We start from the raw sequence: 286,025 nt of genomic DNA, 5'->3' as shown, positions 1-286,025 counted from the left end.
TCTTAGTGATTGCAAGGTTCATTAAGCTGAGGACAAACCAAACTACTCCATCTTCAGTTAACTGCTACTTCCAAAAGCTATGGGCTGTGTGAGCAATCCTGCAAAGGACTTCCCACATCTGCACACACGTGGGGAAAAGAGGAAACTGCTCCCTGGAGTCACAGCACCACAAAACCTCTAGATCCAGTGTTGCACAGCAGAGCTACTCTGAGCTGCTTTCCAACCCACTGAGGTTTTCCAGCACAGGTCCAGCCTGTTGACATCCCTTGGCACTTTGCATCCAAGTCCACTCACTTTGCTCTTCCCTTACACACCAAAAGTGAAACAGGAGTGCAACCCAACCAAACTCATCTCTTCCTTTTTTCCCCCTACCTGTCCTAGTTATTCACCACTGCACCTTCTCCCTCTCCAGTGTCAGAAATACAACTGATTTTACATCTCTGCAAAGGAAAGCAGTAACAATTCCAGTTTTCTGACTCAGCTTGGGCCCTGCACTAGGTAAATATTTTTTCCATTGAGGTGAGAACTGCTGCATCAAGCAAGCATTTTTTATAGTGCATTGGTACTAAGTCATTATTGCAGCTTGTATACCCATAAAGCAGACCTCACACACATATTTTCATGCACACAGAAATATATCAACAAACTCAGTTTGTAAGGCAATGTAAGGGCATTGGTGTGTCAGGGAGATGAACCCAATGTCAATGAACCACCTTTCCTGACCAGAAGGTGAAACATTTGTTTCATTTCATAAAACATTTGCTTGACTCCAGCAAAATGAAATGAGCACAAGGGCAGAATCATAAATATAAGCAGTAAATATATGCAGTAAATATATGCAGTAAATATAAGCAGCTTATATTTACTAAATGTCCAATGCTAGTAAACAATGTTAAAAGAAATTATGATGAAAAAAGAACAAAATATAGACCACAAACTGGTTTGAAATTTCAAAAGGGGTAAGTTTAAAGTATTTTCAGTTGTTTGATTCAAATGTTATCTTCAGAAGATGCAGTTCAATACCAATTGAAGAATGGCTGCATAACCAGCAATTCACTTAAGTGACAAGGCAGTTACAATGACTTAAAGGAAAATATAGCCTAATTTACTGTACTGTAACCATAACCTCAGCAGACAGCTGGTTTCTGTGCACTATCCCAAGAAGGTTTGAATGGCAGTGTGCACCTTTGTTACGTGAGCAGTAAATCCATAACCAAGAGCTTCTACTTTCAGCACAGGGAACACAACCCACCCCTCTTTTTTGGCTTTCCACTAACACCAAACAAGATGACACCTCTCAACGCAGCCTAAGAGGCCAGTTTCCATTAAGGATACACATTTCTCCTTGATCCAGCATTTGATGCTAGCAAAAATCAGTTTGTATCACAAGTCCCAGACCCACAGAGGTGCCGGTCTGAACTGCTGAGGCCTCAGGTTTGTGCTCCTTTTCCAGCAAGACCCAGTGTAAGGGGCTCTCCTGCCAAGCCAATATTCTCACAAGGTGGGGCAGGTCAAGGCACTCCACCCTTTAGCCCAGAAGGGGTGGAAAGCAGGTACTCACTTGGCACAGTGGGGAGCAGCAGGAGCCAGGTACATCCACAGCATTTGGCTCCTTCCGTGTGGCCATAGCAGGAGCACCACTTGCTATGTCACATGGTCATCACAGGGCACTGTCAGCAAAAAAAAAGGAAGAATTGTAGGTTTTCACATCTCCCTCCACAGCATCAAGATGTCTCTGAAAGCCAAACACCCCACAGACAGGAGCTCTCCTAAAAATGCCTCCAGCGGCTGGGTCACAGCACATGCACATTCACAGCTAACATCACTCTGAGAGAGAGAGGCAATTTGGGACATATGGGCTGTGGATCACAGGTGTGGCCCAGAAGAATGGTGAAAACAGGGAACATGGCAGCTAGACACTGGCCCTTGCACAGCCCCAAGATACCGTGGTGCCCTGAGATTCCTGCCGCACACAGAGAAGGAGGGCTTAGCAAGCAAATGTGCAATAAAACACCTGAGTCCTGTTAACAGTTTGTATTCTAATTAAAAGAACACACAAAGCCTTGAAAGAACCAAAATATTTACATTAAAAGTCAGTACAGGAAGACAATCACAGATGCTGGGCTTGGAGCTAAGCATCATCCAGGAGAAACCACAGACTTGGAGCTGCTTTGTGATAATCTTGTGATATTCTTTATTTTTTTGGGTAAAGTCCAGAGCTGTCTTAACAGAGGCTGGAGGGAGTTGCAAACGGCACACCACTGAGCAAAATTTTGGTTTCTTCAACTTTACAGGCTGCTGTCATGAAACATTTTAGAGTGGCATCAGAAACCCAGAGGGGTCAGCCCCAGCCAGGTCCTTGAGCATCAATGTGGTGTGTTTGGGTTTGTCCTCTCTCCCCACCCCAACATTTCTTCCCTCAAGCCACTCTGACTCTCTCAGGTTTTTCAGGGTGGCAGTGGAATGGAAGGCTTTCTGTGAGGAAAAGTGGGAACTGCTCCAAGCTGGATTCTTGTGCTGCTGGAGTTCCATGGGAAGACTGTGGTGGCACAGGTATCCATACTGGGGGATACTGGTGCACAATAATAACACTTCTACACCGGGGAAGGTGTTGCAGTAATTTTGTCTCTGTTTCTCACCATCCAAATCCATTTTAATTAATATTCCCCAAGTGGAATCAAGTTTTCCCATGGTGAAGATGGGTGACCCATCTCCCATCCTTATATCCACCCACGAGCTTCTTCCTCCTACTTTGTCCCCTGTCTCACTCAGGGAGAGACTGCAGGCAGGCTGGGTGTCAGGTAGCCACACCAGGTCAAATACAAATCCAGAAGAGATTCTGGACCCCTGTCTTCATTCTCACATTTTCAGACACAAAAAGAACTTGGGTCATGAGAGACCCATGGGCATCCCCCAGCAGGATATTTCTACTCTGACATTTGACATCGACACAAAAAACAATGTTTTAATCACAAGTTTTATCTATAACCTTGTTTTGGACAGATAACAGCAAGATCAGCCTCTGGCTATCAGTCAACATTCAGAGCCAGAAAACACCCTCAGCTGTTTTATCACCTGCCCTCCATATCAGGTGCTGCCCATTCGGGTTGCCAGCACCAAGCTTGCAGGTGTGGCACAGGTGAGGAGCTCTCCTGCTTTAGAGTACCAGCCTGGCCAGCCCCTTCCCTCCCCTCACAGCACAGTCACTGCACGTGGTGGTGGAACAGATGCTCCCCTGGCTGCTGGGATCAGCACCCTCCTTGCAGAGATTTATCAGCACCCCATGTGCCCTGAGGGGATTTTTCTCACTCTGCAGCGCTGCATATTCAGAACAGCAGGGTTTGACTTGGGCTCTGAAACTTTGACCAGAGCTGGGACAATAAATCCAAATGACTTCCAACTGCACGAGAGGAATTTGCATTAAAAAAACCCCGAATTTTTCACATACCCTTGGCTTTATCTGGAGAGCAGTCTGTGGACAGTAAGACACAACCACCAGCACAAACAGGATCCCAAGTATATTTGAAAAGCAAAAGAGCCTCTCTGTAGTCGAATGACAGTGGTGCTTCATTTGGATCTGCTTTCCAAACACTTCCACAGCACCCCCTTCCAATCACAACATGCCACTTTGAAATGCCAGTACCACTTAGCTCCTGAGCCTATTAGACCATGAAGCAATAAACCCAGAGAAACAAAAATAACCCCAGATACCTACTTTAGCAGCCAGCTGAGTAGACAGGTGTTATCCTGAGGGCTCTGTGGCAAAAGCATCCTCAGAAATGCCATACCTTGACCTTTGCACAACGGGTGGCATGAAGCTGGTCTCCAAAAGCCGTGGTGTCTTCCCAAAAGGTGCTGATATTAACTATAGCCCTTTGTTTCTTTGCACTCAAGGTTTCTCCCCGTCAGCTTTCTGGCATTTGCCAGCGTGGTGCACGCTTTACTGGGCAGATATTGAGCTGCAAATTCCTTCATACTTCTCTATCCACAGCATTCTGCAGCTAAAGCTCTAGCCGGCCAGCAGATGAAAATGCCACTTACTGCTTATTCCTGCTGCAGTTTGTTGAATTAAAACCTCTTTGTTTGCGAGCTGTAAACAAATTCTTCTTAATCTTTCAATAAAAAATGTCAATTATGCTCTCTAACAATGTAACTTCATTGTGATGAAAGAAGGCATTGCTATTGCTCTAATCGTGATAACATATCAGCTGCTTTTAGAGTCAATTCCTTTTTGTGCAAAATTTAATGACCATGCAATTATTCAAATTTCAGACTAACAGACTGAGCTTTAGACCTACAGCTCTGAAAACCCTTTTTAGACCTTGCTCTGAAAACACACACTTGAAAGCAACAGAAAAGGCTCAGGGGCAGAATTTCCGAGTTCAGAACACAAAACACCTTTATAATTCCTTCAGCACAGCCAGACTCAGGCCCACGTTAAACACAGCTACTTCATTGGAGAGCCAGGGAAAGAAAGCCAAATTCTCAGCACACGATCACAGGCACTTCCCAGGCCCTTGGCTTTCATTTGGCTTCACTGGGAGCTGTGTTCATGTCCAGTTTCCTCGACTCTCTCTGATTTCAGTGCATTTCCTGCAGAATCACTGGCCACAGCGGATGTGCCCTTCAGGCATTTCAACTTTTTTTTTTTTTTTTTTTTCTCATGCCAGTATTTATCCCATTTGTTTCCAGAATCAGCTGCTTCCAAATCAGCGTCCGTAACTTTCCGCTTTGAAGTATTCAGGATGTGCCTGATGGGAAATCACTTTCCTTGTTTACCTGCTCAGACCCTCACAGGCTTTCCCTCTGTGCCATTCCAGCCATCCATTTTCTCCTCCTGCTGAGAGCTCCCCTCTAGGACCAAGTTGTCCATCACCAGCTGGTCTGCTCTGTTAACCACTTCCATCCCAGCCCTAATCCTGGGATTAGGATTATTAAAATTTATTTACGTTTCTGGTGCAGATGGGGCCAGAGGTGGCTGCTGCCCCAGGATCTCAGCTCACCCCACAGGTGAGCCTGGGCTAAGCTCAGCCCCATGGATCCCATCCCCTCCACACCTCCCTGCTCTCCAACTCTTGTGGCAACACAGAATGGCCCTTTTTGAGCTCCCAGCTGGGGACAAACCTGGCAGGATGAGGACAGTCCTCTACAATGGCTGAACAGATGGCGCAGCATCCTGGCCAAGGCAGCCCTACAGGAACGGGGCCTTCCCAGGTGCACAGAAACCTTTGGCAAGCTGAACATCCGAGCAGCAAATTGAAAAGAACAAAAACAGCCCTCAGAAAAGTAAACTGAATCAATAACACCGGTGGGTTTGAGAACAGAGCCCTGTTCTGAAATGCCTGAGGCTGGGAGCTACATCTCACCTCCAAGTCCAAATGAAATGGATGCTGGTAAGGTAAGGACCCCAATGCTTCCCCCCCATTAACAGTAAACACATTAACCACTTAACTCAGTTCATTCCTTCCAACAGTCCTTGTAATTAACAGCTCTTAACAATTCCAGTTTCACACCTTGAATTGCTGTCATCCTTTTTCTCCACTATTAAGACTTACTTTCAAGTTGTTCTGATATGCAGTGACAAATTTATGGGGAAGTTTTAACTGTTGATGTGCCATACTCTTCACACATCTCTCCCCTCTTCTCCCAACAGCCTTTCTCCTTCCCAGCAAAAGAAGAAAATAAAATACAGTGGCAGTGAAACAGACTCAGGCTCCCCCTCGTCTCTTTTCAGTTTTTATATAGCTTTGGTCTGGTTTTAACTTAGACTTTTCTAGATAATAATAATTTGGGTTATTTTGGGAGGGTTGGGTTGCTTTAGGTTTGGGATTTTTAAGTCAGGACCTCCTCCCAGCAAGCTCCTGCTTGCCAAGATTCCCCAGCATTCGGTTCTTTAGCTCCTGCACAGGAATCCTCCCACCTGGAGCCCTTTGTCCATTTTCCTGTAGCCAATTCCTTGTGCCAGTGGGAAGGGCTTTCTGGAGGAACCCAAGTTTACCAGGTTTCTTACCAAATCTGTTCTCTCTTCACAGAGCACAGCTTTTACTGACTCTAGAGGTGCCTGGGCTGTGCAAGGCCCCCAGACACAGAGTGCAGATGAAGTGTAATGCTGAGCAGGGATGGGGCTGGCATCTGGAGGGTGTTAAAAAAGCACACAACATGATCAAAATTATTTTGGCATTCCCCTCTCAGACAGACATGACCCATCACATTTACAGCACCTTCGGTGTGCACCTGCAAGGTGATAGTATCAATGAGGGAAAGGAAAACATTAATTAACATTTTGGTGCTTTTATATCTTGCTTTCCACATCAGCTTTACAGAGTGGATTTCAGTGCTGGGACAAAGAAGATATCTGCCTTATTTCCCTTCCTCCTCTCACCTCAACAGGCCACCTGTGTACAGGAATAGGTCCCTTATATTATTATTTTATATCTATATGTGTATTTATCACTTCACAAGCTGCTGTCTTTACAAGTAGTCTGAGAAATGCTCTGGATAAGCCCACAATTACAGCTCAAGGCAGCGGTGATCCTTCCTAGAGAAACTCTAAGTTTATCTAGAACAGGACAGCATTCACCAAATCTGCTCTCCCTGCCTCGCTCCCCCCTCCACCTAATTCCTACAGGGACCTCAAGCCCAAGCCTGCTCATTTCACCGAGCACAAAGAAACAAATCAAGAAAGTTCAAAGAGACAAGACTTTCATTTTGGTATTACCTACATTTCAGCCTCAAACTCCTTTACACTAATCTGCTAATCCTATATAATATTGACTTCTCAAGAAGGGAGATCATGCTAATCAGGATTTCTGAAGGATTTCCACATGATCCTATATTTACTTTTGAACTCTGTCAGAGTCAAAGGGAATATGTCACCACTGAGCTGCTACTGCATTTTCTCTGGGTTATGAGGCAAGGGCCAGCACTGTCCAAATCTACAGCCACCAAAATGTGTCTCTAGCTGGCAAAACAACATATTTAGGATTATTTTTTTTTCCCCATGGATGAAAAGGTAACTGCAACCATCTACTGGGAATTCTTGAAAGGAACAAACCTTATTTCATTCTCTCAGTAATTTCTTCTGTCACACCTGTGATTTAAAGATCTTTCAACTTTCCAAGTTATGTGTGTGACCTAGATGTGAAAAAAAATGTTCACGTCTTCAAGCAGCATCGAAACAAAATTGATAAATTCAAGTGCTAAATGTATTAACTGGAGGGAAAGCAGGCAGAAATGAAGCATCACAAAGCCATCCAAGAAGCAGCAGAAAAGTAGAAAAATAAAAATCTAAGATGTGAAGCCAGAAGAATCCCATTTTATTTGGTATTGACTAACAATGTCATGTGATGAACTGCAGCACATACTGTTCAGCACAGGATATGCTGTGTTACATTTCTACTTTTATTGCGAGCTAGGGCTTTGAACTGAATCACCACATATGATGGTACAGATGGCAGAGAGGTGTTTTGCTGCACCAGTTTAATATCTGTACAAGGGGGACTGCAAGTTTGCACCAGACACTGAGTTTCCACATGTTGACATAATCAGGAACTTGATGCTGCATCATTACCCAGAGAATGTTCTGGTTTAGAGAAAGCCGAAGTGTCGCGTGTTTATTGCGAAACCACAAGTGAAGTTCGCATCCCTGGTAAAATCCCACAGTGGCCAATAATCCTGCCTTTCTTCAGGGCTGCCCAGCAAAGCTCTGCTCATTCCCTGAGCTGCCCTCCCAGCTCAGATGCCCTCTCCCTGCCCAGAAGATGTGGATCGGAGTCGCGTGGGAGCCAGAGCAAGGCAGCTGCCTGCAGGAAAGGAGGGACCACGCATGGCCTGGCCTTCAGGAACCTCAGCAAGAGCCACTGAGCACTTTGTGACCCACAGACTCACTGAAAAATATAACTGTACATGCAAAAAAATATTATTGTGTGGGCCTAATCTACCACAGGAGAAGGAATAACTGCAGCAGAGGTGTAAACTGACTTTGTGCGAGTATTTCATTTCCCAAAAAGACTGAAAAGAAAAACCAAAGCAAGATAGGATTTCTTTCTAAATGTGAGTGGTTTACTTTGTTTTGTCACTGATTTGCATTCCAGTTGTGCAGAACAGGCTTTAGAATAAAAGTACAAAAGGTGTTCTGCACCATACTCACGTGGCCATCCTGGGGCAAGTCTGCGTCACCTCGTTCCAGATGTACAGGGACATATTTCATTCACAGGTGCACTTTTGCAGATTCCGCTCCCCCAGAAAGCCCAAAACCACACACAGTACTAGATTTCAGGTGCCAAAATCCCATTTCTACCTTTAGGGCCTAAAACAGCCTAGAAGAGCTATTCTAGGCCCCACATAGACTCAATATCTGATTTTTTTTTTTTTTAAATCTACATCCAGCCCCTCCAAATTTAACCTGCTCATCACCAGCAACAAACTTCCATTCCAGATAACTGCCCTTACTACATAGGAAGGTTTGGTTTCTGCAGCTCTGTAGATTCTGAAACATAAAGCAGAAGTAAAATACTAAGTTTCTTGACAAAACGAGAAAAACATTAAATGTAATATGAGTTCATAGCTTGTCTTTTCACAACTGCTCGGTACAGTGAGCTCAGCACCATGAGGAATTCCTTCAGAAGTGAAAATTATTTGCAAGTATCTTCTACCCATCCAGTAACTCCAACACAGACATAGAGCTGTTGGCACATTTTGGCTTTTTCAAAAAACTACAAAACAGCAAAAGTCTGTACCTCCCAATTTTGCATTTGTGATTGCTAAATTTAAACCCAGCAGCGGCCTTGTTACAGATTATTACATAAACCAAACTCCTTATCCCCCTGCACCACAGTTACTTTTGACCTAACTAGGCTTAAAGCACATTTCTTGGCCCCACTTTCTGCTGTCAGCCCACAAGGAAACAAATACCCACAAAGAGAGGATTAAAAGAGATACAGGAATCCTTGAGAACAGGCAGGACACAGCTTTGCTGCTTCTTTGTACCATATTATTGTTTTGGATTGTTCTGGGTAAATCAGGTGAGGGACATTTGGTCACACAAGGCCAAAGCTCTGTCCACAAAGCACCTTTACAATCACTGAAGTGCTGCTGAGTACTCTTACAGAAAGGTTTAGGTTTAAAGATTTAGGTTTTAAAGAAAGCTCCCACTTGCCTGCATATTCCCACAACTCAGAAGATGCACTGGACAGAGAAGCAAATGCTCACAACAGCACAGATTTATTTACAAACAGACCACAAACAGGCAGAGCAGCAGGCAGCAGAAAATGAAAACCAAGGATAATGAACTCCTTTGCACGAAATGGAAACAATTCCCTCAGGAACGTGCAAGAGGATAACAGAGGGAAAGCAAAGAGGAGACTTTCAGAAATTCAGGTGGTTTTTTTCTTCCCTCTACACAGCTCTTTTGGTGGCCTGTTTGATACCCTCTATGTAGCCCTGACACAGACATTGCAGACTCTGTAGCTCCTTCTGCATTTTCTCTTTCCTTCAGTATCAAAAGAATCAGTCACAGTCAGAATCCATCCAGCACTGGTTTAGCTTCACATGACTCAGATGCACTGACATATTTTGCCATCAACTGATATTCTGTGGAATCACATTTTTTTCCTTTTCATCTATTAAACATGCCTCCTGTACTCAGGGAAGTATTACAACCAGTGCAGCAGTGGGGGAAGCATCACTGACCAAAGTGAATTCATTTATTTCAACCTGCAAATTTATTGTAAAACCTGTGAAGCACTGAACAAATATATCCACTAAATCAGAGGCAACATCAGGATCTCAATATTCTTTGAGCCAGGCCAAGACAAAACTAAGCACACAAATTCTAAGAAACTGATAAACTCAGCTGTGGTGCAGTAGCTTAATTAAGATGTAAAAAGACACATTTGGGTTGATTTTGTTTGTTTTGTTTTCACCCTCCCATGTGCACTGAGATGCACTGCAGGGAGTACAGAACTGAGTAGACTGTGGTATGGCAAGACATAATGCCAGAGGAGAGCAGAAACACCTAATCCAAGTTACCAAAGGGCAAAAATCCACAATCCTGGTTGGTGAAAACCAGCTGCTCCCCCAAAAAAGGTACCTGTGTACTGGTGTCTGGCAAAGCTATCTTGAATCACCACCCAGCAAATCCCTACTGCACACGCCTGGCAGTGCTGAAATTACTTGATCACTCATTTCTACTTCTGTCCAACATTGTGCAATCTTTTTGCAACTGCAGTGATGAGGGCAGCTCCCTTCCCACTGCCATCTTCAGAAAGCATGAAAGTCACATCACACTGAGGTGCCAGTTCCTTCACTGTTTCACGCAGGACCCTAGAAAAACTGAAAGGGAAGGGAGAGAAGAACAGAAGAACATTTTAGCAGCTGCTTTCTGATCTGAGATCTTCATATTCCCCTATAAGCAAGGAGCCATAACCTCAGCCATTGCTTTCTTTTGCTTTTTCTCCTATTCATGAAACATACAAACCTCTGTACACAATCAGATTCTCATTTTTATTTCTCCACCTGAATTTTGCTCAGCATGATGCCACACACTGCCCACACCTTCAGAGATCATGGAGGTTCTCTTCCCCCAGCTCAAAAGCTAATGCACCTATTTCTATAGGCCTTGCTTACAGAATACTGACCCAAAAAACTCAAGACAGCTTTCCATCTGGGAGACTTAGATATTGTGGAAATCTGCCAAAACATCTGGAAAATAAGTATGAGGTTCACCCAACATCCCAGAGAAAAGAGCCTTCCCAGTGGTAACTGGACTTTACAGTTAGGAAAGGAAAATGACAAAATGCAGGGGAATGTGTTAGATCCTTACCCCCTCTCAGGTTTCTAATCATCTCAGCAGAAAGCTGGTACAGCTTGTTAAGCTTTCAGAGTGAAAACGAGCAGACAGCAAAGGGAAAGTGGTACCAAGGTACTCACTGTGGATGGAGCTTGTACAGAGTCCCATCTACTCCAACAGTGATTTGCAAGCGCTCCACGCCTCGGTTCTCCCTCTTCTTCTCCACAATAGCAGCCAGCCCTGCCCCACAGAGCCGGGCAGCTCTTCTTGACACAACTCCACACACCTCCTTGACAATGATGCTGTCGTCACAGGTGCTGTCCAGGCCGAGCTGCTGCAGGATGCGCCGCACTTGCAGGAGGGCGAGCCGGTCACTGCGCACGGGGAAGCACACGGGGCAGAGAGGTGTTAGGGAAAGCTCCAGCAGCTCCAAATTCAAAAGTGTGATGCAAAGGAAATGGGGCCACTTCAGCTCTAACACTCTCCAGGTATTTTAAGGCAGATTTCTGTCTGAATTCAGATTGAAAAACTGCTCCTGCCATGCCCTTTGCCACGTTAGGCTGCGTGTCCAGCAGGCACGAACAGCAGTCATTCATCTGACTGCCAAAGTCATGAGGGAGCAGGACCAGGTCAGCCACCTGACTGCTACCTTAGAGCTCAAGGCTGAGACACTCCTTTCAAGGCTTCCCACAGCAGAAAGAGTTTCAGACAGCCTAGAGACCATTGCAATCATGCACAGATATATAGGTAAGCACATATTCATGTATCACTGACTTTTTGCTTTCTTAAATAAGTATTGTTTTAAGTCCCACAGAAACACATAGCTTGATGGCTAAGGCATCCAAGATAACCCAACTGTGTGGACAGGAAATGATAATTTATATAATTACAAAAATAATTCTGTAACTCCCCGAGTTTCTCATTTTTAACTTTTATTCTGAAGGCGGGGATGCACAAAGGAGAAAACTATAACTGAATTATATTAATTATATATAATTGAAGGAAAGGGCTCCACACACTTGCAAAAGACTGTTTTCTAGGTGTCCCAGAAGACTTTAAGGATTTAAACCATGTAAATCAAACAACTTTACCTCTCAATCTGAGACAGGAATTTTGTTTCAAATATGCCTCTTTTCCTGAGTGATTCTGAAATGTGTCCTCTGAACAGCAGGCCTTGTTTGGTTAAGTCAATCAAAATTTGCCTTACTATTTCACCTAGGTACATTCCACTGGTCATTTTTTCATACCTGTTGAGTCAAAAGAGGAATAAAAATGTACATTTAAAGAGATGGTTCTGTCTAGCATGAGTAGTATGTACATGCCCTGTGAACTCCAAAAAACACAGTCCAAGCTTGCAGAGCAGTAGCCATTAAATTCCATTTTTCAATCATCAAAAATCTCTTGCAGTGACTTCAAGGGCAAACATTAATTACCATATATTTACCTATGCCAAATGGTAACAGAAGTAGAAAAAAAACCCTTGTAATATTAAGCAGAATACAGCATTAAAGCTAGAGTCCACACTGAAGTGAAACTCCTCCCTGTCCCCACATGCATTCACCAGTGAGTCACACCTAATCAATACTGTCTTTGTCCAACAAAGAACAGTTCAGCTCATGATCTTGTTTAAGATGTATTTTGCCTTTGAAAAGTCACCCTCAGAGAAGGAACAAAGCATGGCCTAGACTTTGCAGGGAGATCTTTAAAAGCTGCACTGTTTGGTAACACTTTTTCTTTTGTGGGTTGGTTTTGTTGTAGGGTTGTTTTTTGGGGTTTTTTTGCTATCTAGGTTACTTATCAAGCAACAAAAGAAATGCAATATCAAATTTTCCTTTCTGATTATTCATTCATTAAGCACATTCTAAAAAGCAGCCAGTGTCTCTCAAAGACTGACTTCAGCAGGCTCTTGGCATCAGGACCATCACGTTTACCTCTGTTTCCCTGGGTTTAGTGAGCCTTCATCTACTTCTCTATCATATTTTGTCCTGATGTGGTCAATGCAGCCATTGTCACCAAATGCTCCCCATTCTGTATTAATACACATCTTTCCTTCATTCCCTTCCACTATTTCTATGTTTTTCATGTCCTCCATGTAGCAAACATTGCTGCCTGTTCCTAGAAGGAAAGAAATGACAAGACTTCAGCTGGAAAAGTTAAGCAGCACCAGAAAATTATGGAAGATGATTGCAGTGTTCATCTCAACGTTCTCTTTGCCATATCTCAAATTTCAAGGTCCCTTCCAACACAGGCCATTCTATGATTCTATGCTTAGATATATTTCTGGATCAAAACTTGGAGGAACCTATTGGGGGAATCATCTAAAAAGCCCAACAAGAATTCATTCAGATTTTTAAAAATATTTTCTTGTTCCATGGTCTATGACCTGGCTACACAGTAACTTGTCAAAACAAGAATTCATGCTCTATCTGCTTGTATTCTTTTACCCTGCATACACTTGTCAGACACCATCAGAGAGATGATCAGAAGTCCAAGAGATTCACAAACTTATGTGTCACAGATGTCATTAAGTCTCCTGCTGAATACCACACAAATCTGCCAAGAACCCCAAGAAACTAATAACATAGCATATATCAAATAATAGCATATATCAAACTATATAATACAGCATATATCAAACTCAAATAAAATTACAGATCCCAAAGCCCAGCTCTGCACAGGTGCTTCCTTCTCACGGTGGTCACTGGAGCATCACTGTACCTGCAATAAGGCCAATCTCACAGTTTGGATCCTCATATCCACAAGTCATCATGGTCCCAACAGTGTCATTCACCACCGCTACAATGTCCAGGTCAAACTCCTAAAACACAAGTCACGCTCACTAGTGGAATGCCAGAGGAAGAGGGAGGGTGCATTAAATACACCAAAAAGAAGCAGAAAAAAATAGCTCACATTTCTTCTTCTGATGGCCTCTCTTAGCATATCAACAACATCTTCCCCCTCACAGTCTGTTGCCTTGAATCCTTTTGTCCATCCCACAAGTGTTCCCTGAAACAGAAGAGAAAGAAAGTCATAAGTGAAGACAAAGAGCAGGCTGTACATTGCAAGCATCAGCTTTTTCTTGCCTCCCACCCCAATGCTTTTTTTTTTTTTCTTTTTTTGTTTTCAAATAACATGTTTCCCTGGACAGGTTACTTTGGATCTCTAGTGCAGGCTGTGTGCACGTTTATCAACTGCTGAAGGTAGTGGCTCCAAGTTTATTCCAGTCAGGTTCCAGTCAGTACCTTCTAAATCTCATTTGGGAAACCTCATCTCACCTCTTGTGCACACAGCCACCTTTTATTACCTGTGAGGGAATGACTGCAAAAAATACTTAAATGCCATAGATCATGAAACACCCATCAAACATTAATGAACATTTGTTAATTGTTGGATTGTTTACTGAAGGACATTTGGGATGATCCCACAACTCCAAGCAGCACTGATTTGTTTCTTTTCAGACAATGACCTGGCCTGACAGAAGTTGATTTCCAGGTTATCTGAAGTAATTAGCTTTACACTTCCTAAGTGGCTCTGGACTGTCTGTCCAAATAAGAAGAAAATAAAAAAAAAAATAAAAATAGAAGACAACTGGGAGAAAAAGCTAATATTACGAAACACCCTCAAGTTCTAGCAACAGTAAAATACCAAACACACAGAGCAACATATTATGGGACCCTGACAGAGATGTGTCTCACTCAGTTTGCCACCAATGATGTGGAATTTGCTTCTTAATCGTTTGTCAAGACCTAAATGCTATGCTGTGGGTGCAGAAGGCATATGAATTCATGTCTCCACAAAAGGCCAAGTCCTGTTGGTATACTCTCAACTGTGAGCTGAAAATTGGGACAGAGCAGACTAGTTTCCAGGCTTAGAGGTTATTGTGAACCCCACCAGGACATAAAAACATTCAATAAAATAGCAGTCTCTCATTTCCCCAATATCCTACATATTTGACTAGAGCTAAGCAGCACAACATCCCCTGCCCCTCTTGGAAATTCATAAGAATAATCTTTCCTTACAAAAGATCTGAAGAGATGAAAGATATGATATCTGTCAAAAAGCCAACTCTTCCAAGCTGAACAAGTAAGTTCAGGTCTGTCCACTGACACTCAACAAAAAGAAGCTAATGCAGTGCAGAAGTTACACAGTCAGAGCTGTGTAGCACACCTTGGAAAACAACCTGGGGTTGTAGCTGAGCAAGCAGGAGACATTTGTTATCTCATGCCATTGAAGAGTTAAGGATATTCCTGGGTTATTGAAAATAAGCACTTCATTTCGTTGTCGTGAGGGCTTAAATCTTTATAGAACAAAAGCAAGTCATGTCCACCACTTACCAGAGACAAGAAGTGAAAATTCTGCCTCCCAAAGGCAGGTGGCTAACACAGGAGGATAACTTTCTCATGAAACACAACTAATTTGCAAAGAAAAGTAATAAATCCTCCAAACCAGCAAGTCACCCTTGCCCAAAATGATGTCATTTACCAAGCAGATGCAGAGCTGCCATCTGACCCTTTCTGTGCTGCAGTTCCTACCTTGTCAATGCTGGCTTGCCTGCAGGGGAAGGAGAAGGTGAAGCCCAGAGGAAGCCGAGCACCTTTAATCCCCATGTACTCCAGAAAGTCTGCTATGCACTGGACAATATGGTCAAAGAGCTGGAAGGAAAGAAGAAGCATATAAATCTCACAAATAATCCCATACAACGGGCCTTGGCTGGATCAGTTAAACATTCATTTAAGATTACCTCTTCTCCTGTCCCTTGCATGATCTCCAAAGGAATGGCAAAGATTTTGTTATACATTTGCACTGATCTTCTTCTTCCACTTTTGATTTTGACCAGCAGAACCCTGAAATTTGTGCCACCAAGATCAAGGGCGAGGAACTTTCCTTTCTCTGAAGGAGAAGAAAGGTATTTCATTTTGGTGCTTCAGAATGACATGCTGATGGTAGCACAGTGTTCCCTGTGGCATTTATCCCATCAAGTCTACTATCACGGGGCTGGAGATAACAGATAACATAGCAGGAAGCACCGGTTTGACAACATAAATCCTCCTGGCATGTGCATTAATTAGCATTCATTAATTAGCATATTCCCTCCCCCCCCTCCAAAACAGACAAGCAGCTTCCCTGAACCGCCTCCAGGTGAGCAGGAACTGACTTCACCTGTTCCATCTGGCGTCCCACACACGTACGTGGGCAGCATCTTCACCGTGGCGTCGGCCTGCGTCTCCCTCTTCAGCCCGTATTCCAGCTCAGCCCTCATTTTGTCCTTCACCTCCCGGAGGATGGCCAGGGGCAGCAGGAAGGGTGCCAGCGTGGCGTCGATGCGGCGGCGCTGGGTGGCCAGCCTGCGCGCCACCGCCGTGACCATGGCGGCCCCGCGGCCGCTGCCGCTCTCCGACAGCAGGAACCGCACGTCGCACGTGGGCACCAGCCTCCTCACCACCTTGTGCAGGCGTTTGGCGTATCTAGCAGGGACAGAGAGGCTCTTTAGGCTCTCACAGGCCTTTGGGGCATGGTTTGCTTCATCTCCCTCTGCAATCAGACCTCCAGCCAGTTTGGGAGAATAGCTGGAGAAAGTTTCCGGTTTAGGAAAGCATGGGTTCAAAATCACGGAGGTAGTGAAGGGAGAAAGACAGAAAGGAAAAAACCCACAGTGAACTGCAAGTGTCCTAGAGGCCCAGGAGAAATCAACTGAATTTCCTCTGACACCATTATTCCAGGTGTCATGTTTTACCAACTCCACTCCAAATTCTAAAGCTGCTGGGACAGCTTTGCAATAACTAATCCAGTTAGATCTCACCCCAAAGCTGAAACAAAACCAGCAGTTCTCTGCAAAGCCACACACACATGGAGATGGAGGCTCTTAGCAACAACAACATATGGCCAGCAATTCCCAAATCCTCTTTAGTTACTCACTTGGGGTGGGTTTTATAGAGTCCCCCATCAATCCCGACAGTGGTTCGCATCCTCAGCAGCTTTTTATTCTCCCTGAGCCGGGTCAGGATGGCTGCCAAGGCGGCGGCACAGAGGTTGGCCGAGCGGAAGGAAACGATGGTGCAGACGTGCTGAACAGCAACACAGTCCTCCTCAGAGGGAAACAGGTTCAGCTCCGTAAGGATCTCTTTTGTGTTGCTCAGACCTTCCTTGTACCTAACCCCAAAACGAAAGAGTACGTCACCAAATGCAAAAACATATAAACCAATGTCTTGGCTCAGAAAGAAATGAGAGGAGACCACGACACAGCCCATCAGACAGCGTCATAATTGGTTCCCATACAACCAGTAATGTGTTTATCACAGCGTTCCCAAAAGTACCCAGGGGAGAGAGGCTGCTTCCTGGGGTTCAGCATCTGTTGAGACCACTCAGTTAGTCAAGAAGATAAGGGATAAAACAGTCTACAGAAGGAGAGCACAAGAATAGATATACAGCTTCACTCAATACAACAAAGAAAATAATTCCTGGAGTGACCATGAGGAGCAGGATTCCTCTTTAAGACACCAGAATCCAAGTTTTCTTTTTCAATCTGTACTACAGCTCCACAGCCCCAGTATTCCCACATCAGAGAGGCTGAAAACTGCAGCAATCATCCCACACACTCAGCTCTCCAGAGAGGTTATTTAAACAACCTGCATCTGGGATGCTTACCAATATACTCACTATTGTGCAACTAACTGCTTGCTAAAACTATCTTACACCAACTCCTGCTTACAGAAAGGTCAACTTTTCTCCTAGGCAAAAGCAAAATCGACCTGAACAGTTCAGGATTGTTCCCAGCACTCACAGATTTTAACTACACTTTCATTATCACTGCTGTGCTTGTAAAAGACTAAATTTGAGAGTGGCTACTCTCAAAGCGCGTATTACAAGTTCTTACTTTTCCATTGCAGACACGTGTTTCATTTCAATCTTGCCCTTAGTAAGCAGAGCTGTTGACACTTTCCCATTGAAGAGCAGACCTTGCTTTGTCATTTTTAGGAGAATGAGTCTTACAAGTTCCCCCAAATACAGGCTGCTGATCATCTTCTCAAACCTGGAATGGAGCACAGGAAGGATTTCAGGTGTTCATCAGCTCTTCTCTTCAGCCCTCCACAGCACCATACCAGAGAAACCTCCTGGTTTTAACAACACATGAGCAACTGGAGCAGCAATCCCTTGGCCTGAAGCAGGGAGGTGTGAAAAGTACTGACCCTTCCCAGAAGGGAAAGATCTGGATTAGACAGAACCAGCATCAAATCACCTCAGGTTCACTTAAGACAATTCCTGTTCCAAAGGGGCTCTTGGCAAACACTGGAAAAGCACTTTGAGAACTCGGACTGCAAGTCACTCAGGGAATCACTTACAATTGTTTTCCAGGATTGAGAGATCCCAGATCCAGCTCCCGATCAAACTCTGTGCGGAGATCATCCAAAGCACCGTCATCTCCAAAGGCCCCCCACTCCGTGTTAATGCACATCCTCCCTTCATCCCCTTCCACCAGGCTGATGTGCCTCATCTCCTCCATGTAGCAGGCATTGGTGCCAGTCCCTGTGGGTATTGGATAAACTGCTGTTTGTTCCATGTGTGCTTTTTAAGTCCACATGTTTGGGAATAAATCAGTACATTGTCTTTGGAAGAAAATACAAACACGTGACCCTGTGGCACAGGATGCTGGTGTAGGCCACCTGCACCTGTGAAATCATCATTTCACAGTGGAAGGAAAAAAAAAACCAACCTGAAATTATTCTAAGGCTTGACTTGTTTAAATACATGTTTTCTTTTTCAAATGTACTTCTGTGTGCCTAATAAAAGGCATCACAGTGCACGAAATGGAGAAACTGTGGAAAGCATAGCTGGTACTAACTACCAGACGTGAGGGGAATTCAGCTTTCTCTGGACAGACACAGTAATTTTCTATACAGTCAGCAGAAAAGTTTAGTATGCTGGTCACAACTGAGCCCAGACAAAATGGGGACTGTGGTATTTAACAGCAATGTGATCAGCATAAAAACAGCTGCTTTACAGGAGGCAGCCAGGCTTGAAAATCCAACCATTGTTTTTTCCATTTGCTTTCTGCTCTTTTCCTGTATTGTGAAACTCCCTCCTACTTCAGATTTGTAGTAATTCAACAAACAAGAGGGAAAAAACCCTTCATGGTGAACAGAAAAAATTACCAATTATGAGTCCAACTTCACAGCGCTGGTCATCATATCCACAAGTCATCATGGTTCCCACCGTGTCATTGACCAGCGCCAAAACATCAACATCTATGTCCTAATAGCATAAAGATGAGTGATTAACAGGGAAAAAAAAAAGTTCAGAAAGCCTCCTGTGTGATAAAGCACCACCATACAGACATACTCCTTGGGCTGCACTTTGAAGGCTTCATTCAGGAAAACTCCTCGGTTGGAAGACGCTAATTCCTTTTACAACATTCTTCCCACAACCCTGTAAGGTTACAAATATCTCTGAATTCTCAAGGGTTTCACCAGCCTCTTTGCTTGAAGGATTTGTTTTTCCCCAACCCCACCTCATCTGCCAGAAAAGTGGCATGTTATTGGTGTGAATGTTGTGATACTGTGCTTACGGGCTGTGTGAAAGGATAACATCCCACCACCTGAGCAGATCCCACCAAATGGGACAGGAAACACACAAAATGCAGCTACAGCTGTGCAGCAATACCACACTCAAGTGAAAAGCCCTTCCATCAAGGCTGTGTGGTTTTCCTTTCACATTTATCAAAGGATTGTTGCAACTCAGATGCCAACACCAGGAGGAGGCCACACTTCACCCAGGAAGCCTCAGATCCTTTGTTACTAATAACTACAAGACTGATGCAGAAAAAGAAGTGAACCAAAATTAAGGCTGGATTTTTACCACGAGAGAAAACAGAATTTCCTCTTTCCTACAAAGTCATCAAGATATGGAAAGATGCTTTGTATTTCTTAGCTGGTGTTATCAATAGCATCAAACATGAAAAGCCAGGCTTTCCAAAATAATAAAACACAGTGTTATTCAAAGGTTAGATGCTAGTTCAAGGCCAGATTTAATCATGTCTTACTGCTGACCTTAAAAATTGTAATCAATGGCTCCATCCTACAGACTGGACAGGCTAGCCCTGGTAGAGGTAAGTGTGCCAATCTGAGATGACAGTTTCCCCCTACCAACCTCCATCCCACAAGCCAGGCTGTGAAACACAGAGTGTGAAATTACTGAGTGTTTTATATCTCACCCAGTAGTTTCACAAGAGATTCCCTTGGGCTGAGACAGTGGGGTGGGTGAGCTGTCACAGCCAGCCTGGGTTATCAGCTGGCAGCTGCCCTTGCTGATACCGGGGCAGTCTGAGTTAGAGCTGCGAGAGAGATTCAGATCTACCACATGCACAGGCATGCTGGGCACTTGCTACTGACCATCCCTGGAGGATGTCTGACAACTCTCTAAAGAACCCCCACACCAAGAGCTGATTTCCCAGGAGGATGTTCTGAGGCCACTCAGGCTCAGCTCCTGCAGGTACAAAACTTGCCTTGTGTTTCTGGAGGGCCTTGCGCAGAGAGCTGACCACATCTGTATCCTGAACTCCTCGGACCCTGAAGTGCTTTGTCCACGCAAGAAGAACCCCCTGAAAAGTAACAGGACAGTGACCCAAAAGCACACAAAGCTTAGCACACAAACTACAACGCCAGTCAGGACTAAAGTGTGTGGAGAAGTCCACTATGTCTCTCTACACCATAAAACTGAGCCAAAACAGAGCAGAACATCTTACCTTGGGGTGCCTGTCAGTACCAACACAACCAAAAGGGTACAGTCATAAAGTCCCAGTTCTGTAAATGTTTCTCCATGTGCTTCATTTAAAGCACATGGGGATTTCCTATGCTGATCACAATCTACTAGCATAAAGCAAAAAGCACTTGCAGGACTGGAACCCAAAGCACAGAAATAAGAGAAGCTAAGATGAGCAAACACAAAATAATTGCAACCAGCCCTTCGTTTCCCCAAGGGGTGTCTCAAGCAGCTTAACCACAGGTATTTCCTATTCAGAATTAACTGTAAATAATAAAACCTGAGAGTGATTAAAAAAATAAAGATACTTCAAGACACAAAAGGACATGTCTGCTTCTAACAGTGTTAATACAGGAGCACATGGCTCCTGTGGAACTGGGTACTGATAAAGCAATAGAATAGCTTTAGCTTAAAGATCATGCTGCCTTGAGATGAGAAATGAATGGCTGAAGGGTAGTCTAGTTAAATGCCAAAAGTCACCCATGCCTTCTTTAGAGAGCTATGTAAACATGACCCCACATAAAAGCCACAGGGTAACACCCGCATTCAACAGCTTGTCCAGAATCTGCAAGGAGCTCAGCTTGACAAGAGCATTTCTTTATGCATCTTACCTCTTCCAACTTGGTCTGTTTGCATGGAAAAGAAAATGTAAAGCCAAGAGGTAACTTCTTATGCTTCAGGTTTTTGGTCTCCATGAAGTCTGACAGACAGTCAGCAACGTACTCAAAGAGCTGCACAAAAGGAGAGCACATTTGGGCTGTGTCCCGCAGGCGGGTGTGCCAGCACAGCAGCAGCACAGCAGTGCCCTACCTCGGCTCCGTTGCCTTGTGTCACCTCCTTGGGTGTGGGGTAAAACTTGCTCTCCAGCTGGCTGCTCTGCTTCCCATCATCAAACACCTTCACCTGGTGGGCACGAAACTGGGAGCCACCCAGGTCGACAGCGAGGAAATCACCCTTCTCTGCAACACAAGCGGGCAACCATCACTGGGGATGGCCACAAAGAGTGGCTCAGGTGCCAGGCTGATGGCCACAGCCCAGGGCCCTCCCTCACCACAGCCACAGCCCCTCCTGCCCCATTATGCCCCATCCTTATCCCAAGGGCCTGGGAGCATCAGTAAGACTGAGTTGGAAATTTGAAGCGAGGCTATCAGGTCTCTCCTTTCTGCTTGCTAGGTAATAGCTAATTTAAGTTTTGTTTGGCAGTTTGGGCTTGCCTACCCTGCTCCTTCCACAGCAGTGTATTTTCAAGCTGCAGAAGGAGGAGCTTTTCAGCAAGAAATGCCCAAAGCAGCTGCAAAACCAACCAGAGCACACAGAGGCTGCAAAACTGTCACCTGAAATGTGTAACAATCAGAATGTGAGACCATTACCTGTATCCAGTAGAGGACGCAGGATTTGCAGGCATATGTTAACTCAGCTCTAGTGCAAAAGTCGAATTCCAAATGGGGCAAAGCTAATTTTCTACCCAAAATCAACCAGAACAACCCTTTTCAAATGTCTTTTGGTGTTTCTGTGGAAGTACCATTTTGTTTCACAGGCTTGCTCAGACACACATCTCCAGCAGCAAACCTCAGATGGAAGGACAGCTTGGCCTCACAGCTACAATAAAGCAATTGTTTATCCCATACACAGGAAAATGCCCTTCCCAAAAGGAAAACACAGTGGTATGTACCTAGCCTTGCATGATCTTTGTTCCACAGTCCAAACATGTGATTAAATTTTATTAAATCTGGTCCTGAAAGGTAAGGAAGCAGGAAATTCTACCTGTAATACCATGGTCAGCTATCAAAGGTGAGGAGGCAGACTGGGTTACTCAGTAAACTGTGACATTAGTCAGACCATTAATCCCTAAACAATGAAAAACTGAAGATGGCCTATATGAGTCATTTCAGGCAGCAACACTGAGGGCACTAAAATAATCTCAAAGTTAATTGCAATTGCAAATGGGGAATAACCATCCAGGTTTGAGCTGTTTAGACATCCTGGAAGTTTTAACTTGTCTGGAAGCAAAAAAACCAACAAGAATTTTTCAAGAGAGCAAATATAGAAAAATCTATGTGATACTTAGAGTAGGCAAGGTGTCAATAAGATACAGCCCAGCTTGATGCTGCAGCATGTCCTTGACACATTGGAAAGGCCACACACAAAGGCCAGGAGAGCACTGTCCAACCTTGGCCTTGAGGAATACCAACTCTTGCAACACTGATGACAATCTTCCTGCAATCTTCCAAGTCTCCTGGCCTCAGGGGCTCTGCTGCTGTTCCAGGACAGCAGCAGAGCCCATGAGACCTCAGGACCAGTGACTGTCACTGACATTGCAAGGGTTAAGAAAGTATTTCTTTCTCTTTGACAAAGTTAGCAGCAATGGAAGAGTGCCCCCTTCCATCCAGTCAGCTTGTGTATAATTTCTCTCAGACATGCCTCATTTCAAGGGACTTGTCTTCAAATGTCTTATTTATGCCATTGAAACTGTTATTCCTCATTTAACTGCAGGAAAAATACCTTCAGAAGGAATGAAGTCATGTGGAAATAAGATACAAAGCTACCATTTTGGTCTTCTGCACAGCTTGTTTACACCACTGTGTCTGACCTAAACCAGACACAAAATCCTACACAAATTAACTTGGTTAAACCTGGGAAAAAAGTAATTTTCTCTCAGGCTGCATTACCAGGAGCCAGCTGAGGACTGACTTTGTATGTGCATACCTCCCCAAACAAGACGGGCTTTTAGTTCCTATCTCACATCACATCCTCCCAGAGGACACTACTGCAATTTCTCCCTCTCTGTTCAAGTCTCAGCTGAAGAAGCAGAGCAGTTTCCTGGTAGATCCCATCCAGAAGCAGATTTTCCCAATGAGAAAGGCAAGGAAGGGCAGAAGGGATCACTTTTGGGGGAATTTGTAAAAGCAGTGCAGAGTTTGGGGATCACAGCTCTGAGCATGCTGTGTTGCTGTCAATTTGAGGGGTTTCACTGCAGCACCCTGCCCTCCCTGCAGCTCCAAGAAGGCCAGGCCACACATCCCACAGCCACAGCACACTGCACTGCAGGCTCTGGGCTGTAGAGGCTGCCCTTGCCATGTCCAGCCACAGCTCCTACAGCAGGGCCTGCACTCAGATGGGAAGAGGCTGTTCCTGAGCACCAAGTCCTTTCCTCAAACAGGCAGCACTGGGTCAAAATCCACCGGGTGCAAGGGAAAAAAACCCACTCTGCCAGCATTCCCCCAGGCTCAATACACACACACGTGCCTTCTCAATGAGACAGGCAGTAACCCAGAGGCACTGGCTGTCGTGTGTCTCTGCTGGGCTCTCCTGGAGTCCTGGCAGCAGCTCATGCTGCTGAAGCAGCAGTGCTGTGCTGGAGCAGGGGGACTCACCTGAGCCATCGGGCAGCGAGCGCACGAACGACGGCAGCATTTTCACGGTGGCCGTGGGGTTTGTGTCTCTGCCCAGGCCCTTCACCATCTCAGCCTGGAATCGAGCCATCACATCCAGCAAGACATCGTCAGAGAGGCGCAGGTGGTACAGGTACCTGTCAACCTGCAAAGGTGGAAGGTGTTACTCAAAGGCATGCAGGCTCCTTGGTGCTCTGCAGCTCTGGATTGTTTCATTTCCAACCTCAGCACCCAAGATCTCGTGGCTGGCAGTGCAAGCAAGCTCCAAGTCATCATCAGGACAGTCGCTCTTCTAAAAAAAACTTTGTTTTGAAAATGTTTAACATGGCCTTGGTGAATTGCTGCCCAAAAGTTTGCCATCTTTTCTGATGGCTCAGTAACCTGACAATCTATGGAAGCTCATGAGATTTGCTTGAGGCCCTGACAAGTTGTTTTCACACCACACTCTCCTGCTAGAGATGTAATGACCTAGAACTGCAAAGTATCTCAATCTGGTGAGAATTTGACCTCTCTGAGGCAGGTCCAGAAAATGCCATCAGTACCCAAGCGTGTCAGCCACAACCCAAAAACATCTATTCAGCTACTGCTTCACTCCACAGACAATTAACTTTGTTGGCATGCCAGGCTGGAACTCAAAGCCTTTTTTCTCACTCCAGCTCTGCTCTCCATTCTCTTGTGATTCTAGGATTACATCTAAAACACATTTTTGGGTGCAATCAGTACCCTTTGTTAAAGGTCTGTAACTCACAGAATACATCAAAATAGAAGCCAGTTGAATATAAAAGAATTCAAAAGTAGCTATGAAGCAGCTCATTCAGATAAACTGGCAGAGAAGCTAATCAGTGGTTATGAACAGCTTCATCATGGCAAAGTGAAAGGTTTTTTTCCTTAAGGACCATGGGACTGACAGGTACCTGTGCAGGGCTGTAAGTAGCGTGGTCTAGAAACTACATAGCTGGATACAACAAAAGATTAACACAGGAAAAAAAGGGCATCTGTCAACATCCAGAAGCTTTTCCACTGGGCAGACTTAACATGATCCAGGCATAATAACTGTGTGCTCCAAATAGCTGGATGTCCCCTGAAGGGTAATTTGTTTTCACATCCCACTCCCCAGTACATGAGACCAGAGGAGGTGGGCAGGGGAGAGAGGTGGACAGCTGCCAGGGCTTTGCTGCTGCAGACACTCAGCTCTTGCACCATGGGCTACGTTGTTATGGTGATTTATCAATCCAGGCCATTTCATCACTCCCATTTACACAGGGATGTCAGGAGGGTTGGAAGGACACAGACCAAGTCTCATCAGCAATATGGCAGGATTTAAAAGGTTGCATTGTTTAAACAGAGGGCAATGCAGGTTGTAGATAAATTGGTCTTTGCCGCAATTGGGATTTGCCACCTGTTTTAATGAGGCACAAACTAATTACCTATTCACAGTCCCATTTTAAACTGATGGTCAGCAGTGACCCACCTGAAAGGGCCAGGATCCTTAAAGTCACTCCAGCCCTCACTGAACACACACAGAGGAGAAAGTGTTAAACTACAACTGTCCTAGAGCAGCAGCTGCCTTTGGATACAGCTGTGCCTTGAAAAGGCCATTATTCAGATTTGTCTTTGTAGCCCTTGTTTGCGCAAGCATTTGATTTCCTCCAAGGATTTTTTGAGGCCTCACCACTGTGTGGGATCCCTCATCTTAGCCTGTGCACCTGTACTGATTTTTTGAAGCAAATACTGTGACTGGAGACATACAGCACTCATGCACTCTGACACAGACCCAAACAGCCTTGTGACAGAAATCCTGGGGGGGGAAAAAACCCCTCAAGAGTAATAAAAATTACTGTGTCTGCTTGCAGAGAACATGCACTAGCTCCCTGCTGCCCACAGACATTGCATTCCCCACCCTGTTTACCCACTACAGGAGCAGACAGTCTCTCCAAGGAGCTAGATAAGGCAGAGCCCAGGAAAGCCTGCTGGTTCTCCAGCCTGATTTACAACCAGAGCAAGGCCCTGCTCTCATAACCATTTACAGCACAGGAATGGCCAGGCTGTGCTAAACCAGTGCCTTGCCTCATTTATGGAAATGGCAGTGTTTTCACAGCAGGCAGGCTCTTGGTTTTGCCACCACAGAGTAAATAAGCCTAGGGAGGGAGAGGTGGGAAGGTATTTCTTCTTTCCAATAAGGGAGAAATCAGTTCTGTTCTGTACAGTCTGCCCTAGGCTACTTGAAAGAGAAGTCTGAGTAGCATGTGGTTTCTTGCCTTCAGGAAGGGCTAGTTTGTACCTTGCAGAAAGACTTTGATTTTTTAAATGGGTTTGCCAGAATTCCTCTGCTCCCTCATCTCCACTGTCCTCACTCAACTGCAAGCTGGATGTTCTTCTGCAAAGCCCACTACATCCAAGCACTGCTCCACAAGGTCTTTTTCTTAGTAAAAAGAAAGAAGAAATAGTACTGTCTAGTAAGAGATGAGCTCCTCACAGAGGGAAAGCACAGTGAGGCTTTTTTCTGATCACATTAAATCCTAGGGATAAAAGGGAATGACTGAGTCAGAAACACCTGATTGCCAAGATACCAGTACCTCTCTTGGAATGCCTCTCTTCACAACAGAATTAAGGGAAGAAGTCTTCCTTGGAACAAGCCACTCCACTCTGTTTTGGGCAGAGAGAGGAGAACCCAGAGTGGCTCACTTTGCTGATGAGCTCAGTGATGTAAGCAGATCTATGCACCAGGACCTTGGATCTCCCACTATGCATCCACAGACAGCCCCACCTCCTGCTGGCAGCACTCAGTGAAGACATCAGGAATACAGAGGGGCCCACAGGGGACATGTCCACAAACCAGAGGACCTCTGATCAATGAAGCTTACAGACCTCACATGGTCTTATGATGGACATAAGTCCAAAAACCCATTTCAGCATGGCCATGAAAGTAGATTAGGCAGATCATTCCCAGTACTGATAGTTTCAGATCTGAGCCATCTCGAGCTTTTCCAACTGTAATTAAAGGTCACACCTATAAACATCAGAGTGATTAGCCAGTTTTGGATAACCAGAGAGGAGGCTCAGGAACCCCAACACCAGCTGGAAATCTCACACAAATCTCAGCAGACCCAGACCAAAGACCACAGGTGTTTTCCCTGTCCCTGCTACATGACTGACTCCTGATTCCTACTCAGATTGAGAAATCCCATAATTCACACTACACCTGCAAAGCAACTCAGCAAGAGTCATCCTTTCTGTCCTCTGGGCTCTACCACACCATGCCAGATAAAGCTTAAGCACTTTCCCTTACTGAAGAGAATTTGCTCCATTACTGGGAGAGCACTTATAACTGTGCAGGGAAAACCACTAATCAGACCTATTTTCACACTCATCAGGTGGTTTAAGGTCTAAATACCTCCTACCCCATCTGGCTGAATGGTTTTAGTGGCTAATGCCATTACGTGGTCTGTGTTAGGTACTGCAGACCCCTCCGTATCTGGGTAACATAGCACTTAAAATAGCAATCAGCTGATGCTGCATCTTACCTTTTTTATTTGATCCTCTTTTAGCTTTGTGAAATGGAAAGCTAACAAGTGGACAGCAAACATTTTCTTGAAGCAGATGGATGAGTCAGTAGTGACAGAGCTGCTGTGAATAACTCCAAAGCGACAGACCTTTATTCACAAAGCTGGAGCTAGAGAAACTTCAGCAGAGGCATTTCCCCCAGTGTAGAATAGTGGAGTTCCTGGGAAATTGAGTCCAGAAATAAATCCATCCAGTGTGATCGGGTCAGTGATTAAACTTCTGCCTCTTTGTATCACACCCCCCCACCAACATCAACCCAAAGTCCCTCCCTCCCCAGCTACACACTTCATTGTGCCAGAGCAGGCACCTGGAGAGCTGCCAAGCTGAAGGGGAGAAAAATCGATTTTGTTACTGCCCCACTTGGGAATTGTTACCACTTCTCAATGCAGTTGCTACGCAGCCTGCCCCGCTTCATTCCAGGGGCTGACAGGCTCCCACCACTGCTGCGTGCAGCCGAGTGCTGCAGGGAATCTGCAAAGTTAAATGGTTTTAGGAGACTTCTTCCCTCTGCTCAGCGCTCCCACTTGTGAGACAAGCTCTTCTGCATGAATTAGCTTCACTCTAGTTCTGCACATACACCCTTATCTGCAGCTTTGTACCAATTAAGCTTCAGCTGTGTAAAAGAGCAGAGACGCACAGACCCCTGCCCCCAGCTGGAACGCCTCTTGCGCAATTCTCAGCAGAGAGGTTTTGAACTGATTCTTCTCCCTTCACCCAAAGCTTCAGGCCAGTGAAGATCCTCAGTACTGCAAAACCTGGGGAGAGGACAGATTTACCTGGCAGGCAGCAGTGTGGGTTATCAGACTGCCCCACTGGAAGAATGCCTTTAATTGGCAGCACAGAGCACCTACAGCAAGAGCAGCTTCTTTACACCATCAGATTTCGACACAGCCTTGAACCATCACTCTCAAATTCATTCTGAACACACAAGTGGATTTTGTCACTGTATCAAATGATATGGACTATGGAAACATCATCCAAAGAAAGCTGGGTGAAATGCTGACACAAAGGAGAGGGGGAAGAAAACCCAAGAAGGCATTCTCATGGGGTAATTAGAGGCTCACTCTCAAACTACACCTGCATACAGTGTGTTTACACCCTGTTCAGCTGAACTGACCACAGGTACTGCAGACAATTGTCATCCTGAATTCTGCAGAACAAGGTAACAATTAAAAATTATTTTGACAGATTATCAAAACAGCAGGGTGAGAAGGGGGAGGAGAGTGCCAAATAATGTGAGGAAACACAAAGAACTGCTGAGTGGTAGAAAATTGTCTAGAGATACAGAGGGATCCAGAGGCAGCTAGCCAGTAGAAAGGATGTCTGGCTACATCAGTTCATAGCCTAGAGTGGACCCAACAATCTCATGCTATTATAAAAAGGAAAAAGTACAACTGATCATGGTGGGCTGTATATACAGTATATACAATATAGTCCACAGGCACACAAACCAACACTCAACTCCATACTCGGCACCAATCTTGGAAAGAGGACTCTTCTCCAAGGCACATCAAGAAGGCAGGAATCAGAAGGAGTTAGCTCTCCTGAACATCAGGAGCAGTCACAGGTCACATATTTTCAGCTTCTGATCATGCAGAAAGACTGAAAGAGCTGAGGGAGGGGAACTCCCTCTGAAGAGACAAATCACACAGAACCTCTGCTAGGAAAGGTCTTTTTCTTTTTTTCTCCTCCTGCCTTGCATCAGGGATGAGCTCTGGACACGGAGATCCTGCCAGCTCTATTTATTTTCCATTATTCTAGAACAAGAGTAAAGCAGACAGTGGCTGAGCAGTCCATAAATAGGGCTTGTTCTAAAATTAGGCCTTTGATCTTCGAGAGAAAAGAGAGAAAAGAACGAAGAAAATAAGCCACACTACCAGCCAGAAAGCACGGTTCACTTCTCCCCTATTCATCTTTTAATAACTGCTGGCTCGTTAAGTCAGACACTGACTCCCAAAGGGACTGTCTCTCTCCTCATTGTTTACCCATGCCATCCGAGTCACAACCCCTCTGGCCAGCAAAATTGAAAACATCACCTTTCAAGCTCCATCCCACTTTGATCCAGAGCTCATTGTGTCTGTAATACAGTAGATTTATTTTTCATTCTCTCTTTTCTTTCTTTCTCTGACGGACACCACTGGAACAGGGTCTCAAAGATCTGAATGTTCCTAAACTGGCAGCAGGCTCTGTGAAATACCTGACGTGTCAGAATCACTGCGTAACTTGTTCTCTCACCCCGGGTGCATCCCAGCTTCCGGCAGGCTGTTGTGCAAGAAAAGACAAGACATTATCTCATTTCCACACAGACAGCAGTTCACTGTACCAAGTGCCCAACACCCAAAAGTGTGACAGCTATTTTGTACATATCCTGCCCAGGACAGGAGAACCAGTCCAGGCCCAACTGAACAAATCAGCTCCAACTGCATGCAGCTTGGAAGCTTGAGGAGATGTTGTTTTTCCCTTTTTTTAGAGCTGTACCCAATAAAAGTTATTCACAAACCTTTCCACCCTGCTTTGCAAGGGCCAACAAGACTTTAAAATTGTAATGCCCCCCTCTCTACTTTCTTCTCCTGCAGCTCTGCCTCCAAACCCCATCTCACAACGGAGAATCCTGAAGAGTCTGGTGCTCATCTGCCTCCCACAGCCTTGCAGTCAAAGGTCTGCTGAGAAAAAGAGCTCAGCTACAGTGGGGAAACTCACAAAAAAGTCGAGTACATGAGCTAAACGTGCCCTTGTTACCTCCAGAAAGAGATACCATAGCAATAAGCATTTTATTGTGAGAAACTCCTCTTTTTTTGGTGAGGTGTAACAGGCAGTAGCAATGCTGGCTGCTACATTTGGTACCCAGGTTAAAAAGGAGACAGTGGACAAAGCTACTAGCAATTCATCAGGGGAAATCCTTCTTTTTTATAGTTTATGATTCCAAGACCAACCCCTAGAACACATTCCCCCTTCTCTGCAGTAGCAGCAGGTTCATTCCCCATTATACTCCCATAAGTTCATCAAGGCTCAGGAGAGAAAGGGGTCCCCATATTCATTCTTCCTGCATATGCCACTCTTAGTGCAACATCAGCATATAATGTAAGGCAGAACACCTGACAGGACTGATGGGAAAAATCAGAAGAGATGGAAATAGCACAGACAGAACAGAGCATGCTGGGCTTAAAAGAAAGAAGGACTTTACCAAGCAGTGCTGTTACAATCAGCATTTTGCATCTGAAGGACAGCAAATAAACAATTAATGAATAAACTTCCAAACATCTCTAATTTCAATGCCTGAAATTAATATGGAAATCTGAACACCTGACACAGTTTTGCAAACGTGGCTCCCAGATCAAGCGTACAGCATTGTTGTTGCTTAAAAATAAAGCTTCAGCTCAGCCCCACAAGGCAGGTTAAAAATGGGTAGTTGGGGTAACTCTGCACCACACCAGCCCAGATTGTGCCACATGGGACCAATTTGGCAGCCATTCCAATGGGAGTCAATGACAGCCACACCATTAGCTCAGAAGAAAAGAAAACTTTCATAAAGTCAGCCTGGAAACGCCTGAATAAACTTCAGAGCTTCTAAAAGTTACTATGGAGTCACTATGGAAACAAGCAGTGAGTTAAGCAAAGTGCTAATCTCAGCAAAATACAAAAAAGAATGCTTATAGTCATTTAGCTTCTTTATTGCAAGGCTTGGTGCTGAAACACAAGGCTGGTTTATACCCTGAAGTCCCAGACACTCTTTCCTTGCTCAAAAATATATGCTAGTACTCAGCTTACTGTATGATTAAAGGATAAATTCAACCTAACAGAAGCAAAGTGCAGTATCAGTGTGGGTCTCACACACACTGGGCAGGGAAAACCAGAGTTGTCCATGGTGGACAGCCAGGGTTGGTTTCAAACAGTGGTTTGTGGATCCACCCTGGATCTGGGGGAAGTGCAGTCCCAGGGGTAAGAGGGACAATGCATGTGGTCAAAATGTGCCTGCAGGCTTGAGCAACTCCTGCTTCCCCTTCCAGTGAGTGCCAAGGAGGCAACTGATACCACTCCATCACACAGCCCACCTCACACAAGCTGTGTGATAGCAGCCAATGCAACACATTTGTAAGGGTTAATGGAAGCTTGCACTGTGCAAGTGGTGCTGCTGTTCAACAGCAGGACTCCAGGAAAGCAAAGCTGAACTACTCATCTGCAAAGCAGAAAATCCACAACATTCACATGGCCACTGCCACACACATAGGGCTGCTTGGTTTTTCTTGGAGCAGGAAAAAAAGATGTGGCTTTGCAGGGGAAGGACCTAAAACTTTCTCTTCCCACCAGTATTGTACTGAAACCAGCAGGAGATCATGTGGACTAGAAACACACACTGCTTGCTTTTCAGTAAAGAATGAGGAAAGAGTACATGAACTACACTGAAAACAGCTGTAAAAACATTGTTCAAACTGCTGCAGATTTCTTTCTGAACAGCAGCATAAAGGAATGATACCAGGAGAAAGTAAAGGGGATTCAGAGCAAACTTTCAGCCTGCAGAGAAACACAGCTGATCACTTCAGGAAGTCAGGCATTTGATAGTCAAACTCCAGCTGGATTTTAAAGGTTTCCCAACATTAACACAAGGAGGACCTGTGCACTTGTACACAGCCAATCCCAGATACATGGCAAGGGCAGCCCAGCAACATGTACAAGTGCTGAAACCCATTTCTGTAAATACACAGCAGTTTCAGCATCTGATTCTTTCCTCTCTCCAGTATCCATACTGGGAGCTCAAAAGCATACCTTAAAGCTGCTCACATGAAAACCAAATCACACAGCATCATAGTTACCCCTCAGATTCCAGAACTGAAATTCACTCCAAAATTGTTGCAGCCAGAATTCCACCACTCCTGATATATTACCACAAATGCTTTTCACCTCCTTCCACATTTTCACAGGACACAATGGTTAGAGGCACATGACTTCTATCACCATTCTGAGCCAATTTTGTTCCAGGCTGTTCATTACCTGTTTGTGGTCTCTTAAACTCTGCCCTTTGAGAAGGGGTGGAATGAGTAGCTAATTCATTACCAGTGGAATATCTGACATTTATTGATGAGAGGATATCTTGCAAGAAGACACCAAGTTCAAATTTTCACACAGCAGTAAATCATACACTTATGCTGAACACCATGATTGAAAGAGTGTACAGCTGAGTGGTAAAAACAAACATATTGGCCTCTGAGCTTTTAAGAGTTCATTTCTCTGAGTGCTTCATATTACTGGTCACAGGACAAGGGAAAACAACAAGGAGCTGCAGCAGTGTAAACATGAAATGCCAAAGAAGTTATTAAAATAATATTTTATTTTATGAATAAAAACTAAACAGAATTAGGACGTGGTTCTATTTTCTCTTTTTCCTCGTTTCCTTTGAACTATGCTGATCATCTCTTTTTGAACCAAAGCCATATCTACCATTCCTGTGCTGATCCTGCCACTCACTCTCCAGCTGTCTCAGCATTTCCTGTGTCAGAAGTCCCTCCCGCAGCAATCTGTTGGCAAGAGATCCACGTCCGTAGCTTTTCAGATCCTCCTGCCTGCTACCAAGCCGAGAGGACCTCAAATTCTTCACTCTTTTCAGTCCTGCAGCTTCCACTGCAATGGACAGTGCCTCTGTGGAGGCTGCACCGTGATGGTCTGAAACCACCCTGGCATCCTTCTGAGTCCTTGACAGAGGAAAGTCTTCTGACACTACTTCAGTTGTGCCAGGAGCAGACTGGGATGCTCGGATCAGCTTTGTGATGTTGCAGACACCAATTTGTATAATGTCATCCAGTTTTTTCTGAATATCCCTGACAAGGACAGCATCAGGGAACATATCCATGAAGCGGTAACTGGAGAGAGGAAAAAGAACACACAATCAAACCTTCTCACTGGGACAAAAACAGAATATATACTAAATAAAAAGAGTGTTTATTACATGTTGCATGGGAAGGTGACCATATTTTAATTTGCATTTCAGCTGCACCAGTCCAGGATCACCTCTTTTCTACCTTTCTCTTTCTGTCAGTCACAAACTGCTGTCTGCAGAACTCACTCCCTCAACATTGCATTTGTCAAGATCCTCTAAAAGGCCAAAGGAGCCCATCCTGCACCACATACATATGGGCTTGAAGACACTGCACTTCTAGGACTGTAAGTCATACATAATAGGGGGAAAAAACCCAACCCATTCTCAAGCACAAAGACAATACCTTAGCCACAGATAGAGGTCAAAAACATCATGCACAGCTTCAAGGTGTACAAGTTCCTTGATGTTTTTTGGAGCAGCTAAGGGCCACTTGGTGTGGCGGCAGAGCCAGTCAAATGTCAGAGGCTCATTTCTACTGAACTGTCGTGCAAACTGAAAAACAAACAGATTTTCCTCAGTTAGGAGAGAAGAAATCCCCAAAGAGTTAAATTCCCCAGAGTCTGCATACATAGAATACTCTGTAAAATACCTGCTTTGTTTTACACAACCCAAATGCCACACATTCTTTTACTTAATTACTCAACACAGGAGTCACCTCTCCTTTCCAGGGCCTCATTAACACAATTTGTCCATGGGCCATGCACAGAGTTAAGCAACAAAAGCACAGAGCTATCCAGAAAAGCATAACACTGCAGGCATTTGGTTTCACCTAGCAAAGCAGATGGACTTTGTGTCTTTTTAAATCCTTCTCCTCCTCCTCTTTGGTTAATTATCTTGTTTCAGGGTTGCCAGCATTTAGAATATTACATGCATTCCCTGGTTTAGGAAACACACTACCCACAATCCAAACAGATTAATCTGCACTAGAAATCCCCTCTTCTGAAACCCAGACACTTCAGCTCCTCAACTAACAGAAAAACAAGTCACGTAAGATTTAAATCTAAAATTTTCAAGAGTACTGATGACTTAGAATAACTGTTTCCTATTTAGCTGATACTAAAGTGGGTTTTCTTGGCCAAGGAATGGGGCTTCAATTCACACAAGCATTCACAACAGCTTACCTCCTTCTAACACCACATTGTGCCCCTCTGCACCTTCACTACTTGGAATCCAAAAGCTCAGCATTTTCCTAATGAGGCACTTTTTTCAACTCTTTAATCAGTCACACATTTTTTGAAGATTATTAGGCATTTTTGAAAAGCAGGTTCTAACATTTGTGACATGAGGGCACCACATCAGTTTCATTTTTATAGTAATTCATTGTAAAAGTTGAATGTAGTCTTTAAAAAGGGAACAAGGGCAATACTGTCTAACAAAGGAACAGTCTCAAGTGACATTATTATTAAACCTGAAAAATCAGCTGACTACAGATTCCTCAAAATAATCACTCTGGGGGCCCAGCAAAAAAACAATTCATCCAGGCCTGAAACATAAAGTGACATAATTCTGAGAGCAACTTACAGCTCTGTGTTTTCTGAGGTTTAAATTCTATGCAACTGTATTATAGCATCAGCAATCACCCTTAATTCCACATTCTCTTCTTCTGTTGACAAGCTATCAGCTCAAAGGAACTTGGTTTTTAATGACTGCTTTTAGGAACACTGCAGTGCAAAGCTTAACAGTGCACAAGAGACTGGGGAACACAACTCACATCTCCCCCAGAGTTCAGAGCTGACATACAAGGAGAAGCAGCAAAATTTTCAGAGGCAAACAGCAGAGAAGCTACCCAAACTTTAATTTACATCATGAGAACAAGTTCTCAGAAGTTAAAAGCTTTGGTCAGTAAAAATGGTGAAGAATTCAATTAGGAAAAAATACACGTCCACCTATTTTATGTATCTTATACTACCTGTGAGCACTTTAAGAATGCTCTCAAATGATCTGATGGCAAAACCCACACAAACACATCACCTAAATCCAGTCCCAGTGCACCAAGACCTACTTGGTCCATTATAAACACCACATTTTTTGAGGGAATAACTGACCTTCAACAAAGTGGTACACACAAAAGGCTCTTTTCTGTTCAAGGGTGCAGTGCAGAAGACATATCGTGATCGCAGATTTAGTGGAATGTGCTGAATCATATCTGCTAGAAATTTAAAGTCATCAATATTGCAGACAAAGTACATCCCATCGACCTGTGAGAGGCTCACAAAAATATCCTGTGAAAATGAAACCAAATATAGGAATGTTATTACAGGAGAGGGATGTTAAACTTTGTCTTACCAAAAAAAAAATTATTTAGAGTTTGACAGACTAGCTATACTGAAAGAACAATTAAAAACCATTTGATTTGACCACAGTAATAAAAAAGTGGGCAAGGGAGTTCCCCCTGCTCTTTTAGCAGAATTTGCATTAAATTCTCCAACACAGGATCAGAGAAGAGACATAACACACCATACTTCATTTAAACACTTTCAGTCAGTCTCCTAAATAACAAAGTTCTGGAATGGAACGTTTTAGTTACAAAGAACACCATCACAGGAACCAGCTAACCACTATGTTTAGAAATAAAATTCTCCAGGTTTGTCACTTAGCATGACCCAAAAAGCTAACTTTACAGCATACAATTCAATAATTGAGGCATTTTTAGCTCAGTGTCAGGATCAGATCTATTTTAGGACGAATAAAAACCACAAGCTAAATACAGTATTCCAAAAGAGGAGTTCAAAGAAAACATAAGATACTTAAGGTTTGGAGAAATGGAAGATGCAGTGCACCCTGCAGGAGAAATTTTATGGGCCCCCAAAATTATTTCTCTAATGTAAACCTTTGAAATCTTTTTAAAAAGCATCTTTAAAGAAACACTGAGCTTTTTAATTAGGTATGTGACTGAATATTTAAGAGATCAAAATCAACACAAGGTTTTTATCTTGATACTACTATGCTAGCCCAGAAATCGCTTATTTAAAAATTTTAAACATGTATTGTTACCCTACCAGTCTTCCAGGAAGTCTCCAGGTATAATCTTTTATTTCAAGGTTAGAAATATACATTTTGCTACATAACAGCACAACAGCAGGAACAATAATGCATATTTAAAACCATGAAAGCTGCCAAGGATTTATCAGTTTACTAAAAGCTGTGATAACGTTTTTTTCAGTACAGTATTGGAATATTAATTTATACTTTATAATGTTTAGGTACATCCAAAAGAACTAGTATCTGTCTAAAGAGGAGATCAAATTGATCCCACAAAATCAGTTTTCTAGAAGTTACAAACACAGTGTTTTACCACAAAATCCACAGAAAGAGGGAAAAAAAAATCAGGTAGCTTTCAGATATGTGGAAATCTGACATGACCAGTTTCCCAAGAATTTTCAAATAATTTATCTAAATTTAGATCACTAATACCTTCAGCCTCAGACCAAAATGTCTACATTTAAAAATCAGAAAAGCTGGAATGAAAAAGCTGCTGCACAGTTTTAAACACGTGTAAAAATTACTGACATGTTCCAACAGCTTTCAAATTTACTGTAGCACAGAAAAGTTAAACATCCTAAACCTATCTGCAGACACTTGTGTGGCAGAGAGAAGAATCCAATTGATAAAAAAGTACATGCAGGGCTGTCAGTCAGGTCTCCCAAGGGCAGGTTTGTACAAAGCAGTGACTATTAGTGATACTTCATTTTTAAAGCAGAAGCTAATATTTTGATCATTCTTACAATTAAGTTGGATAGAGTGGCATCAGGAAGATGATAAGCGAACATTTCTATCTGCTCAGGAGTAGGATGTAGGCCAGCTGCCTAAATGGAAAATAAACAAAAAAAAAAACTTCCATTAATTCTCAGTATTGTTTTGAAGTTAATGCACCAGAAACAACATATTGAAAGACAAAATGCAAGGAACCAAAGCATCCTGAAGACTCCAGTTTATTTAGCACACTTAGCTGAAACTTAAGAACTTTTAATTCTCAGAAGAGCAGATTCAACATAAAAGCAACACTGCAAGTCTCCAAATGGGATGTATATCCCATTTGGGATATCCAACGCCACTCTGGCACAACACAACCCATTTCTATTTACTAAATTGCAATCAGACAGAAGGAAAAATAATTTGGGATCAGAATATCATAAGCCAGTCCTGTATAAACTGGTAGTGAGGCTCTCACCTTGACAGGGGGCACAGCCTCGCTCAGAATTTCCTTCAGCTGCACGAGGTCCTCGCGATGCATTGTGGTGACTTCTCCCTGTTTGAAGGAGGAGCCGAAACGCCCGGCCCTGCCCGCGATCTGCAGAGCCTGGGAGGTGGTAATGGTGTCTATTTCCTTCTCTCCCTTCTCATTGACAGTTGGCTTTACTATGGAGTTAAAAATTATTCTTCTTATACACCTGAAATATTTAAACAAACACAAAGATGAATCCTTTTTTTTGCAAATTACCACCAATATGAAGAATTAAAGCATCTGCTTTTTTATCAGCTTTTTCTCCTCTATAAATTAGGATATCAGAGATATTACTTATGGACACAGCACATTCTAAAGAGCAGGAGAAGGCTACTGACTAGTTGCAGGAGAATCATCACCCCTGTACACATCAATCATGCCCTAATGGCCTCCCAAATCCATTCACCACCACCTGCCTCAGTAGTTTGTAGCGATGTGACTGCACGTCCTTCACCAATAAAATACATCTCACACTGGGCTGAACTTGCTCTGTACTTCAGAAATGCAAGAGAATGATAACTCTGACAACCTAGAACATTTGATTCCAGTTGATCCAGCAGGTCCTGTCATCCACAGCCAACTATCACACTGAATTAGACCAAGGGAAGCATTTAGTTCTTGGAATCAGTTTTAAAATTAAAGCTTAGTTCTGCCTAACCAAATTGATCACTACTTGAAAATTGAAATGTATGTACTGTGTTATCTAGACACAGCAGATAATTAGATTAATTAACCAGACTGGGGAGATAAAAAGCAAGGAAATTAATGTGGCCATCACACCCAAAGGAAAACAAAAGTACCATAACCTGCTTCAAGTACTTACAGATTGAGTCCCATTCCAATTGCATCTGTAGCAACTAAAATTTTGCATGGATCATCAGGATCATTGAATTTCTTTGCCTGTTCAAGCTTTGTTCCTAAAACAGAATGACAGAACACTTCACATAGCAAACTTCATACAAAATAAAGACCATGCATCACTAAGTCCAGTGTCATTATAATAGGCTGAGGAAAAAAAGAAATAAATTGGTATTTGATTGCTATTTGGCTGCAGATGGGGGCAGGAGGGATTTAAATCATTCCCAGAGCTGTGGATAGACCTCATTTAATTATATCTATCTGAAGATCAAAATTAAGTACATAATAAAGGTCTAATCCCAAGATTAAAACACCAGCCCAATGAAAGCTGATTACTTTCTCTATATAGAGAAGCAAAATTAGGAAACTTGCACTGCTTTATTTTGAAATAAAGAAAGCAGCACATGGGGGTTTTCTCCTAAGAAAAGCAGCAAGAAACAGAACATTCCCTTAACAATAAAAGCAAGAGTGCTTTACCTGGTGGCAGACTGCCATATATGACAGCACATTCTAATCCTCTGGCTTCAATCTGCCGGCTGACAGAGTAAATGTCATTCTTACTGAAACAGACAATGCAGTCCCCAGGACGGAGGTTATCCAAGGACTCTAAGGCATAATCCAGCACAGTCAGAGGAGTCAGTCTCTTGTAGTTTCGGACCTAGAATTAAAGTTGTCAAAGATTTTAAACTCAAATTCCATCATATTGAGACTAACTATCAACACATCCTGTAAAGTCAGCAAACTCAAGAGGACCATGCCCTCCTGGAACATCAGAACTGTAGAAATCCATGAACAGCTGTACCAGCTGCAGCATTCCCTGAAGGGAATTCATCAAACCACTTCTCTTCTTTCAGAAAAACAGTACCACTATTTAAAAAGAGGAAGAAAAAGCTTTGCAACATCTTTGCTTTACAGAAATTGAGCAGTGATATCCCCCAAAAGGACCCCACATTTTTTTCCCTTGAACCTGATGTTCTGTTCATAGCTTCTCAGAATTACTTACTTCAACTTCCTCCCCTGTAGTGTACATGAGCTCTGTCACCAAGTCAATAGCAGCAGGTTCTCCACAAACATGGATTTCTTCTGCACAGAGGCCTGAACAAGGTCCAGTGAAATAAAAAGCAAAATGTTACTTATTTATATACAACAGTAGCTTTAGCTGGCTCTTAAGGTATCCAAAAATTGTATTTTTGTTGTTAAACACAAAGAAGACTGTATTTCACCTCCTTCAATGACCCAAACCTACACCTGAAGCCTCTCTTACATACACTATTTTCCTAGAGATGCTCTCGATCTCTTACCAGCAGCTGATATTGACAATTTATTAGTGTGATAATCAGAGCAGCCAATATCTCACTGTACCCTCTCAGCCAAAATAAGAGGTACTCTCAGCCACAAACAGAGCAAAGGTTTAAGTTTGTTTTATTTACTACCCATGTTTTGCCAACTCCTAAATCAAACTGAGGAGCTTTGTTTTCTGCATGAATTCACCTCACAGTCAGAACAGAAAAGGGAAAAACAGCAAGTACAGCAAGTGTGACAAATTTGCTGAACTTAGAATCAAAGGCAACAAAAGGGAGGGTCAAGAGGGAATCAGATTCCCAATTTGTGTTCTAAATACGAGGAAATATGTTTCAAAAATTCCTTTAGAAAAATTCTAAAATTATAAAAATAAGCACTCTTCTAAGAAGATAACAGATTGATGCAGCTCTATAAATGAGCCATTTGAAATCAACACTATAAAATATTTAAAGTTATCATTATTTAGCAGAATCTCTACAAAAGTAGTCTCTTGAAAACTGGTGTTTTAATTGAATGGAAAAGTGTAACTCTTGGAAACAGTCAATGTAAAAGGACAATGTAGTAAAGACTCCCTATTACCAAGGAAGGAAAAATAAAAGAGGCATCTGAACAAAATTTTAAAAACCCGTTTGTTAAGTAAAACACAACAGGTAGACATGTCCTGTCCACCTGACATGCAGACAAATCCTTTGAGGCAAAGTATCTCTTTAACTTGCTGTGAGGAGACAAAAATACTTTTATTTTGCATCACATAATATAACCACTAATGACTATACTGATTGCTAAGCTTGAGTTTCATGTGCCATTAAGCTAATTCATTGCCAACATAAACGTGCTTACCTAGAAGGGCTCTTGTCCAAGCCCAGCCTCTGGCAGGATCTCTGATCATCTGAATTTCATCAATCACAGCAACTTCATCTTAAAACAAAAGAAAGAAACATATGATGTACCAAGGAAGAGCATCTAGAACAGCATACAAGACATGAAGGAAAACTGAAAGAACTCATGGGATTCCTAAAAAAGGTTGCTGGAACAAAGCTAACCCTCTATCACCAAAAAGCTATTCTGAGATGATCCTGGTTTCTTGAACTGCTCTATCATAGTTCAGGAATTGTTCAAATAAGAGTGAAAAAGAAGAGCTCCAAGCAATAACACACAAAAGGATACCACAGCTAGGACAAAAACAATTATGTGTACTTACAAGGTGTATTGGTGCTGCACATTTCAATGGTACAAGCAACATGAGGAGCCTGTCTGGCATCTTCATTGGCAAACACACGCTCTTCTCCTGTCACCAGGTCACATGGCACATTCTAAAGGCATTCAGAAATCTCAGGTTAAGTTTCTTGAACACAAAAGAATCCCCTTTCCAAAGAGGACAAAAACAGCTTCTTACAGTAGTTTCTAGGACAGTATGATAGAAGCTATCAAGAAATAACTACTCAGCCTTGAGAGACTTGTGTCTTGTATTTAAGTCCTATCAGAGTGAAGGTTTAATGAAGAGGTGGCATCTGTAATTAGATGCCTTCCCCTACTCATGCAGGAGGTTACATCTTCCCCATAGCATTTCAGAGCTGTTACATCTGCCACTAAAGAAGCGTTAGAAGAGTGCAAGGGACTCATAAAGCAAAGCCCAGCAGTGAAGGAGCCCTGCAAGCTCCAGCCCAATCCAGCTCCTTTGGCAATTGCCCTGCCTCATCTGCTGCCTTGTACTCACACAGCAAGAGCTCATGAGGATCAGCTGAGAGAGACAGCTAAAGCCACCACCCTGCCAGCCCTACACTCCTTGGTGCTCCATCCATACCTACAGCCACCTGCAGAGCCCTGCTGGAAGCCCTAGGGCCTAAAAATGATCCAGGAGCCAACAACTGAAAAGTTCTCAAAGACACTAAACACATGGAAGAAAAGTTCAGTAACCATTAGCAAGGAACATCACTGCATGGTGATCACAGTCACTCTGTAAATACATGGGGTACATTACAGCTATCTCCTAGGACAAGCCAATCTTTCTGATGTGTTGCTGGGACAGACTGGTAACAGGAGTTACAAATTCTACATCAAAAAATGAGAAATCTCAACATTGCTACTGTACACACACACTGTGCTGTGTTAACATGTGATATGGAGCTCTAGTGCTTCAGAACTGGTCTGGCTCTCTGCAGCTGAAAACACACTGGTGAGGAGCCTCCAAAAATATGCCAGAAGCAATATAAAACACTAATGAGAATTTCCCCTAGGGACCTGAAATACAGCTCTTCAACTCAATACTTCTGAATCTGTGGAATTTTTCAAGGTGAAGTGAAATATATTTGTAGAGTGAAGCAGAAGGTTGAGGGGAGTTAAGCAAGGGTAATTCTTTGTGTACAAGCTATAAATAAAGGTCATGGGCAAAAGAAGGCATGATCCCTATGCTGAAAAACCTAATAGTAGAACTTGGCTAACCCAGGGAGCAACAAATTCCAGAAGAACAGAGGCAGGTTACAGGAGTGACTGCATAGCACATGCCCTGGGGACAGCCCAGTTCCACCTGGGGAAATGGTGTTCCATTCTGCTCCTAAAGCAGAAATGCACAACTGATTTCCCATGAGCTGTCACCACTGCAAAGCAAAGGCACCTGCTCAAGCACAGGGCTCCAGGGAGCTCCTGGGGTGACTACAGAACTTTACAGATATGCATTCATGAGACTGTTCCAGTACTAAGGATGTTGGTAAGTAATATGACATACTGACAGCATCATTACTCTTTTGGAAGATCTCATGAGCCAGAAGTTTTAGTGGACCGCAGTATACTCCAGATTTGGCTGACAAAAATCTCTGGATAGCATGGTAAGTTTTTCCACTGTTTGTAGGACCAGCATGGAATATTATCTTTCTCTGAATAGCCCTTGCATCTGGATACCTAAAGCAAAGACAAAAAAAAAAGCAGATCTGTTGAACATTTATCTGGATGCTGATTCAGAAGAAACTAGAAATTAGCTTAAGCATTTATTCATTAATAATTTTAATGTGTATTGAAAGCAGAAATATCAAGCTACTAGAGACAGTATAAAGAGGTTACTGTGTCTTACACATTGATCTTCTAAGTTATACAATGCTTTCAAAGATTCAGAGTGAAATTCATACATTGTGTTCAAAGTAATTCTCATTATTCCTGCAATCCTCTCCTTAAGCTTATCAATATTTTAATGTTTTGATGTGCTACCTCCCAAACAAATTGTTAGAAAACATCTTCCTGGAAAAGCCACACCAACTCAGTGACTTTCATAGCTGAAATAATCTTATTTTATTTTTAATTCATTGTGATGCATCTTGCAAGAAATACAAGAATTCCTGACACAAATGACTGTAAAAACAGAGAAGTAGAACTGAAAATGTAGCATAATTACACTGAAGTCCACAGACTGTGAGATTCTGTGACACTAAGGAAAGAGAACAGTGCAGCCCCTTCAGCACACTGACCAGTTGGGCGGCAGCCTGAGGTCGCTGATCTTGCGCAGATCATCCATGCAGTCCAGCATCGGAAAGATCTGCTTTGCGTGCCTCAGGAAAAATGGAAACAGATCATCCACGTGACCTACAAGAACAAATCCTTTTCAGAAAGCTTGTGTGATTGTCTGAGTGTCTACCTTCACAATAAACTTAGAAAACAATTTTCTATTACTTCCACTTTGCATTTATATAATCCTTTCAACTTCTGGCTCGCTACAAAGTTCAATAATTATTTCAGTGGCAAAAAGGGAAACTAACACAAGTGCATGTGGATGGAAAACAGATGCAGTAATATGAAAAATGCATCTCATTTCAGTATATTCACTCTGCTCAGCCTACTCACCTAAAGAACTTCTAAGTAAAAATGAGAAACTGTGGAAAAGCTGGATGAGAAATAACTTTTCTGTCCTAGGGAAAGGGAAAGATCTTTTCAAGTGCTTTTATGAATAAACAGGGAAAAACAGATTTGCAGCTTCTCTAAGCTACTGAGACTTAGGATACTGGTTCCAAATTCTAAGTTTCCAATCCCTAGGAGAGAAAATAAAAATATTAAAATCAACTCAGAAGAGAAACCCAGATTCATTCTTCTGAATGTTTGTAGAGGAGACATGGGCCTTAAAGGTCTCATTTCAGGCCACGCTCCTACTGTCCAGCTCTCATAGAATTTCAAAGAACAACCTTGATCTAAAACACTGCTATTATCAAACATACAAAATAAGAAACAGCAGTAGTTTGGGGTTTGTTGGAATGTTTTTGTTTTGTTGGGGGGTAGGGGGGATGTTCGATTTTGGGGGAGGTTAACTTGTGAATTATTATTCAATTAATAAAAATTATTGTGGAAATTTTAAAAAACCTGTAATATATTTAATTATCATCTTTGGACAAGCAAAACTCAAAAAAATTCAGTATTTCTGTATATGAGTTAATATACCATAATGCTCATATATAACCAAATCAAGAGCGGAAATGAGAAAATCCTGTGGAACATTTTAGGCACAATAAATAAAACGAGACAATTTCCTAAGATGGCAAACATTTAAAATCTACACAATTACGTTTTAAGACAAAACTAACATCTACTGTAACCTTTAAAATCCCATCATTAAAACACACCCTGTGCAGCTCTAACCCTGGAGAAAGCTGATTCTGCTGCTCCCAGCTGGCATCAGCTCTCAGTGAAGTGCTGTTAATGGCCACACAGGATGCACTACGCAGGCAAACACACCCCTGTGAGTGCCACAGGCAAACACAGCACTGTCACAAAGCTGCCCCTGAAGCCACCAGCCAGGAGAAAGCTCTCCAAGTGCCCCCTAGTGACTACCGGATTTTTAAGAGAAGAATAAACACAACAGCACCGTTTTCATTTCAGCCCTGAACAGATGCTGTACAACAATAGGCTGCTTCTTGCTAACACCTCCACATCCTTCATTTCCACTTCAGAAGAAGTGGAACTTCTTTAGTTTAGGAAGTGGAACTTTTCTTCAGTTCCTTTAAGAGCTGAACATTCCCCTAGGATGGGCACAAATGTTTCTGATAGGGAAGCAGGGATTTTTAATCTCTCTGACAGCATAGTAGAGGGTCCACAGGTATGTAAGTAAACAGGGAAAAAACAAGTAAAAATGCACATTTTATTTTACAAGCACTCCAGATACTTGCCTGCACCACAGCATATATCATTGAGAATAATATGCAAATCAGCACTCACAGAACTGGATTCCATGATATACTTCCTAAAGCTTATAAATGCTTGGTGAAAGAGGCGAGCTGCAAAAAAAACCCAACAAAAAACAGAACAAAATTAATGTGGCCAGGATCAGAAAAGTCTATTTGTAAACTCCCAATGAAACACAAAACAGCTCATTTAAAACTTAGACCTTAATATAAGCTATTAAAAGTAAATATAAAGGTTATTTGAATTCAGTGGCAGAGACAACATGAAGAAGCAGTTGAATTCAAACAGATTTCACATTAAAATATTATAAACTTAAAACATCTTACCATCTAGTCCATTTTCTGCTCCTAGTCTTTGAATTTCTTTTCTTTTGTAGAACTTGTTTAAGTTTTTTAGGACTTCACCTGTAGAAAAAGAATATTTTTTTTTCAGCTTCCTCAAAATTAAGTAACATTCTCCTGGCCCAAAGATTCTGGCCTTAGTCTCCTTAGTCTGAAGAGAGGGAATCTTTCCATGCTGAACAGACTCAAATGGACCCTCCCTAAATCAAATAAAATCAATGAGTGAGATTGGGACTCTCATGGAAAAGGACTGCCATGAATTTGGTGCCAGCATCTCCCCTGGTACTTGACAGGAAACCATAAAGATGGGAATGTGCAGTTACCAAGTCATGGAAAAAACTAATTAATGTTTTGGGGCGGGTTTTTGTTTGCTTTTTATCAGCACCTATCATGAGGTTTTAATATGAAAAGCAAATCTGCTTGAACTACTTGGTGACAGCTTTGAATCAACATCCTGAGGCATGTTCTTCCCTCCACACTGCTTCCAAGACAGACTCTTCAGAAAGATCAGGTAAACCAGACACAGAATTCTTTCTTTCCTCAGGTTAAATAAAAAGCAGGAAGAAAAAGAACAGAGTTTCTTCATACATATCACAAATTACTCAGCTTTCTTTGAACAAAACATCTTATAAACTTATTAATAAACTCTTTCCCTCCCCTAAAGGCAAGTTCAGTGTTGCAACAAAATTGTATTTACTCAAGTACATGCTGATTTTAGTTCATTAAATGTCAGTTAAATGACAGCACAAAAAGATGTGTCCCCTCCCCATCTACAGTAGATCAGAAATTAATGAAAAAAATCTAGCAAATTTCATTAACACCTATTAGTGAGCTTACATTATTCTTAAAACTCAAGCCTGTGAACTCTGCATTCTAGGAGTAATAGCTCACCCCCAGTGCCAGCACAAGTCACTGGACACAACTCTGTCAAGTTCTGCTCTCTGCAACTCACTCAGGACATGAAAAGCTTCCCATGAGATCAACCTTAAACTATTGAAAGTTTGCCTCTCTAAAAAGCTGTAACAGACAGTTCACTTGGCACAATGAAAATCACCAGCTGACAATATGGCAAATTAATATGGCAAATTTAAATGCACATCCCATACCCCGTGCACAGCTACAGGAGTCCCTCAAAGGATTATTAACTCACACTCTGAAATGCTCCCAAAGGCAACAAAGAAGCAAGGAAACCAGCAGGATTACACTCCCTAGGAAGGCATCCACACTCATGTTTAAGGGCCCCGAAATCAAAGACAGACTGGAAAACAGCGCAGCATAAGCAAGCACAGGGCTCAGTGCTCCTGAGAGAGCCCCTAAGAAGCTCTAGCAATTAACACATCATCAGCCACACAGCTACATTCACAGCCCATTGGCCTTACTACAAGATTAAAAGGTCAATGCCAAAACGAGTTTCTATCCAAGGCAACATGACATTGGGACCATGCCACCCCACCAGCAAGGTCACGATCCTTCCCGAGCACAAACACTTGTCCTAACAATAAGGTAAATCAAAACAAAACAAAGCTGGCATTGCAGCCCCTGAGAGTTTATCCAACTGCACATACACACTCGAGACATCTGTGTCCTCTCTCAATCACCACCCTTTTTACCATTCACTCCCGTTTTGAGATTTCCCTGTGTTGACCGTCCTCGTTCTAGAACTGTTTTAGCTCTCACTCCTCAATTACTCTGACTTCTCAGCAGCATTTTTAAGATTCTCTGTAAAAAGGCTACCCAACTGCAGTAAAGCTCAGAAATCATGCAGTTAGTTAGTCTCCAATGTATTCGATTCATTGAGATGTTTCAACCCTGTTTGCAGGAAGACTTTTGAGTCATTTCCCTGTATCTCTGATGACAACACTCCACTGCAGTCAGGCTGTATGCTACCATGGGACAGCTGAACCGTTTTATTTTAGAATTCCTCCCCAACTATTAGACTCCCATTGTTCAGTCCAAGCAATCTGTGCATCTAACAAGCCCCCTGTTCAGGCATCTCCTGCTCCTGCCAATACCTGGTCTTTCCTGACTTGCATTTCCCACAAGAAAAGAACAGCCCCATGGTCCGACATCCAGTGGCAACTGATACAGAAGATACACACACCAAAATTGAAAATTCATCAGCACTCACAGGGACACACCTCCTATGAAGTCGTGAAAAACAGAAGCAGTGAATTAATTCCAGGTCTGCCGTGAAGTTTTTACAAAAGTGGCTTTACAAAAGTAAGCTTCTAAAAAGACCTTTAGTCTTCCTAACACTGTTTGACTAGTGTGAAAACTATAATCACTCTCACTTGAGCAAGTAAAAAGCTAACAAGATGATTCACACTGGAATTATGCTAACAAAGTTTTCTCACAAGCTGTAACCAGAAAGCTCATAAATACACATCTTTCTTTACTGAATCTAGTTCAGTACTTGCACCACACAGGTCACCTGGCTGCTATTCCTTGCCAGTCTCACATGGAAGAACACCAGGCTGTCTAAAGCAGTTAATTTTCACCTGTGAGAGCACACATAATTTTAGCCAACCTGTTCTCTCGCAAAGACCAAACAGAACCTATACTTATTTTCCCAGAGCATTTTAGTTGTTAGTTTTGAAGAAATCCAACATAACTGCTCCTCTGATAACTGAGACAACAGGTAATGTACAAGTAAGAAGCCATCATTCATCTCTGTTGGCACCTGAGGAATGCACTATTCATATAAAGACAAGTCTGACAACACAGATTTTTGCATTACAGCTGCTCAGCATTCTTCATCCTTGACTAGGTTTTTTTAGCTTTCAAGGCCAGATTCTTTTCTCCACAGTTCTGAACAATTAAGATCATTTTCCCATGCTCCTATATTCTGGAGTTAAGATAAATAAGATGTCACCAGAACGCTTAATTACATGACAATATAAAAAAAGATTTCCATTTTCACCTTTAATGCTTTTGGATCAGCAAACCTCAAAAGAATCTTGTCTCTCATTTACCAAATCTTTAAAGATCATGGGGTCATAAGAACACAGAATTGTCTGGGTTGGAAGGGACCTTAAAGACTCATTCCAATCCCCTGCCAGGGGCAGGGACACCTTCCACTATATCTTAGGCTGCTCCAAACCCCATCCAGCCTGGCCTTGGACACTTCCAGAGATGGTGAAGCTACAACTTCTCTGGCAAACTGTGCCATTGCCTCACCAACCTCACAGGGAAGAATTTTTTCCTAATACCCAATCTAAACCTACCCTCTGTCCATTTGAAGCCATTCCCCCTTGTCCTATCCCTTCACCCACTTTTTTATCTAGGCACATTCATACAAAGACAATCTCTCCTTTCTGTAACATCAATATTTGAGGAAACTATGCCTCCACACAGGGCACAGCCACTAGCCCTAGTCAATCACAGAATAGTCTGAGCTGGAAGGCACCCACACGGATCATGTCCTGCACAGCACAGCCCCACGAATCCCAACCCCATGCAGGTGCCATCTCACCCGACTGCCTTTATCCGACTTCACCTTCACGGACACAATTAGCTACACTGGTCAGACACCCCGCAGGGAAGCACCCCTTGCTCTTAAGGGGAAAGGTCTTTCTGACCCCAGGAAAGTACCCGAGAGCAGCAGGATCCAGTTCCCTCAGCCCTCAGGAGGGCTGCAGAATAAATTAAACTGGAAAAGACCTCTATGATCATCGAGTCCAACCTATGACTGAACACTGCCTTGTGCGCCAGAGCAGAGCACTAAGCACCACACGCAGTCTGTCCTTAAACACCTCCAGAGACGGTGACTCCACCACCTCGCTGGGCAGCCCCTTCCAATGCTTAAGCATTGTTGATGTGAAGAAATTTCTCCCAAAGTCCAACCTAAACCTCCTCTGGCACAGCTTGAGGTCGTTTCCTCTTGTCCCGCTACATTGCTTGGAGCAAAGCCCGACCCCCATCTGGCCGCAGCCTCCTGCCACGGAGCTGGAGAGGGAGACAAGGTGTTCCTTGAGCCTCCTCTCCCCCTGGCCGAGCCCCATCACCTCCCTCAATCGCTCCTCATCAGACTTTTGCTCCAGCCCCGTCCCCCAGTTCCATTACCCTTCTCTGGACTAGCTCGAGCTCCTCAACGTCCTTCCTGAGGCGAGCGGCCCAGAGCGCTCCAGGTGTGGCCTCACCAGCCCGCTTCCTGGGCCGGCGGGCAGAGGGCGGACGAGGCCCCACGGTCGGTGCCCGGGGACCGCCCCCCGTCCCCTCAGGGTCCCGCCCGCACTCACCCTTATCGAGGGGCCGCGTAAGCTCGGCGCCTACATCTTCTTCGGCCGCGCCGCCGAGGCCGGGCTTCAGCGGCACGGGCACGAAGAGCGAGGTGTCGGGGGCGCGGGAGGCTCCGCCATCCCCGGAGGAGGCCGACGATGAGAACGGTGCTGAGGAGGCGGCGGGGCGCGCGCGGGGAGCGCCGCCGCCATGTCGGAGCGCGAGCCCCGCGCGCGCCGGGAGCCGCCGCAGCAGCGGCCACGCGCAGCGACTCATCCGCGGACAAGGGCGACGGCGCGTGGCCGGTACGTCATCGCCGCGCGCCCGCCCCGCCCACCCGCGCGTGCGCGGCACCGCCCCCCCCCGCCGGGCGCCCTCAGGGAGAACAGCGCCCCTCACACACAGACGAGTCGGGTTTAGTGAGAATACAGCTGGTTTAATAATTCAAATAGCAGCTTAGGATGTTTTTTCCCCCCGCTCGTTATACATGGTTGCACAATCTGAGGCTGGTTAAGTACAATCAAGTTGTTCAAAATCATCGTTCCCAGGTTTACGACATGCAAGTGACCATGAAAATATTTGGCTTTTTTTTTCTTTTTTTAACTTTATTCTTTTCAGTTTCTGAACAGGCACTTACATGAGGGAGTTGGATTTGCTCTCAGCCGAAGATATCCGCGTTAGGAGTATCCTAGCATAAAGTACACAGAGTCTTTGCTTTATCAAAGTGCCGCAGTAATAAAACAGTTCTTACAGAAATGTAATTTGATTATTTACTTACTCATAAAGTAAGGTTACCAATGACACTTGCACCGGAGTTGAGAAGCCTTGGTTTAAAAGCCAAGTGAACTACAAGTGCAAGTTGCCTTCCTCACAGCAGGCTTCAATTTGTGCCCAAGCCACAGGTCTGGTAACAGACCCCACGCTCTGTGGTGAACAGATGAACACTAACTCCTTTAAGCTACTTCTTCAAACACTAAATGCCTACGAGATGATGATAAAGACAAACAATCTGCTGTGCCAGACAAGCTTCTAAGTTTTAAGACTTGCCTGGCTTGAAATATCTTTGTAGAAGACCACAAAAAGCTTGTTTGCCCTCTAACAGGCTCAGAAAGATGTCCTTCGAGGACATTTTGCCTCTCCTGTCAGGACACAGACTGACTGTGAAGACAGTGGAATCAATGAAGCCAGGAAGAAACACAGTTTCACATATTTGCAAAATAATCAATGTTACCAGCATTTACCTCATCAATAAGATAACTATGTTCAAATACTTTACCCACTCACCACCCTAAGGTGAACTCATGACATCCCTACAGTCACTAATTACTGGGTAATGAGCCCCTAAAAGTTAGGAGCGACTCATGTGAAAGGCTTAGAGAAGTTTGAGAGAGAACTGGGGAAGAGAGGGCAAAGATGCTTCCCAGTATTCTTTGTTACTGACAGATGCAAAGCCTTTTAGAACCGCTGGTGAGGTGTCTGAAGGCTCCAATCATAGTGCATGTACATGCAGCTTCTGTTAAACCCTGTCTAACACAGTAATCAGGAGATTTCAGGACAAATGCACCATAAACTTTGATTTTTAGTGTGATTTAGTCAATTGTGTCTTAATGCAGTTTCAAAACAAAACAAAGCAAATAAGCAACATTGGAAACAAACATGCAATAAACAACATGAGAGACGGGAAATGCTTCAGTCTACACTGTAGAGATGAGCAGCAAAAATCAAATATACCAGCCTACCATGCATGGAAATAACTAGATTTAAGCTTTTGCATACCCAAGTGCATATAACATTATCAAATAAAAGTAAATGTGCAGTATAAAATAGTAGCTTAAGAAAGTTCCAGTGTTTGAGAAAGCACTTTATTTTAAATGTATATACATACTTGAATGTTTAACTGAAGAACGCTTTAGTAGTATGGTAAACGCAGCACTGCAAGATGAAGGAAGACAGTTGTAATGGGAATTCTGGCCTTCTTTTCCCACAGGCTGCTGCCATCTTTAACCTGCTGAAGCACTGCAAAGTTTTTCACCTTAGACCAGTTCACATTTCGGGTTGCTCAGCAGATGCTTGTGACTCTGGAGATTCAAATCGCTGGTGAAAGTTTGTCCGCTGTTTCCTCAGCTTCTCAGGAGCTTTTCTCCATAAAATTATTTCCTGTTTGAGGAAGAAAACACGCTTGAAATCAACAGTTACCATTAAGGCAACAGCATCAAGTATCCTAAGTTCCTGATAAACTAGAACTTTCAGGGAAATATAAAAGATAATCAAACACAAGAGCCTACAGAAAAAAAATGCATTCCCACTACTTAGTGCAGCACATATAAAAGTAATAGACACCACTATGAAGTTTACAGATCTAGTTACTGCTTGAATACTTGCAATCTTGAGCAGTCACACCTTCCTTAACTATCCTACCCCCAATTTTAATAGTCTAGAAGAGTTCAAGAGATTTTTCTTCCTCCTTTTCTCAAAATCCAAAGCCTACCATAGCCACTGTATGCTCCAGCCACCTCTTGTTTTCCATGTTTAATTATACTGTCTTTGTAGTAGGAAGATTCTGATCTGGTCCACACAGCTTCTTCCAGTGTCCCTTTTGGCTACACCTTTCCTCAGCACCGCCGCATCTTCTCTAACATTTTCAGCCAAATGCCTTACTCCTTATTAAGACTGTGCAGTTTTGAAGCCAGGCTAATGCAGGAGGGGAGATTTCTCTGCAGGAGTTTAAGGAAGCAAACAAATGCACCAGTAGCTCATTTTACCCACCCAGTGTTTTGTGGGTGCAAGTTCTATGGTATCCAGCATCCCCCTCAGTTCCTTTTCTGCAAGGTAACATCACCTACAGAGCTGTCAACACACTTGTCAGCACAAATGCTTATGCCACACATGAAGCACAGGTGGCTTCTAACCTGCTGAAGGTTCAAAGCAGCATGTAAAACAGCCCAGATAATTCTGCAACAGGACTGCTATAGACCATACCTGCTGTTTGAAGTATCGTCTGTCTTCTTCATCCACAAGCACCAGATTCAAGAAGTACCTCACTGAAAATTTTTTGTTCACATCCCTCATTGTTGGAGTTGGGTCGTAGCCTGCTAAGAACAATCTTATAGGAATCGATTCACCTGCAAGAAACAGAAAGCTCACTTAGCTACTTACAATGGAATAATTAATAGTTTCAGAAGGCATGCAAAATAAAAGCAGTTTCCCAAGCACTGTCTGTGCCTGTTCCCTGGTTAAAAAAAAATGTGCACAAGACAAAAAAGTACCCAGCAAAAAAAGAGAAATGTAACACTGAGCACAGAAGAAAGTATGAAATGAAAAGTGAGAACCCTTTCTCAGTGCCGGCATGGTAGGCAGGAAAGCCAAAAGGATCAGTGATTTTCAACTCTCTAGAGCTGGCCTACACCATGGAGTCAGGTTTGATGAAAGAATCAGTCACAGAATTTCCAATGGTAAATAAGGTGAGAAGTTACTAGGATCTCAAAGAAATTACTTAAGTCCATAAAAATGTCTTCTCCAAATAGAAAATTCATCATCATTTCAGCAACCAAATGAGAAATGTGGCTTCTCCAGTTAAAAAAAAAGTGTAAGTCCTCTCTTCTGCCCCAGATCTTTTAAATAGGATTTTAACACTAAATGCTCACCCCTTAAAACAATCACAGTTATTTACCTTTAACAGGTGCACCATCCATTATTTCGTACTTTGCAATGGTTTCAGTCTCTGTTGTTGTACTGGGTCCTGGTGAAACAAGTTTTCACTGTGAGAACAGTGCTTCAGCTTTAAACATTTACAAAGTTTTATAGCAACAACTTCCATTCTGCAGCATTTAAATTAACACAGCACTGCATTTTTGCCTTTGTCTTGAATCTAAGTTAGACATGGCTAAAGCAAGCAAAACCCTCTCCCAGGCAGAATATCTCTTTCTTGCTCTCACCCCACCATGCTGTAACAGAAGAGGCACAAGAGCTTCAAAGGAGCCCTGGAAATGCAAGCTTTAAAAAAGGGGCAAGCAAGAAGGTCTGGAATCTTGAAACTGTTCCTCTTGGTGAGCAGTGCCAGCAACCGGTACTGCAAGGCCATGCTCAGACTAGAAAATGAAGGGTTATCAGCCAGCTCAAGAGCCAGAAATAAAGCAGAGCTTTCTGCCCTTCCTCTGCTGGGAGCTTTCTCACTCTCCGTACAAGAAGCTCCCAAGAACCCTAGCTACTGGGGAATGAAGTGCCTCTTCCAGCCTTGTTCCAGTGAGTACAAGCCTGATCTGCAAGAATCACACTGTTTCTGCTTCAAAGCTGCTTGGTATTTCCATCATACCACTTTTTTAGGATGCCAGAAAATGACACATTTCTAGACCATGACTGACTCATGCTAATGTTTACCAAGCCCCCTTAACCAGTTAATTCCTACAGAGGCAAGGGAGTCTTCAGGATGTATTTTTCACTTCTTCCCTTGTTCATTATCTATTAAGGCTGATTAAGCTACTGTATATTTATGCCCAAGTTCCATTTACAAGGGTTCACATTTGTGAAGAGTCACAAGAGTCACAGCCCCAAAACAATTAAATGGACTGACAGTGTTGACTACAAAGTATTATTGCCAAAGCACAAAATGCAAATGGTAGTCAAACACCAGTGAGAAAGAAGCTGGTGGAGCACTGGTTTAGCCAGAGCTCCAACTACTGACTTCTCTCCAGGTCTGCATATGGCTCAACTGGCACACAAATTGCCATTTCATTTAGACTTTGTTTCTCTTACCAATTCCAGTAATCTCCTTTTTGATCAGCTGCAACTCCATGTGCTGAATTTTTATTCTCACTAAGAGGAAATAAATTTTTCCAACAATCACATCCTTTAAGTGATACCTTTAAAAGAACAAAATGAGGGGTTTTGTTAAAGAATAAACAGAAGTTATACACCTTCTTGAACAGAAGTCACACAGGCATTTATCTTCTCTGCCTGGAAACTACTTGGAGTTTACTTCCCCACTGAACTAAGCACCTCAGCCAGACCAGAGCAACTACAACACTTCCATCATTCCACCAGTATCAGTAAAGGAAGTGCTATCAGTCATACTGAAAATTCAAAAATTAAGTCTTAAATATTTGCTAGTAAGCTTCTTGTTAGTATTGAAGACAGAACAGCCAACTGTATCTCAAAAAGGCCTTTGTGCAATTAGTACTTCGCATTTTAAGTGTCCAGAAGGTGAAGTTGGTCACCACATACACCACATTACAGACTGTACCCTTTTATACCAAAGTATTTACTTGAATCTATTCTGCTCTGACACTTACTTTGACTTGTTGTATTCAAACTCTATATGAAGACAGTCTTCAATGCCTACTTCCATTTTGATGGAGTTGTTTACATCTGGGTACGTAGCGAGCTGGTGAACAATCAGATCATATTCTTTCACCAGGTCTGACAGCCGTCTCACAATTGTCACTTTTAGAAAATACCTAGGAAGAAAGCCACTGAATTAGCCAGAATTATCCAGACTGACTAAGTAAGAGCCCTCGTGTTCTGGAGTACAGATATTCTTTGAAAAACCAGTGTATAATCTCATAAGACTAAGTAGAAAAGAGTAAGACACCAAAACACATGTGAGAGTGTTTTCTTCAGTTGTGGGTATGGTTTGTTGTTTTTTTTTTTAAAGGAGAGACATGGACTGTCTTCACTTGATTGAACTGAAGGAATTTTATTTATACAAACTGCATTGAGCAATTCCAAAATAAGTAGAAAAGATCACACTGTCTTACAATCTCCACAAGTCCAATAAAGGCACACTAGCTACTGGCTTTTACATGTTCTACGTAATAACTAAAATGAGGAAGAGGGGGCAGCACAGTTGCTAAATTATGAATTTTCTGCAGGGGAGGAGTGGTAAAAAAAAGGTTTAATGAGTTACAAACCTCAGTCTGACGTTGGCACCAATGTAGGATTCATATGGCTTTTCAACCTGCATGAATTCAAAGTCATAGTTTCTGCTTTGGGTCAGTTCTCCGGGTAAGGCCAGTTCTTTCACTAAGTTTACAAATTCATGGGTATTGCTTTTGTCATTGAAGAGTTCTAAAGTTAGAAAGTTAAAGGAAAATATGTTTCAGTGTTATTTTTAGCAAACAAAATTGTCTCTAATTTGGCAGGAGCAGGTGGGAGAGTATAACAGAAGCAATTAACTTAAAATACATGTATTTGACCAAATGTTTTATTCAGGTTTTCCAATTACCTTCAGTTCTAGCAACCTACAGTTAGCATCCCTAAAGAACTAACTGGAATGAAGAGAACACATTGAGAGCTTCACTAGCTTTTTAATGACAGTTTAGCTAGCTTTAATAAGTACTTCTTGCTCTGTAATTAGCATTGCCTGGTTTTGGCTTCCAGCATTTACTGCTGCAGGGATGAAATGAAAGAAGTGTCAGGACTGCCTTATTTAGGACAGGCCAGTGATCCTAATCTGGTCTGCAGATTAACAACATCTAGCAAATAATTTATTATTACACCTAATCTACAATCAAATGGCTTATTATGACCCCTGGTCTAAGTCAGTCATTAGGAAACAAAAACAGTTTCACAGCAACAGCATCTCCTGTCCCCAAAGCAGTGTCAGTTATTCATTCCTAGATATGTGTCATGCAATTCTTACCAAAAATTACCCTAAAAATCAAAACCCAAACACTTCAGTATCTAAAAATAAGCTTCTCTACCATTCAAAATGGAACATCAGCACTGGTAGTTGGTGTTACACAGACTGAAGTTTTTCAGAAAAGAATAAATGAACTAAACAAACCAACTCAACAGTTTATCACTGCCAATGTGGTACAAACTAACCAGTAGCTCCTAATTTCTAATATGGCCACAACTGTCTAAAAATGTACTTAGTTTACTGGGACAAGCATTTATCTAATGCATAGTTTATCTAATGCTGCATATCAATTAGTTTTTGTGCCAGTCAGTCAGAAAAGCTGTATTCTGAAGAGTTGGTTTAAAATACAGCTTTGATACGGAGTTAGTCTGCAAATAAAAGTAGTAGATCACACTACTGGAATGCTTTCTGCATTTCTGTACTAAAACTTGGAAGGATGCAAAAAAACATGGACAAGTACAAAGAGCAGTAGTTTAAACCACTTCTGCATAATTATGTGGACTTATCAATGTTGCATGACAAAGTCACAGAAATGCATGAATTTCCAAGAAACACTACATCAAATTAAATTCATCTAGAGATTAAAATGTGTAAGTCAGCAGTAGATGAAAAACAATCTGCAAAGCTATTGGAAGACAACAAACTAAATGAAGCTGGCAAAGCTGAGCTCTTTTTTCCCCCGTCTATATGCCTCATTCCCATCATCCCATTCCCAGTGCTGCTTTATTCTCAAAGTTTAATTTTACTGATCACAACCTCAAAGCATAAAGCAGCAAATGCCTGTCTCAGTCATATCTGCTACACAGCACTTCAGACACAGACTATTGGAGCCTACTGACTGATGAGAAATAGAGAATTTGTGAAATTACATTTAAAGTCAATTGTACGAGGCTGAAACTTGAGTAATTATTTCCAAGGGGGACAATAATGCAAAGAGCTCTCTGAGAGGGAAGGAATTTTAGCATCATTCTAAGGGTGCAGAGAGATTACCTGGACTGGTAAGAAGTTAGATGTAATAAAGATTCCTCATACTTCAACTCTAAGCAGACTTCAGTAGTTATAAGAAATTTACATTTCTAATAGGTTTTATAAACCAACTACCATAAAATTTTTAAAAGTATTTTGCTATAGGCTGCCTCTTAATACCTCTTCTACGTCTCTTCTCTTTCAGAGAGGATCACAAGTTTAGTTCTCCTAAATCTCTAGTGGTTATTAATCAAACTTTTAGCTAGTCTGAAACAGACAGAATAGTCACCAACCCATATGTACATGTTCTTCTCCCAATGACTTTCTGAGAAGCACAAATTAGCACATCACCTGCTTTAAAGTAAGGAAAATATAACCTTCCTCTGGCCCTTATCATCCACTGATCAGATCAAGTTCTTTCTGAACTGTTGATAATCACAACTGCCAAGTTCCATAAACCACAAGCACCTAAAAGCCCCTTTATAGCTTAAACTCACCAATTTGTCCTACAAATTCAATTCTAATTCCTTGGTGCTCTAGTCTCTTCCCATGTTTAAGGGAGACGTTCACCTACCAAGGTAAAAGAAAACAAAACCAAACACAAGTTAAATTTTTTCAACATTTTCACTCTAACATGATCTCAGTAAAAAGGAAAACATATCAGTACATGCCTATGAAAACCAAGATCTCTTCTCCAGAGCCCTACCTGAGCTTGAAGGCGGCCAAATCAAACAGCTAATCATGAAATTAAGCATTTCCAAGGCACCACTAAAACATTCAAGAAAAATCTAATCATCCATGAGACTGAATTTTACAACTAAAATTGAAACTTTTAAGTCTCAAAATTAAGTGTCCAAGCCAGAGCTCAAGCAGAGCCAGCCATGACGCTTCAAAGCATCTTCTGACAGTCCCATTTGGAAGTTCAAAAATTAAATGCCATGAGATGGATTCCTTTCAAGCCAAGTGAGCTTCAGTCCCTTCTCTGGGAGACAGCTAAATACTGGTGTTGGCAAAGTCAATGAAAAATAACAGAGAATGAAACCTACTATGAAGACTTTCATTTGTGACTCTGAGTCTCAAAAACAGACAAGTAACAATTCCACAAGGTTACTTTGTATTGAAACATGTCAATATTAAGGATATAGAATGTTTTCTTAACAGGCAGTGATTCCTGTACTTCAAAATCCACTATCTGAGTAGGAAGTAAACCACTGGAACAATCTTTGTGGTGAAAAAAAGGATGGGGTAGAGGGAAGCTGTCAAAAAAACTTCTGATCTCCCAGACCTCTTCATGCCACTGTGTTTGTGCTACCCAAACTCATCAGGCACCTCTCAGGCGTCGCTGATACAAACAAACAGCTCTCCATACAGTGAGCACAAGTTTCTCCCTCAGTTCCCTGGGTTTAAGGCTCATCTTGTGGCCCTTCACATCCCTGGAAGGATCTTTCTAGAGAAGCAGGATCTTTGTACGGAAAGGTATCGCCAGAGTAGGAAGATGCCCAGTGATATAGGTCAGTCAAGATCAAAGTAGGCATTCAGAAGTCAGTCTCAAAACCCAACAATATCCAGTTCAAGTCTTCTGAAGGAAAAGTGAATCATAACAGAAATATTCAGAGTGGGAATGGCTCCAGTAAAACAGAGTGATGGCAAGGAGTTCCTAAGTGCAATACTGAATGTAGAGAACTCCCTCTGGCAATCTCAACTTCACTGTCTTTTTCTTTCAGTCAGAAAAACTCTTGTTGACTCAGCAGTCAGCTGAACTTCTTATGTTGCTCCTCTGATGAAATCCAGAAACCACTTCAGGTCATGGAACGCAAGGCTTATCTTCAGGGCATGCAAGTTTTTGACTGTGACAGCCAAAAATTACTGTTACCTGTACTGGATTTTGGAGTTCAGAGGGAAGGGGAAGCAGGGGGATCCAGTCTGAAACACTTTTCTCACCAGAAGCAATGGTAGGATTGCACATCATTGCACAAAAAGCTTATTCATAAATATGGGACGGCTGGAAATAAATAAACAGTTACTATTCAAAAATGTTGAGTTTTATCAGCTGCCTGAATGACTGTGGTTAAAAAAACCATACACAGCAAAACAGTATCCTCTTTGAATAACAACACAAGCTGAAAATGCAGCTCTTGTAGCAGTTTTTCATTTACCTTCCAATATGCATTTGCATGCCAGAATCAGAATAGTAATTAATAGTCACTTTTAAATAAAAATTACCTTTCCTGAAACAGATTCTCCATCGTAGAAGAGAAAATGCTTTTCTACTTTACCATCTTCTGTTTTGATTTCTGCAGGTTTTCTTGTTTCAGCATCATTAAGTACAACATCAATCTCACAAACAGGAACGAAAAGGTTTCCAAGAAAACTCTGGAATAACAAGAACAGGACAAATTACTACACAGTGGACACTCCATTTTAACTGTGTAGCTGGGAGGGAAAAAAAAAATGGGGAAGAAACATTTGTGCTTCCACAAAGCAACAAAGCCTTTATGTATCAGAGACCAGAGAAACAGTGATGAGAAAGGACAGCTGTTCATCTTGCAAATAACTGAAGTCAGGTCAGTAACACACAGTGACAGCTCTTAAAAAATACCATGTTTATAAAAAGCACACAGTATAGTAATTACCATTACTACTTCTAAATAAACCCAAACATTAGAGCAAAGTAGAATGGAAACAATAACAGGGGACATAATGTAAAGCCCAAAGCATCCCCCTGGCTGGGGAAGGAGTATAGGGATTTTATTTGCTGCCTCTGCCTACAGACCACAGTTGTCTTAGCAACTTTGAGAGGCAGCAGTTCTTCCCACAGCCCACCTCAGCTGCACAAGGCTGCCATCAGAGAGGGGGGTGTCACAAGTTTACCTGTAACACTGCTTCAGGCACGTTTGTCCTCACCTTTCCTCAGCATTCCCTATGCTCGAACTTTTGACTGGCACCAAACACAAGAACCCGAGAGATCATCCTTTGATCTTACACAAACACTTCTTACAAGAAGCTGCAAAACAAGTTAGTGGCTCTATGGGAAACTCAACGAGATTAGTGCAAAAGCCAACATTTTCCTCCAAAGATTTAGGCACTAATCTGCTTTGATGTACTAAAGCAGACGACACTTCACTAATTCAGTGTGATTTTTCTGGTTTTTTGAGAAATTACACTATGTTCTCCATGAGAACATCTGCTTCAACCAGATGAATTTGGTATATACAAAACAGTCTGTCCTGGTTTTGGCTGGAGTTGACGTCTTCAAGATGTAAGTTCTTTTAATTTCTTCTCAGTAGCTGATACAATGCTGGATTTTGGATTCAGTCTGAGAATAACATAGATAACACACTGATGTTTTAGTTGTTGCGAAGTCAAGGACTTTCTTGTGCTTTATGCTCTGCCAGTGAGGAGGTACACCAAAAACCTGAGAGGGAGCATGGCCAGGACAGGTGACCCAAACCAGCCAAAGGGATATTCCACACCTTGGAATGTCCTGCCCAGTGTATAAACTGGGGGAGTTACCCAGAAGGGGCTGACAGGGGTGTGACATCAGTCAGCAGGTGGTGAACAACTATATTACACATCACTTATGTTTCTTTTTTATTATTATCATTACCGTTATTATTTACTATTACATTACTATTATATTTTACTTTGCTTCAATTATTAGAACTGTTATCTCAACCTGCAAGTTTTATTTTTGCTTCTCCTCCCCATCCCACCAGGATTTAACATTAAAGGAGTAAGAACTCTTTCCAAGACATTCTGGGGACCTGAAGTTTGAAATGCAGCATTAAAAAAAAAAAAGAGCCTAGGGAAAGATGTGATCTGAATGCTACTGCTTGGCAGTAGGAACACTGAGTGACTTAGTGCTCACCCCTCCTAGAGAGGTGGGGACACAGAGCAAGCTGGAGCTGTAGAACAGTGATTCACACGAGACCAAACTGACTTTGTGTGTGTTCACCAATCAGCCCCACTTCAATCCATAAAGATATATTTAACTCTGAAACCCTGTTATATCTGCTACACATTCTGAGGGGAAAGCAGCAGCAGATGACCCAGCAAGACCATCAGACAGAAGATCAAAATGTCTCCCAAGTCTCTGCCAAGCACAGATTTGTATGGACCACTGAAAAAATATTTTTGTTTTTTTTAAACAGGGCACACTAGAACCATTACTGATTCTTGGCTTCTGGGGAAGGGAAAGAGAAAAAGAATAGTTTCAACAAGAATTCTAAATTGTAGACTGTTTTAAACACAAGATACTTTTGAGCATGGTCACATTTTTTCCTTGAAACTATACTTGTTTTCCAGATTAGTCTTATACTCCCCTCTAACTAAACAAGGAAGCACATTACCTTTAAGCAAACTATACAGGATACTCTCACAGCACCTTCTGAATTACAAGCTATTTAAATGGCCAACCAGACCAAACATTGGTAACACACCACTTCTCAGGAGACTGCATGTAAATATTTCAACTGCACTCCTTCGAGATTAGCCACGATCTCCTCCACAGAGAACAAGAACATGAAATAAAGAAGTCAACAGCTGCTATCTCCTCCAGCTGCTATCGAAGATACTGCTGTGGGAAAACTGTGCAAAACAAGAAGTATTTTAGATAGCCATCATAGGGCTTTATTACATTACAGTTGAAGGGAATGCACAGAGAACTGGGGTTTCCAGAAACTGGCCAAATGCCAGGCTACGCTCTTGGTTTTCTGTAAAAGACAGACGCTGGAGATTCTGCTACATCAGGACCAAAATCAAGCTGCGTTCAGCCCTGAAGTGTAATAGCTGCACTGAAGGACTTGTGGGAATGCCAGCGGCTGATGGAGGGCACAGAAATCCCAGCTCCTCACGGAGCCCCGAGCGGCTTCTGCCCGCGCAATAGAGACACACGCTAAGGAACCCCGAACACCCCAGAACCACAAAGCCATCGATCCAGACCACTCTTTACAACCCGTACGTTTTTTTAACCTCTTCATCAGAGCACACCGAGCACTTCGCCCAGCCCTGGAGGGTGTGCTCCTTGAGGATCGCAGCCCGCAGCTGCCAGCGCTGCCTCACGGCACTGCCGGAAGATCCACCGACAGCCCCAGGTCCGTCCGTGCGCTCTCCCCGACGGCAGCACACGGAACCCGAGTTTCACGACCAAACCCCGCCCTACCGAGGTCACGCGGGCACTTTTAACCCGCAAATAAAATTAACAACCCCCTAAACCCTCGGCTTTTGGAAGGAAGGAGTAGAAGAGGAGGCACCGCCCTGCCCAGGCCGCCGCCGCCGCCTCAGGCGATGGCGGATCGGCGCTGCCTCCCCCCGCCCCCCCCGCGCCGCACTCGCCATGGTACGCGCCCCTCCGCACCCCCCTGCCCACCCCTCATAACCACCACCACCACCGCGCCCCCCCCGCACTCACCATGGTACGCGCCCCCTCCGCGGCCCGACACCGGCCCCGCGCGCACCAGCTCCAGCCCTCCCCGGCCGCGCGCCCCTGGTCATGTGACCTTACGGCCCCCCATAGGCCACGCCCACCCTCGCGCCGGGACCACGCCCCGCTGCACGTGACCTCCAGCTCCGTGCCCGCCCTGGGAGGGCGCCGCCTGGCGGCCGGGAGGCGGCAGTGCTGCGGGGGCTCCCCTCAGGACATAACCGCGGGAATAAACCTTTCCTTTCGGCAGGATTTCGGGCTCTTTTTCGGGATACGCGACTGGCTGACTGCTGGAAAAATGCAGTCGGCTCCCAGCGCACAAAGGGTTGGAATTTATCCCCTCAGGGCACGACGACTTTCCCACAGAGCTGGCTGCGCACCCGTCACTATTGTCCCCCTCATTGGGATGGTGCTGCACGTACACGCGTAAAAAGGCAGTTCAGACTGAACAACAGCGCTTCGAGAAAGCGAAAGGGGTAAAGATCTTAAGGCAAAGTTTTTATTGATGCTGGTTTAAAACCGCTTCATGGCTGTCGGGTCGGGCTCTGGGAAAGAGGCGAGGGAGCGGCACATGAGGACGACATCTCCAACCCTACAGGAGCAAATCCTCCTCCGACAGCTCTTCCTTCAGCTCGGTGCCTCGCAGGCTCTCCAGGAGGACAGGCAGCTTCGCCTCAGAGAAGCTGTCATTGTCACCAAGCCCCGACCCAGAGGCTGGCTCTGCTTCCATCACGGTGTTGGACCCAGAGCCGGCATCCTCATCCGAGAGAGGGAATACATCGCTCAGCTCCTGGTATCTCTTCATCCTGAAATGCAGAGTGGCAATTTTCTCTCTTAGATGAACACATCAAAGCCTCACGTTACCGTGGGCGAGCCACGCTGTGACAGAACTGTCAAGGCAGGAATAATACGTTTTGGGGTGCTAGCATTAATGACAACCACGTGGCAAATGAACTTACAAGGACGGGTCTGCCATGGGAGGAAGGATCCTGTTGGCCCCACCGGTGGGCATGTAAAACCAGGGCCCCTTCTCTTCGATGCAGTTAGCGGACCAGGCGTCAGGCCGGCACCTCACCCTCTTGTACCTCGCCCTCTGCATCGGAGCACCTGATGGAATCAGCCACACATCGTCCACGAGGACCAGAACATTATTCACCAAATCCTATGAACTTTATGAGCACCTAATAAGGCTTAAAGGAGCGGATGAAAGTAATTTGTGTGGCCCTGATTGCTCAACCTCCATGAAAGTAACCCTGAAGCCTTTTTTTTTAAAACGGCTACTGACATTCTAAGAGATATTTTTGTCATCAGAGTCATCAGGCACATCTCGCACACGGCACCAGGAAATCCATGAAAAATCCCCAGGGAATCCCCTCACACCCAGCTCCAGGAAGTCCATGGGAAACCACTGCCGTCACAGCAAGGCTCATCCCCAGCTCACACTATGGCACGACCATGGGGCACCTGGGGCTTCAACCTCCTGCAGCTCTCCTTGAAGGTGGAGGTATGTGAAAATAATGTGGAAACCTCTGGGGACAAGGCACCCAGCAGAGAGCTGGCTCCTGTGCTCTCCCTCCTCTGCTGGCTCCAGCTCTGCCCCCTTCAAATTCAATGGGTTGAGCTCTGGTGGGGAGGTGAGAAACTCAAGGTGTGCCACGGGAGCAGGTTTGGGGTTTATGGAGGCTCGGGGAGCACTCGTCTGAGGACAGACAGTTCAGGTAGATGTCTCCTAGACACAACAAAACCCAGGTTTTCCGTTCTGGGGCTCCCCAGGTGCCTGACTGGGGCTGTCACTGAAAATGTGGGTCTTCAAAAAATACCAAAACGACAAAATAAGGATCACATAATAAAGATAAAAGCAGTGACATTTCATCCTTCCTCTTGGTCTCATGTAATTACTTTGTTCAGAAACCTCCTGGTGCATTCTCAACCTGTTGGCATTTTATCTATTTTTTTTTCTCAGTTTCTTGGGAATATCTTTCTGTAATTACACTTCTCTATTGCCCTATATATTTCCATAATGTACTGGATGACTTTCAGCTACCTCCTACACTCTTCTGTAAAAGAAAAAAAATCTCACGGGTGTAATTTCCTGCTGCTTCTACAGTATACTCCTTTTTCATACTTATTTTCTTCTCCTCGCCTATTATTAAGAAGGTTTTTAATAATAACAGTGGCAACAAAATAAACAGCTGCAGCTGAAAAATTTGAAAATAAGCAACATGGAACAGGTAGGCCATAATCCCTCAAAGATCAGCCTCAGAGTGGTAATGCACAATGAGAGCCTATCACTGTCACAGCTTTGGTTTGTGGACAAATTATGGACAAATAATTCTACATGCTTGAAGAGCAGTTTTTCTCTCACAAGAAGCAAGTCCACCAGGCACAGCATCATGAATCAATATTTCCCTTTTGTCATTTTACTGGTGTATGTTGCAATATTTTACGGAATAAACCGTTTAGTTTCCTCATACTTACAACTAGTTTCTTTTCCTGCTCCCCCCAGAAAGCAGACCCTAGGAGTTATGACATGAGAACTGTTACATACTATGTCTGTAACTCCATAACTAACAGCAGTAACCAGACCATTATGAAAGGGACATTTAGAAAAATATGTATTGAGATACCTAGACTGAAAGCATACACACATGCAGCAACATATTTTATGAAGTCTTTTCTCAGAAACTGAAATGCTCCACTTGCAAAAAGCACATTTTCTTGCCATTCCCCCTCCAGAGAAGGAAACGTTAGCAAAGCAGACTTTCTGGGTACATCTCATTACCCCCAAAAGAAGGCCAGTTTGTAAAATTCGGAGGCTGCTTACTTGGCCTCCACTGCATAGCCCAGAAAGAGGATTACCAAGAAAACAACCGCCCCGTTTTACCTTGTGCCGTGTATCCCACAAAGAGGATTAAACAAATAGCCAGGAAAATCCTCCCGTTACATCTGATAAGGAGCTGCATTTTGGCTGGCATCCCTCTGCTCTCAACCAGCCTTCACCACAGCTTCACACTTCAGAAATAAGACGGAGTGAGGAGATCGACTTTTAGAAAAAGTTTCCAAAACCTCAAACCCAACCCATAACCTGCGTCACCACTTCCTGATTGACGGGAGTGAGACATGAACAGAAAAGCCCAGCACTGTGACCTTCCTGCCTTCATCAATCCAAATTAAGAGTTGCTCTGCCTTCATCTCCTGTTTTGCCCGAGGAGGAAAGCAAACCCAGGACCCACCAGCTGGACTGAAGGTGGTGCTGCCGGCAGCTTGCAGTCAAGGCACACATCCCAGCCAGCTCTGCCCAATGTTGAGAGGCCTCTAGAGTGTAAAAGCAGTGCTTAATGTTCCCTGATTTTCAGACAGCTGCATTTTTGCACTGGCACTGGCACTGCTTTTCCCTGCCTCGAGCTCATACCAGTCCACCAGATGGGTTAGAAGCCAGCTACTCACAGTCAGTACATGTTTCACTGACTGGGGAATCATCTTTTTCCACAGAAGTAAATTGTCTGTGGAATCTCATGCCAGGCTTGGGGTTTTTTTTGAAAGCAGAATCACAGATGTTTACAGTAGAAGTGAAAAAAAAAAAAATGTATTAAGTTAGACAATATATTCTGGTAGAAATATATCAACTCCTTTCCAGAAGGGCATAGCCAATTTGTTTGGCCAGATCATCATTGTGTGGTGCAAATGCCCCAGGGAATGTGGCAAAGGGTTTGGATCACATGTGGCTCCACAAGGAGCACATCTGAAAAGCCATGAAAGCTCTTACATAGACAGATAAATAGAAGCTGCCTTTCAGCTGGCTCATACCTTTTTGCTTGCCTTTTGGCTGTGATTAAACCAGGCTTGATTTCACTTAAGAAGAAATGACAAACAACGAGGTTATCAAAGCAGTGGAGGTTTTCCCCAGTCGTACAGAGCTGCTGGATTAACTGGGGCACTGACGTGTGGGCCTGACGTGCTGCAGCATCTTGTCAGTCCTGGGGCTGATAGTGCAAGTGTCTGTGGTAAATCTATTTTTATGTGGTGGAAAGTCCACAGAGGCCCCCAGTGGGGATCTAGGCTGAGCAGTGACTTTCCCCAGGGCATGGTGTTCCACCTAAACCCAATGAAGCAGCACAAAAGACTCCAGCAGCTCCCTCACCTCTCCAGGCTGGGATTTATCACCCAGCTGAGGGATTGAGTTGCATGTCCAGCTTTATGAGCCTCTGCAGAGGGGTTTTTTTCTTTGGCATGGGAAGAAGAGGAGACTCAAACCAAGCAGGTGCAGAAGGACTCGTGTGCAGTGGTTATTCTTACCACCCTCATTTCTACTTTGTATTTTTAGCATCAGCTCTTTTTTCTTTTCTTTTTATTTAAGGCAGTGCTCAGCATCAATAGGAAGCTGGGTAAACACATGAGGGAGATGATCAACCTCCACTTGCTGGAGGCTGTGGAAACTGTCCCTGCAAGAGCACCTCTCACTTTCCACTGATCACGGGTACACACTGAGCCATTCCACACCCCTCCACTGTGCACAAACATCCCCAGTGTGAGAAAGCAAAACTCCACTGGCTATTTTTGCCCTTCCCACCAGCCCAGGGCATTTTCCACCATGGCACTGGAAGTCCAATGGGACCAGTGGGCACAGTCATGGGCAACTGGGGATTTTGCAGCAGCTGGGGGAGCAAATTCCCTGTATCTGAAGGGGGATCTCTCAGAGCCAAATTATCTGTCTTGTACCATCAGCTGGTGGGGGAACTTGTAGTGCCAGCAGTTTTGCCACACAGTTCTGTTATTTTCTTCTGTGTCTGCAGCACACCTCAGGAAATGAGATCGCTTTACAATTGGTAGCTGTGGGAAATCCAAAGCAAATGTTTCACCCCTATCTCACGTACATCTATGTAACAGGGCCCTGAAGCCTGCAAGGAGGGTCAGCCTGTGCCTATCTCCTGCCCTGCTGCGCTCTGCCAGTGCCCACACCCCGCTGTGCTTGGCAAGTAAAGAGTTTTACACCCTCCTACAAACATGGAAGTGATTGGAGACCTGGATCTGAAACAGTCTGGGATGTGCAGGTGTTAAAAGCAAAGTGTGCCCTTTGTGGAGTGTTGTGGGATGCCCAAGGAACACCATCTGTAAACCACTCAAGACATACAAAGAAAATAATCAGCTCTAATTTTAAAAAATCTCATCTTGGGCTAGAGCCACAAACTGCTGAAAGTTAACAAACTTTCTTTTTTTAAATAGAGAACAGCACATGAGCTAAACTATATTGGAACACTAACCTTGAGATGTGCCATGGCATGATTATCAGAGTTTAAGAGAAACAGGGTTTTAAGTTAAGTATTTTAAATCCACAGAGGAGAGCAGTCACCACACCAAGGTCAGCTACCTCAAATTTGCCTTCCATCAACTGTGAGGAGGATTCATAGGATAATGTTCTTCCTGCATAGATCCTTTGTATGTAAACTGAAAGATTAAATACCCCAGCAGAGCAGGCCTACAAAAAGAAGCAAATAGATGAGGAGCAGGTATTTGAGAGTACAGTTTGCTCCTGGAGCCTTGCTCACAGCTCCTGCACTGAAGTGCTGCCATTATTTTCAAATCACATGCGAAGCAGATTTCTTAACGTGAAAAGCTCTTGCTTTTCATTTGTGCAAGGCATTAATTTGGGGAGCGGGGAGTAGGTGGAGGGAGAAGGCTGCCTTGACATTGTGCACTCAGACCCCTGAGCAGGCACCCAGCACTTTCCACGATGTGTCTGAAAAATCTGGGAGTAGTCTTAAACTACAATAAACACTTCAAAATCTCAAGTGTTGAGCTGCTCCTTAGTAGTAACTTTCAGGGCTGTTGTATCTCCCAACTGGCCTCAGGAGTAATCAGTAGTTTAGTAACATCACTGAATGTGGAGCACACTGCAGGAGTGCCTGGCACGAGGACATCCACTCTGCTGACAAGGGCAGAATATTGGGCAAAAGCAAATCCCAGCAGTAACACAGAGGGGCATCACGGGGGTGTTCCAGCCAATTCTTTGGACAGCAACCCCTTCTCTGCTTTAGCCCAGGTAAGTGCTGATGGAACAGGTTGATCCAGAGGATGGTCTGGCACAGCAGTGTCAGGTCATTCCCTCTGCTGCTTTTCCTCAGAAGGCAGCACAGGTTTACTTTGCAGCCTGTTTTCCTGACAGGCAGCCAGATGGACAGATGGACTCCCATGGGTGCAGGGGCACCCACAGTCCCGGTGCTTGTCAGCAAGGCTCGCAGGCAAGGCATTATCTGTCCAGGCAGGTCCTGATAAAGAAGTTTCTCATTGACAACTGCTCAGAAATCAGATAAACCCTAACTGCTCTGGGGTTGCTCTGCTCTCAGGGTCAGGTTTTCCCCTGCCTGAGCTGATGGGAGCTTGGCCCTGGCTTCCATGGGAATCCAAGCTGACCCCTGCACCCCTCAAACTGTTCCACCTCCATGGAACAGCAAAGCCGGCACAGCTGGAGGAGCTGGGGGGTCCTGAAGCACTGGGCCCTGCCTGTGATGCTCATCTCTATTTGCTCTGCTGAGAAAGTAGAAATACATATTTTGTACAGGTCACTGCTCTGGGAAGCAGCTGGTACAGAAATGGGTACATCTGCTACAAGCAGAGCTGGAAACGAGAATGAAGAGAGAATGATGGCAACAGGATAAAATAGGGGACAGACAGAGCACAGGGGAGAGTGTCTGAATGCCTGCTGGGTTCAACACAAGGAGCATTTGTTCTGCCCATCCTGCCTTTGGGCAGGCAGAATAGTTTTTTTCCCTGGTACTCACTGCTGAGGTGGGATGAGATTCATGAGATCTGGACATCCAACAGGCCCTGAGCACACTGGTCCATCTCAGGGAGTACCCATGAGCTGCCCTGTTAAGTGCCCAAAATTACCCTTGATGCCCTTCAGAAGTGAGCTCCCCTCCAGGCAGGCAGTCCAACTAAATTTAAGGATGCCTTTTGCCACCAGCTCATGTTCAACCAACCAATCTTTGGGGACTGAAAACAAAAATCTCCATTGCTTCAAAATAGCAGAGAGCTGGCAACCCAGAGGGAGAGGTTTGGGTCCAGCTGGGGGAATTTCTAAATCCAGCCTTGAGTAAAAATTAATTCTTAACCTGGGTCACATCTGAGCTCAGCACCTGACCCGTGTTCACCCCTGCCCCCAGAGCATCACAGCCCAGGCAGCGCATGTCATCCCTTGGCCTCTTGTGCCACTGCCTCTCTGCTCTGAGGGCAGTATCAGGGCCTGGTCCATGCAGATAAGATTCACATCTTGTAAGAAAGCACTGACATTCATCACGTAGAAATGAGGCACTCGCTGCCATCTAGATCTCACAGAAAAACAACTCCTTTCTTCCCATGGTGAAGGTCAACAAGTGCAGGGGGAGATCTTTGCTGGAGATCTTTTCTTTGTGGAAAGTCATAGCTGCATCAAGATTGAGCACAGCTGCTGACAGGCAGGAAGCTGCCAACGACCTTTCCCAATCAGCCATCTCCCCTCTCTCCCAGAAGCTTTAACCAAGCAACAGGCCTGTCCTTCAGGTGGAAAAAGCAGCTTTCCCTGAGTGCTGATGCTTTCTGCTTCCACCTGCTGAAGCATGGTGCAGCAGGAGGTTTTTGGCTGGCAATTTCAAGACTACAGTTTAAAAGCAACAGTTTAAAAGCAGCAGTTTGTTAAGACATGACACAGAAGCCAAGCTCTGGTTACTGATTAGGGAGGCAATTTCAGCAGCTGACTGTCCTTTACAACTCCATCCATAGCAACACCAGCCCTGCAGTGCAAGCAGGACCTGCACAGTGGAGCCAGGGGTCACACAGGATTTGTTGGGAAAAGGCCCCTAAACCCAGAAGGAATTAACAAGAGAGAGAGGGATGGTGGGACAAAGATGTTTTCAAGGCAAATCCTGGTTGCTTATTCCTCCACTGCTTCTCAGGGAATGTTTTCACTGTGAACCAATTGGCATTAGTGCATGTGTTACTTGTTCAAACTCAGCCAGGAACTAGATCCAGTTACTTTTCCATCAGATGGTTTCTCCAGCACAGGACAACCTGACATGAGTGAGCTACTCAGCAGCTTTTAGATGCTTTTTGTCAGTCCTGGGCTCTTGCCCATAGATCCACCCCAAGCAGCTCACATTGCCTCCACTGCCTGCACAAGTGCATACTTATTTCTATGTACAAGCACCATGGGTGACACAGACAAACTTCACACCAGTGTGAGGAGAAAGGACGTCAATAGATTTGGGAAGATGAAGAGGAACAGGAAGCAGTGCTTCTCCTTTGGAGGTCTCTCCATGAGCCAGAGCTGTTTCTCCCATCCTGTGTGTAAAGTGGAGCAGAGCTGATGTTTGGCCTCCAGTTAACCAGCCTGGAGTCATAGTTTTGTGATCTTCACTGAATTGCTGGGGAAAGAGGTGAAATTATGTTTACATTAAAGGAGAAGAGGATTTTTTTTTCCTATCAACCAAAGGAGCTGGGCATTTCTTAGCTAGTTTTAAGCACATTTGATTTAGCAGAAGCATCCTTTTGTTTCAAAAGGAAAGCATCTTTTTGTTTCTTCTGTGACAGAAGAGAAAAAAGGGAAAAGCAGCAAAGTCAGACCTGCCAAAGAAGGCTCTCCCCAGGAGGACTGGCACTCCCCAGGCCTCCAAGCTCTTCTTCAATCCTTCTCCAATCTCAGAAGGATCTACTCCATGCTCTCTGGTTGGATGCTGCTGCAGCACGAAGCAACAGGCTCCAAACTGCTGTTCCTCAGGTTCAGAAACTGCAGTGCTGACAAAGCTGCTCTGCCCCCTTTCAAGATGAGCACATCCCTTTTGAAAACATAATTTGCATTAACTAGGAAAAAATGATTTTTTGTCTTTTCTTACTTCAAGGACTCAGGGGTCAGTCCGTGGGGAAAGCTGAAGCCCAGGGAAAGATTCACCTCATCCAACATTTCCAACAAAGGGTGCAGCAGGGAGGACAGGACAGGCTGGACAGGGAGGTAAGAGTCTCAAGACCCTTGCACTTGCACTACCTTGTGCCTTTGTAGAGAGAAGCAAAATATGTTTTTCCTTGAGCCCTATGTAACTTGGCTGCTCAATACCATAAGAAAACATTAAGGCAGAGCACATGTAGACATTAAAAATTATTTGACACCTATTTGCCAAAAGTTCCAGATGTGGACGGGCAAGATGGATAACAGTATCTGATACTTCTCAGGTGTCATGCAGAAGCCAGTGGCAAATATTTGATTTCAAAATAAACTTTGCTAGCAGGGGGTTATGTTGGGGTTTTTGTCCCCTCCTTGTTTGCAGACCACATGCTGGCAATCAGATGCAGTATCTCAATTTCTGTCTCCTTGTCTGCACTAGAAATGACTTCTAGGGCATCACTGCCTCAATTGTTTAAAAAGTCCTGGCATTCTGGTGGAAAGAGACAGTGGGTCCACCTGACTGCATTCTCTCATGGGCTGCTGTGAAACTTCTCTGGTGTTAGCTGAACCCACTCAGCGATCCAGAGATGGCCTCAGAGCGGTTTGAGACCCTGCCTGGGAGCTTCTTGCTCTTACTCTGCTCCAGGACACTTAAATATGCAGAAAATAATTTTGTTCATTCCTTTTTTTGTTTACCTCATGCATTTCACCCACAAATTTCAGAGTAACTCTCTGACACAAGCAGTTTGTACTCCTCTTACAGTATTCAGTGACTAACACCAGCTCGCTCATTGCATGCCTGTCCCAGTCTTTCACTGATCACTCATCCAATTCCTCTTTGTTTATGCAGAAAATTGCATTAAAAAACTCAGACAGAGAAATCCTTGTATCCTGGTCCAATAAATCTCTTTCACCGCAACAATGAGCATATAAAAAAAATTTGCTGTATTTTGTGCACACCAGATGCCAAAAATTCAAGCACTAGATATTTAAAACATTGCCATAAACACCCAAATTATTAAAACCTTTGGTGTTAAGGTACCACTTTATCAGCCACCTCTCCCTAAACAAACAGTCAGTATCACAGACATTTTCTGTTCTGAATGGAAGCAACACATTTTCCAAAGGTGCTGTGTTTCATATCCCAACAGTCTGCCTGGCTCTTCAGCTGCAAAAGCACAACCAAACAATGGTTTTGGAAAAAAGGCAGCCAGGCAAGTCGTCCTCATCAGGAAACCACTGGTTTTGCATCTACCCTTGACAAGGAAGAGTTAGAAACCACCAAAATGAAAAATGAAAAAGCACTAGGAGGCACTTTGGACTGAGTTCCTGGGAAATACGTAAAAGCACTTTTCAAACCAAAAATTAATCATTCGTAGCAAGCTCTAAAATAGCCACAGATGTTGCAATACAAGAGGAAAGAAAGTTGACAAATGCTTCTCGCCACAGTTTTATGCACTTGGCTTTATGGTAACTGTCTTTAGTTCTGTAATTTCAAGACTACAGAAGGGTTTGCCTCATGAGCTGCCAGACTAGCTGTGTCCTCCTTTGCAGGACTACATCTGGGCATCTTATAATGAAATGTTCCACAGAAATCATCCAGGTAACACCAAACTATCTCAGTGTTTTTATAGAAACACACAAGTAATGGTCGTCTTTGCTCTCTGAGTGCTGAGTGAAAAGGAGAGCCCAAACAAAAGTGAGATGGCTAAAGCCACGTGTTCCTCATTGTCTGGTGCCAAGGCTAATCTGGCTCCCACAGCATTTCTGGACGTGGAAGAGCAGCAGTAATCACACTCAGTGTGAGCACTGCACCATTACACTGTGCACACAGAGATGGAAACCATCCACACCAACCTGTGCTGGGGCAGGACCAAAACTCTCCACCTGGGAGCTTTCAGGAGCACGAATGAAGCGAACCAGGCTGGGAAGCTTTTGCCACACGAAGGCAGCAACCCTTGCAACACAGGGGAGCTGCTTTCCTGCTGCTAAGGGGAAGTGAGGGCTGGCTCCTGCCCACTGTCCTGGTGCTTCAGATGTCTTAAGAGCAACAGAGGTCACAGCAGTCACCTCCTGCCACTCTCCTCCAGGCCCCTCGAGAGAAAAAAAAAACAAAGAACTTGCTCTGACAGCCTTGTAGGGAGACAGAACAAGGCACTGGTTTCTTTCTCTCACAAAATACTGAAGCACAGCACAACCATCCCCATCGCTCCATTTATAATACTCTAGCCAGCATAAGAATTAAGAATGCTTCAATTAAAGCAAAACTGCTTTTAATCAAATCACTTCTCACGAGTGTTGCATGCTATCTGAAGTACACTGAGGTTATAGCTCTGATGTCACACTTGACAGGAATTCTGCACAAACTTGGATTTCTTGTAAATCTTGCTGCTTTATGCTGGCTAAGGAGAAAGAACTAGAACAATAAAAAGGAGGTTTCACTTGTAAGACTTTTTTGCTGTACAGAAAGGAATAGAAATGCAGGTTAAACAGAGTTCACAGGAACCTAATCTTCAATTAATCTTTGAAACAAATGCCTGACCTCACACATACTTTACAGTTAAAACTCAACATTCCTGAAGGGAGCTTTGCTGCCTAATCCAACAAGCTCCCCACCTCCTTTTTTTTTTTTTTTTAACTAAATACACAATCTTACATAAGTTCATTCTCTCAAATCATTGAACAAACAGGAATTATTCAAAGGGTTTGCTTAAAAAGACTTGACTTAAAAGAAGCACAGCATAGTACTTTGTGCTGAGCATCTGGCATGATGTAGTCTCCAGTAATAAAATATAATTAACTGGCAGAAGCCCTGAACATTTAGTCTAGGAGATGAAATGGCATAATTGGTTTCTGTAACTTCATATGCATTTATATGAAATATATTTTTTTAAAAAAAGCTGGAAAGCCAAAATGTTCTGGGTATCCTCAGAGGAGAGAGCTCTCCAAGCCACAGTGCCAATCACACTGATTGTGCTGAAAAATCTCTGATCCCTCTTGTATCAGCCCTTCTTAACTATGGACCTTCTCCTACCTGTCTGCTCTCTGTGGTTTCCCTGGACTCAGGGTGTTTCTCTGCACACCTGATGATGGTTAAATGGATATATCCAATGATTAAAAGGGATCTATCTGATGGTTAAAAAGGATACATCACCCTGCACTTCGTTCATCTTTGCAGTTACTTGCAGGTAACTTTTCAGACTTAGTTCATCGGAACTAAGACTAGTATTAGACTACTATTACTTCCACTAAGACTGGAACTAGACCAGTATTTGAAGTGGGCAAAAAAACCCCATTTTTTTTTATGCTAGGATAGCCCACAAACTATACTCCTCCAAATTAAAAGAAAACTAATGATGAGGCAGACAATCCATGCTTTACAAAATTTGCTGAAAGGCAAAAATATGGAAGGAAAAAAACCCTAACTACTACTCCAAACATGTTTTGCTGCCTTCTATTTGAATATGAAACTAAAAGTTAGTAGGAAAAAAATTAAGCTTTTATTTTGTGGTAAAAGTGCACACTAGTTTTAACTGAAATCAGACAAAAACAATGCAATAGAGCCTGCTGAGAAATGTTTCACTGAGAAACTAGGGCTGTCTTACTTTCAGGCCACAGGAAAATCTGAATTAAAGATCTGCCTGCAGAAATGAAACTCCTAGAGGCTGACTAGACATTTATTTAGTAAAACAGAAAGAACACACACAGGCACATGCACTCACTCTCTCCCTGATTCTACAGACACACAAGTAGCTGGTCTAGTTTTGAGTTTTGCTGCTGCTCATTTCCAGCACCCATTTGTTGGCCTATTTGTTTGTGGTTAGCAGTCTACCTTGCAGAATTCTTTGCAGAAGAGATTTTTACCACACATTTCAGACATACATGCTTTCCCCTTTCCCCTCACACCCTTTAAGGGAATGGGATGCTTCCTCCCCCTCAATTTCCAGGAGAATCCAGTTGTTTTGACTATTCTCCTTCAATGCCCTCTAGTGCTGTGAACATCTTCCCACCCTGTCACCATGTCAGTGGTAAGACTGCCAGTGAACTCCTGCACAAAGTCACACCGTGCCTTCACTTGCCCCATGTCCCCTGGCATCTCTGGCCATCATCTCTTACCATGCAGCTGGACCATGTGCTCTGCCTGCATTTCATCTAAAACAACTTCAGGGAGGTCCCAACTGCAGCTCCTGCTCAAACAGCACCTGGGCTCCCTGAGCAGCACGAAGTAAGAAGCCACCCATGGGATCAAGCTGTGTTAGGCAAACATCTGCAGCACCAGAGCACGAGACCTGTAACCTGTGAATGCTCTACAGTGTATTAAGAGCAGGGTATCTCCTCCCACCACAAAGAAAGCTTGCTGCTTTCTTGCTCTGGTTTCTGGCACTACAATTGCTCATGTGTTTTTTACTGAAGACACTCATATGGAAACACTTTCACAACTTTTTATTTTGGCCGAAGTTAAAATGTATATTGTTTCTTAGCAAGACACAGGAAACAGAATTCCAAGGACCCTGAAGAAACATTTAGCCAAGCTAATCCATTTATTGAGCTTCTATTAACTAAGTTTTGATTAACAAGGGAAAAGAACAACAAGCAAAATACAAAATAAATACTGAAAACAAGTTCCCTTCACATTGATAAAGTTCCCTGGGGACAGGCATTAAAAGAGATAAAATGCATTCTAGTTGGAAGAACGTGCCTCAGGTTTATTAGAAAAAAATTTCTTAGAGAAGAAGATTCTCTTAAACTATTTTCATACAGCACTATACTTAAAAACTGAATCATACACCAAAGAAAAAGCTGTGAGGGAGAAAACGTTGATATTTACATATAGAACACACAGTACAAAGCATTAGCTGGACTTATACTTTACATTTAGAGTTTACACCGTTAGTGAGGGTGAGCTATGGACCGGGAGAGCTCAGAGTTTTCCACAGGGTTACACTAATGCAGGCTCTAGGTGGATGTCCCTGCAGACACCTTACTTCTATCAATCAGTACTGTGCCACAGCACTGGCTTGGACAGGTAACTGCTCTGACAGTGCCCATTGCCTCCAAGGCAAGTATTTATACAAATGAAGACAGCTTTGTTCTTAGCCTCTCCATGCTTGCTGGAAGAAGATTCACCATCTCCTTACTGAGTTCTAGTTCAGTTTCAATGGCAGGGACAGCATCTGGATACTTCTCACAATAGTCTACCAGAAATGTGTAATATTCCAATGATGTCTGCATATTTTCCAGTTGCTTTTTGCTATCTGAAGTAATAAGCTTACCATACAGTCGTGCAATATGAAATTTAGCCACCATTGCAGGGCGAAGAACATCTTCCTCGAGTTTTTCAGGAAACACCTTATCAGGGTTCCTCAAAGAATCCAAGAAGAGTTCATAATACTTGATTGAAAACTGAGCCAGAGAATTAATCTTTTTAACTGTGTGCGAGTCTAGTTTCTCTAACCTGTTACCAATAGCCACTTTTAAATCCATCATCTCATAATAGGTGTCAGCTAGTTCACACTGAAGCTGCCTACAAATCAACAGGTAGTACTGGGGGTTCAGGTCTGCATAGATTGGCTCCAGCATGTCTATTCTACGCTTGTGCATTTTGCAGCGCCTCTCATAGTCTTCTTCAAAGAAAGCAAGTACTTTAAACAAAGCACTGTGATCCTGAACAATTTCAATATGGTCAGTAACATAACCATCAACCTGAAAGAACTCTTTTGCTTCCTGAACATAGTTCTGACCAACCAGGAAGATTTCTCTGGCTTCTTGAAAATCTAAAGGGTATACGCTGCTCACTTTCTCCTCCATGGCTAAGACAGAGTCACATATATCACTTGTCCCAAAAAGGACAGCTTTTTTCCTGCCCTTCTCTTTTTCATCCTCTTCTTTTTTCCTTTGGGCTTTAAGTTCCAATTGCCTGTCTGGATCCAGCTCTCCTATGTTATCCTGAAATGAGAAAGCATGCTAATTAAAAACTAATCTGGCTTATAAAGACAGACTTACACTGAATCATTTTGAGCCACCTTTGAAATATAAACTAGTGAGCAACAAGACAAAAGAGAAATCATGAATATATGAAGCCTTATATTAACAAAGAAATCATGTAAATCATATTATCAATTCTGAAAAGACATAAAATTAAGGTGGTTCAGTCTCCCTACCCCGTGTGACAAGACAGCCAAAGGAATAAATGTTAAGCCCAAAGGCTCTGCTTCACAAAGTGCTTCAGCAAATGTTGGTTTAAACATCTGAAGAAATACTTAAATGAATTAAGTGAACTGAATCAAATCTGAATTAATCAAATGCTTGAACGAATGAGAACATCAGCACAGAAAACTGTTGCATATTAAGACAATGTTCTTACTAGCAGTTAAATAAGCAGGAATCTGTCAAATCAAGCTGCAAGAAAATGCAGCAGAGAGGAGGAAGATTTTGTGAAGCTGCTGTAAAAGCAATGCACTGATCACTCTGTACAGAGCTGATCCCCTATCTGTGATTACTCTTAAGTGCAACATTTAAGTCAAAGCATACCATGAAACACATGAAACTGCAACACATTTGTTGCTTCGTTCACTGGGACATTGCTTATTCCTTGTTACCAACTGCAAATTGATTCCTCTTGCAATCAATGCAGACTTAGTTTGCTGTTAGACAATGACAGCTACAGAACAGATTTTCTGTTACCTCAAGCAATTTTCGAGCGCTTTGCAGAAGATTCAAGCAATACTTAATCCAACACCTTGCAATTTCAGCTTTCCTCTCTGGAAGGTCCTGTTGGTCTGGCTCTGTTTCATCTGCTGAATGGACATAAACACATAAAACTTTAAGAGAAGTCCAGCACTCCAGGAAGACTCTCAAATGTTACATGCAAAGAATATACTTGTATTTAATTTTCCTCATGGTTAGACAGAAACATGCTCCCCATGTTAGTTTATGTAATTGTTCTGTAAACTGTCATTTCTGGTAGAAACCTGTATAGATTAACATGGATCTGTCACATATGAATCTGAAAATAAATAGATCATAATGTATCTTTAAAAAGACCTTTCATCTTCAAGATGTTTTACTGGAAAAGGTTTCCAGGTCTCTTTGTAGTAAGAGAAAGGAATCAGGATAATTTATTTTCTGAGATTCAGCTGTCTGTCCAGCAATTGTTTCTGAGGAAAAGGACATTTGTATTGCAACGGGCCCAGACTTGCCACCAAAAAAGGGAACAAAATAGGGGAAACTGCCTTTGGCTAAGCTACCTGGTACAAACATAAAATTTATTAGCCCTACAACTTCTGTATTTTTCTCCCTGAAGTCTCCCCACTATCATAAATAGCAGCACTGCTGATGTCTCAAGATAACATTTTCATAAACCAGAATTCAACGAAAACTCATTTCCCAGTGTCTATGCAGAAGGCAGTGAGTTATCTGAACAATGAGAGGACATTCCTACAGGACAGCAGCGCTTCTGTTCAGCAAATAAAAAGCCAACTTCAGACTCAGACCCACTGCACTCGTTATCTTTCATTAGAGCAAAGGAATTTCTTATGAAGAAATTAAGAATTGTTGCTAATCTAAGAAAAGGCACATTTATTAATTATGTCTGTGTTAGTTCATATTCCCATTAACATGATAAAATGAATGTGCTTGAGAATGGCCAATGCTGACTGTGTACTGGCCTGTCTGTAAGTTATAACCTTCTGCAAGTTCACAGCCCAGCTCTCTGTCCCATGAAAAGGAAGAGAAGGTAGGATAAGCAATTATTCACCAAAACAAACAGGATTATCACTACTCCTGTGTGGTGCAGGAAGAAGTCAAGATAGAACTTAGTTGACTCAGACTTGCTCCCTATCCACAAATTAAAGCTCTATCAACTGGAAGCTTCCACTTGCCCAAGACAGACATAAAAGGGTGTGCTGTAATTAAAGACTAGGCCTAAAACAGAGCACTGACACTACCATGGAACCACAGGTCCTTAAAGCTAAGGTCAGTTCTCTAAAAGTTCCTTCTACTGCTATTCACACTGGATTGCCAAGTTGTTCCTTTGCATCGGTGCCCAGACAACAAGGAGGGCAGCTACAAAAACAGCAACTGATGAGGCTGCAGCATCCAGCAACAAAAGACAATACAAGTACCTTCTGGATTTGGGGTTTTAAAAGCTGCAGTTTTGCTCCCCCTTTTAAAGCTATTCCCAGGAAGCATCTGGTTTGGTTCACTGAATGACTGCCCTCTGATCACTGAGGCAAAATGCATTTTTAGCACATGTACAAAAGCCAAATGGGTGAACAGAGACACTGCCACTGTTGAAGTGGATATTGTTTTAAATTCCAGCTTTATTCTGGTATGCTTTCTGAAACACCAGAAACAAGCACTTGAGTTTTTAGGGTCTACAGCAAATCTTGAGCTGTAGTAGCTGTAGTAGCAGTCACTTTTCAGAAACTTTTAACTTTATTGGATAGAATTTTAGGAAATTAACACTGGGGTAAGTTTTGTACACATTGTTAAGCTTCAGTTTTAAACACTAACACATAATGATGCTTAATCCACAATAAGCATCATTTTTATAAACTTACCATCTTCAGCAGATGGCACCTGTCCAGCTTGGCTAAAGATGACGCTGGCTGCTGCTAGACAGTGTCGAGCCTCCATAAAGCATTCCTGAGAGAAACAGAGCAGCATTTAGCACTGGTGAGAGCAGCTCAAGCATTGCTGTCACTTGGCCAAACCCCTCACCTCAAAGAGTGAGCATACATGGCCACAAGGGAAACGACAGAACTGAGAGGCTCTGAAGCATATTCCCCAGGCATTGCAAGAAAACACAATTTTTCCACACCTACTGCCGAATACAATATTTTCTAATTGTTTTTTTATTTCTGTAGCACAGCCACAACAGCAAGCCTTGCCTTGAATATTGGCTATGCACACTGAACATTCTGACTGTTGTGTTCTCTGCTACTCTGGCTGCCCTGAGGTGAAGGAAGTGATGCCTTGTGGCAAACACCATCACGGGATGTTGGTGGGAACCAGCCGGACATACAAGTCAACACCGTGAGTCAGATCTAGATTCCTTTACCCATATTTGGCAGTGCAGTGTTAAATAATAAATGCTATCAATGCATCAGAAAGAGATGGAAATGAGAGGAGTTACTATTGAAATTAGCATGAACTGCCTTAGGAAGGGCAGGAATCTTTTTAAGCATCGGAAAAGAGCATCTAAATAGCCTGGAATATAGAAATTCCTAAATAAAGCTGAAGCACTTCCTAACAGTAGATTGTTTAGAATCAACACACACGTGGCAAGCAGCTGCCAACTCACATGTTCACTTTAATGTTCACATAGGTCCAAACAACTCTTGAGTACATGCTAAGGTACAAAGGACAATAATTTATTGTAAACAATAAGCCATACCTTGGCTCTCAGATGCTTTTTGTTAAGAGGACAATATAAGAAAGAATCTTAAATTAAATTATTATAACCCTAAAGTTTACTTATGAACATGACATCACATCACTGCTATATTAGCTGTATTAGCTATAGAGCTTTTCTCATGTCTACACCCCTGTTAATCTTCCCCACAGCCATTGCAACACCAGAGGAAATGCACCATGTCCCCTTCAGAAAAAAACTGACAGAAGCATCTTGTGCTAAACTTGTGGTTTCATAGGAGCACATTTTTACTTCATCAGGGAGCTCTGTCTCAAACAGCTGTTTAAACAACTGTTTTAGTTGACAGTTACATTAATGGTACAATTACAGCAGAAAAGCACTGGATATATTACCTTGGAGAGATAGTACTGAGACAAAGTGGCAGCATTACGTGCCCATTCCACTGGGTAGTAGCCACAGTACTCCAGCTGTCGTTTCAGAGTAGTGTGGCAATACTGAGCAGCCTTCTCAATCATGTCCAGGTGCTGGTAGACTTGTGCCAGGTAATACAGAGTATGTGTGTAGGCTTTTTCAAATCTGGGAAAAAAACAACAGTCTCTTTAGATTTATTTTTTTTTCTCCCTAAATACACCCTCATAATCTTTTTTTAAAAAAGTAATAATTATGTAAGTATGCTGCTTAACACTCACCTTTTGGATCTTTCTTGGTCTGTGAGTTTTTCTTCTTCCGCCATGAAATGTTCACTGGGATCCAGGGGAGGATTTCCATCCTGCCAGGGTACATGACACATTCATCAGACTACATTTCTTATTCTGTGGCACGGTGCTCCCTCTCCTGGCTGCACATCATTTACCATTTGCCAATCCCAAATTAACAAAGCTTTGCTTAACCCATTCTCAGTGCCACTTCTCTGGAGCAATTCCACAACACTCAGGAGATTTAGAGGATGAAAGTCACAATTCCACACAGAATGACAAGGTTCACAGCTTGTAGGAGACTTCTGCTTATGCACTCAAAAGCAATGCATGCTGCCTGCACCTGAGATACTCAGCCTGGATTCTACAGGACTCTACTGGGCATCTTTATTTTGTACAATAACATACTGGGTTTGGAGGCATCAATTTAATACCAAGGATGCCTTCAAGTGTGAAATATTCGTTTGCCCAGCTGCATTGATCAGTAGCAAGAAAACATCCTGCAGGAAGTACTGCAGAGAACATGAAGTGCAGAGTGCTCAGCAGAGCTGCTGTGAAGACTAACTTTTGCAAAGCATCCACAAGCTGGCAAGATCATTTACTCAGACAAATGAGACAACACACATCATCTTTGGAGGATGAAGCTGCTAAACCTTCCTATCAGGCATAACCTACATGCAACTTATTAAACATGGTAGTTCCCACCATTAGAAGCACTTTTTGTTCTTTAAACCACAAGTTTTATCAGAATCCTTACACAGACAACCATACACCTTCAGGCACTGCTGTATCCAAATCTGCCTTAAGACAATTGTCACTAATGTTACCAGACAGCTCACGGGCAACCCCAACAGATCAACACTGCTTATGGCACAGCTTTATTAGCCTGTGCTTATCCCCTTTCCTTTGCAATTGTGAATAACTTCAGGTGCCAATTTTAACACTTCAAATGAAGCCATCTTTTAAAGACAGCTTTTCTCCCATTACACAGCGCATCCTGGAGGGTGTCCAATGTGTCTGCCAAAGCCCAGGTTAGTGTGCACCTTGTCTAGCCCCTTCCTAATCATATTTCTTTCTTAGCCCAAGAGAAAAGCAACAAATAAAAATCAGTTTCAATAAATACTTTTCATGAGTTAATACAGACTTAGGCAGGAACAGAAACAAGGGCAGAGAATTCACTCACTTTACAGGGAAGAACACATGCTGTGTTTGGACTGCTTCTCATTAAAAATCCCTGAATGGGCTGGTTTACTTGCTTTTAATAGAAGTGTTTTACTCATCCTAAAAAATGAACAAATCTTCCTGAAACAGATAGTGACAAATAAACTAAAGCATGTTTAACCTACCAGAGGCAGGTAGATTTTTGTATATGATCTTTTAATCTGTAGGTTTCTGTTTACACCTCATTAGTTTTTAAGAGGTGAATTTGTAACTCCTATTGTTTTCTTTAAATACAGATGTTCCAACAAGATTTGGAGTATATTCTGGCAAGACTAGAGTTATTCCTGCACCAGAAAGAACTTAAATGACACAGTAAGCAAAACTCTTGCCTCCTTCCTGTATCTACAGATCTATCTCTGATATCGAGCCTTATGCCTTTACTTACCCTCAGAAAGAGCTCTCCAACTCTCCTTTCTAAGTGGACTTCATTGGCCCAAGCTCCTTGCCTTGGTTTTGCTTTAGAGGGGGAAACCACCCTATCCAATTTGTAAATTAATTAGACCCAGTCAGTAAATAACTAAATCCACCAGCTCAGGAAAATGTCTCCATCATCAGCAGCTTACCAAAGACTCCCTGACAGGAAGGCTTCCTGACAGCCTAAAAATGGAGAATGTTAAGAAAAGTATATTCACATATTTATAATTTCTGAAAGACAAATATTGACATCATTGCATAAATCTGTAGTTTCTTCTAAAAGCATAGTTATGTGTGACTAATGCCTTGAACTGTAAGTGGCAAATAACGTTCGGGGAAAAAGTGCAGCAAGCCATCAACAGGTTTGTATAACCCTAGTCAGGCAGCAAAGCTCCAGAAGAAATATTCAGTAACCACTACTAACAAAAATTTAAAGTTTCAGAAAAGTCTACAGTGCAAATGTGAAGTATCTGGCAGCACTTTAATCCACTATATCATAGTATTAGTTTAATTTCATAATCACTGGAGCAAGTGCCAGAAGCTTTTGGCAGTCATGTGATTGCTGAGGCTGGGTATAAATAACAAAGCTGAACATCAGGAGTTAATTAGAGAGTCTGTAGAGTGATGCAGCATCTCTGGTTAGCCCAACTGACCCACAGGGCAGGAAATAAGCTTTTCAGCACAAGTGGGGATTTCTTCCAGATCTATTACCTCTCCTATCACTGTAGGCCAGCATGGCTGCAGAGCTGCAAAGAGGACAGTAACCAACCAATAAAGACTTGCCCATTCTAATAATCTCCACAAGTATAATTGGGACTCTAAACCAATTTCATGGTAAAACTTGAACTGAACCTGTAATTTCATGAAACTAAGGTCTGTCCAACCTATTCAGCTGTCCTGAGATGCAGCTACTGCTTCTTGAACGCCATAAATGTTTTTTAGCTCACTCCAGAACTGTCCCTGAGGCAAGTCAGTGTAGGAACAGCTTTGCAAAGAGCTTAAAAATAGCACAAGGGAGCCTTTGTAGGATACATAGCAGAATCCACAGTGCAAAAGGTTGTTTAATATGCATGAGAGTGTTAGCTGTCTGTGAGACTGTCCTCTTGGATATGGAACTAAACTACTTGCCCCTGCAAAACACTACACAGTCAGAGCAAACCATGCAAATATTAGTTTTGTTTCCTTTTCCCACTGAAAGCAATGGACATTTTTATTGCATTTCCAAGATAAGACTTAATAACAGTCCTCATTAAAATCCAAATTCTACCAGGTGTCAACTTTGGATTATTAAAGGGCTTCCAAAAGGAACCAGTATTTTTGAGCAAAATTATTTTCTATGTTGAAATTAGCAAGCAATGCTCTAATTTGCCTTGTCCTATACTGCAGGACAACTCGTATCACTTGCCAAAAGTATCACAGCAGCCAGTATAAAGCACAGAAACTCAAAATTCCACTGCATGTTTATTTCAAAGATTACTTAACCTGCAAGTGGCAGGTGAAAGCAAGACCTGCCATGACATTAACACAGTACCTCTTTCATGTATTGATTATACAAGGCTTCTGCAGATTCCAAGTAAGTTTGTGCAGTTTCAATTTCATCCCTTTGAGACCACAGGATCCCCAGATTATTCTAAAGGTAAAAGAAAAAAAAAAAATAGTCACATTCCATTTACATTACACATTTTTTTCCCAAACAATTGATCAGTCTTTATCCTTATATGTGTGAGTGTTCCAATACAATGGATTTCAAAAAGCAGAAATCGTGCCCACCCATTTCACTGTGAGTTGCTCAAAAGGAAGAGGGCTTTCACACAGCAAATTTCACATAAAGAATAAACCTCACAGTCCTTCTCTGTTTACACTGCTAGATAAGGACTAGCATGTTCAAATAATGAGCTTTTTCCACAGGGTGTGTTCTGCATCCAGTTCATACAAATATCATAAAACCAGACAAGAAATAAGAAATTTGTTAACGACTCCATAGAAAAAAATAATAGGAAAAAAAATATGCTAGGAATGAATGCTTGTATATTTTCAACAATGAAAGAGATGAAAAGCACCTCTGAGACCCAAAAGCTACAGATTACTGCTTTCAGATTTAAGTTCAAGCAATGTACATGGCAACTTACTGAATCTGTGAACCCAACTTGGACAAAAAGTGCATCTAATTTTGTTAGTAAAATGAAGGTGTTAATAATAACCTATGTCTGATGTGGTAACTTAAACCCTAGGCAGTGCTGTTACAAAACTCAAGAGGGCTAAAAAAACCCCAAAACCTTCAAAATAATTAGAATGTGTAGCTGTACGCCTGTGTATGCCTGTGTCCCTTTCAATTCCATTCTACTATTTTTGTAAGAAAGCACATCACATGCTGCTTATGAACTGAAACACTTTGCCGAAGGCCATTCAGTGGAACAGACCAGATTCCATTAGACACAGACTGGGAAACACAATCTTATGCAAAAGCTCAGAAATCAGCTCAGAAGTGGAGCTAAAGAAAGAGGCCCAGCAGGAAAAAGGAATGCTGCTTCTTACAAAATAGCAGTCAGTGCTGCAGCAACACACTCCAGACATCCCAGAAGGCAGAGAAGTACTGACAATCACTGCTTTTAAATCAGAAATGGTTTAAATTAAGCACTCAAACCTGTTAGCCCTTGGGACCAAGGGCTGAGGGTTCATTTCCCAGCACTGGGCTCAGCTCCACACCTCAGGACAGTGCCAGGTAACAGCAGACCCATCACTGCTGGAGCACAGCACTTCATATGCATGACAAACTTCATCCTGCTGCTCCTGAAGGCCCCCACACAGTGAAGTCCACGCAGACTTTGGGCTAACAGAGAGAAGAGCTGCTTTCCAGCACACCAATTCAGAAGCACAGCGGAACCTCTGCTCCTGAGCCACATCCTCCCAGGAACATGTGGGAAGATGTTATCTTATTTCAGCTGGAGCAATCTCCTTGCCTTACAAAGGGTGACAGGTTTGTAGCAGCGTGTCCAAACCCTCACACTGAAGGACAAGGAGCAGATGTAACCTCACTGCTCCAGACAACTCAGCTAATTTAACCAGCGTAGAACAAGCATTGTTCCACTTGCACCTTTCCACGTCAGCCCACAATTCCTTGACAGTTTGATAAGGAACCCCTATGGAGCCTTCTCTAATTAGGGCAACCATTTTTGACAGAGATATCTAAATAACTGCTCTATTTCATGTACATCCAGAGTCAGATACCAATACACACCAACTACCATGAGAGATTGCTCAAGTAAAGGCCCTTCTATGAATCTTCATGTAGCAAGAACTAATTTTGGTAATAGCATTCCCTTCTTCAGAATAAAGAGAAAATATTATTACTTCAAGCACCAGCAAAACTGTATTTACACATCTGGGACAAGATGTAATAGCTTAAAATATAACAGGCAATGCTGGAAAGCAAACAATTTATCATTTCAGGATAAAGCATCAATAAAATAATCTTCCCAACATCACTATGACAACCAATGAGCTAAGGAATCACAAATAAATTCTGGACGTAGTGAGGTCTTTCACTAATTTATTCATGCAGTTCTTACAAGTTTTGTCTCAGTCTGTCCAGAAGAGCACGCTGCTCTGTCAAAAGCCATTTTCAATGAGAATATATTTTTGATGCTCTGCACACCCAGAGGCATCAGCAGGAGGCTCAGAACCAGAAAAGCACCCCTCCAGCAGCCAGCACCTGTGAACGATTCCTTCCAGCAAGAAGTGAAGGCCAGGGCTGCCGTGTTTATTAGGGTAAAAGGAGCAGCACCTGCCGGGACAGGGCAGCGCCCTGGAGCTCTTAGCAGCCCATTGCAGAGCAGCCGGCTCAGCCCGCAGCCGCAAGGCCCCGCTCCGCCTCAGCCCCCCGCCCCATGGACACGCCGTGCGGCCCCCAGCCCACCTGGGCCTGGATGTAGAGGGACACGCAGTCCGGGGAGAGGCGGTGCGGCTCCAGGAGCTGCGTGCAGCGCTGCAGGTGCTCCTCGCCGGCCGACAGCTCCTCCGTGTCGGTGTGGTTGACGCCCAGCTCGTACTCCAGCACGGCCCGCCGCACGGCCAGCACCGCCTCGCCGCCCTCCTCGGCGGCGCTCAGCAGCTGCTTCACCTCCTGCAGCAGCGCCCGAGCGCTGTACTTGGAGCGGTACGGCTCCGTCTCGGGGTCCTTGAGGGACTCCACGGCCGAGAGAGTGCGGGCGGCGCGGAACTTGGCGCACACCGCGGGCCATCCTCCGCCCGCCGCCGCCGCCATCTTCCCGCTCGCCCGCCCCGCCCCGCGCGCGCGCGCCCGGCCCCGCCCCGCCCCGCCGCCATGGCCGCGCCCCTCAGGCGGCGCCGAACGGCAGCGCCTCAAGGGACACCCGCGAGCGGAGCTCGAGGAAGGGCGCTCAGCGGTTGACGTCCAATTTTTCTGAAAACAATTTATTTTAGAACCCGATTTTTTTTCCACGCTGCTGAAGAGGCAAGGCGCGGTCACTTGTCCGTGTTTGGATGGATTTTGTTCTCTCGCAGTCCTGAGTTTCCAGGCACACTCAGTGGGTGTCACAGACACCCTTACAAGCAGCAGATACTTTGCTGGGCAGCAAAAAAATCTCCCAAAACACCCAGTCATTTCAGCAAACGTGATTTTACGCCATCCTCAAAGACAGGCTGTTTATCAAGGAATAAAGACAAACAGGAGTGTCTAACAGGGTTTTACTGTCTTATAAAATTCAGCTCAGTCCCATTATCTGTAGCAAGAGGTTAATCAAGTGTTAAAGTCACCGATTTCCACTCTTGAACCAGCTGTTTCTTTTGAAGTCTCCTTGCCTGCTGTTTCCGAACCTGGAGAACCCTCGTCCTGCCTCCTGGGGACTTTCTTCCAGCTCAGGCAACTCACTTGCCACCGACAGCTGCCAGCGCCGCGTGTCCCTCCACTGCTCCTGAAACAAGACCAATGGAACCAGACTTTATGTGCCTGCAGGGGTGTCCAAGGCACCTGCAGCATCAGAAACAACACTGAATGCAAAAGGCATTTCCAGACAAATCCCACCCCTGCCAAAACAGGCTGTTAGATCCCCCTTGGGAGATGCTCACAGTCCCATGACAAAGGATGAACAACCACAAGGGACAAGAGAGAACGAAGTCAACAGAAAACTGGTGAGCTCTCAAATACAGTGGAGAGGCCAAAACACAGACTAGCCAAAGACCAAAGAATTTTGTTTAATGAAATCAAGCAATATCATGGGAACAGAAATGAGAAAAGGCATGCCAGGGTATTTTCCAATGACTATGCTGTGTTCTTTCTAATCACTCTGTTGCCTATGCAAAATCCTTACTAAACCACAAACCTCCCAAACCACCCCATACTCAATCTTATATAGCAATTGCAGATGTTAACATACCTGTATATTACTCAGCTCACCAACAGGGATATCAAAGCACACGCCCTAACAAAAACAAAACAAAAAAGAGGCACAAATTTACAATGAAGAAATAAAGGCCTCAATAACCAATGCCACTATATATATATGGCATTACATATATATGACGTCTGATGCCTTTTTTTTAGGTGGCAATTCTTGCATTATCATTTAGGAGTAATGTCTCTAATGTCTTTTAAAGCACTCAAGTAGTATCAATGCCTTCTTTTTTTTTCCCAATAGCATATGCATAAACAGCATACTCATGATAGGTTACCATCTCCTGAGAAATGAGATTGAATAGGGATAGTGCAGTACCAACATTTTGTACCAGTACTTCAGAACTCCAGCCTCAATCCCTGCACAAACTGGCTATGTGTGAACACACACAAAGCCCCAAATCCCTTGATTCCCAAGACTGGGCCACCGTACCATCTTCCCCTTGAGGAAACGCATTGCAGACACTTTGTTATCAACTTCCTCCCCAAGCTGTTCCTTCAGCCCCCGCCAGGCATAGCCCATGGTATGCATCTCTATGGAACACTTCAACACCATGGTCACAAAGCCCTGCAAGAAACAGAGAAAAATGTTTAACAAGGCTAAACTTGGTCTAGCAGTAAACTACTGCTAGAAAACATTACAAAACCCCAAACTGATACAAAAACCGCAGCTCAATCACATAGTATGTCTGAAATTGTGTTACCACACAGTGACTTGGGCCACATTCTCCCTAAATGCATTAGAAAAAGGAAGTGCTGTACTTTTCTTCAGGCAATCACATGCTATACTTGCAATATGACAAACTGGTTCCTGGTAAGGGGGAAACTACAAGAGCACAAACCAATCTGCTTGTAAAGTATCATTAGTTAAACTCTCTTAGAGCATCAAAATCTTCTGTCACTTCAGCCTCTGGAGAAATTCTTTCCATTTTCATCACAAGAGAATTTACTGATTTCAAGTTTCTCCTGGGAATAGCTGATTTCAGCTACAGAAAAAGCAACACAGCAGGAGGCTGCGGGTAAGAGCCATTCAGAAACCCATCTGAAAAAGCCTGGGAAGGAGATGCCACACATGGCCTGAGCACAAGCAATTCGTGCATCCATCCTTGTTACCGAGGGTGCATCATTACTTACAGCTGTTGAGTTGAGCAGGGAGCGCTGCTGGATGTGAGCTGCCCCAGAAATGTGTGCCAGGGCTGCAGCCAGGGCAGCCACTGCCCCCTTCTCATCGATCAGCTCTTCAGCTGATTTTCTGAAGTAGTCTACTGCAGAGGGAGGAACGGCCTCCAGCAACCTACACAGTTACAAGATGGGTTTAAAGAGATAAGAAAGGGCCGATGTGAAGTGCAGCCATGTTTAAGACATACCCTAAAATTGATTATTTCTGAAAAAGGCAGGGGAGAATAAAAGACGGGAAACTAAAACCAGCTACTTCTGTAATGCTATTTCTGGTACAACAGCTTCCCCATCATTTTTCAGTACACCGTGAACCCAACACCATGCCCATCATCTGCTTTATACTGGTCAAATCCTCACTAATTAAAATAATCTGCTTCAAGGCAATTTCCACCACAGGGGGAGCAAATGTAAACAGAGCTGCATGGAAAAAAACCCACAACCCTCAGAAACACAAGCCAGGGCTAAAACACCCTCACTTCTGCAGAGTAACTCCTCATTATACCAAGTATTGCTTTTTGCACACTGTTTCCACCACGTCACCTATGCAGACAAAATCAGATTTGCCTTGTGACAGTAATTCCCTCTTCTGTCACTGATTTCTGATTTTATAAAAAAGGTGATTTTTTTGGAAAAACTTAAGAGACCATCATATTCTATGAAAAGATCTATGCTCAGGACACGGAGATTTACTGATACCATCTTATGCTGTCTATACAAAAAGCAGCTGACTGCTACAACATAAGCAAAGCCGTGCTCACATACAGGCCTGATCCCTTAAAACTTTGCATTAAGCTCTAAGCATCTAGAGCAACAACATCTCTAAACCTTTTTTAAGAACAGGCAAATAAACTTACTTTTTGGCATCGCTACTTGAAGCTTTAATTACATCTGTAGCAGAGGGAACGCCTACACGCTTAAAGGTAATACCCTGAAATCAAGAAAACAAATTAAAGGTATTTTCAGCAGTCTACAATTCAATCCTGTCTAAATCACATTACCAAGATCTCTACTTACTGTTTGCAAGATCAACATGTTCTTTACTAAGTAATTTCTAAAGCTAAAATAAAGCTTGTAAGTTCCCAGCTCCCATCTGGAGCTACTTTATTCCAGTGTACACGCAGACTGTGATGCAGGGCATGGTCTGCCTCATGCATTTCTGTCCCAGCCTGCCTGCTGACATCCACAGAGGTCTGCCAGCACGGGAAAACCCAGGCAATGGAAGAACAGACCAGTGCAAAAGCATATTTATATATATTTACATTATATTTACAAATACCAAATATCAGCACCTTAGGCCTACCAGTCTATGGGAGTGGAGAGTCCCATTCTGGACCCAGCAACCCATAATTACAAAGTCTAAGAGTGGCAGGGTCCTTTCAGGAGCTGATTAATTTCCTTAAGCAGAGGTCTGAGGTACGACTCACCGCTTTGTGCTCGACTTGTTTCAGAAGATCTTCTTCTCTTCTCTGAAACAAACAAATGCAGATGCCAGTCCGGCCAGCTCGACCCGTGCGTCCAGAGCGATGGATGTAGGAATCAACATCCTTCACAAATTCACATCAACATGAGAAAACCTTATGTTATTTAAACTGCTGACATCTCAGATTAAACACAAGCTAAATTCAAGTTCAGAAGCCTGAGGAGTGACACATTATGTGTTTATACCCAAACTTGTAACTACATATAAACCATTCAGGTTTGCATGTGCTCCCCCACCCTAAGTATGCTGCTCACCTTTAACCAACACTGCTGACAGACATTTTAATTTTTTTTTTAAATAAAAAGCTCCACTGGAGTTTCAAAAGATGAAAAAGGCAGCAAAAATATTTTAGAATTTTTATGAAACTCAGCAACATTCAGAAAGAATTTACAGAAATTGTACAATGTCAAAACCTATCTTACAAGTTTCCAGAGTAAACAAAACCCAAGACTTTAATAAAAGCTCAAACTGTAAAGCTATAACTACAAAATTTTAGGCCTGGCATTTACAAAAAATTCACTTAATCTGTGAATTGGAACAGAATATGCTTCTGATGAAACAGAGAAATAATCCACCATTCTGGCACAAAAAAAAAAAAAAAAAAAAAAAAATACAATTTTAGTTTCCTCTAATGACTTACTTTTGGTGGTGAGCACTGTATAACAAGGTCAACCTCAGGAATATCCAAACCACGGGCAGCTACATTTGTTGCAATCAGCACTTCAAACACACCGTTTCTGAAGCCTTTTAATGTAATTTCTCTCTGTTTCTGTGGAATGTCACCATGCAAGGACTGGGCATCCTGTCAGTGCAACAAGCCATTAATGTGACATTGAATGTGAGTCTAGGCTACAGCATCTAAAGATTAACTGCAAACCCCAAAACACTGTGCAGAGCAACAGAAAATAATTAAATAGCTGATCCCAAAGGAACATAAAACATCCTACTTTGTTTGATCCTTCTTTGGGATTTACTGTGAAAAGCAGCATGGCTAACAGGCGGAAATGATTGCTGCAAGTTTCTTATGTGCATGGTACATGAGATTTCTCTAATACTAGGCAAACCATGTATTCCCACCACTGCTCACTCCCCATAAATCAGCATCTAGTACCAAACAGGATTTTCTCTGAAAAATATGTAGCACTTTTCCTCACATTCAGAAAAAGGTCAGTAATTCAAGCAAGCACAGGAGACCTGCTCAACAGATCACCTGTGTCCAAATAAACTCTTGGCAAACCTTCCAAGGACAACACGACATTTCGTTTTACCATATCAGCTAGATTTTCCTGAATGACTCTTCAAAGACCAAATGCCATTAAGAGATGGGAATCCAAAAAGTACACTAAATCTAAGATGGGACATGTCCACTACACTAGCTCCTGTTTCTTACAATTATTACTCTGTCCTGGTTATTCAGCACAGGCTGTGTATTTCCTATTGATCCATTTTCTGCACTATTTTAAAGCCAAAGGATTAAATTCGTAATCTCTGCCAAGAGGATATTTTTTTAACTTCAAAGTTCAATTTTTAGAAACAGCTTTCACAAGTCTTAAAACCACCCAGAAAAACAAATCTTCTCCACACAGTTGCCACTTCCTATTTATTCCAGGGCATTCAACCCCTGACCATCCCAACCTCTGCTCTCTGCTCAGCCCTGGTACCTGTTTGAGTGAAGCGTTCATAGCCAACTCATTTGCTTCCTTTTTGGTCTCACAAAAGACAATGGTCCGCCCACGGCTGCCACTGTAGACCTGAATGATGTCCCCAAGAACTCCTGCTCTCTGATTTGAGCGACACTGTATAGCCAAGTGCTGTTTGGGAAAGAAACAAGAAATCTATGTTAAACCTAAGCTATGCAATGGACAGACAAAATGAACAAAAAAAGCATTTTAATTCTTTTTTTAAGCTTGCAAATGACAGCCCCTTTACGAAAGCTTTCCTTACAAAATCTGTGTGTCAGCTATGTGAGAAGTCATTCTGTACCCCCATTTATAAAGTCAATACCCCCATTTTATCAAGGCCACTTGCTCTCAGGACCTGCACTGCTCTGCAGCAGAACAACTCACTTCCACAGTTGTGGCTGTCCTTTGAGTCTTCTTTCCAATCAGGTCAATCTGTTCATACTCATCTCTCATGTATTTTTTTGCCACATCGTATACCCATCGTGGACAAGTTGCAGAAAACAGCAGTGTCTGCGGGTTGTTCTCGGAGCCTGGAAGGAAAGGCCATTGACTTCAGACATCTCAACAGACCATGACACTTGAGAACTGATAAAAAAGCAAGAGTAGCTCACACACTGACAGATTTCTATGTGCACTAAGTCTGTACAAGATGTGAAGAAACACTGCCAGCAATCAGCTTTCTGTGCTTTACAAAGCCATAGTGCTAAGTCTTGCTCTTAGGAATCATTGAGATTTCTATTTCCAGTAATTCAAGCCCTTTCAAAAATTCTGGCATTAGTGAAATGTGGCAAGGAGTTTCACACACTAAAATAACCTCCTTCTGCTTCGTACCTGGTACCTGACAGCTTTGCTGAACACCCACTCTATCAGAAAAGAGCAAATACTCCGCAGCTGTCAGCTTTGTGTGGTGACACAGACCATAACCACAACCCTCTGCTCAAGTCACCTCTCTCAGGACAAGGAACACTAGGGCTTGGGAGCTGGGTTTGCTGCTTTCTTCCCTTTCTGAAACTCCACTCATTCCAGAGATGCCACTCCAGCCCTTCAGCCTTCTGTCACCTCTCTTTGAATCTTTTCCAATTCTACCTTGTCCTTTTCTAGCATCACACAAAGAATTTAAGTTAGAGGTGCACCAGAAGTTTTTTAAACAGTGTAACTGTATTTTCTACATTTCCCCCTATTCCTCTCCCAACATCTGAGTTCACCTTTCTTATAGGACGATCCCAAGATTTCTTCCACTTGTTCAGCAAAGCCCATGTCTAACATATGATCCACTTCATCCAAAACAACATGCTTCACGTTGGAAAGTTCCAGCTTGCTATTCTGAAGGTGGTCTTTGATCCGGCCAGGAGTTCCCACAAGAATATCAATGCCACTTTTAAGGATATCAACTGGAAGACAGAGAAACAAGGACAGTGTCAGACTGCTAAGAGACAGCATGATAAAAAGTAAGCAGTACACAGCAACGTTTTAGAAGCAAAAAGCTGCTGCCCTTTAACCTCAGAATAAAGCACAACATCCAAAGGTAACAGACACAGAAGTTAACTGCAGTCCCAGCTGCTCTATCAGGAGTACCAGTCAAACCTCACTAAAGTTACAGGGCAAGACACCAATTTCCAAGAAACAATCAGCAGACATTAGAAACCCACATGGAAACACTTCAGTTTTCCACCCAGCCTTTGTCACAGCCACCTCTAGAGACATACAGAGCCACAGGCACATACACAGTTCTCCCCTTTCCCTTTCACCTAGTCCCAGTCTATGTCCACACAAAAACACAATAAGTAAGAAATGAACAGGACTAGACACTTCACAGAACTACAACCATTCTTTTCCATAAAGATTTATTTGAACTAAAATAATTCAACCCAGGCTGTGTGCTTCCTTTGAAAGCCACACTATTTGAGTTCCTAACTGAACTCAAAGTCTGAGGGAGCAAAAAGCCCATTTTTACTTATGGAGTGCATTCAGAGAAAGCCAGCTCCAATCCATTAGTAATTCCTTAGCAGTTACTTACGCTGTTCTTTATATGGAGTTCCTCCATAAAAACAAGCAATTGACAGTTTCTTTGTGAGATTCTTGAAGTCTTTGGCTACCTGAGTGGCCAGTTCCCTGGTTGGAACAAGAACCAGCACCTGAAGGGATAGAAAAACAGACAAAACTGCAGCTGTGCTTGGGAGAACGTAAAGGAGAGAAGAGTTTCCTTCATATCAAACAGCCTGCACTCCCATCTTTTGCACTCCAGCAACATTACCAAGGGCAACAAAGGTGCAGCTCAGCATTAAAGGGTAGGAACAGTCACTACATCTGGTGTAGTAAGATTTTAAAAGATACACAGCATGATGCACTCCAGCCATACATCCTTCCCTTTCTCTACCAACCTGCCTTCCTCCAGGATCTACCCTTCCCCCCAGTATTTTATTTAAGAACACACCAATAAAACAGAGCTGAATTCATCCCTTAAGATCTTTCAGACAATAAGATTTTTAAATTAACATCGCTTTTACAGTTAATAAAACAAAAAAATAAAGCAGACAACAAATCTGCAGATTATATACAGGTCTGCAGTCTAATGATAAATACATACACCACAATGAATGGAACAGGTATCTGATCACTGGCATCTGGTTACCAATTCCATCTCTGTAAACACCACTTGCATCTCTTAAGTATGCAGACATGAGAAGGGGGGAAAAAACCCAATAGCTTTCAGTTATCACCACAGAATTTTTAGTGAAAAACAACCTCAGCACACAGATAACTCTAGGTGACTGAAACATCACCTCAGAAGAGGCAGGGGACTGAACCCCAAAGCTGCACACTCCATGTCCAAGGACAGCAGCCTGGGACTTCCCTTGACGCTGCTGCAGTGCCCTGTTTGCCCAAACACGAAATGTGTCATTACTGTGATGCTGCAAAACTCTGTCACACTCTATCTCCTGATCTGAGCAAATATTCAGTATCACAAAAGCCAGTAAAGGACAAAGAATTCCCCAACAAAAAACCCCAAACCAACAGTAAAACCACTTTCAAAATCTGCCATGCTCTAAGGTTTTGGTGTAAACTCCTAAGTGTAAGTTACTTTTGGTGCACGGCCTCTTCTCCCATCCTGTGAGACACTCTGAAGTTTTTCAATCAGTGGAAGAGCAAAGGAAAGGGTTTTCCCAGTTCCTGTTCGAGCCTGAGCAATTACATCTTTGCCATCATATATGGGCTGGAAAGTCTTCACTTGCACAGGGAACAGGTATTTTACACCTCGAGCTGTAAGATAATTGAAAGAGGTTTCACTAAAAGGTGAACAAACAATTAAAAGCTCTCATATATAAATAGCCCAAAAATGAAGGGTATACCACCTCAAATCCTGTACACAACAGAAATTGCAACTTAGAAGAAAACCACGTATCTTTATGTTTTATTTCTACTCTAGATCAAAAGATATTCCACCCACATAGTGTTACATATCCACCATGAAACACAGTCTTCTTTGAGATGTACACCTTAAGACAACAGGAGAGGAAGGAGAAAAAACCCAACATGTTTTTTCTGATGCAGCTCAAGATTTTGTGGTAACTGGGTTTTGAAGGCAAGAAGGTGATGGAGTTTGTTTCAGAACATCCTAGAACTTCAAAGAGATTTTGCACAGTGGAAGTGAAAATGCCACACATACTAAACTCCATTAGGCTTGTCTAAGAAGCACTATTGTAGACAGCAGACATAGGAACAGAAGTTATACAGAATATGCTGATGAGAAATTTATCTCTAGAATGTTTATCTAGGAATAACCATTCCATGAAGAATAATCTCATCTTAAGGCATCTGAAATCGAACAAGTCAGAAAACTTTTTTCTACTAACAACAGCATCTCTGAATCCACAGTGACCGCTGAGATCATCCTTACCATACAAATGTAACACAATTTAGGACTATTTACCCTTGGCTTTTGCAGGTAACAGAGCACAGAGGTTTACAGGAATATCTGTTACCACATGAACTGACCTGTGAGAAGTTTGACAGTGTTTTCTGAGAGAGGAAAATTAGAGAAGGCGCCTTCTTTTGCTTCTTCTGTCAACTCCTAATAGGATAAAAAACAAACAGAAAAAAGATTTAGTAGCCCTCCAAGATGAGCACAGAACATACCCTACACAGTCACTTAATAAAAGCTGTTCATTTGCTTTACAACCACAATTTAACCAGATACCTCTGTTCAATTTAATGAAAAAGAAAACTCTTCTGCTGTAGGCACTTGTACATACATGCTTGGCAAGTCAGGAAATGGAAACTATTTGTTAAAAATCTTAATTAGAGTCCTCTGAAACCATGAGAAAACTGTTTTTTACAACAAAACATATCTGGTGTCAAAATTCACAGCGCAAAGCAGATTTTTCCCTCCAGAAGACACCTATGTGGTACACCATGACAAGAGCTTTGAACTTTACGCATGAGTAAATAGTAAAAACACAAAATTTGGCTTTTACCTGGGAGATCCAATAGGTCACATTGTTACACCTGAGTTACAAAAAGCACTCTCTTGATTCAGGTTCCTTAGACACGAAACTACTCACAACAGAAAGGTCCTACACAGGGCCCCCTTGCACGTTTGTGTGACAAGTGGGAATCAATGAACACAACTGTGGCTCTCCATTACAGAACACTTTGCCAATACTTCATCAGAGAGAGAAAGCACCATCACTGCACGAACCACGACACTTTTCTGGGGCAGTGGCTGCCTGGGCAGCAGGGAGAAAGCTTTGTGCTGCAGAACACAAACAAGCTGTGACACTGTTATAAATGCATATTATGTTATTGGCTTTTCACAAATATTATAATGAACGTTATGTATAAGGTTAGAAAACTCTGTTGTACAAATATAGTTTTTTTTATTTCTGTTATTAATGAAATTTAGAAATAGTGGTATAATACACATATATGTTAGGCTATAACATGATATTAAAGCACAAACTACTTTTTGTTTATATAACCCAGAGACTATAAAGATAGTTAGAGACCCCCCCTGCATTCTTAAAATTATCTGGCCCTCCAAGAGAAGGATTTGTTGCATCCTTATGGGAGGGTGGAAAACTCTGTGGCACCAAAAAGACTGATCTATTAGGAACGGGGCAAGGTAAAAACTAAACAAAGGAACATCAAAAACTTAAGAAGAATGTATGAATATGTATGAGAATTTATGGATATGTAGTATGGTTCTGTTTTTAAGGGACAATCCTTTGTCAGTAAGGTGTGCTCTCTTGGCTGAATGCAGAGGCATCTAGCCATATGTGTATACTTTATTTTTATCTCCTAATTGTCTTTTTATTAAACTTTTAAATTCTATATAAAAAATATGCAAAACTCGCTTTTCACAACACCAGGAGTGGCATACAGGAAAGCGGCTCCCCTAGCCAGCCGCCTTCCCTGCGGGACACGCAGCACCAAACGCTTGGCATTTACCTCCAGGGGGAAAGCACGTGGAGAGCAGCTCCCTGGTGCCGGTGCCGAGCCTGGCTCGCCAGAGGATGCCGGGCAGGATGAGTGGTGGGGTGCCCGGCATTCCCGGTGCCCAGGACCAAGTGCCGCGCATCCAAGGCGGACAGCAGCAAAATGTGCCAGCCACAGATGCCTCGTGCTCCCACAGCGTCTCGCAGCTCAAGTCTCCACACAGCGCACATTGCGTGTTATTAAGCCCACTGATTGCTAGCAGAACGTTAATTAACCAAGCCAAAGGCTCTGCTGGCAGAGCAGCCCTACCTCGGCGTCGCTGTCCTGCTCTCCGGCAGCCAGGGATGTCACGCTGCCGCTCACAGCGGAGGAAGATTTCACCACGTGCTGGGACGCGTCGTTCTCTCCCACCAAGCCGTTGCTCTTCCCCTTGACTTTCTTCGTCTTCTTGGGCACGGGGGGCTCCAAGTCGCCGTCCCCCAGCCCGCTCTCCTCGGGCTGCGCCTGCTCGGCCTCGGTCTTACCGCGCCGCTTCGCCTTCACCTGTCGCTTCACCTTCTTCTCCGGCGTCTCCTCCTGCTGCGGGAAAGCCGCGGTCACACGGGGGGAGCCCCCTCCTCCCCCTGCCCGCCCCCAGCCCGATTTAAGCCCCGCAAGCCCGTACAAAATGGCCGCACCCGCGGCCGCACGTGGCGCTCCCACCTTGACCTTCCTCCGGCGGCCGCGGCGCAGCGACTCTGCGGGTGCCGGCGCCTGGGGCTCGGCGGGGCTGTGCTCGGGCTCGGCGGCGGGCATGGCTGCCGGCTGCTCCCCGGGAAGCTGCGCGGCGGCCGCGTTGCTGCCAGTAGCGGCTCCGCTCTCGGCGCGGCGGCCCCAGGACGCGCGCCCCGCCCCGGCGCGCAGGAAGTGAGGCGGGCGGGCCGGCCCGCGGGGCAGCGCCGCCGCCAGCAGCAGCAGCGGGCCCGCCCCGGTGCCGCTCAGCCCGCTCAGCACACACAGCCGCCGCCCGCCGCCGCTCGCCGGGACCGCCGCCGCCCGCGCCGCGGGCAGCCCGAGCCGCGCCGCCCGAGCCCACACGGCCCCCATGAGGCCGCCGCGCCCGGCCCGCCCCGGCCCGCCCCTTCCGCCGCGCCGGCCCCTTCCGCCACCATGAGCCCCTCACGGAGCTCCGGTCGTGCTCCGCTCAACAGAACGCCGGTCCCGCACCTCCCTTCCTGGCCCACGGAGCCCGGCTCGTTCCACAAGCCGATAATCACACACCCGAGAGAGACCGTGCTGATTTCAGCGCTCGGCGGCGTTGCACAAGTGCAGCATCACCATCGGGCGCCATCGTTCATACACCGAAATGCAGGGCTAGGAGCGAGCCCAGCACAGCCCCTCCAGGTTCCTTTCAGGAGAAGGGTCTCGACCCCCGAGGTAGGCGGCTTTCTGACCCATAGCCGCGATTTTTAGTTACAATACTGAAACATAGTTCATCCATAGGATACATGGATCCCGAGTATTTCACCAACCCAACGACGTATACATAGGCGTAGATCAAGATTCCGATTTACTTCATCCTTAAAGCTTGTTAGCTCCAGGATGTCCTTAAACAAGGGCTGCTGCTATTCATTCCACTGATTAGATTTTACATTGAAAAACATCTTTACATATAATAATCTTGACATATGCTACATTTTGCAATACCCTCATGGGGTTATGGGTCTCCCCTCAAACTTTGGAAACTGCCTTTTCCTACCCCTTTTTATGAGGAGTCCAATTTGGGACATAAACTAAGAACTAGTAAGTTTTAGGGAAAGAAGAGCTTCATTACAAATCCACAAAATAAAAACCAAATGGATTTATTTTTGAAACTTTCAAGGGCTCCTGCTGCCACGCTCCCCAATCTGCCACCTTCCTACATCTCCACCTGCAAAATACTGCTTCAAATACATGACAACAAAATATGAAGTTGTAAAACAATATTTAGTTTTATCAGAAAATTTACAGGTTTGAGCAGCAATTCAGATCTATATATTATACAGTGAACCAGGCTACAGGTTTGAACGCAACAGACATATTATGGAAAGATTCAAAGAGCAATATGAGAAACAAAAGAAACATTTTTTTCTTGCAGATTTTTCGGGTTTTTTTGCTTTGCACGTTTTTTAAAATTAACAATGCTTATGAGCAAAGTAGTACTGACAAAAAAAAACCTTTATGAAGTATTTTCCCCAATGGTACAAACACACAGGAACAGCCTAGTGTAATGTAATATAAAATACTTCAGTCCCATTTTTTTCTCACTTCTGGATTGTTGAAGTTAATGTTCAAACGCTCTGCTGAAACTTCGTTTCTGGCCTCTGGCCCTGAATCTGTTTCTACCAGAGCCACCACGCCGACCGTTCCTGGAGCTTGAGAAGCTTCGTCCATTTCCTCCACCACTCCCTCCTCCTCCTCCTCCTCCTCCTCCTCGTATGGATTCTACCAGCTCTGGTAATTCAGTCGCCACACACAAACGCCAATGTTTTGAATCTTCCCACCTTGCCTATCAGAATGAAGTCAGACATAGCAAGTTAAATTCTAGGGATACAAATACAGGGTATGTAATAATAATTATTAAATTTGCTCAACTAAAAAAAAATTGTGAGCCGATATATGGGATTCAAGCTTTTAACTAAAGGGATCAATAACTTTGGCACAGTAATACTAAGGTTGGCAAAAGTAAAATACTTCTGGATTCACTTTACTGTGGAGAAAATTCTGGGTGAAAATGGGAGGCGGGGAATAGAGAAAAGGGGAATAAAGCTTGCTGCCTACAAAGATGAATCCAGCACCACTTTTCTCAGTGCAAAAGGTTCAAGTTACAGACTTTTGGTCACAGGGGAATGCCTTAGAAAAGAAACACTGTGAACTTTTTCTGTTCTTCAGTTCCTTCCAAGCCATCCTTTTTGCCACTAAGAAAGGCAGGATAAAGGCCAGGTAATGTTTTCAATCTAACCCAGTCCAGACGGCTTCACCTTCAGCCTGCTGTACCCAGAATTTGCAGTGAACATACCTCAATTTCTTTTTGGTCTGCCACAGGAACGTCAAAGCACACACCCTAAAAAGAAAGAATAATTTTAATGCATACAAGGTAAGCGTTTTAAATGAGTGCAACTTAAAACAAGAGCCCACAAATCTACACCTCACAGGCAGGCACTACCAGAGCTGACTGTCCTAAGGATGCTTTTCTGTTTTGTCATTAAGGCAGAGTTAACACACTTCCTACCTTCCACCTGTTCTGCTATCCCCATAGCCATAGTGCATTATCCTACCTCCTGAGCATGTCAGCAGAGCCCTAAGCACTAAAAAAACAGATTGAGGCCCATCACCAACAGTGCCTGGACTAGAGAAAAAGACCAAATAGCTCCCCTGACAATTGCTAAGAAAAGGCTGCAAGCAGAAGAGCCCAGTATCAAAGAAACAAAACAAAAACTTACCATTTTTCCCTTGAGGAAACACATTCTGTTCACCTTCCGATCAACATCATCACCCAACACCTCTCGCAGTCTTCGCCAGGCATAGCTCATGTTGCTTATTTCCTCAGAGCAGCGTAGAATCATTGTAACAAATCCCTAAAAAGAAATGGGGCATGTTCCACTTGGGCAGAGGAATAAGCTTCAGCACATATATCAGAAAGAAAAAACCTGCTAATTTACAGTTTATTAATTAAATCTTCAAGTATGTACTGTTACAGGGCATCAAGTATGTTTACAGCCACTATACTGTTGCTTTTAACAAAATCAGTAGATCCTAGTGGCTTAAGTATAGTTTTCAAACAAAATGGTCATGAGACAAATAATTCTCTATTCAGACAACACAGAGGTGTGCTGTTTCTTCCCAGTTTCAAAACAAGCATTAAGCCATACCCCCTTCCTTACCGCATCCGAGTTCAGCAGTGAGCGCTGTTCAATGGAAGTAGCACCCGAAATATGGGCCAGGGCTGCAGCCAGAGCATTAACTGGTCCCTTTTCTTTTATTAGCAACTGAGCAGATTCTCTGAAATACTCAATAGCAGTCTGAGGAACAGAATCCAGGCACCTAAGCAGTTAAAGCCAAAAAAATTAACAATTTATATACCAGTAGGCTCTGGAATAGAAAAAAAAAAAAATAAACCCCAGTAGTCCAAGATTTCAACAGTGCTCATAAAGTTCAAAGAGACAGTAAAGTATAATTCAAACAACCCTTCTGAACTAGGAAGGCAGGAAGGTAAAACAGGGCTTGAGCCCCCAAACACACCTCATGGCATCTTTGCTGGAAGCCTTTATTATGTCTGTTGCAGTAGGAACACCAACGCGCTTGAATGTAATGCCCTGAAATTTAAAAGGCAAAAGACAAATAAAAATTGCAGACCATAAATAATTGAGTTCTAAAGAAGCAGTATTGAACTCCAACAGAAAAGGCATTTAAGTCTGTAATTTTTCTTATTTTCACCTTTTAATTTCCCATTTTTCCTAGTGAAAATTGTAAGATTAAGCTTATAGGAAAATGGGTAACACTTAGAAGGCTTTTATGTACCAGAACAGTTTAAATGGTTCAGTGACCTTAGACTGAAAACAGAAACCATTTTGGTACATTTCTGGGGAAAATTTGAATCCTACAAATTCGACATTACTACTTTTAGTCTGATAGATTTGGATTTAAGCACAAATTACAGAGCCTTTGTCTAAATGCAGCACTGCTTTATGTACCAGGAATAAATCACCCCATAATTGTCGAGGAAACTAGCATATGGAACACCGCACAAAGTGCAAAAATGCAAGTAACAGCTCTCAGGAAAGCTGCACATATGCACATCACTGATCAGATGATAACCAGGGTGAACACTACACCAAAATACTGCAAGATTTTTTTCATTTCCACAAGGACAACCTTACTGGCATTTGCTGAAAACGTGTGGGTGTTAGAATCTGCAAATCTGCAATGCTCTCCCTGCTCCACAGTAACTGACACTGCACCCACCCTCCTCAAGGTACCTGAACCTCCTCTGGGTGCTTTACAAACTGCATTTTGCAACTGAACAAATTAAGAGTCTTGCAATCAGAAGAAAACTCTACTTTACCGCTTTTTGTTCCACGTGTCTTAACTGATATTCTTCCTTTCGCTGATAAAAACAGATGCAGATCCCAGTCCGCCCAGCTCGACCTGTGCGCCCAGAACGATGGATATAGGACTCCACATCCTTCAGAAACAGAGAGCCTTATGAGTTACCTAACTCACTGTAATTTCATCATTTCAGTGCATCCACTTAACTTGGAGAAGCCCTTACAGCTAAGCCTGAAGAATGCACAGTAACTGTATCAGAGAATTGGATTAGAAAACATTGTTTCACTAATATCCACCAAATACGCTTTTCCATAATCATCTAAAAATCATGGCTTGAAAACCAGAGCCATGAGCATGAATCAACCTTTATGCACCTGCACATATTTGGAGTGTGTGTACCTCCACAAAAATCCCATTCACCCTCCTGCACATCCACTTGAGTGTGGTTACTGCAGTACTGCAAGTGTATTCACTGAAACATTACATTGTTTCTTTTAAAGCCTCTTAATTCATATAATGTTCTCACGGTTGTGGTCCATACCTCACATTTACCCCCACTGAAGAGAATCATTCTTCCTGCTGCTCCCAGCCTCACCATCACCATACCCAGCTTCCAAGGGAAGGCTTTGAACAGCCTCGTAAGGAGATGTTTTAAGGAAATAAGTTATAAACACACTAAGGACTGACACACTCCCAAAAAATCCTCTAGGAAACTGTTTCTTTGTATCTGGAGGTTTCTGTCCCTCAGGCACAATGCCTGAAATGAACTCTGCATGGTCAATACCATCAGCTGATAGCGTGCACTACTTGAAAACAAGACTACAGATTATTACAAGACATCCAACCTAACAGTCTCCTACCTTTGGTGGTGAGCTTTGTACAACCAGGTCAACTTCTGGGATATCTAGACCACGGGCAGCTACATTGGTTGCAACCAGAACTTTAAATGAACCATTTCTAAAACCCTTCAGTGTGATCTCTCTTTGCTTCTGAGGAATGTCACCATGCAACGACTGGCAATCCTGAAAAACAGTATTATTTTAGAAACATACCAAAATCCAAGACACTGCTCCATTTTATGGTCAGTTTTGGGTACAACATCTTGGTATTTGATAGGTACTGTGTGGCAAGATACAGAAGAAGAACTGAACTACCTGAATTTATATTTTAGGTGTCTTACAATATGTACTCAGTAATTCTTATTCATATACCTCAAAAGCCTTTAACAGTGGCAGAAAAACAGAACTGCAACGTGTGTCTAAGCTCTGTATTTAATTACTGTGACATATGAGAACTCTGCCCTAATTAACCATTTGCACCATCTATGCAATGCTTGTCTGTTTCAAAATAGTAATCTACAATTTTTGATTCATGTCCACAAAAAAGAGTAAAATCCTATCTGACCACACACAAAAGCTTGGCCAATGCACTTCGAAACTCTTTAAAACTTAGCATAGGTCTGGTATCAACAGAGGGTTGATACATCTCTGACAGTTTTGTTACTTAATACACAGGATAAAATACCTGTTTGATTGAAGCATTCAGAGCCAGCTCATTTGCCTCCTTTTTGGTCTCACAGAAGACAATGGTCCTCCCGTGGCTGCCACTGTAGACCTGAATGACATCTCCAATAACTGCAGCTCTCTGAGACCAGTGACACTCTATTGCCAAATGCTATGGAAAAAAATAAAAAACAGTGATTAGCTTGTGTGAAGTTAAGATTCTTTTAAAATACATTTGGAACTGTTAAATACAGGAATAGTAAAGAATTACACAGTTCCCTGATGGGGAAAATGTGCTAACTCACAATCCTGGAACATACAAAATCCATAAGGCTCTTCCTTATGCCCACCAAAATTAGTCTAATGTTCAGCAAAATAATTGCAGTAAGAGAAAATCAGGCCTACAGTATTACATTCCTTGATAGATATTCTCAGCACAGCAAGCAAAGGCCTGCTGAGGTGAAATACTACGGGAAGTTTGAAAAGAAGTATCTTGTATACAGAATACCAGAAGCCAACTGAGATGTCCATGGAGAATTAAAAGCAGCAGGCTGATGTTCATGTGTGGCTTTTGCTTACAACTTGGATACATTTGGATACTGCTTTTCTCTGAAAACCCACAAAACTGACAAGAAAATACCCTCTCTACCTGTGATGTGAGAAGATACATCCTAAACCCAGAAAAGCCTTGACCAGCTCTAACATACCTCATGCTTAGAAAAATAATCTCAAAACAACTTCCAGCATCACTGTGATAATGCACCTTAGGAAGAGATAACCTTTTGTAGCATGAAAGAAAAGGGGAAAAAGCCTGAAAACGTTTCACATGAGATTACTCACTTCTACTGTTGTAGCAGCCTTCTGAGTTCTTTTCCCAATAAGGTCAATCTGTTCATATCTAGACTTCATGTATTTCTTAGCCACATCATACACCCAGTGTGGGCAAGTTGCAGAAAACAGCAGTGTCTGGGGATTGTCTTCAGAATCTTAACAAAAAAACAGAACAATGCTTCACAAACTTCATACATTTCACCTCAGAGATGTACACAAATTGATCATCAAAAATGAGGTTAAATATCAGTACCTAACGTAAAGAAGCCAATCAAGCTTTTTTAATTCCTGCATTATTGACACCTGCAATAAAAAATGTTCTAGAAAGTCTAAATAACTTCAAGGTTATGAAAAAATTACTATGGCCAAAAAATCCAGTGTTTTCAAGCAATGAAAAAGGTAAAAAGCTAATTCCTTTCAATTTGAAGAAGTCTAACTTCAGACAGGTGCCAAAGACAGTTATTTACAGATCCCTAGACACTGGACTTCAAGCTTTGCAAAGGTTATGTGAATGATTCCCATATATTCACAACATATAATATTCCCTCATCTCTAAACAAAGTCACCTTTACCTGAATTTGACCAAACTAAATTACTACTAATATTTCCTGCTATTTGTTTAAATATTGAGATTACCCTTCTTGTATGCAACTCGTAAAATGTCTTCCACTTGCTCAGCAAATCCCATGTCCAGCATCTGGTCCACTTCATCAAGTACAACATGTTTCACCTTGGTGAGGTCCAGCTTGCCATTCTGCAGGTGGTCTTTGATTCGACCAGGGGTCCCAACCAAAATGTCAATACCACTTCTCATGAGGTCAACTGGTAAACAGGGAAAACAAGAGTTAGCAGTGAACCAGGGAGCACTCTCTAAAGCAGTTAACATATGGTAACAACAAAACAGCTCTTAAACCATCCAGAAGTACTCTCTTATAAAAGTGAGAACAAAGGATGAACTGGAAGAGAAAATCTGGGAGAAAAAAAATCACGTAGAAAATCACTGCTCTTCCTGAATGAAAAAAAAAACCAAAAAAAAAACCTACCTCCCTTCTCTCTGCCTGTGATTTAAAGTAGCAAGGATGAGCTTTGTTTAATATTGTTTAGAAATAGTCAGCTCTTCCCAAATTATCTGTTTTAACTGGAAAATTTTTAAAAATTTATTTATTTAACTATCCAAATTACTGAAATCAACTCTTTCCTGAAGTTCTGCACTGGAAAAAAAATCCTCCCTAATGTCTCAAGATGTATCACAATGAAAGAGCTCATTCTCATTCCTTGTTTACAACCACCAACAGAGTAAATTATGCTGTCACAACAATTTCTTCTCCACTTAACAAATCCTCTATATACCCTTATCACATGAAAAAACACATACCCAGTCACAGCTGTAAGACTAAACTTTTTTAAAGAAAATGAGTTTACAAGAACTTAAACCCAGATACAGTTTATACACACAGTATATACTCTGTTTCACTTTAATTTAAGGTACCTGAGTAGATAAGTAACACCAAGAATATAACAGAGCCACAGCTATTTATCTCCTTAAGAATATACATTTTGAGCTGCTGAATTCCCCATGAATAGTCTCAAGCTCTTGAGCTATAAGTGTGTGCTTGGAAAGACCCAATTGCATTTCTTAAATATAGCAGTCAATCAATATTTCAACTATTAGTCCTAAGAGTCACTTACTTTGTCCATTATAGGGAGTTCCTCCATAAAAACAAGCTACTGTCAGCTTCCTTGTGATGTCCTTGAAATCTTTGGCAACCTGATTTGCCAGCTCTCTCGTTGGACAAAGAACTAAAACCTGCACAGAAAAAAGACAAAACAGATGTTTTCTCAGCATGGCTTCTGCCAAGAAACCACTACACTTCTGATTGTTGATTTAGATCTGACCCTTCGCAGAATTTAAAAAAAAAAAAAAAAAATCTGTTTTAAATAATTGTCTTACTCAAGTCTCTTGTTACATCATTAAACTCCTTTAACATATACTCATTTAAACAGGCTAAACTTTTTTAAACAGGAAGGGAGAGACTAAAATTTTATTTAACTTTAGCTCCTGAACAGAGCAGCTACAAGTTGTCTTCTACGTGCACATACGCTGTTTGAATACAAGACTGAAGGATGCGGGTAACAAAAGGCTTTTGCACCTGCTCAATACTGCTTCACAGTCCTGTGAGAAGGTGTAAGAAAGAGCTGTCAGCTGTCTCTCAGCTTCCCTGTGGCTCAGGGAAACATATGTTCAGTCTGCAGAGCCGCTGTGCTAATCCATATCCCTGCAGAGGCAATCAAGGAGCCATCCTCTCTTCCCAACATGCAGCCCTCCCTGCAGGCAGGTTAACTAATTGTGTTTGAAACGTGATTGTTGCTCTCCAACCTGGCAGTCAGTCACTTCACAAAAGGAACCTTAATATCCTTGTCCTGTCACCTCTTTCAACATTAAAACCCATTACCAAAAAGCACACAGCACTGTATTACGGTAGAGTGAGGTCTGGAATCTTTTATAAGGCTTACAGCTCCCTCGAAGAAAGCGCTTCCTTCTCCAAAAGGCTGTGCCAAATCTAGAGACAGCACTCTCACTCAGCCAAGTAATGTGATGGGCAGATGCACACAAAACTGCTAGTACTAGTCTTGGAAGGCACTTCAGGTAATCAGTGAGATGGCTGACAAGATGAAACAAACTGACAAAAATTATTAATGAGGACACGCTCAGCTTTGGCCTATCTATTTTTTTTTTGAGGCACGGTAAGAATTCAGTGGAAAACCACACATGGTGTGCCTTAGCAGAATGATCACAGCTCATAATGAATCTGCATTCTCTGGAGCAGAAGCTTCAACATTTGGTGGTGTTCCTAGTGAAAATGAAATCTATTTTTAAAACCTCCCACTGTTTACATGTTTTAGAAAGAAACACGTTTGAGTAGACAGCTTTTATCAAGTTGTCAAGCTACAATTAGTAACTAATCTGTTAGCAATTTAGGAGAAAAACAAGCATCCAGTAGCCACTGGCCCTGAAGTGGTAACGTGACTGGCCAAAATTAAATAGGAACACATTGACCACCTGTAGTTTTGGTCTCCCTGTGGCAAAAAACGGAACTGACAAGTAAATAGAGCTGTTGTGCTCTTCGTTCTTCATCAGGGGCTGGGAGGCAGCACAGGATGCAGGCAAAGCCCAGTGAACACAGCTTTCAAATCACCTTTAATGTGGGTTAGCTTACCCCTGGCACAGACCTAAAGAGCTTCTCCAGCAGCTGAAAAACCTGAATCATTTGAGACATAAAGCAAAATCACCATTCTAGCCAGGCAGTTACCTTTGGTGGACGGCCTCTTCTTCTTTCCTGTGACTCTCCCTGAAGCTTTTCAATTAAGGGAATAGCAAAAGAGAATGTTTTCCCTGTTCCAGTTCGTGCTTGAGCAATGACATCTTTGCCAGAATACACTGGGTTGAAGGTCTTCACTTGCACAGGGAACAGGTATGTCACTCCTCGAGCTGTGGCAATTTCAAGAGATTTCCTTAATTATGGTCGTTTTACAAGTGTTCTTTCATACTCTTAAGTGGAAATTATTCCAAGAACTTCTACCAACTCTAAAGTCAGAACTGTATCACTCCTCCATTGATTTATTTGATCAGATGAGTCATCTGCAAAGACTGCCCTGGGACTGACCATTTTATTCTCCCACTTCACACCACCAGACACAGTGGGTGTCAGCTAGCTAGGACAGAGGAAGTTATTAGCCCTTATGAAAGACTTGCAGTACTGTGCCTTTATTAATGCAACACTCCTCAAATATGTGTGAAAATCTCCTCCTTTCAAATAATACATATCTCAAAGCCCCTTCTGTTCTTCTTTTAATTCATACTAATTCACATATAAATGTCAAATGATACTAAATCATTTGAATGTCAAACGTCAAAGACACTAAATATAATTGGTTTTCTTTTATTCACACCAAAATAACCTTTAATTGAAAATTTCTCACACAACAGTATTTTTCCTTGGTTCATGTCATTTAGCATTTTATTGCAAACAGGAAAATCTGTGTTCAAAGGTGTATTTAGAGCAGGTAATTGATGTCTTCTGCACAGCATCCATGCTTGTATAGGCACAAGCAGAGCACATCTCAAAGCTTATGCCTTGATCCAGGGTGCTGAGCATAAAAACACGACAGAGATCACTGACATTCTATGGTCACACCTTGCCAAGAAGCTTACCTTGAAGAAGCTGGACAGTTTCTTTGGAAATGGAAAAATTGGAGAAAGCACCCTCTTTCTGTTCTCCAGTCAACTCCTGTTAGGTAAACAATAACTCAGGTAAGATTCCTCGTGAATATCACACGACTGTCAGTAAATTCAAGTAAATTCAGCATAGGCACTGGTGTCATTCTTCAGTGCCAGTGTCACAGCTGCAGCTAAAGAGCCTTCTTTGTTTTACCATCATATTTCAAAGTTGGACAAAGTTAGGAAAAGTGATCTGTAGGTTAAAGCTGTTTCACAGCTAACAGCACAGTAAATGCAAAACACCCAAACCAAAACTGAAAACTCTTAATTAGAATCCTAGAATATCGTGAGCTAGGAAGGATGCACAAGGATCACCAAGTCCAGCTCCTGGCTCTCTACACAACAACCCCAAAATTCACATACACCTCGTGGTGCTGAATCATATTAAAGTTCCACCTCAGTACAACCTGTCTGTCCAGCAACAGCTACCACAGCACCAGACTGCTGAAGTGAGGAAACCATGATGCACTAATCCAACACTACCGTAATTCAAACTTCTTCTGAATTCCTGGCAGACTGAACAATTCAAGAACTTTAAATCTTGAAAATTTACCGCACTTTCGACTGATTAGAAAGAAATACAACCCCTTCTAAATCTGGCCGTGTTACAATGCAGGAATTATTAACACATCTCTATAACTAAAACCAGTTATTGGCCTTACCTGATCCTGCTCGCTCTCGCTTTCGCTCTCACTTGACGTTTCACTGGAACTACTCTGTCGGCTTCTGCGGGAGGATTTGCTGCTAAAGGAGGACAATCTCGATTTCTCCAGGCTTTCCTCTTTCGTGTGACCATTCTGTTTACTGACGCTCTTTGATTTCTTGGGTTTCGGGGCATAACGCTCTTCATCCGATTCCTCGCTTTCATCTGACTGAGTCTTTCCCCTCTGAAACTTGTCCCGACGTTTAGATTTCTTCTCCTTTTTCTCCTTCTGGCAAGGCACAGAGCAAATGAAAATACACGCTCGTGGATCCAATCGACACGGAACAGAGAAGAGGGCGCAGAACAGTTAAAGCTTGAAGTGCACGTTCTAGTTACTGACGGGGGCGGTGGCCGACACAAGGCAACAGATCCCTGCCGGCCGCCGCCGCACAGGAGACACGTTACCGACCACGAGACACCTGGGGCCTTCGTTTTGGGAGCTCTCCCCCGCTCCGGGTGCCAGCAAAGCGTTTCCCGGGATCCCGGCAGGCCCGGCCCGTCCGGCGGGGCCGCCCCGACGCGCGGCGAGGCCGCGGCCCGGCCCGCCCGCGCACGTGGCCGCCCGGACCGGGCCGCCCCGCGGCCGCGCCGCGCACGCCTCGCCCGGCCCGCGCCACCGGCGCTGCGGGCGGCCGCCATCCGAGGCCGGACTCGCCGGGTACCAGCCCCAGCGTGCGGCCGAGGCCAGGCCGTACCCGGAGCCCTTCCCTGGTACCTTGTGCCGCCGGCGGCCGCTCTCCGGGACCGCCTCGGTGTCCATCGAGCAGTCGGAGCCCGACTCGGCCCCGCTGCTGCTGCTGCACCGGGTGGCCTCGGGCATCTCCGCTCGCCGCCGCCGCTCCGCCACGCCGCGCTCCGCACCAGCCCCGCGCCCGCCGCGCGTCACGCTCCGAGCGGCCGAGGCGCCCGGCAGCCAATGGACGGCGTATCCGGCAGCGTGGGGGCGGGGCCACGCCGCCCGACAGCCAATCGCCAGCGGCCGTCGGCGCGGGACTACAATTCCCGGCGTGCCCCGGGGGAGAACGTGAGGACTGCAAGTCCCGGCGCGCTCCGCAGGCTGTGAGGGGGCGGCCGCCATGATGGGTCGCCATGAGGGCTCGGCTGGTCTCGCCGCCCCTGGCAGGGCCCTGCCCGCTACTGTTACCAGCGCGCCTTCCCCAGAGGAAATCTCCGGTAGCTTTACGAGCTGATGGCTTCAGCCTCCCTCACTACCGCAGAGAAGCGTTCAGTAATGAAAAGTCTGAAGTAGAAAAGGGCAGTATGACCAAATTACTGAAGATTTAAAAAACGCAAGCCCCTGGTGATTTGCAGCATGGGCCCAGCACAATCTGCTTGTAGCTACAGGGATAAATCAAAAGGAATAAGTCAAAATTAGCCTTAGGAAATAAAATCTGTGAAGCAATCCTGGCAGCTGCCGGGATGTCGATTCCTTATGGAATGGGAAGGTCAGGATCAGAGCAGGGCCTCTCCCACAGCAATGGCACCTGTTGTCCCCTGCCACCAGCACATTTTCATTTGCAAAGACTAAATTCTGCTTGACAGATACTAACACACCAAGTAGGCTGAGGATAGCTGAGAGTGCTGCAGGTCACAGAGAACCTTGGGATTGAAGGAATTTTTTGTGGTAACCAGGTGCGTGTCTATTTCATTTGCTTTGTTTTCTAGCAGGGAAGGTGAAGCATGAAGGAATTTCTGTGGCACAGGTAGGAAACACTTTCCAGAGTTACAGCTCTGTCCAACTGCAGTTCTATTAGAGCAACACAAACCCTTTTCCAGCTCACTGGTGTGGTCTGCATGAAGAATGCCAATTCTCACTTTTATTATCACAGGGACACACAAAAAATAAGTTTTAAATAAAAGGGGCAAACAAAATACACATGACCTCTCCAAACACTACTGTCAAAAGTTTTAACTAACAGCTTTGATTTAGAGACTGCCTCACTGATATGACTGGCTGCATTAACAGTATGGTTATCTTGTTACAAGTTTACCCATCTTATTAAAAAAATAAATATTCATGACCAGAGTTAGATGAAGTAAGGAATTCTGTTGCAATTGTCCTTTCCCTTTTCCTCCTTTTTTTCATTGTTATTTATACTTTTAGAATTTGGCAGGAAGCTTCATCTTCTTGTCAGTCCACCTAAAATAATATAATTATTAGAAGTCAGACTTCACATTCCAAAAATGAACGGAGTTGGCTTAGCTTTTCGTGCCACAGATGGCATCAGCACAAACAGTCAAAATGACCCTCTGAAATACACTTTGCTAAAGATTGCAAGTCTTCATGTCCAGGTAATACACAGGAAACGTGCTTGGAAGAGTGCACAGCCAAGAGCTGCTTAAGGGAAAGATTAACAATTAGCAGGATTCCCTTAGAAACTGTAGTTTATTGTTTGTTCCTTCATATACTGACTTCTCAAGGTGACAGTACAAATCTAATCCATAGGACTCCAATGATTTAATTACAGTTAAATACCACTTATTTAAGATATTAAGAATATGCGTTGCTGTAAAAAAAAATGGATGTGATTTTTAACATAGGTTCTTGCCACTTAAGTGTCAGAGGTCTCAATGTACAACTGTGTAAAAGATTGTTTCATACCAATTTATTTTCCATAGAGATTTTCAGGTGTAATTACAGGCAATGTGAAAGCTCAGGAGATGTACACATTCTGTCTGTTGTGGGCAAGTCAAATGGTATTTTCTGCTTTAAATTTCTACTAAATCTATTGTTTATGTAAAAGTGGAAAATCTATGACAATATCTAATGTTGTGTGGGGAGATCTGTGTGAGCTGAACCTGGCTGCTAACAGGAGGTTATCAAACACTGTGTTTAACACTGAGTTTATCAAACACCATGTTTCTTAACATTTCTGTCCTTGCTCATCTCTACCTGCAGGACACAGCTCATACTGTTTTCTTGATGAAAACAAATGCAAAATACAAACAGCAGCATTTTAGGTAGAATGCTCATGTAAAAAAGACTTAGTAGAACTATACAATTTGAATATTTCTGGATCATAACACTAAAGTTTAAAAAAAAAAAAGAGATAACTTTATTGCTGGGGAAGAGTTTTGTGATTTACCGCAACATTTCTGCCTAAATCTGATGTTCAATTTGAAGATTAGTGTCATGTGTTTTCTTACCTTGGGGAGTCAATTCCACTGTCTCCTGTAATGCTGTGGTTTTCTGTCCCTTCTGAGTGTTTCTGTTCTGGGATCACAGGACATGTATTCTTTAAAACCTGCTCTTTTTTTCCTAGGGGGTTTCTCACTTCTTTGTTCCGTGAGCCCAAAGCACGGTGTGCTACTCCTTCTCCTGCCTCATGGGAGAAGTTCTGCAAAGTGCCAGCAACAGAGTCAGCCTCGGCAGCCCGGCAGAAATCTGCCACAGCTGAGCCCTCCCCACAGTCAGTGAGGCCAGTTTCTTCATCCTTTCTGTGACCTTTCAGAAGAACCTGGCTGCACAACCAGCTTTCTTCTGCGCTGTCTGGTTTTGGATGCTCCTTTGAGCCATCTGTTGGTTCTGCAGGGCTGGCCCTTCCCTTATATCCGTGCTCTCCAGAGTCACATTTATTTACAGTCGTGTCATGCTGGCCAGGGCAAGTGCTAACCTTACAGGCTTTTAGGGACACAGCTGTGCTCCAGTCTCGTGTGTCTGAAAAGGCACGGCCAGGGGATTCAGAATTCTCATCCAGATGTGACGAGTTACAGTTGTCACCATCGTGTCCCTTTCGGTACAGAAGGTGGAAGTTATCAGTAAACCCTTCACTTTCCAGCTCCTTTGATCCAGGATGGCTGGCACAGTCATAGTTAAATAGAAGTTCACTTTTTTTATCAGTCTTTGGTCTGTATTTCACACCATTTTTTGGGGCCAGTTTAACGCTGGCCGTGTAATTTGAAAGATGGATGTTTTGAAATTCACTGGCAGTTTGATCTAACAGCTCACATGCAGTGTCAGCTTTGCATCTGCAGTACTCATCTTTCAGGCAGAATGGAAATTTTGCATCTTCTTTGCACATACCATTATCTTCAGTGTACGAGCAAGGGGATGGGTTTTCTGCTGTTCTTTTATAGACATTTTCTTCAGAAATATTACTCTCCAGGAAGCATTTACTTCTGTGATCTCTTTGCAGATTACTGCCTTGTAGATAACTACCATTTTCACTTAACCTGTCTTTCTTTAGTTGAAGGCCAGACCTATTAGCATGGAGTGGGTTGTTTTGCTTTGCTTTGTCAGCCTCACTTTCTGCATCCAGCCATCCAGTTTCACAGCCAAAGGGGCCTGAGGAGACCAAGGACTGTGGCCTTTGGAAAGCCCTTCCTCGCTTTCGAGTCCGGCACCTCAGCTGACCGTGGACAACACCTTGGTACCCTCTTGCAGGAAAACTGCGAGGTCTCCATGGCAGACCCTGAAAAGGATTGGTAATCTGCTTCTTATATATCACATGGGATTCCACTGCTACATCAGGTGGCTCTTGGCTTTTGATGGGCAGTGAGAAGTTCTCTTCCAGTTTCATGTTTTGGGATGTTATCTTCTGTATGTGAGATTTCCTGCTGCTCCTGCTAATCTGCTTTTCTTTCTTTGATTTGGTTTTCCTGGCATGTTTTGTTGTTTTGCTTGGTGCCTTTTGAACACAATCTTTTGAAAGACGGTTTTGCCTGACTGTTGGCACTTCAGCCGAGGTACCATTACTGATGATTTTTTTCTCTTTACATTTTTTCTGCTCCTCAAACTTCTGCATTAATATTGTGTGTTTAATCAAATTATCAACTGTAAGCGTAGGGTTAATACGCTTGATGATTTCATGTTCAATATCACGTGGAATATTGTCTAAGTTATCTTCATCCCTGACTGGCCACTCCTGGGGAGGAAACTGGGCTGAGAAAGTGCAGTACTCCTTCTTGTGTTTTTCTTTTTTAGAACCACTTCTCCAGAAAAGGCCAAGGCCAAATATTTTGCTTTTCAGTTTTGCTTTCACAGATGTCAGGGATTTGGTGGTGTCCCAGGAATGGTTCTCAGCAGATGCAGAGATGCCTTGAGTTTGACTTGAAGGCTTCAATTCACTGCAGCCTCTCTTTTTCTCTCCATTGGGTTCATGGCTCATTACCTGCCAATGTCTTTGTTCACAGAGCATATTTTGGTCAGGGAAACAATGGCAGGGTCTGTAACAGGATACTGTAGCAATGTTTTCTTTCACTAGGTCTGCACAGGGCTTAATGTTTACCAGGTAAGTGATGGAAGGTGACGAACAGCAACAACTTTCCTCCAGCAGGATCCTTCTGTTGTCTTCTATGGCATCATTTGTGATAAAGTATGTGTTGGGAGTCACAATGAAATATCCTGCTCCTGTATGATAGATTTTTCTTTCCTTAATTAGAGTGCCAAGGATATTATATAATATATTGTGGGAGGGCACTGCAATGCCTACAACAAAGAGACAGATACTTCAAATCAGAAATACGTTTTTAAATAAAATGGGTGCTGGCCTAAACATCTCTCTCATACAACAGCCCTGAAATCAGCTGAAAATTAAATACCCAGAGCATTTAGGTAAAGGCCACTGCAGCACCACTGTGAGGAAGCAAGGATGTTGTCTTTGGGTCTGTCAGGATATGATATTCATGAGAGACACCTTCTGCCAGGTACAAACCAAACGTCTTGTTCAAAGCATTTCCCTTCTGGCATGTTGTTTTATAGGGGCCTTCATCACTCTCTGAAGTTTCTGGTGTAGTTTGGTCAGATGTCAATTTTATTACCTCACTGAGACTGGTCTCAGCTACTGTTTTCCATCAGGTATCACAGTCTCAGAGTCCTTAGTCTAGTCACAGCTGACCTCCTGCCCACAAAATTAAAAACTTGTGTGAAAACACAGCAAGAAATACCTTCAAGATCCTACAAACTTTGAGAATGCTACTTCTGGCTGATCTACAAATTCTACCTTGTGGTTACTGACTGCAACACATTCCTGGCATGGTTCTGTGCCAGTTTGTGGGGCTGCATTAATATTTTCCCACTGGTTAAAATGCCTACTAGATCAGCCTAAAACATTTTCAGAGCTGTAAGGTTAAGAGAGGACTCAAAAGAAGCAGCTCAGTATCAGACAAAGCAGTCTCCTGAGAGGGCCAGAACGAACCTGCACAAAGTCTCAAACACAATAGCACTTTGGTATTGCAGATCTAAGGGAAATGGGATATTTTTCAGATGTATAGAAAACGTTTAAGGCTGCCACCACATCAGAATCACGGAATATTCTGAGTTGGAAGGGACCACAAAGATCAAGTCCAACTCTAAAGTGAATGGCCCACATGGGAAATCAAACACAAACCTTGGCATTATTTGTACCATGCTCCAACTGGGCTAGAAGTGAAGATCTAGAGATGGCTTAGTGTAAGTAAATTACTTTCAGAAAGGAAAGGGCTAGAATATGACCAACAAACCTGAATTTGAGGCTGGTTATATTTTTTGATAGCAAACACCAGATGCAGACTCCTACCCAGTCCCTTTGCAGATAAAGTCAGCTGTGTTCCTGTCACTTAGAGGAGGACTTAGAGTCTCTGTGATCTAACAGTCTATTTTATGCTGTTCCATATCTAGCAGCTAAACACCACTTCTGTGCTTTCCCATCCTCTAGATAGGGCATACTCTCAACACACTACTACAGTCATTTCCCTCTTATTCTCAAAGACTTATTAAAATCTGTGGAAAGGATTGCATCCAAGTCAGTGTAGTGACACTCACAGATGGATGAGAAGTGTGCACGTTCATGTATTCTACCAGTTGCTTGTTAACTTGTACTCCTTGCCCTTGCCAGCTTTGCATGTGAACATTCCCTGATCCCTTGTCCAATATCAGATACTCGAATCTGATGATACAGCCACTTTTTAAAGGAGGTAGAAACTAACAAGTTACCTGGATAATTTTTCACTAGCTGCTCTGTTAAAGTTTCCTGAGTGACCATCACACATCCTGCATTCATGTCTGATATGGTCCGGCAGATTCGTTCTGCCAAAGGAACAGAGCGCGACTGCGAGAGGGGATTCATCACAGCAGGGGTCACATCACCTAAAAGAAAAGAAAATTATTTGAGTGGAATAGTGTTTCATTTTTCCTATTAGCTGCAAAAAATTTCCACTGAAAACTTCCCTTATCCTCAGTTAATTTTCTTTGGCAAATCACTCGGAAATATTTCTGAGAGGAGGGAAGTGGTGCTAGCACTTGTCAAGAGCCTTTGTAATGAAGGGAACAGAAGGTTGCCTTAAGCACGTCAGTTTGGTATAAAATTCCAGCCAAAGCCATCATTTAGATTAATAAACAGGGAGCTGAGAGAGAGAATTATTTCTGATTTTTTAGAAGACTGCTTACATGTTAAACCATGCAGAACCTATATTTCTCCAAGCAGAGATTTCTAATGGGGAAAAGGTCAACATCCAACGATCTAAGTACAAAATGTCTTCACCAAGTCAGAACACAAGGGAAAAAAATACAAGTAACAGGCTTTGTCCCTTGTCTAGCACTTAAAATTGAATAGAAATGATATAATGCCACTTTTAGACTGGGTTCTGGAACTAGAGATTATTTAGTATACTGGATACAGAGCAAAAAACTCTTTTTACAACTGGATGCATTTTTTAGGCTACCTCACTATCTGTCCCGGTAAGAGACAAAAACATTGTTCTTGTTGTGCATAATAAAAGCAGAAGTTTGGAGGGGCCAACAGTGGGGCCCATCTTCCCCAGTAACTCTGCAATCCCAGCCCAGAGGGCTGAAAAGTGTCTTAGTCCTTCACCTCATAAAACACATCCCCCATCCATAAAACACAGATTGAGTCTGACCTCACCCCAAGCTGGGCAAGGACAAGCCCAGCAACTACTTCTGATACTGTACCTGTGAATGATGTAGCTGAAATAAGTATTTTCCCTAAAGCTGTTGATGGCAAGGCACAAAGCAGGGACTCACCTGAGGTCTGTGCACACAGTGAGACAATGACAGCATACACCTTCTCAGACAAAACAAAAAAACCAAAAACTCCCAGCTTTCTTCTTTTTTTTTTAGTTAGACTAATGGTCTATTCCCACAAGCAGGTGATGTTGTGTGCTCCCCTGCTCCGTGCTGCACAGAAAGCCCCTGGCAGTGCCCAGGGCAGGCAGCAGGGTCTCCTGGTTCCCTCAGAAGGCGTAACCCAGTGTTAAACACTAACAGGAATTCTCCCACAAGTAAAAAGTGACATTTTAGATTAAGCTACATTCATGTTTAACTAAACTGCAGTTGTCTATTGGATGACACTGTAACCCAATATTTATCCTCTAGCCAGAGAGCTACAACACAAACACTTCTCTGAGTAAATGTAATACACAACATTGCTTTGAAGAGCTAAAGTTGCTCTTGACCTTTGTTTTACAACTGTTGCTATATTCAACAAAAAGAACTCTGAAAAGAAAATCCTGGCATACAGTTTCCTCAGCGGTGTTGCTAGGAAACTCCTTGCAGGTGCAGAAACCATTGCAAGCTTTCTTTTTCTATGGGAAAGGCTGTCAGCATTCAGTAATGACTCTTGTGAATAGTTTGCTCTCTGAAGTCTCTGCTGTGGGTGCACCGTGCTGCTGCCAATTTCAACATTTGTTCATGCAGAGCACCAGACTGCTAAGGAGTAAAATACTGAGTGTAATTCAAATTTGTTCCTTATCTTTATAGTTATTATCTTGCTGTTGTTGTCTGTATCTGTCCTGCAGCATCAAATCCATTCAGGGAAGGCTAATATTTTCAGAATAATATTTAGAGCATTAAGCAAAAGCTAGCTTGATACTTAAGGAATTAAAAAATCTAAAATCATGTTTGAACACAAGTCTAAAATGTTGCATAGTCAATAGAGCACACATGCTAACATCATAAATATTAGATCTCATTCTCTCCTGACTCTGAAATAAAATCTGAAATTCTGAAAGCAAGAATTAGATCATTGGCAACATGGATAAGCAATGTGGGTAAAGGTCCAGGCAGCACCCTACAAGTGTCTATCAAGTTCTTATTAAAAACTTTGTAGATTTACTTTGCATAGCTAAGTAACTGTTGTTGTGCTTCAAATAGTCTCCAAAGCTTTTTGGAAATACTTAAAAGCTGCATCCCTTAATTTGCAGATGGAGAAGACTTATCAATTTGTGCATCATAGGCCTGATGCAAAATCACCAGAGCACCATGCTCATTAGAGCTCCTTAGTATCTGTCCTAGAGCTCAAAAACCCCCTGCAGAATGCCCTGGCCACTTCCCTACTCTACATAAATCTGATGACAATCACCTTCCTGCTGTCTTCACAGTCTTAGGAGGGCCTTGCTTACACCTTTGAGCAGGGACCCTGCCAGCAGTCAGGGAAGGACCTGAGCTTCTCCCTTGCTGATTTAAATACAGCCTCCCCCCCTTCCACACTCTGCAGGTTTTGCAGAACCACATTAACTAAAGCTGATCCCGGCAGCTGGCCAGGGTTCAGGTGTTCTGATCCTTCAGTTTGCTTTACCGGTCTGCTCAAACTCTGCTCATTACCTGGACACCTAAAGCCCAAGAATACCCTTTTTGGAGCACTTATTGATTGCAGTGTGGGAAGTCATCTGTAATATGAGCACTGGGTAACAAAACTCAGAGCACAGAAAAGCCTCTGGGTATTCTTGACTAACACAAAGTGATTTTTGTTCCATCTCTGTAATGTGAGCATTATCATTTTTCACTGAGTTGTTTAACAGTGGCAGAGTTTTTGCATCTTTGTGCTCTTCAGAAAAATTACATACAAGACAAGTTCATCTGGGTGAAACCCAGGCTAAATCTGGGGAAGTGAACAGAGAGGCATTTATTACAACTGCACTCAATTTACTTCTTAGAAGTTCAGGTAAACTATTTACAGAACAATAAAGGGCTAGGAGTAAATCCATTCCAGAAAAATGCCCAAAACATCTGTTGGGCAGAGAAGACACAGCATGTGACAATAGAGGATTGATGTTTCTGTTTTGTAGTTGGGAGCATCTGTCATGGAATGGATTAGACAAAAGATGCCACAGATCCTGTGCCTCTCTGCATGAGAGCCTTGGCTTGTTTGATATAATTCACTTTCTGCAGAATTGTACCAGGAAGATCATAAGCAAAAGCAGCACTGCTACCAACTGCAAGGCTTCTGCTTTTCTATGGACTAGAGTGCATCATGATCACATTTTACAGCAAAAATCACATGTTATAGTTAAAGAATTTTAATAAATGAAATGTTAATAAGAACATCATAGAAAGCTGGGAACTCCAGCAAAACCCTTTTTGAACATTTATGATTTTACAAGATGTGTTCTTATTAAATAATAAAAATTCTATGTAAATTAGAAAGGCAGTTAAGATTAACATTTTCAATTTTAAGTATATAACATAGAAACTCTATTTTGACACAAGTACTCAGTACTAGTGCTGCACTAGGTCCTGTTTTCAGAAACACCCTTTTACTGAAGCAAAGATTAGAAAGTTCAATTAAATGAAACTCTCAAATCTTGTAATGTGTCCAATCTATTACTAAAACAAACAAAAGCTCTCAGGAACAGCAAACAATATCTATTATTTGATTCTTTTGTCCAACTTTCAAAGAAACAATTAAGTGCCAGTTCAAGGTCACCCACACTTCTTCAGTTGACATCAAAGAAGCTGCAAACACATGAAAATGTCAGATTTCTGTACCTACTGATTTCTGCCAGGACAGACACTCCCAAATCAGGATTTAAGCAAAGACTGCCCTCCATTTGGTCACAATTTCGGGGGTTTTTTCTATGATTAACTTATTAAGTTCTTATTAACTTTTTATTCCTTAAATCTTTCAAAGGATGATGCCATACAACTTGATAAGAAGTAAGCAAAATCAACAAAAACCAAGCACTTTTTCTGCCTTCCCAACAACACATAAAAGCCTATTCCGAAACTCAAGTGTTGTGAACTTTTGGGAATAAGACCTCTAAGTGCTTTTTGAGGTTCCTACCCAAGAAATGTCATGGAATCCTCACTCTAATCTTAGTGCTAATGGCAACCCACAGCCACCATTTCTTTCAGCAGCTATTAAAAAACCCCACAGGTATGTATGGTGAAAACAAAGCAAGATTCAGGAAGAATAGGAAAAGCTCTCTCCTGCAACCTCTGCCCAAGTCCCCAGATAGGAACACGTCACAGAGCAGACACCAATATATTCAGTGTGGTAGTTTCCCTCAAAATGAGCACTGTGGGTAAGGTTTTGCCACTGAAATGTGTATCTCTGACCTTCAAAGAAACCCCTTCAGCTCTTAGCAAGACCACTTGTGTCCACTTGGATGCTCCAAGAGCATCTCAGGAGCAGGTTCCCATCTCCAGAGGTACTGCCTGAACACACTGGTGAGAATGCAGCTCCAAATGCACTGTTCAAGAGAACACAGCCCAAGGGGTATCCAGAGGTTTGTGTTTCACCCCCACAGCTGGCACAATAGCCAGCAAGCAAAACTGCATCAGCACACCCACCTTTGTTCGGGGCATTCACTGCAAAACTGGCAGAAAAATTCAGCTGTGAGCAGCAGCACTGCAGATAATTATTTTTCCTATCATGTAGCATGCTGATGGCTTTTAAGTCAGTCCACGTATGCATTGAACATACAGAGCACAGCTGACAGCAAGGAAAATCATCTTTAACCATTTCAGCATTTAGTGTCAGGGTAATTGATTCAAAATCTGATTCAAAATTGATTCAAAAATCTGTCAGGCAGATTGATTCAAAACGTTCATTGCGAGGACATAAAAAATAACAAAATTAAACAGGTCCAAGCAAGTTGCAAAACAACCACCATGGAGCCAAACAACAGAACAGGAATATAAACAAGCCAATGGCAATGTCTCTGACTCCTTTAACTGTCCTGAGGTGCTGCTATAGGAATTTGACACAAGCACAGCTTTTCCACTCAGCCTCATCCAAAAAATGCCCTTCACAACCCTGGCATTTCCCCACCTAAACTGCTCTGCCTTTTCCTTGCTTCCAGCTGTGCCCTCTCTTCTGCAATAAATCTCAGAAATTCAAATAGCTCTTTAATGTCCAAACCTTTGTTCTAAGCAGCAATGGTAATTACCTCTAGAGTGAAAGATTGACTATAAAAGCATTGGGATGAAGTTGTACATTCCTGTGCCTGTACAGCTAAAGGTCAGCTCCAACTGCTGCAGAATTCCTGCTGCCTCCTTTGCCTGGAAGTGTGCTGTCACATAAAAGGCAGACATGAAAAATGTACAATGTAATGCTTGGAAGTAAGATACGCCTAATGGTCACATTTGCCCTCCCCAGAACGAACCAAAATTGACTTTGCACATTCCCTGGCTTCAGCTCACAAATCCACCAGCCCAGGGAAGTCACGTTCTAGAATTTCAGAGGAGCAGCACCCACAGAGCTGTTCCAAAGAGAGCACAGCTCCCTGCAGAGGTTCTCCAGCAAATCATGAATCAAGGGGCAGAGCTCAGGACAGTTCACTGCCAGGGAACACCACTCCCAACCCATGGAACAGGAGCTGGCAGAGAGCTCCTGCAATGGTGGCTTCCCTTGGACACTTGGAGTGAGGACAGGAGCCACCACAACACAACACAGTGGAACCAAGCCAGCCTCAGATCTTGTTTTAGAACAAATCCCATTGCAGGGAGGTTTTTCATTCAAAATTTTAATGGTATGGGGCAGCTTCACACCTGCCTGGGAAACCTGGGATGTTGATGGATGTGCACAGCCACTTTTCCTTCCTCTCTTCCTAGATGAATATCCAACTTTATGGATGTTCTCATTGTTGGAAATAACTTTCTGCACCCTTTCAATAGGCTGGAATTTATGGTCCTCAGGGAAAAATAAAACAAACCAGTTTAGAAATGAAAAGCATCATCTTTACCACCACAAGAGGTCTCAGAGGAGTTGTTTGGACACTGCAGATTAAACAGCACTAGTCTGAACTCGAGGATTTTAGTCTGCAGCTCCCAAACCTGTCTCCATGGCTTTAATGCTATAAAACACCTTTTTCATGTTTCAGTTCATCCAAATTTCAGCCATGAAGAATGCCACAGGAGACCAACAGAGCAACTGAGCAACTCCACCGTGTTACAGGAGATTTAGAAAATGTTTTTTCAAAAGCCACTTTAGCAGAACCCTTAGGGTGAAGATACTGGGCTGTTGAATCGCACAGACCAAAGTGAAGCCTCCAAAGGAAATGATAGAGATGTGTCTGTGGGATGTTGCAAATGTAGAACAATTTCAAGGGCCAAAATAAATTGTAGTCTATGAAGCACCTGAAGGCATGGAATGGGGGCAAATTCAGCAGAGGAACACCAAGATGGGCAGGCCTGGAACACCTGGGGGGCACAGCTGAGGGAATGGCTCTTGTAGAACCTGGAGAAGAAGTAGTTTTGGAGGGACCTGGCAGCAGCCCCCTGAGAAGATGGAGCCAGGCTCTGCACAGGGACAATGAAACACAACAGGCTGCAAGAGCAGAGGTTGGGATTTGCTATACAAAAACCTTTTCACCTTTAAGGATGGCACAGCTGTGGAGCAGTGTGCCCAGAGAGCTTGTGCAGCTCCCAGGCTGCGACTGAGCAAAGCCCAGAGCAACCTGGTCTGACCCCAGAGCTGACCCTGCTTTGAGCAGGAGGTAGGACAGAATGAAAAAGTACAGCAGTCATCTGGTTCAGCTGGAGCTGAACCTGTACCTCCCACAGCCACCCTCACCCCTCTGCCTCCACCACCCAATGCAAGGGCACTTTTAACCTCCAGGAGCTGTGAAGTTTTCTTGAGTGACACCAAGTTAAACAAACAAGGTTACTCTTCACTCACACTGCTAATGAAGCCATGCCAAACAGCACCCATATGAGAAAACTATTGGTTTTCTCTTCAGCTCTCCAAATAAATAGCTCCTGTATTCAGAACTTTTTTTTTGAGTAACTCAACTCCAGATGTACAGGCTCACTGTTAGGGCTGGTGTTCTCCACAGCAATGGAGTGGATGTGTGCTAAAGCAAGATGGCAGCACAGAAAAAGCTAAAAGTAGCCTTGAAATGAACCTCATGTTTCACAGAAGTCTCTGATTCCATCAAAGACCACAGCAGAAGCACTACAAATTAATGCAATTTATTTCATTAACTTCATGATATTAACACAAACTATTGCCTTTTCTGACTGAGACAGAAAAAATTAGGCCTGTTCAAATTACCCTCATTCTAAAAGAGCATTAAGGCAGCTAAGATCTGCCTTTCATGATTCAAGGTGCAAGATTTCAAAAGACCAAGGATATAGCACAGTTCAGCTTATCTTCTTGAAATTGTTTTCTCACCCAAAAGATAGAAGCAATAGCTTTTCCTGCTGAGTCTTTAGCATCGAGAAATACACAACATATACTAAGTTCTTTCCAACTAATCTGCTTAGAGATTATTAAAAAAAAAAAAACCAACAGTAAATTAAGTTGAATGGAGCTTATTATAAAAAAATTATACACTTCTGTTCAGTGCTACATGCTAAACAGTGTGATTAGAAACTACTGCTGGGGTAGTGTGGAAAAACTGCATGCACAAATGCTTTTACAGATTACATCTTCCAAGTAATTCAATCTGAGCAGATCTGGTAAATGAATCAGGCTTCTGAAGAACATCACAGGCCCCCTGTACCTTGCTGCTGTGAGTTCAATCAGTAGTTTAAGTTAGAGTTTAGTGCAATACATATTCTACTGAGATTTAGGGGTTTTATAATATAGGATTGACACCTTAGTAAGAATTTTATATGGAAATGCATTAAATGTGCAGGAGCGTTATCTGAAGTCAGTGGTAAGGGCGAAATGTCAGCTAAAATTAGGTACTAAACATCATGAAATAATGTAAGTTTTACACTCTCGTTACACAGATAGAATTAGATCAAAAGCAAATAATAGCAAGGTAGAGAAAAAGCTCCTTCAAAGAGCACAAATGTTTTCTTCCCTTTTTCCTCCTCAAAATATATCAGCAGAGTCACCACTGGAGCAACTGTGCAACTGTGATAACAGGTAAAACCCAATTACAACATAATGTGCAAGTCAGTAAGTTCTGAATCAAGTACCTTACTGAAAATAACTTTAAAAAAAAATAGTGTTTGACCATAAAACAGTTAGAAAATCAAACTGTTCTTCGTGTTTGGCAGTCTATCCACAGCAGTGCAAAATAAAGCACCATCATCCACTCTTTTCAGGCCTGATAAAAATAAAAAGACAGAATTCTAAATAATCCTAACCAGTTCAATGCAAAGCATGACCACCCGCTGCGAGTTACATTTCACAGAAGCCATCACCATTGAAGTACAAAATTATTCTCCTTTGACTTGCAAACCTACATCCCTGTTTGTGGGGCAGGATGAAAGACACTGGGAGAAAAGGACTCCAAAAGAAAGGAATGCCATGAGGCACATCCCCAGCCTCTTGCTGAGCTGCCATCCTCATTAAGGTTGTGCTGTTCCTGTGTGTAACTGCAGTGCCTGACAAACAATATCCACTCCAGAGTCATGACCTTTTGTAGGCCAAACAGAAATCAGCTACTCACAAGGTTTCATCTGTGGCTTCAATGAACGTGCAGCAGAACCGTGCTGATAGTGAACAAATTTAAATTACTCAAGTGAAAACAAATCTGTCCTAAAAGCTTGCCAGGTAGCTTGGGGACAGGAATTTGTCTCTCATTTTAAGCAGCGTTGAGAATTGCTAATAAGCAGGAAATGCTCAAATACCCAGCTGTAGATGGAGCCCAGGTGTACCAGTGCCACTGTGGTGCCTCTGTTCCCCAAAGCTGGTACAAACATGCAGAGATGAGCATGAGGATCTCCACAGCCAGGCAGCCAGTGCCTACTGAGCTCACTAAATAACTATATAATATAGTTCCCCAAAGCTGTGCCAGCTCTTTGAAAGGTTATTGCAAGCCACAAGTAGAGCAGAAGTTTTGTTCCTCACTCCTTAAGATGTTGCTGAACATTTTCAGGAAATTCAAATTCCATCCCTCTCCTATCACGGGGATTCTGTTTGAGTATCAAAGCAACTTCAGGGACTATCTGCCCATTTTTAGCTGCTTCTCTGAGTGTTTCTCTTCTCCTTATTTTCTGTGGGAGACTCACACAAGGAAAAGTGAGGAGCTAGACCTATCAGATTACTCTACAAAAGCACAAATAAGAGCACAAAACTGTTCCCTGTCTGATCCCATTCCAGTTCATTCAATACCTCCAGCAAAAACATATAAAACTTGACACTTCACAGAAGAATGTACTGCCCTTTCAATGTCACTCTTCAATAGGATATTTCCTGAGAGATATAAATTTCCAGCCTGCAGCAGAGCCCTCATTGGAAATGGTGACCAGGACATTACCTGTCCACAGAAAAGTCACAGTCTGCATGCCCATCCCAGCTTCAGCCTTACTGGAAAGGACAGGGCTTTCTTAGCTTTCCTTGTGAATAATTTGTTACCCTGCGACAGACAGAGATGCTGAACCGACAGCAAATTCATCTTCTAGAGGATAAGCAAAAAAAAATGTTTCATTGTGATATTTTCTCTCCTCGATAGGAATCACGAAGGAGTCGGGCTGCTCAGGCGCATGGAAAATGCTGCTGTCACGAGAGAAAGCAGGCTGGGATGACAGAAACGAGCTGGTGACGAGCAAGGACAACAAGCAAGCAGCTGCTGAGATGCATTCTCACCAGAGAAACCCCAGAAATTCTCTCTCCAAAGGCTCAGGAGGTCAGTGCGCTCAAATCGAGTACTTGTAATTGTATCTCTGAGCTGAGAATCCCCTACTCCCCTCCCAGCACCTTCCCTGCATGCATCCCCCCAGGCTTACAGGAAAGGAAGGAGGGAGCACTTTGCCCCTCGTTTGGTGAACAATTGGCTGAACAACTCAGCCAAGCACGGGAGATGGTCCACAGAGAGCTGTGTTTGCTCAGTTACCAGATCAAAAGGCTTTAAAATTACCCCCTGCTTCACCCACTGAGGGAAATTTTAATTGCCGTGATTTTCCCCTTTTCTTCCCCTCCATCTCTCAAGGAGAAAATAAAAGCTCCTACCCAGTCCTGTGTGTACCATGCACCCCATGAGATCCCCATCAGAAGGGACAAGAGACATTTTCCATTTTATCTGAGAGCAAACACAGCAGGGCAGTTTGTGTTAGTTACAAGATTTTGGGATTGATTTTTCCCTTTATTTGACTAAATTTCCTGTGACCACTGTCAGTCAAGGTGTAGCCTGTTCTGTAAAGTCAGGATGTCCAGCGCTCCAGTGTGTTTCTCTAGAACAAACCTCATTTGAACTGCTGGGATAAAGAGCAACAACGATTTGTGGGAGCACAGTGTCTTCTGGTGACAAAAAATAGCCAGGAAGACTCCTTGAGATAAGCAGAGGAGGAGTTCTGAGTGCCGAGGGCTTTAAACCCAGCGTGGAACAGGGTTTGGATAATTCTCCACTGAAATGTGACTTGGCAAAATCAACGCTGCGGTGCCGAACGGCCCTTGCTTCTCATCTATTGCCCAGCAAACAAGTGGTTGTGGATTTAAAAGGAAAAACATCAAAAGCGTTGGCTCATTATTCTCATGAGTCTGAAAACTCTTTTCCCACCCTTTTCGTGTACCACAGCCAAGGATAAAGATAGTGGAGGTTGTGTGATTCCCATCTCTGACACCTGGTACACCCAGGCGTTTCTGAAATTTCACCAAATGCTGCGAGAATTTGCAGATATTGTTATTGCTACACGTGCAGGAAATGTTTCCTTAAGAACCACATTGCTTGGTCCCCAACATCCCAGCCTTCAGTCAGGAAACATTAAAACCCCAAGTGGCTTGAATTTCTCATTATTGCTACAGTTGCATGAGAGCAGATAAATTAAAAATGCAGTCAAATCTCTCTATATATACAGACAGCAAATCTGATACCAATAGCTTCATTTTAAAACATTGCCATTTCTTTAAAAAAACCCAAAACAACACTGTCTTTTGCATTTTAGTTGTGGAAGTTGCTGCTTGCTTTTCTAGTGCAAAATAAATCTAAGAAATGGGAGAAGAGAAATGCAGAGCAGGAAAGGGCCATTATCATGACTTTTAGAAGAGAAGGCATAGAATATATAATTTAAAATCAGAAAATTACTTAAATAAAGATGCTCAAATAGAACTTTTTTTCAGTTAAGCTTCCAGAAATTCAAGTAAAATCATGAAAATGTCACTTTGACATTAATTGATCAAAAAAGTGAAATTCACAAAGACAAGTGAGAGCACTTTAACTTGTAAGAAACCCCCTTGGCTGTTACTGCAGCAAGATACAGGACAAGAGGGGAAATAATCTAATTAATTTACTGAAGTAACTTATGTTTGTACACACATCCTGTGCCTCAGAAAAGAGGATACTGGGAAGCAAGGAGGTAACAAACAATGGAGTCAAGTTCTCTAAATCATCCCCAGGACACCAGCAATAACGTGTAATTTTTCATCTGTGGATATAAAACTTAACTATAATAATAGATAACCACTCCCAACATACCTATAGATGTTACTGCTTTTTAGGTGGAGAGGAACAAACCACTCTTGTTCCCTATAACACCTCTCCTGGACTGAGTTAAGAGGTCAGCAGGTTAATTTGTGATTAGGGAAGACGAACACCAGCTGGTGTTACCAGTTCGGTAAAGTTATCAAAGTATCCAATAAATGACTGATGAAGAGAGATATTTTCTAGTCAGAAAATGGGGCTACAACAGGGAGTGGCTATTCTGTAAAAATTATTGGGAAAGAAGGGTAAATACCAGTAACAGGAAATAAAGAATTAAGTGATTTAAGTTAATACAGTGTTAAAAAATAATAAAGAGGTTGAGCTGGCCAAGGATAACACAGGCAAGACATCAGATATCTTCCTGTTATACATTTTCTAACATATCATTAAGAATTCCTCAGGTCTTCCCAAAGTTGACAATTTATTTTGCTTTGACAAAAAGTGCAATTTTGATTTTTTTCTTGAAGAATTGCTAGTTAGCTTCAACAAAAAGCTTTTGCGATCTAATATCCAGTCCTGCTTGAAATAAAATGCACTTCTAGATATAATTGAATTCAAATATATGAATAAATATGAATTAAGAACAGGAATTAAGATATAATTCATCCCTGGACAGAGAGGATTGCAGAGCTACAATCAGGGAAAAGTAAAAATAAACATCTCCAACTGACAGCTATGAAAATCCCTGGTAACTTCTGGAAATCCAACTGAAAAGAGATTTGTTTGCACATCACCAAGTACTTAGGAGTTACTACGGAGCTGAACGTCTCCACTGCAGCATCTCCTGGTTGGATTAATGCTTAATTAATATTTAATGTTTCCTGTCTTTTAGTCTTGGGCAAGTTAAAGCACAAAGCGCTTCACATCAAAACGTTAAATCTGATATTTGAGCTGCCGCAAAGCAAGGACTGCGCTGCTCAGGTATCGCTTACCTGCATTAGGCTCGATAATTAGAATTTGGTACTCCTATAGTATTTTCCACAGAGAGCAATCCTCATTAATCATGCCCAAACCTCACAGAAAATTGCAGGAACTACAGAGGCCCTGTGGTATTGTCTCCCTCTGCTGAAGGTCGGTGAGACAAGAGCAGCTCCGCAGGACAAACCGACACAAGCCCCACGGGATAAAGAGTAAATCCAGGATTAATGACCCCTGAATACCGAATTCTGCCCTCCTGCAGCAACTGCAAACAGCAAAGGGATTTATTGTCCAAAACCAGCGCCTCGAGTGAAAACTGAAGAGCTGTGAGGCAGCAGTCAGTACCAGGAGCAGAAATTTAATCTGAGCCACAATTGTGATGCTGGTGAGTTTATTCTGCAATCACATTTCAGAGGACTTTTCGTGGCAAACTTGCATTAAGAGCACTCGATAACCCCCAGCTGTACTTTCTGTGTAAACCAAGCCCTTCATTGCAGCCTGGTCTCTTTAGACTGCAGACTTCATTAGAACAGTCAATTGCATATGTACTAATTGCAGCAAATGAAAATACTGGATTAATATTCACCGTTATGATGTAGTTAAAATTCATGTGAATAATTAGATTATTTAGGGTAGAAACTTGAATATATCTGAGCCTGATTTCTTTTTAGATACTTAATCACGTCCAATTTTATTTTAGAAAAGGTTTGTAAGATCACTTTGTAGGGCTGTTTTGGTTTGGTTTTGTGTTTTCTTTGTTTTGTTTTTGTTTTTTCCGTGTGTGTGTGAACATTTCCAGAGGATCTAAGACTAAAAGCAGCCGCTGATTTCAGACGATCACATCGGCATTAGGTGGCACAGTGCTTTCCCCGGCGGGCAGCCGTCACCCCACCCACGGTGCCCTGAGTCTTTACCTTCTCCAGCAGCAGCAGCTTCTGCAGCTCTTTGCTCAGAGGAATCTTTGTGCTGACTCCATCCATAACATCCAGCCCCAGCGTTTTTTTCCAGTGCGCCACGCTTTGCTTTAAACTCCCACGAAGAATGAAACTAATTCAGTTTTCCACTGGTTATGAACGCACCTTCCAGTCCATTTCACTCTCAGGCTCCAGACACATTATATCCAACCACTTCCAGGCAACATTACCCGCAACAAAACTCCGGAACCAACCTGCTTCCTACCACATTTTTCCTAAATGCCGAGTCTACGTTGCAGTGGACCCAGCAGGTGCCCGCTGACTCGGCTGCAAACCAGGCTATCAGCAAACCCAGTTTGTCCCAGTGTCCGATTGATGGGGAGGCCGTGCCTCTGGAGAAAGCTGTCCTAGGTGATGCTCTGCTTGCTCGCCACTTCTCCGCCAGCCTGGCTACAGGGATTTTTGCCTGCCGGAATTTACACGGCCAGTCACAAAATGCCCGAGGCAGGAATTAACCTGCCCTGAGAGAGTGGTTTGCTGCTTCAGCTGATGGCAGCTCCGCAAGAGAGGATGTCACCATCGGGATCACACACGCCGGCAGCAACGAAGATAGGAATGAGTCAAGATGAAAGCAAATAAATTCGGTGGCACCGGAGGGCTCCAGCACTGCCTCTGTGGTCAAGCCTTGCCCCAGCTCTCCGGCCCTGTCCCGGCTGCTCGTAGCTCCAGGGAGGGACACTCCCCCTCCAGAGAATCCCACTCTGGCCTTGAGGAACCTGCCTCTAAGTTTGCGCTAAGATTTCACAGAGACAAAAGACTCCCGCCCCCCTTCTCCCCCAGGATCAGGGCTCTTGCCCTGTCTCAGATTACACTCGCACGAAGCGAGGGCTGGCGGAGCAGGCAAAGGAGGCAGCGGTGCAGAGCACAGGACAAGCTCCAGCCCTGCCCTGCACGCTGGTGACAGACACTTGCACAGGTTGTTCCTATTCTGCAGAGCTCGGCATCCTCTCAGTCACCCTGCAAAATCCTTGACAGACAAGGTAAGAGCACAGCTTGCTTTAGAACCTGCTGCTCGCAGAGGAATCTGGTGTCCAATTCGGTGTGCTAAATAGGAGATTTTTATAGGTTCTCAAATTCCATGTTGCACTAGAATAATTTTTTTTTCAACTGTCTTCTTTGAAAATAAGCCCTAAAGTGGATTAATCTTCCTTTTCTTTAAAGGGTGAAGTAGGTAACAAAGTTAATTCACTGCTCAGAACATCATCTGCAGTCACCTCTTACCAATCCTACATATTCTGAGCCACTGCTACCCAAAAGTCACTCTATACAAATTCTACCTTTGTACATGGATCACCAGTACTGCACATTGTACGATCCTCACAAGTCCCCTTTTGTCCTGTCCATCACTACATGCCCAAATCAGAAGACTGAAAATGCTCACTGCACATTCCTTACAACCATATCACTGGATATCTGAGAATTTACAGATGTGCTGCCATCCATATGTGTCCCAGTACTAATGATCACTTACTTTTCCTCTCCTTGTTATAATAAAAACATCACCCCTCCCTCAAAGAAAAAAAACCCTAGTTCTCAGCTTGATTTTAGGAAGAACACTGACAGAAAAATCAGGTTCAATACTGGTAAGCAGCTAATCTGTATTTGCACTTGTTTAGTCCCATTATACATAACTTTCTTATACCAGAGGGGCTACTTGACAAAGGCAACATTTTATCTAGTTATCAATTCCCTGAAGCTGCTTTTGGAAACTCTCCCCCAAGGTTTTTCAATTTGTAACATGAATATTCCAATAGTTATATTTAATGTTATTTATTTAATATTTTAACTCACCAAATAGTACTTTAACAAAACAAGGCATGAAGAGACAGGAGTCTTTCCAGATGCTTAAGAGAACTTCCAAGCTCTGTTGTTTCTTATTAGAGTGTCCAAGCTGGAAGTGTAACAATGCATCTACCCAACGTGTACCTGATACCTAGAGGGCAAATTGCCTTCTCTCCTTTAACTTGACCTGTGCACACATGCAATGGACTGTTTCACAGAAAAGCAGGTTGGTCTGTGAGACAAGTTCTGAGACCAGCATTGCAAGGTGTTTTGTCTCCAGCTGCTCATTTTTATAACACATGTGGCAGCAATTTCTGCTTTTTTTTAGAGGCTGATTTGTTGGCTACTATCAAGTCCTGCTAAAAAGGGACCAAAAATGAAGGTTGCAATTCTCCAGCTGTCTCTGACCTTGCATGATAAAACAGGAATGTAACTGCATGACCCTGTGTCAGGAAAACCAAGAAGATTTAAGCAATACAGGGAAAAAAACCCAACTGTCACTCAAACAAATCCTGTATACCACCAAAAAAGTTGCAACAAATTAATAAAGCAAATTAGTACTTAAAAAACATCTGCTGAAAAGCAGTGGGGTGATTTCCAACTGGGATTCCTTGCAGTTTTTCCTCCTCCCCACTCTTCCCCTCTACCCAGTTGTTGGTGAAGAAATGTGAACAGTGACGAAGACAACAGCATCCTTGCACTTGTGTCCCTCAGTAGGCTGAGGGGAAAATAACCTGGGAATCAATTTCCTATCAGAACACCTGGCATTGGGAATTTGTGTCACCTTGGCTGGAATCCAGCTCAGGAAATTTCTACAAATAAAAAACAATCTGCAGCATGCAACAAACAAATCTACCCAGCAGGATTATTCTGCTGTCCTTTTAAAGAGAATAATAAAGAGGGTTGAATTAATATTTTACTAGATACAACAAGTCTCAACATTATTGAATCACACCTGCAAAGGTATTGGTTCTTACACCTACTGCGAGGCACCTGAACCAAATCCTCAAACAAGTTACAATTAATTTGTTAGAGGCAATTTAAAACCAGCAGGCTACAAGAAATCAAAAGCAGCATCCTACTTTCAAAATAAGTTCAGGTATTAGCTACCTAGAAATTGAAAAGCAACATTCTGAGACAGAATTACAACACTACCAAACACACAATGTCAGGTGAGATTTGGTGTGTTCCAAAGCTCTAGGTTATACTCTGTATTGTGATGCTGTGGATTATAGAGTGGATGAATAAATAAGGAAAATTTGTTTTACTTGAAAGCAATGCATTTTCTTATTAGAGCTTTTTACTGTAACAACTTTTGTGCAATACATCAATGAAACCCAGTATGCAGAAACATAAAAGCTTGTTGGGAAAACACTGGCAGTTTCTACAGCTGACTAAAAGTATCCATTATTTATGGCATCTTTATTGTCACACTCCATGGCAATATGCAAGTCCCAGCTGAATTTGTTTGATTCACTTCTGTTTTCTGGAAGAGATACCAGTGTAAGTGTAGTGACTGTGCTACCTACACATTTTGCAATCTATTGCTGGCTGTAAGACTCAGTCACTCAAAATGAATTCTTTTATCTTTTATATTTTAAAATATAAACTGCACTGAACAAATTCATTCAAGGTAAGAACCTGACCTGGGTACACAAACAGTACAGAAAAGCAAGAGAAAAAACACATTTTGTGCACATTCCTGACAAAATTATCAGTGAAAGTTAACTGTTACATAAGTCCAAACTTATTCACACGGCACATTACTCAGCAGAAAAAAGGACTGGAAGCCATTCCTCTCTGTTAAAGCAGTTAAACATTGAAAAAGAAGTTATGTTAAAGGACTGGGATTTATAAGGTTAAGATACTGAAAGAACTCAACTGTAAAAGCTGGATCTGTGGAAACCCCCAGACACCAAAGAGAGAATTCCAATTTCTCCACTGTATACTCAGGGCATTCCAGAGGCAGAGGACACTGGACAAACCAAGAACTGGGAAGTCATTCTGCAATCCTGGAGCCCTTCTGCAGCAGGGCCTGGGTGCTGTGGGCACCAGGCACTGGGTGAGGCAAGAAAACCCTGGGTGTCTTCATCGTGGCACAACGTGCAGCAGTGCTGGCAGCAGCCCCATCTCCTCAACACTACATGAAATCCTCAACACCAGAGAAAGCTGGCAAAACCTCACCACTGCCACTGTTTCTATGCAGCAATGAAACTACAGACTTGTGTCTTTCCAGGGCTCTAGCAAAAGCAAAGGGGCCTCAAGAGTGCCTGTGTTATTCCACGTCAGTTTGCATGCAAGCAGCACTTTGATCTTTCTTCCCAGACTCATTCACAGACATCACGGGGCTGAATTTAATTTTGTATGGGTTAAACTCATTCATTTGCCCTCATTAGACAAAATAGCAAAGGGGAGGGAAATAAATTTATAAACAGAGATCAGATTCCATTTACCAGCCTGCTGTAGCAGGGCTTTCTCTACAGAACAAAGCAGTCCAAGATTTCTTACTTTCTATAAAGCATCTGTGATGATTTCAGGAGTCCAAACAAGTGGGATGCCAAGGCTCACTTTTAGCAGCCTTTTGCCAGTAACTGGGACAAACCAAATGACTCAGAAGTGCAAAGACCATAAGGTGGGAAATGCAGACATGAAATACAAAAATGTTGTTCATAAATCAAAACAGACAAAAGATTGCTTCTCCAACCCTCTGTTACTGATACTCCATTCAATTTTCCTTAGAATTAGTTAAATTTCTGGGAATAATACTAAGAAGCTTTAGCTAATACACAGCATCAATGTGGGTCATGTACAGAACCTTGTGCTGTTTGGTCCAGCAAGTCACAGAGTCTGTAAGAGGTGCCTGTTCTTCCTCAGATTATCTGTGCTTCAGGAGACTGATCAAGCTCTGTGTAGGTTGTAAAACTTTTCCTTGTTTTTTTTTTCTCCTTTATTCTTTACCCATTAAATTTCCTTTCCAACATAAACGCAGACTGTACATAGTATCTGAAACACTATTACATCAAATCAACAGAGAGAAAGATTACAGTCATTCTAACAAATACTTTTCTTCTTAAATATTGTAAAAATCTGTATCACTCTAGCGACCATCTCACAGGGCCCCTCACTGAAGGACGAGATGAGGAGGCCTGCTTGTTTTAACAACTGCTTTCAGCTCAGCAGTTTAAGGTAAAAATACCCAAGCAAAATATTTCAGACGTTTTAGTGTGCCTAAAATGTCGTTATCTTAAATTTTAAACTCATTTTCTTGTATGTTCACACGTACTGCTGAAATTCAGGGACAATGTATTTCAGATGCAATTCTTTCAAGTCCATTTACATAAACGGTGCTCAACGTCAAAAATTAAACATGCTGTCAACATTCTGTACAAAGGTAAAGGTGAAAAATATAATTTGATTACAAAAGAATTTAACACCATCTGTACACCACAGATAATGCTTTTTAGAAGATAAATTTATCACCATCCTCATTCAATCATTCTGAGATGTTATCTCCCAATTTCTAAAACATGTATTTTCTGTGTATTTATATACAATTAGTGTTTTTATAGTATTTCCTGCTTGACTGTGAAGAGTTCAGGTATTATACAATGGCTCAAATGAGATGAATGAGGGGGAAGCTTATGCATGTTACTTTACTGAAAGATATTTCACTTGTCTAGCTCCAAAAGAGCCAAGAAAGGTAAGTGATAAAAGCACCAGCTTAGACTCTTTTGAACATAAATTCAGGCATTTTAATGTGTATCTCATTAAAGCTACATGAGTTTCCATGTAGGTTATTCATACATATTATGGCACTTGGACTTTCCTAACAGGTATTTAGTTACCTAGGACATCTAGGCTAAAAAAGAAAACATCTGCTAAAATTAACCATTTCTCTAAGAAAACACTTCTGTCCCAACTTTCAAACCCCTTAATTTTCCTGAAAGTTGCACCAAAATACAACTGTTGATATTTCACATTCTTTGAGTAAGTTGCCTTTGACAAGGAAGTCACATTAACTCATGAGTTTCGATCTCTAGTGATTTGTGAACACAAAGAAAGGCCGTCTGACCCATTCTCAACAAACTGTCCCTCTCCTTTGTAATTACAGTATGCAGTATAGATACTTTTGGAGCCATTTCTTTTGTTGGACTAAAGGCTTAGAAGTTATGACACACTTTGTCAGTCCAAATTTAACCCAAGGCAGTTCACACTGGCAGCTTTTTCTCCATGTAAGGCATTATTCTGACATCTACTGGCCTGGTATCCAACTGTACCTCTTAATATACTGCATTTGTTATTAAAAAGGAGTATATATATTAATCCAAAGATAAAAACAATTTAATGAATACAAATGACACACATTTAAAACAGGCCCATGTATTTTCATATAAATCTCACAACCCTACCAGTATTTTGGTGGGTTTCTATTGCTTTCTTAACTCGTCCGAACTACTGTATATTACAAGGCTTTAATACAAGCAGCTTTGGGGAAGAAAGTTATATATGGAAGGGAAAAAAAGTTGTGACAAGTGAAAACAAAAACCAAACCAAACAAAAAAAAATATCCAAGAAGCTTTTTTTTAAAAAAAAATCTTTACTTGTAAAATTAAGCAGCATGCTATTTTGTGATTTATATTTGAATTTAAAAAGACTAATTAGACCGAAATAAAGACAAAAACCTAAAAATGGCAAGTCTATAAATAATGAAAATTTTGATTTCACTAGACTTCGATGAAAAACATTTGGTAATTAAATACTTGCTACTGTTCATTACGTTGATGAACTTTATTAGGGTTAAAACTATAACAAAGTTCATCCTAAAACTTTTCGCAATGCAAAATTATTTTCACTTGAGGAGTGTCTCAAATTGAATGCTAAGAATTACAAGCAATCTCCTGGAGCAGACACTCACATTCATAAAACTTTATACATCTTTTGGAACCTAAGATATTTATACTACTAAAATCGAACATGCATCACTTCCCATACATTCTGGTATCATGATTTATATTACATTATGTAACACCATTCTTCTAAACAGCAGCAGTTTATCATACGTTTGCTCCGTTTTCTTTGGATTTCTGATCTTTATCTTCGTTCTTCACAATGTCCTTTAAAAGGAAAAAGGGAGAGCGTGAGTGAAAGGAATTGTACAAGCTGTACTTCTCATGAGAACTGTAAAGGAGCATGAGACACAGACACTGTTTGTGCCTTTAAAATACTATGTGAACTGGTATCCTACTCAGTTTAGTTATAACCAATACCAGTATCTTCCTGAAAAACTGAGGGGTAGAAATGCTCTGGATGTTTTGCTTAAAACTCATTTTACTGACATACTCTCACATACTAAAATAGTTGAATTCTGCCTTGAAAAAGTACTCTTGACCAGTCAAACAGAGGAATAGATTTGGACTGCTGAGGATGGAGAAGATCAGGAGAGGAAAACAGACAGTTTGAGATCTACATTAATATTTATACCTTTTTAAAAACATTGAACTCAGGAACATATGTTGCAGGTAAAGAAAAATATATATTTAATTTGCTACCTTTAAATAGTCAATCAAACATTAAGCTTCTTCTCTATATATGTTAAGATACTGCTGCCCTGAGTTCATATCAAAATTGTTTTTATATTGAAGTGCTTTTTCCAATAATTATTCTACAGAAGTTTGTAGATGACAATAACAAAAAAAATGGAATGAGACAATTCAAACCTGTTTGAGAACACTCTGTATTTCATCCATAACAGTAGCTAAATTTTTGATTGTCTTATTCAGCTGACCCTCAAATTGCAATTTTTTATCATCTGAGGTCTTCAAATTTTCTTGCAGTTGGCCAAGGTCCTTTTTTACTTCTTTTAGCTCCGCAGATAGCGTTTTGTTAGAATTCTCCAGCTGCAGTATAGTTTTTTCATCCTCATCTTAGGAAGGGAAGAAATGAAAACATCAAGTCACTTCCAACTCTGTGCACTTTGCACCTTAATATTCTATTTGTGTGCCACACCGTAATACTTATTTTTAAAGAACATTAAAAACTGCATTGAATTACCATTTGATAATACTTAATTCTGACTACATTTCAAGTCTTGAAGAAAACTTAAGTCACAAATATTACCCAAATTGATTTATCTACTTAAAAAGTCTCAGTGTCTTGCACCCCTGTAATAAGAACTACCTTCAAAGCAACATCCCACCTGTTTTTTCTTCCAGCAGCTGCAGCTTTTGCTCTATCTCTGCCCGCACCCTTTCACTCTTCTCCAGCTTCTGCAGAAGGCTGCCCACGTCCACCATGGCTCCGTTGTAGACAATGAGCCCGACGTTCTCCTCCGCGGCTTTGCTCTCCTGCTTCACAGCGGGCGACGGCAGCAGCAGGCGGTTCCCTGCAGTGGGGTCAGCAGCACCAGGAAATAATCCTCACCTCATTCCTTAGTGACCAACCTCAGAAACTTCTCATGAGGACAAATACAAGTTTGCTGCTCTATCCCTCACATTTCCCTCCTTTTCCTGACCCTAATTCTGCTCCCTGCCAAAAAGAAGCGTTCTCTTTTTCAAGGCATCGTTCTCTTTCCTGCAGGAATTTGTCTTAAAAACTCAGGCTCTATTCTACTTCCTGCAGCTCTGAGCCTCCTGACTTCAAAACTAACAATGAGAAATGATGTTCATCAGTGTAGAACATTAACCTTGTCCTCTCTCCTGTTCCAAGATATTAAGATTTATCGTAAAGTTGCAACATTATGTGCTGGAAGCACAAACACTGTTACTTTTGAACTGCCAAAGATTTACTTTTCCAAACTGACTCAATCAGTTTCTGCAAGAAACCCAATTCCTCAGAACTCTCACTATCATTCCCATAGAAATAACTCTCTGGAAATTCATTCACCCCAAAAAACCCACCTAACATATCCTCCTGTAGCTCATCAGACTCTTCTTGATTTTCTTCATCTTTAGAAGTATCTGTTAGTCTTCTGTAAAAGCAAGATTCTCGAAGCACTACTTTATTAAGCAGCTTCTTGACCTACAACACAGCCATGGGAAAAAAATAATAGTGTTATTTAATACCCAGACATCCTGTTACCTAAACAAGAATGCTTTAGCTTGGAAAACTTAAAAGAGATTGCATCACTTTTTGAACTTTAACATACTAGGGCTTACAATGCAAACAAACTAGGAAAAGAATAAATACAAGTTTGAGACAAAAGCTACATATACAGTATGGGCATATTATAAGCTGCAAACTTCACCTTTTCACTCCAAGAAAATTTACAAAATATTGAACCAGTATTTCATTGTAGACATGAAGTGGCTGCATAAAAATAAGAGATCAGGTATGTAAGCAAAGCCTTTAAAAGCTAAATTACATTTCTCCCACTTAAAACATCCCTGTAATAGTTTGGAAGATTTTTAGTAGTATACAAAACCTGAGCACGTGACAGGTGAAGTCCAAGAGTGTACAGGATCTCCTCCATGTCCTTCTCCAGAAGGTATCCACAATGACTTTGATCAAAATAAACAAAAGCCATCAGGAGATCCCTGTTAACAGTCACCATCTGGGTCTTGTCTTTCTCCTACAAAAAATTGATTATGAGATCATTAGGGAGTTAAAATATCATTCCAAAAACACACAAACTTCTCACTTAACATAAGTTTTTTCTCTGTTCATTTTATTGTTCAGTCAAGGAATTAATATTACTAGCATTTACCTACTTAGATCACATTATTTAAGACTAATTTAAGCAATATATGACAAGTAATCTTTCAATATTTAAAAGAAATACACCACAATGAATAGTAATAGCTGGTAGACACAATATCCTTTTGTTCATGCTAGTATGTAAAAAAATGGTCATAGTATTAACCTAATTATAAAATTGGAAACATCTCTTCTGCTCTCAATCCTTTACTTAACAGCTGTTTTCAAAGGGAAAAATGGGTCTTATAACAAAAATAAAGCTAAGCTGTAATTAGGACACCTCTAACAAGGTCCATGCAGTTGTTAAGAAAGGTGTTAATTACTTTATCTTTAGACGCCCTCTCTTTACAGTGCTTATTTCCCTCTCTTCTGTCCTCCCGTTTGTTCATTTCTTCTTCATCCCGGTCTGCAAAACAGAAAGAAAATTCAAAATACCCACAGCAAACCATTGCCAGAACACATGTGGCCACTAGAAAAGTCCACATAAACATCCCGAAACATCTGCAATATGCTTCCCTGAAAAATAATAAAAAATGCATTGAAGTGAGCTCTGTTAAATTCTGATTTTTCTCTAGTCTTATTTTTACATAAGCCATTTATAATCTTTTCCCTGGGTTTGTTTCACACACAGGACAGAAGAGCTGAAACAAATGCTAACTAGGCCAAAATGAGTTCTGCCAATATCTCCATCTATTTAAGTGGTGTGCAGGAAATTACCACAATTCTCCTTAATGAGGCTTGGCAGAGTCTGCACTCAGCTATGGTTATTCCTATTCAAATTCAGCATTATTTACTCTCAAATATTTCATATAATATAACCCATATAAACTATGTAATTAAAACCATGTGTTTATACTCATGTTGAGTGAGAGATTACTCTTCCTATGACTTAGATTCTCCAAGAAGTTACAGATCACATCACTTATTAGACATGAATTACAAATGGAAGGTTTTTTGTCTGAAGGTAGGTGGTACAGCAAAACCAGGCTGAAAGAGAGGAAAGGATGAGGCAGCTGCTGGGATGGATTATGGCAAGCAGCTCTGTACCTTATGTGCAAGTCTTGGGTCAGAGAATCATGTACCAAGTCCTGCTTTAAGCTCACCTTCCTTGTGAGGAAAATTTTGGAATAAAATACGTATTACAACGCTTGGCTAATTTTACCAACTCTTTTCTGGGAACCAATCACTTTCTCCTGCACCTCTATGCAGGTTGGGTTTTCTCAGCAACTCTTGTCTGGGAATAGCACAAGGACAGATCATGGGAAGCAGCAGTACTTGCACAGGACAGACAAGTCCAGACCACTCTTACAGACAAATTATAGGCAAATCTGAGTTATTCTGGAAACCACAGATTAGCATCAGTTTTTTAAGGCTGGTGCAGTACTCTGCCAAAAATACAACTTAAAAATGCTGGGACTGCAATATCCACACGGTTCAAACCAACATCTTTAGCAAAACCTCTCCACAGAAAGGCAACTACCCCAAAATACAAACCAAAAGCTGGCATGATGTTTTCTGAATCTCTGAGCAGGGCAAGAGCTGCTGTCGTTGCTTGCAAAGTCCTCCAGACCCTTTCCCTGTTTCTTCAGGCTAACACAACTCTACCCAAACAAAAACCAACTTCTTGTAACGTGGGATAAAGAGCATCCACACTACATTCTGTCCTAGCAAAACCAGGATGACATTCCAGAACTGAGGAGTAAGAAGTTAGGCACGTAAAAGTGGCTTGGTTTTTCAGAGGTGCTGAATACTCACATCTCCTACTGACTTCAATGGGAGTTGCGAGTGGTCTGCATTCTGAAAAAAATAAAACCACTTCTATATGCATGCCTTACTTAGAGCACCACAGCTACTTTATATTAACTACATTCACACAATGCCTAGGCATAAAGGTACTTACATTTTACGTAGAAGTGGTCAGAAATACTGAAATAAAATTAGTTTAATAATGAAATTTTGAATTGTCTAGTTCCAGCGCTTTCTCCAGCTCGAAAGAACATAATCAGTGATGATAAAAAAGAATTTGTGAAAGGTCACAGAATTCATAGTTCAAGATACCTTCATCTTCGTCCTCAGCATCTTCTGCCTCCATTGGATCATACTCTTCTTGGTTATTGTCATCTTCAGTTTCTTCTTCATCTTTAGAATCATCTTTCCTTTTATCTTCCCTCTGTAACAGAAGTTCCTAAATATTTATCTAGTCAGAATCAAAATGCAGCAAAGTAAAAACCTTACTACCAGTCAGTCAAAATTTGCCTACATTTCTCCAGTCACCTAAGAACACAGATACAAATCTATGTGATACAGCTGAGTGTTAAAATATTCCCAATACACCTGTAAATTTTTTTAATTACTGAATGTAATTGAAGCATATTTTAATAGATCAGAAAGTCAAATCAATTAACTAGCATTATAAGAGCTGAGTTTTTGAAAGCAATAATGTAAAATTGAAATAGAAACACTTTAATATTGATCCAGACAGGCTAGAACTGCATATGAGCTAACTGCAGACCTTCTTTTCATCTCTCTCTTCTTTTTTATCTTTATCATCTCCAGATTTTCTTCTCTTAGGTTTTGGATCATCTGTTTCATCATCTTTTTCTTCTTTCTTTTCTTTTCTCTCATCTTTTTTGCTTTTTTTGTCCTTTTTGTCCTCTCTCTCTGGGAGAGAAATCAGTGCTTTGTAAATTCTGACACCAAAATCTCTTTGAAGCATTTCATTGAAGAGTTCTGCAAACAATGATACCTGTAACATAAAGAAGAAAGAAAAGAGAAGCGATAAGAAGTTTTAAAGCACGTATTAAAATTGTATATAATAATGATAAAATCGCTATGAGGTGCTATCTTAACAACTTGCATCATATCAGAATTTTATGGAGTGTCAGTTTTCTCACTAGATGTTCTGAATATGGAATCCTTAAACAGCTTTACAAATTCCATTTGTTGTCTGAAAACCTGTGTATTCCTCTGGATACCGTGCAGCGACTCCATTGCTACTGTACCATGTACCAAAGACTTGGCAATTTACAAATTTTCACACAAAAATTAAAAACAAACTAGAACAGCTAACTGTAAATAGCAGAGCTGATTTACCTCAAAGGAATGTTCTTTATTATCTTCTAATCTGTAGTCCAGAAGAACACTCAGAGACATGATGCTGCAGTCAAACTTGCCGCTCTTTGCTGCCCAGTTTGGGTGCACGATGATGGCCGGCTCGTCCGGCAGGATGTAGCGTCGCTCCCGCCGCTGACGCTCCAGCTCCTCTTGGCGTTTTCTTTCCTCTTCCTAAAAAGGGACCAAAAACCAACATGGCACAAGCTCAAGTTTCAGCCTCTACATTAGTTTTTAGGACTCACTGCTCTGAGGAAAGCCTAAGCTGCTGAAAGCAATGCAGAGCTGTACAGCACAGCGAGCTGTTTACTCCTTACAAAGGAAAAGAAACCTCATCTCTCCGAAGACACCCAACACAGCTTTAATGATTACCAGATGACAATTTACTTAACTCTTGATTATGGGAAATGCAATCCACCTGACAAAAATGAAACAAAGGGTTACAAAAGGTAAAACGCCACCATCTTACTGATTGCCAAGAGACAAATACCTAAGTCTCTTGACTACAAAAAAAGTCATGGCAGAGCTTGTGCTTTATAAAAAGCCAGCACAATATCACAGTTCCCCTCCAATGCTAAAGAAAGCTGTGGCGAGAAACCCAAGCTAGTTGAACCCCATCCAAGCTGTGGGAGAAGGCAGCAGCTGACAGAATTAGCAAGCACATGGCCTTTCCTCCCTCTGCAAGGTTTACAGAGATATATAAAAATATAAAACTTCCAATCACCCCATACAGGTTACCAGGTAACACACAAAGAGGCAGGTTTAAAAGCAACTGAAGCACAAACCGTTCTCCAGACATTTCTGCCCCTTTTCTGTGGTTGAGCTTTGAGCTTACTGCACAGATTTTGTTTATCTTTGTGAAACAGCAAACCAGGATAAGCACTGCAACTACAAACTGCAAAACTGAGAAACTCCAATGCACAGCAAGTATCCAAAAGGAAAAAAAATAAAGCTTCATAATAAGGGAAAACAAACCCAAGCAAACCATCTGCCACGTGAAGAAGATGGACTGAGACACAGAGGCCAACAGAACCAAGCAACTGCTTTTCATGTAGGTTTAAGGAGTTAAGGCCTTGTTCACTTCTTTTGAGCATGGCTATTCTCAGAAGGCTGGGATTTATTTTTCCTTACATTTAAAGTCAAACATTAATTCAGATGCCCTAGTGCAGTTGCACATTTAAGCTGATTTGGCTGACATAAAGTAATTCAAACTGGCCAAGATTTCTTCCCAGTTCACCAGCTCAAGGCACAGCAAAAGTTCCCAGTAAGTCACCTGAGAACAACAAAATCCAAGCACAAGCAGGCACATGCCTCTACTTTTTATGTTCATATATATTTATACAAATGTTTAATATATTTAATGAAAACTAGGGAGTTAAACCAAGTATGTCCAAATCCTAACCTCTTTATCATCTTCGGATTTCCTATCCTCCTCCTCCTCCTCTTCTTTTTCAGACTTCTCCAGCTCCTTTTGCTCTTCTTTTTGTTCCTCCACTTTCAGCTGCTTTGTGAGTCGAGCTATCAGCTGAGATTTCAGTCCCTTAGAGCTAAGGGTTCGACTTTCTAATTCTTTGCGAAGGTCATTTACCTGATAAATAAAAGTTTTGTGAGTGGTATCAAGCAGTGACATCACAAAACATTTGTTTAGTAGAGAAAGTGAGGAAAAAAATCAGTAGCACTGAGAAGTCAACTATATTTTTTAAACATGTGCTGAAAAACGCTAATAGTTACTGATAACAAAAACATATTACATTTAAAGTGATGTTTTCCACAAAGAAACTTCTTGCTGAGGAACTTTTCACAGAGGCAGAGAAAGGATTTTGTAAGAGTAAAATAGTTTTACTGTTGCTTTCAAGGAATTTTTTATTATGTTTCCTGATTTAGTTTGAAAAGGCAGTAATGTATAAAAATGTATTGTTTAGACCCAACATTTTTTAATGTAATTTGTAATCTGGCAGATTACATCAGAACTCTCATTTTCCAGTTAATGTATCATTTGTGATAGCCTTTAATTGTACAAAGTTCAGAATAGATTCAATTAGCTGTATTCAATGACTATAAACAGGAGTCATCCCTGCATACTCTGATACCACATCCAGTGCCTACAAATTCAGCAAAACACTACTGAACCTTTTTTTGCTCAATTAAGGGAACATATACAGCTGCATTTCAGGTGGTGTTTTAAAAGGGAAAAAATACAATGGAATCAAATTTTAAGAAGTGTTTGTTACCTTCATTGTTTTTGGATCCAGTTTAGACCAGTGTGTAGGCGTAGAGATCTCTTTAGCTTCCCCATCATCCTTCTCCTCTTCATCCTGACAAATAAAATTTAGAAATTATCATTCAGAAAGCTTGAAAGCATTTCAGTTATTTTTAAAATTCTGTTGCTGATCTGTGCAAGGTCACAACTGTTTCAGATAGTCTTCTCCTAAAGTTATTATTTAGACAAGTTCACACACACATTCTACCACTTTATAAATGATCACAGTGCCACTCAGCCAATACAAGCCAGATCTGTGGAACACAAAAGGGTGATAAGCAACACCACAAAGGATATTGGGGTTACACAGACACTGCTGGTCTCCAGTAACCACACAGTGGGTCATCTTCCCCCACATCTTAAATCCCCCAAATTACTCTTTGTTCAGTCAGACCTTCCCTTCTGCCAAGATGTTGATCAGCCACATGGCCTGAAATTCAGATGTTTCAGACTAGTGTTTGTTCAATTTCAAGTATCACAATTAGAACTGGCCACAAGAGAGAATTTAGAAATTTCAGAAAATGGCAAAATGTTTGAAGACAGCTATTCATAAACTGAATCTCACTCAACAACTGGTCCCAGATTCCAGCAACTACGTCTACGATAAAAAATTTTCTGCGCATCATAAGCACAATTTAATTCCGTTTGTGATATCAGCATACACGTTTAAAGTTAGTGAACTAGCTGAAATAAAAATAAAAAGCAACATTCACTACACTGCTGAAAGCTGGTTTACCAGTCATTGTTACCAGTTATGTTCCTCCTATGTATGTATGTTGTGTAGTATGTGGTGTGCATTTTGTGCCTGTGTTCCTGTGCCTGTGAGAAGCAGAAATAGAAAAAGGGATTAGCGTTCAGTGCCTGTTCTCCATCAGCCTCCTTGCGTTCACCCTGAAGCTTCTCGACCAGCTGCTGCTTGTATCCTCGGGAGAGGGTTTCCCACTCTGAGCGGGTGGGAAGGCAATGCCAAACATCCGGGAAAAATAAAACCACTGTCTCCACATGAGCTGGAACTGTACGCCCCTTGTGGGTCTCCTCAGGGCGATGGTAGCGAATCTCTGCAAAACGGTACCTGTTGCAAGGGAAGAAGCATGTTGGAAAAAAAATTCTACAATACATTTTAAAGAGCCTAGATCACTTGTAGCACATCAAGTAAAGAAATTTTGCTGCAAGACCTTGAGGTTTATCTAAAGAAAAAAATTATGGAAGCCATATTTTCTCTTTTGGCACGCTTGTAAAAAGGTATCGCAACTGAAAAGGAGGAAAACCAACAAAATGCTTTTTATACAACTTGTTGTTTAGCCCAAGTAGGTTTTATGTGCAAAAATAAGTTGCTGAAGAACTTCAAATTTAGCATACAATAGGCTTTCCTGGTATTAGTACAACTAAAGTGAGTGTTAATGCAGGACAGAAAGTCATCAAGAGAAAATATGGCTGTATAACAAACGGCTATTTATTTATAACAAAAGAACAATGAAATGAAGTTCTCTTGACGATCCTCTCCAGCTATGCACAAAATGAAAAATATTTTCAACGCACATTCATTAAAAAAAAATTACAGTATAACATGTCAAAATAAACCCACATTTTTTAATTAGTTCTTAATGCAGTATTCAGCACAGTTGGCACCAATCAAGCTGATTACCAAACAGAACATCCTCTGAGTAGTTTACCTGAACTACCAACAGCAGTTGACAAAGAAAAAAAGTGTTTTTCCAGCTTTCTTTTTTTTTTTCCTTTTTTTTTTCCCCCTCCAAGTCCTGGTAACAGACAAGTATTTATTTCTACAGTGTACTTGGCTTTACAGTACAGTACTTACCATTGAGTGCACACACTTAAGTCAATCCCTGTAAGAGCCTTGCAACAACGAATTGCCGTCTTTATCAGCACCGAAGGGTCCTTTTCTGGATCAGGTCCATCCAGTGATGGGGACCAGTGTCCTCCAATAGCCATAGCTTCATCTTTGCCTTTCATACCCACTAAAAACTAGACAAAAAGAGTCTTCTGAATGTTCCCCTGCTAGGGGCAAAAAGTCATTTTCCCAAAGTGCAAAGAATATTTCATAGCACACACATTGAAATCCGTGAGTAAACCTTCAAATTATTTTGAAATCTGAAAATGAAAATCAGTCAAGAAAGAGTTCAGTTATTTTTTTCCACAGATTATTTCAGCAATGGAATAGGTTTAAAACATCATCACTCATTCTTGCTTTCAAGATTTTCCATCACGTTTGTTTATTGGTATAGGCTTGTTCCTTTGCAATTACAAGCTCTCTAACCCAAAAGACAGACAGTAATTTAAATTGCTTCTTAACTCTGATACTCATTTACAGATGAGCCTGCTTAGAAGTGATGAAAAGCTACGAAAGGTGAGACCACAAGAGCGTCATACCTATGAATGGAAGTATTCCTGTGTGCAGTAAGTTAGAATTTAACTGGAAAACAATTCTGTTGTCCTGAAACACCCCAGCACTTACAGCTCGTTCAGTTTAATGGCTGTTTCACTTAACACAAGAGCTGCTTAGCTGTTGCTTCATGTGTATTCTCTTCCCAGCTGAGCCCTCACAAAACAAGTTCGTGCTCGTAAAAAGCCGCTAACAAAGTTAATTGTTTGAGTTTAACTAAGTTGAACAAAGCAGCAAATGTGAAACTCCTATAAAGTGGAAAAAGAATTGACATATAAGCTAGGTCTCTTCAGAGGAAAAATGAAGTTATCATTCAGCTGTATACAAGCTCCTCTCTTATTGTCAAAAATGATAAAGCTCTAAAACCAACCTTTATTGCCAAAAGTGTCTGGCATTGAAGCATATTTACCTTTACAAGTCTAGCAGGATGCTGAAATCCATCACGAAGTTCTTGGGGGTCCTCAGCCAGAGCACATGACTTGTGGTAGAGATCTTCCATGCTAGGACTAGCCATCAACATCACCTGTGGTGCAAGTCAGAGCAGGCTGGTGAAGGTCTCACTATGACTGATAAACAATGACCACAACTTGCAAATACACACAGCAAAACCTCACAAGGTGGCTCTATACCCTGAACAGGTCTATGATAAAAAAGGATGCTCCTTCTCACTTACTATGTTTGGAAGCTCTTCTAAAAAGGCAACTCTTGCTCTGCACAAACTGACTGGAAAACCAGGATGTCTGATACTTGAGCAAAGGATTTACGGTTTTTGTACACAGAAGGCGAGTATGTTAAGTGTTTCTTTATCAGAATGTCAAGATATGCTGCATCAAGGATAATAATTATGTATAAAAGACCCCTTTATCAAAACATTGTCCTAAAACCTGTTCCATTTGAAGTCTATCATTAAAACAGGCCTAAGTTTTTTAAGGCAACCTGTGTTACAAATATTATGTTAAAGACAGATCTCAATTTACTTCAATAAATATTGATACTAATAGGAAAGAAGGAAAGAAAACACCACTGAACAGAGTAACACAAACTGCACAGAAAGTATCCTTGAAGGAATAAAAAAGACTGTTAACTACTCAAAATGAATTGCCTAAGAAATCAGAGACCTTGCAGGAGCTGGCTTTCTTTCCTATAATCACATCTCTGCAACTGGGTGCAGAGAATGGAGGAGCCCTCTGTAAACACAAAATGTGGCACAGCTCTACTAACAGAAAAATAAACTGAATTTCAGTCATGGTTCTTTAAGCTCTACATACCAGATCTTTACTGGAAAGTTTAGAACTGTATTTTACTCAAATGGCTGCAGAATATTTTCAGGTCAGCTATACTCACTTTTGCACCCTATTGATTAAAAAAAATTCTAACCAGTAGTGGTATTAGTGGAAAAGCATACAAACCTTAGCACTGTAGAGATGATCAGCATCAGGTGGATCAAGGACAGCAGCGTTCTTATCTATAGGATCTACTTCTCTATGCATTACATAGAAATTACAGTAGTTTCCCAGCTGAAATGGTCTAGACATAGGAAAAGCATCCACCCATGTGAACTGAGCATCAAAGAAATCGCTCGGGATATACAAGTTCTGGTAACGCCTCCTCAGCTCCATCATATCACAGCTACGGCTGAAAGACACAGCATTATTTGAAAGATACACCAGTGAAGAATTAGTAACAAAGTACATCATTAAGAGGTATATTTATTGGCAATACCACCACTGTCTATCTGATGCTCTATATATAAAATCTCAAGAGCACTACATTTGAATGTCATGGATGAAGTTACTATCAAACACTCCTCTAATTCAGGTGTCTGCATGTTAAGAATACTCATTAAACAACACTATAAAGCTATTTTGCAATAGCATTCTAAAGTAACACAGAACCTGAAACAAGTTTATCATGCAAGGTTGTTAGCCATTATATATTTGACCCTTCTTTAGTCAGGATCATCATTCAACACCCACTTACACCAACATGGGCTGATTAATTGAACTGCAGGTAAATATCTGGCACTATAAACATACCAGTCCAATGAAAACTTGGAAAACTGAACCGTGTAGCGAGGAACGACACGCCGGGGTCTCCGTGGTGACCTCTCCCTCTCCCGTCTGGGCGATCTCTCTCGGGAGCGTTTCCTCTGGGGGGATCTTTCCCGGGACCTACGTCTCTCCCGCTCTCTTTCACGACTTAAAGAACACACACAAAGTACAAATATTTTTGCAAGCTGGTAACACAAAATTATTTCTAGCACAAGGGAAGCCACACCTGTCAGAGACAACTCAAAACTGAAGAAGTTCAGTACAGTCTCTCTATGAGAGAAACCGATCACACAGCTCCTTACTTTCAGGTAGACAAGAACTCTTCCCTAATTGTTAAGGGTAACACCACTTGTGGGTCTTGCTGACTCACTCTGGAGCAAGCAGCTCATCTCTGGGTGAGGACAGGTCTTTATGGAATGCTTGGATCACAGTCTGGTTTACATACCTCCTGTCATCTTTTCGGTTTGGCATGGGGTCTCCACCTCGGTCATTCCTCCCAGAAAATCTGGACGGTGGGTCTAGTCTGCGAGCTGGCTGTGGCTGTGAAACCAGACGGACTGGGGGCTGCAACAAACCACCTGAAACAAAATGTACAGCATCAATACACACTAGGGGGCAGCTACCTACACTTGGCAAACGCTCCTGCTTACTGCTGTTTCACTTGTGTACGTTTTCTAACCTAACTCTACAGTCAGATTTATCCATTAACACCCACCCAAAGAAACTCCAGAGACCTAAGCTTTTCTTCAGTGAGGCAAACTGACACTCTAGTTAAGTGAAATTGGTTTAAAAGCATCTTCTTGAGATGGAAGCTAATATAACCTAAGCATATAGAATCCATCTTAATAAATAGCTAAGCCTTTTTGAAAACTTAATTTAAGACATACACTACCTACTCACTGAACTGAAGGACAACTAAAATCCTCATTTTAAGGCTATTCATACATAAAAATAACTGGCATCCTAAAAAACTATTCCTAAATCAATGTATTATACTGCTACATCAGTCCCTCAGCACATACTTTCTTTGTCTCAAGACATTTAACCAAGTAATTTAAGTGGAGCAAATGCTACCGAACACCAATGAACAAGTAGGACTAATTAGATTGTAGTAAGCATTTATGCAAAACAATTCTGCTTCAGTTCCATCTACCCTTGCTTTTACTGTGGTAAGAACAGTCCTAATATTATCACTTCTATCACTGATTCCTCAGCCACTCAATGTGGAGGAGAACTCACAACCTTTGTTTTAGATTTGCCATGATTGGCAGTGATTCTTCTCTCAGATGCCAACCTGGCTAACCAACATGAATAAGCAAAGAAGTAACAGCTTTAACAATACAACTGCAAAACCTGATTTTGTGGAACACTGCTGAAGATGCTGAAGGACTGCACTGCTATTAATACTTTAAACTCCCCAACTTGTCTGTGAAAGAACAAAAATTACATTGAATTTGCTTTCGGATTACAAAATCTTAACATGAACGTGACTCTGTGGGGATTTCACTGACCAGGTGATTTCTAAGCTACCGCAGGCAATGTGCCTTGCACAGAGCTGCAGGAAGACATATTCAGTCTGAAAACTCTATTGAGTCCCTTCCATTTTATTTCAGCTATTATTTCACCCTTCTGATTAAGAGGAAAACAACCATCACCCACTAAACACCAGAGTGACCCCCCCCCCCCCCCAAAAAAAGGCATGCACCGAAGGAGCACCTTTCTGCTGTGGCTGCTGCAGCAGTGGCTGAGGCTGTGTCTGGAGCAGAGGTGTGATGGAAGCTGCAGAGATCTGTGCCTGCAGCAGGGACTGTGGTTGTGGCTGAGCCTGGACCCCGAAGGTCTGCTGGGCGATGGGCTGCAGGACGGCCGGCGGCGTCTTCAGCAGCGGCTGCGCCTGGCTCTGGTTCTGACAGCAAACACAGCGAGTCGGCAGCGAGCTTCAGCACAGCCAGCCACTGCCAGGGACACTGGGTAACCCCACTCACCTGGTTTGGGAGGGTCTGGATCCTCTGGGCATTCCATTTGAATGGCATATTAGGATTGTAAGTAGCTTCTACCAAAACTCTGTCACCCACCTGAGGTGTCTTTCCTTTAACAGCACTGCAAACATTACAGAAAACGTACGTGAGAGTCTATCCTAGTTAGGTTTTTTCATGTCATATTTAAAGGTGGGAGAAAGACAAAGTTCATTTAAAAAAGCTCATAGGAAGAGCATCTATCCCCAAATTCAGCATTAGTATTACTTGCTTCAGCTCAAGGTACGCACAGGAACTTAGTAATTCCCTGTCTTTGGCCCTAAGGCAGAAGTTCCCCAAAGAGTACCAAGTTAACACATGCAGACAGCAGGTTTTATGCTTTTAATCACCCACAAATTCTGCAATTTCCTATTACAAGGAGCTAATAACCTCTGGTTTTCCCACCTTTGGGCTTTGTATTAAAAAAATTCAAAAATTCACATGAAGGATCTCAGACTTAATAATAGATTATTAACATCTCTGACTTTCCCTTCTGAATGAAAACAACACACTCTTGCAGGCACTATCAGCAGAGTCACAGAATTAGCGTGGAATCATCTAAACCTTTGATTACTGAGAGTATCACAGAGTTCATCTGCAGGCAAGCATTCACAGCTTACCTAAGCTGAAAAAAGACATCTTCATCCACAAAACCAAATGTATCATGTAGCTTAGTCACCACCCCAGTGAAGACACGCTGCTTTTGTGGCTGGGTTTGCTGCTGGCTGGAGCGGGGAGCCGGGTAGGAGACCGTGATCTGAGCTGCCGGCTGGGGCGTGGACAGGCTGAGGCTGGTCGGGAGCGCGACTGCTGGCTGCAAGCAAAACAAAGCCAACTCTCAATCTTGGAAGCAGCTGGCAGACTGACAGGGAACAACAGGTCCTCTAGTCATGGAGAAAGCAGTTTAAAGTGACTATAGCACCTAGAACACCTAGAACGTTTTCAGATGGTGAAAGGTTTTTGTGTTTTTTGTCAGGTTGTTGGGGTTTTTTGAAGGTGACACGTTTCTTACTTTCAATGAAGGCTGGCTTTGTTTTCCTTTTTTACAAGAGTCAGCTTCCCCCAAGAATGTACCTTGTCCAGACAGAAAGCATGAAGACTGCATTATTGTCTACAGGTAACCCATAGAGTGGGCTTGGAGATAAATTCCCAACTTTGCTAGGAATAAATGCTTCAGAGGTCATTCTGCATTTATACCCCATCTGTAGTGGTAGAAGTCAGTAAAGGCTGAGGCCAACACAAACCCTTCCCTAACTCAACAGTTCATGTACTTGCCTTTTTCGAAAAGGAGAACATGGTAAGATAATGAAATCAGGTCAAACATTTTTACCTTTTTAAAGCCTGTTTAGAAGTTCAAGTGAAAATGGAACTAGAGCAATTAGCAGTGCGTTAAATGGCTGCATGTTCTAAACCCGGCAAGCTCAGCAAGATTCTTTTTAAACCTGTTTATTATACACATGCTGCAAAATTCCTTCAAATAGAAGAGAAAGATTTTCCCCATTTGCTATTTACTGCAAAACAACTGGACACTTGAAGTTCAAACAAAAAAAAAAATTAAAATACAATCAACACACATGTTCCCTTCAAGATTAAGGAAGAGTGGTTGCCATTAATTTTTGAAACCAAGGCTATGCATATTTTAACATCTGGATAAAATAAACCTGTACCAATAAAATATTCATTCAGATTAGTTCATTTTACAGATTAAAATACCAAGATGTCACAAATTTGCAATCTTGCATTATCTGTGTTTGGGGATGAAGACCAAACAATAAAGCCAAACTAACCTGAGTTAAAAGGGTCTGCTGAGGTTGCTGCAACTTAAAATAAATAAAGTTATAAATTAATTTTATGTGCTTAAGGAAATTGTACAATTCTACCTCCTCTTTACAAGTAAGAGTTTTTGCTTAATCTGAGTCAGTTAATAGTCCTTTAGGGCTTGGTCATTTCAGCAGTTTGCACATCTGTAAAACTGTGCTTGTCGGGTTAATTTTAAGATTGTATAACCCAGGTTTATTCAGAAAGGAGAAATGCTTAATTTTTTTTTAAACTAAAAGTTAATAGCAACACCAAAAAAATTTTGGCAACTGGAACAGCTTAGGCATGTAATTCCCTTGTACTTTTATTCTTTTTAAAAAATCCTGTTAAGTTTGAAGATCCTAATAAAAATCCAAAAGGGAACGTTTTTGGACAGCATCTTTCCAGCAGTTAAAATACACGGCCCTGTTTGGAGCAAAGTTCAGCAGAGAATCATTTACACATGGAATAGCATGAATATTTAAAATTTGTTTTTGCATGAAGGTAGGCAGGTTTCCATTCTGCGTACATCTTTCCAAGTTTATGAACTTCAAGCTCTCTTTTGCTACACAAAATATTACTTAAGTTTCTTTAACAACTTCCCATATGAGGATGATTTCGGAGACAAATCCTACAAGACACACAATTGACATTATTTTTAAAGTTATTTGTGATGTACACAGTAAGAATCAGACAAACCTGTTGCTGTACACTATAGAGAGTCTGCTGAGGTTGTGAATATTGCTGAAACAGACAAAAGCAAAATATCTCATAAACAGGAGAATTACTGCCACAATAATATCAAATACAAGTTATCTGCTTAGCAAGTTCTAGATAAAAACAATTAACATTTAACAACTTTAATTAAAAAATAACTAGTATTATCATCATATATTATTTTTGTAACAAATATTCTGAGCCTTTAGAGTGGGCCCTGATGTTCTCTTTCTAGCTAAAGTCAGCAATTTCTGCTGAGCCTGACACTTAGAGTATTTAGGGCACATTATGAATCATGCAAAATCCCATAAAGGATATATATATATATATGTACTGGTGGGAGATATTGGAGATTCTCATTTTAGATGCAGCAAAACTCGCTCTCCCAAAGGGCTTTCCACAGCTAAAAATCAGCTCCTCCACAGCCCAAACTCCCACCTTGGCAGACCAATTCCGCTAGCTATAAACCCAAACCCCCACCATTGAGAAGACAGGTTCACACTGCAATGTTCACCATTTTCCATTCTCCTTTCCTCCTGGATCCTTTAGCTTTACGAAGTTCGGGGAGCGCCGGCCGCTGTGTTTGCTTTACCTGCTGCAGGGCCGCGGCCGCGGCTGCCGCCTGCTGCTGGAGCGCGGCGGTCTGCGTCAGCTGGTAGTTGGTGGGGGTCTGTGTGGTCAGCCCCGCGGCTGCCAGCGCCGTCTGCTGCGTGTAGATGGTCGGGGAGGCTCCCAGCAGCGAGGGCTGCTGCACGCCCAGGGCAGCTGTGGAGAGAACAGGGCCAGTGAGTGCTCACGGCTCGCGCAGGACGCGGCGCGCGATGCTCTGCGCCTCGGTCGAGCTCAGCAAGGAGATCGATCGAGTTCCAAAATTCAAGATAAAGAACTGCACCCCCCTAGTTTCTCTTCTAAATTCATCTACCAATAGTAACCCACAGCAGAGGAACAGAGACAGCTACATTTCCTTCTCTGGAGCTGCTCATGATTTCACAGCTGCACCCACCCCCATGTACTTTCTTGAAGGTATTCCTGGCTCTGGATGAGCCAAATGAAGATTGCTGCTCTGCAAATTAATACATTTCGTTCTATCCAAGGGCAAGAGAAAGCTTTACTGTAACAGCATCTATGAAACAGAGGCCTATGGAACGTGTCCTCTGAAATCACTCAAGTTTTTCTTCCACTCAGTGCTGTCTTTGTCTCCGGTGAAGTGGGGGCTGGTGGAGAAGGAACAGCCTTGGAACAACAGAGAGTTTAATCAGTCCCCATGTATAAGGGAACTCAAGCTCTCTCCAGCTCTTAACAGGAAGGGTTTGTGCTGCCCAGACTCAAACTGCCTAGAAGGAAAGATTAGTTTATTTTACTGTCATGACAGCTTTTAATTTGCCACAGAACATAAGCAAATCATAAGGGGCAGCTATGCACAGGCTGTGCCTCTAAACAAGGTATGCTCAAGACTTACAGATGGATCTTTTGGGTGACAAAGAACCCTGCAATGAGATCTGAAAACCTGCTCCTTCTTTGGCAGGATTTTTTCAAAAAGTTATCGGCAGCTGCATGATCAAAACTTCACGATCATAAACTATCAGTCTAGTCCACATGTTTAAATAAAACCAGAGAGAAACTCAGCAGGGAAACACACTGCCAGCAAAAACAGGTCAGCCAGCCATCGCCAGAACTGAGCAATGCTCAAGATTAACACAGTTCTCTCTTCCAAAGCCATCAGAGACACACAACGGAATGAGGAACAGATTTACAGTATTCCTGCAGAGTTTGTGCTCCACACTGTTCTTACTGATGCAAAATAAAGCTTTTCATCCCTGATCCAGGCATGCAGTAAAACACTGCTTGTAGTTGGTGATTGTTACCATAATGCTGTGCTCCCACTCAACAGGTCCTGAATAATGTAATCCTTCCTACCACTGCCCTTTCCAGCAGAGCAGTCTTTGTTGATGGCACTGATCATCTTTTAATTTTGTAATGAATCAGGAAAGAAATACATATACAGCACTGAAAATAATTGCTATCACTATGATCTGTATCAAATATTGTCACATAAGCACTCCAGGAAGTAACAGTATTTTAAAAGTGAAATCGAGCATTCTGCAGTGTACGGCACTTAATAAACTTTCCCCCTGAAAAATTCCAAAATTTGCATTTCTTTAGAAGCCAGCAAACAAAATTTGAGGCTTCTCTCCTGACAGGCCCTCCACTGCCTTGAGCCTCTTGCCTCCTGCTTGATCACCAGCTTCAATCTGAATGTGCAGTTTGGACCATCCAGAAGGTCACTCTCAACTGGATCCTCACCGATGTCTCACATAGCACACCTTAAACAGACTTTTAAATACAATTCTAAAGTTTTGCTGCTGCATCCTGGGACAGCTTTCACTTTTCTTGGCTGCAATACTTTGCTGGCTCAGTCAAGGCAAATAAACCAATGTATTCACCTTTCTCCTCTTACTTCCACAGGCCGAACAGAAATTCCCACCAGTGCAGAAATTTCCTCCATGCTGTCACCTTTGAACATGGTGTGACTGTTCCAGTTTTTGTCATTCAGTCTGAATACATGATGTTGCTCCAACACAGGGGGATGAAATTGGGAAGCATTACCAAAATCAAATCTCACAAGTTTTCTCCTACTTTTTGCATCAATGGTACCCACAAAAACGCTTACTCCCAAAACCAGATCTTGGGATTATTCAACTCTTCAGGTTCACTATGGCAATTTCCATTTCAGCATAGCCCAGAATTATCTCAAGCAATTCCCAGCCTACCCTAAGACCCTTATCCCATTTGGTCAACTAAAGAAAAAGAAGATTTTTTTTTTTTTCTGCCGTCTCTACTGTCTCTTTTTGAGCATTTAATATTAACTGGGCATCTATCGTCTACAACACTGCAGATCTACTTATTAAGAAAGGACAAAGACAAAAGACAGCCAAGATCCTCTCAAAGGATAACACCTGTAGTAACAGGTTTTTCAAAGCTGCATCGTGTTCCCACTGATTTGCCCTGAAGTATTCCAGGACTTTCATCTGATTGACTTTCATCTGTGTACTCATCTTGGTCAAACAAGCTCCAATGAATTAGGCAACTGAGTTTGCATTACTAGTTAAAAAGAAAAAGAAAGAGAACAAAAAGGAAAAATCACACAGAAAACTGAGAGACAGAGAATGAATCAGACTGAGTCTGGAGCTGACATCTGACTGCCATATTACTATTACTGGCAACAAGCATCTGCAGTGGCAAACAATAGCATCTTAGGATTTGTAATGATCGCAGTAAGTACAGTGATGGAGATATCTTCCTTCAAATGCAGTGCAAACAACTCCCACTGGCCACAAATACCGCGTGGCACCGCAGCTGAGAGGGCTCAGGCAGAAGCTGGGGTCCTGGGCTGCAGCTCTGAGTTAGGTAATAGACATTTAGACATTGCAACAAACACAAAGCCAGTATTTAGAGTCCCTCTTTCTACTCCTAAACCCTAAAGATCAATAAAAGTTAGGGAAATATCTTCAAAGTACATAGCTACATATGTCTCCTTGGTAAGTGACATAGGTTTATCAGAATTACAGTAAAGGAGTGCCCTGTGCAGGGCTTGGGACATTTCTCACAGCTGTCAGAAATTGTGAGATTGGCTCCTTGGGCTTTCAAGTTTCTTTAAGCTTCACACTCTTGCAATACAAACACCACACAAACTACTCCAAAAATACTCTTTTAACAGGCACACACTGGAAACCAGGCTCAGCGCATTTGTCATGGGACATCTGTTTACAGCAAGCCAGCAAAGTGTGCACCAGCTACTATTCCTTAGTGGGCTGAGATTCACCACATGCTCACCCTGTTCTTACACATTGCTTTAGTCACCTCACAGGGGCCACCAGCAATAACAAGACACTGAGCTCCAGGCACTTCAGCTCTCATCAGCTCTTCACTTTAATGCAATGAAGCCTAGATATAGCAAAGACAACAGCACCAATCACAGAACACAGCAGAGCCAGGACTTCCATCAGAATTACAGTCCTGTAAAACCAGGCTTTTCATCATAACCCTGAAAACAGCACAGGGCGAGCACTGCGACAAAAACCAAAGAGGTGCCAAAAATGAAGAGCTAGAGAGGAGGGAATTCTCCTTCACAGGCATTTCAGGAGTTTGCCCATCATTATGCAAGTTAAAACTAATTTTCTGTAGTAGGCATGATTTAATTTATGCTTTAACAATGCTTAACCGGCATGGTGGGGGATTTATTCTGGTTTTAGTCTTGTGATGCATAACAGCATGAGATGAGGAGTAGACAAAAATTCACTGTGTTACGTGTAGGAGTTTCTCTTCACACATCGATCTTTGCTGGCATCTGGAATTACCCACCTCTCTTCTAATACCACAGGCACAGAGAGCAATTAATAAGCCCTCTCAAAGGGATCCCAGAACCCTTCATTACACAGCATGTCAGTCTACAACTAGCGTGTCACACCTTAATAATTAAGAGCGTTAACTCATTTAGTTACTTCTTCACCAGGGATGGCCAAGGCAGCATCCACATCAGCAATAAAAAAAAAAAAATTCACCAAAAAATCCCTAAACCAAAACAATGAAAAACACAAACCCCCACCACTGATATTTTTTGCAAAAAATGTCTAACACCATCATTCACTTCTTCTGACACTTGAAAAAAACTACATATCATGTTGCTTGTGTTACAAAAATCGAGACCTCTTTCCCTCATACCCAAGCACCTCAAAGCTTTGAAGGAGCCTGACACCTGGATAGAAACAATTGGCATGCATAAATATATATAACAGTTTTGGCCAGCCCTCTGAAAGTATGTTTTTAAAATGAGTTAACAAACACTGAGATTCACAAGGGTAAGCCAATATGCCAAATTTCTTGGGTGCAACACAGGTGAGCAGCAGTTGATGCTGATCAGCACACCTGAGCACTGACAGCACCTCCTCCTTAGGAAAACAGCCTCTCTGGAAGGTCACAACTTCAAAAGGGGCAGGTTCCACCAGAAACACTGTTCTTCAGCTCCCAGCAGTGCCAAAGAGCACTGCTTGCCTTCCAAAAAATGCTTCCAAAAAATGCTCTGTATTATAAATCAAAATAACCAATTAAAAAAGCAGGGGAACAAGTATGTACTGAAACAGCAGCTGGGCAGAAGAATCCCAGGGACTGGGTTCAACAAAGCACACAGGGAAGAAAGAGGATGCAGACATGGTGACATTCCTGTATTGCAGCAGGAATAGGAAAGGACACTACAACGTGAAAAGGACACCAGGAACATGAAGGAACGCGGAGCTAGCACAGGAAGAGTGTAAAAGTGCAACCAAATGTTACATCTTTAATGGCTCTCATATCTGAGTCAGGTGCTGCTGGGTCAGATGAGCAGCTATAAATCCCTGCAGATACTGTCCTCATGGAGCAGGTGAGAAATCTCTCACAGCAGCCGATGCTGACCAGTCCTACCCCAGTTACATTTGCGCAGTATTTAATTGAAGGAGGTTCAGAAATAGGCTGGCCCAGCAGAGTCGGGAGCACAGCAAAATGGGTAAGAGGCTGATGCATGCTCCATCCACCCCTCCTCCAGGGCCCCCTCCTGGTCCTACCTCAGCAAGCTCTAAGATGAATGCCAGCTCCTCCCCTTGGCAGGTTTTGTGCAGCTTTCCCTCTGGAACAGGACACGGAGCTGGTCCTCCACCTTCCACCACTATTTCTGATTCATCAGCTGTCACATCAGCCAACACATCAAGAACAGCCCAGGTGCTCCCACTCTGACTGCTCCAACATCTCCCCCAGTCTGACATGAGAACCAAAAGCAAAGTTTGTCTCTCCCACATTCCCAACCATTTCCAGCTGTTAGGGATTTTCTTACAGGAGATAGTGTCATTTGGATAAGGGAAGTGTGAGCTATTCAGAGAAACGGTGAAAAACCACCTGTGGGCAGCTGCTTAGGGACAGCAACAGCTCAGGCAGGGAATGGATCGGAATGGGCACAGAGGAAAAGGAAAAGGCACACCGGGATAATGTGCTGTGAAGCACACGGTGGGTGGTCACTCCCTGAAGATGCACAGTGTGATTGGATCAGTGCCCCCAGGGAAAATCTGGAGACTGACGATTCACTTCGGGAAAGAAAACTGAGTCAGAAGAGGAGAGTGATTCCCACCCCAGACTCCTCCAAAGAATGTCACACATTCCCAACCTTTGCTAGGCTGCCAGATACAAAGCCATTGACAAAGGAAGTGTGACATCATATCAGATGAACATATCAAAGTGTGAACTTCATATCAAATCAGAGCAACTGCAGAAACCACACATCCTGAACCCTCTAAGTACCACAGCTCTGCTGAAGTCTTTTCACACTGCACAATGTAACTCCAACATTTCATTAACAAACTACTCGTACTCAAAAGCAAAAGGCACTCCAGAACTGGAAATGGAAGCACCAAAATTCATCATGCATCAAGCTTCACATTCTTGCCTCAAACCTTCTGTGCCGTAAATCAACATGAAAATGGAGCCAGCTAGGTTTTTAAACAGTGGTTGCAGTTAATAACACTTATTAGCTAAATCAAAGGAATCTCTCTACCATTATTAGGGCAATACCTCTGGTTTTAGGGACCTTTAAATTCTAATTTCGCATCAAAAAATAAATGCCTCCCTTCTCACCCAAATAACAAATTTCAGAGGACTTTCCACTACATGGATTATGTCTAATCTACTAATAAAATAAATTAGTAAAATAATTTATAAACATTGATTCAGGCTGCCCAGGAAATGAAACCTGGGCAGCACTTAAAAAATCTGTAATGCCTTACTAGACCTGATATTATTTAATCTAGAACCAAGTAATTTAATAAGAGGTAATTTGATTTACACATCTTTGTAACTTGATACGTTATTTATTGACTGAAACGATCAATACAAATTCACCTGGGATTTCACTCACAGCCCTTAAGAAAATCAAGTAACAAACAAAAACCAACAGACATTATTAGGCAACGGCTTTTAAAGTCTCTACTGTGGGGAAAAACTCCCGATTTAAACCACTTAAATAGACTGCAGATAAGTTAGTTAGCATCGTGCCACTCTGAAGTGCATACCCAAGTATGGAATCTCCAAATCTGCTCCATGTCAGGGTTCAAACATTGAGTGTAAACTGACCTGGCTGAGACACCGCAGTGGCTGTAAACTGAGTAGCCCAAGGGGGATTTTTCTGTCCTCCAAACTGAGCCATGGCAGAAGGTAGAATCTCCTGGGTGTCTATCTTCTGGAACTGCAATCTAGTGAAATAAAGCGCAGTTGCAATCTTCGAAACAAATACCGTCAGATTATTTTAATTCTGGGCAAAAAAAAAAAAAAAAAACCAACCAAAAAAAAAAAAACAAAAAACAAAAAACCCCACCAAAATCCCAAAACAACATCAGCAACAAAAACCCCTCAAAACCAGAAAAAAGAAAGAAAGAAAGGTTCTTAAAATATTACTTTTACATCCGTAAAGCCTCGTGGGCATATGCATCGCATATGCGAAACACAGAAAGTTGTAAAGCAAGTTATTTTATTTCCCTAAGGCACAATCTCCATCTCCCACTTCTTAACAAAGGGACTAAAGCGATTCAAAACGCCAAAAACGCATTCCCATTTCCAGGGAGATGAAGGGAAGGGTGACTCTGCGGAACCAAGAATTTAGATTTGCTGTTTGTTTTCCGCGGCTGTGCTGGGCCGCGGCGGGGAAGCGCAGGCGGCAGAACGCGGCTCGCGTTCCCCCCGGGCTGTTCCCGTCCCACACGGGCTCGGCAGCGCGGGGAGCCCGGCGAGCCCGGCCGGGCCGCGCACCGGCCCCGCCGCCTCCCTCCCTCCGGCCCTGCCTCCCTCCTTCCCTCCCTGCCTCCCTCTCTCCCTCCGGCCCTCGGCCCGCGCCCGCCGGGCCCCGCTCGCCACCGGGCCCCGCCACAGCTCCTTTACCCCCGGGCAGCCTCCGCTCCCGGCCGCGTGCGCGGGCCCCGCCGCCGGGCGGAAAGCGCCGCACGGGAGAAAGGCAAAGGGAAGAGGCGGCGGCAGCGCCGGGCCAGGCGGGAAGCGCGGCCTTCCCACCCCTTCTTCCTCCTCCTCCTCCTCCTCTTCCTCCTCCTCCTCCTCCTCCCGCCGCCCCCCGCCCAGGCCGGCCCGGCCCGGTTCCGCTCCGGGGCAGCCGCCGGAGCCCGCGCGCCCCCGGCCCCTCGCGCCGCGCCCGCGGTACCTGCGCGGGACCGCGCCGCCGCCATCGCCGCCCGCCCCGGCCGCCCGCGCCGCGCCTGCGCCCCTGCCCCGCACACGTCACGGCTGCGACCGCGCGAGGCAGCGCGCGCCCGGCCCTGCCGCGTGCGGGGCCCGCGCGGCTCGGGGGAGGGGCCCCGCCGCCATCTTGGGCGAGGCGGGCGCGGGCGGGGCCGAGGCGCCGCCATCTTGCGGCGGGACCGGCCTGAGGGAGCCGCGGGGCTGGCGCCGGCTGGGCCCTCTCGGGGCTCCTCTCCGCCCCGCCGGTGGCTCGTCAGTGCTCAGACACACCCCAGGACACCTCACGGTGCCGCATCGCCGCAGGAGAGGGGCAGCACTCAGCCCCGTCCCGCTCCCCTGATAGCCGGCTGTACGCGCACAAACGCTCAGGCAGTTCTGTGAGGGGGGGGGAAAGGAGTCATCTGAGGTGAAGGCAGAGCAGACGCACCAGAGGCGCATCAAAGCTCTTAAGATGCTTTGAAACGGAAATTGCAGCCAGCATCAGTGCAGTAAGTAGTTCAGGAGTTCTGGGCAAGAGTAATTTCTCTTCATTCTTAGTCTGAGTTGGAAAGGACTTAAAAGAATCGTCGAGTGTAGCTCTTCAAGTGAGTGGCCGATTCATGTAGGCGTTAATCGATCCCAAGACCTTGGCGTTGTTACAAAAAGCCACCCATCCCGTAAACAGTTTTTCACACGAGTTTGTTTTGAAGTTAAATAGACACATGAATTCCTACGTTCATTTGAGAGTAAGTCAGCAAGACGCACTTAGTAAATGCAAATAGGACTTCGAAGTGTCACATTGTCATTAAGAATAGAAGTTGGTGATGGAATAAAGTCCTGAGAAGCAGCAACATCAAACTCACTTGCAGTGAGGCAGATTATGTTGTAGGACGGCATCTAGATAAAGAAGCAGAAGATCACCAGGTGCAAGTAAATTGCCAGCATTTGGTACTTAATAATATATAAAGACAGGTCTGCCGTTGCTGTTTAAAATATATTTCAAATTAGATGAGGGTTTAGATGTTTCACATTCAGAAGCATAGTTCTTTTTAAGTCTACACATTTTAAACCTTGTCTCTTGCTGGCATAACTCCATCCAGCACAGTCAGTTGACTAAAGCAGAATCTGTACCCTTCGACCTGGAGATAAGATTAAATGTTAAAAAGGTTGCAGGACTTTCTCCCACACCATATGTGAAAAGGACAATGGCAAAATTGTATTAAAGTAGAAAGTAATTGTCAGTGAATATCAGAGTATAGTGAAATAGCTCTATTCTTCACTCTTCTGCCCCAGGGTCTTTTTATCAGACAGTAAAAGCTCTCCAGTAAAGCCTCAGAAGCTCACAGGATCCACAATCCTGATTTCCTGTACCTCAAGCAGAATATTTTGTGTATTTTCTCCTTTCCAGATACACACTGCTACCATTACCAGGCAGATTTTGCCACTGCCATTTTTAGTACACTAATGATTCCTTCTGAATCGTTGAGGTCTCTGTATCCTCTACTCCAGACAAACCACGCTGTTGTGATGAAATACAGTTGTCATGGAAGTGGCAGTGAAAAAATACATGCACTTCTAGTCTTGTTTCTTAAAATAATTCTAGGCCCCCAGAGTATCTTTTAAGAGGATTGGACAATTTAATCAAAATTTGATGCGAGGACAGAAGTCTGAAATACATGAGATTTCTACAAATTACCTTAATAATGAGGCAGGTTGAGAAAAAGATACAAATTAGAAGGCAAAACCATAAAGCAAATTGTTGCTTTCAGCTTTTCTGGTGGCTACAGGAGTTCAGAATCTGCTGAGGGTATTGTGAGGAGAAATGATAATTTTTAGAGTTTATAATCAAAGAACATCACAAATGTTTTTGCACAATTAGTGCATTTAACAAAGATGACTGGAAAAGCAAAAAGAGGAGAACTTAGTAGAACTGAGTTAGAGAATTCAATACCATAATCAATGCATTATGACTGAACACCTCTTAGAGAGTGTCCTTTACACAAAAATTAAGCCCCAAACAGTCGTCCCTCTACAGCAGCAACAGAACTACTGTGATATTTTCCTGCATCAGGCAGAATGAAACTAGTTTCAGGTATCTTAGATACCTGAAGATAGTTGCTTCACTGCATTTTGAAGATGAAAAATCATTATATATGTTTTTCCATATTCTTGTTGGAAATACATTTCCATGCATTGTGTTCAATTTCTGAATTAATTTGCAGATCTAAACCTGTCCCTACTGGAACCTGATTTTTGCAGCTCTTGATGGGGTTGTTTATTTATTCTCTTCAGAAGGCCAGAAGAGATTATTCAGAGAGAATCAAACACATTTTTACATTTCTAGATATGTCCAGTTAATGGCTTTTTTGATGATTAAATTGTAATAAAGTGCAGCATGTAAGCATCTAAGCAAATTATTATGGATTTTTTTGTGCACAACTTTCTCTTGTAGTCTTTTTGACTGCAGCCATATGTACTTCACACTTTGCCAAGCATGTGACACAGTCAGTACTGAAATTTAATAATAAATATAATAAATTGAACTTTATTACATACTGCTGTACAAAGTATTTGACAAAATGATTCTAAACTGGCCAGACCCCTCAAGAATACAGGAAGGACATAACAGAATTAAACCAACCTGCTCAGGTTCAGCTGATTGCAAGTAAAGATTGTTTGTTTTTTTTGTTTGTTTGTTTTTAAGAGTCCCATGGTAAGACCAGAAAGGCTTTTGTGATCTGCTGTATTGCAATAAAATTAAATGCATTGAGAACAGACTTCTGACAAAGTTTTAAATGAGTAAAAATGTCATAGCACAAATAAAGTAATCCTTAATTATTTTGTAGGTAATAGACACCAGAAGCACAGAAGGGAAATTTTTTCATCTTTGCAAAAGAGAGAATTTTTTTTCAGATAGAGCAATTGAGAGTCCCCATCAATGGAAGTTCTCCAGACACAGCTGGGCAGGGGGTTAGGAAATCCCACCTAGGCTTTCTTTTCCATAAAAGGTGGGGCCAGGTGATGGTGTGAGGTCCCCACCAACCTGGAGTGATCTGTGAACATCACATTAAAAAAAAGAGATGTAATTCACCTTGCCCAGGAACCACAAGAACAGTGGCTTTTCATAAAGTCATAAGTTTTAAGGATTCCTTTTCTCTTACCCAGTCTGACTTGTATTCAAATCCTCAGTACCTTCAGGAAGGCCCTGGGTTTGTTTTTCTAAGTGTATTGGGTTTGACTGCACACACAGAAAAGACTTCTCAGCTCTCCCCTCACAGTCTTGGGGTAAGCCAGACATATGAAAGCCAAAATAAAGGTACATCCTTAGACAGGCCATGGAGAAGAGCAAGAGAAAGAAAAATCCTGACTGCCTTTAAAATCTGAGTTCCATTGCTTGAGAAGCAGGAGATGGAGAGCTGAGAACCCATTTCTCTTCCACACTGCCTGCAGTGCTCAGCCTCTTCCCACAGCAGAGCACAGGCCTCTCTCGGATCTGCTGGACAGACAGACACAGGTCCTGGTGCAGGACAGCTGAGTGCACAGACTCAGGTTTAACGCACAGGAGGAGAACAGGAGCATCCTGAGAACTTCTGTGTGCAACAAGAGCCCAGGTAAGGCCTCCTGCAGTGGGAGACAGCAAAGGAGCACGACTGAAGCAGATCTGTACTCTGCTCAGATGCAACAGCAGTTGCATATTCAGGGAATACTTGCCTGTATCTTTGGGGGTTCCAGAGCCTCTGGCACTTGACAGGTTTGCTGGTGAACCCTTTACACACAACACCCTTGGGGTTTCTTTCTGGTTTTAAATGTCTGTGAGTAGCAGAGCTACGGCCTAAGGAGGATTGTTAGGCAGTGGCACACCTGAGCCACTTACAGCCTCTTACCCTCATAGAACAAGATAATTTGCAACAGTAGAAAAAATCAACAAATCCCACCCTTCAAATCTGTAGGAGCCATAACCCAAGTGAGTCCTTACAAGGCTTTCTGCTGTTGTGGAAGTGAGTTAGGGCCCAGCACCAGAGTGTTCACTTGGTGAAGCACTGGCTTAGGCCTTCATTTCCCTGAAGGGTTTCCTCAAGTGAAGGGAGTCAGTCACCCTCATGCAAAAACAGCAGCTGTGTGTAAAGCAAGAAACTGAACTGCTGACTTTTTACACTACAGGGAACAAAGGTTTTGCTGTTCTGAGCTGAAAAAAGGGCTACATCATGCCTCTAGCAGCAATTTAGGACTCCTTTAGGATCAAACAGCATGAAAGGGTTACCCAGTTTTGTTACAAATGGAGAGGTACACATGGTACAGCAGGTCTGTAAGTAATTCTTGGCCTGGTGTAGAAAGACATGGACATTTTCAAGGATTCAAGCACTAAGCATTGAAGGGAAGGGGTTTGTATTAGTAGTATATCTCACAAAAGAGTATCCAGAAGTAAACAGACTGGACATGGAACTGGAGGCCTATCTTGGGAATTGTGCTCCAGCCAATGGTTATTGAAATAGCCAGGTTTAAATTTCCACATTTTAAATACTTTCTCAGTTTGTCTAAGATTAAAAACACAGATGGGGATTGCTGGTATTTTATTTTAGACTATCTAGGCCATGTCCTGAACCAAAACACTAATTGAAGCAATACCTTGCTTGTGTTTAAATAACATTTGAATATGTTGTTTGTTCTGACAGAGTACACAGAAACCCCAATATTTTGATGAATACCCTTTTGAATGTAAACTAATATTCTGTGTTAAATATTAACTCTCAACAGCAGTAACCAACATTAGCACTGTTGAACAGCAAATCCTGGCATTCTATGATATGTAGCAGTACAGTACTAGAGAAAACTTTTAACTATAGCACCAGCAAAAAAGCTTATTTTGCAGCTTAATTGTTAACAATTAACACCATTTTAGTAGGAATTGCAATCTAAGGCATAAGAATGTAAAAGCAACCAACTGTACTACACCAATATTGTGTTACCTTGTATAATGTAGATCAGAAATCCAGGATATAAAGAAAGCACTGAAGCCATCTCTAGGTGGTAAACTAACTCTGGCAACTGGGATGCCGGGGCAGGTAAATCTGGTTTAGTTTTGTTTTTATAAGGTGGAGGTGAAGGTACATTTTCATACCTCTCTGTAACACACTCTGTGATCTATGAGGAAATGCAGCTCTGACTGGGATCACACTGCCGGGTGGGAATGCCAGGGGGAGGCAATGGGCAGGTGACTGGCAGTACCTTAAAAGGACCTGGGGAATCTTTCTCATTGCTCTTCCTCAGCAGTGATGGTCTTGGGTCTGGTCCAAGGCTTGAAGTGCCTTTCAAAATCCATGTGCTTTTCTTAAGACACCTGTGCTGGGGGTTCCTGACTCTGACATTGAACCCTGGAACGTGTGGCTCTGTTGAACAAGGACTTAATAGTGCAGTTCAGAGAGCGCCTGGGGCAGCCTGGGAGATGCTGCCATAAAACCCCAGCGGTGGCGATTATCCTCTAAAAGAGCAGCTCACATTGGAGGGTCAAGGCCTCCCTGTTGGATGATCACATCCACCCCCCAGGAATTAGATGTACCATATCACACAATGGAGTTTCTTTCCAGGGCATTAGTGAAGCCAGAGGGTACCAGCATTTTGCTGCTCTCTAGGAGATTCTGGTTACCTGGAAGATTATTTTTGCTTATTATTTTACTGCTGCGTGTAGTAAAGCAGGAAAAGAGTCAGGAGTTGTATTCCTCCTTTTCTTCAGGTCTAAACAACAGGGATTCTGTTTAGTATTGTTGTGCACTAGTGTCAGTAAAGCAGGCTAGTGCTGAGGTCTGTTTTGACAAAAAAACCCCAACCATACCCACTCTGATTTGCAGCAAATAAAACCTGAGATATTTCCAGTGGCTGGTAGTTAAATACCGCAGTAAATGATTCCCATTAGCTTGCTCTGCCAGACAGGTAGCAAAAAGAGACGCTGTACAGACGTGTTCACAAACTGTTTTGTCCTTTTTAGCCAGAAAATGGAGTTCAGATTTTCTGGCTGCTTCTCTGGGCACAGGTCAGTCCAGCCTGAAGCAGAGGCACACTGAGAACAGGCACTGGATTTATTCCTGTCCCCTTCTAGTGCAGAAACCTGCTGACTTTTTGGGTGAAGCCCCTGTAGCTCCTATTAATAATTAACAAATACACTTCTATAACATTGGTTATAATAACAGTGGTTATTATTGCTAAGAGCAGGAAAGAAAAATTAGACGACTAAGTGCAAAATAGAAGTATAAAATTTATTTAAAACCACCCACAAAGTTCTGTGTAATCAGGAATGATACAATTTGTAATAGTCTTTTTAAAAACTCATGACAAGATTTAAAATATATTTTCAATTACAGTATTCATTTAGCCTTATTCAGTTAGGACAATAAAAAAAAAAGAAAGTTTACGTTCTAAACAGATGAGACACACAAGAAAAATAGAACAGAACAGACAATTTCCACAACGACAATTTTTACATGTATGTTTCAATACTAGTATCAACATTTCAATGCATCTTGCTACATAAACATGAAATCATGTACAACAACTGCTTGCACCAAAAAACATAGCTTAATTAGATCTTTCAAGTAACATGCAGTCACAACTCACAAGTCTTCAAGTACTGCTGGTAAGGGTTCCCTTGTCTGCAAAGAAGATTTTAAGGTTCAGTTTCTCAGCTAGCATAACCATGCCCAGCTCCACCAGCCTCAGGGAGCTATGCTCAGTTATACTAGGAAAGAATCAGGCCCCAAATGTTGTTTTTTAGAAAATAAGTAATTTTTACACTTTCTCCTGTAAATACTGTGACATAATGAAGTGCTTTTTCTTTCTGATTTTTTCTCCCCGTACATCATCTTTTGCTTGAAATTGTTATTTTTATGTTCCAGATTTCAATACAGTACATTGGTAACTGGGAATAAAACCTCAAATTTAAAGTTGAAAAATAAATATCAAATGCATCCCATGGAAAGAAAGGAAAGATTGAAAAGAAGAAAGAGAGAAGGAAAAAAAAAACCCCATGACTCTTTTTATCTTTTGCTTTGGCATATTGTTAATGTTTTATCTTCCCAAAGCAGGAAGGAATTCATTAGCCATAGCATTTCAGTACAGCATGTCCTTACATATTTATATTCTTTCTTAATGACAATAAATTTTGAATCAGTACTTGTGACCTGGTGTGATATTGTCACATTATGAAGAGCTGCCTCTTCCAAACTGAAAAATAATCGTAGAATAATTCACTGGTAAAGACTGAAATGTATGAATGTTTGCATTGATTGGAACTGGCTTTCTTTTAGCAGTACTGGCATATCCCATTTGTTCCTCTTGACTACAATTATATTTTCATTTAGAGGACAAGAGTTTCATGAAGTTCAGCTGCTGCCTTTTGAGTTGCATGGATTAGACAGTCATTCTCAAAGCTGCTACAAAATCTGTTCTCATTAGGCTCTGCAGTATCACTGCAGTGTAAAAATTTAAGAAGGAAAGAATATTTCCTTTTCCTCAAACTTTTTTTGAACGAGAAGTTTGCATTGCATAACTGCAATGTAGCAGGGGCTGTTGTTTACATAAAGCTTCCATGGGCAGCAAGGGGAGCTCTGCAGGACTCGTGCATGCAGAGCAATGCCAGGGTTTTCCCTGGCAAGTAGCACCACAGTCAGGGAAGGCAGAAAGTGTCTGCTTTAATTTTGTGTCCCCAAACTCAGCAGAGTGTGACAACAGCACACAACACCGCACACTCTGCTGGGTGTGAAGTCAGGACAGAAGGAAGTTTAGTAGATTGTCACAACCCCAGTTTATATCATCAAGTAAAAGGGATCCAAGTTATGATCAAGGGTAGCAAGTATTTTAAGAAAAATTACCATAAAAATAGCATTTTTGACAATTTGGTGAAATTTCTGGGCTGGCCATTACCTAGAGGTACAAATCTTTTACCACATTGTTGGGCAAAGGACAGCCAATATAAACAAATATTTAAAACCTGGTAAAACCCAAGCAGGTCTCTCTTCAACCTGTATTTGTAAACTAAGAACAATCTGGATGTTACTGGCCAGTATGTGCACAGTAAGGATACAATGAAATTTATTTCAGATGATTGTACAAATCAATCATTTAGTAACTGTTTTTATTTATACTACTGACCTTTTATACTCTGATCAGTGTGATGGGATACTCCAGAGGATGTAAGCTAAAGTGACATCCATTTAAGGCCCCTTTATCCTTCCAATGCAATACAAAGGACAGTAGTATAAATGAGAATCAGGGCCTCCATTCTTACTTTAAGACAACTCCCAAACCCTAGACCCCTTTTCCATTACAATATAATAAAAATACAGATATACATGTAAAATATTGACCAGGTCACAAAACTTTCCACGACAGCATTAAAACGTTCTGTGGCAACAACTGCACTACTGAACATCAAAACTAGCAGTTCCTTTGTTCCACTGCAACAGCATATTTTGGGAACACAGTTCATCTGCTGTAACTGGTAACTCTTAAACTTGTAGTTGAAATGCCAAGCCTGTCCTCCCTACATGTGCAGTTTTTGAGGTGTACACCTGCGCTCTGTGACTTTGTGAGGAATGTCTGTAAGGTGTGCAAAGTGTTAAAAAAAGCACCGTTGATCAGTCACACCAAAGCAAGTCACCTTCACCTTATTTAGCACCCCAGTCTTGCACTCACTGCAAGTATGCTGTTGGAAGATTCTGGCATTTGAATAAAAGTGTGTGTGGAAAAATGCCATATGTAATGGCCCAGTAGAAGAAGAAAGGAACATACACTGTCTGGAAGAATTAAGGATACAGCATCAAGAAGCATCTTGTATCTTTTAAAATTGAAGCTTAGCAGTACATGATTAAACACCATGAGCAATTGTTGGGATGGTGAACTGGGGAACTGGATTGGAAAAAGAATCCTAAAGTCCTTATTTTCAGAAAGACAAAGAAACAGCAATGCTGACACCTCCATACCCTTCAATAAAAGGCAGTAACCACCTTAACTGTTTTCTTCTCAAGCTCTTTCCATTCCATTTTTTGCCAGAGAAGGAAGAACATCTTTTTTCCAAGCAGTCCTGTGTTAGTTCAGGCATTTATCTTACATAAATACTTGGATATCTCACAAAGACTGATCTGAGGTTTAAAGAAGATGTAAGGAAACACTCCTGCTCTTGCATTCATGCAGGGGCTGCAGCAGCTGTCACATGTCAGGAATTGAGCAGAGCTGTTAAAAGTGACTCGAAAGACAAGAGAACACAGAGATGCTACCAACATGAAAAAATCCTGTGCTCTGAGAAGGAATGACTTTTCCTTCTCAGAGGATGATGGTTTTCTAGTCTTGCAATCTCTTTTGTTTGGCTACTTGCAGATACAAGAACAGATTGTAACAACTACATCAAAAAATCTGAACATTAACTGGAAAACTGATTATTTGATTTAAAAAGCATAAAAACAGTGATTGTGACAGATTATGAATTGTCCATCTCTACTAGACTTTAAAAAAATCCCAACTGTGATATTCTAGGCTCTGTATGAGAAAATGTGAAGTAAAAGCCCTAGAACTGTCACCTATAGAATATAAGAGTAAGGAATCAGACTGGGTCAGAAGGGACCTTAAAGCTCACCTCTTTCCAACCCCCTGCCCCCCTTCCACTACACCAGGTTACTTCCAGCCCTGTCCAGCCTGGCCTGGGACACTTCCAGGGATGGAGCACATACACAAGCTCTCCTGGCAGCCTGTTCCAGGAGACTGAAATAAATGGATTTTAGGGGGAGAGTCCCAAGGAGAATAGATTAATGTGACATTCCTGAGATGAAGATGGCTGATTTCCATACACAGAACAGCGTGCAGGGGGACTCACAGGCAGGCTGACAGCCGTGCTGCTAATGCCGAGTGCTGAAGCAGATCTGCCAAGGGAAAAACTTTTGGAGTGGTTACAAGCATTGAAAGCATCCAGAGCAGGTGACAAAGTGAGCCAGCACTAACTGACCATAGCTAACCACAGCTGATGATCCAGAAAGGGCATGGAGTGAGAAAGGTGGCTGGAGTATCCACTGTCACCTGTACAGAGTAGATAGTGATACCTACTAATCAACACTAGCCATATTAAGTGTTTTTCAGGGAGACAACACAGCACCACATAGAACTAAGACTTCATAATTTAGTCAGGTATGTGACAGTATTAAAAAGTTTTGCCTCTTCTCTAAGAGAACCAAAGAAGTTTGACAGGGAAGTAATAAACACAGCATATATTCAACCACTCCTTAGAGGAAGTGATCCATATGTATCCTGGTGCCTGATCAGGTTCTACTATTAGAAATCCCTGGTCCTTCAGGAAACCCTGAATGTAAAACTCTTCCCTTTCTGTAATTATAATTTTGTAGCAACATCCTAAAGCAGCATGTAGACAACCTGGGAAGACTGACTAAACATCAGGTAGTCCCAGAAGAGACTGAAACCGCTTCCTGAACTGTTAAGAATTTAAGTAGCCACATCCTCTAGATTTTTGACCCTGGTCACTGTTTTAGATTCAAGGAGAATTTAAGTGTATCACAGACTAAATAAAATAAGCTACTGAATTTAAAGTCAGATGGACCAAAAGAAGTGTTAGTATAAAGAAGTACCATGGCAACTACATGTACATAGAAGATTGACTCAAAAACCAATTGTACCTTCATAACTTTGCCTGTGATTTATTTACGATGTGCAGAGAATCATTAAGGTTGGAAAGGACCTTAAAGACCATCGAGTCCAACCAACATCCCATCAGCTTTCTGTATTCTCCATCTTGATGGTGGCAAAGGGCAGCAGTGCTTGATACCTTGTTTGTCTATATCTATCAAAAACAGAGGCCAACTCTCTCCTTCTTTTGGTATTTTATTTTTTAAACCAGGCAGAGACCAAAGGAGAGATTTCTGCCTGTGAAGGAACTGTGCAAAGAGGTGAATTTGCACATAATACCCACAACAAAACATCTCACTGGTTAGAGCAGTGCTGTGACACAGACATTGCAGTGCAGTACCGTGGTGTCACAATAATCAGTGGAAAGATATTCCCTCCACACTTCCTCCTGCAAGTCAGATCAACACCTGATAAAGCAGGAATTCCCAAATGTGACTGGACTGTTCCTCATCTCTAATTGCTATTGAAGAGCAGATCATCACAGGTCACAGCTCTGCAGACAGCTTTCACACAAGAAATAAAACACAGTTTTATGGAGCAGACGTCACAAAAACCCTTATCTGAATTTCAGTGACCACAAGAAGCCTGAAAGAGTTTGTCCCACACTGCCTGAATGTAACTGGTGTTAACGTACACAAAGCATGAAAGTGGCCATGCAATTGAGTTTTTCATGTATCTGAAAGCACAGCTATTTCCTTTTGATAGCCTAGAAATTACAGGATTTCTGTGGAAAAGAAACAACCATATATTTAAAATGGATTACAAAGCTGATGACCACTTGATAAACGGAGTTAATTGCAATATTAGAGAAGTTGCATGGGAAGTGAAAGAGCAGGATTGACCTCTGAGTTGACACAGATGTTGGTCATGAACTGTTGGATATGAACTGTTGACCATACCCATGCAATTAAATATGGAAATTGCAGGAAAACTTGATGAACGAACACTTTGCACTCAGCAGGGCTGCAGCAGTGTGAACAGCACCCAACCTTAATCCACCATATTTAGTTAATACTGCAATGAAATTAAAAAGTTCTTTAAAAAACCCCATACAGCTGTATGCTAGGAAAAATCTTAAGTACTAGACAAGTTGTCATTTACCCATGCTTAACATAAAACGTTGCTCAAGATGCTACAGTTATTTCCTGTGCTACATCTAGAGAAGCACTGTCATAGGTAACACAAGGACTTTCACCAGCAGTTAAGATTCTTAGAAAGTCCTTAAAAAATCAGAATACAACTGTTACAGGTTGGAAGCTGCAAGTATTTGTAAGGACTTGCAAAGCTTCTTGGATCTTGTGACTAAAGTATTTACAGAAATATTTCTCTCTATTTCCTGCAATACACTAGCATGTGAAAAATCAGTAAATTCACTGTTTAATTGGACACAACTGCAGTGACTCCCACAGGGAGTCAAACAGAACTGGTCCTGCAACAAGCCCTGCTCCTCCCCTCCATAGCAGAGTTGTGGTACTGGACCCAGTGGACAAAGGGATGAGACACATTTCTTCTGGGAAGTCAGAGGTGTCCTATGTTGGATCGTGACAGTTTTTCCTGGAATACTGTAAAAAATGATCCAAAGACAAGCACACCCCACTGCCAGCCCACACCTGAATCCACGTGCTGGTTTTTCACCCAGAACATTGTGCCAGCTGATGGAAATCAAACAAAACATGCAGGTCTGACCTAGCCAGCTGCCTTAATTTTTGATCCAGCTCCTGGACTGGCTATCCAAGAAGGACTTGGGTTAAAACCTAAGAGCAAATTACAACTGGCTGTGTGGGCTGCAAAGAAAAGAACATGCACAGAGTTGAAGATTTTAAGAGATCAACACTGTTATAAAATGATAACCTTACTGAAAGCAATGCAATTTGTGTACAAGACTGAAAAATATCCTGAAGTGTTGCAAGAAATAGCACAGGGTTGTAAAACCAGTAAATAGTTGCATTTTCTATACTGCAGTACAGCAATAGAAAGGATCAGCTTCTCAAATCACAACCCATTCCATGTCCAGCAGGAAGTGGAAGTGGCCAACCTGCCTGGCAGGATGTGTTAAAAAGCAGTTTAGGTGAAAGACAGCCAAGGAAAGAGCACCGTGGGTGATATGTTATTGTATAGATGATACATTTCTCTCATGTAAGTAATATTAATGAAGTAGTAACTGTGAGTTTAGCACCTATCAGTTAATAGTATGTATTATGTTAAGATACACATTTCTTTGTTAGAACTGCCATTTCAAAAAAAGGTTTGAAGGGATCCTTTTACATCCACCTTTCAGTGCCTCACTTCTTAGAGGGAAGCTGCTGGTTTTTCAATGGAACGTTCTTATCTGAAATTTCCAGTAAGTTAAATGTGGGCATTTGTAGGAGAAGATTCAAGTAAAAATGATCCACCTTAATGGTATGAACATTTAAAAAGAGAAAGAGATGGCTCTGTAGCTTACCAATTTTGTGAAGTAAATTTATCACATGAGAGTGCTGAATTACAGCATTACAGAAACTAAAGGTGTCAGGGCTTATCAGTGAAACCAATAAACAAATTGTTACGTGGTGGGACAAATACATGACTGGAACAGCTATGGAATGTACAGTACTACTGACTGTATGGACAGCTGCAATTCCTACAGATCTTCAGCTCACCAAAAATATACAAGTTTTAAAATGGAAATCTAAGGCACACAAAATACCATAATGATTTGATGTATACTGTATATTACACAGTCAGTAAGCATAAAACTGCTGGTACAAAACAATGGCATAATATTGGTTCTGTTTTATCATTATTTACAATCCCTTCGTATCCTCTATTCGAACTAATATTAAGCTTTGAACTAAAATTTGCAGCATACCCGGTTTTTACAGGTTTTACTTAAAATAGGTAAGATACAAAGAACTGGTTCAATTCCTCCATCCTCTGCCATTAATAGCTTGGTTAATTTGAACAGGAATCAGTTGAGCTGAACCCAGGATCATTACATAGCAATTGCTACTTCAGACCTGGCTCCTGCAAACGCTGCACATGGCTACAGGAAAACAGTCTCATGGATCTACAGCCGCACCAAAGGAGTTGTAGCACCAAGGTCCTGACTGGCACTATGTGTTCCAAACACCACTGATGTACTTTTTGTACCAAAACTGTAAATAAGAGTTCTTGCACTTCAGCTTCTCAAGGAAAAAGCACCTCGTCTTTAAATAAAGCAGATCCAGATAGTTTGTATTCCTCTATACAGCACCACTACAGTATAATATTATCAAGTATATTATTAGTATGTTTCCACACTGGAAAAGTGACTTCATTTTACCTACAGGATCCCCAGCCAGGGCGGGCGCCGAGGCAGAAGGAGGGGACAGCTTTGTCTGTGGGCCTGATCCTGCAGCACTCGGACCCCAGCGAGTCCTGGCGTCTCTGCTCCTCCTGGCTCCAGCCGGCTCGCATGGAAGAAGTTGCAGGATGAGGTCAGTCCTTAGCTAACGTTGTCATTTGGTAATTTGTTTAAATAAATAAGTTTAAACAAGAAACACATAGGAGAGGAGAATCAGAAAGAAGAGTGGGATGCTACAGTATTTAAAAGCAATGGAGTGTCTGTTTTTCCTCTGGTTTAGCAAATACTCGGTTCGTGATATGTCACTTTCTCAACAAAAATGATGAACATAAATTTCAAGGAAGGATACAGTCCTTTCCATGTGAAATGTATAAATTGCTTCAAAAATTTACAAAACATTTTTGCAAAATAATTCAACTCAGAAAGTTGGCAAATATTACAGATAGGTTTTTCTTAACAAAAACTTTGCTGCTAAATATTAGAAATTTGATAGTTTTCCAATACTTCCTTTGTGTTTTTCCCAATTTTTTTTTTTTTTAAATCAGAATAGAATAAGGCAACTCTAGGGGGTATTTTTTATCCCAAAACAATCCTACCCCTGAGGCATTAGGAACATTTGGTTGCCATGTTAACTTAGAATGCTGCAAACAAATGAGACTGATGCACTTATTGCTCAAAGAAACCATAACAAATGCTGCCTTTTAAAAAACCAGATAATATTCATAACTCCCAATAGCAACACACGTATTGACCAGACATCTCCTCATTTCATGTTTGTACACTCTCTTGAAAAAGAATAAAAAAGGCTCTATATTTCATTACTGTTTGTTTAAATGCAACATAAAATCTTCAGTGAAAAAGGGCAAGTTAAACACAACCACATATGCTATCAGCATACAGCCTGCAGCTGTAACACCATGGAACTCTGCACAGCAAGAACAAAATCATTTCTTCTGTAGAGTATGCACAAACCTTAGACAATATGATCCTTATACTATACTATTTCAAGTTAATTTTAAAAATAGAAAGTGCTTTTAAAATATATATTTACAGCTTAGAAACAACTTCCAGCCATCATTACCAATAACCTCATTCTACTGACGAATCTAAAGAACAAAATTAATTGGTTTTCTAAAAGATTTGTCTGTAATTTGGACTATACAGCAATGGTTGGAAGTTGTTAAAGCAATGGCACCATGAAGTAATAATTCAGCTTATTTATTTTTAACTGTTTGATGTGGTTAAGCACCAAGAGCTGTGTAGAGCTATAACTGTATAATTTGATTTAACACCATAAAATGTGAACCTGTTAAAATACCTATAAATGATTTTTGTAGTAAACAGACGATTTAAAGCACCAAAATATAAATTCCTAAAGGTAATAAACTGAATGATTCAATCAAGGTTAATAACCTAAACAAAATCTTTTTTTAGAATGTATTAAAACTATACAACTTTTTTTTCTTTTTTTGCTTAAAATGTGCTTGAGCACCACCAAATGTTAAAGTCACAGTTTAAGAAGAAATCCCCCCCCCCTTTTTTGTGTTTTTACCTCAGCCTTAAAATGGTTGAGATGAGCAAATAGTAAACGACAGGAGACTTGTTCTTTAACAGCACCTTAAAGAAACACCGCGTAACTGCACCGGGAGGGGCACACCACACCGACACCTACGCCCAATGGTTGTAGGGCCCTGCCACTCGTGTCAGGGCGTATGAAGATACTGTGATCACGTTATCCTTGGTTACTGTCAATGCTCTGCGGGATGGAATTTGGTTGAACTCGTTGTCTTCATAAAAAATATCTCTGTTTTCACTTGGTTGCTTTGCTTTCCTGTTGCTAGAGTTCAGTTCGGGATTCTCCGTTCCTAATCGTTCCGCTTCTTTTTCTTTTTCTCTCGCCCTCTCGGCCATCTTTGCTTCCCACATGGCTAAACCATGTTTTGGCTCATTTAAATTTTTGTGTTGGTAAAAAACTAGAGAAATTCTTGTGGGATGATTACGGTTGGGTTTTTTAATTGGTGTGGTAGCGTGGAGTTCACGTCTTGCACATTCGATTAAGATAGAACCATGAGAAGGTGCCACAGCAACCCCACCAATATCATCATCCAAAAAATTGTGCTCGCTGTCTGACCACAATTCCTCAGCCTTTTCTTCAGAATCAGCCGCTTGTCCCAGTGCACTGTTTTGCTTTTCGTCAACGCAGTCAAAGTCACAGATCTGCCCTCGATGGGAGCTGCCCTTTTCCCCCGGGCATCCATGGGAACAGTCAGCTTCGGTTCCCACGGCGTCCTTTGCCGAAGAGCTTAGCGGTACTGATGAGTCACAAGAGCTGATCATCTCTGAGGAAGGAGAAGCGTCCAGCTGAAGCTGACAATTCTGTTTGTCTGGCTGATGATGTTCAAGTATAGTGGGCAGGGGCTCTCTGTGGGCTGGGGGGCCTGGAGCAGTGACCTCGGGAAGAAGCGGTGGCACTCCATTCACCTTTTCGTTCAGCAGAATTCCAGTATAATCTTTGACTGACACATCAAAGCTCTTGCAGTTAACGTAAGGTGCCACGTGAGGTTGCTTGGTACTGCATTCAAAATACCCGTAGGGAACTGAAAAATCTTGTTGAATATTAGTCACTGCAGTTAGGCCAGACTTGTGTGCCAGAGATGGATAAGGATGTAAACTATCCACTTTAAAGGGGGAGGAAGCCGTGTACTGTTTTAATAAAGAGCAATTTTTAGTAGTGTTTGAAGTATGTTTCATGGCATAAAGGTGGTTGGAAGTCTCCATTTTTATTCCAGGTTTTAAAGCATCTGTTTTGTTCCCTAGAAGAAATGCACACCAAAGTGTAAGTACTTCTCAATCAATAAAATACCTCTCTTAGATTTTCATACTTGCTTTCCAACATGAAAAATGTACATTGACTACAGATTTTTCAAAATTATTACTTTTAGTTTGAATGAATATATATACATATATATTCATACAATGTATATTTATTTAGCATGAATATATATACATACATATACATATATATAAAATAACCTTGCCCAATTAATGCCTTAACCTTTTCCAGTCAGGCTGCTGGTATATACAATATGAAGGTATTTCACAGAGGGATAAAGAAAATAAACAGATAAAATGAAATAACCACTGAATCCCAATTCACACAGCCCACTCCTACAGAAATGCTTCCCAGAAGCTGAGTGCTGACCTTCAGTTTTTACATAATTGATGAAATTCAGCCTGTGAATCAGTCAAAATTCTGACCTGCCTTAACCCCATATAGTGATCCAAGGAAAAAGCATGTTTATGGATCTTGTCCATCACAGCAAAAACAGTTACTGAATTACAATGATTCATGCATTCCAATACTGACTCAGAAATTGCCTTTTTTTAAAAAAAAAAAAAGTCTCTGGCAACATGTTCCAGGTAAATCCATCCTTACAAAATGGATTTTGAGTCATGTGATTTGGCTGTCTTGCATCTTTCCATCTAATCACCTCATTATTTCAGATCTCTGTGCATACATCCTTGTTCAGTTTCTGTTCCTTAAGCCATTTCCAGCCATGGCTTGACTGGGAACAGGCTCCTCACAAGACTGATCCTCATCATGGGCTCTGATTCTCATCTGGGTTCAGCCCAGAGTCCATGGGAGTAACGGGAAAGAATTCCACTGACTTTGCTGGGCTTTGCATCATGCTCTGCAATGCCTTGCCATGTGTTTTGCCAGCAGACTGGCACCCCACAGAGAGCTCTTGCTTACTCCCATAGAAGACTGTCAATGTTTCTCATTTATCCCATAAATACACAGAATGGTTAATTGTTTTACACAGTGTAAAAGCATTATTCTTTCTTCTACTCTCTCTCCCCTAGTAATTTATAAACTAGTGATGAATTAAGAATGTTCCTCCAATGGGAATGCAAAAAGTCAAAGTAAGATAATGACATATAACAGTATGCAAAAACTGAAAGCTGTATGGGGACAGGAGGAGGCCACATCAACTCTTTAAAAACCTGTTCTATGAAATAAAACACAAAGTGTTGAATTACATTAACAGTCCCCACCCCAGAGCAAGGCCTTTGCCCTAAAAATTTTAAACATTGCATTTGAGAATTGCATTCTCCATCTCCTCAGGAGAGAGAAACGTGTTCTGTGAAGATAAGTTTTAACAACCCTTGGTACTCAATTACAGAAGTGTAGCAAATGAATTTTTATTTGTTTTTTAAATGTTATCCCCCCAAAACACAGATATTTTTGAAACACATTTACCTGTCACTCCTTCCCTTAAATCTGCTACATAGGTCTGAATAAAAAACAAAAAATCAAAATTACAGCAGATGGGCTAATTTTCTTCTCTTCTTCCTAACAGACTGGGTTTCATTTTATTTATTTTTCACCTGCTAATCAGAGAATTTAAGACCATGGCTTCTTCCACCTCTTCCTTCTTTTCTGCTTCTCATTAGTGCCCAGTCCCATCCCACAGTCCTACCCTGTGGAGGCCTGAGCCAAGAAGTGACCCCAGGGAACAGAGCTCGGCCCAGGCACAGCTCTGCGCTGCCCACACGGCCTCGCTGGCACCTGCTCCGTGCCAACAGGAGCAGCCACTTGATAAACCCTGGGGGATCTGACACATCCCTTGCTGTGCAGCAGGGTTCATGCCATTGATAGGGAAGTATCACAGCTCAGATTCTGAGAAAGCTGTTATCTGCCACAGGAAGTGGAGAACACAGTTCTTGTACTTTAAAGTGACAAAAATTATTTAGGGAAAAATTCCAACAGTGTTCTTTAAAGACTGTCAAATTTCCATTATTTATTAGAACAAGGGAACTCAGGTGAACATAGGTGTTCACAGACCAACAATAAACTATTTTTGGGTGATCACCTGGGGTTTCTTCTGCCCCATGAGACAACACTGGCTACAGTGACTTGCTCGTTAACCCCAAAAACACAGAATATACAAATGGTTTATTTTAAGGGAGCTTTTCCCTCCCATTAGATGTGTAAGAGAACAGAGAATCAGAACAGACTGGCAGAATTTCCTAAGTATCACTCACCTAAACAGTGCAAAGTGTTGCCAAGATTTTCTGGGGCTTCAGTTTTCAGTTTTACTGGTGTTGAATATTTTTTATCTATTAATGGCTGCTTTTCACTCGGGGTCCTCCTGGTGTCTGGTTTCTTTTTCTTGGTAGCTCTGAGAGGCTCAGCCAACATTCGCACTTCTCTGGGGAACGCTGTGAGCACCTGTATGGCTCCGGCTTTTATCTTGGCTTCCAGGCCCTCTTCAGTGCCAAACTCATCTGTTTGTGAGATTTTGTAAAGAGGCAACACATGGAGCTGTTCATCGCTTGGAATGACCCCCACTCTCCGGTTATCTTCCTTCGTTAAGGTACAGACCTGGCAGGAGCAGAGCCAGTTACAAACAAACCACACACACCAAACACCAGTTACATAAAGGCTCAGGCAGTCACCCCAGGCTTCACTGCTCACTTGGATTCTGTGGCCTCAACACTGTGGGGTTTCCTAATGCAAACATCTCACACACAATCACATGTGTTTGATCTGCCATGACACAGAAAAACTATCAGTGCTTTAAGATCAAGGCACACGCCTTGGATGGCAAAGTGAAATTTTGTCTCAGCTTACAGTATCCACAAATATATGCCAGCCTTGGTAAATATACTGCAAAGTTCCTAAGCGTTCAGATTATTATTTTAATACATAAATACATATTTGATGTTCAGATTAATTTTTAAATATTACAAAAGATGAAAATTTATTTTTGCATTAAACAAGAAGCGTTTATGATCTGGAATTTATTCTATGATTTAGAATTGGTTTTGGTTTTTGTTTTGGTTGGTAAATGAAAAAAAAACCCAAACCAGCACAGACAGTTATTCACACTGCTCTATATGTTTTATATGTTTATATGTTTTGCAAATCTCAGCTCTCTCTCCCTCTCTCAATACTTTCTTAAATTAACAGCCTGCTGTAATTAACTCACAGGACCCAGGAAATGTTCTCTTAGGCCACTGCTCTACTTCCTCTTATTCTGTGTTGTGAGATCCTGGAGCCCAGAGGAGAGTGCTGGTTATATTGGGTTTGATGAGAGCACATCAGAAATGTGAATATATATATCCCAACCTATTGCAATTGTTTTCCTATTGTCATTATAAATGCTGAACATTTCCAGCACTCCTTGAGTTCCAGCTGTTACTAACCCTAACTTCCTCCTGAAAGCAGGGTTTTTTCCTTGCTGTGATCCTTGGTGTCATTCCCAAGGGACAGCAACAGCTCCTTGTGCCTGAGCACTTGTACAGACATCCACCCTTCTGCAGTTCTGTCACTTCCATTCCCAAGGGGCTGCTACATGGTTAGAAAGCCAGGCATTGATGGCTCAGGGAAGCTGCTGTTCCACAGGAGTTACTAACTACAGACATAAAGGAATAGGAGCACCATCCAAGGATGAGATGATACTCCCTAAATGGAAGTGTATCATTCCATCATTCTGTAGGCTGAATCTGACACCTATCATAAACAGCCAATCCAATTTCCCAGAGTCTTGTCACCATGCTTAACATTCCAGGGGAGAAGAATGCTATTATTTACGGGGTGAAAAAAACCCAAACATTTTTCATTTTATAGCACAGCTTTTGCATAAAAGTGTCACACAATTATTTCTAGAAAAGTAAAAATTACAGAGCCACAAACTAAAAAACCCTGAACCAAAAAAGTGGTGGCTTAGGCTTTATCAATAGCTCTATGCAAAGCTTGGCAGTTGCAGAGCAGCAAAAGGAGGAAATCCGAGGGGCAGAGACAAGGAAGAGCTTTTCAGGAGGCATTTGGAAGGGATGGAGAGGGGCTTTAGGGCAGTTAGCAGCAGCTTTGTGGCGCTCACTGAGGTGCCGGCTCCATGCGTACTCACCTCCTCTGGGCAGCCTCTGCACTGCGAGGCACATTTAGGAAAAACAACAAGATGTTCGGTGAGCAGCGACTGGCGCCTTGCTTCCTGTGAGCTTCTCCAGCCCACGCTCCCACCCCCCAGCCCAGCAGGGATCCCTGCTCCCACCCCTGCTGGCCAGGGGAAGCAGGGCCTGCCTCAGCCTTGGGGCCACCTTCCCCTGGACCCGGGCTCCCCTCACTCAACAGGGACATTTCACAACCCACAAGAGGTTAAAAAACCTCCAAAGACAATTCAGTTTCTGCCAAGTTCTGTGACATCCGGTTGAAAATGGCCAGCAGATGCCAAATTCTTCAGGAAGGGTGAGAGAAGGTCAGACATATAGATTATATATGAGTGATGTTCTCAGCCTGGTGCATTCTCCCCTTCTAAATTATAAACAAAAGCAGGAATAAAGCCAGCGTGGAGGGGCCTGGCTCCCACTCATTTTCATCAGAAACTGGGCAGTGATCTTTTAGAATACCATGTCTAGCCTCACCTGAAAGAAGTCTTGAGGATTCAATCCACAATATTTATTATTTTGAAAACTGAGAACCTCATCCAATTTACATTTATAAATTTCCATGCAAAAGCCAACACCCTCTAGAAAAGAAAGATGACCTGTTTTGAGGAACTAAACAAGACGAGGGCTGTAGTATATTGCCAGAACTATGGTGGAAGTAATGCCAACTCCAGCACACCCTGTATGTTAAATACTGAGTTTGAATACATATTAGGAAATTAATGTGTAGCCAAAATTGTATCCAGATCTGAAGACCAGTACATCTACAGCCTAAACACCACAACACCAGTTTTAATATATGTATACTTCCACAGTCAGTGCCCCCTTAATATATTTTAACATAAAAGTGAGGGCACTATGGCAAACAGATAACTGAAAATAATGATATGGGAAAACCAGCCATAAATTAAGGCTGTATAGATAACCTAAAAACTTACAGCTAAAGGTGGTAATTCACCAAATGAGAAATATCTGCTTTAAAAAAAATACTTCAATATTCAAATCTGTGCAAAATATTCCATTAAGGAACTTAGAAGCTATTGCTGAGAAGTGAAAAGCAATATTTTCCATTGGTACTGACACTGCTGCAAACTGACCAAAATTAAATGCAAACATGAGAAAACCATCAAGTCTGTTAAAGGCCATTTAGAGCATGAAGCTGCATATCCTGCTACTGTGTTTTTTCCACAACTGGCAGCTAAATCATCCAGGATGCTCAAAGGCCAAAGAAATGTTGGCCAAATGGTTTGTTTAGATTTCCAATGTGCTTGGTGATCAAACCCGTTACCATTTAGTGACATCATGGTAAAAGTTGCATGTTTATGAAACTTTATTATTATTCCCTTCTTTAAAACTTCAAATGCACCAGGAACTCCATGCAATTCCCTCCAGACATCCATCTGTAGCCACACAGCTTCAGTGTTATTCTGGGTCTCTTTAAACTGCCTGTCTCCTCTTGAACCTCACATGCAGAAATGATGGAGCCTTTTCCACTGTGCTGTAATAACAAATGTTTCACATTCAAGTTTCAGCAGAGCAGTCAAGCAGCCTTTCTAAACCTGAGAGGTGGAATCAGGTTTCCTACACACGCCTCCCTGTGCAGCTGGAGACAGAGTGGTGCCACTGGGGACTCAGGGGCTGCTGCAGTCTTGCCCACTGTTACACAAAAAAACATCTTTGCTTTTCCTTTTCAGCCAAGACAAACCACGTGGTTTTGTTGGTCTGATCTACCCTGAACAAAACCAGAGAAGGGAGCTCCAAACATATTTTCCTTCACGCCCCCAGGCTGTGCTGTTAAGACAGGTGACATGGGTACAGCACGGGATCTGCACTCTGGGAACTCAGGTTAGCAGTGAACAACTCATGTTTCTCCATTGGCACAATATAAAAACCTAACAGAAATCCTTCCTTTACAGGCCCAGGGGTTCATCTTTCCTCCTGTCTGGTAGCAGCTGAAGCACCAGTTGAAGCACTTGGTTCTGCTGCAGCTCCTGAATGAGCAGGGTGTAACCATGCACAGACATCCTGTCAGCTACTGCAAAGGCCTGGAGCCCTGTGCCAACACTGATGGGCTGTGCCTGCAGAAAGGTAAGGCAAAAACAGAGGGTTTGGTGGTTTTTTCTGAAGCAGGAAGAGTTTGTTGATAGACTGGTGATTGTCACTGCTTGGTTCTACTGCCAGTTATGAATTACATATTGTAGCTGCCCTCAAAGCATAGATTTATCTTCCTCCCCTTCTTCCCAGTCTGCTGCAGACTCTGTGGGATTACAACAAACTGCAGCTGGTCTCTCTCCTTCCTCAGCCCCAGCAACAAGGGCCCCGGGCCCCCTTGGATGAGCAACAGCCACATACAAGCTGCAGAACCAGCAACAGCCTTTTTGTCCCTTTTAAACCCCAAAAAGAGCACTGCCAGTGCCTTAAATGTATTCCCACACGTATGAAGGAGGTGACCCTTCACAGCTAATCTGATAAAGAAACAAAAGTACTTCCATTTCACACACTCCATCAATAACTATAAAAAGCTTTTATCTGTGTTGCTCATTTAGCTCCATATCCATAAGGAACACACACCCTAACACTGTAGCTGTAAACATACATCAGCAGCAGAATGTTAAGAGATGACAAAAGAGTCTAAGTAAAAGTGAATGGCATATTTATTGCCTTAAAGGTTCTTTAAAAACTTAGTTTGTAGGCAGAAATTATTTTGGCTTCTTTCAGACAAACACATTAGTTTACATCTCTGTAGAATTGTCATTCTACTACAGAGCAAGCAGGGAGTGTTTGTTTTAGCTTTCTACAAGAAGCAGTATAAATTCAGAGCCTGACTCTGCTAGCCAGGAACAACATTCAGCAACCCAGATATCCAGTGGTAATTACCATGTAGTGGTAATCCCCAATTTGTCTAAGTTAAGATGTACTATTCTCTCTTGTATCTCCAGAGGGCATTTCCAAGACACTCCCACTGCTAACAGCAACTTTACAGGATGATTTATTTTCAGAGTCACATACAAATAGTGCAGCTGATCAAACACACATACTGAGAAGAATGCAAGAATGTTTTAAAATATATTTTTATGTGTACAGTAAACTTATCCCTTATTATTAACCTCATTTAAGTCCTTTGTTGAACTTATGTCTTTGCCTGGTTTAAATAATTTAAATGGACCCTGGTTTTCCTTTACTTTTGGTGCTCCATTCAGAATTCCTGTCATACTTGTGGTAAAAGTGATTTACCACCGATGTTAGTGTCACACTGACAGAGCCAGCAGCATTTGCAATTATCAACTTACAAGGTATTTACTGTAACCTCTTTAGCCTTGAAGAACTTTAGATTTTATAAATAAAGATTTTGTGTTTGCCTAAGTTGAAAGGGAAGAAATCTTAACAACACTAACAAGGGCCAGGATGACAAGTACACCCTGTACAGACTTAAAATGTGAGATGTGACAAGCAGTTAAAAAAAACCAAATGAAAAATAGTAAAGTCATGGATGCTGGAGGTTTTTAGTGCAGTGCAAATTGTTCTCATTCTGTTCATTACCACACTATGAGAAAGCAATCTCTGTGAGAGCTGTCACCTCACAATTGTACTTGCACTCAGTACATTTTACAGACAAAATACCTCAATAGTTATGTAAATAACCCCTCCATCATTATCATCAGTGATTTATAAGAAATCATCATGTATTTTAAGCTAAGTAGTTCTGGAACTAGACAGGAATGCAGGAGGTGCTGGTATCACATGTACTAATTTCTTTTTGTGTCCTTACCACTAAATTTCCTATGGTGTTATCAGACCTGGTTATAAGCCAAAATTAACAACCCTAATTTTGATTGTCATGAAAATCTGGACTGAAGCAAGCCCAGCATGTCCTGCCACCCTGTTTGCAAAAACCAACATTTTTTGCTTTAGGCCTCCAATTCATACAACTGTAACTTTGCACAGACAGGGAACAGCAAACACTGCGTGTCCTGTGACAACAGCCACAACTCCCAACCCCAATTCATCTTCATAATGTCCAAATTCAAGTAGGTAAAGTCGAGTGTTGACACTTAAAGCTGATTTCTATTTACAAATAGCCCCTTGCTGCAAGTATAGTGAAATAAAGAGAAATCCTATCTAAAGAGAGAGAACACAGGTATGCAGTATTTATTTGTGAGTGGGCCACCCATGAAAACCAGATTACAAGGCAGACTTTTCAGCAGCTCTAATCATTTGGTCATGTTCTGCAAAACGGACAAAATTTGGCAGAACTTGGTAGAAAGTGATAGAGGTAAGTTCTGGTCCATACAATGGACAAGTTGTAATGTTCCATGCTTCTGAGACTTGGAACTACTTGAAAACACACCACATACAATCCATAAAGTATCAACTCCAGCAAGGATAATGTGAAGCTGAAATGAGACCAAGTAAATGATCAGATGATTACAGATAACTGCAATTGTAGAACTATTTCCCAATACATTCCACAAAAAAAAGGTTTAATTGTCCCTTCAGGTGCTTCTGGCCATAACTTATTACTTTTTTGGGATCCAGTATGGCAAAAATGAGTAGCAGACTCAGCTGCCATCAGTTTTTAATTTAAGAGGTAATGGAGCTCTTAAACTATTCTTTTGAGAACATCTAAATTAAATTTCATCAAAAAGCCTATCGTGCCATTTGTCTGACAAGGAGATCTCATTTTCAAGTTTAGAATCTTTAAGGGCATCAAATTCCTATGCTTCAGAAGCAATTTTGCAATGCAAAATAATAGTCTATTGAGGACTGGCATTCCTGGTGGATTCCCAGAGCTGCTTCCATGCTTTGAAGGAATGGACATTTGCTCACCTTACAAGACAAAATTAACATTAAACAACTGTACCAATCATTTCATTGCTGTCACATACAAATGCTCAATGTTAACTACAGGTGTAAATGCAACATTTTATTGAATTGCAGCAACACAATAATTCAATTTGCATTTAAAAAAAATTCTAGAGTAAACAAAGATATCAGATAGATTTTTTTCCAGATAAACATCCTTTGATAGAAAAGTTACTCTTGCTACCTGCAATGCTGTACAAGAAGTCACCTTCACTATTCAGAGCACTGTGATGCTCCAACTGCTCAAAGAACACTGCCAGTTTTATCTTTTCTGCTTTGACCTTGTCTTTCTTCAACACTATGGTCTAAATTTCTAGAAGATTACTTTACTGAGTAATTCCCAACCAATTTTCTCACTGGCAATCTATCAAGACATTTCATACAACAGCCACACCAGTGTGTGGGTTTTCCTTTCACACTGAGATTTGAAGACTGTAGTGTGGCTCCACCACGATCCATACTGTCTAATTCCTGACCTGTAACTACATTAACACGAAGCCTGCTAAGTGCCCAGTGCAAGAAGGAGTGAATTTGATGAGCCCAGGGAGGTAAGTTAGTAATGAATTCGTTTGTTTTAGCTCTTCCTCTACAGAGGGCTGGTTGGTTAGACAGTTATTTGCCCTAAACATCAGCCCTCTCCCAGGAATAACTTCTCTGCCCTCTGGCCAGGCCTCTGCAAAGGATCAGGTGTCTTTACAGAATTGGAGGTATTCTGTAGGAAGGATCAATCCCATCCCCTTTCTGATCTGCTCTGCAATAAGATGAACTCATGTCCTCTGTAGACAGTAACAAATAGATGCAAATACCATATGCATATATATAATAACAACACATGGGCGTCATTAAATGGCAACATGAAGGTCATTATGAAACAAGTTCACACCCTTGATGCAAAAACTCATGAGCATCACGGTGGAGGTCGCGGTAAGGCCAGTGAAGAGCGGCAGTGAGAAGGTGCCGTGTACGTACCACAGTGCTCCCGTTGTGCATGTTGTGTGTGTCCTTGTGGGCGTGGGCACAGAAATCGATGCACGCCGTGACACCCGAGAAGGGCCGACCGTCCTTGGAGCCCAGCCGGCAGTCGGGGCCCATGTGCTCGTTTTCCACCTGAAAGGAAAACAAACTACAGACACTCGGTGCTGAAAGCCACCAGCAGCTCTGTGACAGAATCAAGGCAGCCAGGCAGACTCAGTGACTGCTAGTTTCCTACGAAACATGTAACATTTGTGGCTGGATGGCAATGAGATAATCAAGTCAGCCACAATCAAAATGTCTTGGGTAGTAAAGCCATTTTATTTTATTAACAGTATTATCTCTAAGCATTTTTCACATTAAAAATACAGTGCTACTTAAGCAGCAGCTGAAGTAAAGAGGTGCAGTGTAAGGAAAGGTGCCAAATGCACTGGGATTCACAGCTGCCATGAGGCTGCAGCTCTGGGGCTGCTTCATGGACTGGAACTGCACCGTGCTCAGAGCTGGATGTCTCACACCCACCTGGTTCTGGAAAGCTTCTGGAGCGAGTTTCTTATAAACCGGAGCCACATCAGTCGCTAACGTTTGCAAATTATTTTCAAGAAGTTCCTCCTGCAGGGAAAGGCAACATTTGGTGCTGCAGTTTGCTTTAAAAGAATCTCAGCTTCTATCTCCTGTTTTATTAAACTGATTTCTGTTCTGCTGCCCTTTGTCACTGACCATAAACATCTACTTTTGCATGATTAAACCACCAAAGCTGATAAACAGGAATCAGCCAAACAACAGAGGGTACCTGCTAGGTCAGGAGCCCAGCACACAGGAACCAATTTCTGCACTGTTTTCCATAGGCAGTCAAGGAGTGAGGTGTGTTGTAAATAGAAAGACAGAAGTAACATCCAGAGGAGAAAAATCATAGCCCAAGCTGAGTGGGGACAGAAGCCCAGGTGTTCTGTTAGTGTTTTGCTTATGGGGCCTTAGCCTCTGCTGACACACCATGTGAGAAACTCCTAATAGCATTTAACTTCAGCTTTTAGGTCTTCTCTCAGCTATTATTCTCATCTTGCAGCAGAACTTCTAACAGGAACATTTGTTAACTATTTTTTGAGAGACAAAAATCAGGACTTAATGGAAATAACTACTAGATTCAGAAATAATATTCCCTTCCTTAGGCTAAGCCACATAAATACAAGAATTAGCTAAGTGGGCCTCTATGGCAGTGTCATATTTAAGCTCTTATTTGTAGAAACAATCACCCTAATTTGCTTTTCCAGGAAAATCACCAGCTAACTGGGAAAGCAGAGGGCAGTGACAGACTCCCTAATTTCTTTTCCTCCAAGGACCAGGCTTTGAGACACAACTGCAGCTTCAGTTTTTCACAGTGTATAGTGGCAAAAAGTAACAGCTTGCTTCATTTTGTTTAAAAAACCCCAATTATCACCACACACTAAACACCAGCATACATAAACACCAGGAGAGCTCACTTTTCTCAAAGGGATGTTACATTGCAAGACCAAATTGTATTTTTAACTCATACTAAACCCAGTTTTATCAGATATAAATGGCTACCACAAAAGGTTTTCTAAACCACATTAAAGGTACTGTATCCTTAATTATCCATCCTAGGAGCAATTCTTTCCTCAGTATATTACTCCCTTAACCTCATCTCAGCATCAGAAACCTACAGAGAAAATGCACACACAGAATGCTCCATGCATGACATTATACAGGGGAGAACCTAAACACACAGGAGTGGCAAAGGACAGCTAAGAAATGAGATTCCTAAAATGAAAATGCCCCATAAATACATTTTCCTAGAAACTTTCCTAGAAAGTTTATCAAACCAATTCCCTCTTGAGACAAGCAGAGCTGGGTTTGGCCTGTAGTGCCTCAGGCAGGAGTTCAGTGAGGAGGGCAGAAGGGCAGTGTTTGCTCTGCTGTGCTGAGCTGAAGCTCCACCTCAGGCCCTACCGAGGTTTGTGGATATCCACAGTGTGATGGACTCCCCACAGCCCACAGGAGACTGGGGGCTTGCACTCATGTGCATGAGAAATGTTTCATGAGCTTTTTTAGGACATAAATCAGGAGCTGGGAGGAATATTTACCTGCAGCAAATCAAGTGACATCCATCAAGAACGAAGGGATGTTTCACACTGTGTGTACAGAGATTACTGGCAGTGTGACCCTGACAGAGACCCTGGTGCCCAAGAGTGCCTCAAACACGGCAGCTGGGAAAGGTGTGGTGCTTTTACCTGGAGCTCCACAGGAAAGTGGGGTTACAGACACCAACAGTCAGAACAAAAGGCACTTGGGAGTCACCCTGAGAAGTCTCTGTTCACCAGGCACTGGTCACCAGCTTACAACACTTTGTTCCTTCTTCAGGAAGGTATTTTCAAGGTAAAGTAACTAATGTGGTTGGGTATTTATTTTTTAGAGGTTTGTTATTTCACATAATCCATCATTGTTCTCTGTGCTGCCTCACCTTTATGGCATCACTAACACTCATAAGCACCAATTATGGTATCATTTCACTGCATTGCATTTTAGCATATTAATTCCTTCAAAACTATTTGAAAAACATGCTGTCCATAGGAAAAAACAGTTTTCTCTTGGTGACAGGGGAGCCCAGGCTGTCAGCTGCTCCTACTACAGTGGGAAAGCAGTGCAACCCCAAGGTACAACATTTTCTGTGCCAAGGCAAAAGGTCTGAAACCCTGAGCTACGGACTTGGCCCTTAGAAAAAGGCATTTACTTACAAAGAATTAAAATTTCACAGTGAGCTAAATGTGCATGCAAAAGAACATTAAGAATAACTCTATGTTATGCAAATGCATAGTAATTATTCCACTGAATGAAATCTCAGTATCATTTATTCTAAATACTACAGTTACAAAAATCTTGTTGGGTGTGAATCTGTGGTAAGTTACACATACATGTGGGAGAGAGAAAGGGTGGAGAATGTCTAGTTCTAAAAATCATCAGAAAAGGCATTTTGAGAAAAGAAATAAATCTTACTTGTTTAGGGTCATCAGTGAGAAGCCTAAATTTCCTGGGGTTTTTGCTCCTGGCAAACTTACAGCCATTGAAATACATACTCCATGAACAGCCAAATGAGAATGATGCTCCACAAGTTTCTGGGTCAAGTCCTTGACATGCACAAGTACGACTACAAAAGGAAATAAAGACACATCAGGTCAGCTGCCAACACAGCTCTTGGGTCTAGGAGTTTTTTAGGTCAGGGCTATTTTGCTATTTGTTTTCTAACACAGAGCATAACAAAGGAATTTGTGAAATTCATGGCTTAACCAGGTACTTTCTATTAAGAAAATACTCAGGTGTAGAGGGCTGACTTTTCTCCACAAAGACAGTCTCAACTTCCCCATCACCCATTTTGGGGACAGAAATACCAACACTCAGTTACAGCTATATAAATACACCCAGGCATTCCTTATGACTTCTCCAGTTGGGTAACATGTTGAACCTAGAAAACAGCCCTGCTGCTTAAGGTTACCCCAAATCCAACAGTTCTTGTGCAGCAAAACCATTAACTCCAAATTGATTTGACTTTCTGAGTAGACCCTTTAAGAACACAAGCATTAGATTCAGGTCCCCAAACAGTTCTCAGAGTGTGTTAAATGTGAGCTACACAGAAATCAGCACACAGGCAGCACTGCAGCTGCAATATATTCTCTAATCAATTAAACTAAATTCCTCTCGGAGGCCCAGAGAGGAAGATCCTAGTTTTGAGTGTTCAACCTCACGTCTACTTCACAAAGTCACAAAGTATGGCACACCCAACTCCCACTGAGAGCCTCTCCTTTAGGAAAAGCCAGGAGGGAGGTGTGACACAAATGACAGCCGTGCTTTGGAGCTGTAGATGTAGGAGCTGAACTCCTGAATGGCCAAGAACCCTCCAGGCTCCCAGGCAGGGACTCACTCTTCGTTGAGGGCGCAGCGCCGGCTGGTGGGACAGCCGTACTTGCGCAGGCTCTGTGTCAGCTCCTTGTAGAGCGTGTCCGCCAGGAGGTGCGGGATCCCCTCCCAGGCCAGGATCAGGATCACGATCACAGCCGTCTGGCAGTGGTGCCCCGCGCGCTGACGGACCAAGCACAGCAACTTCTCCTCATCGCTGCTTCTTCGGATCACCTGCAAGAATCATTTGGATTATTCTTGGCTAAGCATGGGCATCACCTCGTGAGCTGCTCTTCTCTGGACACAGAAGGCCTGGAAAAGCAAGAAATGCTGCCCAGAGTGTCCACTGCAAGCAGGACTGGGACAGCATCACTGGGACAGCATCACTGGGACAGCATCACTCAGTCTCTGGTGTAGAACACGATTTTGTGTTGCTCTTTTCCCTGCAGTAGAAATAGCAGCACATTTTACAGGAGGAGAAATATTTTAGGTGTTGTACACAAGCAATAAAGAAGATGAATTACAAGGAAAACAACCTCTAGAAGGACAACAGATCCCCTGAGAACCCAAAATTGCCTTGAAAATATGGCAGAAAGCGTAGTGCCAAACACTCCAGAAGGCAGGTCTGTGAAAACACACTCCAAAGGCACACACAGTGCTAGGGCAGCCACCAGTGTTACAGATCAGTATCTAAGATGGTTCCCACCTTGCAAAGAAAATTAGAAGAAAACAATGAAACAGACTGTGCTCTTAGTGAGGGAAGGAATGGGATTTTTCAGAACACATCCCTAGACTGCCTGTATTAAAATTCTTAGAGTGCTGAAGCTTTTACTAACCTGTATGATACACACAGCAACCTTATTCCTCACACACAGACTAACCAGTATGGAAGAGTACAGTACATCACTGAAAAAAAATGGGAAAAAATTATAGTCCTACTCCCACAAATTTAGGTTTTTGCCACAATCTGAAACAGAGTTGCATTTAAGATCATAAAAAGCATAGGTAATACTAGAACACAGTTGTGGAAAACAGGTTTATTTATTCAATGTGTTTTAGCCAGCACAAAGCCTCCAGCAAAGGTTTCAACTTTGCAGTGTGAAGCTCCAAACACCACAGGCCTGGTGCTCTGTGAGGCAGTAGAGGCTCAGTGCTCCTCAGCCCTGTGATACAGGCTGGGGATCTGTGTGGCTCTTGCAGTGAGTGCCCAAACCCTGCGCTCCTCTCAGCCAGCTCTGCTGCAACCAACCTGCTGCAGGCACAGAGCTGCTCAGCCCAACCTTCACCCAGAGCTCCCACAAAAGCAGGAAGGCAACAGTTCACCTTCTCTTTCAGTGCCTCCAAATAGCTGAGCTTTCAGGCAGATTCCCTATTGGACTGATGTCAAATGTGCTTTGCTGCCAGATGTGCAGCTGTCACTCATATGTGACCCCCTAGCCTGATCACCTCTGAATATCGAAGTCATTTGGACTCAGCAAAAGCAGGGACCAAAGCACACTTGCAATTCATCTGCAAATGAAAATGTTTACAACGGATGAACAGTTGGAGAGAGCATCTGTGCAGGCTGAGCGGGAAGACCCAAGCTTAAAGTTTATTTGTGTCAAGAGATAAAAGTATGGCCCTTCTAAAGTTAATCTTATACTCCTAAAATCAGCCTTAAGCTTAATGAGAAAATGAGTAAATGCCTCTGATAGACCATTCCTCAAAAGGAATCTTGGTTGTGACTCCCCAACAGTTCAGTATGTTTTATAAAGAAAGAAAAAGAATCCAACACATTTACATTTAGGTGAGGTTTACAGAAATCTGTTATGGCTGATAAACAATACAGGTTACTCAAGTCAATGTGAGTTTTACATTCCTGAGGCAGCACAGTTCCTTCAAGCCAGAACAAATTAATTTGGTTACTCAGTGTGAAATGATGCTTTTACTTTTCTTTTTTAATTTGTTTTTTTATATTTATTTCTAGGTGTAACTTCAATAGCACAGTCTGGTACTGTGTAACTTTAGGTTGCCTCTTTTAAGTTCTCTTACAGCTTTAAACTAGAAACAGAGTCCAGGAAAAATGACAAGTGAACACAATGAAAATTTATTATTTCCTTTAAACCAAGACCACACTTCCCTGGAGTTCAGTGTAGCTGGAATTTGCTTCATTATGTATATAGCAGAGAATCCAATACACTTATTGGACCCCAAATCATTTTAGAGTGCATCACCTTTGAGGACACAAAGGCAGGGAAGGGATTTAGGAGCTGTGTGAATTTTGTGTCTGCGGGTCAGATTACACCATGTGCTCACCCTGTCCTGGAGATCAGGCACTTCTCCCACCTGGTGCAGGCTCACAAGAGCCCACTCTGCACCACAGCAGACCCACGGCCAGGGGCAGCACAGCCACAGCTGCTTTCCCCCAGCAACTGAGGATTCTCCCCACATTACATCCCTGCCATTCTCACAGAAGTGATAAACTGAGTCTCTCTTGTGTAATAATAAACCCTCAGCAGTGCCACACTGGATGTACAGAAAAGCAGCTCTGAGCAGGACCAAACTCTCGAGTGTTTCCTCAGACTGGGAACAATGCAGCGATCAGCTGGCAAACCTTGTGTCCAAAGGTTTTTGGTATTACTCATGATTTCTGTGATGTAGTTAGCAACAGTGATAAAGTAAATAATTTAGTACTTCAGTTTGTTTTATTTTGGTCCCTAATGCATTTAAAAGGCATGAGAAAGTAATCATTTGTTAAGTGGGAGAACTGAAAAGCTCGGTTTTTAGAATGGGAAAATAAAATCCTTTCTCCTGCAATTGCTTTTCCACACAAGCTAACCATGACTGACTGTCTGACTCACACTAGAAAAATAACATAATCAACAAAACAGACTTGTAACAAGTTTGTGAAGCATTATGTAACACTTAAATGCAACAAGCAATAGCACCACCCTGAAGTTGTCCCAAGGAAGGTTTAGGTTGGATATTAGGAACAATTTATTCCGAGAAGGGACTGTCAAGCCTTGGCACAGGCTGCCCAGGGCAGTGGGGGAGTTCCCGTCCCTGGGGGAATTTAAAAGACACACAGAAGTGGTGTTTAGGGATGTGGTGTAGTGCTTGTTGGCAGTGCTGGGTTAATGATGGGACTCAATGATCCTAGAGGGCTTTTCCAGCATAAATGATCCTGTGATGCCATGGTCAGCTTCTTGGAATTATGCAGGGCCAGATCAGCCCTGAGCTCATTTCAGCAAGCACTCAATGTCATCAGTGCTAAGCATCCACCAAGACTCCCACATTAACAATGAATAATCTGTTTCAGCTGCAACACAGAACCTCTGGGAAGAACAAAACCTAACAAACTTCTGCACAAAGCTCAACTGATCCCCACTGGCCCTGCTCTGCACTCAGTAACGGGGCATGAAGTGACAGGATAGCCACTCCCTCACCTGGGTGCCAACATGACCATGGAACATGACAAAAAGGAAACACTGACATGGGGCACAGCCCCCTCCACACATTCCACACGCTTTCCCTTAGAGCACTCCCATGCTGGACACACAGTACCATTAGTACCATCCTTGCAGGTGCTAATTTGGACAGGATGCTCAGTTATTTGGACCATCCCTCTGGTGCTGTAGCTGTGCACCCACCACTACCACGTTCTGCATTCCTACAGATATCCAGGTGTCCTTGTTGCAGTTTACATCCAGAGGAAGGCAGCATTCATTTTATCAGCTAGCCCAGATAGTCTCAAACACCAGAACCTGAGAATATGAGCAACCAACTCAGACCCAAACACAATCAACAGATCTTAAGGCAACACACCACAGCTACACCTGTTTCTACAGCCACAAAGGTCTAGGCTCACCCAATTTTCTTACCAGAAAGCATGAGCCAAAACTGCAGCATGCTTATTGAAGAGGTGCCTTACGTAGCAGAATTTGGTGCAGCAATTCAGCAACAAGTTTGGGATAAACAAGAGAAGTTTTTTCACGCCTTTGTATAAAACAATAGTGAAGATACAGGGATTCTAAAAACTGAAGAGTACAAGAACAAGGTCAGGGCAGCAAACTGTCCTGCCCAGCCTTATCCTGATCCTGAGCTTGATTAACAGCAGCTGCCTATGGATGAGCAGCAAAAAAGACACTGGGATGTGGAGATGGTTCTCAGTGAAGCCAGGCACCTTCCAGCCAGCCAGCAGCAGCTCAGGGGATGTGCTCTCTCCCAGCTTTTCAAGGATCTGCCTTTTCTGCATTTCTCCACTTATTTTTAAATCTATGCAGCAATACATCACCCACTACATTACCAGGAAAGTTTAATTACAGATTATGTGAAAGAAAAAAATCATTGCCTTTCCTTCCTTCCAGCTCAGTCCCTGCCAGTGCCCTCTGGTTTTGGTCCAGGATGAGACTGGGTAAGACATGGCTGTTGAGCTCTCCATGCCATTGGAGACTTGAGACAGCCCTGCTTTCTTCTCCCCTTCCCTCCCTGCCAGGCTGGCCAGTTTGCACCTGCCTTTCCCAGTTCTGCTGTGCTTTCTGGAGAGGGAGGACCAGACCCAGCCAGCCTGAGGTGCAACAGATTTCTCACAGAGCCAGAACTATTCCACTATTTTGTTGTTCCTCCCCAATAATTCTCACTGGTTTCTTTTGCTGTTCCCATCACAGCTGAACAAGCTGGTGTCTAATGAACCATTATCTTGAGCACCAACAGCCCAGTGTCCATCACTGTGTAAATGAAACCACAACACTGCTTTCTGTGGGACTTTTGTATTTATCAAGTCAGTTTTAGCTATTATTTTAATGGCCATTTTTTTCTGATTGCAAGTCTTTCCTGCTCTTCATGATGTCCCTCCTCTTCATTATCCTGAACAACTTTTTATCAACAGCAGTTTGGCTCCTGTCTCCCACGTTTTTCAAGCAATTTCTAAATGGTTTGCAGTGAACAACATCAGTAAAGTTACACTATCAATAAAACCTGCTTCAGCTGTCCAAATGCTCAAGTTCTACTTCCTTGGCAGGAGCTCTAGAACAAGGAATAAGTCCATTGTGAGTAAAAATGTTACGAGACATAAGCCAGTCTATCTAAATTAGCACGTACACGACTTATGAAAGTAGCTAAGAGTCAGCCTGCAGAAGCTCAGTGCACCAGATGCTGAATTACCACATGGATGAGAAATTACTTTCCAATTACCATTACCAGAAGAGCTGTGTTACCTTTAACATGATAGAAACCAGACACTGCTAGCAAAGAGCACAAAATTGTAACTGTGTTAAATACACTCCTGTAAATTACTGGATAAACTTCCCTCCCCCCCCTCAAAACCAACAAAAACGTCCTTTTTAGGTTTTTTCCACCTCCACGTGGTTCCACTGCAGCATTCCCTCCAGCCCATTCTGAATTTCTTCAGTAAAATAAACTTTGTCTGCTTTGCAGAGTATAAGTAATTGATTTCAAAGTGAGAACACGTTTAACTGTTCCCTGTAATTTCCTGAAATAGGAAACTAACTTACAGCACTGTGGCTCCAAGTTTTCTAACCTGCAGATTCTGCTTCTGTACAGAGTCTGTGTATAGAGATCCCTCAATGCAGGACAAGACTCTGCTAAGTTACAATTCCTTAATAATCCACCAGTGCAAGGTGCTGTCCAAAGCTGCTGCTGTTCTGGCAGCTGGTGCTGTGACAGACAGCAGGACAAATGGCCCAGCTTGTCACAGAAGTCTGCCCTCCTTTTTTCTAATTGCCCCTTAAATACACACTAAATCATATTAGAACTCTTTTCTTACTGTTACATCCTTTTATTCTCAGCATGTCTAAGAGATATTAAAATGGAAGTAAGTTCCACTGTGCTGAATTTTCTCAGCGCTAGCAGACTACATCAAAGGAGTTAGCTCTGAACAGCTGCAGTCAATCCAACCCTGTAAAGCTCTTTAGCCATTTCTGCAGGACTATCACTGATGTGCAATATCTGCAGTGATCTGCAAACACTTCTTGTGCAGTTGCTCCTGGCACCGGTGCTGCAGCAGTGACAGATGAGCAGATTGCAGCACATACAGGGTAAGCGATTCTTCTGCAGTCACGCCACCAGCACTGCAGAAGTGAGGACAAAATCCACATCTCAGCTGCCAGTGCCCTTCCCCTCCTCACTCCCTCAAACTTCCCCTTCTGCCAGACTGCAGCCATGGAAAGCTGCACTTGCTTTGGTAGGGATTGTTCAGAGGTCACTTTGCTTTAAATAAAGTAGTGATAATACCAAAATTCTTGCTTGTTAATAATACTTAACCTTGTTTACCTTAACACAGCTTTTCTCCTTCATTTTTACTTTATTACTTTTACTTAATGAACAGCTTTACTTTGGATGATGTTACAAACATTTCTGTCCAAAATAAACTCCTCTAATTCTGTATTTAGCCAACAGTGAAAACAGTGCCTGCACAGCTCCACACACTATCATGAGATACAACACTACAGCAAGAAAGGGATGCTCCAGGAAAACACTATAGAAAAAATGAACGAAACCCCCACCAACCACCCTCTCTATCTCCTAAAAATAATCTCCTTGAAGACTTCTCCTATGGAGAGCATCACTTCAGTATAAAGACAGTTTAATAAATGAAATAAAAGCACAAAGTACAGTAGGCTGCTTAAAGCAGAGTGGAACTGCACATCCTACTTCCACCTGTGTCTAGGAGACAGTCAGTCCAGCAGAATTTAGTTTAAAGTCTTTTTCAAATCTATTTTAAAAATTCCCCACTCGTGTTCCAAATGCATGACAGCTTCACGGTCCCCAGGACTGCAGCAGAACTCCTGACCCCTGAACAGAAAATAACCATCAGAGCCACTTCCCTTTAATGGATTACACATCTCTTCTAATACTAACAGTAACAGAGAGACAAAGCAGGAGTAACTTCTCCATTTCCTCACTTTCTCAATTCCCACTTTCAATGACTTTCTCAACTCAAACCAAACTAGCAAACTGAAAAAAAAATCTGCTCTGCATCTACAGAACACATTTATTGTTATTAATGCTTACTCAGCACTTCACAAATTATAGTTTCTGGCATTTAGTTACAAGTTCCTATCGGTTCAGTGATCTAGGAAATCTTGATTATAACCGTGGGCTAAGCATTGCTCTAAAATCATTATTTTTAGTGGCTAATATCAGGTTTGTGTTTGTACAGGGGTGTAAGGAGGACTTTTATCTGCTTTTATTCCACCCCTATTTTTTTTTTATTTATACAGCTTACTAATAAACAGCCAAAATAAAGAAAATAAAGATCTGTCAAGCTATAAATAAAAAAACCTCATAAAAGGCAAACAGAAAACAGTACACAAGTGAAAGAGGCTAAGAAACAACATCCAAAAGGCATAAAAGCACCATAACACTGTATTTGCAAAGAAATTAGGGCTACCATCAGGATAACAGAATCTAAAAGGACAACAGATCATCCAACTGTTAATAAAAACCCCAAAATCAAAACCAACCAAACAAACAAAAAATCAGGAAAAAAAAGGCATTCAGAGAAGATAAGGCTTAGAAGTTCACAAACAAGAAGTTGGGAAAGATTCCCATGTCAGAAAAGCTTCACAGAGGACACTCAATTTTTTTTCTTTCAGTTAAAGCCCTGACAAAAATGGTTAGAGGACAATTGTAAAAAACAAACACAAACAAAATCCAAACCCTCATGTCCTGCCCCCAAAGAGCAGGACTTTGCCAAGTTCAGCTGATACCCACAAAAGAAAGTCAAGGATGAAACAACTGCAGTATTAAATGTGATGTGCATTGTCTTGATTTTTAATACATTATTACCAGAGGCCCTGAATTCTCCCAGCAGGACCCAGCTCTGTGGAAAGCCCCTGGAGGAAATCAGTTGATGCTGTGATGGCATCAGCCTGGTGTCAGTGTGGGCAAGGCAGGGATCACCCAGCAAAGCTGATACACAGCGAGAGCTCAAACTTCTCAAATCACAGCTCAGCGTTTCTGTGGGTCTGTTTTTGGATAGAGATGGACTCTGAGTTGGGCATTACCATGCAGGAATGAGAATCTGGCCTATGGAAATGCCAAATCACTGCTCTGCATCGGTGAAAAAGCAAAAACAACTGCAAGGAATTACTGGGAATGGAGCAGAGGGCTGAAATCATCATTGCCAGCATTTTAACTTCCAGCATGAGGGAACAGGAAGGAAAGGGAGAAGATGACATTCATGAAAGGCAACTGAACACAAAAACACTGCCTCCAGCTCAGGGAAGCACAAAGCTGTGAATTACTACAGACCAAGTGAGCCTTCTGGGAGGCAACCGTCCTGCTCTTCCACCTTCGTGCCATTGATCAGCCACAGAGACACAACATTGGCAAAAAGAACCTCAGCCTGACCTGGAAGATTTTGTCATTTCTTCTCCCTTGGTTTTTTCCCCAGAGCTGGAGCCTTAAAAATTGCATTGCAACTCCAAACGAAGGCAAGAGACAGCAATGATACCTTAGGTGATCCAAGGCAACATCCACTGAAACCAGGAGAAGAAACCCACAGGAAATGGATTTAATCCAAAACCAGCAAAACCCAAATCTCAACCCCTTCTGGGGTCAGCACTGATGTGCCATTGGCTTCAGTGCTGCAGGATGATGCCTACAGTGAGCTACTCATGAACAACTCACAAACTCATCAACCTTTTCACATAAATTGAGGTAATTGTAATTGACCATCACCCAGAGCAGGAGAAAACCAAACCACAGCACATCTGTTACAAGCTGAAGCTCTGATCAAACAGTCACCACTGCTGGTTCTAGGGAAGCACAGTAACATGAAAGCTTTCATTAAACCTACAGCCTGCTGAGTGACAGGCTGGTCATTCCAGGACTTCAAAGCTTTCTTTTCTTTAACATATTACAAAACAGTATCATGACTTGGACAGAGCAAAAGAAATCCAAACAGAAAAGAAGGAAGAACACATTTACCCCAGCAAGTGTCCCAGGATGGCAAGTTATTTTCTGACCACACACCTACACAGATATCCACACATTGGGAATCTGTGCCAAAACTCTATTAATTCTGTTCTGACAAACAAATGTGACAACGTGATTTGATGGGGAGAAGAAAAATCCCCAGAGGTCAAGCAATTGTTGTTGCTGCCTCATGCAGTGCAAACAATCACAAGCTCATCTCCCCAGTTCATGTGGGTGTCAGTCTGATACCTACACAGAGAACAGGCACAAGGTTTCCAGCCCTGGGCAGTAATAACTGAAAATGTTTAGCTAATAGGAGCATTCTTGTTCACATCCAGAGGGACAAAGTATCACCCTAAAATATTATACATTAAAAAAAAAAATACAGTAGATATGGTTATTATTATTAAAAGAATGAAAGAGAAATAATTCTGAAAGTTTATGGCAACCTGAAATCTAAGAAAGGAATCTGTCCCAGAAGATGTTTAACACACCAGGTCCATCTTGGGAGTCACTTAAGAGACAATAACTTCAGAGACAATCAGTATTATGGAATGCAGTCACTAACAGAAGAATGTATGGACACAGGTACTTCAGAAAGCCTCCTTTAATCTTAAAATATTTCTAGTAAACCAAAAAGATAAAATAACCTAGTGGAAATGGGGAAAATTAATTGGGAAAAAATAGTTCAATGCGATCAACAGATAAGTTCCATTCTCCTATCCTGTTTGCTTCAGCAGAGCTCCATCCCAGTGCTCTCAGCAGCGAGTCCCTGCAGAGCCCTAAGGGCAGGAGCATGTCCATCTGCAAAGCAGAAATGAGTCTGTTCCAAAGGACACTGGAAATGAGTAAGTGAAAGTCCCTGTGCAGCTACAGAGCTCATGGCTGCAAGTATCAAAGAGAACAGCAAACCTTTTCCAGATGCTTTCAAACAAATCTCGCCATCCAGTTTCTTTGGTTGTAGCCAAAACCCAAATATGCTCCATGAAAGGATTAAAAGTAGCACTGCCCATGAAAAATTAATGCAACACTTTAAGAACATCAACCCGAAATGTGGATCTTATACAGGATGAAACAGTTCTACAGATGTCAGAAATTCCCTTCCCTCTCTTGTACTGAACAGTCACACAGCAACAGCACACTTGGAAAACCATTCCTCCTCTTTAGGTGTGAACTCACACAGGAGAAAGTCACTGCTCCTTACAACTTTGGTTAAATGAACACTGAAGCTACACCTCACAAACATTTTACATACAGGAAGGTGAAAACCTCACTGGAGAGCAGGTGCCCATACCTTAAACCAGCCCTCTGCAGAGGCCCCCCAGGGCTTTCTGACTGCCCCAGTGCCCCCTCCTGCAGGACACCTCCAGCCACGCTCAGGGACCAGAGATGCTGCCAGTTCTGCCTTACACAAAACGCAGTCTGCTGATACTGGCGACACAAAAATCAAGGTTAAGAGTTAGTTTTAAATGCCTTCTTCCTTCTCAACTGTTTCTGTGGTGAAATTTTTAGCTCCTGTCCTCTGTTAAAACTCAGTGTTTTGCTTAGCTGAAACACTGAGAAAAATGTTTCCATTCTTTTTGGTTCAGTTGTTTATGAAATTATTTTTTTTTTCTTGCATACTGGGTTTGTTATTAAATATTATCTGATGCACAATCACATAAGTGATTCCCTTCTGAAAAACAGTTTATGTATCGAGTATAAAAAACACATTTTGACTGTTCCAAGCACAAGCAGTAAATGTTTAACATGCAAATTCACTCACATACAATAAGCAATAACCTTATTTTTGGCATGTAGTTACAAACACTACCCTATCAACTGTACAGTTACCTTCACAGTTTTTTCAATCAAGTCTGAAATTCCTAAATACAGCAATACAGTTTTTTTTAACAGCCAAGTTCTTTTATTATTTTCCAAAACTCAGTTTAAAAGATTTCCAGTCTACTTTTTACCTCCCTCAGTGGTTTCAGCAAAGATTAAGGACAATCAATTCTTTCCAAGCTCTCTCCTGGAGCTTGTGTCTGTTACCTCATTTCCTGGCTCCTATGAAGCAATGTGAGACAAGACTTTGGTGAAAACTATCATCATAACATTCACATTTTCAAATCCTGAGTTCAGTTCCTCAAAAATAGTAATGAACCCCTTGGCATATGAGACTGAAATTCTTCCATCACTCTTTTCTTTAAGTGGTCATGCAACTGAGAAGGGTTTTTAAAAATGTTCCTGGATAGCTTTCCAACTCCCCCAACCAACCATCTTTTCTCTCTTTTACAATTCTCAGTGACCTATTTCGAAAAACACTCCAACTTTCAGACACTGTCAGGGTATTTCCACCCTTGGTCATCTCTGCCAGCTCTGTTAAGCCTCTCCCTTTCACACTCATTCAAACCACAGTACGTAACATACAGCTCCGCACCTTAAATTTAAACAAAAAAGGTAAAAAAAATCGTTTTCCTTTGCTTCATCATTCAGGCAGACTTTTCAATCAATTAAAATTCAGATCTTCATTAAAGATCAGATGAGATTTTAGGTCAAGGACTGCACATCATTTGAAGCCACACAAAACAACTTTATTGATTTAATATAGAAACTTACCCACTTGGCAATTGGACACCCCTGAGAGCTTTTTCCTTCCTTTCCTGTATAAACCACTACCTCTATTCTTACAGCGCTTCCTTTCGCTCCATACCTGCATTAAAAAAAGTTCATGAGTAAAACAAACTACTGTAGACCATTTGAAAAGAGGAAACATTTTCAGTAAAAGATTAATGAATTTATTTTTACTGGAGTATTTTATAAACAAAGTATTTATAAAGCAAAAAAACAAAAAACAAAAAACAACCTTTTAATTTATAATCCTACTTGCAAGACTAGTTTTTGACATGTCTCTTCTGATAAACTTCTGGCACTTAGGAAATGGTATCTGCATACAGATCATAGTGCAATCTAAACTAATATGACCTTTTTCTTTCCAGTTTGCCACAGCTTCTTCACAGGTAGGACACCAGAAAACCTTATTCTGCCAGCTGCTGATCTCTGTCCTTCCTACTGACTTCAAGGGTACTTCAGAACAAACTGCACTTGAACTCCAGCCCTGGGCTCAGAAAAGACACACGAATTTGGACCTGAAGTGCTCATGCTCACCTCATGCACATCTGAACAAGAAAACACTTTATAATTGAGTACTGACAAAAGTCCAGCAAAACAAAGCTAAAGACAACACTTCATTTCTCAGAGCTCTACTTCTTCCCTGTTTAGACAGTCAAAAATACAATGAGCATTAAAAGCTGAATTCTCCTCACCTGTTCTCCATAATTTCTCTCACAGCAGCAACACTTGGTCCTGTCCCGAGGTGCGTGTAATAGGGGCCTTCATCTTTCTCTATAATTTGCTCTGCAAGCAGGTAAAGAAAACTGTGTTGGCACATCCAAAATTTATTTACCCCATGAAAAATAAACTTAGAAACAGTTTACGGAAATGCCTTCCAAATTAAATTAGAACACAGAGTTTGACCCTGAAATATCATGAAGGGTATGACAGGCTTTTTTCTTCAGTTGCTTTGGAATTATTTTATGCTTATTTCCTCCAGTGATTTTGCTAGCATTTTTTTAATGTTCTTAAGTAAAACCCTAAATATAGCAATATTTTGCATTCTTTAAAACTTTCATTGGAGGAGCTGGTATTTCCTAAGTAAAACTCCCAATATCCTTGTTGGTAGGAACATTATTAATTCATTTTAGACAAAGGGGAATTGAGGGCAATAAAATAAATTAACAGCTAATCATATCCTACAGAACAGAAAACATAACCCAGGCTTCTTAACAAGCACTCAGTTGATTCAGGACACAAAGCTAAGGTGAAACAATCTGCCTGCAGATGATTTGCTGTGAAGGCTCTGACCTGTCTTCCCATCTGGGTGCTTTGGCAGTGACAACACCGCGCATCTCACAGCCTCAGCCAAGCTGTGCCTGCACAACCCTCCATGCAGAGCTTGCTCTGACACCTCCTGCTGCAACAGAGTCACTCTGCAAGTGCCCCCACCTCCACTCCACCTGAGCTCTCCTCCTGTGGCCAGAGGTGTCAGGAGCTTTGGCCATGGACTCTCCCAGGCCATCCCACAGTGGCCATCGGGAATAACAGTGATGGGAGCAAGGCCAGCTACGCTCTCCTGCTTGTCTAGCAGATTTAGGCAACAAGGAAAATACACTGGGACACTGCTGCCCAGCCCACTCAAGCACAAACCAGTTCTAGACCATCAAAGTCATGACCTGATAACAGTGCAGGGAAATGCACATAAAGCACAAACCAGCAATGGCAGAACAATGAACAGAAAAACTCCCTCTCCTCCAGGGTTACATTTAAGTGGAGGATGTAAACCTGCCAGCTGCAGTACAAAAAAATAAAATCCTCGATTCTGCTGTGCTCTGCAGGCCCAAAGAACACCAAGCAAACGTTACAAAGGAGGGGAAAGACAATTTCCTCCGGTCTTCTAATGGTGAAACACCGATTCTTGTGCAACAGCCATCACATACACTTCCTCACATTAAAGGAAGCAACATGAGCACACCTCCATTTGACACGTACAGGCAAAAGTTAGCGAAAACACTTACCAACACAGTCACAAGTTGGCAATTCAGATTGTCCTTTTTTGGTAGGTGTGTCTATTAAATTTTTTGTAGGGGTATCAAGAAACTTCATGGGTGATTCAAGGAAACTGCTGAGCGTGTTTTTTGCTGGGGAACACCCTGAGTCGCCTGTGCTCTGGGCGTGGTCAGTACCCAAACTGGTTGATGTCAGAACGGTCACCTCACCCACACACTCCATATTCCTGAGAGCTTCAGCAGCACCTGGCACCTGGGCCCCACCACAGGGAACAGGCAGCACCTGGGACTTCGGATCTACCTGTTGTTTGACCTGCTGAACATAGGCTTTGTTTTCACTACACATTTCGTTAGCTCTCAGGTTAGACTGGTTAAAAGTTGGTGGCAAAGGATGCGCCTGACTGACATTTGCTGTTTGCTGTACCTGAGAATTACATTTTTCTGTAAACATCTGTAGGTTTTCAGTTGGTCTTTTCAACAAGGATGCTGTTTTCAGCTGTGAAGCAGCCAGAGGATTACGGGAGGACAGGTCGCTGTGTTGGCTATGTGCAACAACTTCATTTTTCAATGCATCAGTGCCTAGTGTGTCACTGGAGCCCGCAGTTTTCATTTGCTCATTCACCACTTCACAGCCAAACAACCTGTCTTTTTTTTTCTCCTCAGGTAAACACCTGTGGAATTTTATCTGTGCTTGTGGGAGAAATAATCTCGTTTTTTCTTGTGATGCTAAAGTGTTTTGACTGAGTGCTCTCTGTACTTTGGTTCTTGGAGATTTCTTTTCAGACTGAGCCACCCTGGAATCCTGTGGCCCAGTTTGACCAAGCTTGTGCAGTTTTGATGATATCCAAATGTCCTGCAATTCACTATGCTGGCATGACAACAGCTCTAGCTGGTTTTGATTATTTTGTTGATAGCGTGCTTCTTGAGGCTTCTTTTTGTGTCTTGGTTTCCATGGCACAGCATTTCCTTTCTTATTTGTTGCTTGTTTTTGCTTTAACAGTAAGGAACTATAATTATGCCTAAAAAATACGGTTTCTTTTTTCTGCAACACATCTTGGTTATATTTTGGCTGCCTCTCATGTGATATTAGATTAAGCAGTGATGCCTTTATATCGTTCTTCTGCTCTGGATTCGTCTGGTTTGATTCAATCAGTGCTGCCAGTTGAGTTAGTTGTGCAGCTACATCCTCTTCATCCTGGCTGTGAATTCCTCCTTCTTTAATCAAAGAACTACCTTCCAATTTTGAATCATTACACGCTGGCTTTTGCTCTAACTGGCCAGGAGCTTCCAAGTTGTTCCTTATTTGCTGGACATCACATGAAGCATTGCAATACCCTGCGAGGGTGACTGGCTCATGAGCACAACTTTTGTTGGAATCATATCCTGAAAATGCTGCATTAGATGTTAAGTCAGATAAAGTTTTGGTATCTCTTGAGGATAACTGTAATTTATACATCTCACCAGCCGGATTGGCAGGTTTATCACACAATTCAGACACTGAACTTTGGCCATTGTATAACACTGCCTTATTAGGGAGCTGCTTCTGCGAGTGAGCGCAGTGAGCCAAGAGCTGTTGTTCATTCTCTAAGTAAGTGTCTTTGATTTCTTGCAATGCAGAGGATGTAAAGGAGGATGAGATATCCCTTTGAAAACCATGGAGCAAGTTGGAAGTTGTTTCTCCTGTACATTCAGTACTTTCAGTTTTAGCTGGTGAAGTTGTTTCTAAAGGAGCTTCAGACAACTGTGTTAAAGCTTCAATAGCTACAACCTGCTCCAGAGTTAAATTTCTGGTTTTAATCAGGGACAAAAAAGTGGGCTGGAGTGCAGAATTCTCAGGCAGTGTCTCCACATTCGGTACTTTAAAGCCATCCTTCCCTGCCTGCAGCTCTTCTTCAGGCAGCAGAGGACAACACAAGCTCTCCTGCACATCCAAGCTGGAACCTGTCTGCAAAACTGACTGATCAGAATACTCAGAGATGCTGCAGGTGCAGTTTTCCTCTTTCATTAAAACATTCCCTTGGTTTTCTGGATGAACACAGCCAGTGCCACTCGTCAGAGTGCTTACTACATTATTCAGATTGCTACCCTTCGGCCATTGCATGTGGGAGTTGCTTGTCAAATCTGTCCTTTCCTCTGCAGATACATTTTTCAGTGAAGCAACTGCTTCTGGTGGTGAATAATGCAGGGTTTTAATGCCATTTTTGATGGTGTGCACCAAGGATTTTTTTGGCTCAGTGAACTGACTGGGAGAGGCTGCTCTTTCACTGTGGTCAGCGTGTTTCAAGTGTTCCGTGCCCGTCACAGCTCCGTGGATGTCGCCGTTGACGTGGACACCGAAGGATGGCTTCTCGTTATGTGCCCACTTCTCTGCTTCTAAGCCAGTCATTCTCTCTTTCTCCTTAGACTGCACATTTTCAATGGGTACTGCTTGGCTTGTCTTCACCCTGTATTTTTCACCATGACCACATATACTGCATTCCATGAGTTCTGGTCTGCGGCCATTTACTGCTTTGTTTTCTAAATTTGCCTATAAAACAACAATAAAAAACCCTTGTTGTAACAGCTGTTCAAAGCACATTAAGAATAAGAAGCTTCATATTTACAGCAATTAATCCCTACTTTGACAGACATGAGGAATATCCTAATTAGGCACAGACACTGGAAAATAAACAAAACAGGAAGTTATAAAATAACCTGAAGGCTAAAGACCCTATCCATATTTATAGCTATTTTTCCCCACTGTTGAGGTACAGGGGAAGAAACTGGGCAAATGTGGTGGTGGGGGACTAGTGAAATGAACAGTCAGATAAAGGATGTTAGCATTTAGAACTAGATGTAAGGATTCAATTTTGAATTAATTTGCATGATCAGATTAAAAAAAGGTTAAAAACTTATGTTAAAAAGCAAGACTGAAATGCAAAGGATTATATCACAAAGTTCAGCAGTAATTCGGCATAATTACATTCATTTGGCTAGACCAATAAACTGGCTTAACCAGTACACCACTTGGTTGGACACTAGCTAATCCTGAAAACCAGACAATCTTGCTTCAAGTCCTTAAATAATTACAAACCCTAAGCAGAAATGAATAGCAATCCAATTTACATCAGCTCACTTGGAAGTTACTCTTTAAACAGATGTTTAGCTTCTGTATGTAGATGGAAATTTCCAGGTTTCTCAGCGGTCTCTCATATAAGCTATTCAAAACTGGATTTTAGTAAATGCTACATTTTAGTATTTTGTTAAACATGTTCTTGATCTTCACTGATATTACACAGTTCATGTGGTTGAAGCAATGTCAAAGTCTAGACAGAGTCAGAATATTGTGTCCTGGAAAGAAAATATATATATATATGGGCTTTAAGATAGTATTATGGATATGAAGAAAGGAGTTATGCAAAGCAGAACTAAAACTAATTAAGGCAGAAACTTATGCAGAAACAGTAATTAAGGCAGGAATCCATTTTTTCTTATGCTATTCAAATTTTGAAAAAATAATTTTGAATCACAGTAGACAGTGCTGTTCTTTTATCTGATTGCAACATTTAAGAGCTCTTCAGTCCCCTGCAACCTGTACTTAAAAGAAAATAAAAAAAGAAGGTTTTCTTTTTTTTTAAAAAAAGAAAACCAGGTCTGCTTTTCAAATTAGGTATCATCAACAAGAGGGGCTAATTAACCCTGTGTAGGCACAGGACCTCACAGCAGTGCCCAGAAAATGCCACCCAGTAGAATTCAGAGATGCTTCTGTGCTCCTACCAACAAATGCCATGGACTTCTGACAGAACCCAGGAAAATAAATGCAAAAGAGATTCATGATTAATTAAAACCATCAAGATGGAACTGCCATAAACCCCCAGGCAAAACAAGGCAGTTCCAGCTGGAGCTCAGTGGTTACCTTGCAACTGCTGAAACACAAACCCAGGAATCCACAGCACATCCTAAATGTTCTGAGAGGCATCATAACTTCTCATGGAAATGTTATGTAAAAACATGTCCAGCACCTGTGCAGCTAAGTCAAGCCTACAGATTTTATATACAAAGAGATTCCTTATTTAATGTCTTTTCAGTACACACTGATCCTGACTATTGGTCAGTGAGCTCCTCTGGGTCCTGGTGATTCTCAGTGAATGATTTCCAGACCCAGAGGGTCACTGAGGATCCACCAAAGCTGAACAGGTTCCACCATTCTGTTGGTAGAAAAAAATATTTTCAGGGTTCACCATAAAAGAGTAGAACCCCACAATTCTACACCTGCACAAAAGCTGAATTTCAATAACCTTAACTTCAGAAAGAAGTAGAATTGTTATTCTTAGGCAAAAGTACATCTCCACCAATCCAAAAGATTCCCAGCCATGTAAAATTTTTATTAAAAATTATTTAATCCAACAAGTAGGAGGCTGAAGACATAAAATCAAATAGATGAAAATTAATTCCCCATCAATTGCACATTTTCAACACAACACCACATTTTGCATTCCATTCATCATTATAGGGACTGTTCACTACATTAAAATAATTAATAACTTAAGTCTGGTAATTTGGGAGCAGTAAGAAGCATAGGGAAGGAAGAGGCTTCATCCACAATTAGCAGAGATGAGAAGACCCGACATAGAATCCAGCACCCAGTACAGAAGTGTCATCACAGTCCTCCCAACTAGACTGTTACTCAATAAAACACTTTATCTCATCAAAAAGCACAGCTATGATCAAAAATACTCAGGATATTCCCTCATCTGCTAGCACTGCACAGGTATTACTGTGTCCCTACAGACCTCCAATGATCCCAGCAGCAAAGGTGGAATTGCTTAAAAAAAAAAATATTCTTCATACTTCATATTTTCCACTAACATTACTAGAAGCTGCCCACGTGCAATGAGGAAGAAAAAAAACCTCAGATGAATCATATCACTGGCATGAGTTAGTTCATATTCTATTTTTCCACATGAAGTCAAAATATTGTCATGAAATTAAATGTTATTGTTTTAATCAAACTCTGCCTTTGAAGCACTCTGCTGCTTTATCCCCCATTAGAATAAATAATATAAATATCATATATTAATATAAACTGCAGTGGATCCTAAAAGATACCTTTGCTTTTCCCTCTCAAACAGAAAGGGCCACTGGATATTCTGTTAGCACGTGAAGTTAATATTTCCCACCACAAAGACAAAGGCAGACACACTACCAGGGACAGAGCTCATTTGATTCTTCCCCTCAACCTAGAAACAATCTATCTTCAAGTCCTCAACTGCCTGTAAAAACCCCAGTGCCAACTACAGGCAAGGATATCACAACCCCAAGCAACAGCGTTAACATTCTCAGCTTCTGAGGCTTTTACACAAACGCAGTGCAAAGCTGAAGAATAAATAAAGCAGATCAATAGCAGTAATTTCCTTTCTCTCTGTCATTAAGGAGAGCTCTCCTCTGCCAGGAGACACGAGCCACTAACAAATCCTGCTCAAGCCTGGGCTCTGCAGCAGCTTGTGCTGTTGGGACAGGAAGCACAGAGCCTGCTGTGGCCATTGCTGTATTACTGGAACTTCAAACACTATCTTGTATATACACACACACAAGAATTCACTGTGAGCTAATGCTTCCAGCACACACAAACAGCCAGTTACAGCAAATCATTTGACATTTTGAAGAGTCAGACTTACTATTAACTTCTCCTTTAGCACGTGATGCCCCTGAGGTAATACAGAATTAATCAATTCCCAGGCAAAACGTAATGCTTAAGCTGCCCCAAATATATTTCCACATCTGAGTAGCAAGCAGGCCATGGATTTGTGTCCCTCATTCCAAACCTCTACAGGTGGTAGCAACACACACTACACTAAAGGACACCAGGAGGATCTCATAAACAAGAAATAACAGATGATGCCATGTCCAGCCACTGATAAAATGGCTCTACAAGCAAGTCTTGAATAACACAACTAATGCCAAATCTCCTAAGCAGCTCTCCTTGTAAGATTCTGCCCAGGTCCCATACAAATACAGTGCCCAACACATCAAACAATACTTGCACCCCCTGTTTGTGCCAAAAGTGGGATGACTCAAAACACAGCTCTTGCAGGGTCTCAACATTCATCAGCACAAAAGGATGAGTGGGTGAGAAGCACCTGCAAGCTGCAGTGCCACGGGTAAGCCTGGATCCTGCTGCAGTGTCTGCAGCCACACAGCCAGCCCCACATGTCTCTCCAAGCTGGGACACAGCTGGCAGCTCCTCAGAGATCAAAAACAACGAGAGAAGTGTTGTGTTTCAGAAAAACTGTTTGGAAAAGACCCAAATGTACTTCAGCTAACATTCAAACAGGGTGTTTGGCTCATGGTCTGTCAGGTATCATTGCCTTACCAAGACGCAAGAAAGCACCGAGCAGCTGATGAGCAGGAATTTACTCTTCCATCATTTATTCCTGCTGTCCACTGTCTGCTCCCCAGGACATGCAGAAATTCAGCAGAATCCAGGACTTGAACTGGACAGGACCCAACATGCAGGGATAAGGAGAGAAGACATGGCTAGGACAGGCATCAGGGAGACAGAGCAGAGGTGTGGAGAAACAGTTGCTTATGCCGAGTGCAATGTAGGACACCATGCACTGGTTAGAACAGAGGCAGAGAGAAGGTGGGATGCTGTGGAAGCTATAGGTCACCTCCTGAATACAGCTAAGTTTTCTTCTTGGATTATTATTTTCATTAAAGACAGATATAAATATAATACAAGTAAGAATAAACTTCTATTTCAGACCACATGACATGTCTGACTACTGCAATAATGCAGACAGCAGCAACATGCTGTAGATTGCTGCCCAAGGCTGCAGCCTGAGCAGGGTGTCCAAGCAGGCTCCCAAAAGACAGAACAGCAGAGTAGGGCCAAGCTGGGGCACATTCCCCATCAATCTCAGCACAGGCATAAAGCAGGTACCAGCACACTGCATATCTGTGGACATGAAGGAGTTTCTCAGGGTACCACAGTCCTACAGTGGCTCAGCTAAGGCACATTTTCTACAGGTCTTAGTGCACAGGAACAGATTGGGGACCTTTGTTACTGTAACAGCCTGAATGTACAAGGTGTTTTGTTCCTCAAGAGAGCAGCGTTCACAGATGGCACTGAAGGACAGGACCTGGCAAAATTATGTTGATAAATTTTACCGCAGAAGCTGATTTATACAGAAACTCAGAGAACAAGAGGTCCTGCAAATCTGGAGAAATGCTTTCCTGGAAATATCCCCCTCACTTCCAACTTCCCTGTGTATCAAATCACCCAGTCACCAACTTGAGCATCACAGCAGGCAGCACTTCACACTGGATCTTTCTACAGCTGAAAAGTCTGCTCTGGTTGCTGGTTGCTTTTTTCCCCCCATATTTGTATCCACAACAGCAAAGAACATTCTCCAAGCTACAGCTTAGCTCTCAGTTTCATCTCCATTTAATCTACATTTATATCCTCTCTGCCATTTCTTCCAACACAAATCAGCCTTCCCACCAAAAAGCTCCTTACTGTCTCTTTCCAGGAGGAATTAGTACATTATGGCCTCAAAGTCTTTAAACCTTTGTTCTCTTCCTTTTCTCTCCTACAGCACTGCCAGAGCAGAGACTTCCCAGCCACCTTGTGCAACAGCTTCAGTGAGACCACTTATAAAGATCAACAGATCACAGACCCTAAAGGATACACTTAATAACAAAATTAAAAACTACAGGACACTAATTCTGACTGTAAAGGTTTCAAATGGTGGCTCCTATAGAAATGTATTTATTGGATTACTATTTGGAAATAGACTCTCTTAACCATAAACTCAAATTACTGTTTCCATCAACTCCTTTCTCTATCTTGGAAAAGCTACAAACAGGAATAAGAAAGAACAGAGAGTGAAGGACACCATATTCTCCTACAGAGACATCCAAGAAGTGAATTTGTTAAGAAAGAAAAAGCCCCAAACATTGCAGTACTTTTTCTGCCACAGAAGCAAATATAAACAAGCATCTTGCCTGGTCATTTTTGTTTTCTCTGGGTTTTGGGTTTGGTTTGGTTTTTACTGGTGTTTTGAATTACTCAATCACTTGCCTTCAACATTGAAACCAAGCACTCAAAGAGACCCTGGCAGCTCTAGAAAATATAACACTCAATTAAACCAGAAAAGAAAAATGATACAATCAGCAGCAATATGTATTCCCTAACAGAACTTCACCTAATGTGCTTTAGCTCAAAAGCAGAGATGAAAGAAATTCAGTCTCTGAATTTACCCACCCTAGCTAAGGTCTCTTGTGGTCTACTTGTTTATGAAACCATCAGCACAGTGTTAAGGAATTGCTGCCTGGCCCTTCCCTGAAAATGGAAAATCATCAAAGTGTTCATAACAGGGGCTTCAGGGAGCAAATCACAGCCATGTGGAACCTTCTTAGCAACAATCTGAAAGAGCAGTAAATTAATACTTATAAAAAATAGCAAATAATTCAAAGAGCAGACATGATGCCTCGCAAATTAAGCTGGCAAGCCAACCATTTCACTAGAGCTAAAAATAAATTCTGTTTTTAGCCAGAGACATGGGACTGTACTTACAAAAGGCAGGTTTCTACCTTGGAAAGCAAGACATTAACGTGGTCAATTATCAACTGCACAGTAACTACAGAAACTCCTGGTACAACTTTATGGCTGAAAGGGTTAGTGAGATTCTTGGGTGCATAAATAACAATATAAATAGGAAAAGTCTGGTTACTTTCAATCCTGCACTTGGCACTTTTGCACCTGCTAGCAGAATAAAGCATCCTGTTCTGGCATCCCCAATTCAAGCGAGACATTGATATGCTGGAGAGGGCTCCGAGGACCACAAGAACGACAAAGGATCGAAACATCTTGAAGTGAAAGCCTCAAGTTCACTCTCTACTCACTCTCTCCAATTTAGCAAAGAGAAAGAAAATTGAAAAGCCACAAACTCCTGCTCAGTCTATGTGGAAAAGAATGCTGATAACAGAGGGCTCCTTGTTCTAGTAGACAAAAGTATAACAAGATTCAATGACTTTAAGTTAAGGCTGGAGAAGTCTGGCCTTGAATCATGGTGCACATTTTTGCAACAAGACAGAGAGAGAGCAAAGAATTTTTTGTAAGCATCTCGTTAGGTGTTTGGATGCACTTTTCATCCATGGGAATTTTCAAATTCAAGTTCTTTCAACTATTTTTAAAAAAAATTATGTTTAAACCAAATAAAAAGATACATTTTTACAACCTCCCAGCACAAGAACAAGTGTTCATTATGATCTTTCCTGGGTTTACCACACGTGATCCAAACTGAGACAAGTTCATTTCTCTTCAGGTTCAGTGCAGTAAAGATCCAAACTGCTAACAACATAACTCTCCACAGTTCCTGTAATCTAAGCAGGAAGATATTCAGCTCCTTAATTTAGGAGCACGGTTCCGTGCCCTGCTGCCTGTTGTACAACCAATTATATTATTTATAAGTTACTACATGTTGGTAGCAGCTCTCAGAGCAGAACTGCTAAGGACACACAACACCATTCTAGCCTGGTTTTAAAGCTGATGAGGGGCCACAAGACAAAAGGGAGTAACTAACACTCTTTAGAAATAGAAAACTTAGTGACAGGTATGTCAGAGGAGCACCTAATTTAGATTAAAAAGAAAAAAAAAGAAATAGTCATGCTGATCTCTAAAGGCACCAGGCTACAAGGCAGCATTAGTCAGGATTTTTGATCTATTTTTGCTTATACCCACTAGGGAAAAAAGCCTAAAAATTTGCAAATTATGTTTTCTTTTCTGTCTGAGAGCTTGCACACCTATGGTTCAAGTAAAAGCCAAGGCAGAATTTGCACTGTAACTTCCACTTGCTCTTTACAGGAGTAGCAGCTTTCACTCCCATCCCAGAATAACAGCAACGCTGTTATGGAGCAGCACTGCAGAATTCAGACAGTGAGCATGGCACAAAAGTGAGTGCTTTGCATTATAAACACAGAGCAGTTCTTCCTCTTATTCACACATCCAGAAAACCCCTTATTTTAGAAAAATTAAATGTAGAGCCCCATTTTACTATAGGGCACTGATTAAATTATAATGCAATACAGACAGCACCAACAAAACACTGAGAAAGGAATTCAGTCAAGATACAAACCACTCAATGGTAAGTCAGCTTCAAAAAAAAACCTGGAATAATATCCTAATAGAAATATTAGAATATTCTCATATTCTAGAAGATCTAAGATTGAAGTTGTTAAGACAACAAGGACAGCTTTGTTTTATATAGTCTATATACTAATTTTACATAAATAGATGAAAAGGGATTACTGATAGTTCCTTATATGTAAATGCTGTTCTCCTTTTTCTTTACATCATTTAAGTTTCATGCACTTAACATTTAAAAAGATAACATAAGCTCTTGTTATCTTCCCAATGAAATCCTATAATTAGGAATTTATTTTAGTATGAATTTTGGTCCCTACAAAAGCAAAACTCCTACTAATATCAGTGGGAAACTTTGTTGTCGTAGTATTGGCTAAATTAACTTTCCCATCATCAGTAACACTAAACAAAAATCTTGGTATAACATGGCAGAAAGAAAAAAACAATCACAAATGTGAAAAATCTACTGCCATTCAGGTAAGTTTAGGTAACCAGATGTATTTTTCTCCCACATCAATTGCTAAAAGCAATAAACAAACTTGCTTAGCAATATGGTGTCAGATCCTAAACAGGTAGCACCCATTTTCAAAGTATTTTTTAGATATTACAGTCATTAAATGTATGGCCAGCAGCACACAGAGAACAGATTACTAGAACTGGCAGAGCCATCTCACTTATTTCCATGTCTGCATTACATACAGCAAGTAAAAGTACTGAATAAAGCTCATAATGCAGCAGTGAACGCAAACAATATCAAATTTTATCAATGTTTATTATGTAATATTTCATTAAGAACATCTAAACAACATATAAATATACCTACACAACCAACCTTCATCTCCACATGTACCCTTTCCTCCCTTTCCACAAGCTATGCTGCCTTTAATGGATATTTTATGACATTTTTGATCACAAACACATTTCCTAGCTTTTTTGAAACTCCACTTATGAATACAATAAAGTGGAAGGCCCTACACTAAAACACACCATGAGAGCCAAGATTTACAAATAAATAATGATTCAAAGCATGCAAACCCCTTCAAAACCATGAGGTTCAGCCTGGCCTTACTCAACATTTCCCAGCCTCTGCAATCCCTGAGGAGTGGCACTGTCCTCACAACTGCTCTGCTACACCAACAGGGGAGTTAAAACAGAAACTCTGCTCCTCCCTAGGTTCTCCCCTCAAATTCTGGGGAGTTGTGGGGCAAAGAGCAGCACAGGGACACGACAGGAGGGATGGGAGAGGAAACAGCACGGAATAAAGGAGCCCTCCAGGAACATAGGGGGCAAGCACAGCATCTCTGCACACCCCAGGAAAAGAGTTTGCAAGGGACATGCTTCAACTCTACCAGAAAAATTAAGGATTAGAAAATAACCAGAGTAAGATTAATAATTTACAGATCACTTACAAAGGCTTTCTCTGTTAGAGCTCTACTCAAAAACATCTACATACATGAGTAGTCCTGGCAGAACTGTACAAACAACATGCAAGTGCTTCATATGTTCATGAGTGCATTCATGTAGAAGTGCTGGAAAAGCTGCACAGGAAAATGCCCTGTGCTAAATCACAACCATAATCCTGCCTGCTCACATCAAGTGTTTGCTTGAGTCTATCAAAAGCAAAAAAGTTTAAAGATTTAATCCCATTTAGACAGATGCACATTCAGTGTGAAAAAGATAAAAATGAGAGTGTTTCTTTCAAAAAATGTTGAAAAAAAATCCAGGTAACAGCTAAGATAATTATCTTACTTTTAAAAATGCAAGTTAACCGGTTTGTGTAGGATGCTCTGATACCACGAGGTCTACCTATCAAAAAAGGGGAGCAAAGACAGCGAGTAAAAAACAGGCAGAAACTTTCAATCACTGCTCAAAGCAATTTTAATTGGTATTTACTGAAGGAATATGCTCCAAGGTGATAATGTCTATTTAAAAAAACCCACAACAAATATGATAAGTCCTTTCTGGACAACATCCTTTCCAACTTGTATTGTACCATTCTTCCTTCTTTCCCTGTGAAATTCCACAGCAGTGCAATTCCATCCATTGACTTGCTCATGTCTCAGTTTAAAGGGGAAAAAAGTAATAAAATTTAATTTCATCCAGCTAAATATTTTGGCAGATATTCTGCACTAAAAATATACACCGTAATTTAGAATAAATGTTCCAAATCAGTTCAATCCTTGCTCACTCCAAGCATTATCTTGAACTTTAGCACTTGCTTTCCTAAACCTTGTTAACACATGTATGACCTTGATCAAAAAAGTGCTTTTTTACTTTCTTTGAGCTGCAAAACTAAAACTGCATCATAAAAAGGGCAACAGCAGGTCTGCCAAGCTACTTTATGTTTTAAAGATGGGCTTTTTACAAGACTATGCTTCATCTATGTGAAGCAGAAAAATTAAGAGGGTGCTCAATCATCTATTTGCAGCCTTGATGGAAATGAAATTTTCATGTTCCTAATATGATGTTTATAAACAAAGCCAAAGTTCCAGATACTGAGTCATCTCTGCCTTTTGGCTTGCCTTCAGCTGAGGGGATTTTCCAGAGTGTGAGCAGGCACCGTTCACACTTTGCTGGCGCCCCCAGCACGGATGCAGCGTTTATGCAGAATCATGCAAACACAACAGAGAACACCGACTGTGCAGGCAGCCACAAAACTCACTTAGCACTACATATGTCATTCTACATTTCTCCCACAGTCTCTTCCCTATTTTTCCCCTCCCTTTTTATCTTGTTCCTTTTGCTTTTGTTGTTGTTTTGGGTTTCTTTCATCTCCATCAGGGCAACCAACACTCAGAGCCATGCAAGCCCTGGCTCCCCAGAACCCAGGTGCCACTGCTGCCTACATGTGCTAAGTGTAGATTTAAGTGCAACTGTCCCATTCTGAGCTCTGTGGTAATGAACTTGGAAGTGAGTGCAGGCATTTTCCCATCCTAAGGAAGAGATGCACTGCCCAAACTGAGCCAGAACACCAGTAAGTGGCTAAAAAGGATGATGTTAAGTGAAGCAGGGTGTATAATGTGACTTTTGAAATGCAGGCAAATTAATTTTTAAGTATGAATCCCTTCTACATAGATTTTCCATTACCAGGAATAAAATCATAGAAGTGTCTGCTTAAAACTGGGAAAAGAACACAACATAAACCCTAAGGAAAAATAAGTATATTCCTTCCCTTGTATCCACTACTGTGAGCTGAGAAAGACTCTTTCTTTAATGAGCACTCACTTGCTAGAAGTGATGAATATTTCAGATGTTCTTTCAAAATAAATATAGAGAACCTAATACAGTATTTATGGCACAGATGAATTTCCTAAATGAGTCGCCCAATAACTAGAAAGGAGCATTAAGACATGAGTATGGAAAATTATAAATAGTACACAAAAGTGCACAGTATAATTGTGTGTATCACTTTTAGTTTCCTTTCTATCTGTCCAACCCATTTGTAACTGGAAAGCACTGCTTATTTTCTCCTGTACAGAATTTGTGAATGGCTTGGTCCTCAGCAGCACAGTTAGAACACGAGCCCTCTAAGGAAATAAATGTGCATCTATCAAGACTTCAGAAAGTTAGGAAAAAACCCTAAACTCCATATATTATCAGAAGAAAGTACTAGAAATCCTCCTTTAAGAAGCTCAAGAATGCTACTCAAAGAAAATACAAAGAGAAAAGGACATATCTTGTTGAAATTTTGAAAATGTCACTGGTCAGATGCCCTCAGCCACAAGCAATCATAAAATCAAACACTGAAGTCATAACTCAACAGATAAGACACCACTTTACATGGCTGTCCCACCAAGAGCAGAAGCCAGGTTGGAGTCATATAACATCACATTTCTAAAAAATGCCCTAGTAAAGAAGACTGCAAATTATGCAGCTTTTGAAAGCTTACAGAGTTCAGTGTAACTTAAGATGCCCAGCCTCCCTTCTCCCACCCAAAACCAAAGGCCAACCCCACCAACCCCAATCCAGCATTCCATGAGATGCCTTCAGAGGTACTGCACCTTCTCTGGTGGATGCAGTTGGACAAACTCTTAGGAAATACACTTCAGCACCACAAAACAAATACAAACACTAGAAAACACAAAGAACAGTACCTAAAACCAAAGAGGAAATACCACAGAATCGGTTCAGCAAAGGGAAAGTCAAACCAGAAATCAAGTCAGGTCCAACGACTGACATGGACACTACGCACACACACACACAGAACCAGACAAGCCTTTCCATTCAACGGCCAAGGGTGGAAAAAAACTCTCCAGAAGGAGTTTTGGAAAGGAGAGGAATGACAGACTCATATTACATAGCAACCTGTTGGGCCATCAAATCACAAACAGTGGCAAAATGAACTCAAGAGGAAAAGCTCAACACCAACCATGAGCCACGACTGCAGACAGACACCCAACACAAGGTATCTGTCTGTGACCAAAGAAAAACACATTTCCCACACTTTGCCAGAACAGGCATCACACCAATTACACATTATAAACTGACTCCTTCACAAACACTCATTTTGCATGCTACTGTCAATAGCACAAAAGACAGAATGAGCAAACACTTCAAGTTTTAGCTACACCCATGTAGTATATTAGAAAGAGCAGCAGTATTAAAATGCAGAATTAAGATCACACCCAGAACAACAAAAAATACTATTTTAATGGCTTATTTTAATGCAAAAGAAAGCCCCCTAAGATTTGCTAGCATTGTACAACCACAGTTAGTGTTGGCACAACTACTCCACATGGAAAGACAGACAGACACCCTTGAGGTTGGACAGGTTATTTGCTCCTTATTTAATCTTAACTTTGGCTTCTCTTACCAAAGTTTCTGTAAAGCATAACAGTGACAACACAACTGTTAAGAAATTGGGATGTTTTCAAATAAAATGACACAGATCAGTTGGCATTTATCAACTCCAGTATGTCAAATAACTTCTGAAATTTTAGTGTACTGAAACAACACTAAGCTATGTTATTACATTTAGCTAGTATAAGAGAATAGTTCAACAAAGTAAGTTTAACAACATACTTTCTGTTTGCATTTTCACTAGCTTCATCTTACCCATACCATCCATCTTACTTGCCCCATCCATCCTCCAACACGTTTGCAACAACAAAATAAATGACTTACTTTTATTCAAAACATTCTGCAGATTAACTGAGAAAAGCAGTATCAATACACTACCTGTTACTTAAAAAAAAAACCCAAACAACCCAAAACGTTAACCATGAGCCTAGCAAGTCTGTATTTTGGTATAAAAACTAAAACATTTGCATCTGAAAGACCAATCATTTGTTATCACGAAAGATAGCCGTCTTAAAAGTGTGGAAGGAACATGTCACCACTGAAACTGAAGGTTGCTTTAACTTTATAGAATTTTCAGTTTCAGCTGAGGTATTCTAAAGTTTAAAGAAAGAGAGGAAATCAAAACTTCAGTAAAGTAACTGTAAAAATTCCACTTTTTTTTAACTTGGCTCGCAGTTTAACGTTGACTTCTCCCATGAAATTTCAGATGCCATAAAACCTATACGGCTAAAAACATTAAACTGTTACCCTAGGAAGTATGAAACTAGGAACAGAAGAAATTAAAGGGAACGAGCGTTCAATGCAAGGGGAAGCAAACTTTTGGTCTGCAGACTTGTGCAGGGAGGGTCAAATATGTCTCCAACATGCTGGGGAGAAAGAGGAAAGAAAGGACATGTTCTGTGCTTTTAAAATTAGCTAATCTGCTTAATAGCTGGAAAGCGCCGCTACCCAGCGTTTAACCCTTTGCCTTCCTGGGCTGTATGACAAGAAAATGCTGCTCAAAACGGGAGGGGATAAATATCAAAGCAATCATCGGTTACCTTTAAAACTCTTTGCTTCCTCCTCTGAGGCCTTTTGTTTTCTGTTAGAACCTAAAAAAACATCAAATTGCAGAATATAAGTTGTGGTCACAAAGGCAGGCAGACACTCCCGATTTTTATTATGGAACAGCGATATTTCTGCAATACCCCGAGTGCTTTACACGCGGCCCTTCCACGGGCCGGCGGCGGCTCCCGGCGGCCCGTCCGCCGCCCCCGCGGCGCCCCTCACATCGCGGGAGCCCCGCGTTCCCCCTCACGGCGGCGGCGCCCCTGCCCCGCCATCTTTGCTTCCTGCCGCAGCGGCGGCCGCGCGGGCGCGCGCCGCGTGCGGCCCCGCGGGAGCGCGCAGAGCCCCGCAGCGCCCCCCCGCGGCCTCCCGCCCGAACAAAGGCGCTCCCGCTCGGCCGCCCGCAAGAGCCGGCCCGGAGCCGCCGCGTCCGCGGAGCTGGCGCCGCCCCGCGCCCCGGGCACGGCACGGCCGCTGCGGGGCACCCGCCCCGGGCACCGGGGCCCGGCTCGCTCGGCTCGGCTCGGGCCGCAGTGAGAACGGGGTCAGGCGAGGACACGGTCCCCGTGCACCCGCACGCGTGCGCACACCGCCGTGCACAGGGCGGCACAGCCCGGAGCCTCTCCGTGAGCAGCGCCGGGGATGCAGCGCCGTGGTGGGGCTCCGCAGCCGCATCGTCCCGGGAAGAGGGGAAATCGCCGCTCACATGGCGGAGGCCGCAGCCACACGGCCTGCCTTCACCTGCTCTCCAAAGCCGAGGGGATGCGACGCTGCAGCAGCCCCCTCCAAAATCTCAGCCTGGGGCCAGGAGCCCCGCGCCCACCGCACTCATCAGCCGGCGGCCCCTGCCCTCCCACCGCTGGCCCGCTGAGAGATGCTCCTCTGTCTTCACCCATTCCTACAGCACCCAACAGAACAAACCTACTGCCAACGGGCTGCCATGGGAACCGGCCACCATATCCCGAACGGGCTGCGATGGGAACCGGCCACCGTATCCCGAACGGGCTGCCATGGGAACCGGCCACCATATCCCGAACGGGCTGCGATGGGAACCGGCCACCGTATCCCGAACGGGCTGTCATGGGAACCGGCCACCGTATCCCGAACGGGCTGTCATGGGAACCGACCACCATATCCCGAGCGGGCTGTGATGGGAACCGGCCACCGTATCCCGAACGGACTGCGATGGGAACCGGCCACCATATCCCGAATGGGCTGTCATGGGAACCCAGCCACCATATCCCAAACAGACTGCCATGGGAACTGGCCACCATATCCCAAACAGACTGTGATAGGAACCCAGCCACCATATCCCAAACAGACTGCCATGGGAACCCAGCCACCATATCCCAAACAGACTGCCATGGGAACTGGCCCCCATATAAACTGCGATTGTTTTCCCACAACTGCACCTGCTTGTAAGGCTCATCCGGGTGGAAGGAGGACGGAGGGGTCCCAGAGAGCCCTCAGGGATCACACAGACACTCTCTGGCTCGGGACAACAAACAAATAACAACGTATCTAACACTGCAGTCACTGAAGTACTCGCTGAAACAACTCGCTGCTGACATGTAAACCAGAACAGTGAATTTGTGCACTAAAGATAAAAACCAGTAACACCTTTTCATCAGCTACAAACTGCAATCTGTTTTCTTCTCTAGTGCTACACTGTAATCGCTGTCCCCTTATTGGTGCAAATCAGCAGAAATCCTCAGACGAGGACACACAACTCATTCCCTGGCATGGCAATTAAATCAGAGAAAGATGTTGCCCATTTCTTGTTGTGTGATGCCACCTTGTAGTTAAGCTCTTCATTTGTTGCACCAGAGTGATGTATTAAATAGGATTTAGGATAAGGTAAAATTAAAATACTGACGTATATTTTACCCCCCAAATACCCCAAGTCTGCAAGGGTCTTTTTGCACATTAAAATTGAGAGAGTGGAAATTGCATGCACTTAGGGATCTGATTCTTCTTCGTAGTTTTGGCTGCTTAAGATGCTTTATGATACAGGGGGGAAAAAAGGAACAGTATTTTGTTTGCTTAGAAACCTAAGACCCCATATTCTGATTTAGTCCCCAGACTGGTGTGTACACTGGACAGAAGTTTCAGGTTTCCTCGTAACCTCATGTTAGGGGTCCTCAGACACAAGGAAGGAAAGAAAACTCTTCAAATAATTTCCTTAAAAAAGCTTTAAGAACCAACACAGAAAATAAGGAGCAGTGAAGAAGCAACTTGTTAAATATAGCCTCTGAAAATAACTAGAGCACAAACTAATCCGTCTCACTGTAATTTAGGCTGCATCATAGTCCACACCCAGGAACACAGAGAAATGGCAAAGTACTGTGAGTTGTAATTATTTTATACTCCCACAGAGTATGAGTGTCTGTGTAAAATAAGAGCAAACTGCACAACTCCAACTCCCTGCCCTGCATCTGTGGGGTAGGGAAGGCTGGATGCAGCTTTGCTGATCACACACATTACCAAACTCCTCTAGCTGTGTGCTAGACCCTTACAAAACTCTCAGCTATCATACTCGGGAGTGTTTTTATGTGCACTCATTTTAAAATTCAACTGGCTTAAATATTTCTGGAGTATACTGTAAAATAAATACCACAAAGTCTAAATTTCTTGATTATAGCTGGGCCTGGCTGGAAAACAAGAATTCCTTTTCTTTATTTTTTTGAGATTTCAACACTTGGTTTTGTTCCAAAGCAGAGAAAAACTTTCAAAAATTCAAGAGGAGACAGATGGGATGTGGGAGACCAAAGTTCAAGCCCCTGGTCTGCATCGGGCAAAAAGCCCTTACCACCAACATGTTCTAATAATTCTCATCCCCATTTTAAGTTTTAAACAGAAATTTCATTTCTCAAGCCTCAAGAAACTTCCCCCAAAACCAGTTGCATTAAGACAGTAGCTGTGAAAGGTTCCTGTTCATCCAGCATTTTCCAATCAAGGAATGGCTTACTGGAAAGTTCCCAACCAGCCTGAATTGCAGCATCCTATTTTAATAGGTCTGGGTGTTTCAACAGTGTGTTAAAAACCCACAGACAAGCAGACTCCTCTTGTTATTTAATATTTCATGTTACTCAGATTACAGCTATTAAATAAGATGTCTTGAGACACCTTGAGCAACCCAATTGAACACTCAATGACCTCATTTTTTTGGTCAGTTTGTTGACTGCAGGTCCCACTAAATTAGCTATTTAGTTCTAATAGGAATTAAAGCTCTCCCCAGCAGATGCTTCCAACCCAAAAGGGCTCCCTGCCTAGGCAGGACCCTGAAGTGTAGGCACCTTGCCTTGACAAGCCCTGCAAAAAGCAGCCTTGGAGATGAGGGAACAAAAGAGCTGTGAAATAGCCCTCAGTAACTGCAATCCTGTTTCAGAAAACAGCAGTCCTTTAAAGACAAGACAAAAATGTGGCAGTGTCATAATCCTGTGTGGGTAAGCTTCTCAAACTCTTCACTGTGAAGTATTCCTGCATTATTCATTCTGAGAGGGACAGCAACCCAAGATAAAGCCCTTTTCCTCTTCTTATGAAAGCTTCCCTACTTTTTATTTACTGGGCTGCTCTTTCCAAAATTTCAATAAGCAAAAAAAAATGTTTTCCCTTATATATTTTAGTATTCTTCTTTACCAGCTCCAAACTAAAGAGGCACAGTGTGAATTCCTCAGGAAGAGGGGCATTATATGCAACAATATTACTACACACAGGGGTTGGGAACTAGAGCCCACAATGCCTTATCCAGACTCTCATGATGTCACATCCCTGCAAAACCCATTACATTCAGGAAGGTTCAATATCACTGAAGGTTTATGTGGCTGTTGTTTTTAAATGGTATTTTTCAAGTCCAATATAGTTTTCAAATCTTTTATCTGGATTATGTGTGAATTAATGGAAATAACAGTAACCTAACTAATGCCAGTTCCAAACACACAACTGACATTCTCCAAGGGCTGAGTGCTTGTGCACATTTGGGCATGGGTGTTGGAATATCCACTTCAGTTTACATTCATGGTTTCTACCAGCCAGGCCTTACTCCCTATAATGTAAATTCACGTAAACTCTTAAAGAAAATCAGTACTTTTTATTTCCTAAGCAGCAGGTATGGACTGCCAACCCTCACAGCCATTTAATGCACACAGCTCTCACTGACTTCACTGGGACTTTTGCATTTTTTAGTTAGAATGGGGGGAGAATTCCTTTAAGGCAAAACACCAACATTTAAATTATGCTCCCTGCTCTATCCCCCTACACCCTCCTCCCAGTGAATCACCTCCAAAATATGCTTACATTCCACCAACATGAGAGAAAGAAGCATGACTCTTCTGAACAAGGAACACACTGAAGCCAACTTCATTTCTTTTAATTATTTATGTTCACTTTCCATACCATGGACAGAGACCTACAGTTTTGGGTTTTCCTCAGATGCTTTCTATTTGAAATACCTCACTGTCTCCAAAGTCCCAGTACTACCAGTCTGAGAAAACAATGGAATTCCCTGCAATCTTATCTAAAGGATAGCTGCTAAACTGAGTGATAGCATTCCCCATCCCCCAACACCTTCTCCTGTATCTCAACACCTTGAAAGAGCTGATGTAACATTGTAGAAATACTCTCTCATTTCCTCAGAGCAGTTTCTAGAGACTGAAAATGAAACAAGGCCTCTTTCTAGGGACATCTGAAAAGGCACCAGGTTTCATTCAAATACAATTTTACAAGAAGATGCCTGACATGTTCTTAAATGCCAGGAATACTTAATTTCCTCCATTGCACCACCCTGAAATGTCATACAAGATTTAACGAGAAATTAAGGAGGCCTTTGGTGCAGCTCTGAATGCATCATACAGAATGTGACCAGTCTAATGAAATAAAAGCACACCAAAATAAAAGCTGCCAAAGAAAAGAATAAAAACAAGGAATCTCTCATAAAGAAAGCAAAAGGAGTGCCCAGAGAGGACAAAGGTGAAGGGGCAAAGCTAATCTGCAAGGAGAAGGTCAGGCTGAGCAACAAGAAAAGAAGTATGTTTAGCCTGGAAAACAAAGGTTGACAGAAATGCTGGAGTGCTTCCTTTCACTGACCTTGCCAAAACCCTTTTTAAAACATGGCTTTTAGATCACTTCCTACCTCAACTCCATGAATCCTCTCCCATGAACTTTTCTTCAATCCCTCTGACTAAATATACAACTCTTTTGCTGTAAAAAGTCGGGATAATTCTCTACCACCTTTATTGTTTTAATATCTATCTTAAACCACATTACAGCTGTCCCTCTCCTCAATGATTTTTTCAGAGCATTAAGGAGCAGTTGAGACAGAGGTTTTTGAATGAATTCTGAGCCAAACTGTTTAAGCCTACTTCCCTAAACATCATACCTTAGGATACACTTCCACCACAAAGGGGAATATATCATATTCCCTCACTACTAAAGGACTCTTCTTTCTGCTTGCCTAACTTAAAATCAGAACTGACTTCTCTGCCAACTCTGGTAAGCACAGGACAGAGCAGTGAAAACAGGAGGTCTCCTGAGATCTCTTTAGCTGACAGGAATTTCTACCTGCTCTAAGAACACACCATTTTAACAAAATTACTCTTGAGAAAGGTTTTGCAGGTGCATTCTCCCCAGTGTGAACTGCTCCTCTCAGAGTACACACACTGGTGCAGAGACTTGAACCTCAGTTTCCCACATCCCAAGGCAAATGTCCCCGTGATTTAACTACCAAGACATCCTCTCCCCCTCTGTGGTTCAGGTACTCTTGGATCACATGAAGAGAACACTCCCAGCAGGACCTGGCAGTGCAGAGTTTCACTGCAGCTCAGAGGTCAGGGAATTCAGTTGGGATGTGGGAAATCTATGTTCAACTCCCTACTTACCTGATTTAAAGCCTGATCTTGAAACTGAAATCCCTCAGAAGGTCAGTGCTGTTATCACATGGGCATACAGACTGTCTTTTCCCCTCCTCTTTGTTCCAAAAGTTATGACCTGGGTTATAAAAGGCTGATGGGTCAGAAAAATGAGTAAGAAACACAGAAAAAGAAAGTACGTATAGGGAATGTGGTAAAAGACAAAGGGAGAGAGGAAAGAGAAGTGAAATGAGAGAAACAGAAGAATAGACAATTAGAAAGGCAGACAGATGCGAAAGGGGAAAATGCAGCTACAACTTGGCCCTAAAGTTTATAAATTGATTTCCACCAAATCTGTCATCGCAAGCAAATTACTTTAACTGAACCAAGAGCAGACAACCTGCCTTCCTTTGCTTTTAGCCTTCAGTATTATAAAACACCAACACTCTCCCTAGTAATTTGCAGTCTCCTAACACTACCCTCAGTCTCCCTTCTCCCCACATTTTGTGCTTAACCCTTTCTCATTCCTTCATGCACTCCAATTGTTTTGGCCAACATACCAATATCTGGGACACAGAGTTAAAGCCACATTTACCTTTGATTTTATGAATTTACACAACAGGAACAAGACTAACTCCAGTTCATTCTAACCTACACTTCTGTAGATGACAAGAGGAAGTTAATGTACAACCTGCTGAACTCTCTCAAGCTGAATCGTGGCCAGCATTTCCCTTTGCAAAATTTTAAGATGCACCTCAAGCCTCGAAAGAGTGACTTAATTTGCAACTTGTTTCTCTTACCTCAAAGGGTAGCATGACTGGTGGTGGTGGCTTTTTCAGTTCTTCACATTTTCTCTTTTTACATATCCGGTGACTAGTTTTGCGCTTCCTGCAACAGCTGCATTCCTCACAATTTGTTTTCCGCAGACAGGGCTCGCAGACTCCACAACGCCTTCGTTTCTTTTTCTCCAGCATAGGGAGCAGAGATGAATATGGAACAGGGTAACCACCAGCTGGATTTTTAAGAGAGGACAGCCCTGAGGCCTCAACTGCTTCGGTGCTGTTGCTCACGTTGTCCTGAAACAAATTCAAGCTTACTCCGACACTTCCCAGCTGTGATGAATAATCATTATGCTGCAGTCTTGAGTCAGCTGGCAAATCTGCATTTATGGCTTTTTCTGAGGCAAGAGCAGAGATTTCCACGCTTGAAGGCAACTCTGAAACAAAACCTGCAGAGAATTGTCCAGAGCTTTCAGCAGAGATTTTATCAACTGTGCTTTTTTCTAAATCTGAAGATAAAGTGGGGACATAGCCTGAATTCAAAATTAATGTCTCTGCATCAATACATTTCACAAGCTGTTCAATGTCCTCTACTTCAATATTGTTTAAAGAGGTATTGGAGACTGGTTCACATACCGTAAATATGTTTTGTGTGTCAAATTCTGAATTCTCTTTTGTAAAGCTCAAATCTGAATTTGAATCAAGTTCTTTGTGAATGGGTACAAAATCCACAACCAGTTTCATGGGGTATTCTGCAAGCGAGCTTGCATCTCCAAAACGTAAAAGCAAATTTGATTCAGAGGCAGCTACAGAACTGGAATTTGAACCAATGTCTTTATTCCCAGATTTCAAATCCCAGCCTGCCTTCAAGCAAGAATCTGCAAGTGACCTTGCATCTTCTAATAAATGTTCTTGTGAGTTAAACTCAGAGGTAACTAGAGATGTGGAATGCAAGTCTTGTTCTTCCCTAGGTAGCACCATGTCCAACCCTGCTCCAATGTGGAATTTGGCAAGTGTGACCGACTCAATCAGTACTGCTGAGCTGAGGTCTGAGGTATCAACAGAGCTGAAGTCAGGTTCTGTACTGTTGGGCACCACATTGAAGGGAGTCTCTGCATGCACCTTTGAGTTTGATTCAGAGACAATTACAGAGTCAGAAGGAGAAGATGGAAGCACCAGCGCAGCACCTTCAACAAACGCTTCAGCCAAACTGCCCGTATCCAGATCACTGGGTATCTGCTCACAGGGCAGGTCTTCATGCTCAGATTTCACCTCTGAAGCTTCCGTACCATCATCAGCTACCTGACAGTTTGGAATGGAGTCATCTGTTTCAGATATTTCTGCCTCCTTGTCCTGACTGGCACATGGGATAACAGGTTCTTCACCTTCACTACACAGACAGCCTTCTACAGGCAGAGCAGCTAAATCATTTTGAGCTAAATCTTGTATCAAAGCTATTTCACCTGTTTCGTTGCTTTTCTCTTCTACTACTGCCAGGGCTTCTTGTTCACGTTTTTCCTTTGTTTCTAGCCTTTTTTGTGCTGCAGCTTTCTTGGGTTTTGCAATTATGGGAGTTTGGGACAATCTTTGGGAGAAGGATCGGTTACGGAGAGACATTGTAAAGCCATTGATGTTGAAAGAATCCTGGCTGTGAAAGAGGATATTGTCAGCTTTCTCCAAACTCACCCAAGACACTCCAGACAAGGTTCTGCCTACACTGCTCCTGAGAAGTCTACCTGAAGAGCTCATGATTGGTTTCTTTTCTTGCTGTTTTTTCTTAACATCTTTTTCTTGCGCTGGCTTTTTACCTTTTCCAGAACTAACAGCTTTTGTGGAAGTCTTGGTGGTTTTCTTTCTCACTTGGCTAGATTTCTTTTTGCTCTGGTTAGTTTTCCTTTTGCCTAACTCATCTTTTTTGGCTGATCTGGAAGGCCTCGCATGGTGAGCCATGTCTGTGGAGCAGGAGGAATGTTAAGAGGAGAGATGGAAAAAAATCATGAGCTCTTGAGAGACCTCTTCAGTAGAAAACCACATACTCCCATTGCTGCTTTCTATGCTCATACAGTGTCAACTCTGAAACAGAAAAATATACAAAACAGCATTAATATACTTCTAATTAATAAAATATGTATACATATTCAACTGACCATTTTTAGTATGTAAAAATACAGAGGTAGAATCAGAAATAGCACTATTGGGTGTTATATTGAGATGCACAAAAAAAGCTTTGAAAATAAAAGTATACTACAAAATAAAAAGCTTGCCTAAAGGTCTGTAACAAAAAGAAGCAAACTGAACTCAAATGACCAGGCAACATCGCACACTATTTTATGTCAGTACTAAAAAATTCGAGTTCTCAATTTTATTAACAGTTCATAAACCAATAAACTTCCCTTGAGTAAGGAGAAGTTAGTATTTGTCAGTGTAAGGACATTGAGGAACAAAAGAAAAAAGCTGAGTTTATTTTTTGTGTGTACTCAATATATCGTCACCAGGGCACCTATCATTCTTCCACCATCCGCTGGTAGCCTGTGTGATAACATGGTACAATTCCAGATAAATTCCAGATAAATTCCAGATAAATTCCAGATAAATTCCAGATAAATTCCAGATAAATTCCAGATAAATTCCAGATAAATTCCAGATAAATTCCAGATAAATTCCAGATAAATTCCAGATAAATTCCAGATAAATTCCAGATAAAAGTTACTAGCTCCCCAAAGAGATTAATCTGTGTGTATTACAGGAGAACTGGACCAGGGAAGTACTGGTCTTTCCCAATGTTATCTTCCAGAATACCTTCACAGCACACTGCACTAAATTCCAACCCTTGATTCCATACTGTCTGCCTATATCAGATGTTTCATGCAAGGCAGAGGTCTCTTCTTTACCACTACAACTTTAATTTACCTTCAAAAAAACACCATACATCTGTCACAAGCTTTTGTCCCCAGACACAACTGCAATGCACAGGTCCCCCAAGCCCCCAAACACAACTGGATCATCTCAAAAGATATAACAAATTTCTCATGCTCCAAAGCAATTTCCTTCAAGGTGGGTTGGGGTTTTCTTTTAAAGTAAAGCAATTCTCACATGTACATATCTTTAAGCACCTAGTGCTTTTTAAGCACCTGTAGAAGGCTTTTAAAGCTTTATTTAGCTGTTTGAATAGATCATGTGGTAGACAAGGGCAGCCTTAAAATGGGAACAGGCAGAGCCAGAGGCTCTATAGTATCCAGCAGGAAGGCACCTTCCCTTCACCATCATTTCTTTAAATTCCTTAAACTACTGGGGTGATTTGAATTCAAGTCACCACCAGGCCTTCTGCACCTCCCATTGATGGGAAGAGGCCAAGAAAAGGAAGAACAAGAAGTATGGGGATGATGTCTAAAATCCTGACCTCAACTGGAAGTAAAAGAAAGGGAATCTTGTTTTCTAAAGGAAATAGAAAAGGAAAGAAGAGTGTTACCAGGTTCCTGACATCACCTCCTATGACCTCAATCCCCACCTTGAAGCCCACAGGGTGATCTCACGGAGGCTGCACTTGCCCACAGCCTGGTCTGAGCTCTGCTGAAGGTGGGGAGAGTTTTGCTGCTGCAGCCCAAACAGCACTGCCCCAAGAGATGCTCATTATCCTGCTGGGAGCATGGGCTGGCACAGCCAGCTCCCATGGTCTGTGTGTGGGGCCAGCAGCTCAGTGCTCCCCAAAGCAGCACACCAGCAGCCAGCCTGTTTCTGGCCAGCTGCTTTGCCACAGCCCTGGGCAGCCCACAACACCCACCGTGCCTAACAGTAACTCCCCAAACTCTTTTTGAGTAGCTTATTTAAAGCATTTTGAAGCCTGGCTCTTATTTATTCAGCTGTAGCAAGCTAACTGATCCTCTGTGCTACAACATACAAACCAAGCATCTTATCTAAACACCATGTGATTATCTTGTATCACATCTTCACATTGCCTATCAGATGGACATGATTACTGAGACAGCAGGTTTTTTTCACACACAAATACCATTTAGAGCCAGCAGTGCTGCACAAGACAAGGCTAAACGCAGTTCTCAGGTCAGCTCATAAAACAGTGCCCACCAAACACAAAATAAACAAGCTGAATAAATAGCATCCCTCCTCCACAGCAACACATCCAACCTGGAGAGACTAAGTAGATACGTGCAGTTGTTTATAGTCGTGGGTGAAGCTTCAAAGGTCACAGAAGAGACCTGAACAGCTCCCACAGAAGCTCTCTATAAAAGCTGGGTCAGACAGTGAAATAGTAAAACAAATACAACACTGAAACGAAGGTAATGTGAGTACTCTCCTCCCCCCACCCTTCTCTGGAGGCACATGGGGGAAGGGGGATGTGGCCATTAGGAGTCACTCCATGAATCAAAGAGGGCATCACATCAGCAGGTCCATGAAATAGCTGTTGGCAGCCTGCAAAAAGCCTCCCCAGTTTCTTGGGGTTGTGACAGAGACTGGGATCCTCATTCCAAAGGATGGCCTGGAGGGGCTGCAAAACCAGCTGGAAGCAAGCAGCAGGCACATCTGCAGCCATTAGCAGAGGAGCTACATGATAGTGGCAGGAGAAGAAATGCCAGCTACTTACAGAGCCTACAGCCAGGAGAGCAAGGAAGAAAGCAAGCCATCAATAAAGGCCAGGCAGCATGGCAATGTGTGAATCAGGAGGAGGACTGAAGTGATAAAGTCTTTTCTTTTTATCAGCCCTAAAACAGAAGCAGAATGACCAGAGAATACAGGAGGTCTGCAGTGGAAATGGTGACTGGATTTTTGAGCATACTGCATGTGAATGATGCTTTGCTCATATTGTTTGCCTACACAAGTAGTTGCTACTGTTACTGTGGAAGTTCAGGAAGCACGACAGTCAAAATTATCAATCAGAAACTTAATTTATAACAATCTGGTAACTTTTTAAATCATTACTACAATTACATGATAATGTATATTAACTTTCATTTGAGGGATAGCTTCAAAGTGAAGGAGGGCAAGTTCACATCAGATACGAGCAGGGAATTGTTCCCTGTGAGGGTGGTGAGGCCCTGGCACAGGGTGTCCAGAGAATCTTCCCTGGAAATGTCCCAGGCCAGGTTGGATGGGACTTGGAGCACCCTGGTCCAGTGGAAGGTGTCCTTGCCCATGACAGGGGGTTAGAATGAGTTGATCTTTAAGGTCCCTTCCCATTCAAACCATTCTATCATTGCACAATTTGAAAATTGCAAAACCATTGCTTCAGGACTGAAGAGGTAAGATCATCCTGGGGTCCTCTGGTTGGTTGGTTTTGTCTTTTTTTCTTTTAATCTTTTAGTACAGAGAAACACACCTGTCTGGCAAGAATGTAGAAAGCTATCAACGCCAAAGCATTGCTTCTCTTCAGGGCCAAAATTAGAGAGGCTATGAACAGAATGGCTCAAGACTTCCATTTTTCTTCCTAAAAAAAGAATGCTGATATTCGTAGGACATTGCCTGGGTGTAAATGCTGCATTATAAAAGATGGCAAAGGCTTTGTCTGACTCAGAGATGACAACATAGGGTCACAAGAACAGAACACTTTTATCCATTTTGTTTTAATTTTGTCACTGGAGTGACTTTAGCTTTTTCAGAAGAGATCTGAATAGACCCCCAAAGGAAATTTTTTAAGGGGTAGGGGGTTAATGCTTCACTTTAATTATATATGTCTGGGACTTTGAGTACCTGACCTGCAAGGTGTTCTTACACTCTCAGGCAAAATGGTTGTCAGCAAGAGATCTCTGCTTCCCTTTAAAAAAAACCCTAGCCTTGAATACTGGTCTGCCACAACCACCTTAACTGCTAGCTAAAAACTGTCTGACATTTTAAATAACCTGTCCTATATGTTATATTGCTATTTCGTTGTTTCTTCTTCCACAGTTAGAACAGAATATTAGGTAGCTGCAAGGTTGGTATTCAAATTTTGTTTCCTGTGACAGTAGGAAATATTTTACCTTCCCTTTTCCATTTAAAGCACTGGCAAGGACTGTTGATATCTGCAGCAGTTGCAAATCATCTCATGCTGCTTCTGAAGGACCACAAATGGCTTTATCGCATCAGTCATATTTCACAACAAACAATTAATTCCATTTCCAGAACATCTATATAGACTCAACAGGATTATAAAACATAAACCTCATGGGGAAATGTAACAACATGTCACTTTTCTATCATCCTGGAGAGAAACAAACTTACTTCAATGCTTTCTTCTGAAAGCCAGACCTGGTGAGACTTGCCATGTCTTCCCTGGAAGGGGAGCACAGGTGTCTGCAGGATGTAAAAGAGGCAATAGGTGACAGGAGGTTTTGCAGGGAACTGCCCTAGATAATATCATCCTGAAGCTGTCTATTTCTTGAACCAACTTCTCTCTCCTAATCCATGTGCAAAGCTGAAAGCTGTTTGTAAGGCCAGTTGCTTAAGTTTTGCTCATTCATGGTAATAAATCTGGAACAATTCCACTGACTGCTATAATCCTCAACAAATACTGCTAAAAAAGCTAATCAAAGGCTAAATCTTTTAGTCCTGTCTTGGTCAAAATTCCAAACAATTATAATGAGAATTCTATCTACAATGTAATTAAGAAATTTAACCCCACAGTGTCAGAATGCCTCCAGAAAAAAATAAACCCAAAACCAACAAACAACAACAAAAAAACCCACACCCCAAACCAAACTACAATGTTTCACTTTACACAAATGGATTTAAAAAAAAAAAAAAAGATAAAGCAAATTTTCATTCTAGAGACAGTGTCAATCAAGACTCTGTTACATAACTTGATTCTTGTTGGAAGATGGCGGGGAAAAAGAAAGATATTAGAAGATGTGTCCTCATAAAAAATGGTGGCTTTTTTTTTATGGTGTTGTGAAAAATGGCAAGTTACTCCTGAACAAACAGAGCAGTATAGGAAAAAAAAATTACACAGCTAGCAGTCACTAGTTTGACTAGTCACCTGGTTTCACTACAGCCAGATGTATTTAAATACATCTTGTTTCAGTGTTCAGGTATCTTTTCAAAAGTCCCTTGAGATCTGCCCTTAGGAGAAACAGATCTGGAAGCTTTCATAAAAGCCACTCAATAATATGCAGGTCCCAAACAATAAGGGCCACAATGTGACTAAGCTGTCACACAAGCTCAGATGCACAATTCAGAATTGAAAAGCACCTCATCTTTTGGCAGCAAATGATCTAGAGGAAGATGAAAGAGATACTAGAGAAGACAGACGTTTAAAAAATCTGACCCTCAGGTGCAAAAGCCTGTCTTATCATCTGCATATTCTTCCCAGCTGCACCAAAGCCAACCTGCTTTCCAATTTGGCCCAGTTCCCTGCATCTACTCATTGCCCTGTAGAACACTTCGTATATGAAAAGAAAGGAAATGGGTTAGGAGGGGAGAATCAGCTTCAATTTTCCCTTTCCCCCTTCTTTAATCCTTGAATACATATTTGGCTTTGGGTAAGAAATAAAAATGGAACTTCTCATCTGCCATCTCAGTACACCATGAATTATTTCATACACAGAGGCCTCCCCACTCCATTCTTCTCCATAGAGATTTTCTGCTTTATGTTACTGAACTATGCCACCCTTAAGCAAAGGGACATATTTCATCCACATATATCAAACTTTGGCTTACGGTAACACTTTCCAGCATATATAAATGTAGGACAGGCACCACAGGATGCCACCTCAGTTGCTCATAGATAAAAGCACATAAAGCACAATCCTTTACTCACTCATCAGCAACACAAGATGATGCTGAGCACACCAAGCACCAGGACCTTCATCCTAAATTTTTGTCCTTGCTGGCCCCGGAAGGCCACCTGTGTGTTTGGAGGATAAGGCAGGGCTGCCACCCCGCTGCGTGAGGAGCTGGAGGCTGCTGTGAAATAGGCACGCTCCGTGAATTCAGCTGGAGATGTCCATGGTTAACATTCTGAATGTCATGACTTCATGCACCTTGGAGGCTACACTGTGAGCCACACAGATAAAAAGATACCATAAAAAAAAACCTCCTCCCAGTTTAGAGAAAGTGCTATCAGAACAGTTAGGGGAAAAAAACAAAAAAAAAAAATAGAACTGTGGCAAGGAACTGCACATGCCTAAACCACAAACCAGATTAAGCCTCAGACAAACAACTTGAGCCAAAAATCCATTGTGAAGACTCACACCACATGTGCAAGTATCCTCCCTTCAGCCAGGCAGCAGCAGCACAGGCTTACTTGAACCTATGTGCAGTGCAGCCAAGCACTGATCTTCACGGGGGAACTGCTAAAAAGTAAAAATATACCAAGTAAATTCTAAAGGCTCATCGAAGAAAAAAACCCCATCCACCAGAACACTCCAGATACATTTGAATACAAAAAAAAAGAAGGCAAACCAAACAGAACACCCCAGTTCATCATATGCCTCTCTAATTCAGCATTTATGCTGTTTAATGCACTGCATTTCTTTTTGATAATATGACTCCATTCTTCAGGGAATTTTGCCTTTTCTTAAAAACGACAACAAAAAACCCCCACCATTAACTGAATCACCTTATCTCAAACTCAGCTAAAAGAAGGGGGAGGTGGAGGGAAGAGCCTTCAGGCAAAGATTAAGCCTGGAAAATTTCAGCCTAAAAGGTGTTTCGAAATTTTAAGTATCTGAAAACAGAAAGCAGGATGGAAGTACTTAGGCTAGCTTCAACAACCAAGGGTACGATGCCAGTCATAATAAAACACCACTAGTGAAGATCTTTAATTACTACACAGTGAAGAATTAGGTCTTACAGAAACTATGAATATCAAAGTTCCTTGGTATATGTCACCTTGAGTTCTTCCCCAGTTACCTGCTTTGCACAAAAAACTCCTCTTATCTTGAGGGACTGACCCTCAACCCAAGAGCAATCACCACAAACACCCCTTGTGCTGGTGGAGCAACTACCTCAGAAAAGCATAAACCAGCTTTCTCTTCCTTTACAGTTAGGGTCGATCAGGCAACCTGCCCGGACCAAGACTAAAGGCTAAATTTTCCCAATTCAATCTGTTTTCCTAATTCGTGTAGACTGACATAATGAAAACAGGGTAATTAAACCACAGAATAGCTTTCTGCCTTTCCACAAGAGTACCTCAAAAAATCACGGAGCACAGCCGGGGAGAACTATTATTATTTGGAAGATTACTATTATTATTATTATCATCGTTTCCACAGGTTTTTCCATTGTCTTGAAAATTTAAAGAGACACCTCCGCCTTAGAAATCCACTCAGTCACGTTTAAATCCCTAATGCTGCGATCTTCGCCCATTTTACCATTATTGTATTAAAATTTCTAGAGTAAGAGTTCTTTAGCCACCCCGGCCAGCTTGTTTACAGGAGCAGCCTCACTCCAGTGACACTGGTGCGCACAGTCCCCTCTCCTCCTTAAAGGAGTAGCAATCTCTCCACGCTGGCTAGCTGCTACGTAGGCCGATATACAAGTGATGCTGACTACGTTGCTCTTTAAATATCTTTGGGGTGCAGCAGGATAGGCTGGCTGAGTGTAGGACAGGCTGGGCACACAATTGGCGCGTCTCCTTTGACTGCTGCTGCGCCTGGTCCCTTCGCAAACCCATCCTGTTCTCCTCGGGAGCCAGCAGCCATCCCTCTGTAAGGTTATAGCTGCTCCTGCCTCCCAGCAGGCCGCCTCGTCCTTTCTCCTCAGCCATTCGGCGAACTCCCCTGTTTCTTTCACGAGCACGGCAGGGAGCATTCCCGCCAGCACCAAGCCTCCAGCTGCCGTGAGACCACCACCTCTCGTCCCCCAGCTCCAAGAGCAGCTGGACAAGCACTCAGCACCCACAACCCTGCAGGGCTCTGGCTCCTTTAGCGCAGGCAGGCGGACCCCAAGGGAGGAAGGGGCAGGCAGGGCCCTCCTGGGGGGGAGGCAGCGGCTCCTCGTGGCCCGGCCCCGCCGCTGGTCGTGCCCCCCCAACCCGGGGAGCCCTCCCCGGGGCTGCAGACAATGGGGCCGACCCCAGCGGCGGCGCTGGGGACCCGCAGCGCCCATCCGGACGCTCCCGGCTTCTCCGGCGGCAAAGACGGGGAAGCTCCCGCGGGGATGCTCCCCCCAGCCCCGCACACCAGTGGCACCTCCACAGGGTGATGCTGCACAGCCCTCGCTCGCCGCTTCTATGGGGCGGTGGGAGGGGGCTGCGGGGTTTTTCCTGCTGGCCGGGGGCCCCTACGGCCGGGCAGGGTCCCTTTTAATTGTTCCCTGTCCTCCACGCAAGCTGCAGGCAGTTTCTCTTGCCTGGCGGGTTTTTCCAGGCAGGCTCTGGCTGCTGCAGCTCAAACACGCTCCAGCACAGCCAGGGAGACCGGACTTCTTCGCTTTTTCGGCCAACAAACTCCGTTTTGCATTTGAATAACCCCCAGCCTGCCTTCCTCCCCGCCTCGGAACGGCCCGAGCCGCGGGGCTCCGAGCCTGGCCGCGGCGGTGCCCCTGCCTCCCCCTCCCCACTCTACCGGAGCTCAACTTTGCAACTAGCCAAGGGGATAAACGGGAGGCGAAGGAGTGAAAAAACAGAGGGATTAAAAAAAAAAAAGAAAAAGAAAAAAGGTGGGGTTCGGAGAGCAGAGGTCCTCGCCGTTCCCCCCTCCCGCCCGCAGCAGCCCCGGGACCCGTCCCGCACACGTACCAGGGCTGCGGCGCGGCCGGCCCGCAGCTCTCAGGAAGGGGCGATGCTGGCATGGCTCGGAGCGGGGCGAGGCGCGGGTCACGGCCCGGGCCCCCGCGGGCGGGCGGCTCCCATAGCGCTACGAGCCCAGGCGCGGAGAGGAGCCCCGGGCCGCGAAACGTGCTCGGTGCTCCGGCGGCGTCGCCCCTGGCCGGACCCTCCGGGAGGGAGCGGGGAGGGGGCGGCTCGGCGGGGCGCTCGCCGCTCCGAGCCCTCCCGGCAGGCGGCAAAACGCGCCCTGGATCCTCGCGGCCGGAGCGGGATTCGCCGCCCCCCACACCCCACCCTCGCCCCCGCGCCCCGGGAGGACGCGGCACGGCCCCGGGGACGGGGAGAACGGCGCCGGTGCCCCCACGGCTGCCCACGAGAGCCGCCGTCGGCGTGCCAGGCTGGTAACGCCGGGGGTTATTTACCAACAAGGACGAAATTAAATTATGGTAATAAGAGAAAAGGCAAATTATCCCGTTACTCGCTGAGGCTGTGGTTTGACGCCGCACACCCCCCGGCCAGCCACGGTGATGGCACCCTATGAAATCATCACTTTTCTTTTTAGCCTGGAAGGAGGAAAGCCTGGGCAGCCGTGACAGGCGAGGGGTTCACCGGGGGACAAACCCCTTTCCCTTACATGTGCTATCCAGGAGGAGCCTCGAACACCAGCGTCCAGCAGGGCCCGGCCATCGCACGCCTGGAGCAAACACTCCCAGCAGCACGAGGAAGATGCTGGCTGAGAAGGAAGATCTGCTAAGCCGCTCTCTCCCTCCTGCAAGGAGGTAAAATATAATGAGCCTTGTTCTTTCCCCATCCCCCACCTCATTCATTAAGAGCCACTGATATTTGCTGCTCCTTCCCAGAGGGAAAGGGGTGAGTAAAATGTTATGGTAAGAGGAAGAGTCAGGCCACTGACTTTCCACCCCTCGTTATCACCACAGCCTTTTGTGAGATGCAGGCCACCAAATCTAACATCTCTTCAGACTGAAAAACAGATGCTGGAAATGGGATATGTGAAACAATATACCCAAGCAGTACTTCTTTAGAAAGGCTTCATTATTATTAACTCTGTAGCTGGTGCAATATAAAGCACTTCAAGTGTGAACCATCCCAGTCAAATGTGAGCCTGCAGAGTTTCTGCTGCACACAAGTGAGCAGTGCTGTCCACATCCATCCGTTCCTAGGGATGCTTTAAATGCCAACATTTTGCTGGTTTAAGTGACGCTTGATGAAGGAGAAGCAGTGGTACGGATCTGCACAACTCCTTGTCACCGCTGCTCTTCAGTGATAGTGGATAGGTAACCTATCACCAATTTGCACCTCCATCCTCTTCTCACCCGCCCTACACATCCTTGCAGTGAAAGAAGTAGTCAGTCTGGGAATCTTAACCAAGCTCACAGACGCTTCAGTTGAAACAAGGGGAAACCTACACCACAGACACCTGAATTTTGAGTAGCTGCCCTCAGTGGCAGGGAATTTTAGCAATGCACAAGTTCTCTTTGCTGGGTGTAACCATTCCGTCTCTTCCTTAGGATTCGATATCATTCCAAAGACTTGTCCTGCTAAAATATAAGGTAGCACAAGCTATTTTTGTAAGATAAAATAACGTAATTTGAGAGGTAAAAGAGTCATTGCTCTCAAACTGCTGCACATAGCAGAAATTAAAGGAACTGGAACTTGATGATAAAACTCTACAGAATCAGAATATGTTTCTCAGGGAGATGGCAGTAAGTCAGAGGTTGTGGGCTTGAATAAAATGCAGAGCAAGATATTAGTAACTGGGGGGAAAGCAACAAACAAAGAGGGCTAAGGTTTATTTAGAATAAGCAGGTTAACAGGAGCACCCAAACATCAACATGCACAATCACAGCTCCATTAAAGACATGCTAAAGGCTAGGAAGCAAACAAGAACTAACAATTATTAATTTTCACACCCACAGACTTATGTGCTCGTGGTCTCAGGTCATCCATCCTGGGCAGCAAGCAGCACCAGATCACAATCTTCTCTGGCAGCGTTAAGGTACTCAGCCTACCAAGACAAGCTAAGGATAAACGTTTGGAAGAAGATCCCACACTGTCTGGGCAATAAAATGGGATGAAATCCTTCCACTGAAAAGCAAAGTGAGCCACATGGAATGAAACATGAATATCACAGCCTCTGACTCAACTCCTACCATTCAAAATAGAGATCCTGGTACTGTGACAGGTGCTGCAGTGAAGCTGTTCTGTGTGCTCCCGTGGAGTGTCAGGGATCATTACAAGAGAAGGGAAGAAGTGAACAGGAAACACCCCTACACCATCATTATTTAGCCCAGATCTCTTGTCTACTTATATCTCGAATATAATGTGCAGTTCTGCTTTGCTTAAAAGGTGCAAAGGGAAACTTGAAAGACACATAAAAATCTAGCAAATGTACCTAAAAGCACATGAAGCAGCTAAATGCACTGCTAGGGTGGTGTTTCCACCCTAGAAAGGCAGCAATCTGGATGAAATTCAACTAATTTACTAGAAAACAAAAACAGCATGGAAAGTAACATCAGAGAGAGATACTCATTCACTTAATGTGTGTTGAGAAAAACAATGACCCTTTCTCTAAAGTAGAGGGTATCAAGGCAATATATCAAACATGTAATCAGAACACAGACAGCAACTTCATACAACATGTTTTCCAACCACAGAACTCATTACTACAGCACACTAAAGAGGCAAAAAACTTTAGGGAGTCGGGTTTTTTTAAAGCAAAAGTTTAACTATATGTTACTTGAAGCTGAAAGAGCAACTGAGTGGCCTGTATGCTACCCAAGCCTCCTTCCCCATGTATATGGTAGTAGCTATTTTTCTGAGTAAGGTTTTAAGCTGCTGGACCTTTGATCTGACACAGTGCTGCTATCTCTATGCTACTCTCCAGGAGGAAATGCAAGTTTTCACCAGAACAAATGAAACTGAACAACATTGTTCAAAGCAATAAAGTGCACAAACCTGGAAGCAGCTCTGCACTGCAGACAGCTCTGGCAAAATTTGAGTCTGTGGTGAACATGAGGCAGCTGCAGCTGCTCTCTGGGAGACAGGGAGCCTCACACAACAGCCAGCAGGACAAGGACCTCACCAGCCAGCACCCAGCCCCACTGTACACACACAGGGTAAACAGAACAGGCCCAGGGGCACCATCTGCATTCAGGCACAAGGCCAGGTAATAACACAGCTTCCAGAACATGAGACAAGTCTGGAGTTTAGCTAAGAACTCAATCTTCAGGTCACAAACAGGTCTGGAGACCCGTGGAATAAGAAAAACTACACACAGCCTGAGTGAATAATAAACAGAGACCATAGAGACTAAAGAGGACCAAGCCCAAACCAAGGCCCTAAACAACCAAAGCCTGTTTCTTAGCCAGGTGAGCTTAAATAGAGCTCCTGGGCCCTTGGGCAAAGGATGTGGGTGGAGACTCCAGATGCAGCTGGTCAGGTCCCTTAAGACCTGTTAGTGTCCTTGGGTCCTTGACCCTGGAAACAGAACTATTCAGGTATGCTGTCCCTAAATTAGTCCTGCAGAGTCATCTGGAACAGACCACTACAACAGGCACAGCATCAGTCCAAGCTAAGAAAGGTTAGACTGATGCTGAGCTTTAGCCCTTCACAAACCAAAAGCTCTGATAATTACAATACAAAGACACCTAAGCTGCTTTTTAAGGGACAGATTTGATCTAACCAGGCTTATCTTAGCTAGCCCTGCTTTCCTTGCTGTGGAAAGATGATACTGAAACATTAGGGCTGTTTGTTTGTGTGATTACAAAACACAGATTACAACTTCCACTTTCTAGCAAAGCCTGCCTCACATTTGTTAGCTCAGGCTCCAGCATGACAAAGTGAGCAGCCTGCTCCCAGCCCAGATGTGACCTAGGAACCTGTGTGCCACTCTGGTGTGTGCTGCTGTGCCTGTGAATCCAGCTGAACACTGGCCAAACACTGTTAATGCCTTTGGATTTATAATACGGATGATCAGATAAAGCACCCACAGCATTGTTAGTTGGCACTATCTGAAAGAGTTTTGAACAACATGAATCTAATGCAGAAACTCGAATTCTAATTGTGCTTTTGACAATCACTTTCTCATTTAGTCTTTCTTGGCCCTGGTTCAAGATAGTATCTACCTGCCTGATTGGCACTGAGAACAGGTTAACATTTGTAGGCACACTAAACACAGATATTTTAAGCGTTAACACTATTTTATATGAAATAAGGCCAGGAGGGATTATGATTTCAGCCTGTGATACCCATTATACAGGCCCACTGTGTTTATTCTAAATATTTCCTGACAGATGTTTCTGACCTGCAGTGGACCACAGTTTGCTGCCAGTTTCTATTTTCATTGGAAATCTTGGCCCTTACTTCACTGCATGATTGTGCATGAATAATAAAAAGCATGACAGCAGAACAATTGTGTAGTGCCTTGGACTACATCTACACTTCATCTGGCAAAACATGGTTAATTGTGCATGTACAAACCCAAGAGTTTTGGGTGTTTCAAGACTACTGCACTTTTGCAGTAAGCCATGTGACACAGGGGTCACATAGGGAACACCTCTTCACGCCACCTGAAAGAAACAAATTAATTTGCTTAGCCAGAGAAATTTGGCACTCACTGTATTACTGCAGACTCAGTAACTCTGATCAGTCAAATCCTTCTGTTCACTGAAGTCCCCACTGGCAGGGCCTGTTGGGGTCCTGAGGGTATCAACAAGGTTTAATGACCAGCCTCACCTGGGGCTTCCACTACACACTTGATTCCTGGTGGGCGAGCATTTAAACTCAGGCCTGGCTAGGTAACTGCTTCCGATATAAGCTCTGGTGTAGGCACTAGTTGTTTTGGGTGTTGGTTCTGATCTTATTTGTTCTTTGAGTTTGGTTTCTAGATGACCCTCAGGTGTGTCTCTGGCTTTGTTTTGGGCCTTCTCTTCTGTTCCTTTCTTGCCTAGATGTACCATAGAGCTGCTTTGTGCCCTTGCTGAGGCTGGAGCCTGTTCCCGGCACCCAGCTCTGCCCATCCCACTGTAGGACTGTGCCTTGTCAAGTGAAGGGACCTCCTGTGCTGTGGTCTCACTTGGCTCCTTGCTCACCTCAGGAAAAAACACTTCTGTCTCCTTGCTGACAGAGGTAAGGAGAGTTCAAGACAGCACAGTGCCAAGGAGCTGAGGTTTGTTAGAGTAGCTGTAATCTGCAAGCTGTGATTTTTGTGGTAGGAGAAGAATGATTCTCGTGTGGGGAAAGTTATGCACTTCTGATGTCTGTAGATGTGGTTTGGGGCAAATAAACAGGCAACTGGATAGGCATTATGTCAGATCACTAATTAGTAAAGACCAGAAGCAAGTCTAAAGACTTAAAAAGCTTACTGCCCAGGGGTATGACACTGATGGTACTTTGTACAGCTATCCCAAAATAGGGCTTGGTGTACACCAGCATTTTAAGAGCACTGAAAATAATCTTTTCAGCAACCACTACTGTGAGGAGGGCTTACCTAACTAGAACATTGCCAGTGTATTTTAATTAATATATATTTAAAATGTGTTTTGAAAACTAAGCATCTTTAACAAAAAAAAAAAATCAGGAACAAATTACAATTGATAAAACTACCTACCTGCTTTATTTTTTTTCTTCAAATTTGTAGCTCTGCTCCTGAGTGTTATAATTTTAATGTCTCCCCTGCTGATTGTTGATTTACTGGGGGAGGATGCCGTAGTGTCATACATGAGTGTAACGCAAATTATATTAAAATTGCTGGTAACTTTTAAGAATGGGTCATAAAAGAGATGTCACCAGAGAAATTCTGTAAAAGGTGTAAATATTTCAAGGTAAAAAGATGAAGTGACAACTGGGAGAATGTTAAGATTTAAAGGTGCAAATGAACTACTACAGGGGCTAATGAAGAAAACAGACCTTGAGAGCACTTTATACCAGTAAGTATTTTAAAAAAACCCAATAAAGCTAGGCACACAAAGCTCATTGCTGAATTCCTTTGTGTGTTAACATACCTATGTAAGATATTCTGTTTAGCTCTGCAATGCGAGTTTTTTACTGCTTTTTCTAAAGAGTATGCACACATGAGGCACCCTTCCCTAAATTATGAGGGTTGACAAAGTATCTTGAAATATCCTGCCTGTAGCTAAGAGAAGTAACACCCATCTATGTGATTATTGATTTTTCTAGTCTGTGGTGAAACTCTAGAAACTTGATGACTTTCAGCTGTTAGTGCAGTGGCAATGCTGTTCTGTGTGAAATCACTAAATTAGATTCCTACAGCTGGAGCTGTTAACAGAGTATGGTTGCTGTGGTGGGAGGAGGCTTTTCCTGAGCAGAAACCCAAAAGAATACAAATTGGGTGGAGAACATGGCATCAACAGTGGCTTAAAAACCTGCTTCAATAACTCACAGGACAGTTGCCTTTCCATTAGAGACTTACAGTGACTTAAAAAAAGAAATACTAATTTTGCATATGTATTACAAAAGGTAAAAAGACTTGAGGGTTTTCTGCTGCTTATTTCATGTTTTGCAGAAGAAATCTATTTTTTTAAAATTATTTGGAAGAATGAGTATTTTAACAGCTATTTCCCAAACATATGAATGATGCAATGATCAAATAGAGCAAAATGATGTTGTCTTGATTCTGTCACATGCTTAATTTTAAGGAACATAATCTACTAAAGGAAAAATGAATAGATTTTTTAAAAGACAATCTGACACAATTTAAGGAGAAAGGAAAAGGAAACAAAAATATTCTGGCAATTTTTTGGGAAAGTGGCTCCTTTTAGTGGTGCAAGTGTTGAGATCTGTTTCCCTGGTTTCTTTGTTTTAGAAGACTAACTTTTTAAAAAGGTATATTAATATGTGAAATACTTGAAATCCAGGTCAAGATGTATAGGGCAAAAAGTATATAAAGAATAGGTGAATAACAGCAGGAAACTAAGAGTAAAGCTGACACCATGAGCTTTTTCACCAGCTGTCAGCAGGCATCAGGTGTGTGCTCTCCCCTTGCTCCATGCACCAGCGTTCAGAGGGCGCACTTGTGTTTATTTTTTTAATTCAAGAGCTGAAGACAAAAGGTCAAATGCCTCCTGGAAAGTCTATAGTCAAGAGAGATATTGTAGAAAATCTAAAAAATTGTCAAAAATGTTTACAGCTGCAGAATGATACTGTGTTTGACCTTTCTGATTCTAAAATAATTTTTAAAATATTTTTTCCAGTGTTTCCCCTTCTGGTGAATTTTGAAGCTTGCATATAAATAATCATATTGAGCAATTTTTTCTGAGTATGAAACCATAATTGTAGACAAAAGGGATGTTCACGTTCTAGCACGAAGTTGAAGTAGCTATTTAAACGGCTAAAAAGAAATCGATGTATTTTACAGTGCAGTCTTAACTAGAGCCGTTGAGGTTTTGGTTATGTGCGCCCACAGGTCTAAATACAGGTATTTGTTGGCGAAGCGTGCGGATGGATGTTTGTAAAGAGCAGCAAGCCATCCCCGGGGGCACTAACAAAGGCGTGCCCCGGAGCGGGCATAGGGTGAGAAGCGGCTGGGCCGGGGTTAAGCCGGCCCTTCCCGCGGGCAGAGGGTGAGAAGGGGTTCGGCCGGGGTTAAGGCGGCCCTTCCCGCGGGCAGAGGGTGAGAAGCGGCTCGGCCGGGGTTAAGGCGGCCCTTCCCGCGGGCAGAGGGTGAGAAGGGGCTCGGCCGGGGTTAAGGCGGCCCTTCCCGCGGGCAGAGGGTGAGAAGGGGCTCGGCCGGGGTTAAGGCGGCCCTTCCCGCGGGCAGAGGGTGAGAAGGGGCTCGGCCGGGGTTAAGCCGGCCTTTCCCGCGGGCAGGCTGCGGAGGGCTGGCGCGGCCGCCGGCGCTGACGCGATCCGCAGGCGCCGCGGCGTGGCCCGGCCGCGGCTCGGCGGGGCCGCCCCGAGCTCCGCCCCTGCGGCGCGGCGGGGGCACCGCGCTGCCCCTGCGGGAGCCGGCACGGCCCGGCCCGGCCCCATGGCTTCCCCGGCGGCCGCGGCGCCCGGAGCCGCGCTGCCCCCGGCCGCGGCGCGCCGAGACTTCTACTGGCTGCGCTCCTTCATCGCCGGAGGTGGGTGCCCCGGGCGGGGAGCGGCGGCAGGCGCGCTTCGGTGGCGCTGTCCCCGGTGAGATTGCCGCCGGCTCTCGTCGCCTGGGGAAGCGGGGAGCTCGCTTTTCCTTTTCCCCCCTAAGGGACTAGCGCGGGTGGCGCGGTGCACGCCAGTGACTCGCACGTGTGTCAGAAGCAGCGAGGAGCCGCGGTCAGCCGCCAGTTAAATGTTCCCAGAGCACAAACCCGCGTTGGGGTGCTCGGAGAGGGCGGGTTATCCCTGTCCGCAGACTGTTCAGGCTGCTGTTGGGAAGATGAAGGTGGTGTGAAGGGGCGATCCTGGCAAACACAAAGCCACATTAATAATCTCCTAGAGAAAAAGCCTGTTTATTCTTCCTGGAAGGTGTTGTCTCAGCTGTCTGATTTGCTCGAGGTAGGAGCAGGGTGCGTTTATTTCAAGTTCTTATACCATGCCACCCTCTCTGATCTCATTCTCAGACACGTAGCCCACCTCCTTGGGAACATCAACAAGGGCTGTTTCCCCGCAAAAGGGAAGGAGGAAATGGGATGGAAAACTCTTGAGTAACTTGCAGGAAAGTTCCTTCTGCAATGACCTTAGCAGCTGAAACAGACAGTGGCCTGGGTTTTTGTAAACAGGAAAAGTAGCTTAAATGTTTCGCTAAGGCTTCAAGGGCTTTGTAACATCTAATAGAAGCTGTTTACTTAACATAAGGGCTTTTTCCAGTTCCTGACTGAATTAACTACATTAGAAAAATCCCTTATTTAACTGCTGACCTCAAGAATTTTTTTCATCCTGTCACTTTCTGTTTGTCTCTTGGAAAGGTGTTGCAGGATGTTGTGCCAAGACAACTACTGCACCACTGGATCGAGTAAAGATTTTGCTGCAAGCTCATAACCACCATTACAAACATCTAGGTAAGATGGCTGCGGTGTGTCTGAGTTTTGGTTTTAAATGCAGTGTTTGTGGTTTGGGTATATTGATTTCCTCAGTGATGAGGCTGATAAAAAAGGTGCTTATCAGACAGCAGGTTGTATCTGTCTGGTCGGGCTGTGTGCCATGTTTTGTTACTGTTTGAGAAGAAAGACAAAGCCCTGTGTAAGTTGTGGTATCAGTCGATGTGTTAGAGATGTCAGAATAATCCTCAATAAGGCATGTAAGAGCTAGGCTTGATCTGCTGCTTACAGAAGGCAGCAGGAGATTGGGTAATCACAGCTTCAAAGCTTGAATCATTTCAGTACAAACTCTGCTGCAGTGGGTGCCAGTTCCCAGGAACCGTGGGGATCCTGCTTTTCAGACAGGGATGGCTGGTGGGAATGGGAGAGCAGAGGTTTGTGCCTGGTGTAGGTGCAGGTGGTCTGTGCTCAGCATCTGTGTTGCATCACAGTGAGAGAGCAAACATTCAGAAATGTTCTCTGCGGGCTGTAACAGTGCCCTCTCGTGCAGAGTATTTGAGCCATTTGTGTCAGATGTTACTGAAATATTGTCATAACTTTTGCTCTAAATTTTAAGTGTTGCAATTATCAGGGAGAAAAAATATTTTGAATTGGCTAATATTGCATGTAACTAAACTTGTTATTAACTTAGACACTAAAGATAATATTTTTTTGAAAGTTGGAAAAATAATTCATTACTAAATCATGAAATTCAGTGGATATGTATATATTCGCTATGGCAAAAGGGGAAACAAACAATGTGTTTTAGTAACAAAGACACAAGTACACACTCAAGTCTAAGACTTGAAGGGTGAAATAATTGGTTTGACTGGGATTTTTAATCTTCATTTTCAATTTGCTTTGTACTGTACCATAGTTGGCAATTAAAATCTTATGTTCTTCCCTATTTTGGGAGTCAGATGTGATGCTGATTATTTGAACGGTGCCTGACTTGAATGTGTGTCCATGTTACAAAAAAGGAGAATTATGTGGATGAGGTACCTGTAAATGCAGAGACATGACGGGTCAGTTCATCAAAAGTCCTCACTGTGTGTTTTTATACCCTTCCCTTGTGGAGCTTCTGCCATGTGGATCTCTGGTGTGTTCTAGGAAATAGAAACAGTAACTCGTCATTGCAGCATAGAGAGAAATTCTGGTCTTGGCATAAATAAGTTCAGAGGCATGTAATGAGCATGACATCTTAAAAGTAAATAGACTATTAAATATGTAATAATATATTCCTATACAGTGATACAGTAACAAGGTGCATTAATCTATTCATATTCTTAGAATCCCAGAAACTATACTTGTTTTGTTTGAAATTCAAATGAAAGTTTGGCAGCCACTCTTTTCTTCCCGCCTGAAAGCAAGATGTATTTTTCATTTTCTGCTCTTATTTAGTGGTTCCATATGAATCAAAACTGTTTGACTATCATAATTAATTCTTTTATAGAATCAAACTAAGAAGTGAGTTTGACAGCAACAGTGCTAGCTAATGTTTATACAGTAAAACTATGGGTTTTGCCCAAACTTTGTGTGATCTTGCATTATTTCACACCAATTAAAAGGAAGTAGGATTGTTTCTTGTTGCAACAACTCTGAGATAAAGATTGTGAGATGTTTAAGTCGTAAGTAATGACAGTCTTCAACATGTTTACTTGATTTCCTCAGTGATGGAATTTTAATTAATCTGCAATTTAGCATGTAGCAATATCAGATTGTTTTGCCATGGCTTTAGATTTTAAAGTATTATTTACTTATGTAGAAGGGACTGAATTGTAAGTCACAAGGTTCCCTCCCTTGTGTTGCTGGCATTGGGCTGCTGTGGGTGGGTAGTGGCACCTGCAGTAGCATTGCTCACAGTCCAGGCCTGAGTGCAGAGCTTCACTGAGTCTGGGAGATGAGAAAACTGATAAAACTTAACCTTAGGCTCTCCCTTCCAGCAGTGTTTGGGCACTGAAAGTGGATTTTCCACAGTTACATGAGCAACATGATGCAGCCTTAACTTTATATGCTTAATTTCTTTACAGTAGCATTTCCTTGATTTTGTTTTCCTTCCCCACAGTGTTAAAGACCTTTCTTTGTATTGCTGCAGGAGTATTTTCTACGCTGTGTGCTGTCCCCAAAAAGGAAGGTTACCTTGGGCTGTATAAAGGAAATGGGGCGATGATGATTAGAATCTTTCCTTATGGCGCTATTCAATTTATGGCGTTTGACCAATATAAAAAGGTAACTGAATTTATTGTTTTCCTTTTCTTTTCTCTTTTTTTTCTGCTTGCGATGAGTACAGACTGGTTGAGTGAGTGAAACAAACACTGAATTTTCTGTGTCTTATTAATTAGCTACACATCTTCTCTATGGTTGCTTAATTTTATCAGAATTTACCCATTAAAAACAACAGGCAAGCTTTTACAATGTTGCTTAAGGAAAAAGAAATTCACACTGACTTCTACATGTTTGTATTGTTGAGAATAATACCCTTTCTTTTGATGAAAAGAAAAGGTTGTTTAAAGTCTTCTCTTATTTGTATTGCTATGAGGTAGCCCTTTGTGAATAATGTAGGAAAAAATGTAGAATGAAACAATTTTATTGTATTTATGTTGGGATTCTTAGTACTTCATAGATAAAATGACTTAAACTTGAAAGTCTGTCTGGATATGACTGTTCTATTTGACCTGACAAATTATTATGTCAGGCTGTAGATAAAAATGACCTTGAAGATAAAAATGCTCATTCCAGGGTCCTGCAAGATTTGTGGATTCTTTTCTGTTTTCCTGCATTTACCCTTTCATAATAAATCTTTGCATTATCTCATGGAGGTCAGTTGTGTTAGCATCAAAGTGTTTTTAAACATTGCTGTTTGTGGTAAAAAAATGCCATTCTGCTATTAGTGAGGAGAAATTTCATGTTTCAAAGGTCAGATTTAGTACCCAGCCAATAGTACAATATTTACTGAGGACAGTGGGATTGAAATTGTGATTCCCTAAGAGTAAATTTCAGAAGACTGATACAAAGAAGTTCTGTAATGGGTTTTGTAGGTTCTTTTTTTTTGTGCTGTAATCATGAACCCTGTTGATCAGTGCATGTTTTATGTCATGTGGAATAAAAGATTGCATGCCATGCTTTATAATTGAAATGATTTATGAATCTGCAATTTCAAGAACCCAGTTAGTATCACAGCACTTTCTTTTATCTATTAATTGACCAGAAACCTTCACAATAATTTGCATGGATATGTAAAAGAAAAAAAAAATTCTTGAAGGAGGAAGATATGAAATGATATTTCTAGCAGAAAGTCTCAGTTTTTTGATAAAAGCCTGGAAGCTAATTTCTAACTTCCTTCCAGGCCATAATTAACTTAGCAAGTTCTTGCTCTGAAATGTTGTCCTTTTTCTCTTCCTTTTTATTTCTCCCTTTTTCTTTTTCTTTTTCTTTCTTTTAATCCAGTTAAAATCTTTATGGGAGTGTTTCACATGATGTGCATGTAAGAAAAATTGACTCTTCTTACTTTTCAACTTTGTTCAGTGTCCTTTGCTCTCTACATGTTCAGTTTTCCTTGTTTAACACACATTAATGATAACTAAATAAACAATTAATCTAGCTTCTGAAGTGAACAGTACAATTACTTTCAACTCATTGTTTTGCTTTTGGTAGAGTTTTAGTACTTCCATGCTTTTAATAAGAAATTGGAAACTGCAGCAGTTAAAAAACTCTAACAGTAATTAAATGTTCTGGATTGAATTTGTAGCATTGTAAATTTCTTGGAAACCGCTGCAGAGTTCGCACTAATGTGCTAATAAACTTTGTGCTGTGTTTTCCCTGTCTTTTCTGATATCTGACTACTGTAAATGTTCCATATTGTGTAGGTAATAAAGAAACAGCTTGGGATTTCTGGGCACGTGCATCGATTAATGGCTGGATCCATGGCAGGTATAGTTTTGTACTTGGATTTCAGACGTGCCTTTTGCTGAGAAGTTAATATTCATTCAGAGAATGATGTGATGTGGTGTTGGGTCAAGCTCCTGCAAATTTGTATTAAGCAGCTGTACTAGTAAATGGTTAATTTAATGTGGTTGCCTAATTGAAATCTGTTTGTCTAAGAGTATTCTTTAAAATATATTTGTGCAAGTGGTGAATTCTGTGCTATGTTGTGAAGCACAGTTTTTTTATAGTCTTTTATTATGGCATTTAAAAAAGTGTAAAAACCAGGGGCATTGATATGTAAGTATAAAGCTGCAGGTTCTGGTAGAATTAGCTCATCAGCCCCTCTGCCACTGCTGCTAGGTTGAATATAAGCCCACAGAAACAGAGAAATGTGGCTTCTTAAATGAGGAGTTTCTTTGGATTTGCCAGAAATGTCTGTACGTTTCCATGTCCAGTGCAGGATTGTCATGATGCTCTTTAGATCATATTTGTGAATGTCAAAATCTCTCATTTATTAATTAGTGCAATAGCAGCAGAAAAACCCATCAGTAAACTGCTAGTGTGTATTATGATTATATATTTGTTTTCCTCTTACTAGTCATTGAGTCAAAAGTAGCTAAGAGAAAAATAGGGGAAGGTAAGTAATAGTGGACTGAGTTTTAATTGAAGGGCTTCTAATGTGCTTTTAATTTGTAAAATAGGCTTAGTACTGTCTAGTGATAGTCCTTAAATAGTTACGGGTATTAATATTTAGCTTCTTTTGGAAAGAAAATACTGGGATTTTTTAATACTACCTTCAGTTAAACTAGGAAGGTCTCATAAAAATAGTCTGGCTTTGTGTGGCATCAGAGGAAAGAGAATGAAATTAAACAATAACAAGAGTCCTAAAAACTAACAAAACCTGTTTGCTAAGATATGTTCCAGAATTTGGCTGGCTTTCTATCTGAAAAGTCAAAAAACCCCCTAGATCCATAGATTTTTTTTCTTCTTTTTTTTTTCCTTTCCCCTGGCTTTAACTGTTCTGAGGAGCATTTTGCAATTCACTTTCCCCCCATCCACCCAGAAGATTATTATTATTATCTTTATTAGCTTTTCCAGGAGCTTTGTCAGAGACTGGGAACCTGACTTGAGAGGCACTGTGAAAACCCTGAATAATCAGCTTAATCTGTCAGTGTTGGATGGGGTGGAATTCTTCCCGTAAATAAATTAATAGCATCTGGCATTTTTGTAAGCACCTTACTGGTTAAATCTGGTTTGTGTGGTTAGAGTAACAGAAATAAATTAATATACAGAGCTGTCTGGCAACCACAATCTGCTTTATCTGGTGTGTTTAAGTACAATATACTCAATAGTTCTGTTTTTAGAACCCCAAAAGTGAGGAACTGAGCTTGATTTATATACTTAACAGCAGTTAAGTATATATATAGTGTCACATGTGAGTGTCTCACTATTTGTTTACTTGGTGGCATTAACTGCTTCTTGGGATATTCTTTAGATAATAAGAGGCAGAGGATTTATCTTAAGTATATCAAGGAGATATAGGGGAGGAAGGAGTCGCTGAGTAGAGAGATTGAAATCTGGTACAGAAGTTTTCTAGGTTTGCAAACAAAAAAGAAAAGACTTGAAAGCAATTGGTAATATTTCTTGCTTTCCTTCCTGCACTGGCTCAAATAAAGGATATTTTTCTGTGTCTTCCATGCTGAAGATGATGTGCTGCACAAACCCCAGTGCTGGTGCAGAGGGGTCTTCACAGCTTCACAGGTTGCAGTTTTAAGAAGTTGAGAATAGATAATCTGTATTTATTTTAACTTCTTGTTCCCTCTCCACCAGCCAGGCAGCTGTCTGCTTTCACTTCTCTGTACCCAGAGACTTAAGTCTTGTTTATGTCAGTGTTTCCAACATGACTAGTGGTCATCAGACCTGAATCCTTCAGAGCGGTGGGAAACATTTCAGTGTCTTCTGTAAGTGATAAACAGGATCAAAAGCATATCCACAGGGGAAGTGGGGATGGGGGTAGTGGAGAGAGAGAAAAGAAAAGCCTATTGTAATGCATATATTTAAGGAGACCAAGTTAAAGTTACTGTGGAAACTCTAACTCTGAATTTCCTGAGTCTTGTGTGATTCAAATTTCAGCTGTAACACTTCATTAACGGATAAGTAGTGTATAGCTTCTTTAAGGAAGGACAGAGCTGGGCAGAAGAGAAATCACAGAGGTTTGTGCGGTTTAGGAAAATTATCTAATAACAAAAATGAACAAGTTACATGAAATAAAACATCACAGGATGATTTTACAATTTTTTTTTTTAAGTTTTCTAATAGACAAATCCAAATTAAAAGACAGAAATGTGTATTTCCTCTTCTGCACTTGATTAACTTCAAAATAACAAAGCCAAAAAAGACTAGATGTTATCTAGAATAAACTCAAGTCCCATTAAACTAATACAGAAAGTATGTTTTTGTTTTTAGCTTTTTACTTCTACTAAAAGTGATTGAAAATAGTACTGACCTAGTATTATCTAGGAAGGATATTGGCTGTCTCCATTTTAAATAGTATGTAATTAACAGTTACCTACTTCAGTTAGCATTTTAAAAAAATCTGGTCTAGATCTTTGGATGCACTATGGAGGGAAACAGAATTACATATTGGACATAAAGAAATATTAGGACCAATGAATTAGGCATTCTTTAACCTGTCTGATAAATGTTTTTTTGTTATCAACAATTTCTGTGTGTTGCAGTTTCTGAAGCTTTCTTTTGTTCAGAAGATGCTACTTGGCTAAATTAATCTTTATATTAGCTAAGGAGCAAATCTTCCTGAGATCAAGGCTGTGTCTTGTGCTTATCACTTTTTGAGCTTTATTCCATGGAATCTCCTGGCTTAATTTGATCTCTGGAGCCACTGATAAAGTACAAAGAGCATGATACAGAGATCATAAAAACTTGCATACCAGCTGTGTTTGTAATGTAAATGTATTTCGCTTGTGTTTTTTTTCTTGCTCCAGATAGTTTTGTTTTGTTTTGTTATTTTTCTTTCCAAAGAAAGAAAATTACTAAGAACAGAGAGATAGTAGGAAAATTGGGAGACAGATGAATCCCTTTAGAGCTAATCTCACTGTTAACTCCCAAAGCCTGGGAAGCAAATCAAGGACAGTCTAATGTGCTTCACTGTCATTGTGTCTTTAGTCCATGTAACCCAGTATCTTGTCCCCAAGAGTGGTCAAAGGTGCTTGAGGACAATGTGGGAAGTGAAGAGTGGTCTTTCCCTGGCTTCTGGGTCAGCACTGGCAGTGAGAAAGTCTGCTGGTTTTGAGGAAGCTCTTTGAAGGGAGTAGCTACATTCCCCTATGATGATTATTTCAGATCAGCCAGTGGGAATTGCTGTATGTATCTCTGAACTGTTGAATCTCTTGAATCTGGCCTGTTTAACCTAACCCAGGAGAGATTTTTGGCTTAGCTATCATGAATGGGGATAGACTGTGTTCACTAAATAGTGCATTTGCCAAGCTCTTGGTTGGTCTGTTGTTAGCCTTTGTTCAGAGGAGGTTCCTGGATAGATATCAGTGCACGATTGGAAAGGAGAAGTGAGGGTAAAGTCTGTTTTCTGGAGTGGGATCACTTTCCTGTGCACTCTTAAGCTCTGTAAAAGTGCTTCCTCCCCACCTACCCCCCTTATTTTTTTTAAAACTGCTTGACTTAATCTATTTTATGATATTTCTGGACATGTCAAGGAATCCATTAAGGAAAGGCTCTAGACTGAGGGATTGCATTTCATGTAAGTCAGTGGAAACAGTCTTGAAGTGTTTTGCAGCTTCCAACTTTTGAATCCTGTGGGTGAGACAACTTAAGAAATAAACTGCAGATGTCTGCTTTCTGTTCAGAGGACTTGTCCAAAATCTCCAAAAGAGGTGTTTTTGTCTTCTGAAATTAATTACTGGTGGGATAATCCAGAATCTCACAAACTTGGCTCTCAGTTGAGAGTTGACCAGTGTCAGATTTTTGATAGCTCACTGACAGTGTTTTTTTTCCTCACCATCTAATCCTGATAACTTTCAGATCATTCAGATTATCAGAGCAGTGTTTTTTGGTTTTTTGACTCCAGGCATAAAAGTTATGAAGAGCTTGTTTGCAGGAGTTGTATTGTGTTTGGATTCTGTTGTTGGTTTGTGTTTGCTTTTTTTCTTTCCCGTTATGGATTTGTCTTGGCCTTGTGGAAAGGAGGGGAGATGATACAGCTACAAAAAGAGGTGTCATTGAGAGACTATTAAAACTTAAGAGGAAGCGACAATTTCCTGCCAGAATGAAAAACATGCTTATCTTCTGCAGGACCAATTTAAAAAAGCTACATCTGGCTGTATCAGAGGACTTGCTAGAAAACAGTGCCAATTACAAAGGTTTTTACTTTCTTTTTCACCTTTTCCCAGATTTTCTTTGTGTTTGAGTTTTGGGGTTTTTTTTGGTGACTGTGGTGTACCATCAGAAAATGACCACTGTTGTCAGTCAACAGTTTTAACTATTCCCTCCAAACAATTTGTCAGCCATGATGTGGTTTACCTCAATACCTAGCAGTTGGAAATAATTTGTTACTCAGGTAACTGTTAGAATTGTTGTTTTTTGTACTGGAGTTGTGTTTCCAGAATTGTAAGTTGGCCAGCATTTAAGCTGTTTTGAAGCAGATCCTAACTGGATGAGTTTTAAGATTTGGTTTTTGGGTTTTTTTTCCTTTGATTTTGCATCTTAAGTCCAGAAAGCTTTTCTGTTCAGTTTTAAAATATAAGTGCTGATGTAATATGAACTATTGAAATGCAGTAATGCAACACAGTTAAATATTTCTCTTCAGTATGAAGCTCTATTTTAGATGTAATTAGAATATATTTAGTGTGCTACTAGAATATGTTTAGTATTTTCAGATACAGTAGGTAAATTAATGTATCTATACCCAGTAATCACACCAAATTCTGGCAGAACCTTTTTGGAATAAAACATGTAAATTTGGTGGTTTGAATTTTTTTTGTTTTTAATATGGTAGGATTAGGTTTCATGTTTGCAGTCCAGCAAATCTGATGTACTTGACTAGCCTGATTCTTAGGAGCTATGAATTTCAATAAGATTGCTCAGGTGAATGTAGTCAGGCCCATAAATCTTGGAAAATCTAGGTGTGCTGCTTCAGTGAACACCAAGTAGAAATATAAATCCTTTGTGTGTTCCTGTGTACTGATTATAAGTGGCTTTAAGTGTTTCTTTAACAAAATAGTTTGTATATGCTATTGTATTCACTGCCAGAAAAGGAGTTTTTCTACTTTTCAAAATAATCCTAGAATCAGATAAGGTGTAGGTGAGTTTTGTTTGCTTGTTTTGTTTTTGTTTTTAATAAAGGTATTACAGCAGTGATTTGTACTTACCCTCTTGATATGGTTAGAGTTCGCCTGGCGTTCCAAGTAAAAGGGGAACACAAGTACATGGGAATTATCCATGCATTCAAGATGATTTACACAAAGGTATTTTTTCTTTTAATCTTCAGTTCTGTCAAACCAAAATATGCTCTTTAAATAATGTTGCACTGCATTGAACATAATGGCTTTTAGTGCAAAATAACGTGACTTCATTGCGTGCACTTTGATTTTTTTAATGTAAAAAGCTATTTGGATGCTGCTTTTGACTTAGGCTGCTGAGCTGTAGCTAAGGCTCGTGTAAGTGGGAGGTCAGAAAGAGCAGAGAAGCTGCTTTTCAAATAAACTACTTATGTTACCAAAAAGATTTTGGGGAGGAGGGCTATGTTTAATGCATAAATGTTTCCAGTTACGATGTTGGGTGTAGATGTTTCTCCTTCATTTTCACTTATCTCCTGTGGAGCCAGGCAGTTGTCCCTTCTTCAGGCACAGGAAGCAGAACATGACATGAGCTCCTTGGTGGTAGATGGTGCTAGTCAGATTGCTGTCGTGGGAGTCCGTATGAACAGCTGGGTAACTCAAGACACTTGTTTCTCTTGCCACAAATGCTGCTGTGTTTTTCTTTCAAAGGAAGGTGGTTTTAGAGGGTTCTACAGAGGGCTGATGCCAACTGTGGTGGGAATGGCACCGTATGCAGGTAAGTTAAAACCAGAACGTGGCAGTCCTCCAGCATTTCTGTGCGCTACTAAATTTGTTTAATATATTTACACACCTAGTTAATTAGCTTCTGTCCAAATCATCTTCAATGATTCTCCTTAAAAAGTGTCTTCAATAGTCAAAATCTAGACTTCAGAGTGAGAAAGGTATACTAGTGGTTGTCTTGTCCTTCCCAGTTTTCCCCCAAGAAATCATGGAGGCTATTTCTCTCTAACAGGCAGATCCTTGGGAGTGGGTGCTCTGTAAATGAGGCCTCAGAGCCTCCGTATTGGCTCCATCTCCTGGTGGCTTTTCCGTAAATACTCCTGCATGTAAGGCAGGGGTGATGTGGAACAGAGCACAACAGCCCGGCTAAACTACACTCGTTTTTAAAAGCTGAGAGGTGTCCCTCAGTTAGAAAGATTTTAGGAGCAAGGAAAGATTCTTGACAGCAATACAGCAACTTAAAACTCGCAGTCTGGCTTATTTAAAGCAAACTTGTAGCATTATGTATAAACACAAATTCATTTGGACAGAAGTTACTGCAGAAGTTCAAAATACTGTTTATCTATTTTTCTGCTTAAGACAAAAATAGTCTCATTTTGTGAATGCAGCTTTTTGTTTATGATGATACATCAACAAGTACATAAAATTAAATTTCCTTTTAGGTTTTTCATTTTTTACCTTTGGTACCTTAAAGAGCATTGGACTTGCTCAAGCACCTAACTTGCTTGGACGGCCTTCATTAGATAACCCCGATGTCTTAGTTTTGAAAACACATGTAAATCTGCTGTGTGGTGGCATAGCTGGAGCAATAGCTCAGACGATATCGTAAGTTTGGGTATGGGGTTGGTTTCATCTCTGTAGCTGTTCATTCTAAAGAAACTTTTATCTTACACAGTTAAATCTAAGTCTGATTGTTAGTAAGGTTCTTAAATGAAATACTGAAATTCGGGTATTTCCTATTGTTGCAGTTACTAAATATCTATTTAATCTTCAGGGCCTTTTAAGAGTTATCCAGTGAATCTGAACAGATTCAGGCAAATCTCCTAAAATCCACTGGAATCTTTTTTAGTAACAATCTTGTTTCTTAGCTTGTTTGTAAAGCTAAAAAATTTTGACCCAGAACATAATTTGCAGAATTTCATTATTCCAATTTACTTTTAAATCTGTGTGACCTATGAAGCCATAGGATTAAAAAAAAAAATCAAAGCAAAAAAGTCTGCTTTGGTAGACTTTCAGATAGTGTTTTTGGTATTTTTATTACTTTGCTTGCTTTTTCCTTTCTCATGTGTTCTTGTTCTATTTTATTTTGTCCATAAAATAAGTTAATTTAATGGACTTGTATGGCATGGATTTTTCATTAAATCACTGCATTGCAAATAAAATTGCCTATTAATCCTTAAACTGTTAATTTTATTTTCAATGCTGGTGTCTTCTCCCTTCTCCCTTCAGCATTTTACAGACTGTTTTATACTCTCATCTGATCTTCATGTGTCTTCCTTACTAATGCCAAATGGAATATATTAAGAGCTCTGGTTTGCTGGTTTTGTGTAAGGGGAGTCTCCCTTTTTGGAGAGCTTTCAGCTGTGTTGAGAATCTAAGCTGGATTCCTGACTCACTGAAAGGGGAGCTTGGAGGTTGCAGGTGGACTCCTTGGTGTTATTGTGTAAACAATATTCAAGCAGTTGTCACACATGTGCTTGAACTGCTGTTTAAATATCTTCTCTGCAGATATCCCCTGGATGTAACTCGTAGGCGAATGCAGCTGGGAGCGGTTCTCCCAGACTCTGAAAAGTGCCTGTAAGTATTTCCTCTGCATCTCTTCTGAGTTCTTGGATGTCTGAGCTAAGTTCAATTCTTAATTTAAACCTTCCAAAATAAGAAAATCACCACCCCCCTGAACTACTATGTTGTTGATTTCTTCATGCTTTTAATAAAAAAGTTTCCCCACAGACAAAGGCTGACATTATCAATCTGGGATTAAAAAGGTACCTGAAATATAACAATGGCACCCTTGTTAGTAAATCCTGTATTTGTATTAGTAAAATGTTTTTTTTTTTGTATTTTAATGCAATTTGTGCTACCTTTAATATCAGAAAGATCTCTGAAAAAGAGACTGAATGCTTCAACTGAAATGAAATAGTTTGAGTGTATTTTAATGGTGCAGAATCTGTTCCATAAGATGATTTTGAATAATACAATTTTATTTGAGCTTTTTTGCACTTGCAGAAATCTTCTACACCTCACACATTAAGGTTCCTCCAGTAGAAGTGGAAGCACCATAATACCTTAAAAATCATAATAGTATTCAATCAGCTCTCATCTTGAGAATCTTTCTAAATTTCAAATTGTCTCAATCAGATTCAATTCTGGGACAGTTTTGGTTAGTTTCAATCTTGTGGAATTGTGTATGTCTGAATCCAGTGAAATTCACTGTGAACCTCCTGTGTGGAAAGTTGAATCCTACCAAGAACAGGCTGAATGACCTTTCACAAACAACCTCAATGTTGCTTAACTGTGAAGCAGTTCTGTTTTCTTTACCAGCCATTTTTTTAAAATTTTGCTGTTATCCATTTCTGATAACTTTAAAATAAAAATATGTTCATTGTTCCCAGGGTTTTAGTTTTTGCATTTGTGAGGACTATTTTTACAGACCTGAGGCTTCCCAATTTAACAATTTTATTGTGACTGTATAGAGAGCTGTGCTTTGAAGGTACAGACACAGGTATATCTTTAGAGGATGAGAGGAAAAAGCAAGCAGGAAGCCTCAAAGCTTTGGAACATATGGGAGATGCTCTCCAAGAGCACTGTCTTCAATAACATGGAAATACCAAGCACCTTAAGTGCTTTCCATTTCACATCTGTTTGCTTAGTTTCAATGCATGTGAGAAAAGGTCTCTTTGTGTATACAGTGCAGTTTCTGCTTTTAATAAGGTCAAATATTATATAATCAGATTATTATTTGTAAAAGGAATTGATGCTTCTCAGCTCCTTCCTGCCAGTTAGGCAAGAGACTGTTCTGTTGTAAAACACCTTAATATGTCCTGTAGGGTAGGTGTTTTCAGACTGACTGTTTTTCAGCTGAGACTGCACTGTCCTCTTTCCAGTTCCCAGCCCTTGGGCCCAGATTCCTTGAGGAAGCTCAAGCTGTCTTTTGGTCATATGTGGCTTTGCTGTATGGAATGCCACAGGTTTTTCTCCACGGGTCTCTTAAAACCCAAGTAAAAAAGTGTCTTGTAATTAAAGAAAATTATTTTGATACTGAATATGTGTATCCACTAATGATTTGAGTTCTTATTTTTTCCAGTACAATGGTGCAGACACTGAAATATGTGTATCAACAACATGGAGTACGAAGAGGACTGTACCGTGGTTTATCCTTAAATTACATTCGTTGTATTCCTTCCCAGGCTGTGGCTTTTACCACATATGAACTTATGAAACAATTCTTGCACCTCAACTGATTCTTTCTTTCAGAAGACTAAAAACTTACAATATCAAAACTACAATATCAATCATCAAATCTTGATGAATAAATTACTTGAAGCTTAAAAAAAGCTTTCTGTTACTGTGGACCTGCTGTTGTCTGACATCTTTATTTGCCAAAATGCAGTTAATTTCCTGGAGTCAAAACCAGGTGACACATCACAATAAACATTAGATAGCTCCAAACACTTTTTTTTGCACTTGACCTTCTAGGCTTCATTAGATGAATTTTAGGAATGACACAGTTTTGGAGGTGACACCCATGTTTTATACGGGTTCCAAGCTGTTAGTTATTTAGCTTTATCACCATTCCAGGAGTTACATGCTGCTGATTATGCTGCTCTTTAAGCTACTAATTAGGCATCTGTTGTTATTTAAAGTTAAATGGAATAAACTGATTTGAACATAATGCCATGATTTTGGCATTCAGATCCTTGCCAGGTCTGCAGAAGCTGAGCTTGGCAGATCACACTGTAAGCAGCCTTTTATTTGTGTTCTGTACAAGTTTTCTGTATGCAAGAGCAATGCATTTGTCTTCAGACTGCTACACAGGAAAGTCTCTTCAGCCATTTCCGTTAGAATCAGCAGGATGTATTTAGCAGTATTAGAAATCTTGCAATTTGGAAACCAGTTTCTTGGCATACATTCTAAGAAATGCTGTACTACACAAATAAAAGCAGGGGGGAATTTTACAGGGAAAAGATGTCCTTGTGGCAGGTTGTAGGGGCCTAATCTTGGAAAGCTTTTCTGTGGAGCTGAGCGTTCTTGATTTGGTTTATTCAAGGCTGAGTAGGTTACGTACTTCCCAGTACTAGCTGGTGTAATCAGGTTTTTACTTACCTTAAACCGTGGTGACAAAGAAGACTGCATGCTGCTGCATTTACTTGTTTAGGTGTGTGGACCACATCCAACCTCACACAGAAAGGAAAATTAAGATTGTATTGGCGTCTGTAGGTGTGTGTACGTACTGTTTCTCAAGTATGGTATGCAATAGACTATTGCATGTTTTGCCTCCTCCTATAATTCCTTTTCTGGAAGGAATTATTTTATACACAATTCGCATTGGTACTCTTGATTTTACTCACTTGATTCAGGAAATTGTAAAGCATTTACTTCATGTAAGTTATTTATTGTAAATATTTTAGTGTCTTATAATTGGCGATGGTTATGTTAAGTGGTGGATGGTAGGACTGATTTGCTTAATTCTGACAAATTTAACAAACTGGATTTTCAGTTATATATTCAATACCAACTTCTGTGGCTCAATTTTTTTCCCCCAGTTTCTTAAAAACATGTATTTATTTGAAATCTACGGTGTACCTCTGGACAGAGAATGAAATGTATCTGGATATATTTTATTAAAATTTTTGAACTAATGTCTTTGTGTGATTTGTGTATGTTGCAACCAGGAAGAATATATGTTTCTGGAATGAACTGTGTTTGCCCTAACAGGTAGATAAGAACAAAATTGTCATTTTTTTTTATTAATTAAGCGACATCAAATACGCCTTTTCATTTTATCTTTAGTTTCAAGTAAAGAAAAGCTAGCCAATATCACAGTGAATTTTTACATTTTGAAGTTCTTGGAGTAGAGATAAATCCACTCTATTAGAAAAACTAAGGTGACTTTCTCCTGTATTGTTTTGCTGTGTGAGCAAAGAAGCCTGGTTTTTTCCACGTGAAAACTGTTAGGGATTATTAAGTTAAGAGTTTTACATCTTAATTCTGCTACCAGGGATAGATTTGAGGAGCATCATGCTAAGTTAATCAGTTTATGCAGAATAAAGCAGAACCCAGCATGTTCATGCCTGAGAGGAAGAGAACATAAAAATAAAAAGTGTCTTCACTTTTTACCAGATTTGAGTCTGGTATTGAATGTGAAAAACACACCTATTTGATGGAACTTTGCTGTATTTTCAGAATTAGTTTTTCAAAATAAAATTTAACAGTGTCTGAAAGTGTTTTAATACTAATTTCCTGAATTTACACAGTTATACTTGGAGAATGCTGATGTATCTTAAAACTGCAAACATTTTTCACAACCTCTGGTCTCAGAACACTTGTCCAACTTTCTCCCTAGAGATTCCTCAGACTGGTTGCATTTTAGATAACTTCAGAAAGATATTTAAAGTGTATTTTGTATTTCATAAACATTCTGTTGAGATATTTCTTTTCTGGTGTATGGGAGGTATATAGGCAACATGAAGTAGACTACAGTACACAGGTTTAGCAAGTGTTCAAAGAATTTATGTAACCTCTTAATATTGCACCACATCATGTCTGCATTTAATAATATCAACAAGTAACAATTAAATGATAATTAAGCTTCTCTTAGAGAACAATGTTGCAACGGGAAGCAACATTAATGTAGTTTACTGCATGTATTTCAGGACTATCTCAAAGAAAACTGAAAGGACTAATTTAAGAATGTTCTCACCTGTTAAATATCATCAATTTGAACTTGCTCCTTCTGTTGGGCTATCTAACCATGGGCCCAAACTGTCCTTTTTGCAGCGGCGTGAAACCTGTGTATCTGAAGCTTCAATATCATCTCAGGCCAGCGAGCGCGCATCTTTGTGAGGGGAGAAGTTGAACTCTCGGGCTCAGATTGGCCCATAAGCGAATTGGGAGCGGAAGGCACGTCTAATATTTTACCCTGTTACCACCACCCCAGCCGCAGAAGCGAGGTCGGGGGTGCCAAAGTGGAAATTAAGGGCGGGCACGGCTGCGAGGGAGTCGGCTCTGGACCCGCCGCCCCTCACGCTCCCTCACGGCGCGGACCCCGCCCCTCTGCGAGCGGCGGCGCGAGGAGCCGCGCGCGCGGGAACCGCCGCCTCCCATTGGCCGCGCTGAGCGGGCTGCGCGCGGGCCGAGCCGAGTCAAGCCGAGCGGAGCTGAACCGAGCCGAGTCAACCCGGGCCGAGCCGAACCGAGCCGAGTCAATCCGAGCCGAGCCGTGCCGAGCGCCGCACGGGACCTGCCCATGGCCGAGAGGTAGCGGCCGAGTGCCGGGAACCACAGCTGGGCGGGGACGGCCGGGAGCGCGGGGAGTTCGAACTTTAAAGCCGCTCAGGGCGCGGGAAGGCGGGATGAGGTTCTGAGGGCTGCCGCGGCGGCACCGGCCTTCCCCGGGCATGGGCGAGAGGTGGGAAGCGCTCGGGACTGGCGGGGATAAGCGGTGAGGGGAAGCCGCCTGTGGGGGCCCGGCGTGGGCCCTGCCCCGCTCCCCCTGCAGCTCCCCCAGGCATCGCTCGGAGATAGGAGAGCGGCAGGTTTGGCCGCTCTATCTCCTGTTTTGGCTACTGGAAACTGAGCCTTGAACGTCTTTTTTCTAATCAGCTTCGGGTAATGGGTAAAAAAAGTTCACTGCTCCGTGTTGGAGGTGTTTGTGTGACTGTGGGGGTTCATGCGTACAGGGAGATATAAGCTTTCTCACAAGCACAGGGTTTGCAGTATAGTTATAACCGGTTTATAAGTGCTTACGGACACGTGGACACAAAAATGAAGCACTAACTGTAATAGCAAGTTGCTTAGTATTTATAGAGATTTCCTACACTCTGCCTGTACAGAACTAAAAAAAAAAGAAAAGCAAACAAAGTATTTATAAAAATTGAAGGGGAGTAAAATTTGGTTTGTATTTGAAGCTTTCCCTCTTTTTGTATGTAGGTTGGCTATTTTCAAATAGTGTGGTGTTCTGTCTTTGTAATTAACTGCTGCTTCAGTTTTCAGAAGAAAGTGGCTGACTCGCCCGATACAATCCTCAGGAATGGGCTGAACAACAGATACCGTGTTCTGGAAGTCAATGTGGTACAGAGGAATGGAAGTGACCCTGAGAAACACCTGACAATTACAGCATCTCCCTCGCTGGAAGATACAGAACTGTGCATTCTTAGGAATGGCTGGTAATTCATACCGATACATAGATGCTTGAAAAGAGAATGAAATACTGGAATATTAACTCAATTTTCTTTGTGTTGTCTTTGAGTTGAGTTTTGCGGCCTTAAAAGTGGTACGGGATCCTGAAACAATCTTTGTTTAATGTAATATTATCAGTATGCTAGCATAATGGATATCATCTTGAGAGACCTGATGTCAGGTAACATGTCTTGAGTGGGTATTGCTTCCTTGCAGTTTTGTCATTGTGAAAAATGCCTTTATTCACTTTCAGGATTTCTTTAGGTCAACTTCTTAAAAAAACCCAATATTTCAAAGAGTGTTGAATCTGCTCTGTTAATATGCTATTTCTTATACATTGTGTCTGTTGCTTATAAATGATTGTGTCTGTGACTTGCAGGGAGTCTGTGCCGGTTGTTCCAGGGGACATTGTTCATTTAGAGGGGGAGTGCAGCTCTGGCACCTGGCTGATAAATGCCCAGTGTGGATACCTGGTCCTGTACCCAGACCTGCTGCTCTCGGGCACTACGATCTCAAACAGCATTCGCTGTATGAGAAGGGCAGTGCTGAGTGAACGTTTCAGGGTAAGTGGTGATTCCAGACTGTCAGTGAGTTACTGTTCCACTCAGACTGGTGGGTTAGCTTATTAAATCTGGCTGTGAATGCAAAATGTCATTATTAGCAATTCATTATGTTTACAACACAGACTAATTTGGGATGAAAGCTGTATCAGGTTGAGCTTCTCTTGCTTTTTTTTGAGAATTTCACCTGAAATAATGCAGTACTTTTTTAATACAGCTACTGGGCTAACAAACTGGTCTTTCCTCTTATAACTCTGTTAATTTTTTTGATAATCTCTTGCCACATTTTGCATGGATATGAATCCTTTGTGAGGGATGTGCCTCTTGCCATCCACATGAAAACATAACCACACTGGGCCAAGTTAAGAGCTTCTGAAAAGCTTAGCAAGTTCAGTTAATAATTTGTGTTGGCTAAATCCAGAATCTGAATCCAGCTGCTGGATCTTGGAAAGAGTAGAAGTTTCTTGTGGTACTATCCTTGCTGATACATGAGAAATATGCTGATAATCAGAAAAGCAACAGCTGCCACTTTCAACTGATGAAAATTTCCAGACATGATAGGAATACAAATCCCAATAAATAAGGAGTGGCAAACAGCCTGGGTGGGACCCTGTGACTGGAACAAGAAAATTAAGTACAGGAGATTAAGACTATTAAATGGTATTCAACCCTTTATTAGAGGAGTAAGGGGAATAAAATAATTGTGACAATGCACAGGGTCCTGACTGGGATAACACCATCCCCCTGTTGTGAGTGCAATCCACAAGTGTCTGTTCTGTAAGAGATCCATAATACCACAATGTTTAGGTTTCCAGTTGTTTGGTGGTGACTTCTGTAAAGGTTGTTTACTACCACTTTCAGTTCTTGTGAGTCTCCAGAGCCCAGCCCTGCTGATGGGTTTCTGAGCCATGTTGGTGATACATGGAATGATTTTCCTGTGAGCTAGTAACAGACAGGAAACTGCTTCATGCAAGAAATATGTGTAAGATTGTAAAGGTATGTGTTTGCATTAGGAAATGCCCACAGGCAAAACTTTCTCAAAATTCATTTTAATCTGTGCTTTTGTTTCTCACCTGCCAATCACATAGGGATTGTATCCTAACATTGTCAGGGTTGGGATAAATGTGACACATAAAGCAGTAGGAGAGACCCATTTCAATTCAGCTGCTTTCACAGGCAGGTTTGACTAGATTATCATTACTGAGTTGAAAGATGTCATGATCTTGTAGTTAAATAAGTGCAGGCCGTGATGTGCAGCAAATAAAATCCAGAAATTTTCCAGAGAAGTTGGCATGAAATGGACATAAATCTTCATGTGTGATAACATCTGTTGCAGGGCTCCGAGTCGGGTTCGCGCCAAATGCTCGTCGGTACAATTCTTCATGACATTTTCCAGCAATCTGTAACCAATAACTTGACCCAAGAAAAGGTACAAGAACTAGCAAATAAAATTGTGTATGGACAAAAGTATCTCAAAGAAATGTAAGTAGCATTACAGCTGGCTTTTATGTTTGGAGGACAGGGCAGGAACACTTTGAACCAGCAGATTAAGCTATACTTAAAAAAATGTAGCACTGGTATCAGGAGAGATTATCATTCTGCAAAATGACTTTGCTTATTGGAAATTTGGGATGTTTTAGTAAGATAATTCCCCACTTGATAACTTAATTTTATTTGCCTTCCCTGCTGAGCTACTTCTATAGATCTGAGTTAGTCTTTTAGAGTAACTATGTGTCAGGGTTTATTTTACTTTCAGGCCAAGCAGGTTGCAGTGTTTGTGTCTGTAAGATTTCCAGGCATCTCCCACAGCTGATTTGAGTGAGACAAATGGTTAATTATGATCATCAGCAATGAACCTAGAACCTTGTGACTGACCAAGAGCTGAATGTCTGATAATTTCATATCTTTTTCAGGTTACTTAAAGGCTCAGTTGCTAGAAGAGATTTACCTAATTTTCTCAGCAAAGCTGATGGAAATGCTAGCCAAACAAATAATATTTCCATTAGAAAATGGGAAGATGAATGGCTTTCCGTTTTAACATTCTACTGCAGACTTGATTAAAATACAGTTCTACTCATTTAAATTAAAATAATTAAAAAATTTAAATTAAAGATCATTATATCTACACTGTTTTAAATTGTGTGTTGGGTAATGTCAGTATCTGTTAGTCCCAGATGAGTCAGAAGTTAAAGTTGTAGTGGCAAGATTTATTACTCTTAGTTCTGTTATGAAGATAATGATTATTATAATGATAAAATAATATTTTGAATTGTGTCTGCTAAGGCCTTTATGTCCCTCTGGGTCTCTGTGAAACTGGTAATTTGCAATTCCTTTTTTGCATATGTAGGCTACTGTTTGTGGGGATTGAAAAATAAGTTGCTTAAATCTGCTGCCTGTGGTCATTTGCACTCTTATGAACCTTTTTGTGCAAAATCCACTTGTATTTCTCTGTTCCTGTTGAATAATGACATTATTTGCAGTGATTGCCAGAATTATCTAATGCCACATGATTAGATTGTGTGTCATGTTCTGTCAAAATGCATGTAAGGAGCAGATGAGGATATCCAGACTAAAAGCAAATGGTCTTTTCATTTTATTAATTTTTTTTTTCAATACTGCATGAATTGTATGAATAGCCATTTTTAAGTGCATGGGTCTGGTACTCCTTTCCTGCAGTCAAACTGTTAATTTTGGTTCATCACATCTGCCAGGCTGATGCTCTCACTGTGCTGTACCTGTTGTTTCACAGGTTACATAAGAAATGGATATTTTGGTATAGTGTATCTCTTGTAATAGATGTTCAGTTAATAGTTTAATGAATTGAGCTGAACCTCTCTGAAACTCTCATTATCTACAGTTCATAGATATTTATAAATCTTGACATTTACTTCCAATGAACTTGTTGCTACTCAAGGAAAATCTCTTTAGTACCAGCCCCAGATTTAACATTTTCCTTCCTTAATGTCCATGTCTTTCTTTTTAATTTTTTTTTTTTTAGGTATCACTTAAATCTGAAACAAGCACAAATCATGCAAGAAATAGAAGAATATTTACCATCGTTTTTCAAGTGGGCAGAAGACTTCATGCACAATCCAGCAAACCAAAACAAAATGCAACTAAAACTGTAAGAAGCCAGAATTAAAAGTTTAAACCATTCTATGTTTTATATCTTGTTTAGTTCACTTGAAATTTTTAGAACTTCTTAAAGCACATCTATTGGGTGATTTGGGGCTAATTCATGGCCTCAGTGACCCTAGAATTGACCTCATGCTGCATGTTTAGCTGCCACTGTGAGTACTGGGCAAGACATGAAGCCTGAGGATGAACTGACTCACAAATCTTAAAATCCTTGTGAACAACTCTGGTAAAAACAGCTTTTAGTGAGTAGAAGAGCAAGGATATTTGAGTTGCTGACTAAACTAGGAGTTACTGTAGTTATGAGCAAGACTACAAATCAGAATGTGAAACTATTAATCAAATGGAATTCTTGAATTATAATTTTTTTTTTGGTGAAATGGTGCTTTTACTCAACTGCTGCTGAACTCTTCTTGTCTGTGGCTTCTTGCTGTTGGTTGTAGTACCTATAGGGTTAAAGTTTCAGTGAAATAGGTTAAAGTTTCAGTGAAATGGCAGGTCTGAGTAAAACCTGTATGCTACTGTCAAGTGTAAGATATATTGAGAAAAGACCAAAAACTATTAAAAACAGTCTAAAGTTTCATTTTAGGTGAATAGCAAAACTAACTGAAGTTTGTTTCTGATATGTTGCTTCCTCTGTTAATGGGAAGCTATAAATATATATATATATATATTTAGTTGCAACTAACTATATTATATATATAATATGTTTAAATATTAATAATTAAGGGGAATTGTTAACTCCTGGCTTAATTTTCTTCCTAGGTCAAATGGTGGAAAGCCAGAAGATGTCTCTTCTAAGATAGAGATTGTAGATATCTTGGACATTGAGGAGAATATCTGGTCTCCCAGGTTTGGTTTGAAGGGAAAGATTGATGTTACAGCCAGGGTGAAAATCCACAGCCAGTCTGGAGTACAGTCTCGGATAATGCCTTTAGAGCTCAAGTCTGGCAAGGAATCAAACTCCATAGAGCACAGAAGTCAGGTACAAACACCAAATGTCTAATTTCACTGTCAGTGGCTATGTATGCTTTTCAGTTAGGTGACTTATTTTGTCTTAGGAATATGAAACACTTTGTATGTGATGTAGTCTAAATTGGCTCATCCTGGCACACCCGAAGCTGCTGGTATAAAATGAAAGTGAACTGAGTAGTAGGAAGTATGTACATTTACCACTTTCAAACACACCTGAGTTTTTATGCTGAAATGTCTGTTCTGTAGCCTCTTACTACATTCAAATATTAGGTTGAAGCAAACTGTTTCAGGAACTAGTGATATATGTATTTCCATATAGCTGGCCTGATTTAGAGAGGTGTTAGCCTTGTTATAAGAGTTTAAAGATGCCTTTTAATTTAAATCCTTGGTTAAGTTCTTGCTGCTTACAGCTTTTAGAAGAGTTGTGATATTAATGGCTGTTTGGCCATATAAATCGTGGAAGAACTAAATACAGTTTAGAATGTATTTTGGTTTTAATACTGTTGTGGTTTTGACTGGGGTTAGCAATAGTTTTCCTCACAGTAGATAAGTGTGGGCTGTGTTTTGGATTTGTGCTGAGCACAGGCTGGTAACACAGAGATGTTGCTGTTATTGCTGAGCAGGGCTCACACAGAGCCAAGGCCTTTCCTGCTCCCTGTAGGGCCACGCTGGGGAGGAGATGGGAGCGATGGGAAGTGAGGAGCCACAGCCAGGACAGAGGAGCAGAGGGATATTCCAGAGCAATGGCATCATGCTCACTGTCTAGGCTGGGGGAAAGAAGGAAGAGGGGCATTTGCAGTGATGGAGTTTTGCCTTCCCAAGGCACCATTCCATGTGATGGGCCCTGCTCTGTTGGGGGTGGTTGAACACCTGCCCAACCATGGGCAGCAGTGAATTCATTCCTTGTTTTGCTTTGTTTGCATGTGTGGCTTTTCTTTTCCCTCTTAATCTGTCTTTATCTCAAGCATCAACAAGGGTGGGGAAGTGAGTGAGCAGCTATGTGGTTGCTGCTTGGGGTTAAACCATAATGACTACACTGGAATAAGTTTATGTATAATGTTTTCAGGTTATTCTGTACACATTGTTGAATTTAGAGCGGAGAGTAGATCCTGAAGCTGGATTTCTTCTTTATCTAAAAACTGGTACAATGTATCCTGTTTCTGGAGCTCGCATGGACCGAAGAGGTAAAGTTGTTCCCCTTCTCTGGAAACCATAATTCTCTTAAATGTTACTAAAATATTTCTTTATAACTGTAAAGTTTGCTCTTATGAAAATAGCCGTACCTGGGGATGACTCACTTGCTATAATGTTACTAAGCATATGTTAAAAATTCAGTTGTTTTATTAATACAGTGCAAAGACTTTGCTATTTGTGAACAATCAACTTTTTAGCTGACTAAAAAGTTGATAGCTGATTACTTTTGAGGTAGAAATTGTTACAAACAAAAACATCAGCTTAATTTATTCTTTCCTTGACAGAATTAATGAAGTTAAGAAATCATGTGGCCTTCTATTTAACACATAGTACTTATAAATCTGAGGTGGGAAGGCAGAATTCACAGCTTGCTGCTTTGCCTCCTGTGATTGATGACAGTCAAGCATGTAAATATTGCTCCCAAATGCACAACTGCTTTCTCTACAGCAGGTAAAAAAAAAAAAGTTTGACTAATGTTTTTAAATGGGATTGAATAATTGTATCTTTTGATATAATAATTTCTTTTTTGTGGTTGACAGTTTTGTATATATTGAGGACTTTTCCACCCCAAAAGACTCTTCCACAGATTTCCCTACAACATTTAGCTCCTGATCTCAGAGACTTAATACACTTGCTCAGGTACACTTTCTGCAAGACAAAATCTGAGATAAGTCTCAACAAAATACTTGATGACAATAACAGATCTGCTTCAAAAGCCATATTCTTGCGGCTCCCTGAAAGAGGCAATCTTTGGGCTTGATTTCTGGCTGGAGAACTGCTTTTTCAGGTTCACTCCCTAGAGGATTGTTTCCCTGTAGGATATTACACTAGTGATACATTGATACTACTCTGCTGAAGTGTTATTGAGTCTCCTGTTCAAGAGAAGTAGTGAGCAAATATTTGATAAAATTGCACACAAAGTTACTGAATTGTTTTAGCAACTGTTACAAGTTTTAGTCTCTATGCTGGACAAAAAACAACCGAAATTGTATATAGAAGAAATCAAGTGAGTCTGTTAGAGCAGGAGAGCCTTTGGGGTGGTCTTCTGGAAATAGAATGCCTGTTTGTTTTTAAAATCCTAGGGGTAAAAGTGTATGTTGAGGGAGCTTTGTGGGGATACATGATATGTTTCTGTGAAATCCTGCTTCTAATACTCAGTTGTTGCAGCAGCAGGATTATAGCTGGGTAGCTATTTACTTCTGAATAAGCTTTTCTGTCTCATGTTTTGTATACATGATTTGGTATACTGTCTGTTAATACTTAGTTTTGAAATAAATGGACTTGATGTTTGCTTGTGTATTAACTCTTAAATCCCCATTGCTTAGCTAAATATCGAAATAATATTTGTATGTTGCAATAAAAGGAGTAAAAGGTCAACAGTGTAATGTATATGCTGCTAACTTTGAAATGCCTTTATTTGGTCTCTGATTAACTTACTGCCCTCCCAAATCATAGAGCTGATGTGAAGTTACTCATATAAGATTATGCATCTGAACAGAGGATACAGATCCAACTTTATTCAAGTAATGATAAATTAATCTCTCTGCTATGCTACAGTATACCAGATTGGATTGTTGTTATGTACATATGGACCTGCAGGTGAAAAAGGATCTAGGCTGAGCCTTTCCTGTGGTTGGTTCTATTCCTAGAGCTGTGGAGCAGAAGATGACCAACGTGGCCTTTCCTCCTGCCATGGTGCCTGTCATTGACAGAGAGACCCAGCACCTGAAACCCTCCCACTTAGAGTATTTCAGCCTCTGGTATCTGATGTTAACCTTGGAGTTACAAAGTGGAGAGCATAAAAAGGGATACAAAAATATATGGCTGATACCTTCTTTGGAAAGGTAAGGTGTAATTTCTAAACTCATGCCAATGATGCTTCCTTCCTTCCTATTGTTTGTTTTGTATTTTGGTTTTGATAGTTGGTTGTGGGTGGTGTGGTTTTTTTTAACTTGTGGGGGTTTTTTTCTTAATAGCTCTCTTACAGAGAGAATCTTATTATTAAAATATTTCTTTTTTAAATACCTTCAGAGAGAAGGCTGGAGATTGTGTTGGAAACATGATCAGAGTTGATGAAGTCCATGAAATTTCCGAGGGACAGTATCTACATTTTTTCCAGCGTAGAAATGGTGTCATACCTGGAACAAACCTGTTGGTTGGTGATCGAGTGGTTGTGAGTGGAGAGGAAAAGGGTTTACTTGGTTTGGCTACTGGCTATGTTAGAGAAGTCAGTGGAACAAAAGTCTCCTGTTTGTTGGGCAGGTAATAGGATAAAAAGAAAAATATCTGTTTGCAAACACTCTGGCACTGGCTTGAGGAAGGATGCTGCTAGGTGTCCAAAAAGCTGTGACATGTCCTGACTCTTCCTGCTGGCTTTGGAAATTGGAAAAAACCCTTCAGAAATTCTCTTGTCTTGATTGAAACTGTCAGTACTTGGTCAATATATATTTATATATTATTTATATATTCTTATATATATTTATATGATACTTGGTCAATATATTTAACAAGGTTATTTGCATAAATGCACATCTAAACTCTATTTATTCACATCTCTAGCATGAATCTATGTGGATACAGTGATTACTGTGTTAATAGTAACTTCCATTGTTCAGTCTATATTGTCTTTAAATTTGGCTTGTGTTTTATTATCCCTCATTGGGATCATGATTTCTTTAGATCAGTTAATTGTGTATTTCAATTGGCTATTGCTTTACTCTGGGATCTCTGGCAGGTATCTTTTAACATGTAGTAATTAGTCTTTACTCAACATGCATCTGGTAAACAAAATTATTTTATCCATGTCCTTGTCATCCTTCAGGAATTTGTCAAACCTCCCCAAAAACACCATATTTAGGCTGGATCATGATGAAGGAGATGTTGGTAAAGGAGTCCCTTTTGAAAATCTTTCTAAACTGATGAAAGATTCCCCAGTCAGGTATAAAAAAATCAAATTAATTTCACGCTTTCAGTATTTTCAGATAAAGTTTCTCAGCTGGTAACTCTTATTGTAACTCAGTTTTGTCTTCTTTTTATCCACAGTGAAAGGCTCCGCAACTTGATAATTGACTTCCAGAAACCGCATTTTATTCAGCACTTGAGCTCTGTCCTTCCTCCTGAAGCAAAGGAAACTGTTGCAAATATTTTAAAGGGTACAAAGTGACTTTTCTCCCAATACTCTTCTTAGTAGTATGTCTCTATGGTCAAAGTTTTTATCATGCTAAACATAAGGAGTTTTTCTTACTTTGAGGTCCAGTGACAGTTTTCAGCTTAAAAATTAAAACCAAGTTCTTGCCTTGAATGTCCTCCAACTAGCTGAAGACTCATTTAATCACAGGAAGACCTAATCAGATACTTATTCACAACTTTATTTGACTTTTGTTAGTGGCTGCAGCACGCAGTTGCATATGTTTACCTCTGTAACTTTTACAGAAAGAATGAGCAGAGGCAGCTGGGGGGAAGCTGAGCTTGAGGGAAAGGAAGGAGATGGGCTTTGGTGGGAACATTCATTTGTATAATCATTCTTGCTGACTGGTTGGCAGCTCTATGGTGTCATGCTTTGTGGCACTTATTTAAAAAGAAAACTTGTTTAGGTATGAGGCAGTATCTTGTGTTTGGTGGAAATATTTCCTTTTCTCTGACAGAGTTGCCTGTGAAAACATAAATTTAACTGAGTTCTCTTAGAGCAAATTTAATTTTTTATAAAAACTCAGTTTGAAGTCTTATTTTACTTGAGCTTTGCTTAGTCCAAATAGCTGAAACATGCTGCTTGTTTGCATCAGACTGGGGCAAACCAGCTCTGCTGTAATGTTTGTTGTAAACAACGTGCTGCTGTGTGTGCAACTCATCACCCCTTGCTGTGAGCTGTGTGTTTGAATGTCAGAGGGGTATGATCAAACACCAATGCCCAGGCACAACATATGGAGGTGGTCAATATTACAAATAAAAAGTCACAAAAGGTCTAAAAATACAAATGTCTTCAGTGACTTACTCTGAGGACTATAGTGCTATATGGACCCTTTACTGCGTATCTGGTGTATTGTGTTTAATGTCCTATCTGCATTAGAACCTACAGATTTTGCTCAGTTCCTGTCTCTATTGAGGGCTTTAGTGAAGGAGGAAATTATAATTTTGCCCTGACTTTAGTAATCATTACAATTATGATGAAGTGTAGTAATTTAATTTTGCTTTTTCTTCTGAAAGGTCTAAATAAGCCTCAGAAACAGGCAATGAAACAAGTGCTACTTTCCAAAGACTACACACTTATTGTGGGTATGCCTGGGACAGGAAAAACGACTACAATATGTGCTCTAGTAAGATCATGTACCTTTGGTGTTTAATTTTTTTGGTGAGATTTAGAGGTTAGAATCTGTATAACTTCAAGGAAGAAAACATACTTCTTTTTGCTTAACCTATATTTGGTAGAACTAAAATTGGATTTTGTGGAGTAGGATTGTCTATTGGTTGTGTAGGAATGTATGTGGGAGGGAGGAGATTGAAGTGTAATATTTAATCATTTCTGTGATGCTTTAGTGTTAAAATTCTTTGGATCCAAATATCATCAAGTCTTCAAATCCTGAGTTATAGCTCAAAAGAGGGGCTCCTTGAAAAGCCAGTCCACTGTAAATTGTATGAACCTGTGGGGCTGAATCTGTGTGCAGTATTATCCTGCTTCCAGTTGTCATCAGCTCGTGGGGAAAGAGGAGGCTGGAGAGCAGACAGCTGCTGCTGTCTTCAGCAAATCATGCTTAGCAAGCACAACAAGTCATGCTTGTTATGGGCTCCCTCCAAAACCCCTTGTGTTTCTCACCTTATCAAACCTGGGGTGGTTGATTCTTGCAGATGACCTAACACCTTCTCCTTTTCTTTCCCTTTGCCACTCATTAGGTGAGAATTCTTTCTGCTTGTGGCTTCAGTGTCCTTCTGACCAGTTTTACACACACGGCTGTAGACAATGTCCTGCTCAAGTTGGCCAAATTCAAAGTTGGTTTCTTGCGCTTGGGGCGAGCTCAGAAGGTTCATCCAGATATTCAGAAATATACAGAAGAAGAAATCTGCAGGTCCAGATCAATTAAATCTGTAACAGATTTGGAAGAGGTCTATAATAGTCAGGTGAGAAAAATGTTTTTTGTTAGCCCTACAAATTATTAAAGTTAATTACAGTAGTATTTTGTTTGGATGCTGTAGAGAAGGAACCCATCCCAAGGGTGTGTACTGCTGTAAGAAATCTGAGCTGAAAGAGATACTCAACCTCTGCATTGTTTCAATTTCTTTATAGCCAGTAATGACCTACATTAAGTCTGCAAGTTGAGAAGCTTTGTTTATGTCCACACAAAGTAACTCATCATTGTAAGTAATAAGCCCCAAAGATTCCAGTGCTTTTATCTGAGATCTCATGCATGGGCTGCTGCAGCCTCCTTTAGCATTATTTACTGTTTGTCCCTGTCTCCTTCCCACTTGTGCTCCTTGTGCCATTAGTACAATCAGCAGATGGGGAAGAGGAAGTGGAATGCTGCAGAGCTGACTGGCCAAACCCTAATTTTTGATTGAAAGATGAGTGCTGTCTGTGTGAATGTTAATGCATAATGGGAGCTGGGTCATATGAGTCAGTGGAAGCTTTAAATTAAATTTGCTGGAAGAATAAAGTTTGATGGTACTTGGAGTAAATGCCAACTTCACAAAAGCTGCCATTTACTTTTTATTGATAAATATTGCAGGGGAATGACTGGAGTCATAAGGGGAATGACCTAACATTTCTTATTTTAGTCATTTTGGGTTGCAGTGTAAGCAGAGCAGTGGGAAGAACTGTGCTGCTGTTGTTGTTTTATCTTCTCTTCAGTATTGAAAAAATCCCCAAACCACCTGATTTTTTCACAGCAGTCATTTCAGCACACTCCATGACTTGTCCATGAATAGAACCTGGCATCATTTTGAACACATGACAGGAACAAGTTGTTTGCTGCAGTCTGCTCTAAAGCTGGTTTTGTTTGTCACTTGCAATTGATGCAAGAATATGTCAGGCCAATATATGTCTAAGTTCTGCTGGTCTGATTTTGAGGATTAATAATTTGATTTCTGTGATTTTACAGTTTAGTTAAAATTAATGGGAAATATTTTTTCTTTTAATATGGAGAACATAGTGCTAAAGAATATAAAATGTACCTTATCCTTGAAGCGTGTTTCAATTTTCAGCCAGTGGTAGCAACGTCTTGCATGGGAGTAAATCACCCAATCTTCGTTCAGAAGCAATTTGACTTCTGTATTGTTGATGAAGCTTCCCAAATAAGCCAGCTCATCTGCCTGGGCCCACTGTTCTGCTCCAAAAGGTTTGTGCTGGTGGGGGATCATCAGCAGCTGCCTCCACTTGTGCTGAATGCAGAAGCAAGGTAAGATAAAACGTTGCTGGACAATTACTAGTCACAAATTCTGGGAAGGCTCTTGCAGTGTTCTGATTGACACATTTTGATTTTTGTTTTTGTGTTGTAACAGAGATCTTGGCATGAGTGAAAGCTTATTTAAAAGGCTGGAACAAAACCAAAATGCTGTTGTCCAATTAACTGTGCAATACAGAATGAATAGGTACTTTCAACGTTTATTTATTAAATTGTGTTCTTAATGTGGGATTGAAATGGTGAGATTTTTTATGCCTTTTGTTGTTTTTTAAATCTTTAGTAAGATTATGTCATTGAGTAACATGCTGGTTTATGAAGGCAAACTGGAATGTGGCTCAGAGAAGGTGTCAAATGCCACTGTTAACTTGCCCAACCTAAAGAAATTGAAACTGGACCTTGGGGATGCTTCCAAGACATGGCTGAAAGAAGTCCTTGATCCAGACACACCTGTCTGTTTTCTGAACACAGAGAAGGTACATTTCATTATGCTCTTTCAAACATTGTATTTTGAGGCAAGTTCTCAACACAGTCAACATGTAAAACTTCATTCAGCTTAGGTAGGGTAAAACAGAGAACTTCAGAAAGTGTTTTTCTAGGATTAGGTGAAGTGTGCAGCACACAAAAACATTGTTGGTATTGTTGGCAGAGCTGAGCAGGGGTGGTACAACAGCTGCTGGAAACATTGCATCTGAGAACATCTGAAAACTTGAATTTAGATACTATTTCAAGAAGTATTTAATGGACTTGAAACTTTGTTTTTCCTGTAAAGCCTAGCTCAAAGTGTGTGTCCGTACTGGATATCCTTACAACCAGGGAATGGCCTTATTTCCATAAGGGTCAGTGGTGTCACAGCTTTGTGCCCATGGCAGCAATAACTGCAGTTCTCCATGGAATTCTGCAGACATTCTATACATTGAAGTATAAAGGATGAATAAATTGGTTTAGGTGTGGCCTTTCATGGAGACTCAACATTTTGCTGGGAAAGTAAAATTCTAGTGTGGATAAAAATTCTGCAAAGAACCTGAGTGGCAGGAAAAATGAGGAAGAGTCGAAATGCATGAGGAAAAAGATCAATAAATTAGTACCTGTTTGTGGTCTCTAGTACTGTAATTAGAGATTGGATTATGATTTGAGTCTTTCTCCGTCCTTAACAGGTTTTGTGTTGATTCCTATCAGTACTGTGTTCTGTCAATAATTATATCAATTGATGATCTTTTATGCTGACCCTGGTTAGAACTCACCAGTGTTTCTATGCTCTCTGTGACATTGTGCAGAATTAATATTTTTTACAACAGTTCTTATCTCTTCAATGACCTAAAAAGAAGCAGTGTTTACTGTGATGACTTAGAGAAATTTCTAAAAATGTCTGAACTAAACAGAGACATTTTCCAGGAATGCCTCGACAGCTGCAGTCCCATTCCCAGGGAAGCAGACAGTTGGTCCCAGGGAAGAGGCCTGTTAATAGGAATCTGGCTGAAACGCTGTTTGTCTAGTAATCACAGCAAAATTGCTAATGACAAAAAAAGAGTTTCTGTTCCATTTTGGTTTTTTGCCCCTAGAAAGCTCATCTCAAGTGTAAGACAGCTGTCCTTTTTGTAGAGCCAGGAGGAAAGTTTTTATTTCCAAAATATTCTGGATCTGTTGAGACATGAGGCTATAATATCATTTATCCTTTTGGACTTCCTGTCAGAACTCCATGTATTGTGGTAGTCATGAAGGGGGAAATGGAAAATACCCCACTGAACATGACAACAAACAAAATCATTTATTTCCTTTGACCTCATAGTGGGTTTTTTCCCCCTGTGTTGTTTATAGTGTAACCAAGAAATGCTTATGAAGAAGTAGACTTGGGAGGGAGGGATACCAACAGAGAGAAGGAAGAGGAAAAAACACCACTAAAAAGCTTACATTTATTATGCTGGCTTTAAAAAAAAAAGAAGAGGAAAAAGCTTCTACTGTTCCCTGTTTAACAATGCAACGTGTTTGTGACAGCAATCGGAAATCTCTTTGTTTCTTTTCTGCCAACCCCTGTGTCAGTCTGCACTTCTCTGACAGCTTGGGGCTGGCTGTTTGAAAAATGAAATCCTTGCTTTAGGGCAGCTCTCCTGAGAATTTCTAGGCCCAAGTTGTTTTTGTTGGTTTCTGCTGGTGTCCTATGGGAATAGGAGAAATAAAAATGTAAGCAGGTGTTACCATAAGCATGACACAACTTTTAGAACTTCTTTCCTAAAATTATTTTTATGTTGTTTTTAGCTACACTAATGCCAGTGTGGTCAGAGATTACCTGTGCAGTAAAACGGTGTTCTTCTGCTTGAGGAGAACTTGAGCACATGGAGTTTGGAGGCTTCCAAACACACATTAATTGCTTTTGGTGCTACTTCAACTTTAGAGAAGGCAAGAGTCAAGCAAAGAGAAAAAATTACAAAACTGTGACATTACAGTGACAAGAGTTTGAGCTTATTGGCCTTGCTCATACATGATGTAGAGAATGGGAGGTAAATAGTTAAGAAATGGTAAATTCAGTGATTACTTTATTTAAAGGTTGGGAGTTCAATTTAATACTACCATTTGGGATAGTTCCTGCTTTAGCTTTAAATGCAGGCTTTCAAACATTTAAAAAAATTACCCTTTATGCCCTGGAATGAAGAAAATTCACCGTAAATAATGTTGTATGAAAAGCGTTAAAGCAGAAGTCCCACGTAAAATACAATTTCTCTCTTACCTTATCAGCAGGACAATATAATTTTGGGGTTTTTTGATTTATGATGTATAATGCTGAACTGCAAAAGTCAGAGGATTAAGCTTTGGCAGCTTCTTAAGATGACAAGCAAGTGCTAGAAACTCATTTGAGGAATTGTTCCAATTTGTTTTGCAATATTTTTTTGTAAAATTTTGCAGTATTCTGAAGTTAATTCACAGTACAGGCTCTTCTGTTTGGTAAAATTTAACATTTAACTTTGTTTCTTTAATTAATACCATTAGTATAAATCCACATACGACTCAGTGAGTTAGGGACAGAATATAGCAAAATACAGCAAAAGTCATTATTTTCTGTTTGTATTTTTGAAGGTCCCAGCACCAGAACGTGCAGAAAAAGGCGGCATAAGCAATGTGACAGAAGCTAAAATAGTGCTTTTCCTCACATCCTTATTTATTAAGGTATCTTTTTCTTTATTACATGGTTTGGAAGGAGAGATTCATAACTAATATTTTTACATTTTTACATTGCTTTAGTGGTGGTGACTGATGTATTGGGTAGTTCTTGTATGTATTGGGATAATCTTATGGATAAATTGAAGATTGGCTTCATGTCAGTGTAGTGGGGAGCCTGAGGTCTGCTTTCCCTTCCCTCTCCCTTGCCTGCTTGGATCTGAGATGCCAAAAACAAAAGCTGGGTGCCAAACTCTTTTAAGAGATGACGACTTCCTTGGGAGGGAAGGGAAAGGATTTGCCTTTGTTCCTTGTTTCATCCAGTCAGCTTCACGAGTAGTATAGACCAGGAGCTCTGAGTGTTCACCCTGCAGTTTAAAGAAGAAAGAAAAATGAGGATTTCAAGGATATCTGTCTTTGTGCTAAGTCAAGACAAAGCTTGGGAGCTTGCAGTAACTGATGTTTTCTATCTTCTTTAGTTAATACACTTACAGTTCCATTAGTGTAGATATAATATCTTGCAGCACTGGTTTTAAAAAAACCAAAAAATTTAGAAGAATCTTTCTGACCGTGCTGAGTTTCCCCAAGCCAACTGCTGTTAATTTAGCAAAAATTTTTTTGCACAATTTTTTTCTCCGGTTTCTTCTTCATTCAGGCTGGCTGTAAACCCTCAGACATTGGCATTATATCACCCTACAGACATCAGTTAAAAACAATCACTGATTTGATGGCAAAATGGAAGGAGAGCAGAGTGGAAGTTAACACGGTTGACAAATACCAAGGAAGAGACAAAAGTATCATAATTGTGTCTTTTGTTAGGAACAGTATCGATGAAAACGTAAGTTGGTCAAATAAACTCCAGTTTTTGGAAAATGAGAGCTTTATGTGCATTAAGTAGGAAAAATAAAAGCAAGTGACATTTATTCAGCAGCTTGGCACCCTCCTGAAGGACTGGCGCCGCCTGAATGTTGCTATCACGAGAGCCAAGCACAAGCTGGTCATGGTGGGCTGTGTTCCATCCCTGTGCTGCTATCCTCCCTTGGAGAAGCTCCTCTGCCATTTGCAGTCCCAGGCAATGATATCCTTTTTCTCCATGCTAGTTTGGGAAAGGGGAAATGTAAGATTGGCTTCCTGAGATTTGAGGTAAGAATGGGAAGTTCTTTGATTATTTAGGTCACATTTTTGACAGTGGTTAGCGACACAGCACAAAATGTGCTGATTAAATTTGCCAGAAGTGTACTTGAGATCAAGCTAGTGGATGGGTTTAGAACCTTCTCTGTCTTCAAAAGCAGAAAAAGTCAATGCTGACTTGTAAGTCACCTTTGACATAATTCTTTGATTTTGAGGCCTGAATTTTTAATTTTGAATGCTTTTGCATTTTTTCCTGTGATCATTTCAAGTTTTTTGGCATCTCAACTTCAGTGTGATTGCTTTCTTCCACTTAACATATCTGCTTCATAAATAATCTCAGTGGAAAGGAAAATAGTGTCACTTTCAGATGACATTGGTAATTTTTTCTTCCTCTCTGGCATTGTACTGAATAAGCTTTAGCAATTGCTGTTTCCATCTCCTATTTAAATGGGAAAAAACCTTGTTAGCTGCTTTCTTTTTAAACACCAATGCATATTCAAACAGGTTTTGTGAAAGAAAAACGTTGTCAAAATGCTTCCTTAACTTGCTACATCTTGAATCTTCCAGTTGGGGCTCATGAAAGTATCCACAAGTGTAACATCTTATGAGTGTGAAGATGGAAAGTTTTACAGGCCTTTGTATCTTTTCTTCTGCTGTTGTTTAATGAAAATAACTGGTAATAGGGGTATTAGTGCTGCTGTGCACTGTTTGGTCTGGAGGCAGCCAAAACAGGAAGCTTTCAATTATTTGGAAGTTTCCTTTCAGGAAAATAACAGACATTTCTTGAAAAAGCTGATGGTTATAGTACTAAAGCACCCAGCTTACTTGTGACAAACCAGAAATATGAAGCACTCTGGTCCTTCCATTACTGGATATTGCTATATTCTCTTTTACCTTGATGAAGAGTCACCTGCAGAAGTGAGTGGGGAAACACTTGAAGAGGAAGGGAATGTAAACCAGTGTTGTATTGAGTCACAGCTCTCTGGGCTCAGTTTGGTTTTAAAAAGTTGAAAATGTAGTTTACATACAGTAATTCCATTTGTTAGGAATTCCATTCCTAATTAAGGTGCTGTCTAGAAAAAAAAAATAGTAAAAAACTTCTCCCTCTTCTTCAAAGCCTCACGTTGTCCTTTGAAGTCTACTCCTGCTTTTAAAAATGGTGAGGCCTTTTATATTTATATACATAATGTAATTAATGTCTCATGTGAAGATCCCTTGATGACATTTCTAATCTCTTGATTTTGCATACATCAGGGAGAAATGTGATGCTGATTCACTTAATCCCCTGTTATTAACTAATGTGTTCAGCAGATAAATCTGGAGGGAAATGCTTCATAGTAGAACTTTTGTTTTCAGTTTGTCTGATCTGTAAGTCTTCAAAACATAAAATTTCCCAGGATGCAAAAAAAGACATGCAGCTTGCTGACTAAGAAGTTTACGTGCTCAGGTTCTATTTTTTTAAAGATGATGGTATATAAACACCTTTTGCTTGAGAGATCTGTGTTAGTTTCTTTATGCTACCTCATATTCTAGACTGAAGAGACTGAGAAGTTTCTTCCCAAGGTTGCTGGTGGAAACATCAATTTTTTTGATTCTTCGGAATCATTAGCATTTGTTTTCTCTTGGATCAATGTCAAGTAGCTGTGTGAATACAGTTGCAGACAAACTTGTTAAATGTGAGCATTTGCTCTCTTTTAAACTGCTCCCTAACTTTTTGTAATGTTGGAAATAATAAAAGTTTGCTGTTGGTTTCATTAAAGTTGTCTATATTTTGTTAATACTTCGCTTTATGCAAGACAAATATTTAGAACAGTACAGCAATAATTTGAAAAGTTGACAGGATATCCTCCTTTTTCAGGTGAAAATACAAGCTTCATCAACTGCACCTGTGCTCTGGGTCTTTCAAAAGATGAAAAAAATAGGGTAAAATATGCTCTTTATTATAGTAATGATATCAGAGCACTTTTCTAGAAGAGAATTTCTTTCTGTGTTTAGGATCTATGTGTAGAAAGCTCTTAAGAGTTGGCTAATCTGTTTTCTTAGACCAAGTAATGCTTATCCAGGAAATGGTCTGCATGCTATTAAAAACTTAATAAATAATTAGAGGTATTGCCATCCCATCATGAAGTTCCATGAGAAACAAACACAAGAACATTTCCTTATCCACTTACAAAATGCATCCTTCCTTCTTGTCAAGTGGTAGAATTTAGACTGAGCAGCAGTCTACAGATGAAACCATGTTTTGCTCTGGTAGTCTCAAGACTGAGATGTGATTCTCTAAACCACTCTGTGTTTCAGTGAATATACATAGCAAGTATCTTCTAGCAGCAAA

At 41.9% G+C, this 286,025-nt stretch overlaps 12 protein-coding genes and 1 non-coding gene across 27 annotated transcripts; 2 read left to right on the top strand and 11 right to left on the bottom strand.

The window, feature by feature from the left end:
* Window positions 1-9,221: 9,221 nt before the first annotated feature.
* On the bottom strand, window positions 9,222-28,006 carry LOC131580561 (hexokinase HKDC1-like). Of its 2 annotated transcripts, XM_058841928.1 has the most exons (19): window positions 27,876-28,006; window positions 27,462-27,661; window positions 23,920-24,082; window positions 21,356-21,504; window positions 21,157-21,276; window positions 20,289-20,384; window positions 18,940-19,039; window positions 18,130-18,313; window positions 17,664-17,819; window positions 16,706-16,939; window positions 15,950-16,254; window positions 15,531-15,679; window positions 15,322-15,441; window positions 13,700-13,795; window positions 13,508-13,607; window positions 12,721-12,904; window positions 11,881-12,036; window positions 10,930-11,163; window positions 9,222-10,332 (listed from the first exon to the last, which is right to left on the bottom strand). In XM_058841928.1, exons 2-19 carry the CDS (start codon window positions 27,522-27,524, stop codon window positions 10,188-10,190), a joined length of 2,754 nt encoding a protein of 917 aa, XP_058697911.1. In that variant the 5' UTR covers window positions 27,525-27,661; window positions 27,876-28,006; the 3' UTR covers window positions 9,222-10,187. The 2 variants fall into 2 exon arrangements, with proteins under 2 accessions (XP_058697911.1, XP_058697912.1); XM_058841929.1 differs by lacking the exons at window positions 12,721-12,904; window positions 13,700-13,795; window positions 15,322-15,441; ... (10 more) ...; window positions 27,462-27,661; window positions 27,876-28,006.
* Window positions 28,007-32,549: 4,543 nt separating this feature from the next.
* SUPV3L1 (Suv3 like RNA helicase) lies at window positions 32,550-49,784 on the bottom strand. 2 transcript variants are annotated; one of them, XM_058841433.1, is made up of 15 exons: window positions 49,498-49,784; window positions 45,245-45,322; window positions 44,903-45,010; window positions 43,217-43,331; window positions 42,488-42,656; window positions 40,960-41,071; window positions 40,599-40,676; window positions 39,460-39,551; window positions 38,934-39,114; window positions 38,422-38,515; window positions 37,545-37,764; window positions 37,099-37,179; window positions 35,419-35,595; window positions 33,717-33,865; window positions 32,550-33,356 (listed from the first exon to the last, which is right to left on the bottom strand). In XM_058841433.1, the coding sequence occupies exons 1-15, from the start codon at window positions 49,751-49,753 to the stop codon at window positions 32,867-32,869; spliced, it is 2,400 nt and encodes a 799-aa protein (XP_058697416.1). In that variant the 5' UTR covers window positions 49,754-49,784; the 3' UTR covers window positions 32,550-32,866. The 2 variants fall into 2 exon arrangements, with proteins under 2 accessions (XP_058697416.1, XP_058697418.1); XM_058841435.1 differs by lacking the exons at window positions 43,217-43,331; window positions 49,498-49,784.
* Window positions 49,785-49,896: 112 nt separating this feature from the next.
* On the bottom strand, window positions 49,897-62,665 carry VPS26A (VPS26 retromer complex component A). Of its 3 annotated transcripts, none has more exons than XM_058841285.1 (9): window positions 62,491-62,665; window positions 59,304-59,453; window positions 57,578-57,650; window positions 55,384-55,540; window positions 54,766-54,930; window positions 54,230-54,336; window positions 53,148-53,216; window positions 52,457-52,599; window positions 49,897-51,634 (listed from the first exon to the last, which is right to left on the bottom strand). In XM_058841285.1, exons 1-9 carry the CDS (start codon window positions 62,491-62,493, stop codon window positions 51,521-51,523), a joined length of 981 nt encoding a protein of 326 aa, XP_058697268.1. In that variant the 5' UTR covers window positions 62,494-62,665; the 3' UTR covers window positions 49,897-51,520. The 3 variants fall into 3 exon arrangements, with proteins under 3 accessions (XP_058697268.1, XP_058697265.1, XP_058697267.1); XM_058841282.1 differs by lacking the exon at window positions 62,491-62,665 and adding an exon at window positions 62,415-62,423; XM_058841284.1 differs by lacking the exons at window positions 57,578-57,650; window positions 62,491-62,665 and having other exon boundaries at window positions 59,304-59,442.
* Window positions 62,666-62,926: 261 nt separating this feature from the next.
* On the bottom strand, window positions 62,927-65,541 carry SRGN (serglycin). Its single transcript, XM_058841286.1, has 3 exons — window positions 65,387-65,541; window positions 63,462-63,609; window positions 62,927-63,308 (listed from the first exon to the last, which is right to left on the bottom strand). Exons 1-3 carry the CDS (start codon window positions 65,475-65,477, stop codon window positions 63,095-63,097), a joined length of 453 nt encoding a protein of 150 aa, XP_058697269.1. The 5' UTR covers window positions 65,478-65,541; the 3' UTR covers window positions 62,927-63,094.
* A 10,295-nt stretch (window positions 65,542-75,836) lies between these two features.
* Window positions 75,837-87,407, bottom strand: KIFBP (kinesin family binding protein). 2 transcript variants are annotated; one of them, XM_058841579.1, is made up of 7 exons: window positions 87,039-87,407; window positions 84,654-84,752; window positions 81,482-81,561; window positions 81,185-81,368; window positions 79,978-80,062; window positions 78,101-78,213; window positions 75,837-77,362 (listed from the first exon to the last, which is right to left on the bottom strand). In XM_058841579.1, exons 1-7 carry the CDS (start codon window positions 87,384-87,386, stop codon window positions 76,484-76,486), a joined length of 1,788 nt encoding a protein of 595 aa, XP_058697562.1. In that variant the 5' UTR covers window positions 87,387-87,407; the 3' UTR covers window positions 75,837-76,483. The 2 variants fall into 2 exon arrangements, with proteins under 2 accessions (XP_058697562.1, XP_058697563.1); XM_058841580.1 differs by having other exon boundaries at window positions 78,101-78,210.
* A 405-nt stretch (window positions 87,408-87,812) lies between these two features.
* Window positions 87,813-99,429, bottom strand: LOC131580405 (nucleolar RNA helicase 2-like). Of its 2 annotated transcripts, none has more exons than XM_058841577.1 (15): window positions 99,015-99,429; window positions 98,622-98,891; window positions 96,873-96,948; window positions 95,959-96,137; window positions 94,894-95,011; window positions 94,082-94,267; window positions 93,261-93,406; window positions 92,856-93,005; window positions 91,835-91,996; window positions 91,139-91,258; window positions 90,569-90,642; window positions 89,670-89,829; window positions 88,969-89,103; window positions 88,519-88,563; window positions 87,813-88,056 (listed from the first exon to the last, which is right to left on the bottom strand). In XM_058841577.1, the coding sequence occupies exons 1-15, from the start codon at window positions 99,396-99,398 to the stop codon at window positions 87,895-87,897; spliced, it is 2,367 nt and encodes a 788-aa protein (XP_058697560.1). In that variant the 5' UTR covers window positions 99,399-99,429; the 3' UTR covers window positions 87,813-87,894. The 2 variants fall into 2 exon arrangements, with proteins under 2 accessions (XP_058697560.1, XP_058697561.1); XM_058841578.1 differs by having other exon boundaries at window positions 98,622-98,888.
* Window positions 99,430-100,258: 829 nt separating this feature from the next.
* LOC131580404 (nucleolar RNA helicase 2-like) lies at window positions 100,259-111,787 on the bottom strand. Its single transcript, XM_058841576.1, has 15 exons — window positions 111,410-111,787; window positions 110,654-110,923; window positions 109,926-110,001; window positions 109,024-109,202; window positions 107,402-107,519; window positions 106,349-106,534; window positions 105,722-105,867; window positions 104,904-105,053; window positions 104,240-104,401; window positions 103,396-103,515; window positions 102,573-102,646; window positions 102,215-102,374; window positions 101,774-101,908; window positions 101,350-101,394; window positions 100,259-100,839 (listed from the first exon to the last, which is right to left on the bottom strand). Exons 1-15 carry the CDS (start codon window positions 111,770-111,772, stop codon window positions 100,615-100,617), a joined length of 2,409 nt encoding a protein of 802 aa, XP_058697559.1. The 5' UTR covers window positions 111,773-111,787; the 3' UTR covers window positions 100,259-100,614.
* A 701-nt stretch (window positions 111,788-112,488) lies between these two features.
* On the bottom strand, window positions 112,489-132,424 carry STOX1 (storkhead box 1). The gene is made up of 6 exons (XM_058841355.1): window positions 132,395-132,424; window positions 131,323-131,523; window positions 131,058-131,190; window positions 117,608-117,760; window positions 113,842-116,122; window positions 112,489-112,834 (listed from the first exon to the last, which is right to left on the bottom strand). Exons 1-6 carry the CDS (start codon window positions 132,422-132,424, stop codon window positions 112,795-112,797), a joined length of 2,838 nt encoding a protein of 945 aa, XP_058697338.1. The 3' UTR covers window positions 112,489-112,794.
* A 3,404-nt stretch (window positions 132,425-135,828) lies between these two features.
* CCAR1 (cell division cycle and apoptosis regulator 1) lies at window positions 135,829-163,311 on the bottom strand. 9 transcript variants are annotated; one of them, XM_058841566.1, is made up of 26 exons: window positions 163,177-163,311; window positions 162,102-162,220; window positions 155,461-155,711; window positions 154,929-154,973; window positions 154,220-154,252; window positions 153,053-153,246; window positions 152,403-152,517; window positions 152,134-152,323; window positions 150,863-150,995; window positions 150,403-150,564; window positions 149,776-150,001; window positions 148,776-148,889; window positions 147,782-147,948; window positions 146,824-147,034; window positions 145,934-146,017; window positions 145,105-145,290; window positions 143,685-143,876; window positions 143,104-143,337; window positions 142,650-142,761; window positions 142,347-142,388; window positions 140,915-140,997; window positions 140,320-140,466; window positions 139,796-139,916; window positions 139,096-139,281; window positions 138,617-138,822; window positions 135,829-138,013 (listed from the first exon to the last, which is right to left on the bottom strand). In XM_058841566.1, the coding sequence occupies exons 2-26, from the start codon at window positions 162,172-162,174 to the stop codon at window positions 137,954-137,956; spliced, it is 3,567 nt and encodes a 1,188-aa protein (XP_058697549.1). In that variant the 5' UTR covers window positions 162,175-162,220; window positions 163,177-163,311; the 3' UTR covers window positions 135,829-137,953. The 9 variants fall into 9 exon arrangements, with proteins under 9 accessions (XP_058697549.1, XP_058697551.1, XP_058697554.1 ...); XM_058841568.1 differs by having other exon boundaries at window positions 154,220-154,246; XM_058841571.1 differs by having other exon boundaries at window positions 155,539-155,711.
* On the bottom strand, window positions 148,100-148,163 carry LOC131580683 (small nucleolar RNA SNORD98). Its single transcript, XR_009277936.1, has one exon. It is a non-coding gene; the product is annotated as a small nucleolar RNA SNORD98 (small nucleolar RNA).
* Window positions 163,312-177,322: 14,011 nt separating the features above from the next.
* TET1 (tet methylcytosine dioxygenase 1) lies at window positions 177,323-240,810 on the bottom strand. The gene is made up of 12 exons (XM_058841443.1): window positions 240,681-240,810; window positions 230,033-232,084; window positions 223,380-223,430; window positions 207,423-209,940; window positions 206,115-206,205; window positions 205,408-205,501; window positions 193,916-194,124; window positions 192,994-193,144; window positions 190,504-190,593; window positions 189,979-190,116; window positions 182,242-182,581; window positions 177,323-180,008 (listed from the first exon to the last, which is right to left on the bottom strand). Exons 2-12 carry the CDS (start codon window positions 231,959-231,961, stop codon window positions 178,864-178,866), a joined length of 6,756 nt encoding a protein of 2,251 aa, XP_058697426.1. The 5' UTR covers window positions 231,962-232,084; window positions 240,681-240,810; the 3' UTR covers window positions 177,323-178,863.
* A 7,833-nt stretch (window positions 240,811-248,643) lies between these two features.
* Window positions 248,644-264,614, top strand: SLC25A16 (solute carrier family 25 member 16). Its single transcript, XM_058841624.1, has 9 exons — window positions 248,644-248,812; window positions 249,635-249,727; window positions 251,841-251,974; window positions 253,612-253,675; window positions 259,043-259,164; window positions 259,687-259,753; window positions 260,421-260,583; window positions 261,487-261,555; window positions 263,063-264,614. The coding sequence occupies exons 1-9, from the start codon at window positions 248,719-248,721 to the stop codon at window positions 263,217-263,219; spliced, it is 963 nt and encodes a 320-aa protein (XP_058697607.1). The 5' UTR covers window positions 248,644-248,718; the 3' UTR covers window positions 263,220-264,614.
* Window positions 264,615-266,165: 1,551 nt separating this feature from the next.
* On the top strand, window positions 266,166-285,420 carry DNA2 (DNA replication helicase/nuclease 2). Its single transcript, XM_058842064.1, has 21 exons — window positions 266,166-266,235; window positions 266,964-267,143; window positions 267,536-267,719; window positions 269,053-269,198; window positions 270,715-270,840; window positions 271,617-271,836; window positions 272,893-273,010; window positions 273,305-273,470; window positions 274,670-274,864; window positions 275,052-275,282; window positions 275,842-275,958; window positions 276,063-276,172; window positions 277,224-277,333; window positions 277,908-278,132; window positions 279,213-279,406; window positions 279,510-279,599; window positions 279,693-279,885; window positions 282,482-282,571; window positions 283,218-283,400; window positions 283,494-283,642; window positions 284,247-285,420. The coding sequence occupies exons 1-21, from the start codon at window positions 266,225-266,227 to the stop codon at window positions 284,299-284,301; spliced, it is 3,093 nt and encodes a 1,030-aa protein (XP_058698047.1). The 5' UTR covers window positions 266,166-266,224; the 3' UTR covers window positions 284,302-285,420.
* The last annotated feature ends 605 nt before the right edge of the window (window positions 285,421-286,025 follow it).

The sequence above is a fragment of the Poecile atricapillus genome, chromosome 6 (genome assembly GCF_030490865.1).
Source record: "Poecile atricapillus isolate bPoeAtr1 chromosome 6, bPoeAtr1.hap1, whole genome shotgun sequence".
Taxonomy (NCBI): domain Eukaryota; kingdom Metazoa; phylum Chordata; class Aves; order Passeriformes; family Paridae; genus Poecile; species Poecile atricapillus.
This window is presented reverse-complemented; position numbering and strand designations above follow the sequence as displayed.

Bases quoted from the DNA above. Each gene is read 5' to 3' on its own strand.
- SLC25A16 (XM_058841624.1), top strand. From the start codon at position 248,719: ATGGCTTCCCCGGCGGCCGCGGCGCCCGGAGCCGCGCTGCCCCCGGCC. The intron at 259,754-260,420 runs GTAAGTTAAAAC...ATTTCCTTTTAG, and splicing joins GGGAATGGCACCGTATGCAG to GTTTTTCATTTTTTACCTTT. The intron at 260,584-261,486 runs GTAAGTTTGGGT...TCTTCTCTGCAG, and splicing joins GCAATAGCTCAGACGATATC to ATATCCCCTGGATGTAACTC.
- LOC131580404 (XM_058841576.1), bottom strand. From the start codon at position 111,772: ATGGCGGCCGCCCCCTCACAGCCTGCGGAGCGCGCCGGGACTTGCAGT. The intron at 105,054-105,721 runs GTGAGTAATCTC...TTTTTTCCATAG, and splicing joins AGGCTGCTACAACAGTAGAA to CATTTGGCAATAGAGTGTCA. The intron at 101,395-101,773 runs GTAAGTTTTTGT...CTTTCTTTTTAG, and splicing joins GTTTCCTCAAGGGAAAAATG to GGTGTGTGCTTTGACGTTCC.
- KIFBP (XM_058841579.1), bottom strand. From the start codon at position 87,386: ATGGCGGCGGCGGCGGGCGGAGGATGGCCCGCGGTGTGCGCCAAGTTC. The intron at 84,753-87,038 runs GTGGGCTGGGGG...TTTTACCTTTAG, and splicing joins CCCTCTACATCCAGGCCCAG to AATAATCTGGGGATCCTGTG. The intron at 77,363-78,100 runs GTAACAGAAAAT...TTCTCATTTCAG, and splicing joins GCGCTCGAAAATTGCTTGAG to GATAACATAGGAGAGCTGGA.
- STOX1 (XM_058841355.1), bottom strand. From the start codon at position 132,424: ATGTGCAGTACTGGTGATCCATGTACAAAG. The intron at 131,524-132,394 runs GTAGAATTTGTA...AAATTCCGGCAG, and splicing joins CTGGTGATCCATGTACAAAG to GCAAAAATCCCTGTAGCCAG. The intron at 117,761-131,057 runs GTAAAGACTCAG...CTTTTCTTTTAG, and splicing joins AGCTGCTGCTGCTGGAGAAG to GTGATGTGACCCCTGCTGTG.
- SUPV3L1 (XM_058841433.1), bottom strand. From the start codon at position 49,753: ATGAGTCGCTGCGCGTGGCCGCTGCTGCGGCGGCTCCCGGCGCGCGCG. The intron at 43,332-44,902 runs GCAAGTATCTGG...TTGTTCTTGTAG, and splicing joins TGATATATGCTGTGGTGCAG to GTCACGTGGATGATCTGTTT. The intron at 42,657-43,216 runs GTCAGTGTGCTG...TCTTTGCTTTAG, and splicing joins CTCAGGCTGCCGCCCAACTG to GTATCCAGATGCAAGGGCTA.
- DNA2 (XM_058842064.1), top strand. The intron at 270,841-271,616 runs GTAAGAAGCCAG...TTTTCTTCCTAG, and splicing joins AACAAAATGCAACTAAAACT to GTCAAATGGTGGAAAGCCAG. The intron at 275,283-275,841 runs GTAATAGGATAA...GTCATCCTTCAG, and splicing joins GTCTCCTGTTTGTTGGGCAG to GAATTTGTCAAACCTCCCCA.
- TET1 (XM_058841443.1), bottom strand. From the start codon at position 231,961: ATGGCTCACCATGCGAGGCCTTCCAGATCAGCCAAAAAAGATGAGTTA. The intron at 193,145-193,915 runs GTGAGTCCCTGC...TTCCTTTTGTAG, and splicing joins CGCTGCGCCCTCAACGAAGA to TCGTACTTGTGCATGTCAAG. The intron at 190,117-190,503 runs GTGGGTGTGAGA...TTTTCCTTTCAG, and splicing joins CAGAAGCTTTCCAGAACCAG to GTGGAAAACGAGCACATGGG.
- VPS26A (XM_058841285.1), bottom strand. The intron at 57,651-59,303 runs GTAATTTTTATT...TTACCTTGGTAG, and splicing joins GAGAATCTGTTTCAGGAAAG to GTGAACGTCTCCCTTAAACA. The intron at 53,217-54,229 runs GTAAGAGAAACA...TTGTTTCACCAG, and splicing joins AAAGGAGATTACTGGAATTG to GACCCAGTACAACAACAGAG.
- LOC131580561 (XM_058841928.1), bottom strand. From the start codon at position 27,524: ATGTTTGCTGTCCACTTGTTAGCTTTCCATTTCACAAAGCTAAAAGAG. The intron at 13,796-15,321 runs GTAGGAACTGCA...CTTCTGTTTCAG, and splicing joins GGCAAGCCAGCATTGACAAG to GGAACACTTGTGGGATGGAC. The intron at 11,164-11,880 runs GTAAAGTTGTTT...CCCCGTGCGCAG, and splicing joins TTCCTGTCTCAGATTGAGAG to TGACCGGCTCGCCCTCCTGC.
- SRGN (XM_058841286.1), bottom strand. From the start codon at position 65,477: ATGCCAGCCAAAATGCAGCTCCTTATCAGATGTAACGGGAGGATTTTC. The intron at 63,610-65,386 runs GTAAAACGGGGC...TGATTCCATCAG, and splicing joins TGTGGGATACACGGCACAAG to GTGCTCCGATGCAGAGGGCG. The intron at 63,309-63,461 runs GTAAGTTCATTT...TCTGCATTTCAG, and splicing joins CCCATGGCAGACCCGTCCTT to GATGAAGAGATACCAGGAGC.
- LOC131580405 (XM_058841577.1), bottom strand. From the start codon at position 99,398: ATGGGGGCCGTGTGGGCTCGGGCGGCGCGGCTCGGGCTGCCCGCGGCG. The intron at 91,259-91,834 runs GTAAGTCATTAG...GAATTTGTGAAG, and splicing joins TACAGTGCTCACCACCAAAA to GATGTTGATTCCTACATCCA. The intron at 89,104-89,669 runs GTAAGTAATGAT...TGTTTCTTGCAG, and splicing joins CCCTGCTCAACTCAACAGCT to GGCTTTGTGACCATGGTGTT.
- CCAR1 (XM_058841566.1), bottom strand. From the start codon at position 162,174: ATGGCTCAGTTTGGAGGACAGAAAAATCCCCCTTGGGCTACTCAGTTT. The intron at 153,247-154,219 runs GTTAGTTTGGCT...TTTTGCTTGCAG, and splicing joins AGCAGACCCTTTTAACTCAG to CCAGCAGTCGCGCTCCCGAC. The intron at 147,035-147,781 runs GTAAGTACTGTA...CCCTTGCAACAG, and splicing joins TTAAGTGTGTGCACTCAATG to GTACCGTTTTGCAGAGATTC.